Below are 245,949 nucleotides of genomic sequence, written 5' to 3' on the forward strand. Positions count from 1 at the left end.
CTACATTCTTTCTAACCCCTCCTCTCATCTACATTTCCAAGTACTGTACCTCTCACTGTCACCTTTTCATTTAGGAGTCTGTGACACTCCCTCCTGCAATGCCTGTTTGTACTTTGGGAGCTGTATGAGGGCAGAAATCATACTTTATTCATTATTTTATCCTCAGACCATGATGTCTTAGTTCAATTGGGTGCCTATAACAAGATACTGCAGGCTACTGGCTTATAAACAACAGAAATTTATTTCTCCCGGCTCTGGAGGCTGGGAAGTCCAAGACCAGAGTGCTGGCAGATTTGGCATCTAGTGAGAACCCACTTCCTGATTCACAGATGATCATCTTCTTGCTTTGGAAGGCAGGAGGGGGTAGAAAGTAGGAGGGCTGTCTCTGAGGCCTTTTATAAGGACACTAATCCTATTAGTAATTAATAATAAGGGTGACCTAATCACCTCCCAATGGCCCCACCTTCTAATACCTCCACCTTGGGGATTAGGATTTAAACATACAATATTGGGGGGGATATATTCAGACCATAGCATTCCACTTCTGCCCCCCCCCAAGTTCTTGTCTTTCTCACATGTCATGAACCCGAAGGTCTAAGTCCAATGTCTCATCTACATATCGTCTAAATCAGATATGTATGAGACTCATGTTACAATTTGTTAGGCTTTGCGATATTTAACATATTTAGACACAGATACCTAATGTTACCTATTTTGACCAGTTTCTTTTCCAGACCTACTGTTCTGCAGGTCTTGTGATTCTACTTAGTTCTTCATATTTAAAAATCACACCGCAAGCCCCATTTACTATCGAACATGAGCTGCTTTGAGGTTTGTTTTTCTTTTTTCAGTAATGGAGAAAAATTTGTGCTAAGACACTTTCAGATCCAATCTGTACTGGTTTTTCAGTTTTTAGCATTTTTCTCCAGTCTCTCATTGATGGTAAAGGCTGCAATGATGACCATGCTATGAAAAGTGGGCTAAGCAACCAAAACCGTAGTATTTTATAGAATTTGAAATATCTTAGAATCTCAGGTGATTCGCATTTTGGAAGAAGACTCAGCCCTTGAATTGTTACTTTATGTTTTCTTTAATGCTGTAGTAATGACAATCAATTAACCATTTGTATTTATGTTATTACTTTGGGGAAGGCTGGATGTTATGGGTTTATAGTAGCATATTCTTTAAAGATAGCCTGTAGTCCAAGCATCTAGTTGGGTCTTTCTGATGTCATGCACCAATGCCAAGATTTAGCTATGTTGTAGTTGCAGCAGAAAGCACCAGAGTCTAAACTCTACCACTTGCTAGTCAAGTGTCAGAAGCCAACTCATTCTGTATTTAAAGGCCTTCCTCTGATGGGAATGCAGGAATAGAAGGCGGCTGGTGTGAGAGGGAGGCAGTCCACAGAAACTGGGCTCTCCAAATATTTCTAGTCTCCTGTTTTAAGTGTGAAATACTTTCTTGGTCTTGACAAATTACTGTGCCTGCCCTTGCCACCTTGACAATTCATTCTGGGTCTGACCCAGCATCTGATTGGGCCCTTGGTGCCATAGCAATTACCATAAGGTTACACCTAGCTGTGTTCCTGGGTACTCAGATTTTGTACCTACCCATGGTCACCACTCTTGGTTTCCCATTTGTCTCTGCCCTCCTAGCAATCATTGGAACTTACTTTAGGTCTAACTTCTACTCATCCTTCAGGTGCCAGGTCATAGGTCATTGTTGTAGGGAGAACTTCTTTGACACCTGAGGTAGGTTCAGGCCCTCCTAATGTATGCCTGTAGACTTTCTTATATTTTACCTTCAAGGTACTTATCACAATTTATAATCATTTTTGTCATCTCTTCTGTTCATCTTGTATCTTCAGCACCTGGGACAGTTCCTGGCACACAGTAGGAGTTCAATAAATGTACAATGTAAGCATGAACAAAGGAAGCCTGTGACTTGGGCTCCCACCTCTTTTAGGGTACAGTTGTATATGACCTCGGGCTAGTTACAAAACTTATCCGAGCCTCAGTTTATACGTGTAAAGTAGGGCTAATATTGTTCTATCTACTGCACTGTTTGGGGTGTGTGTGGAGCAGATGCTTAGTGAATGTTTGTAGACTGAGTGATTGCACATGTCATCTCTGTGATAAGAGACATATTTTAATAAGAATTTCTTTAACCCAACGGGTGAGAGAAATTAAGTATCCAAGCAAGAGGAGTCTTGTTTATTGAGTGGAAAATAAAATTCAGGATTCCATAAACCTTTGCCCAGGGGTCTATATTTATCTTTTGCTTGTAGCTTAATACTAGGTATTTTTTAATGGGGGAGGGGGAAATTTTTAAAATGGATTTGGACCAAACTAGTAATGACTGACTTTTCCAATTCCTAAGAGGTTGTGTCTGTCATAGACTCCAAGTTTGGTCCACTAAGAATACAGATTCTAGGGGCGCCTGGGTGGCGCAGTCGGCTGAGCGTCCAACTTCAGCCAGGTCACGATCTTGCGGTCCGTGAGTTCGAGCCCCGCGTCAGGCTCTGGGCTGATGGCTCAGAGCCTGGAGCCTGTTTCCGACTCTGTGTCTCCCTCTCTCTCTGCCCCTTCCCCGTTCATGCTCTGTCTCTCTCTGTCCCAAAAATAAATAAACGTTGAAGAATACAGATTCTAGATTGCTTGTATCTTAAAAACTTGTAAGGACGAAACAGTGGTGAATATGAATCTGGATACCAAATAGAGCTCTATAGAGCTAACCTTCTCATCAGTTGGTACAGCTGACTAGTCTTCTGAAACAGTGGTAGGATTAGGAAAACATCCTGCTCTTGGAGTGATGACAAAAGTGTTTTCAGCGTAACAGTTCCTTAGATTATAAGCCTTGCAGGCCGGCTTAACTTAACCTATCTACTTCCCCATTTCCACCACCAGTGTTTAATGAAGATACCTTGCATATAAAATACAAATGCCACCCAGTTTTTCTTTTTCTTGCTTATATCTTCTTCACCATGTCCACCCACTTCTGGAATTTCTCCCACCCAACCTTTCTTTAGGCATATAGACTATAGAGAAGGGAAAGATGCAGGAAGTGTCCAAATGTAACTAGAGTTGTATATTTTATTTGAGTCTCATCTCTTTGGAGAAAGGGGAACGGAGATGAGAGAAGTAAGTTAGAGATGCTTGGACAAAACCCCCAGAGTACGGGGTGTGCAAAGAAGGAAATCCTTTACTAGAATATCTGCTGATGGTGAGATGAGGTAAGCCTAGATAGGGAATTCAGAGATAACTCTTGGTGTTTAGCATTGTGATCTGGGAGTGACATCCGTGTTGAGCAAGGAAGAGGCCAGCAGATGAAGGAGTCCCAAATCAAGTATTGCTAGTTTGTAACTAGTCTAGGTCTTCTGACCAAGTGACCCCATTTGGGTGGGGAGGGTTTGCCAAGGGAATCTGACTCCTTATTCCCAGTTCATTTCCTAACAGTCTTCAGTATTACTGTCCTTGGGTGAATATAAACTCATATGTTGACGCCTCCTCTCAACTGACGGTGTCCCACGCCGAGCCTGAACTGGAGATCTGGGAAGTGTAGACGGATACAGAGACCAGTACTGCTGCCAAGGATAAGTGTGAGCCCTTGGCCTGGGTTTGAGCTCAGCCTCGAGCTCAGCCTCGGGCTCGGGCTCAGGCTCCAACTCAGGCTCTAGCTCTATTTCAGGCTCTAGCTCAGATTCAGGCTCTAGCTCTGACTCAGGCTCCATCCCATGAGTCAGGTCCAGCTCGAGATCTAGTCCAGTCTCTTGCTCTGATTCCACTGTGGGCTCCAGCTCCAGGTCTAGCTCCAACTCCTCCTTTGTTATCGGTTCCTGCATCATGATGTAGTCTGGATTTGCGTTTTTAGAGACTTCTGGAAGATTGCCGCTCATTTCACGTCTTGGCTCTCCATTCTAAAATACACACAATTAAATGGGTTAAAATTTACAACTTAATTTAGCTTTTGAACAGTCAAGGAATTTCAGAATACAAAAGGACTTAAGACACCAAGAAATCATGAGTTCCTGGCAAAATAGGAAATCTTCCTGGCCACATCTGCTTTTCATCTTTGCAACCTCTGGTTCCTCAGTTACTCACTATTCTTCAGGCTCTGTCAATCCATAACTTCTGATTTCTTTGGCTTTTCTAGCTAGCCTGGGTTTCATGGTCAACCATTAAAACAGCAGTGGTCTTGATAGCATTCTGAAACATCTTGTCTTCTTGATCTTACTTGTCTTTCCAACCCCCTGTGTGATTCTTGGCAGGGCATGTAAGGCCCTTCGTGACCTGGCTTCTTGTCATCTTCTTTAGCTTTACCTATGTCTGTGGTCCCCAACACTACTCTGGCCATAAAGTTAACTAAAGATGCCTGACTTCTGCTTACCTTTGCTCATGCTGTTCCCTGTGCCTGCCTTGTCCTTCTCCATCTTATCCACATACACTTATTCATCATTCCAGATTCAGATCAAAGACGATCAACCAGGATCTCAGCTTCCTTTGTGTTTCATCTATACTTCACTCACACTTCTGTCATAGTGCCAGTAATGTATTGCTTTTTGTAATTTATAAATCTATTTCCCCTATTAGACTCTAAGCTCTTTGAGGTGGGGCAGTGCCTGGTTTTTGATATCCCCAGTACCAGTGACTGAGCCTATCACCTAGCAGATGCCCCATAGGCTTGGTCAATCAGTTTTACAGCAGCATTCCATAGAATTATCAACTTTCGGGGCACCTGGGTGGCTCAGTCGGTTGGGCGACCGACTTTGGCTCAGGTCATGATCTCACAGTCCGTGAGTTCGAGCCCCGCATCGGGCTCTGTGCTGACAGCTAGGAGCCTGTTTCAGATTCTGTGTCTCCCTCTCTCTCTGACCCTCTCCCGTTCGTGCTCTGTCTCTCTATGTCTCAAAAATAAATAAACGTCAAATAAAAAAAAATTAAAAAAAAAAACAATTATCAACTTTCACCTCTCCTGAAATAGTTTTCCCTCTTCTGTCACACAATACTCTTTGGCTTTTCCTCTTTCCTCCCTGGTTGCTTCTTTCTGGTCTCCTTGTTGTCTCCTCTATTTCTTTTGGATTTCTAAATGTTGGCAAGCCTCAGGGCTTCTCTTCTGCATCTACACTCCTTCCATAGGCAATTTTATTTAGTCCCATAATTTTCATTATCATCTATGTGCCAGTGACTTTTTGATCATAACCCTTCCCCTGATCTGTTTGTTCAGGTACCCACTGCCATTCTGACATTTCCACTTGGATGTTTAACAGGCATCTTGAATGCAATACATCTGTAGTAGAACTTGCTCCTCTCCTAGGCTTCCCTAGTTTAAATGCTAGAAAAAAATTTGACATATTCAATATGAAATCTTAATGTAAGTCCTGATAAGAATGTTAGTAAACTAGAAAAATACTTTTTTTTAAAAAAACACGGTAAATATAATGTCTATCTTAAGCCAACTGTTACCACCTTAATAGAAATGTATAAGAAGTTTGTCTCATAAAATTCAGGAGTAAGACAAGACCACCCACTAGTACTTACATTGTTCTGGGAGATGTAGCTAATGCTATAATATATGATACTGAGATAAGAATTTTGACAACTGGAAAATAAGGTATTTATATTATTTGTAGAAAATATTTTTTTTCAATCTGGAAAGCTCAAGAGAATTACCAATGCAACCTTTTAGGTCTGGTAAAAGGATTCACAAATGTAGCCAAATAATTTTATACAAATCAGTAGGTTTATCACAGGCTGGCAATTGCCAGGTAGAAAATATAATTAAAAAAGAATGTTAATTTCAAAAAGCAATACATATGTAAAACAAAGTATAAAGTATCTAGGATTTGTCTATACAAAGAAAGTCACAGGGACACCTGGGTGGCTCTGGATGGTTGAATGTCTGACTCAGGTCATAATCTCACAGGTTCATAGGTTTGAGCCCCGCCATCAGGCTCTTTGCACTGACAGAGCCTGCTTGGGATCCTCTCTCTCCCTCTCACTCTGCCTCTCCTGCACATGCTCTCTCTCTCTAAATAAATAAATAAATAAATAAACTTAAAAAAAAAAAGAAATTTAAAAAAAGGAAAGAAAGTCACAAAACCTTACTATGAATGCAACATTTAAAAGACTGAATGGGGTGCCTGAGTGGCTCAGTCCGTTAAGCCTCCGACTCCTGATTTCAGCTCAGGTCGCCATCTCACGGCTTGTGAATTCCAAGCCCCTCATCAGGCTCTGTGCTGACAGTGTGGAGCCTGCTTGGGATGCTCTTTCTTTCCCTCACTCTCTGCCCCTCTGGAATTCACTATCTCTCAAAATAAATAAATAAACTTAAAAAAAAAAGACTGAATAAATACAAAGACAGCTCATGTTCTTCAATAAGATGAACAAATACTGGAAAGATATCAATTCTCAATTTATTTTATATTTCTAATGCAATTGTAATGAGAATTCCAATGGGATTCTTTTGTGGGGGGATGCTAACAAAAGATTCAAAAATTTGCTTGGAAGAATAAATTGGTGAGAATGATTTAGCAAATTTTGAAGTAGACTTCAAACCAAACAGTAAATGTGTTATAAATCTATATTAAAGCTATTAACAACAATGAAACAAAAATTATGCTATAAATAGACTTCAGTTTTCATAATAATGTAATATTTTATGAAAATAGCATTTCAAATCAGCAGAGGAAAGAAAGCTTATTCAATAGATGAGTTTTCTCAGAATTGTTAGCTGTACAGATAAAAAAAATAAAAGATTATTCTTTAACCCCATACACTGAAATACATTTTACCTAGATTAAAAAGCATAATATATAAACACTTAAAACATTAAAATCTAGAAGAAAACATAAATGATTAGTTTACTTCCTAAGTGAGAATGACATTCTAAACAAAAGGCAAACAGAAAATAAGAAAGGTTAATATGGGAAAGGCAATGTAATACATAACGTAAATCTGTCAAGTGTATCATAATTTATAAATAAAACAGAGAAACTTTCACTTATAGAAAAGGCAGACTACATAATTCAGACCCACCCTCCTACTGAGGACGGCCAGGAGAGCTGGGTAAAATATTTTATTTTTATTTATTTTTTAAAGTTTATTTATTTATTTTGAGAGAGAGAGAGAGAGAGAGAGAGAGAGAGAGAGAGAGAGAGAGAGAACATGCACAGGAGGGGCAGAGAGAGAGGGAGAGTGAGAGAATCCCAAGCAGGCTCCACACTGTCACTGCAGAGCCTGATGTGAGACTCAAACTCATAAACCATGAGTTCATGACCTGAGCCAAAACCAAGAGTTGGACACTTAATTGACTAAGCCACCCAGGTGCCCCTGAATAAAATATTTTAAAACTTCTGCTTGAAGATACCATAAAGCTAACAAGATTATAATGAAGATTTGGAAAAGGTGAAAATCTATAGAGGTGAGTCTGGCATTTGGGACCACTTTTGTAGAAGGTATGTGATGATCTCGAAGTGGCACATATATGCAGAGAACAGTGCTTTTGACAGCTTTGAGGGCTTAAGGTTGCCAAAATTGCATTCTAGGGTCTGCCAAGGGAGGGTCTGTGACGTACCTTCCCAGAGACTGCAGCTGGGCTGTGGGTCATCTGGATGGCCTAGAACACCTTGAGTCCTAAAATCAGATCAGTTACCCTGGATTGCTAGTGCCTCCAGGGACTTGGCAAAACAATGAAGTTCTTTCCAGAAGAAAAACATCATCCTGGATCTCAGAGTATTTTTATAAACACTTTCTAAATACAATGTCTGGCACATACCCAAAGATTGCCGGGACACTAGACTTTGATAGCAAAAAATGCACATTGAATCTCTAAGGCAGTGGTTCTCAAAGTGTAGTTTCTGTATTGTTAGCATCAGTATTACCCAGTACTTGTTAGCAATGCAAATTCTCAGACCCTACCCCAGACCCATTGAATCAGAAATTTAGGTGAGATGGGGCTACAGAGACGGCCCAGCAGTCAGTGTTTTAACAGCAGATTTTGGTGACTCAGACGCATACTAACGTTTGAGAACCACAGGAAATCTCCAAACATAAGCAGAGGGACTGCTGGCCAGACATGTTGTTAAAAGAATGGTTACTCCAGGTGGGAATGGGCCTAAGAAGCTCTGAGATTTCTTCCAACTGAAAGGTTTTGTGACTCTATGATTTTATAGACGGGAGTGGACTATAGAGCAGAATAGAAAAAATATGTCCATTGAGGAAAAAGTTGCTCTGGATAAGCGGAGGCACAGAACCTGTGAGAATTCTCAATAAGCAAGGGAAATACATTATGTTAAAAAGAAGAAGAAAGAAAAAGGCCATGTTTTATAAGCTTGGATATCTTTTACTTTACTTAAAGTTTTCAAAAAAAAAAATCCACACTTTATTGCTCTGGTAATACATTCTCTTGTCATAAAAAATTCAAACATGATTAAAATGTAATAAGTCAAAGAATCAGGGATTTAATTAAAAAATAATTTCTAGGGGTGCCTGGGTGGCTCAGTTGGTTGAGGTTCCAACCTCAGCTGTGGTCATGATCTTACAGTTTGGTTCGTGAGTTCAACCCCGCGTTGGGATCTGTGCTGACAGCTCAGAACCCTGAGCCTTCTTCAGATTCTATGTCTTCCTCTCTCTCTGCCTCCCCGCCCCCCGCTTGCACTCTGTCTGTCTCTCTCTCTCAAAAATATAGGTTAAAAAAATAAAAAAAAATAATTTCTAGTTGTTAGATAATGTTTGGTGCCCATCTGTGTTTTAATTTCCTTTTCTTTGTGGGGGGGGGCACATTTAACCTTCACAGACTCTGATTTAAAAACACTGAAGTAGGGGGGCACCTGGGTGGCTCAGTCAGTTAAGCTGCCGACTTCAGCTCAGGTCGTGATCTCATGGTTTGTGAGTTCAAGTCCCACATCAGGCTCTGTGCTGACAGCTTGGAGCCCGCTTCATATCCTGTGTCCTCCTTGCTCTCTGCCCTTCCCCCACTCATTCCCTCGCTCTCTCTCTCTCTCTCTCTCTCAAAAATAAATAAACTTAAAAAAATAAAAATCAAATAAAAACACTGCAGTTGGCCCAGGCCTTTACTTAGTATTAATAGACAGCTAAAAGTTCTGGCTTATGTATCATTCTCCTTTGCATTTTTCAGGTTGAGTAAATCTTATATATTACTCACAATGTAAATAATAGCCAAAATGTTAGACTGGCAGATCTTTACCTCTGTGAATTCATTAGTTCTATTTTTCATCCCAAGGGTGGTGTAGGCATGGATTCTAAAGGTATAGCTGGTGGAGATACTTAAAATATTCAGGAATTTGGGATGGCACTGGCACTAATCAAGCTTGCTATAAAAGAATCCTTGAGACCTCTGCTGGGTTGGGTAACCCTCTCTTCAGTTGGGAAAGGGTCCTGAATACACCCAGATGCCATAGCAGTGGGGGAACTTGGGATTCAGGTCCACTGTTATTTACCAACTGATAAGGGAGCACTTCAACATCTCAAAGTCTGGCCCAGCCATACTCAAAAGCCTTTCCTGGACATTGCTCATCTCTACTTAATCAGGTGTCTCCTTACTGCTCGCCCCACACCGTGATGCTTCACATCATCCAACCTTGTCTCTTTCTGAGTAGGCTTCCCGTATCACTGTCTCAGATTCATCCACGCTTAACTCGGAGGACTCTGGAAACTTCCTTGACAAGGCAAATAGCACGGCATCGTGGAGGGTGAGGAAGAGCTGGGCCTTGGTGATGCCAGCATCAAAGAAATCATTCTTCTCAAATGCCTTGACCACAGAAGCTGCAAACCAAACCCAGAACGTACACAGGGTCAGACGCCTGAGGAGGACAGCACCCAGGGTACAAACAGTCCTCTCATAGGGTGAAGGATACTCACTGTGACACCCTGAAAAGAGCACCAAAATGTTGGCATTTTGGAAAGCGTTGCACATCTGTGGGGAGAGAGTAAATCAGCGTTAGTGATCTTCACACACACTACGAAAGAGCCTTCTAATTAGAGGAGTCTTAATACCCCTTTGGCCATTCACTTGTCTGGGTATATGTACCTCTGCATTCCAGTTCAGCTCTATAAACATTTGATGCATGGACTTCCATATGCCAGGAAATGTCTAAAGTGCTAGGAATACAAAAGAGAATCAGATGGTCTCATGTGAGGTGGGGAGTGAGAGGGAGTGTTGCCCATAGTCTCTGGGGGGCAGGGGTGGGGGAAACAGTTCCCATAAAGAGATAATGCTTCTGGGGAGCCTGGGTGGCTCAGTTGTTTAAGTATCTGACTCTTGATTTAGGCTCGGGTCATGATCTCATGATTCACGAGATCGAGCCCAGTGTCAGGCTCTGTGCTAATAGTGTGGAGCCTACTTGGTATTCTCTCTCCCTCCCTCTCTCTCTGCCCCGCCCCTTCCAAATAAATACATAAACTTAAAAGAGAGAGAGAGGGAGAGAGAGAGAGAGAGAGAGAGAGAGAGAGAGAGAGAGAGAAGGCTACTGAGGACAGTGCTAGAAGAGAGACAGGCATGGATATGATGGGAACACAATGGACAGCCTTCATGAACAGCCGTTCTTGGTATTATTGTTTAGTGTATGCATGTGACCCCCTTCTTCCTGGAGTTCGCTGAGCAGAGGAGGAAAACGAGGCTCAGAGCTGGTCAAGTGATATTGTAGAGAATGGAATTCAGGAGTCCTGAAGGTCATATCTGGAACTTCTCTGCAAAGTTGCATTTAACTTTAGTAAAACAGCAGATATTTAGGAGTAGCAGATCAGTAAACATCAGATACTGACCTCAAGTTTACTTCAGCCAGTATATCTGCTCTGGTGCGATAACTTTTAAAGTCCATGTTAACCTTAACACTCTCAGATTGAATAGACTCCAACCCTGAGCAAGGAGTTAAAATATCAAAAGACACAAATAAAACAGACTCTAGTTGGGGCACTTAGGTGGCTCAGTTGATTGAGCATCCGACTCTTGACTTCAGTCCAGGTCATGATCTCATGGTCTTGAGATCAAGCCCCACATTGGGCTCCATGTGGGCGTGGTGCCTGCTTGTGACTCTCTCTCTCTCTCTCTCTCTCTGCCCCTCTCCTCTGCCCATGCTCTCTCTCTTTCTCAACAAAACCAAACCAAACCAAACCAAAACAAAAACACAAAAACCTGATACTTCTTTTACTACCAAGAGGAAACAAGAAAATCATTCTTGATCATGGTCATTTGATAAAGAGCCACTATGGACATACTTTATTTGTTTGTTTGTTTATTGGCAGAGGGAGAGAGAGAGAGAGAGAGAATCTTAAGCAAGCTCCACACCCAGGATGAAGCTCCATGCGAGTCTCCATCTCACAACTATGAGATCCTGACCTGAGCTGAAATCAAGAGACGGACGCTTAACCGACTGAGCCACCCAAGTGCCTCTGGACATACTCTAAATGACAAGCAATGGGAGAATGACATTTCATGAATTAGGAAGAAGCTTAAATTGCATGATTGTCTCTAATAAGAATGACTGCTGGGATTTTTTTCAGTAAATTTAAGTTTTCAAAGTTAAAGTAAACAAAAAATAATGATTTCCTCCAATTGGCTGTATAAAAACAATTAGAGAACGGTGGGGCGCCTGGGGGCTCAGTCCGTTAAGTGTCCGACTTCGGCTCAGGTCATGATCTCACAGTTTGTGAGTTCACGCCCCACATCCAAGCCCCCGCTTTGGATCCTCTGTCCCCTTCTCTCTCTCTTCCCCTCCCCTGCTTATGCTCTTTCTCAAAAACAAATAAATATTTAAATCTTTTTAAAAATAGAAGAACAATTACAGAAGGAATGAAGAAATGTGTAACTTTAAGGTGAGAAAGTGCACCTCGAATCTCTGAAGGCTGTAAAGTAAAGGTGTCTACATTGCCTCTACATTGGGCTGGAGTAGAAAGTCATTAACACAGGCCAGGTGTGGATGGGTTATGCCAAGGACCAGAACATATGGTACCTCCACAAAAAAAGGAAAGCAAGAGGGGAGAGACAGAATAGCACCACTCTTACTACAGAACAGGAGGAAGAATGGTATAAAGTCAGATGCTTTGAGTCCCCATGCTGGGCAGGCCACTTACTAGCTGTGAGCCTAGAACTCCTAAGGGGGAATATGACTTGCCTCTCAGGGCTAGTGGGAGAATTAAATGAAATAGTGTATATGAATGTACCCAACTCAGTCTGCCGTGTAGCAGGCATTTGATAATGTAGGTTTAATGACATCTAAAGCAGTAACTACCAAGTGAGAATGGGAGAAGAGAACGCACCCCAGCAGTACACCCTAAGATGGAGAAGCCCAAAAGTTGAGACATCACCAAGTAGAACTGAATCTGAAAATGGGGTGGAGAAGAGGATGTCTTGGATGGGAAAGCCCTTAACGTTCATCTCTTCCAAGTCTCGTTTTATTTATTTATCTTTTACATATTTATTTGTTTTTGGGAGAACACAAGCAAGAGGGGCAGAGAGAGGGGGACAGAGGATCTGAAGTGGGCTCTGCATTGACAGGCTGACAGCAGCGAGCCTGATGTGGGGCTCGAATTCATGAACCGCGAGATTGTGACCTGAATCCAATCAAAGTTGGATGCTCAACCAACTGAGCCACCCAGGTGCCCCCCCTCCAGGTCTCTCATTTTATAGATGAGCAAACGAAGGCCCGGTGCAATTCAGTAAATTACCTCGGGTCTGATGGACAGTGAACAGTAGCAAACCCAGGACAGAGTACACACCCACAGAGTGCCAACCAGAGTTCTTTCTGCTATGAGAAGCTTCCTGTTGCCTCAAACCAAAGAGGAACTGGACTCACTTAAGACAGAATCATATTTCTTTAGGAATAAAGTTTGATAAAATAGGATAAAAGAATAGGATAAATTAGGAATAAAGTTTGATAAAAGAGGATAAAAGAAGGAAAGTCAACCAAAGGAGCAGGTCTCAAAAAACAAAACAAAACAAAACAAAACAAAACAAAACAAGTGGATGCAGTCAGCGTCCAGGAAGTGGGTGTTCAGGATGTTTAAACCTGAGCCACCACCAAAAGGAGCAAGAGTGAGGCAGAGGGCTGTAAACTGAGATAAGCTGGCTGAAAGGCAGATACAGTACTTAGAAGACATCAACAATAAAAACCGATACAGTTAGCTGTGCACCTAAACTGTCCAGGCTGTATAAGAAGGAGAGGAATGAAAATTGTCAAGAGAAATCAGTAGGAGAGAAGCCGGGACTCAGGGATACGGCTTCTGAAGGAAACGTCTTCCCTGCCCTTTGCACCCAATGATGCAGGCAATGAGGAGGGAACTGGGGGAGATCCTGTAGGTTCCGGATTGGGCAGCCCCAGGCTTGCCAGGGCCATTTTATCATGTCTTCACATCTGAGGGTGTTTTACAATGTCTACCTCAGAGCAGATGAAGAGTGAGAATTCTTGGTGTGCTTTTTTTCTCCTGTAGCATTCAGACCTATTGAAAAGATGTGCAGTGAACTCCCAGGAGATCCTGGGAGTTGCTGGGTATGGCACAGATAGCTGTTTTCCATTCTGGATTTTTTGAGAAGTGACATGCCTTGCTTACAGAGCCAACCCCAGTTCAAAAAACAGGGTTGGTTTCTTTCCTTTTCATTCCGGTTGACCTTAAACTATCTTTAGTGTCCAAGTTTCTAGTGGCCCTGGGGTCACATAGCAGCTGATCAGTGACTCAGAGGATTCGATCAGGGTCGGGGCTGGTGGGGGGGGGGGGGGGACAGTGGTAGGAGGGGATCGGAGCTCTTGTGAAACCCTGCTCAGTACTTACTTGTCTTAAGGACACTGAAGCCCGTGAATCCACGAAATGTACCATGGAGAAATCCAGGATAATGGTGTGGATGCTGGGTAGATGAGAGGTATCCGAGAAGGGAAGGAGTGACCTGTTCCTCTCTTGGGTTTCCACAGCGTCAGGCAGTGGCATCAAGCTGTTTCTACGGGGGTCATTAGAAACCCAAACTTTGTCCACGTCCTCATAGCTTTGCCCTTGATTTCTGTAAGTCGTGGAAGATACGATGTACGGTACTTCCTCATGGGACACGGACTGGCACATGTTCATGCTGTCGAAATGCGAGCAGCGGATCAGGTTAATGGAGGATGAGTCGCGATCCTGTCTACTTTCAAATCGTTCTGTGTAGACAACCTGGGACAACAGAGTTAGGGGAGGACCGTGAGGAGGCTCGAGCAGGGGCTACAAGTACCTGCAATGATGCCATTTCTGTCTCCTGACTCACCTCCCTCTCCCTCAGGAAACCTCCCCACAGACCAGGTGCTTGGATTTCACTTGGACACCTCACTGTCACTTCACGCTCGTGACCGAAAAAGCCGCATTCATCTTGCCATATCCTTGCCACTCACGGCATTGCCCTCCCAACTTCCCTCTGTGTACCGATGATGCTTTCATTGCCCTGTGAGCCAGACTTGAGATAATCTTTGGTTTAGTCCTTCCCCTCATCCCTGGGCTCTAGTTTGTCTGGGTGCCTACTAAGAGTTTGTTTGAAGGGTTTCTTCCATCAGTCCCTTTTCTCAACACTTCCATCTTTCATCAGGCTTCCTTAAGAAGACAGAAATTACTCGCGCGGGCCTATTTTTCCCTTTCACTCCTTTCATCCTAATAGGCCTGGAGAGCCTGCCGTGGCTTAAGGACAGCACCAAGCACCGGGAATACAATGGCAGGGAAGAGGTGAATGCCCACTTTGCAGTCACAGGTAATAACTACGCGTCCCACCTTCTATCTGGGGAGAGGGCATGTATCCGTTCAAAGCATCAACAACAACAGAGATGGGCAAAAACCATGAGGCACTTGCTAGAGTGGTACAGTCTGGGCGATATTGTGCTTATTATATTGCTTATAAAATAAAAATTTTTAAATACAAAAATGTGGGGGGGCATCTGGGTGGCTCAGTCGGCTAAGCATCTGACTCTTGCTTTTTTTTTTTTTTTTAATTTTTTTTTTCAACGCTTTTTATTTATTTTTGGGACAGAGAGAGACAGAGCATGAACGGGGGAGGGGCAGAGAGAGAGGGAGACACAGAATCAGAAACAGGCTCCAGGCTCCGAGCCATCAGCCCAGAGCCTGACGCGGGGCTCGAACTCCCGGACCGCGAGATCGTGACCTGGCTGAAGTCGGACGCCTAACCGACAGCGCCACCCAGGCGCCCCGCTTTTTTTTTTTTAAACAATTTTTTAAAGTTTTTAAATTTATTTTAAGAGAGAGAGAGAGAGAGAGCGCAAGTGGGGTAGGGGCAGAGAGAGAGGGGAGAGAGTGAATCCCAAGCACACTCTGCACGGTCAGTGCAGAGCCCGATGCAGGGCTCGAACTCAGCAATGGTGAGATCATGACCTGAGCCGAAATCAAGAGTCGGGCGCTTAACTGACTGAGCCACCCAGGCACCCCTAACTGACTCTTGCTTTCGGCTCATGAGCTCGCGATTCGTGGGTTCAAACCCTGCATCATCAGGCTCTGTGCTGACAGCACGGAGCCTGTCTGGGATTCTCTCCCTCTGCCTGTACCTCCCCCCTCTCAAAATAAATAAATGCACATTTAAACAAGTACAAAAACATTAAGGTAAAAACTGTACGAGGTAGTATATTTTGCATAACAGAAAAAAAAGTGGTATGCACAGATAATAAGTTACGGTTCAAAGGACAGGGGTGTTCCTTAAGGCTTCAGAGTCACTGAGGCCAGGCCTCTGGAGGACAGGCACAGTGACAGGGAGATGCAAGATCCTTCAGGCAGAAGGAGACCTCTGAGAGCCTCCCTTTTCTCTCCTTCATCCACTCTACACTCTTGTCCTTCAAAGACTTTCATGATCCACTCGCGCCGTGTCTGCCTGAACTTACTTTCCAGGCCAAGCCTCTTGTGTTGAGGACCTCATAGTTGTTTCTACCTCAGCGTCTTTGTTCAAGTCCGTCCACAGACGGGGAGTCCTCTTTTTTCCTATCTGACCTAAATCCAAATTTCTCTCTCCTGCCTAGCTCAAGCCCATTGCTATCAAGAAGCCCATTGTTTCCTGACTTCTCGAACTCATGCTGATCTCTCTTTAAAATTGTTAAAATCTTTACTTAGAGTTGTTAAAATCTAAAGACACAGTTTTGAACGTGACAATATACTGTGTGGAATGGTTTACTCTCCTACTTCATCAATTTTAAGACGTCCCACTACTTTCTATATTATCAAGAAAGAAAAGAAATCACTGCAAATTAAACTGTGGCATGCCATCAGCTGTGCACTGAATCCAAATTTCAGAGATGTGAAAAAACATGGAGCATAGGATTGACAAAATACAATAATAGCCGTGTAGGTCACATTAACAGAGAGTCATCTCCCTAGTTTGATTTACAATTCCATGAACTGGGGCGCCTGGCTGGCTCAGTGAGTGGAGTGTGCAACTCTCGATCTCGGGGTTGTGAGCTCGAGCCCCATGTTGGGTGCACAGATTACTCAAAAATAAAATCTTTTAAAAAAAATTTCATGAATTGCTACAAAATAACTCTCTGAGTGGGTGTAGAGATGAAACAAAGTTGTCCATGAACTGATCAATCTTAAAGTGGATGGTGGGTACACAGAGGCTCATTATACTTGTGTCTACATTTGTCAATGTTTTGAAGGACAAATGTCCTTTTTAAAAAAGGACAACCTGGGGGCGCCTGGGTGGCTCCATCGGTTGAGAGTCCAACTCTTGATTTTGGCTCAGATCATGATCTCACAGTTCGTGAGTTCCAGCCCCACGTCGGGCTCTGCACTGACCGTGCGGAGCTTGCTTTGAATTCTCTGTCTCCCTTTCTCTCTGCCCCTTCCCTGCTCACGCTCATTCTCTCTTTCTCTCTCTCAAAATAAATAAACATTAAAACAATTAAAAATGAATGAATGAATAAATAAGTAAATAAAATTAAAAAGAGCAGCCTGGATGAACCTTGAGGACATTATACTAAGTGAAGTAAGCCAGTAACAAAAAGACAAATACCGTATGATTCCACTTAATGAGGTATCTGGAATAGTCAAATTCATAGAGACAGAAGGTAGAGCGGTGATAGCCAGGGGCTGGGCAGGGGGTGGGGGGGGGAGGAGGAAAGGGGGAGCTCTTGTTTAATGGGTACAGAGCTCCAGTTTTGCAAGATGAAAAAATTCTGGAGGTAGGTGGTAGTGATGCTTACACAACAATGGGAATATATTTAACACTACTGACTGTACACTTAAAAATAGTTACCATGGTAAGTTTTATGTTATATGTCTTTTTGCCACAAGAAAAAAGAAAAAGAAAACAGAGCTACTTAAGGGCAGAGACCCTTAAAATTCATTTTCTTTTTTCATTGCATCACAGTTCTGGGCACAGGGTAGAAACTCAACTGCTTTGTGATCCTATTCTACTCTGAAGTGTATTTGCTGATGTCCTGTAAACATCCTCTACAATGCTCAGTGCAGTGTGGATACTGAACAAAAATTTGATACAGTGTTAATTCCATCCTCTTGGCAGGAAAGTTGGTGTTTTCAGGGAGTTCAGTAGAGCCTACACTCCACTAGGGTGTATGGGAAGGAGAGTGGGTGCTTGGCGTTTGCAAGGGCCAACATGAGGAGGGGGACAGGAGATGTTTGTGGTGGGGGAGTAAATGTGTGTGTGTGTGTGTGTGTGTGTGTGTGTGTGTGTGTGTGTGTGTGTATGTGTGTGTAGATAGAGCTGCCCCTCCAGGGTATAAGTATAGGCTGGGTAAAAGGCCCCCAAAGCTAGAAATGAGCAGCCCTGCTGAGGGGAAAGGAAATAAATATTAGATGAAGGGAATTAATTTAATTTAGATCAAGTCTGAATTGGAAATAATGAGCACTTTATAATTCATCAGCCAAAATAGCCTTCAGATGGTGTGATGTTTCCATCTTCGCTTACCCGCCCTCCACCCCCCACCACCATTTCCTCGGTCACAGGCAGACATCAGGAGACCCTGGCATGTCGTTGAGAACGGCAGCCACCTTAACTTTGCTGCTTTTGTTGGAACTGGAAAACAATCTTTCAGCCACTTGTTTTCAGAAATCGAAAGCCAGGCAGGTGAAAGTCAGGGAAATAGGTATAACTAGGGTATTACCGTCAATCTCAGTAGGCAAACTGTGCTCTCTGTGCTCAGGTCAGTCACTGGCCATTGAGTAGCGACCCAAACATCTCCTCCTACCTACTAAGGTCAAGATCTACATCTCAAAAGGGGACCTGTGCCTTCATTGCTGGGTAGAAATCTCTGATTTCCAGTTACCCATGGTCCATCTAAGAGTCAAAGCCCCCGAGGGGGTTTTGATTTTCTTTCCTTACTTCTTCTTCAACTACCAGTGCACTTCTTTACAAAACGTGGAGAAAAATGCGGAAAGGAAAAGAGGTTTCCAACCCTGGGTGGTGGCTCCTGTTCGTCACAGTTGCAGAAACACTGACAAATCTTTTCTTCCTGTGAGTTGTCTTCATTTTGATTAAACAGGTGGAACACTTCTTCTTCTTTAAGAGGCACCCCTACCATTTCAACCTGAGAGATGTAAGAGAGAGGCCAGATGGTGAGTGGGGGAAGGAAGAGGGGGTGTCCCTGGGGAGGGGGCGGGGGAGGGGAGCAGGTGGAGAAAGGCAGGGGAGGAAGCCACCACCTCTTTTAATAGCTTGTGCTTTAGCTGATCAACATTGACGAATGTGATGGAGTTGCGGCACTGGAAGATTTTCACCCCAGGAATGTTTTTAACCTGCAAGACAAATGTGAAGTGGAGGGAAACTTCTCAGCTTTTTTGTAGAATAAGAAAGCATCTCTAGAACTCCCTAGAGAATCTGGATTCTTCTTCCTAAGAAGCCAGGATTAGCAAATTCTTCCCTGTCATTTTCACCCCCTGCTTTTCCTGCTTTCTTCTCTGCCTTCCATTTGTTCTTTTCTTTTTCTTGGCCTTCCCCACCGCCCCTCCCCACCAAGGACATGATCCTTAACTGGCTGCAGCATTCTGAGGATTTACCTACTTAAGTTCCCCACTTCCACTGTCCTGCATCACTTTCCCCGCCTCTGCAAACATGTGTCCGTAGGTTAGCAAACAACAACAGCAAAGGGATTGTTGTAGAAAAACCAAGCAGCAGGCCTGGTCCAGACCATCCTTTGGGCAAAGGAGCGGGACTGATCTGGAATCTTACCTCCCGATAGTCATTGAAGCTTCTATAGATGTTGGTGTTAGGGATCTGACCCAGGAGGAAAATCTTAGTTCTGAAAGGAAACATATGTGCTTTCAGGTCATAGTTGCCTTACCTTGCCACAGCCAGCCTCCTATCACCTGAGACAAAGTACCTGTGTGACCGAACAGCGATGATGAAGAAGGCAAAGGCTAGTGAAACGAGTAGTCCCACATCCAGTCCCAGGAAAATTGCAGATACGAAAGTAACCATCCAGATAATCTTATGGAGAAGTGGGGGGAAGGAAGAAGGGGAAGGGAAGACCATGACCATAAGCACAAGTGGGAAGATCAGTTGTATCTCTCAACCCATCTTCTCCTTCCCGCTCCCTCCTGAAACCCAGGGTGCAGAGAACAAACTGCACAGCCCTCTGGGCCGTCGCCTTCACAAATGATTGGGTCCCAACGCTGCCTAGCCATTCTTGCAGGTGTCCTTGATCACTCCTCTCTTCAATTCTCTCTTGAAACCTCATGTGCAAAATAGGGATAACAAAATCTACTTTATAGGCTTTTTTTTTTTTGTGATTAAAAATATCATCCCCAAAGCAACACAGAGCACTCACCAAATAGTAGTTGCTATTTCAAGACCTTTTGTGGCTATTGGGAATCTTTAACACCCTTTTTGGCCCCTTACCTCACCACCTTCTCCATCGCTCTCAGCAAGCCACTTGACTTTCATCTTCATAGTGTGGATAGGCTAAAACTCCCTTGAATATTTGCTCCCCTCCCCCACCACCACCTGCTACTTGTTAGTTACTGTCCCCACGTCGTTCTCCCTCCCTGTCTCCAGTCCTGCTGGAAGGGCTACCCCTCTTCCTAGAAGTGGTACCTGCGCACTGGACCACATACCCTCTTAGCTCCTCAGGGACCTGGATCTGAAAACTACCCCCTTTCATTTCTCTTTGCCTCTGTGGGGTTCCTCTCCTTTCATCGTATTATATCCCCCATATTTTATTTTTTGCTGTTTCCCCTTTGTGTCCCCAGTTTTGTGCTCTAGATGGGAGCAGGGTTCTCCAGCAACTCTGCCTCTCAAGACACCGCCTTCTCATAGCGGGATTTGTCTCTTCTATCCTGGCATGCAATCACACTGACTGGATTAAAAGTCATTCGACTACTTAATGTGTGGCAAACCCTTTTTACTAGATTCATACCTAACTGTGGCCACTTCTGTCCTTTTCATTTAATTTTGCATAGTTGGAATGACATTTCAGCATTCCATGCACCCATTTTTTCTTTTTTTAGGCTTGAGTGTCAGATGTCGAAGAATTGCTAGGGTACTTCACCCTGATCTCTTTGTTTGTTCTCGTGCCCTTTTTCCGACCTTCCCCCCTGTCCTTCCCTACCTCAGCCAGCGCATCTGTACTCACACAGTCATACTGGTTCTGCCTCCACAGATTGGGTACGTTGTAAATGGTTTCAAGGTAGGGGAAGATGTTGCTCAGAATAATACCAGCCAGCACAGCCTGCGGGGGGCAGTGGGGGGGGGGGGAAGGTAAGCCCTGTTTCATTTTCCCTTTGGAGAAAATTTGGGGTGGGGAGGGGTGGGGGTGGGGAGGTAAAACTCCCAAATCTTCACAAAGGTACCACAAAAAGTCACCCTTGCCACTCAGAAATGTAAAAAATCACCAGGACCTCAAAGCAGAATCTGGGGGCACCTGGGTGGCAAGTCGATTAAGCATCTGACTTCGGCTCCGCAGTTTATGGGTTTGAGCCCTGTGTGGGGGGCTCTGGGCTGACAGCTCGGAGCCTGGAGCCTGCTTCAGATTCTGTGTCTCCCTCTTTCTCTCTCCCCGTCCCCCGTTTGTGTTCTCTCTTTCTCTCACTCAAAAATAAACAAACATTTAAAAATGATAAATAAAAATAAAAGATAAAGCAGACTCTCACCTACTCTAAGAAACATTTTCTTGTTTTCACGAAGTCCCTGCATGAGGGTCACATTTCTCAGCCTTTTTCTAGCCATCTCTTCTGTATATGCTCTGCCTGGGCATTAGACTGATCCTGCCACCAGGAATGGCAGGTTACTCTGGTTTTCTGAGGTGGCTTGGTGACCAGTGGGCTCAGAAGGCCAGCAGAGGAGGGAAGGGCAAGGATGAAGTCAGAAGGAATCACTTCTCTCCTAGCTTCATCCTCAGTCAAGAATCTCCACATGCTCTGCGCATTGCAGGAAGATGCGGTGGGAAGGGAAAGAAACTCAACCTCACGAGGTTCTTGCAAGAAGAGTAGGGAGTGTGAAGAAGAAACAAATCCTTTCACAAAGTCATACACAATAAAAATTTTGCCTTTCTGAATGTGAACTGTGTTGGTCCCCTTGCCGACCAGTTGAGATCCTGGCCAGGATGCCCCAGCAATTACTCCAATAAGGATTTTGTAACAAGGGGTCCATAATCTCTCAAGGATGAAGGGCTCATTCATAGTTGAATACTCACAGAGCCCCATTATTAAAGCTATTCAGATATCCCACTGATCAGATGGTGTTCACATTTTCCCACCCAGAAAATGGTATAAAAATAATGTGACATAGCATGGTTAGCCAAAAGCAAGGGCTGCTCTGTCTCTAATGTATTGATAATAAAGGAGTGCTCTTAGTGGATTCTGACAGATTTTTAGCCTTTTTTAAAAAATGTTTATTTATTTTTGAGAGAGAGAGAGAGAAAGAGAGAGAGAGAGGCAGAGAGGGAGACAGAGGATCCAAAGTGCGCTCTTCGCCAACAGCAGAGAGCCCCGTGCGGGGCTCGAACACATAAACTGTGAGATCGTGACCTGAGCCAGAGTCGGACACTTAACTGACTCAGCCACCCAGGGGGGACCCCCTGACAGATTTTTATATGTTTGCAATTTTTAAAAATTCTGATTCTTCCAGCTGTAGAGAAAAAAAAAATCACCGTTCAGAGTAAATTAGTGAGTGGCCCTCCGAAGACAGACTTTCAGAGCGATGGCACCAAAGGTGCTATGTAAACTAAATTCTGGAGATGGCTTCTGCTGGGCATCAGAAGACAGCTTGTGTGATGAATACAAGCTTGATCCCACCTTCTGTGCATAGATTCTGGGGCTGGGCTCCAAGGTCTCCGAAGCACAAGAGCAGAAGGCAGCAACAGCCTTGAGGCAGTCCTGCTCTTCAGAAACCTGACTATTCACCGGGCGGGATGGAGATATTCAAAAGGATGGGGCTAACATTTACCACCACTCCGGCTTCAGGGACGGCCACCTCACTGTGTCACCAAGCTGCTACCCCAGTAATGAAACCTCCTTCCTTCCACCTCCCTCAGCACTATCTAAAAATGGCTAACGGGAACATTAAGGAAATTTAAAAGGAAGTCATGGTGACTGAGCAGTGATCTATATGGTGACAGAGAACAAATTGAGTATAGCCAATAATTAATGCACCTCTAAATGCAAGGTCATCAGTCTCTCACAAAGGGAAGAAATGGCACGGAAGTATAGAAGTGCACAGAGGTGGCTTTGCTGAGCAGAGTTAAAACTCAACTTTCAGACCCCTGCTTTCTAGTGTTGTGAACCAACCACAAGGCAGAGAGACTGTCACAGGGCAACTGAGTTCATATGAATGCAAAACAAGGCCTTCTGGAAACGGCTTGGGAAACAGATGGCATGCATACACAATGAGTTTCCAAGCCTGAGTCGGTGAGGGGCGTTCTGGCATCTGAAGTCTATTTTGGTCATCTTTAACTGAATCTTTACTTATACAGCTTACTTTCTAGCGTAAGCCATAAAATGAAGGTCAACGAAAATGAGAATAATTATATTATCTAATATTTCTTGAGCATGTATGACTAGCTCAACACCATTCTGTTTATATTAGAAATATTATCTTATTTACTCACCACTCCTGTGAAGTGGTTGCTATTAATTTAAAGGCAAAGGATGAGAGATAGGGTGGGGCGACTGCTGGGAACAAGGTGAATGCCCCACCAAGACGCAGTGGGGAGATCTGGTCTTTTCGCTACTCCACGTTCTTTATCAGTTCTACTTACGTTTGGCAGTTCGTAGAAAAAGGGTCCCACTTTGACCATCAGGAGCAACATCACACCAGCGCCTACCAGAGATGCAAACTGAGGAGACAGAGCCAGTTGGAGAGAGACCATCGGGAACGTATTGGTCCCTGTCTGCAACTGATGCCTTATGCATGGTGAGAAGCGTGTCATTTTTTGCTTAAAAGGAGTTGAGTGTCACCATCCAGCACAAGTGCATTTTCACTGAACTGATATTTTCAGGTCTTGTCAAAGTGCTAAACACATACTAGGTACTCAATCAATATTTGTCGAATGAATGCGTGAATGCTTTCTGCAAAGTGCCAAACTGTCTCAGGTATTTGGATCTTTATTGCCATAGCATTGTGCTGTGCATCTGGAGTCTCCTAAAGTCCGGCTTGCCTTCCCTCCCAGCTTTAACTCCTTCTGGAACAGTCTAGAAAAGCCTTAGTAGACTTGTCACTGTCAGCCCTAAAATCCCAACCAGTCCACTTTTCATGTCAGTAAATATCTCCCTCCTCGCTCTCCTGTTTGGAGCTTGGATAGCTTCCCATTTAACAGTTTCAGTGGTGTTTCATTTTTTAAAAATGTTGATTTATTTATATTGAGATGGGGGGAGGGGCAGAGAGAGGGAGAGAGGGAGAGAGAGAATCCCAAGCAGGCTCCGTGCTATCGGTTCAGGGCCCAATATGGGGCCTGATCCCACGAACGGTGAGATCATGACCTGAGCCGAAATCAAGAGTCAGACACTTAAGCCACTGAGCCATCCAGGCGCCCCTCGGTAGCGTTTTATCTTAAAAATGCAACGATAATCATTTCTGATTTCCCTACTTCAGTTTTTCTCTGCTTCATTGCCATAAAAAAGGGTACAAATGTGAGCCAGGGCTGCAAATAGCAGCTCTGGGTCCTACGCTGGCTGGGTTGATGACTCTGGGCTCAGCGTTGCTTGGCAAGCAGTGGTTCTGATTGGGAGATAAAGAGAGCAAGCTAAGTTACGGTCTCAAGGCTCTCTGGACATAGTCTTGAACTCAATACATCCTCTATGGGTACGTTTCCATTGGTTAAGCCCCTAAAAATAAAAACTGGTGGAAAGCAGTATAATCTCCCACTGCACTGGGGGATGTGTGTGTGGGAGAATAAAACTAACCACAAATCAGAATAATGGCATATACAAGCAGGAGCCCTCAAAGCTAAACTATTAAGTGACTGTTCAGCAGTGATTCTCCCATTTTTCTCTTTATTTCTTAGGTGTGAAAAAAAAGGAAAAAAGAAAAACCCTTCCTACTGGATTCCCTCTCACTGCGCACTGCTATTTGCATATAAATGCACCATTGAAACTAACAGCGATGAAATCAATTTCCCACTTCCTTCTTTCCCCATCGCAGCTGCTTCATAGTTGACACCAGGTGATGGTAGTACAGAAAGGGGGATTTAGGAAAATGGACCACTACAACAGAAAGTCAGGAAGTTCTAAGGGCAAGCATTTTATACCCCGTGGAACTGAAACAAGCAACTGAGGCCATAAACTCCTTCAGCCAATGTACACATCAACCTGTTGTTGGATCTAATCTAAGAGTCTTGCTTTAGGTGGTCTTTGTTGGCTCTATAGAAAAACTACTTCGATCAGCACAGGAAAACACATCAGGACTTCCTATCACTTCTTCCTTCACCTATCTTCCTATCACTTCTTTGTTGGTGTTTTGTTTTGTGTTTTGCGTCCCTGTCCCTGGGTAGGCTCGACCTACCACTTCTTTTCTCCAAATTCTTCTGATTTAAAGAAACAAAGACATGCAGATGCTAAAATAAGCTGCATTAAACCTAGATTTAAATGAGTACAGGGGTGCCTGGCTGGCTCAGTCAGTAAGAGCATGTGATTCTTAATCTTGGGGTTGTGAGTTCAGCTCCATGTGGGGTGAAGAGTTACTTAACTAAATAAAACTTAAAAAAAATAATAAATAAATGAGTACAAACTGGACAGTGAATCCCATAAAATTTGCGGCTGAGACAGGGTTGGGAGGTCTGCCCATAAGTGTGTGTCTCCCCTGGCTGTGCACACAAAAGAAGTGGGCTTTGGGACCACAGGGCAATCCTCGGTGGCATTGTGCCTTAGGAGGATGCTTGATGGCTCTCCGAATCTCAGCCTCTGTGTCTGAACAGGGTCTACAGACAGCAAACATGGAGAAGTTTACAACTCGTGCATATTTTGCTATTCCGTTCTCATTTCCATCACTTTCCCAGGCTTTCTTGAAGAAAAACGGGGACTCTGCCCTCTCTTTGGGAATTCAAGGCAATGTGAGTTCCCGTAAGCCACAGCCACTGTGGACATGCAGACCCTCAGACACCAATTACTTCATACACAGTGGGTTCCATGTAGCAGAAGTGTTGTAGATTGCCAAGCACTGGCCGGGGCCCTAGGGAGCTAGGGTAGAAGCTGTGATTTTTGAACCTCTGAAGTGACAGGCACTATGATAGGCACTATTGTCACCTAATTTAATTCTCATAACCGAAAAGTTATCTTTATTCCCATTTTCCAGATGAGGACTAGAGCCTCAAAAAGCAAAAGTCCAAGGTCACACACACATCTAGGAACCACTGAGTCAGGATTCAATCTACCTGACCGGCTGACTCTGAAATCTAGGCTCTCTCCACTGTCCCGTTTGCTCCCTCTAAAAAGAATACAACACATATCTTTCTTTTATAATCTTTCTTTTCTTTTTTAATCAAAAAAATGTTTTATTTATTTGGCGGGGGGAGAGGGGGGAGGGCAGAGAGAGGGGGAGACACAGAATCTAAAGCAGGCTCCAGGCTCTGAGCTGTCAGCACAGAGCCTGACTTGGAGCTCGAACTCACGAACCATGAGATCCTGACCTGAGCCTAAGCCAGACACTTAACTGACTGAGCCACCCAGGCACCCCTCTTTCTTTCATAATAATTAATTTTTTAAGCAGTTCTGAGAGTCTGGGGACATGGCAAGACGGCCAGTCCTTGGGAAGCAGGGAATAAGGAAAGGAACCCAGTTGTGGAGAACAGAGAAACCCAGTGGTTAGAACTAGATGAGCCAGAAGACAGAGTGGGGGACAGTCCAACTGGCCATGGCTCTGGGGCTCTTCACATCCTCTCTGTCATGGCCTGCCAACACGGCAGGCCCAGGCTGTGGCAGCAAGAGTCAATAGGTTTTGCTGCAACCAGTGAAGGCAAGTGGGTTCTAGACAAGGAGAATTATGAAATCCAGGTATACATACACAGTTTGTATTTGTGCCAGATTAAAAAAAAATAATAAAGTGGCCCTTGGTGGCAGGTCAGGTCTGAGAGGTACACAGGCAGCCCCTTGCTTCTCTTTCCTATAGTCCTGAGGAACTTTGAAGAAGCGAGGGTGTTCTCAGGCAAAGTGACTCAAAAATCCCCCGAGAGAAGAGATAGAGAGAGCATCGGCCGCTGTGAGATGAAGAAGACAAGATGAATCTCAGGGGCCTCTGCTTGTCCAGATCGGAAGGCTGGAGGCTGGGTAGCTCCAATGCCTCCAGGGCTGGGGGCCCGCAGCGTTCTCTGCTCAAACTGGCGATTTACCCGATTTACCAGGCTCTCAGGGAAGAACTTAACCAGCATTCCTAGAAGAATGCCCCAACGTGAAGTGTCACAGCCCCGCAGGGACATATCATTGGTAGGGGAATGTGCTGCACAGGAGAACAGTGTAGCAGCAGAAAACAGAATGAGAGCCACAGGCTGCCTTTGAAGCAGGCACTTTGTCTGACAGGCTAAAGGCAACTCTGAGGCTGAACTGAAGCCCTTCTTCCTTCCGGCTATCTCTACATCTCCTAACCCTCTTTCAATAATCCATGAAAATCGACTTCCTCCCTCATTCTCCTTCTTGTAATATTTACGGCACTTTTTATTTATGAGGCTTATTCTGCACTTAATGTTACTTGCCGTGTGATTTAATTTTTTCCACCTGTGTGCCTTTTTTTCTCCCCAAATGTATGTCATGCTTATATACCAAATAAATGAAGCATGTTGTCAAAGTTAGTGGGGACTCGGGCGCCTGGGTGGCTCAGTCGGTTGAGCGTCCGACTTGGGCTCAGGCCATGATCTCGCGGTCTATGAGTTCGAGCCCCGCGTCGGGCTCCGGGCTGACAGCTCAGAGCCTGGAGCCTGCTTCAGATTCTGTGTCTCCCTCTCTCTCTCTCTGCCCCTCCCCCACTCATGCTTTGTCTCTCTCTCTCTCTCTCTCTCTCTGTCAAAAATAAATAAACCTTAAAAAGTTAGTGGGGACTAGTGTCTGGGAACGCCATTTCTACTTCTTATCATGAAATCCTCTCGTATGGATGTCAACGTTTTTGCACACTTGCACAGAACATTCTTCTTTTCTCCATAGGCCAAGTTCCTTCTTTCCATCAAACGGGAGTGGAAAAGAGGTATACCTTCAAGGCCAGCATGTCTGGCAGAAGCTTTATGACAAAACTCAGTCCACATGAAGTGATAGGACACAATCTTACTCTAGACCCAAGATCCCGCCCCTTCTGACTTTTATTGGCTTTCACCTTATATTTCACCTCTATTTACCTATGGACTGGGACCCTTTGTCTTCCCCCCCACCCCAATGCAAATTTAGTGTCCATTCGTCTGACACTTCCGTTTCTGACCATCGCTGTACCTTTCTACCACACGTCTGTGGCCTAAGCTTCTTGTTGACCTCTGTCGTTATTTCTCTGCCTTCTGAGTCCTAACCCATTCCCTGGGCTTACTCCAGTTTTGATTCTGAGCGTTCTTTGACATTTCATCATGCTACATAGCTGAGCTGGGACATATCCCATGTTGTAGAGCTGGAACTTTAATCTAGTTAGTTCAGAACCCGTGAACATTGGACTTATAAAATATCATGCCTGCAATTAGACAGAGTTCACCTTTAGAGCCTTCTCTGCTGGCATTCTCCCTCTCCCTCTTCTTCTCCCTCTCCCTCTCCCCTCTGCCCCACACATTTAGTTTACTAAGTCGGAGCACCTGAAGAAAATCTGACTTGGATAATTTTCGCATATTCAAAGGCAGAACGGTCATAAAGTCTCTAGGCTCATCTAGACAAAGGCCTTACTCTCTCTCATGAAAGGCTCTTGTCATGCCCCTTGAGGAAGCTAGGGAAGTTTCTAGTTCTGGAGCTAGGATGGGGAGAGTTGTATTATTACTTCCCCAGACTAGGACCGGGAATATACCCTTCCATAGAAAGCAACGTTAATAGGTGATGGTTAGTTTACCTGAAATACTATTCTTTGGGGGTATGCTACATGGAAAATAGGTTTCTACAGACTAATCCATAGAAACCACTAAAATAGAATAATATTTCTATAGAAAATGACTTTCAAGTTCAACGTTGACAAATAGCTTTTAAGACAAAAAAAAAAAAAAAAAGAAAATCTAAGCAAAAAATTAGGCAAGTGTGAAATCCAGGTTCCTCCAAGAGATCTTGCCTAACAAACATAACATTAAAGCAGCAACATGATTAAACTAAGAAAATCCCCTTCTGGGAATATACATGTGAATAGATATAAATATGCTTTTATATTAGGAATAAGATTCTATTTCAACATACCTGTTGTCTTCCTCCAGACTTATCTTGGATAATAGTCCTGACAACAGCACTAGTAAACACGCAAGATCTGAAAAATGAGCTGACGACATTGCAAAGGCCGATGGCTATTAAATCCTGGAAAGACATGGCAAACGTGTTAGGCCCTCTGTTTGTTGAAGAAGGCAGACTTGGGTTTGAGCTAAAGACACACCGTCCATTTCCTATGTATAAAGACAGGATTGTTCACTTCAAACAACACAGAAATATTCTGTTTTTAAAAAAATGTTTATTTTTGAGAGAGACAGTATGAGAGAGCACGAGCGGGAGAGGGGTAGAGAGAGGGAAGGACACAGAATGTGAAGCAGGCTCCAGGCTCTGAGCTGTCAGAGTGGCACCGAACATGGGGGTCCAACTTGCCAACTGCGGGATCATGACCTGAGCTGAAGTCAGATGCTTAACCGGCTGTGCCACGCAGGCGCCCCGGAAATACTCTTACAAAGAATAAAAAGATGGCAAATCTGATTTCCGGATTAACTTGAATCTTCATTTTAGCTACCCATCCTAAGAAAAGCACTTTTTCAAAGTGAGAAATGAAATTTTTGTCTTATTATTCCCTTTCACTGGGACTTCGGATGACAGGAGGAAACATAATACTAATTTTTCTCCCTTCCTTCCATACTATCTTAAAATCAAAGTGGGACAACTCTTTCTTCCACATTTCTCTTTTGAGTTCTAGGAAAAGGGCCAAACTCAGAATAGTTGGGAGATAAAAAAACAAAAAAAAAAAAACACACCAAGGACTGTTTCTGGGAGACCAACTTAATTATGCTAGTAGCCTGGCTTTGATATTCCCTAGCATTTCTTATCGCACCTCGGTATGTGGTTGACTCCTAAGAACTTGGAAAGGAGGATGAAATTAAGAGGAGAGGAATTCTGCTAGCTTAACAACATGATGCCATATGTTATCTTCTTGCCTCCCCACACCATAGCTGTTCTGGGCGAATAACACTCATGTTAATTTAAGTGGCTTCAAAGTTAAGTATGCCATGCTTCTCAAAAATCCTTTGGTAATTATAATTCAAATTTTAGTCTCACTGACTCTCTAGTTACAAAAGAATGCAGTCTTGGGGCACCTGGGTGGCTCAGTCTGTTAAATGGTTAAGCTAAGGGTCAGACTTTGGCTTAGGTCATGATCTCACGGTTCATGGATTAGAGCCCCACATGGGGGCAGGGGGCTCAGAGCCTGGAGCCTGTTTCGGATTCTGTGTCTCCCTCTCTCTCTGCCCCTCCCCCACTCATGCTCTGTCTCTCTCAAAGATAAACATTAAAAAAAATGCAATCTTCATGTTGACAGGAGGCTCAGATTGGAAAACAAAGACTTAAGGGTCAGAGGAAATAACAGAAATGCTTCTCATCTCACCTGGTTGGAATTAACACGGTAGTTATGGCGACTGGCAACCTTCTTGCCCACAAATACCAGCAGAGAGGAGCTCACTAAAGCTAAGGAGAAGGCTTCTAAAATTAATTCAGGAAGAATGTTCAAATCTGGCATCACAGGAAACAGGAAGCTGGAATAAAATGGTGGAATTATTCCTAGAAAGCAGGAACCATTTATTGGCTCCTTCCCCACTCCAGCCTTATCATGTGGGGCAGGCAGGCCTGACCCTTTTTTGAAACTAACAATAAGAGGGGCGCCGGGCTGGCTCAGTGAGTTGAGCGTCTTCGGCCTCTTAATTTCGGCTCAGATCATGATCTCAGGGTTGTGAGATGGAGCCCTGCGCTGGGCTCCGTGCTGAGCCTGCAGCCCGCTTAAGATTCTCCCTCTCTCTCTGCCCCTCCCCTGCTGGCAGGCACGCACTGTCTCTCTCAAAAAAAAAAAAAAAAAAAAAAGTAATAACAACAAAAGATAGAAGAGTACTGAGGCAGCAGCCTGCCCAAACTGCCGGGAAACCCAGCCAGGTTACAAAAGCCACTGAGAGAACACTTGCTATCTTCCAGTTCGACATTCTTGCCATGTAGCAATAGCAACAAATAGGATAGGCAAACCACAAAGACTGACAGAAAATGGCCCCACCTACACTGTTAGAGACCATACCAGTGGATAAACAATAGGCAGATACCACATCTAAGATGGTTTGGAGCCAAAATCCCAATGAATCCCCTTCTATTCACACTCAAATCTTTTAGGGTATAATTTTATGTACATTTTTTACATCTTTACCTCTTTTATATAAATTACTTCCAATTCTACCTACACCTTCCCCCCTATAGTTTTCTCCCCCTCATTTCTTTTCAGTGTGGTACATATGCATTGCAAGAAATCCACCATCTTATCCATTTTTAAGTGTGCCATCCAGTGGTGTTACATACACTCGGAACACGCAACCGTCTCCACCATCCACGCTGTCACTCTTTTCACCTTGTAAAACTGAAACCCTATTAATCCAGTTAACCAATAACTCTCCATTTCCTCCTCCTCCAGCCCTGGCAACTACCATTCTCCCTTCTGTCTTGATGATTTGGACTACCCTAAGCACCTCATGTAAGTGGAATCATACAGGGTTTGTCTTCTTGTGACTGGTTTAGTCCACTCAGCATAAAGTCCTCAAGGTCAACCATGTTGTAGCATATGTCAGAATTTCCTTCCTTTTCAAGGCTGAATGATATGTATATATATTTTGCTTATCCATTCATCGTTGATGACACTTATGAATTCTTCCACATTTTAGCTATTACGAATAATGCTGCTATGAGCACGGGTGCATGAATATCTATTCAAGACCCTGCTTTCAATTTTGTGGGGTATATATCCAGAAGTAGAATTGCTGGATCATCTGGTAATTCTGTTTAATTTTTTGAGGAACCACCATATTGCTTTCCACAGTGGCTGTACCATTTTATATTTCTACTAATAGTGCACAAAGAAATCTACATCCTCACCAACTTTTGTTATTTTTCTGTCTTAGATGCACACACACACACACTGGTATAGGTATATGTATATATGCATATATATATGTGTGTGTATATGTATGTGTGTGCGTATGCACATACACAGTAGCCATCCTAATGGGTATGAGGTCGTATCTCACTATAATTTCAGTTTGCATTTCCCAAATAATTAGTAATGTTGTGCCTTATCATGTGCTTATATTTGAGAAGATTTTTGTATCACTGATCATCAATGTTCCTAAGTTTTCTTTTCTTGTAGTGTCTTTGTCAGGCTTTGGTATCAGGGTAATGCTGGCCTCATAGAATGTGTTGGAAAGAATTTCCTCCTCTTCAATATTTTGTTAAAGTTTGAACAGTTCTTTAATGCTTGGTAGAATTCGCCAATGAAGCCATCAGGGTCAGGGTTTTTCTTTGTCAGGATATTTTTGATAACTGGTTCAATCTCCTTACTAGTTATAGGTCTATTCAGACTTTTTTTTTCTTCATGATTTAGTCTTGGTAGATTTTGTGTTTCTAGGAATTTTTCATTTCATCTAGGTTATCAAATTTGTTGGCACATAGTAACAGTACTCTGTTATAGTCATCTTTATTCTGTAGTCATCTTTATTTCTGTAGAATTGGTAGTAATATCCTCATTTTAATTTCTGATTTGATCTTTTCCCTTTTTGTCTTAGAGCATCTAGCTAAAGGTTTGTCAGTTGTGTTGACTTTTTTAATGAACCGACTTTTGGTTTCATTGATTTCCTCTATTGTCTTTCTATTCTCTATTTCATCTATTTCCGCGCTTACCTTTGTTTCCTTCCTTCTGCTAGCTTTAGGTTTAGTTCATTCTTATTTTTCTACTTCCTTGAGTTGTAAAGTTGGGTTGTTGATTTGAGATCTTGCTTGTTGGTTTATTTTTAAAATGCAAGCATTTATGGCTATAAATTTACCCCTTGGCACTGTTTTTTGTGTATTGTATGTTGTGGTATGTTGTGTTTTTGTTTCCATGTATCTCTGTATTTTCTAACTTCTCCTGTGACTTCATTGATCTATTGATTAAGAGTGTGTTAATTTCCACAAATTTGTGAATTTTCATGTTTTACTTTTGTTATTGATTTCTAACTTCATCTCATCATGGTCAGAGAAAATACTTTGTACAATATCTATCTTTTATAATCTATTGAGACTTAGGGCCCCTGGCTGGCTCAGTCAATGGAGCATGTGATTCTTGATCCCCAGGTTGTGAGTTCAAGCCCCACATTGGGTATAGATAGAGATTGCTTAATAATAAAATCTTTAAAAAAATTTTTTTAGGGGCACCTGGGTGGCTCAGTCAGTTAATTGTCCAACTTCGGTTCAGGTCATGATCTTGCGGTTCATGGGTTCAAGCCCCGCGTCAGGCTCTATGCTGACAGCCTGGAGCCTGCTTTGGATTCTATGTCTCCCTTTCTCTCTGCCCCTCCCCCATTCATGCTCGCTCGCTCTCTCTCTCTCTCCCTCTCTCTCAAAAATAAAACATTAAAAAATTTTTTTTTTTAATTTTTAAATCTATTGAGACTTAATCTGTGACCTAATGTGTGGTCTATCCTGGAAAGTAGCCCATGTGCACTTGAGAAGAATATGTATGCTGTTGTTCAGTACAATGTTCTGTGTATGTCTGTTAGAGCTGATTGGTCTATTATGTGTTGGTTAGGACCTGTCTCCTTACTTATCTTCTGCCGGGGTGTTCTATTACTGAGAGTGGGGTATTGAAGTCACCAACTGTTGTTGTAGAACTGTCTATTTCTTCCTTCAATTCTGTCCTTTTTTGCTTCATGTATTTTGACCGTTTGTCATTAGGTGTGTAAATGTTCATAACTGCTTAATAATTATTGGATTATTTATAGCATACAAATAATTGGTTTGTTTATAACATATAATGTCCTTCTTTGTCTCTTGTAAACTTTTTAAACTTAAAGCCTGCTTTGTCTTATATTTGTATACCCACTTCTGTTCTCTTTTGGTTACCATATCTTTTCTCATTCTTTCACTTTTAATCTATTTGTGTCTGTGGATCTAAAGCACTTCTCTCTCTTTTTTTTTAATGTTTATTTATTTATTTTGAGAGAGAGAGAGAAAGCAAGAGAGAGAGCAAGGGAGGAGCAGAGAGAGAGGGGAGAGAGAGAATCCCAAGCAGGCTCTGTGCTGTCAGTGGAGAGCCTGACACAGGGCTTGAACCCACCAACTGTAAGATCATGACCTGAGCTGAAATCAAGAGTCAGACGCTTAACTGACTGAGCCACCCAGGTGCCCCTAAAATGAGTCTCTTACAGATAGCATATAGTTGGATGATGTGTTTTATCCAATCTTCCAATCTCTCTTTTGACTGGAGAGTTTAATCCATTTACATTTAAAGTAATTACTGATATGAAGGGACTTCTGTTATTTTGCTATTTGTTTTCTATATGTCTTATAGTTTTATATGTCCTTCATTTCCTGCATTATTATCTTCTTTTGTGTTTAGTTGATTTTTTTGTAGTGAAATGTTTAAATTCCTTTCTAATTTCCTTTTGTATATATTCCATAACTATTTTCTTTGTGGCCACCATGGGGGTTACATTTAACATCCTAAAGTTATAACACTCTAGTTTGAATTTACACCAGCTTAGCTTCAATAACGTACAAAAACTCTGCTCCTTTACAGCTCTATTCATACCCTTTTCTGTTACTGATGTCACAAAATTATACCTTTATACACTGTATACCTCAAAACATAAACTAGTGATTTTTTTTAAATGCACTGGTCTCTTAAATTATGTAAAAAATAAAATGTTGAATTACAAACCATTGTTAATAATACTAGCTTTTATAATTTTCCAATATTTACCTATAGTGAGACCTTTATTTCTCCATACAGCTTTAAGTTACTGTAAATTATCCTTTCATTTTACCCTGCAGAACTCCCTTGAGTATATCTTCCAAGGCAGGTCCAGTGGTAATAAACTCGCTTAGCTTTTATTTATCTGAGAATGATTTAACTTCTTTACTTTTGAAGGAAAATTTTGCTGGATATAGGATTCTTGGTTGATGGTTTTTTTTTTGTTTTTTTTTTTTTTTTTCTTTTAGCACTTCGTTGGCCCACTGCATTCTGGCCTCCAGAGTTTCTGATGAGAAGTCTCTCATTACTTTATTGATAAGCCCTTATGTATGAGTCACTTCTCTTTTCCTTTTCAAGATTCTCTTTGTCTTTTGAAGTTTGATTATATATCTAGGTATGGGTCTCTTTGAGTTTCTCTTACTAGGAATTTGTTAGAGTTACACGTTTACACTCATGTTTTTAAATCAAGTTTGGGAAGTTTTCAGCCATTATTTCTTCAAATGTTGTTCTCATCCCTTTCTTTCTCTCTTCTCCTTCTGAGTCTCCCACTGAGTGTGTGTTGCTCTGCTTGATGGTGTCCCATAAGTCCCTAAAATTCTGTTCATTTTTCTCTAATCTTTTTTCCTTCTGTTCCTCAGACTCAATAATTTCCATTATCTTATCCTCAAGTTCACTGATTCTTCCTTCTGACTGTTCAAATCTGCTTTTGAATCTCTCTAGTGAATTTTTCCTTTCAGTTATTGTGCTTCTAAGCCCCATAACTTCTTTTTGGTTTCTTTTAAGTTTGCTATTTCTTTTTTGATATTTCCATTTTGTTCATACATTGTTTACTTTCTCTACATTTTCCTTTAGTTCTTTAAGTATCTTTAAGACAATTTCTTTCAAGTCTTTGTCTGGTAGATCTGCCATCAAGTCTTTTTCAGGACAATTTCTGTTGTTGTTGTTTTCATTTTAATGAGCCATACTTCCTGTTCCTTTATCTGCCTTGACATTTTTGTTGAACATTGGATATTTGAATCTAATAATGTAGTACCTCTGGAAATCAGATTCTCCCCGTTCCTAGGGTTTGTTGTTTTTTGTTATTGTTGTTGTTGGCTGTTTTTGTGTCAAGGACTTCAGTTGAAGAAAACGTTAAACTTAAGGTTTTCTCAGGTCTTTTCTGAGCCTGTTCCTTTCTCCAGGCATGTGTGGTTATTTTCTAATTTTCCCTCTAAGTGCAGGTATTTTTTAATGTCCTAATCTTTAATGTATGACTTCCAAAAGGGGAGAAAAAGAAAAAAATGAAGAAGAAAAAATGGGGTGCCAGTCCTTTAAATCCCTTGGAAGTCACTTTTGCCAGAGGGGGAGGGACTTGAAACAATGGGAGTGAGGTGCAACAACAATGACTGCTCACCTTGTTGTCTGCACCTTTGTGACCAGAAGGAGCAAATTGGAACCTTTGTGCATTATTGGCAGGGAAGTAAATGGTGCAGTGTGGAGAGTAGTTTGGCAACTCCTCAACAAGTTCAACATAGAGTTACCATATGACTCAGCAAATCTACTCCTAGGTATATCCTCAAAAGGAAAGAAAACAGGTACTCAAAGAAAAACTTGGCACCTGAATGTTCATAGGAGCACTATTCATAATAACCAAAAGCTGGAAATAACTGCAATGTCCATCAACTGATGAACTGATTAACAAAATGTGGTATATCCATATATACCATAAGTATACTGTTCAGCCATAAGTAGGAATGATCCATGGTACAATATGGATGGATCTTGAAAACATTATGCTCAGTGAAGGAGGCCAGAGTCAAAAGGCCACATATTTTATGATTCCAGAATAGGCAAATCCTTAGAGGTAGAAAATAGATTGAGTGGCACCTGGCTGGCTCAGTAGGTAGAACATGTGACTCTTGAATTTGGGGTTGTGAGTTCAAGTCCCACGTGTGGTGTGGAGTTTACTTAAAATAAAAGAAAAAAAAAGTAGATAAAGTAGTAGCCAAGGGCTAAGGAGAGGGACAAATGGGACAGGGTTTCTTTTTGGGGGTGATAAAATATTTTGAAATTAGATGGTGATGATGGTTGTACCACTTTGAGCATATACTAAAATCCACAAAAGTGTACACTTTAAAATGGTGAGTTTTATGGTATATAAATTATATATTAATAATGCTGTTTACTAAAACAAGATAGTAAGAGGACATAAATAACTTTTTACCAATATATTTGACAACTTAGATTAAATGGGCAAATTTGTTCAATCACCAGGGAGCCTGGGTGGCTCAGTCTGTTAAGCATCTGACTCTTGATTTCAGCTCAGGTCATGATCTCATGGTTTGTGAGATCAAACCCCTCACTGGGCTCTGTGCTGACAGCAGGCAGGCTGCTTAGGATTCTCTCTCTCCCTCTCTCTCTGACCCTCCCTTGCTCATACAGGCTCATGCTCTCTCTCTGTCTCAAAATACATAAATAAATAAACATTAAAAAAAATTCTGTGGGTCACAAAAACTAACAGTACTCTCAAGAAGAAATAGATAACCTGAATTATAGACAATGCTTATGTAATTTAATAATAATTGTACTTAATAGACTATTAAAAAATTAAATTTGTAGAAAAAAAATTAAATTTTTGGTTAAGAACCTACCCACAATGAAAACTCCAGGCAGGCCTAAATATTTTCACTGATGAATTCTACCAAATATTTTAGAAATAAATAATGCCAATTCTATGGAAACTCTTCCAGAAATTAAAGACAAGAGAATACATCCCAATTCCTTTTATGATGTCTACAATACTCTGATACTAAAGCCAGATGCAGATATTACAAGAAAAGAAACTCTCAGGACAATATTCTTCATATACATGAATGCAAAAATTCTTAACATCTTTGTGAATCAATATATAAAATGATAATACACGATTACCAAGTGAGGTTTACCTAAGGATGAAATGTTGGTTTAACATTCAAAAATCAATCATGACATTAACAGACTAAAAAAAGGAAAAGAAATTTTCATGATTTGGGGGCCAGTGTTATTTTCCCATAGATTCTTAGAATAATCCTTTAAACTGAGTTTGGAAGCACAAATATGCTTTGGTTTCTATACCTCTAGGTTTATTTTCTAAGTAAAAAAAAAAAAAATCTTCTAAGTGTTTTAGATGAGATTTACTATTTGAAATGTTTATTCTTTTGATTATTTTTATCATTTCACCAAGACACAGTTTTATGACTCAAAATTGACTTCTAAAGTTTTGTGTAAAATCTAAATTCAGTAAAATGAGCAATGTATTACATACCACTTGGAAAAATTATTTTAAAATAAATTTTGTGATGTATTTTTAATCCTTTATCTAATTAAAATTTATTAGTTTATGCATTTTTAATTTCATTTTCCTTAAAGTAGGAAGCATCACTTAAAGTACTCAAAGCACTATCTCCTCCTGTTTTCCTATTTCATACCATTATTATGTACAGGAATCTAAATTCCTATTTTTGAATATCTTTTCCTTCGCCATTTAACTATGTCTATGTTAGTTTCCTATTTATTGTATACTTATAACTTACAAGCACCTGGGTGTTTTCCAGGTAATGAGCTAGTTAGAAATATAACTAAATACTCAAAGGCACTTAGATATTTAACCTTTTGTTAAATTTCCCCTTTTTGTTCTTTTAAGAAGTTAGTTAAGAATGTGGCTGTTCCCCCCCACCCCCCAAAAAAAAAAAAAAAAGAATGTGGCTGTCCCAGGAGCACCTGGGTGGCTCAGTCGGTTAAGCATCTGACTCTTGATTTCAACTCAGGTCATGATCTCACGGTTTGTGAGTTCTAGCCCCTCTGCGCTGACAGTGCAGAGCCTGCTTGGAATTCTCTCTCTCCTTCTCTCTGCCCCCCCCCTTCAAAATAAATAAATAAACTTAAAAAAATATATACTGTGGCTGTCCCAAAGAAGTATACAGTAAATGAAATCTATTGACTAAATCTATGTTAGTAAACCTTAAATATTTATGTTTTTTCCTTTTTGATGTTCTCTCACATTTAATTCTTTCTTAGCTTAGGTTAAAAGGGGACACGGACACAGAAAGAACTAACTTAAATTGTTCAATTTTTCTAATCTTTAGCAACTTTGGATAAATATATAATAAAAAGGGAAGTTTATGGGAATGCAAGCTGGTGTAGCTACTCTGGAAAACAGTATGGAGGTTCCTCAGAAAACTAAAAATAGAACTACCCTACGACCCAGCAATTGCACCACTAGGCATTTATCCACGGGATACAGGTGTGCTGTTTAGAAGGGACACATGCACCCCCATGTTTATAGCAGCGCTATCAACAGTAGCCAAAGTATGGAAAGAGCCCAAATGTCCATCAATGGATGAATGGATAAAGAAGATGTGGTATATATATACAATGGAGTATTACTCAGCAATCAAAAAGAATGCAATCTTGCCATTTGCAACTATGTGGATGGAACTGGAGGGTATTATGTTAAGTGACATTAGTCAGAGAAAGACACAAACCATATTAATTCACTCATATGAAGACTTTAAGAGACAAAACAGATAACATAGGGGAAGGGAAACAAAAATAATATAACACAGGGAGGGGGACAAAACAGAAGAGACTCATAAATATGGAGAACAAACTGAGGGTTGCTGGAGGGGTTGTGGGAGGGGGATGGGCTAAATGGGTAAGGGGCACTAAGGAATCTATTCCTGAAATCATTGTTGCACTATATACTAACTAATGGTTATACATTACAATTAAAAAAAAGGGAAGTTCAAAGCAATACCTAAAATTACATTTTGAAATGCTCACTTGTCTATCTATACTCTGAATCTTAGGATAAAACATAAGCAAAAGTTGACTGTGTGGTTGTTAAGTCATCAATAACAGAAGCATACTGAGTGTGTATGATAGAGTGATTATAATCATAAATTTTGGAATTAAAGAGAAATGGGTTCAAAAGTAGCTCTGCCCTTGACCGACTGTGTGATCATGGACAAGTAATTTAAATTTGGTAAGCCTTAGTTTCCTCAGCCATAAAAAGGAGTACTACTGTGAGGTGCAAATGAAATAAAATAATTATGCAAAACATCGGTCTTATTGTTGTTATTGTTATTTTTTTCAGTCTTATTTACCATTGCACTTCCTGGTGTCTCGGTGGTCTGCTCACATTTTTTTTTTAATTGAACAGAATTTCAAGTGGCTTAGTCATCATCAGATTTCACGGAGAACTAACTGGTAGGACATGAGACTAATCCAATCTGCTTTCATCAAAGTAGCCTACGGTGTGTTATCCTGGAGTCTGCCAGAATCGCGGACTCTGCAGTATTCCTCACGGAACAGCCTTAGGAAATGAACAATGCTCTTCCAGAGCCTGCCTGTGGGTGGAGAAACTGCAGTGTATCGCCTTCCTTAGCCAAAGTGATTCATCCGATCAAGGTTACGAGGTGTTCCCTGTTGGTCGAGTGGTTAGGATCCAGCGCTCGCGTCTGATCAAGGTTACGGAAATTAAACTTTCTTAACAGAAGCAAGAGTGACCCATAGTCACCGGTAAGAATTATAATGTAAATTAATCGCAAGTCCTTAAGAACTGCATATGCCAGACTACTGGAAGATAGCTTCCTACACCGAGTAAGAAAATGTTTAAGGACCCCGATTCAGTCTAAGTGGGTGAAGACAGAAAGGAACACTCATCTCCTGAGCACTGAGCTCCAGGAGAGAGGCCAGGAAAAGAGGCATCTCTTGTTCCATCCTTGAGGGTTAGTTAGATAGGTACAAGGTTGAGAAGGCTCATGATGTACTGCGGGAAAAACCTCGTGAATCTCTCTGGTTTCCAGCACATCCAACAGTTTCCTTGTGTAAGGAGACTGGCTCAACTATGAGAGTTAAGAGGCTGAGCAAAGACAAAACACAGGGTTGTCTTAGCCCATCCTCCTTCATGAGCTTCTGTATTCTAAAATGAATTTGAGCCCATTACCCAAATTTGACTGCTAGTGGAGACCATCAATCAGGCTGTCCGGTCAGAGGCTAAGCGAAGGTTAACACAGAGGGAAAAGTAATCCTGAAAAGTGGAGTTACTGACCTATAAGGAATCATATCGATGAGCATCCTGCTGGTTTCTGTGGCTATGCTTATCTTGTTTGCAAACGCAGTGAAGCCAAGAATCTGTAGGGGTTAAAAAAAAATGCATATGATCATCTAGATACTATGTTTTGCTTCTAGGAGTAGAGCTTATAGCCTCTGGCAAGACAGGGAATGAGATATGTGGCACTCCCCACACATGAAGGTTGGAGAGAGAGGTGGGGCCAGGTCCGTGGAGCGGGCATGGCCGAAATCCTCTCTGGCTCTTGGTTCCCGAACCTCTTGTTAGCACTGTAGCCAGAATGAAAAGCAAATTCAGCCTTGGTCTCTGACATAACAATGGGAACAAATGGATGTCCTCACCAACCCTAAACATCTGGACCCAATATAAACATGTTTTCAGGTAATAGCTACACAAAGGCCTCAGGTGTAAAAGTTTTTAGATCTAGGTACTCTGTGTCAATATAAAGAATCCGTTGGGGGATTGTTGAGGTATACTGAGAATCATTACTGACTAACCCACTAACCCTTAATAATAAATAATGGAGCAGCGTTTGACAGCACAAAGAAAAAGTCTTCAGCAAAGCAATTACTTGCCTTTTTTTTTTTTTTAATCCCCCTTTCATTTCCTCCTAAAATGGCAAGTCTCCCTTCGATTTCAACAAGCAGGAAAATAGACAACCCAGCAGCTGTGACACCTTATAGAGACCTCACACCAAAGCAAATCAAGCCGGTGACGGCAGAACTCAACGCCCAGGTCTTAGAATAATAAATATGGAGCTGCTGTACCCCATTTTCCCTACCAACACACAAATCTGCTCTGCGAGTTCAACCAGACAGCAAGCAGGATCGCAACTGGTTTGCCTGTGATGCTGTGATCTGATGAAAACACCGGGGAACCCTACAGATCGGAATGGAAAGAAGAATCTGGATCATAGCCTGAGTCAGAGAAGAGTTTTGTTCTCTACCTAGTTAAGGGACAGGAAGTGTACACACTGGCCAAGGAACTCTTTTATTTCCGCTGTAAGGTGGTATTGGCTTATAAAGGAACACAGAGAAAATACGAAAAATTAAAAAGCAGAAACAAATCACCCCAAGACAGCTATTTTGATGCTTTCTTGGTGTTTGCCGTACAACTTACATAAACACATCCACAAATACACACACATGTACATATATGTAAATTATGAACCTAAAATATGCATCATCTCTTATAGCTATAGGATTCTTGAATTATTTATCAGTGTATTCTACCTGGGTCCCAGATATTGCCTTGAAACTTTCCCTTACTGTTTGACGCTACTGTGCTAAGGACAGACTGGTGGGTGTTTTTCCTCCAGCCACATCCAGACAGTAGTGTCTTGGTGGGTGCTGTAAGAAGCTTTTTATACCCTCAGGCAGAACAGCTCTCACCCTCCCTCTCCCATTTTCTTCACTGCCAGGGGAAACATGGAGGTCTTTCCCCAGTTCGAAACGATATCTCTAACCCTTGCTCCTTGGCAGAAAGTGTTCCCAATCACTTGACTTGACATAAGTATACGGAATGCATTGCAGGCTTTGGTAACCTTTGAGTATAAAGTAGGTCACAAAAAAGTTTAATGTCTCAACTGCAACAATTCTTTTTTTTTTTAATTTTTTTTTTAATTTTTTTTAAACGTTTATTTATTTTTGAGACAGAGAGAGACAGAGCATGAACGGGGGAGGGGCAGAGAAAGAGGGAGGCACAGAATCTGAAACAGGCTCCAGGCTCCGAGCTGTCAGCACAGAGTCCGACGCGGGGCTCGAACCCATGGACCGCGAGATCATGACCTGAGCCGAAGTCAGCCGCTTAACTGACTGAGCCACCCAGGCGCCCCTCAACTGCAACAATTCTAAGTCTCCACTGACTTTTACTGCTGGACCTCAGTTTCCTCCCCCACCTGACTCCATGGTGCATCCTAATTATTTACAGCGTTTCCCAAAGGAATGTCTCACAAACTAATCTGTCAGCCATAGTCAACCACAGCACCCTCTATACTCATTGCCTTTCCTCATAACTTAACATTCATTGCCTTTGAGGTTGCTTGAAGGAATGTCACTATGATTCCTGCTGTTGCTGTCTCTCAAGAGAGGGTTGATTTGGGGCACCTGGGTGGCTCAGTCAGTTGAGCATCCGATTCTTGATTTTAGCTCAGGTCATGATCCCAGGGTGGTGGGATCAAGCCCTGCGTTGGGCTCCACGCTGAGCGTGGAGCCTGTTTAAAATTCTCAATCTCTCTCTCTCTCTCTCCCACTGACCCCCTCCGCAATCACACTCTCTCTAAGATAAAAAAAAAAGAGAGAGAGGGGTTTGATTTGTGACAACATGGATGAACCTGGAGGGTATTATGCTAAATGAAATAAGCCAGACAGAGAAAGACAAATACTGTATGGTATCCCTTATATGTGCAATCTAAAAACAAAAACAGGGCGCTTGGGTGGCTCAGTTGGTTAAGCGTCTGACTTTGGCTCAGGTCATGATCTCACAGTTCGTGAGTTCGAGCCCCGTATCGAGCTTGCTGCCTGTCAGTGCAGAGCCAGCTTTGGATCCTCTGTCCCCCTCGCTCTCTGTCCCTCCCCCACTTGGGCTTTCTCAAGAATAAATACACATTTGGGGCGCCTGGGTGGCGCAGTCGGTTGGGCGGCCGACTTCAGCCAGGTCGCGATCTCGCGGTCCGTGAGTTCGAGCCCCGCGTCGGGCTCTGGGCTGATGGCTCGGGGCCTGGAGCCTGTTTCCGATTCTGTGTCTCCCTCTCTCTCTCTGCCCCTCCCCCGTTCATGCTCTGTCTCTCTCTGTCCCAAAAATAAATAAACGTTGAAAAAAAAAAAAGAATAAATACACATTTAAAAAATAAATAAGTAAAAACAAAAACAAAACAGCCACACTCATAGAAACAGAAAGTAGAAAAGTGGTTGCCAGGAGCTGTGGGTGGGGGAAATGGGGAAAGTTTGATAAAAGCGTAGAAACATTCAGGTTTAAGATGAATAAGGTCTGAGGATCTAGTGGGAAGTATGGTGACTATAGTTGCTAACATTGCACTGTATAATTGAAATTTGCTAAGAGTAGGGGGGCACCTGAGTGGCTCAGTCAGTTAAACGTTCAGGTCACGATCTCGAGAGGTTCGGGGGTGCGAGCCCCACATCAAAGTGTGGAGCCTGCTTGGGATTCTCTCTCTCTCTCTCTCTCTCTCTCTCAAAATAAATAAACTTTAAAAAAACAAATTGGCTAAGAGTCGAACGTAAATGTTCTCTCAGCACAGATGCACACACACGCAAGATAAATACGTGAGGTGATGGAAGTGTCCATTAACTAGATGGGTGAATCCTTTCACAATATATATGCACGTGCGATCACCACGATGTACACTTTAAATCTCTTACCACTTTAGATGTCAGTTATACCTCAATAAAGCTGAAATTCAAGAGAGAGAGAGAGAGAGAGAGAGAGAGCGAGAGAGAGAGAGGACTGATATCTGCGTCACAGATGCCATCTGCTGGTGACTCCAAAGCCTCAGCTGAGGTACTGGGAATATTTGCTCAAGGGTGCCAGAGCTGAGCTGGGTTCCGTGAAAAGGAGAGGTTGCCTGTGACCCTGCTCCTCATATTCCACGTGCACATTGTCCCCTGGGCTCTAGGGCACCATTATTTATGCACAGTGATTGGGAAAGTCTCCTACAAAAGTAGTCTTTCCGTTTCTGGACTTTGTGAATTAATAGCTTTTCAACTATTCCAAGGAAGGAAGAATATGCACGTCTCCAAGCAGTAGATGACAGTTATGAGATAGAGCTTGGTCTCAATTTCCAAAGCAATTCCCATCCTCTTTCAATCATGCAGAGTATAGACCTGGAATGTTTAGTATAGAATAGGTTATGCTGTGGTAACATACAAACCATGAGATCTTAGTGTTATTTTTTTGTCCTCACAGAGTGTTGTGGGTCAGTGTCTCTCCAGGGCAACCTCTTTGCAAATAGTGCCTCAGGGATCCAGGCTAATTCCACCTGGGGGACTATATTATTTTAACATACAGTCCTATGATTATCACACCAGGGAAAGAAAGAACATGGGGACTCACACCCTTTCTCCTATGCTTTGGCCCCAAAGTCACATGGTTCTGCCTAACTACGGGGCACCTGGGAAATAGACGGGCATACATGGACGTTTGGTGAACTTTTGGGATCTCTGCAACAGGACACTTCTTAAGGAGGAATTAATTCTCATGGACACCCAAGCACTCAGTGATCCTAATATGAGAAATGCTGACTTTAAAAACCTGAGCTTTATTTATGAAAATGTCTTTATCATTGTAAAAATGTTAATTATAACTGCAAAAGATTAATTTTATCAGTGGACTTTTTTTAAAAGAAAGAAGAGGGGCGCCTGGGTGGCTCAGTCGATTAAGCGTCCAGCTTCAGCTCAGGTCTTGATGTCGCAGTTCATGAGTTCAAGCTCCACGTCAGGCTCTGTGCTGACAGCTCAGAGCCTGGAGCCTGCTTCGGGTTCTGTGTCTCCCTGTCTCTCTGCCCCTCCCCTGCTCATGCTCTGTCTCTTTCTCTCTCTCAAAAATAAACATTAAAAAAACAATTTAAAAGAAAGAAGAAATATTGCTATTAGATAGTGGTGAGCCCCAGCTCTGCCACTTACTAGTGACACGGACTAGGCAATCCATTTGACATCTCATCTCCCTCAATTTCTCTACTGTAGCATAGTGAGGATTAAAGGAGGCTGAATAACAGAATGATCACAACACTATTAAACTAGAAACAGGGGTGCCTGGGTGGCTTAGTTGGTTGAGCATCTGACTTCAGTTCAGGTCATAATCTTTCCGTACGTGGGTTCAAGCCCTCTGCTGTCAGCATAGGGCTCACTTCAGATCCTCTGTCCCCCTCTCTCTGCCCCTCTCCCCTCTCTCCCTCACTCTGCCTCTCCCCAGCCCGTGCATTCTCTCTCAAAAATAAGTATTTACTTTTTTAAGTGTATTTATTTATTTTGAGAGAGAGAGAACACAAGTAGGGGAGGCACAGAGACAGAGGGAGAGAGGGAGAATCCCAAGCAGGCTCTGCACTGCCAGCACAGAGCCTGATACGGGGCTCGAACTCACGAACCGTAAGATCATGACCTGAGCTGAAATCAAGAGTCAGATGCTTAACTGACTGAGCCACCCAGGTGTCCCAATAAATAAACATACATACATACATACATACATAAGAAACAAGGGCATGGGCTTGCTCAATCAGCGGAATATGTGACTCTTGATCTCAAGGTTGTGAGTTTGAGCCCCACACTAGGGATAGAGATTACTTAAAAAATAAAAAAAAGTAAAATAGAAACAAAATTCTACATAGAAGAAGATGGAAATTCACCAACACTGAGCATAAGCCTGTCATATATTTGAAAGAAGGAAAACAGTGAATAAATGAAAACCCCAAATTATTAACTGTAGTTGATTTCGGGAGGTGCAGCCACAGGACTTTCTTTTCTTCTATTTTTTTTCTTATGTTTTTCAAAATTGCTAAAATGAGCCTGGAGTGCTTTCATAAGGAAAAAAAAACTACTTATGAAATAGTATGAAAAAGAAGCAATGGAGAAAAATACTTTAAAAATAAGCATGTTTGGGGCACCTGGGTGGCTCAGTCACTAAGCATCCAACTCTTGATTTTGGCTCAGATCATGATCTCATGGTTTGTGGGTTCAAGACCCACACAGGGCATTGCTGTCAGTGTAGAGCCCACTTGGGATTCTCTGTCTCCCTCTCTCTCTGTCCCTCCCCTGCTTTTGCACACACACACTCTCTCTCAAAATAAGTAAATCAACTTAAAAAATAAGAAATTTATTGAAAAATAAAAATACAAATAAAAGCTAGTACTTAAAATTAAATATATTCTGCTTTGTCACAATTTAACATATGTTTTTTAACATCATTTTTTTTTTATTTTTTTTTTAAAAAAAAAATTTTTTTTTCAACGTTTATTTATTTTTGGGACAGAGAGAGACAGAGCATGAACGGGCGAGGGGCAGAGAGAGAGGGAGACACAGAATAGGAAACAGGCTCCAGGCTCTGAGCCATCAGCCCAGAGCCCGACGCGGGGCTCGAACTCACAGACCGCGAGATCGTGACCTGGCTGAAGTCGGACGCTTAACCGACTGCGCCACCCAGGCGCCCCATTAACATCATTTTTATAGTATCCTCTGATCTCTCCCTTCCTAGGTTGCTTGCTTTTAATTAAAAAAATTTTTTTAGAAAGTAGGCATTTTAAATGATCTAAACCGTGAATTGGGGGCATCAAAACACCTACCAGAAAAACTTCCATGGGAAACTCGATGGGATACTGATTGAAGGACATTCTGATACATTTGTTGCTTCTCAGGGCTACAACAGCAGTTAGAAATAGTAGGATGCTGGTAGAATTAGCTTTTGGGAGAGTTACACAGTAGTTAACTATGTTCTGAAAGAAAACAAAATTACAGAGGCTTAGAAAGGGGTATGAGAATTGCCTAAATCTAGAAGGTGACACTCCCTCAAGATTAGTTCAAAAAGAAATCCTTAGGCACAAAGGTCGTTATGAGCATTACTAGCACAGTGAAGGGAAATGGGAGGATATACATTTTTTTAAGTTGAAAAAGAGATATTAAAATATAATAATGCCCAATAAGGAGAGAATACACTTTATGTGTTTCAGTACAATGGAAAAGGACCCAGGAGTTCTGTTTACAGCCTATTCTTCACTATTTTTTCTAGACCATATATGCTCTTTAGAGTGACTCCTACACCATTCTTTTAAGGGACTACTTAGCCATTTTGTGTTCTTTAGATGTTTTAGAATACATGTCTGTTATGAGGCATGTAATGGGAAGAATTATGATAGATTACAGTATTCTAAAAACCAAAGTTTAATGCAAATCGTGTTTGTTTAAAAGGGCTGGGCAAAATGGTAATGAACTGAGAACATGTTAAATTATAACTGTATATAACATGGTCCAACCGGCATCTGCAATTAATTCAGACTGTAAATCTAGAAGAGCTGAGATTATGTCTAGGACGGTGTTGACTCTGCTCCCTATGCAGCAGTCTCTCCACCCGGGTCCACTTCCTTTTGGAGGCAAGGGGAGGGCACTGGTATCTCTGGGTGAAGGTAGAAATTACTCACATAGAAGAAGGAGATGGGACCAGAGTGGAAGCTAATCACAATCCCGAAGATGCAAGTCAGCTGGGACAGAATAATGTGTAGTGCCGTGGCCGCCAGGTAAGCGCTGATTGCCGCTTCCGGAAGGTAAGTGGCAATGAAGCCGAAACCTAACAAGCCCATTGATAGCTGTAGAAGGTTCAGATGAAAGAAAACCACAGTGAGAGGCAACCCACAATGGCGTCAATTAGGCACTCTCCAGGGGGCTTCCAACAAAAAAGTTCAGTTAGGCCCCTTGGATAAACTCTTCTCTCTTTTTCTCATCAACTGATATTGAAGATACAAGGAAGTCCTTGGTGTCGATTCAGCAGCTCTGTACAGGCACTAGACCACACTTCTTTCTTCAGGAGCACTTAAGCTAAAGTTCTTGCCCCAGAATCTAGTGACCTTATCAATGTGACGTTAACAGTGACCAAGTGATCAGAACAAGCTTTTGCCTTTTTAAAGGCCCTTTTGTTGCAAGCTTTGATAGCCCCTTTAAGGAGATGTTAATATCCCAGTGAGGAATGTGGCTTTTCACAAAGGAAAAGACAATTGAAAAAACTCCAGCTCAAACTTCTTGGCCTTCGACTTTTGTCTTTACTAAGAATGATTAAACTGAATTTGTCTTCAGGATTACATATAATATAATCTATTATAATATAGGTATATATGTATAATATATATATTATGTATACATATAGTATGTATGTATATGTATATATGTATATATGTATATGTATGTATATATGTATATACATATGTAAATATGTATATATGTAATCCTGAAATATATTATATATACATGTATTATAATAGATTATATTATATGTAATCCTGAAGACAAATTTAGTTTCTATAAGTTCAGTGTATATAATAAATGATTTATATGTTATACATGCATATGTACATGTAAAATACTATATTATAGTATATATATAGTATATATTATATATAATAAGTTATAAACATATTGTATCATATATTACATATTAAATATAATGTTATAACAAAGTATTTTATATGTACTTATACATATATAATATATAAATTATATATGTGTCTTATATATTTGTATTTCTAAATATATAAAGAATCTAAAAGGTTACACCCCGAACTATTATCAGAAGTTATCTTTAGGGGCGCCTGGGTAGCTCAGTCAGTTAGGCTGGAAACCAACTCTTGGTTTCCGCTCAGAACATGATCTCACTATTTGGTGAGTTCAAGCCCCATGTTGGACTCTGCGTTGGCACACAACCTGCTTTGGATCCTCTCTCCCTCCCTCTCTCTCTGCCCCTCCCCCACTCACTGTGTGTCTGTCCTCTCAAAATAAATAAATAAACTTCAAAAAAAAAAAGAAGTTACCTTTGGGGAATGGAATTAAACGTTGGGGCAATACTTTAAAATTTATGCATTTTTTTTTTATTACTTGAGACTTTTGCAATCTACCTTTTTTTTTTTCTTCAAGTAGGCTCCATGCCCAACATGGGGATTGAACTCAAGACCCTAAGATCAAGAGTTGCATGCTCTACTGACTTAGCCAACCAGGCACCCCCCATTTTTTATAATAAAAAACAATGAGAAAACTGATGGACAGGGCTGCCTGGGTGGCTCAGTTGGTTAAGCATCCGGCTCTTGATTTTGGCTCAGGTCATGAACTCGTGGTTCATGAGATCGAGCCTCAAGTCAGGCTCTGCTCTGACCGCGTGGAGCCTGCTTGAGATTCTCTCTCCCTCTCTCTCTGCCCTGCTTGCGTTCGTGCTTTCTCTCTCTCTCAAAATAAATAAATAAACTTAAAAAAAAAAAAGGAAAATTGATGGACAGACAGAGGGTGAGCTCCAATTCCCTTAAGAAGGCAGGTTAAGAAAACTTACAGAGCCTAGTGACAAAAATGGGTAAAGATAAACAAGTGTTGAACCTACTACTGTTCGCATTTCGTCTGCCACTGCACTGGGACCTCAGAAAACAAACTTGGAAGAACCAATCTTCTAACTTTAAAAGCTTTTTGTTTCCAAGCTTTCAGTCAGTTGGACACTGGGTCTCTAGAATCTCTGGTCATTACTGCCCAGTAGGCACCACTACTCTGGTCGGGCCAGTTTGCTTCTTGTCTTTTGTGTGATTTCTGTTTCTGTGCTTGTGCACAGAAATTTTTTTTTTTCCATTTCTGCCAATCCATGTCCATTATCTCTTTCAAGAGCTCAGGAAAATTCCTCTTCTTCAGGAGATGTGGTGAAAAGAGCATGATTCCTAGGGATGAAGACCTTGGCTTTCAATCCTGGCTCTGCCACTCACTAGCTGTGTGAGCTTGGACAAGTTAACTAAACTCTCTGAGCCTGTTTCCCCATGTATAAAAAGTGAGTAATACTCAACATGCAGTGTTTTGAATGAATTACATTGCATAAGACATGTAAAACACTTAGCTCAAATCTGAGAATAGTGACAAATACAAATACATTATCGCTCATTTTTAATACCATTTCTTCCTTCCACCATGTAAGTGGCAAATATCTATAACCATAAAACTCTTTCTTGCTCAGCTGTGATGTAGCATCAGAATCTGTGTTAATATAATTTTCTAGGCAGCCAATGTCAGTCAGTCAGAGTTGGCCTAGGACATGAAACCTATCTGCTATTCTTATAGAAAGCAGGTACTAGGGGCACCTGGGTGGCTCAGTTGGTTGAGTGTCCAGCTCTTGATTTCTACTCAGGTCATGATCTCACTGTTCATGGGATCCAGCCGTGAGTCAGGCTCCCTCCTGACAGCATGGAGCCTGCTTGGGGTTCTCTCTCTCTTCTCTCTCTGCCCCTCCCCTAGCTCATATGCATGTACTTTCCCTCTTTCAAAATAAATAAATAAGCATTAAAAAAAAAAAAAAAAGAAAGCACTAAAGGTTCAGTGAATGAAGAAAAGTCTCAATGTGTGGTTGTTTCCTTCACAGACAACTCCAACCAACTAAAGGTTATTCCTGTACTTTATATTCTTTTGACACAAAACACTTCACTTTTAGTAGTATTAGCTTGAACTTTAAAATTATCTGAAGTGTGGATTCTGGAAGTAGACAACCATCAGTCTCATTCCCAGTTGGGATCTTACTGGCTGTGTGACCTTGGGCAATTCTCTTAACCTCTCTGTACCTTTGTTCCCTTAAAATAGGGTCATAGTAATACCTACCTTCATACAAGGAGTCGTAAGGATCAGATGAGATGATTAATGTAAAGTGTTTTGAACAGTGACTAGCACATAGCCTTAAATGTTAAACATTATTATCTGGTGCAGATTTCTTTTTTAAATTTAAACTTTTTATTTTAGATAAGTGTGGTTTGACATGCAGTTGTAAGAAACAGTACAGAGAGATCTGGTGTACTCTTTACTCAGTTTGCCCTAATAGTAGCATCTTGCAGAACTACAGTTGATCCTGAATACCACAGAGGTTAGGGGCACCAACCCTCCCCTCAAAACACACAGTTGAAAATCCATGTGTAACTTTGATTCCCCAAAAGCTTAACTCCTTTTTAAATTTTTTTATTAAATTAAAAAAAAATATTTATTTATTTTTGAAGGAGAGACAGAGCATGAGCAGGGGAGGAGCCAAGAGAGAGGGAGACACAAAATCAGAAGCAGGCTCCAGGCTCTGAGCTGTCAGCACAGAGCCCAATGTGGGGCTTGAACTCATAAGCCATGAGATCATGACCTGAGCTGAAGTTGGACACTCAACCGACTGAGCCACCCAGGTGTCCCTTAACTCCTTTTTAAAAAAGATTTAACTGTAAGTAATCTCTACACCCAACATGGAGCTTGAACTCACAATCCCAAGATCAAGAGTCATATGTCCCACCTACTGAGCCAGCCAGGCACCCCCCAAAAACATAACCCCTATTAGCCTACTGTTGACTGGAAACTTTACCAATAACATAAATAACTGATAAACACATACTTGGTATGTTATGTGTATTACATACTATATTATTACAATAAAGTAGGCTAGAGAAAAGGAAATGTTAAGAAAATCATAAGGAAGAGAAAATACATTTATAGTACTGCACTATATTTATCTTTTAAAGACTGCATATAAGCAGACTTGTGTGGTTCAAACTCATGTTGTTCAAAGGTCAGTGGTAATTGTTTTAAATATTCCTGTCATATACATTTTGAATCACATCAGTGTTGTAATTTCACCTCAACCATCAAACATAATTTAGAAAGCACAGGACGACAAGGAAAATCTATCATATTCATCCATATTTTTACTCTTTCCATTGTTCTTTCTTCCTTTCAGTGGTTCCAAGATTCTTTCTTTTATCATTTCCTTTCTGTTTAGAGAACTTTCTTTAGCTTTTCTCTTAGGGTAGGTCTGCTGGTAGCAAATTCTCTTAGTTTTTCTTCATCTGAGAATGTCTTGATTTCCCTTTTATTCTTGAAGGATATTTTCACTGGGTATAGGATTTTGGATTGACAGTTCTTTTCTTCAGCAAATGGAAAATATTGTGCAACTTCCTTCTGGACTCTATGGATAAGAAATCTGCTGTCATATGAGTTGTCCACCCCCCTACCCCATAGGTAAAGTGTTTCACTGATTACAAGATTGTTTTCATTGTCTTTAGTTTTCAGAATATTGACTATGATTCGTCTTAGTGTGTATTTCTATGGATTCAGTTTTTGAAAATTTCTCAGCTTTTTGAATCTGTAGGATTATGTCTTTTGCCGAATTTCAGGAGTTTTCAGCTGTTATTTCTTCAAGTAATTCAGCCCCATCTTTTTTCTCCTCTCTTTCTGGGACTCTTGTGATACCAATATTAGGTATATTAGGTATATCCTTATCACCCTACTTGCCTCTGAGGTTTTGTTCATTTCTTTTTCCTGTCTACTTTCTCTCGGTTGTTCAGGTTGGATGATTTCTATTGCTCTTTCTTTGAATTCATTCATTCTTTCCTCTGTCTCCTCTATCCTCCTATTGAGTCCATTCTTTCCATTTTGAATTTTGGTTATTGTATTTCTCAGCTCTAAAATTTCCATTTGCTTCTTCACACTTTGTTTATTTGCTGAGAGTTTCTATTTTCTCACTTGTTTCAGGAATGTTCATTATTGCTCACTGAAGCATGTTTAGGATGGCTGCTTTAAAATCTTTGCCAGAGGATTCTAACATCTCTGTCATCATAGTATTGGCATCCTTTCACTGTCTTTTTTCGTTCAAGTTGAGATTTTCCTGGTTCTTGATATGACAAGTAATTTTCAGTTCAATCGTAGACATTTTGGGCACTGTGCTAGAAGATGCTAGATCTTATTTAAATATTCTGTTTTAGCTAGATTATTTTGACAAAGTGCTGGCAGGGGAAGGGGCAGGTGCCATCTTGTTACTGCCTATAGATGTAGAAGCCCAGGTTCTCCCCTCAGTTTCCACTGACTGCTGAGGCAGTGGGGACTCCTCATTATTGTCAGGCAGGGGTGGGAGTTCTGGCTCCCCACTAGCCCTCTGCTCATATTATCCTGGCTGGAAGAGACAGGAATGTCTTTACTTCTTCCCACTTGGCCTCCATGGACACTGCAGCAGAGAGGGTTGTCCCCTCTATGAGGCCATCTCTGACACCACCCCAGCAAAGGGTGGAAAGAGTGTCTCATTACTGCCCAATGGGAGTGCAAGCGTTGACTCCCTATTTGGCCTTCTCTGACAACCCCCAGTTGGGAGTGGGTGGGCACCTTATTACAGGTGGGTAAGAGTGATATGGTCTGGGCTCTTCAGTTGGCCTTTGCTGGTATGAGGGGGCTGATACCACAGTTTTGTTTTGTTTTTTCTTGGTGTTTGTCTGGAGTATAGTAGTTATTATGTAAAATAACTTTTCAGTCTTGCTAGCCTCTTCTTGGTGCTGTGGCTATAAAGAACAGACATCTGTTAGGGCTTTTTTTTTTTTTTTCTCTTCCTATTTTTCTTTGCCTTCACCTATTAGCATTTTGGGTTTCTGGCTTCTTCAGCACCAAGTCTGAAATATACGAGGCAAAAAGAAAACCCAGGGAATTCATCACTGTGTTGTTCCTTGGGTCCGGTGGTTCTGAGTCAGTTTGCCCTCTTCTCTCCACTTTTCAGAGTGTTCTTATGTTTGCTTTATTAGTATAATGTTCCAAGGTTTTTAGTTGTACTTAGCAGGAGGAATAGGGAAAAGTACATCGATTTCATCTTCCTGGAAATGGAATGTCTCCTCCTTTATTAAAAATTTTTTTAATGTTTATTTATTTTTGAGACAGAGAGAGAGAGAGAGAGACAGACGCGAGCAGGGGAGGGGTGGAGAAAGAGGGAGATACAGAATCTGAAGCAGGCTCCAGGCTCTGAGCTGTCAGCACAGAGCCCGAGGCGGGGCTTGAACTCACGGACCGCGAGATCATGACCTGAGCCGAAGTCAGACGCTCAACCAATTGAGCCACCCAGGTGCCCCAATTAAAAAAAATTTTTTTTTAAATGTTTATTTATTTTTGAGGTACTGACTCAAAAACAAATGAGTTTTAATGTTTATTTTTGAGGGTGCTGACTGCCCATTATTTTGTCTTCTCTTACAAGACCGAATTTTTTAACCACAGGAATTATATTTACTTTTTTATTTTTGATCTCTGTCAAAGTACCAAAATCATATTTCTGTGCCCAGTAATTATAACATATTGATGCTTACTATGTGACAGGCTCTGAGCTGAGTGCTTTACATGTATTTTCTCATTTAATCCTAAGAGTCCTGCTAATGTTATTATTTCCATTTCATACACGAGGAAACCAAGGCTCATAAAGGTAAGGTGATTTAGGTAAGTTATATAGATGGTATCAGGGTCGGAGTCAGCTCACTCTGGTAGCCTGATGTAGGTTCCCAATAAATCCTTACCTAATAAAAGATGGTCTCAGGAGAGATCAGCAAAAATTAGCTAGAGAGAGGATTGATTGGTTGAGAAGAAAGAGAAATAAAGCTAGTATATGTGACTTTAGGTCAATGGATGAAGCTTTAGATGGTAAATTCTCACAGAGAATCAAAGACATGCCAAAAATAAGTTTTGATATTTTAATAAGTCATTGATATTATTGTCCTTTAACTGTGCTTCTGTCATTGAAGAAAAGAACTCCAGGTCTGACTCTAATGCTTACTTAACCCAAGATATAGTATGTGAGCCTACAAGTGCTATTCTTGTTGAAAAAATACAAAGAATTAAAAAAAAAATTTTTTTTAATGTTTATTTATTTTTGAGAGAGAGAGAGAGACAGACAGAGCATGAACAGGGGAGGAGCAGAGAGACAGGGAGACACAGAATCCGAAGCAGGCTCCAGGCTCCAAGCTGTCAGCACAGAGCCTGATGCAGGGCTCAAACCCACAAGCCGCAAGATCATGACCTGAGCTGAAGTCAGACGCTCAACCGACTGAGCCACCCAAGCACCCCAAAAGAATTTTTTTTTAAACGTGAAATCATGAATAGAACTCTAGACCATAGTCCCTGGAACCCTTCTTTAGCTTTATGGAAGGGACTGATGAGACTGTTCAGTATCTCATCCTGAATCAGTGGTGGGTGGAGGAGGAAGAAGTTTCGTCACTGAGGAGAGTGTATCTACACATCCCATAGGCTTCCCCCAGATAAATCACTAAAGTTCCACATGCATCACAATGGATAACAGGACCAACAAAAGGAAGAGGTCTGTTTGTAGCTCCTTTGTTTATTTCAGGGGTTCAGAGACTCAGATCCTACCTGAATAATCCCAGTCAGAAAAGTTGTGGATGCCACCACACTCAAGGATCTGTTATAGTCCTCAAAGAAGGAGGGCTTAGAAAAGTCATCCTTGATGAAAGCCCCCAGAATCAGGTGGCCACTGTTGAATGGGTACAATCTCAGGACATTGATCATCAGAGCACTCACAAGGAAGTAGGAACCTATGAAAGAAGGTGTTTAGGCAGAAAAGAGAAGTTTAAAACAAAAATTTTTAGTGTTTATTCTTTAAGAGAGAGAGAGAGAGAGAGAGACTGTGAGCAGGGAAGGGGCAGAGAGAGAGGGAGACACAGAATCCGAAGCAGGCGCCAGGTTCTGAGCTGTCAGCACAGAGCCCAACATGGGGCTTGAACTCATGGACTGCGAGATCATGACTTGAACCTGAGTCGGACCCTCAGCCGACTAAGCCACCCAGGCACCCCACTGAAGTTTTATTTTTTTTTTTTTTTTTTAAATTTTTTTTTTTCAACGTTTATTTATTTTTGGGACAGAGAGAGACAAAGCATGAACGGGGGAAGGGCAGAGAGAGAGGGAGACACAGAATCGGAAACAGGCTCCAGGCTCTGAGCCATCAGCCCAGAGCCTGACGCGGGGCTCGAACTCACGGACCGCGAGATCGTGACCTGGCTGAAGTCGGTCGCTTAACCGACTGCGCCACCCAGGCGCCCCACCCCACTGAAGTTTTAAATGCAGGTAAACTGACATAGTGGACAGAAGGAAGGTATGGTCTGATGTTGTTTTGCCTCTGATCTCAAGAACTTTTCTTTTCTTTTTTTTTTTTTTTTAATTTTTTTTCAACGTTTATTTATTTTTGGGACAGAGAGAGACAGAGCATGAACGGGGGAGGGACAGAGAGAGAGGGAGACACAGAATCGGAAACAGGCTCCAGGCTCTGAGCCATCAGCCCAGAGCCCGACGCGGGGCTCGAACTCACGGACCGCGAGATCGTGACCTGGCTGAAGTCGGACGCTTAACCGACTGCGCCACCCAGGCGCCCCAAGAACTTTTCTCTTTTGAAAGTGGCCACTGAGAAGTAAGAAAGAGCAGAGGAAAGAACTCTGGTTCCACATGCTGTGACCAACTCCTAGCATTTAGATCTTGGTGTCCACATATTACCCTCTCTGCAATGTGGGCATATGGAGTGGGATCAAGGGGAAATTGCATATCAGGCTCAGCCACTTTACCTGGTCTTAGAGACAGTAAAAAGTGAGATGGTGGTGAGAGGATCAGAAAACAAAGCTAATCAATAATAATAAGAAGAAAAAAATAACACCTAACACTTATGAAGGATTTACTAGGTGCAAAATGACACTGAGCTTAACCTATTTCAAACATAATTTCATTTAGTCCTCACATCGACATTTGGGAACAAAGGCAAATCTTACCTTTAAACTACCTAACAGAAATAAAACTCTAAGTGCCTTATTATCTGTATTTGGAAATGATTGCAGTGTGCCCCAGGAGCCTGGAAATATGGCAATAAAAGTGTCCTCTCAGTGTCCAAATGTAAAATCAACACATAATGGATTTTAGTAAAGACGTGGGATATTGTCCTTAAAAAAGGCAGGGTAGCACTCTGCATCTAGGACGATGGGATGGTAACCAGCCTGAATATATAAACACATCCGGAGAAAAAGTGTGTCAGTCAAAATGGTCAAGGTTGCCTGGGTGGTCAGTCGTTCAGTGGGGAAGGTCAGGAAAAGGCACTTCACTAAGCAGCTGTTGGCAATGCCCTTCCAACATTATTGGGCGTTTTGTATTTGATTTCTATGCCGGTTTACCTAGGCGAAGAAAATGTGCTGCTTCTATGACCTTCAACCAGTGTGGTGCCTGTAACAATTATTTCTAAGTATAAATTAGGAGATGGACTTTTGACTCAGGGAAGGGACGTGCTTATCCTTGGATTTGAATGCTTTGATTACTGTGGCAGCATTTTCTTACTGTAAATTATAAGCTAACACAACTATTAGAAAGTAGGCCATGGACTTTGGTTATTACAGGTCCAGATGAAAGATGGATGCACTCTAGGAATATTGGCAAAATTGCCTCTGAATCTTCCAGGTTGAGGGCAGTCAGATTTCAAACGTGTGGTAATTTCACCAAGGGAAGTACCTCCTGCCACTTAATTCCTTTGGGAAACAGCTCGCCGGCCGATTTGTCTGGAGGTGGCATTAATAATGACACACTGGAAGTGTTCAGTCTCTAAAATCTGAACACTGAAATGGATAGAATGTCCATCTTCTGCCTCCATTTTTTTGTACCTGAAACATAGTTTTAATTTGGGTTCTTGGCAATAAGGAAACGATTAAGACAGAGACTCTATCCACCTCCTGTGGTTCCAGTGCTGAACTCACCAATGGACATTTGATGACACGATCCAAAAATGACATAAATTACTGAAGAACAGAAAGCTGCGTAACAGACATTGAGAGGAGGAATCAGCTGCCTTGCCAGCAAACTAAACGTCAGGGCTGAAAAACAAGATAATTTAAGTAAGAAAAGGTAGGCTGGCTTTTAAAAGCCACCCTGAATAAAAACTGGAAAGAATATTTAAAATAAAAACAATCCAGTATGTAGCTGACAGAGTGTGGGAGCAATATTTCTGGATATGCGGCTCTTAATTAGCACCTTTATTATCTCCTTTGATTCCTAGCTTCTACTTCTACTACATGCTTTTTACACCTCAATTCTAAATCAGAGGCTTAAACATGCTTCATTTCAAGGTCTTCATGCTAATCATGGAAAACAGACATCATAACAATAAGACCTCTAATTCCAACAGCTCAGAAGCAGCCCCATTCCACCCCTAGTCTAGTTAGCAGAAGACCCTGGGAATCCTCTAGGACTGGATATAAAGCTGGAGAGCGAGGCAAGGATCCCACTTAACTGACATGATTCCAATTTGGTATGTGTTGCCTCTCTTCCATATGCCAATCACTCCAGTCTCTTCTTTCAGCTCCTTCTTCTATACTTTCTTTTCTTTTCTTTTTTTTAAGTTTATATATTTTTCAGAGTGGGGGACGGGTAGAGAGAGAGGGGGACAGAGGAATCGAAGTGGGCTTTGCACTGACAGCAGAGAGCCTGACATGGAGCTTGAACCCACGAACCACAAGATCATGACCTGAGCTGAAGTTGGACACTTAACTGACTGAGCCACCCAGGTGCCCCTACTTTTTAAGAAGCACCATGAGAATTCGGAAGTTTTGAAGCAAATGGATTAACATGCATGGTGGCATCCTTTGGTGTCTCAAGCCCACAGCTCCTGCCCTGAGGGCCTATCTTCAACTTACATCATACGGTGTGCTCATCTGAATTCAGTTATGAGTTTAGTGAGCTGATTTAGTGTCTTAGACAAAACAAGGCTCTGTGTGTGTGTGTGTGTGTGTGTGTGTGTGTGTGTGTGTGTGTAGAAGGTCAAACACATACAAAAATAGAGTATAATGAACTCCCATGTACCCATCACCGGCTTCAACAGTGGTCATCTCATGGCCAGTCTTGTCTCCTCTATTCCCTCACTCCTCTCCCACTCCATATTAGTTTGAAGCAAATCCAAGACATAAAATTATGTCATCTGCAGATATTTCAGTATATATCTTTAAAAGAAAACCCTCTTTTTTTTTAAAGTAATCTTTATGCCCAACAAGGAGCTCAAACTCATGACCCTGAGATCAAGAGTCTCATGCTCTTACTGACTGAGCCAGCCAGGTGCCCCAAAAGCAAACCCTCTTTTAATTTAACTACAATACCATCATTATACCTAAGCAATTAATAATAGTCAGTGTTCAAATTTCCCTGCTTATCTCATAAATAGTTGTTGCAGTAGACAGCCCTTAAGATGATTTGCTCTTGGTATCCATGCTTTTTGTGTGACCCCCACCCCCTCAGTGTGAGATGGACCTAGTAACTTACATCTAATAAACAGACTACAACAAAAATGGTAGGGTGTCACTTCTGAGAGTAGGTTGCAAGAAGACTGTGGCCTCTGTCTTGGTTGCTCTCTGACTCTCTGTCTCTTTCATCCAGGTCACCAGTTGCAAGACTTGGCTTCAAAGGGGTGTGACCAATGCAATTACACGGGCTCAGAAGGCTCCACACTTGGCTTAACACTCTATGACTATTTTGAAATTCTGAATAATTTTTGAACTAGGGGTTCCGCATGTCGTTGGCCCTGCCAGCTGTCATGATGTGAGGGTACTCAAGCACTGATGGAGAGGCCCCCAAGGTGAGAAGCACATGAGGGAGCCTGAAGGCTGATCCTCCAGCCTCAGTAGAGCCTTGAGATGACTGACAGCTTGACTACAACCACGTGAGAAACCATAAGCCAAAGATATGGTGGGTTTTGGGGTGATCTTTAAAAAAAAGCATTTGCTGGGGCACCTGGGTGGCTCAGCCAGTTAAGCGTCCAACTCCTGATCTCTACTCAGGTCATGATCTCATGGTTCTTGAGATCGAGCCCCATGTCAGGCTCTGTGCTGACAGCATGGAGCCTGCTTGGAATTCTCTCTCTCTCCTTCTCACTCTCTCTGCTCCTGTCCCACTCCTCTCTCTCTCTCTCTCTGACTCTTTCTCTCAAAATAAATAAACATTTAAAAAAAGCCAAACTATTTTCCAAATGGCTTTATAATTTACACTCCCACCAGCATTGTGTGACAGTTCCCATCAACTGCAACTGTGTTAGCATATGATACTGTCAGATTTTAAATTCCATTGTGTATGAGTTAGCATGTAACTCATTTAAATTTCACTTTTCACTACATGGGTTGTCAATAATATTGATCAATCTCATTGCGTTGTTTCCTTACAGATATGTGGGAGTATATATATTACAGATTTGAATCCTTTGTTGGGTGTATGTGTAACAAATATCTGATTCTGTGGTTCGCTTTTCAATCTTTATGTATCTTTGAATGAACAACACTTTTACTTATTAATTTATTACTTAAATTTATTATTTATTTATTAATTATTTATTAATTATTTATTAATTTATTAATCTTTTCCTTTTAGGTGAGTGCTTCTTATATCTTGTTTAAGAAATTATTTTCTGCTTCAAGATCGTGAAGACATCCTCCTAAATAATTCTAAAAAATCTTTATTATTTTACCTTTCACATTTAGGTCTTTAACGTACCAGGAGGAGGTTTTTGTATATGGCGTGGAGTAGAGATCTAAAAATTGTTTTTTCATATAAGTATCAGGTTGTTTCGTATCATTCATCAAAAAGTTTATTTCTAGGGGCACCTGGGTGGCTCAGTCAGTTAGGTGCCTGACTCGGTTTCAGATCAGGTCATGATTTCATGGTTCATGAGTTCTAGCCCCTCCATCGGCCTCTGCATTGATGTTATTGAGCCTGCTTGAGATTCTCTAAATAAATAAATAAATAAATAAATAAATAAATAAATAAATAATTTTTAAAGTATTTTTCTATAGCGACACATCTGATATAAGCTAATATATATGTGTGTCTCTTTTCTGTTCAATTGGTCTAACAGTCTATTTCTGTAATACCACAGCCTTACTATCTTGTAGTAATTAGTTTAGTAATAATTTTGGTGTTAGTAATGGCCTATTTTTATTGTGAAATATAATACACATATATAAAGTGCATTAAAACAGATGCTGAGCTGAATAAATACTTATAAAACAAACACCTTTGTTATCACCACCCCAGTATTTGATTATAATTCCATCTATCCCCACAAAAGTATTCATTATTTTGATTTTTGTGACAATACTTTCTTTGCTTTTCTTTATAGTTTTACCACTAGTGTACAGATGGAGTTATTACACTGAATACAATTTTTATTTCTGCTCTTTTGCTCCGTATTATGTATATGAGAGACTTCCATGTTGGGGTGAGTTGCTTGAGACTGCCCATGTTTCTTCTGTGTATTCCAGTATATGCATATATGAGTGTTTGTTTATTCTGTCCACTTTTAATGAACATTATCTTAAATATTATAACTTTATATTAAGTCTTGATAATTGGAGGAGCAAGTCCTCCCATGTTGCTTTTCTCCAAAGAATCTGACCATTCTTGGCTTTTGAATTTACATATACATCTTAGAATCTTCTTAAAATGTTCCATTAAAAAATGGATTTACATTAAAATTATAATGAATCTATAAAACTTATTTTGAGAGAGCTGAGATCTTTAAATATTGAGTTTTCTTTTTTTTATGTTTTATTTTATATTTGAGAAACAGAGACAGACAGACAGAGCGTGAGCAGGGGAGGGGCAGAGAGACTGAGACAGAATCTGAAGCAGGCTCCAGGCTCCAAGCTGTCAGCACAGAGCCCAATGCAGGGCTCAAACTCATGAACAGTGAGATCATGACCTGAGCCAAAGTCAGACACTTAACCAACTGACCCACCCAGGCACCCCTAAATATTCAATCTTCTAACCCATGAACATGCTATATTTCAATTAATTTCCATTAACTTAATTAATTAATATTACTCAGTAAAGGTGTATAATTTCTCTAAATGGGTATTACACTTCTTTTCTTAGTTTCATTATAATTTACTTCATATTTATTATGCTTTGGTAAATGGCATCTTTTTAAAAATTTCACTTCTTGTTTCCTGCGGGTATATAGGAATAGAATTGATTTTTATATGCTGATCTTGTATCCAGCAACCTTGACAAAATCACATTAATTCTATTAATTTATTTGTAGATTGTTTTCTTCATTAAAAATTACCATCTATGAATAATGAAGTTTTATTTCTTCCTTTACAATCCTTACACCTTATATTTCTTTTTCCTACTTTAATACACCATGAATTCCAGTATAATGTTGAATAGCTCCTATTTACTCTTGATAAGCAACATATAGCATAAAGAGAAAGCCTTTTGAAATGTAGGGTTTCAAATAATTTACCAATACAAGGAAGTTAGAGAATTACTTGGTAAGTGCCTGAGAACTAAGTGATCTAGTCTCAGGTAAGCTTAGGCTGTGGAGAAATACAGGGAAACCAAGTTTCCAAACTTTCCAACACTTTAACATTTTTTTAAATTTTGAGCTAGTTTTAGACTTACAGAAAAGTTACAAAAATAATAGGGAGTTTCCATATATCCCTTACCTAGCATCTCTTGATGTTAATACTTTTTATAGTCTTGGTATAATTATCAGAATCAGGGAATTAACATTACAAATTAACTAAAGACTTAATTTGAATCTCATCACCGTTTTCTCACTAATTTCCTTTTTCTGTTCCACGACTCTATCCAGAGTCCCACATTCTATTTAGTTGTTATTTCTCCTTACCCTGCAATCTGTAATAGTTCCTCAGGCTTTGTCTTTCTGGACTTTGACGCTTTGAAAGAGTATTAATAGATCAGTTATTTTGTCAAATGCCTCTCATTTCGGGGTAGTCTTAGGTTTCCTCATGAGTGTACTAAGGTTACACATTTTGGGCGAGAATGCTACAGACCTCATCTGTTGTGTCCTTCTTAGTGCATCATATCACAGGATTCATGATCTCTAAATGCCTTACTGTTGGTGATACAGCATTGGTTGTTTCAAGTTGTTTCTCCCAGATTCTCTAATGTAGAGTAGGGGAGTAGTTAACAAATATCTTTAGGAAGATACTTTGAAACTATGCAAATCTCTACATAGTTTGCAAACCTTCACCCACTAATTTTAACATCAGTTAGTGGATTTTATCATGACAATTATTACTGTGGTGTTTCCCTAATGGTGATTTTGTATTTTCTTTTACATTTATAAATTGGAATTCTACTATGAGGAAGATCTAGCAGTTTTTATCTATCTATCTATTTATTTAATTTTTAAAAAGATTTTATTTTTTTTAAGTGTATTTATTTATTTTGAGAGACAGTACAAGCAAGGGAGGAGCAGAGAGAGGGGGAGAGAGAGAATCCCAAGCAAGATCTGCACTGTCAGTGCAGAGCCCGACATGGGGCTCGAACCCACAAACTGTGAGATCATAACCTGAGCTGAACTCAAGAGTCGGACACTTAACCAAGTGGGTCACCTAGGTGCCCCCTAAAAGATTTTATTGTTAAGTAATCTCTACACCTAACACGGGGCTCAAACTCACAACCCCAAGATCAAGAGTCACATGCTCTACCAACTGAGCCAGCCAGGCACCCCTAGCACTTTTTAAATAAGTTCTTCACCGTGTAGTACTTTTGTTTCATTTGAGAAAATTATTAAATGTCAGGTACTACCTATTCAAATGTAAGTAAAACTTTTGAATTATTTACACTACAGATTATTCCATTATTCACACTACTTAAAATAATACACAGTCTCTCAGCCAGTTAGCAAGAGTTGCTCAGATTCATGCATTTATATAGTCATGTGATCATTACTATTCCACAAAGATCTTGAGTACCCACTATGTGCTAAATACTGTGCTGGGTACTAGGTATACTTATATGTCCTAATGCCATTCTTCTTTTGGTATGAAATTACACTGATGATTTGGTAATTTAGCAATGAGATGTCCACAACTTTGACCGTAAATAAAGGACCTTTCATAAGTGGCAGTGGGTAGAAGGCTCACAGTTAAAGAATCGGTGCCAAGAGTTCAGGTCTCTCATTGCAGCCCCACAGGAATGCTCTAGAGACTTTCTGATATTTTCCTGGAAGTGAAGGTACTCACATGAATGGATCATTTTGGTTTATAGCCGCCACATAGAAATTTGAAAAGGTACTCCTTTATTCCAGGAATGCAAGGCTAATTCAATATTTAAATATCAATGTAATCTACCATATTAATGGTCTAAAGAGAAAAATCACATGGTCATATCAATAATGCAGAAAAAGCATTTGACAAAATACAACATCCACTCATGATAAAAATTCTCAGTGAACTAGAATAGAATGGAAAGTTCCTCCACCTAATAAAGGGCATCTACAAAAACCCTACAGCTAACATCATACTTAATGGTGAGAGATTGAATGTTTTCCGTACGAAGATCAGCAACATGTCAAAAATATCTATTCTCACCACTCTTATTCAACACAGAGTATATATAAGTCTTAGTACAATAAGCAAGAGAAAGTCATAAAAGCCATTCAGATTAGAAAGAAACACAACTGTCCCTATTTACAGAGGACATGATTATCAATGTAGTAAATCCCAAGGAATCTACAAAAGATTCTTGGAACTAATAAATGAGTTACAGGATACAAGGTGAATAGACAAATCAATTGTATTTCTATATGCAAACAATGAATAATTGGAAACCAAACATGTTTTTAATTGCCACGCACAGTATCTCCAAAATGAAACACTCAGGTCTAATTCTAACAGAACACGGACAGGATCTGTATGCTGAAAACTCCAAATGCTAATGAAAGAAATCAAGGAAAACAAAAGTAAATGGAGAGACATACTGTGACCATGAACTGGAAACTCAATATAATAAAGACATCAATTATCCCCAAAGTGATCTATGGACTTAATGCAGCAGCTATCAAAATCTCCGTAGGGTTTTTTGGTAGGTTAAACAAGCTGATTCTAAAAGTTATATAGAATAGCTAAAACAGCTTTGAAAAAGAACAAAATTGGAAGGATCACACTATCCAATTTTAAGACTCATTATAAAGATAGAATAATCAAGACATGATATTGGTAAAGGGATAGACAAGTAATCAATGGGACAGAATAGAAAGTCCAGAAATAGACATACAAAAATATGGCTCTTTGATCTTTGACAAAAGTGCAAAAACAATTCAATTAAGGATAGTCTTTAAAAATCATGTTGAAAACACAACAAAAAATAAAGCTTGACCTAAACTTCACACTTTATGTAAAGATTAACTCAAAATGGATCATGGATCTAAATGTAAAACATAAAGCTATACGTCTTTTAGAAAAAAACATAAAAGAAAATCTTTGTGACCCGGGGATTAGGTGTAAAGTTCTTACATACAGTAGGAAAATCACAATCCATAAAAGGAAAAAAATGGATAAACTGGACTTATTAAAATTAAAACCTTTTGTCCTGTCAAAGACACTCTCAAGAGAAAAAAAAGAGAAGCTACACACTGAGAAAAAATATTTGCAAGTTGTATGTATGACAAAAGATTGGTATCTAGAATACATAAAGAAGTCTCAAGAACTAACAATAAGAAAACAGAATTTTTTTTTTGAATTAAAAAATGGGCAAAGGACTTGAACAGGCACTTCACCGAAGAGATTATGAGGATGGTGAATACGAACATGAAAAGATGTTCAACCCCATCGGCCATTAGGGAAATACAAATTAAAACCACAATGAGATCTCACTACATACCTCTTTTAATGGCTACAAGAAAAATTACTAAAAACTAGTCCTCATCAAAATCGAGAATTTTGCTCTGTAAATACTCTGAAAAGACAGGCTACAGATTGGGAGAAATTATCTCCAAAACACAAAAGACAAAGGACTAGTATCTAGACTATAAATAACTCTTGAACCTCAACAGTGAAAATGCAAACAATCCAATTAGAACATGAGCAAAAGACAAGAGCCATTTCATTAAATATTTAGGTGAGTAAATTAGCATATGAAAAGATGTTAAACATCATTGGCCATTAGGGAAATGCAAACTGAAACCACAAGAGACCTCACCACATCCCTACTAAAATGGCTAAAATAAAAAGTAGTGACAGATACTAGTGGGAATGCAGAGGAACTGTATCAGAGATTGCTGATAGGAACATAAAATGATACAACCATTCTAGAAAACAGCTTGGCAATTACTTAAAACTCTAAACCTGTAACTACCGTACAATCCCATAATTGTGCTCCTGGACGATTATCCCAGAGAAAAGAAGACTGTGTTCATTAACCTACACACAAATGTTTCATAGCAGCTATATTTGTAATAGCCAAAAACTTGAAAATGATCCAGAGGTACTTTAAGGGTAAATGTTTAAATAAGATGTGGTGCGGGGTGCCTGGGTGGCTCATCAGTTAAGTGTCCAACTTTGGCTCAGGCCATGATCCACAGTTTGTGGGTTCCAGCCCTGCATCAAGCTCTGTGTCTGACAGCTCAGAGCCTGGAGCCTGCTATGGATTCTGTGTCTCCCTCTCTCTCTGTCCCTCCCACCCTCACACTCTGTCTCTGTCTCTGTCTCTCTATCAAAAATAAACATTAAAAATTTATTTTTTGTATTAAAAAAAAATTTTTTTTAACGTTTATTTATTTTTGAGACAGAGAGAGACAGAGCATGAACGGGGGAGGGTCAGAGAGAGGGAGACACAGAATCCGAAACAGGCTCCAGGCTGTCAGCACATAGCCTGACGCGGGGCTCGAACTCACGGACCGCGAGATCGTGACCTGAGCCGAAGTCGGCCGCTCAACCGACTGAGCCACCCAGGCGCCCCAAACATTAAAAATTTTTAAATAAACTGTGGTGCATCCATACCATGGAATACTACTCAGCAATAAAAAAAAGGAATAAACTATTGATACATACAACAACCTAGATGAATCTCCAGAGAATTAAGATGGGGGGAGGGGGAAGGCAGTCTCAAAGAGTTACATACTATATGACCCTATTTATGTAACTTTCTCAAAATGACAACATTCTAGAAAAGAACAGTTTAGTGGTTTCCAGGGTTAAGGAGGGGATGGGGGCAAGGGGTAAGTGGGGGTAACTATAGAAGGGCAACATGAAGGGTGCCTGGATGGCTCAGTTGGTTGAGCATCTGACAATTGATTTTGGCTCAGGGTCATGGTCCCAAGGTTGTAGGATCGGGCCTTGCATTGGGCTCTGCACTGAGCTCAGAGCCTGCTTAAGAGTCTTTCTCTCTCTCTCTCTCTCTCTCCCTCTCCCCTGCTCGCAGTCTCTCTCTCAAAAAATAAAACAAAACAAAAACAAAAAACAACAACCTTAAAAATAAAGGGCAACATGAGGGATCCTTGTGGTGGTGGAAATAAATAAAACATACAGACAATATAAAATGAAGGGTGTGGAGGAACTAGAATTCTCATACCTTGCTGGTCGGAATGTAAAAGGGCAGGTACAGCCACTCAGGTACATAGACTGGCAGTTTCTTATAAAGTTAAACACACACCTACCACATGACCAACCATATCACCTTAGAGAGATGAGAGCTATGTTTACATAAAAACCTGTACCTGGGGTGCCTGGATGGCTCAGTCAGTTAAGCATCAGTTTCTTGATGTCGGCTCAGGTCATGATCTCGGTTCGTGAGACTGAGCTCCTAGTCAGCCTCTATGCTGACAGCATGAAGCATGCTTGGGATTCTCTGATTCTCTCTCTCCCTCTCTCTCTGCTCCTTCCCCCACCCCCCACAAAATAAATAAGTAAACAAAAACCACCTGTACCTGAATGTCCATGGCAACTTTATTTTTGACAACCAAAAACTGGAAACAAAATATCTATCAATAAGTGAATAAATAAACAAACCATCCTATGGACTGTTACTCAGTCCAGCCATTCCTATGGACTATTACTCAGCAATGAAAAGGAACAAGCTATTGATGCATATTACGGTTTGCATCAATTTCAAAGACATCATGCTGAATTCAAGAAGCCAGCCTTTAAGAGTTATATACTGCATGAATCCATTTACATGATATTCTCAAAAAGGCAAAACTATGGTGATAGAGAACAGATTAGTGGCTGCCAGGGGAGGATGTGACTAAAAGAGGCGGCATAAGAGCATTTGGGGGCTGATGGAACTGTTCTGGATCTTCACTGTGGTGGTAGTTACAGAAATCCATACATGTGTTTAAATTTATAGAACTGAACACCTAAAGGAAAAAAGTCAATTTTACTGCAGGGTAATTAATTATTTAAAAAGGGATCCTTTTGGGGGGCACCTGGGTGGCTCACTCAGTTAAGTGTCAGACTTCAGCTCAGGTCATGATCTCACGGTTCGTGGGTTCAAACCCTGTGTCAAGCTCTGTGCTGATAGCTCAGAGCCTGGAGCCTGCTTCGGATTCTGTGTCTCCCTCTCTCTCTGCCCCTCCCCTGCTCATGCTCTATCTCTCAAAAATAAATAAATGTTAAAAAAATATTTTTTTAATTAAAAGGGATCCCTTTTCTTCAATGATCAGCCTTGTGCCACATTTGGATGTCCAGTACCTACCACTTGCTCCTTTGCTTGGCCTCTTTGTGCTTTGCACAACCTGTATGATCACAGGATTCAATCCCACCTAGCTGGCTCCAGAAAAATAGAGAAATAGTATTTAAACAATACTACGTAGGGAATTGTGTGGTACTCTGAGTAAAGAATGAATACAATCTTTTCACTTTCTCTGTGGAGAAATTTGATGTTGGGTTCACTTTCCAGTTGTTTCTTTGGAAACCTGGTAATGGTGGAATGTCAGCTGTGTTCCCAGCTAACGCTGGTTAGGGTAAAAATGAGCCCAATTAGTCTACTATACCTGGACCAAGAAGACTGGTCCAGAACAATAAATACCCAGTGGGAATCCCTAGCTTTGGGCTTCTTGGAGCACAATAACTCTTGTAACAGGGCATGCCATTTGTGGGACTCTGGAAGCAACAGATAAGAGAATGACAAGAGATGTTGGTTCTATTTGGGAGATGAAGCTTCTAAAACCCAGATAGCTCCCATACTTATCCTCCACCTTCTTAAGAAAAACTAATGCCCACTGAGGTCTATTGTAGCTGTGTGAACATGAAATAACTAGTCAAGCAAAAACAAAAACAAAAACAAAAACAAAAAACAAAACAAAACAAAACCAAAAAATGACCATTGAATGGGCATTGCAAATACTCTGGAAGGTATTTATAGCTCTAAACTGAGTCTTTTGGAACCATGCTGGAAGAGTTAGAAATCTGGCTGGTAAGGGAAGAAATGATAATAATGTGAGTGGAACTCACCTATTTTTTTTTTTTTTCTATTCACCTAGCAAAGTAAATTGTTTAATCTGGGTAAGCAGACAAGGCCTGATAGGTTGTGGGTGAAAAGGCTTTGTATCTTCCTTACCTTGGGGAACTTGCACAAGGCCAACACTTATACCGGCAAGTAGGTCTCCGAGAAGCCAATCCTTGAATCGGTACAAACACATCCACTCCAGGAAGGGAAAGATCGTTAGCATGCATCTTAGAAACTTGTGCCATGAGCAGCTGCGAGAAAGAACAGAGACTTGATTCGGTTTTCCAAAGAAAAAGCCCGCATAGCCAAGAAAAGGCACAGTGCGTCGTTCTTCCCATACAGCAGAGTTTCTTGTCAGCACTGATGATGTTCTGACAAGCCAGACTAGATGACTCTTTGTTGTGGGACCGTCCTGTGCACTGCAGGATGTTTAGCAGCATCCTTGGGCCTCTACCCACCAGATGCCAATAGCATGCCCTCCCCAACTCATGACAAGCAAAAAAATGTCTCTAAACATTGCCAAATGTTCCCTCGGGGACGAAATTGCCTCTGGTTGGGAACCAAATGCCACACATATGACAAGAACTCAGCCTTATAGTCTAGCATACAAAACAGGATGTTTGGAAAGAATTAAACCTAGAAACTTTCTAGTAGAAAAATGGACTGTTATTGCTTTCTCTTGATAAGCACAGTGTTTTGAGATGTGATATTGGTGGAAACCAGGGGCAATTAACACATCCGTGTCATTCCATATGCTTTTTTTTTTTTTTTTTTTTTTTTTTTTTTTACTGAAAATTAACTCTATTTGGCTTTGATCTGCAGTATGTCGAAATTTATAGAAAATATAGGCAATGGAGGGGCGCCTGGGTGGCTCAGTTGGTTAAGTGTCAGATTTTGATGGAGGTCATGATATCGTGGTTTGTGAGTTCAAGCCCCGCATCCTGTGTGCTGTCAGTACAGAGCCTGCTTCAGATCCTCTGTCTGCCTTTCTCTCTGCCTATTCCCCCACCTCTCTCTCTCTATCTCTCTCAAAAATAAGTAAATATTAAAGAAGAAGAAGAAGAAGAAGAAAATGTAGTGGATGGAATCCTGTGCTTTAGGAGTTAGCTATGTAAAGAAAAGGCATTAAAATAAAGCTTTATTATCCTTTAACCTAGTGGACATCAATCAGAAACAATTTTGTTATTCAGGGGTCATTTGGCAATGTCTGGAGACATTTTTTATTGTCAACAACTCAGGGAGGGGGTGCTATTGGTAGGCAGTGAGTAGAGGCCAGGGATGTTGCTAAACATCCTTCAGTGCATAGGACAACCCCCCACAGGAAACAATGTTCTGGTCCCAAATGTTAATGATGCTGAGATTGAGAAAACACACTTTAACTTTTATTTTACTTATTTATTTTTAAATGTTTATTTATTTATTTTGAGAGACAGGGAGAGAGTGTGGGGGAGGGGCAGAGAGAAGAAAAAGAGAATCCCAAGTAGGCTCCGCACCATCAGTGTCAGGCCTGATGCAGGGCTCGATCTCAGGAACAATGAAATCATGACCTGAGCTAAAATCAAGAGTCAGATGCTTAACAGACTGAGCCACCAGGAGCCCTTTATTTATTTTTAAAATAAATTTATTAATCTATCTCCCTGGAAATACTTTTTTTAAAGTAGGCTTCATGCTCAGCCCAGAACCCAACACAGGGCTTGAACTCATGACCCTAAGACCCGAGCTGAGCTCAAGAGTCAGATGGTTACCCAACTGAGCCACTCAGGCACCCCTAATACTTAGATCATCTAAAACAGCAGAATCATTGTAAATCAATCAGTCACTAAGCTAATCAATCAGCCAGTTTATTTATATTTGAGAGAGAGAGAGACAGACAGAGGGTGAGCAGAGAAGGGACACAGAAAGAGGGGGACACAGAATCTGAAGCAGGCTCCAGGCTCTGAGCTGTTAGCACAGAGCCTGACACAGGGCTCTAACTCATGAACCAGGAGATCATGACCTGAGCCGAAGTCAGATGCTTAACCACCTGAGCCACCCAGGCGCCCCAAAACTAATTTAGTTTTAAATTGCTTTTTGCTGCTTATATTTTAGTGTGGGCTGAAAGCAAAATGTATGAAGGTTTTCCATGTGTGCGCTATAGTTGGATAGCTGAGATTTGACTATAGTAACAAATATAACTTTAGTGTATGCAAGGCTAAAATGTGTGCTTAGAAAGAATTTCACATGTTTGATTCCCACAACTATGAGCCTTACTTTCCCTAAGGTAATTAAGACCAAGTAAGTGTAAGTGACTTTTCCAAGGTCGCAGTAGTGTGGGCAGAGCTGGGGCTATAAACCACCAGGTCTTCTGATTTCTACTTCTGTGTTCTGTACACTCTATTACCACCACAATTCCTACTGACAGCTATTGAATTCTGTTTGGGAGCCAGGAACAAGACCATTGGTTTGGAAGGAACATCACATTGCTATTTTTATGAGAGTCCCTGGATGTTAGGCAGGTGCACACAGTGTGCTCTCTCCAATTATAGCCCCCAAAGGGGAGAGCAGAGCATGTCACTGGGACTATTTGTTTCTTCATCCGGTCCAGTCTCTCCTCTCCATATGCCACTTGGCAGAAGACAAGCCACTGTAGGCAGAGTCATCAAAGCTCATTAGCATGGAAAAAAAAATACAGTGGATCTCGAATGACAAGGCTCTAAAACTGAAAGAAAATCAAGGAAGGAGCTAGAGGAATAGGAATTAAAGCCAGTGGGGGAAACAGTATAAGCATTTCAACATGAACCTGGATTTGACTTAAAGCATCATTAAAGTGAGGAATGTAAGAGTCATTGTGAAAGCACAGGGGACATTTTGACAACAAAGGGAGTATTTGTGGTTGCTAATAAAAAGGGAGAAAATGAGGAAAGAGATGAGGTTTTCTGTAAAAGAGGTAGAGTTCAAAGATTTTTTTAAAACTAAAAACCCCCACCCATATAGTGTTTTCTATTTGGTAGGTGCCTTACAAACACTCTTTAAATCCTCACAATCCCCTTATCAAGTAGCCGCTAGTATCATCCTCATTTTTATAGATGAGGAAACTGAGGCAAAGTAGGGTTGGATAGCTTACCTAATGTCACACAGTTGGGAAGCAGCAGAATTGGAATTCAAAACCAGGCAATCTGGCCTCTGAGTCTTGCTCTTAACCACGGAGCTGTGCTACCTTTCACGTTAAAATCCAGAAGTGGATATAACTGTACATTTTAGAAGTAGGGAGTAAGAACTGTGACAAAAGCCCACGGGAGGCAGAATTGATCAGATTTAAGTGTCTAAGGATAGGGCAGGTGGAGGGGAGTTAGGCTGAAATTTCTTTGATTGAAACTTTAAAAAAAAATTTTTATTTAAAAATTTTTAAAAAATATTTATTTATTGTGTGTGTGTGGGAGAGAGAGAGAGAGAGAGAGCAAGAGAGAGAGAGAGCAAGAGAGCAAGCCAGCTGCACTGTCAGCACAGAGCTCAATGGGGAGCTTGAACTCAAACTCTGAGATCATGACCTGAGCTGAAAGCAAGAGCTCAACTGACTGAGCCACCCATGCCTCTTTGGTCATACATTTTTGTGATGAAGTATAAGTCAGGAAAAGACTCTTATTTTGTAGAGACAAAGCCAATGTGCCCCCAAACTCCTTCTTTGACATATGACCTCTGACCCATCAGGAGCAAAGAACATGAGAGTAGTGATGTAGGACTAGGGAGGGTCTCCGAGACTACAACTTGCAAAAGGCAGGATATGGACAAAGGAGAAGGCCTCAATAAGGAAGGTCTACAATTGGGCTGCATGGAGGCCTTTCTTTTTTGTCACCCAACACATGCCAATAGTAGTGATAAATCAAGGGATGAGAGGGACTGAAAATCCCAAGTATGAGTGAGAACAACTTGAATAATTAGGGCTAATATTATGATATAGGTCACAAAGGGTCCTTAACCTGAGGTCTATGGACCCCCAAGGGGTCTATAGATAGAATTTGTAGAGGTTTACGAACTTAGGAAAAATTATATCTTTGTTTTCATTACCTTCTAACTGAAATTTAGCATTTCCTTCAATTATGAACATTGACAGCAAACCAGTATAGTATCAGCAGAACCTGACTTTGTCACTAATAGAAATCACAATATTTTCATATTACACTAAAATTGCTGCAGAGATCATAAAACATCATTTATTTCATCACTACTTTGAAATTATGGCAGTTATTAGATCCACATTATTAAATAACATAATAGTGGTATTTTTTCTATTCTGAGAACTGTATTTCAACTGGTTTCCTTTATAATCCTATGTATTTTAGGCATTAAAAAATATTCTGGGGGTGCCTGGGTGGCTCAGTCTGTTGAGTGTTCAACTTTGGCTCAGGTCATGATCTCGTTGTTTGTGGGTTCGAGCCCCGAATCGGGCTCTGTGCTGACAGCTCAGAGCCTGGAGCTTGCTTCAGATTCTGTGTCTCTCCATCTCTCGGCCCCTCCCCTGCTCATGTTCTGTGTCTCTCTGTCTCTCAATAATGAATAAACGTTAAAAAAAAAATTCTGGCCAAGATCATTCAGTGGGGGAAAGAACTGTCGTCTCTTCAACAAAGGTGTTAGGAAAACAGAATATCCACATGGAAAGAATGAAGTCGGGCCCTTACTTTATACCATATACAAAATTAACTCAAAATGGAAAACAATCTAAATTTAAGAGCTAAAACTATAAAACTCTTAGAAGAAAAGATAGAGGAAGATCTTCATAATCTTGGATTTCACAATAGTTTCTTAACTATGACACAAAAATCACGGGCAACAAAACCAAAAAAATAGATAAATCAGATATCATTAAAATTAAAAACTGTAGGGGCGCCTGGGTGGCGCAGTCGGTTAAGCGTCCGACTTCAGCCAGGTCACGATCTCGCGGTCCGTGAGTTCGAGCCCCGCGTGGGGCTCTGGGCTGATGGCTCAGAGCCTGGAGCCTGTTTCCGATTCTGTGTCTCCCTCTCTCTCTGCCCCTCCCCCGTTCATGCTCTGTCTCTCTCTGTCCCAAAAATAAATAAACGTTGAAAAAAAAATTTTTTTTTAATTAAAAACTGTTGTGCACAAAAGACATTATCAATCCACAGAAAGACAATCCACAAAATGGGAGAAAACATTTGCAAAATATATATCTGATAAGGGTTTAATGTCCAAGATATATAGAGAACTACTACAACTCAACAACAAAAAGGCAATCTAATTTTAAAAAGAGCAAAAGAAGTAAATAGACATTTCCTCGAAGAAGATATACAAATGACCAATAAGCACATGAAGAGATGCTCAACACTTAGTTATCAGGAAAATTCAAAAAACAAAACAAAACCCCACAATGAGATACCGCTTCATGTCTAGTAGGATGACTGTATTTTTTAAAAATGGAAAATAACCCAAGTTGAAGAGGACACAGAGCGTTTGGAACACTTGTACATTGCCAGTGTGAATGTACAATGGTGTACTATGTGAAAAAGTTTGGTAGTTTCTCAAAAAATTAAACACAGAGTCACCATATGACCCAACAATTCTACTCTCAGGTATACACCTTAAAGAATTGGCAACAAGTTCTCAAACAGATACTCCTATGCCAATATTCACAGCAGCATTATTCACAATAGCCCCAAAGTGGAAACAACCCAAGTGTCCATCAACAGATGAATAGATAAACAAAATGTGATATATACACACAATGGGATATCATCAGCCGTAAAATGAAATGAAGTACTGATCAGGTTACAGCATAGATAAACTTTGAAAACATTATGCTAAGTGAAACAAACCAGACATGAAAGACAAAAATTGTGTGATTACACTTAAATGAAATATCAAGGGGGCCTGTGTGGCTCAGTCTGTTAAGCATCTGACTCTTGATTTCAGCTCAGGTCATGATCTCACAGTTCGTGAGTTCGAGCCCACGTCAGGCTCTGTGCTGACAGCGAAGAGCCTGCTTGGGAGTCTCTCTCTCTCTCTCTCTGCCCCTCCCCTGCCGGCGTTCTCTCTCTCACTGTCTCAAAATAAATAAGAAAAGGAAATATCTAGAAGAGGCACAGCGATGGAACATAGAGAAGAGGTTACCAAGGGGTAGGGTGAGGGAGAAGTGGGGAATTATTGCTTAATGGGTGCAAAGTTTCTGTTTGGGATGATGAAAAAGTTTTGAAAACAGTGGTGATGGTTGCACAACATCATGAAATGTCATTAATGCTGCTGATTTGTACATTCCAAATGGGTTAAAACGGCCAGTTTTACGTGATATATGTTTTACCACAATTTTTAAAAGTAAAAAAAAAATTAATCTGAAAAGATGCTCATAAGCTTTACTAGATTGCTAAAAGGCTCGCAGCACAAAAACAGGTTAAGAGCCCCTCAACTTCGGACCTACACAGTCACGCTGGGTATCAGGGGGGTAAGTCCTATGTTGTACGACTACAGGGACTTGGTGGGCACCACTGGCTATGAGGTTAGAAAGATCCCATTCTGCTACCATTAATTAGTCCATCCCAGTTGCTTCTTGTTAGGAAACTGGTAATAGTGGTTAACCGAACAATGTATTTATTAAATATCATCCCTAGATGCTGTGGGGGGGCATCCAAGGTCTTTATGCCCAAGAAATTTATAATCAAGAGGGTGCTACAAGACAAACCACAAACAAGTGACTGAAGAAAAATTACACAGTAAACTAAGGGTCCTGATGACAGGAGTTCAGAGGAAGAAGACAGAAGTCATCACCAGAGGAATAGAGTTTTGGTGCTGACAGCTTGGAGGCAGTTGAATGACCCCACACACCCACCGGCACTGGATGTGGTGTCTGAAGGTAGTGATGTCAATATCCAAGTTCCCAGAGGAAACGCTCTTCCTTCTGTGGTCTTGTTGAAAGGTCTCCTCATTGTACACATCTCGCTGGACGTCATAGGCAAAAGAATTTTGCTTACGTTTAGAGCCAAAACCCTGGAACCCTTTCTCTGGTTGCATCATTTCTGGTTGACTGGAAAGAGATAAAAAAAAAAAAAATTAAAAAATCTAGATTCTCAGTACACTTTTATGGAAATAAAATTTCCATATAATGATATTTTACATTTGCATAACAGTGCTGTTTTGCGAAACTTTCTCTTGTACAATTTTATACTCAAAACCACCCTATAAAAAAAATTCAAGGCATATATTAATCTCATTTTCCAAATGGAGAAACACAGAAGGTTAAACAGCCTTGGTTGTTTAATAATTAGAATTGGGGCTAAAGCCCAAGTGTCTTGCTGGGAAGCCTAGTTTTCTTTACATTCAGTTATGTTGCTATGTTGTGGGGAAGTGATTAAGAGGTAAAAGTCAGTATCACCTCCAATTTTCACCAAAAATACTAAAGATTAACTGGTCAATACAACGTCTTCCCTTTATCCTTTCCTTTTCTTCATAGCACTTGTCAGGACCTGATTCAATGTTTGTCCATTCGTCTAAACCCAAGAGGCAGGGCTTTTTTCATGGTTGTGTCCACAGGTGCCAGAATAGTGCCTGATACTTACGATTGCTATTTCTTAAATGACTGTCAAGTACCCAGTTAGTGGCACCACAGTGTAGCAGAAAAAAACATTGCACGGGGTATCAGGAGACTGGGGTTCCAGCCGTGGCTGTTTTTCTAACTAATGGTATGCTTGGGCTTAAGTTTCTCAGAAACTGAGTTTCAGTTTCCTTCAGTTTCATGCATAAAATAACATGGTTGGAACACACAGTCTCAAAGGGTCACGTTAAACTTTAAAAATCTATATCATCCTGGGGCACCTGGGTGGCTCAGTGGGTTAAGTATGTGCCTTTGGTTCTTGGGACATGATCTTACAATTCATGAGTTTGAGCCTGGCATCGGGCTCTTTGCTGTCTGTGCAGGGCCAACTTCAGATCCTCTGTCCCCCTCTCTCTCTGCCTCTCCCCCACCCCTTTCTCTCAAAAATAAATAATAAAAACTTAAAAAACAAATCTAGGGGCGCCTGGGTGGCGCAGTCGGTTAAGCGTCCGACTTCAGCCAGGTCACGATCTCGCGGTCCGTGAGTTCGAGCCCTGCGTCGGGCTCTGGGCTGATGGCTCAGAGCCTGGAGCCTGTTTCCAATTCTGTGTCTCCCTCTCTCTCTGCCCCTCCCCCATTCATGCTTTGTCTCTCTGTGTCCCAAAAATAAATAAAAATGTTGAAAAAAAAATTAAAAAAAAAAACAAAAAAAAAAAACAAATCTATATAATCCTGCTCTTTTTTTTTCCATCCTGTTCTTTTAAGAAAATGAGGAGGGACCCCTGATTGGCTCAGTCAGTTAAGCGTCTGACTCTTGACTTTTGGCGCAGACTATGATCTCATGGTTCATGGGTTCAAGCCCCGTGTCCATCTCTGTGCTGACAGTCTGGAACCTGCTTGGGGTTCTCTATCTCCCTCTCTCTCTGCCCCTCCTGTGCTTGCACTCTCTCCCTCTCTCTCCCTCTCCTTCCCTCTCCTTCCGTCTCTCTCTCAAAAACAAATATTAAAAAAAAAAAAAGAAAATGAGAAGGAGGAGTTACTGAGGATAGCTATAGATTCATTTGTGGAAGAAAGTACAGTCTTGTTTAAGTTTTTATTTATTTATTTTGAGAGAGAGAGAGACAAATCAAGAGAAGAGAGAGAGAGAGAGAGAGAGAGAGAGAGAGAGAATTCCAAGCAGGCTCCCCACTGTCAGTGCAGAACTTGACATGGGGCTTGAACCCATGATCCATGAGATCATGACCTGAGCTGAAATCAACAGTCAGATGCTCAACTGACTGAGTCATGCAGGTGCCCCAATCATTCTTGATCACCTATGTTTTTGAATAATAAAAAAAGCATAAACTCTAAATTGCTTTCCACATAAATATGGAAAAGTGTGTATACACACACACACACACACACACATATCACATAGCTATAAGATACTCCAAATATGTAGATTACCCAAGTAGTTCTTTTATAGGTGAAGCTGAAAACAAGTTTAATGTGTCGGCAACATTTTCCTTCAGAATGCTCATTTATCATCATCATCATCATCATCACCAATATTTATAGAGCACTTACTATATACCAAGCATTGCACTCAATTTTTTTCACGAGTTATTTCATGTAATTTCCACAACAATCCTAAAATTGCTGTTATCCCCATTTTATAGGTGATAAAACCGAGATTTTTGAAAAGTGAACTGACTGGGCCATAGTCCAATATTGTATTTTTACTCTCAAAGCACTGGGTAGCAGTTGTGTGTTGTATAGCCAGTCCTGTGAATTAAAGATCACAATTCAATAAAGTGAGAATGTGGTTGGGGAATATAAAAGAGGATGGAAGAGGTATTTTACAATGTATCACTTAAGAGAATTAGTGATTTGTAGGAATGCAAGCTGGTGCAGCCACTCTGGAAAACAGTGTGGAGGTTCCTCAAAAAACTAAAAATAGAACTACCCTACCACCCAGCAATTGCACTACTAGGCATTTATCCAAGGGATACAGGTGTGCTGTTTAGAAGGGACACATGCACCCTTATGTTTATAGCAGCACTATCAACAATAGGCAAAGTATGGAAAGAGCCCAAATGTCCATCAATGGATGAATGGATAAAGAAGATGTGGTATATATATACAATGGAGTATTACTCGGCAATCAAAAAGAATGAAATCTTGCCATTTGCAACTATGTGGATGAGGGTATTATGCTAAGTGAAATTAGTCAGTCAGAGAAAGACACAAACCATATTAATTCACTCATATGAAGACTTTAAGAGACAAAACAGATAACATAGGGGAAGGGAAACAAAAATAATATAAAAACAGGGAGGGGGACAAAACATAATAGATTATTAAATATGGAGAACAAACAGAGGGTTACTGGAGGAGTTGTGGCAGGGGGGATGGGCTAAAGGGGTAAGGGCCACTAAGGAATCTACTCCTGAAATCATTGTTGCACTAATGCTAACTAATTTGGGTGTAAATTTTAAAAAAATTAAAAATTAAAAAACAAAAGAGAATTAGTAATCTGTGTCTTTTACAGAAAGAAACAGAACTGTACATTAAAACAAGCAATATTTTCCCCTTTCTTTCCCCCACCTGTAGGAATATTCATCCAGTCTTCCTTACTTTTCCCATGTAATATTTTTTTTAACGTTTAGTTTTGAGAAAGAGAGAACAAAAAAAGTGTGAATGGGGGAGGGGACGAAGGGGTGGGGACAAAGGATCTGAAGCAGGCTCTTTGCTGACAGCAGAGAGACAAGTGCAGGGCTCGAAGCTACAAACTGTGAGGTCATGACCTGAGATGAAGTCAGACACTTAACCAGCTGAGCCACCCAGGCGCCCCTTCCTATGTAATCTTACAACAAGCTTCCTTTACTGGAATGTATCTGTTCCTGGCAACTGAGAGAGCCCAGTAACCTGCTGAGTATAATGAGATGATAAAAACTGCCATCCTGGGTTGGGTCCAGGGTCTTGAATCCAGCATTTTGTTCCTGAAAATGGCACTAAGGTGGGGTTGGCATGAAGCAGGCAATATATGCCCATCGAGGTACTGGGTGGAGGGACACTGGAGCTGACAGAGGCACCAAAGGCTACTCATTTCCAGCTGGCATGGGTCACATGGGGCCCAGCATGACCAGATCAGATCTTTTTCTTCCTTTCTTTATTTAAAAAATTAAAAAAAAAAATTTTTTTTAACATTTATTTATTTTTGAGACAGAGAGAGACAGAGCATGAATGGGGGAGGGTCAGAGAGAGGGAGACACAGAATCTGAAACAGGCTCCAGGCTCTGAGCTGTCAGCACAGAGCCCCACGCGGGGCTCGAACTCACGGACCGCGAGATCATGACCTGAGCCAGAGTCGGACGCTTAACCGACTGAGCCACCCAGGCGCCCCTAAAAAAATTTTTTTTATGTTTATTTATTTTTGAAGGAGAGAGAGACTGAGCAGAGGGAGGGGCAGAGAGAGGGAGACACCGAATCTGAAGCAGGCTCCAGGCTGTCAGCACAGAGCCCAACTCGGGGCTGGAACTCAGGAACTGTGAGATCATGACCTGAACCGAAGTCAGATGCTTAACCGACTGAGTCATCCAGGTACCCACAGATTGGATCTTTTTCAAGAGAAGCCATAATTTTTTATCTCAGATTTTTATCTGAGGTCTTCTGACTTGGAAATGTTGTCCATCACTTTATATATCCCATTGAACAAAACACCTCTGCAGGCCAGAAATCAGCCAATGGACCATCAGGGTGTGACCTTTGCACCAAGAGCTTTATCCCCCAAGAATTTCTCTCTCTTTCCACGCTAAAGTATATATATATATTCTGTTGTCACACCCTTTGGAGGTATTGTATCCCACTAGTTCACTTACAGAAAGTAAGATTTCATTTTATTGTCTTCAATCTACATCATTGATATTTTGAGAGGTAGCCCCCCCCATCTACCAGACTAAGTTTGGATAAAAGCAGGTCTGTCTGCTTTTATTTTCACAATTTTATAAATATCTACCATATATACTCTTGGCCTTCCTTTATTTAAAACATTTTTTTAATGTTCATTTATTCTTGAGAGAGAGAGAGAGAGAGAGAGAGAGAGCACAAGCAGGGAAGGGGCAGAGAGTGAGAGGGAGACACAGAATCTGAAGCAGGCTCTAGGCCCCAGCTGTCAGCATGGAGCCTGATGCGGGGCTTGAACTCACGGACCATGAGATCATGACCTGAGCTGAAGTCGGACACTTAACTGACTGAGCCACCCAGGTGTCCCTCTTGGCCTTCACTTGTGACTTCAGAATTCACCTACTATTTCATCTGTGGTCAATTAATTTAGTATCCCACAAACATTTGCTGAATGCTAGGTGCTCTGGGGATACAAAAGAACAAAGACTCTGTAGTTTAGTAGAATAAAAATCCCAAAATATAGTGTTGTAAGAGGTTAGAAGTGGGAAAGACAGGTATTAACATTTATTGCTGCCCTGCTATTTGGCAGGTTCTTCACACACATCCTCTCAAGAGAGGTACTATTTTCCTCATACTGATTGTACCCATTTTACTGATGAGTTTAGTTTTAGTTTCTCAGAGTCAAATAGCAGAGCCAGAACCTGAACTCCATCTTTTTGGCTCCAAAAAATGCTACATCCAAACACCAGAGTGGGGTTAATAATTCCAACCTAGGGGGATGAGAAAGGCCTCCTGGGGGAGGGGGGATATGATTTGAGCTCTGCACTGTCTAAACTGGGGGCAGGGAGAAGAATCAGGTATTTCAGGAAGAAAATAAGATAAAATTGCAGAGATAACATAAAGCAAGTAATTTAGTAGATGGAGTAAAGTCAGTGTCAAGCCCAAAAAGGTAGGTTGAGGCCTATTCCTGGAGGGCCTAAAATGCTGGGTTGAACCCGGATTTTTTAGCTACTTAGTATTTGAAACAGCATTTTTCCCAGAATTAGAACAATCTTAATATTTGTATGGAACCACAAAAGACACCAAATAGACAAAGCAATCTTGAATAAGAAAAACAAAACCAGAGGTATAACAATTCCAGACTTCAAGTTATATTACAAAGTGATAGTAATTAAAACTGTACTGGCACAAAAACAGACACAAAGGTCAATCCACTAGAATAGAAAACCCAGAAATAAACCCACAATTATATGGTCAATTAATCTTTGACAAAGGAGGAATAAATACACAGTGAGAAAAAGTCTTTTCCACAAATGGTGCCAGGAAAACTGGACAGCAACATGCAAAAGAATGAAACTGGACGCTTTCTTACACCATACACAAAAATAAACTCAAGGGGTGCCTGGGTGGCTCTCGGTTAAGCATCTGACTCTTGATTTCAATTCAGGTCATGATCTCACAGTTCGTGTGATGGAGCCCCACATAGGGCTCTGTGCTGACAGTGCAGAGGCTGCTTGGGATTCTCTCTCTCTCTCTCTCTGCCCCTCCCCACTCACACACATGCTCTCTCACTCTCTCTTTCCCTCAAAATAAATAAATAAACATTTTTTTTAAAAACCCTCAAAATGAATTAAAGACCTAAATGCAAGACTTGAAGCTATAAAAATCCTTGAAGAGAACACAGGCAGTAATTTCTCTGACATTGGCTGTAGCAACATTTTTCTAGCTATGCCTCCCAAGGCAAAGGAAATAAAAGCAAAAACAATTATTGGGACTACATCAAAATAAAGTTTCTGGACAATGAAGGAAACAATCAACAAAACTAAAAGGCAACCTACGGAATGGGAGAAGATAGTTGCAAATCACATATCTGAAAAAAGATTAGTATCTGAAATATATAAAGAAGGGATACAACTCAATACCCCAAAGATAAGTAATACAATTAAAAATGGTCAGAAGACATGAACAGACATTTCTCCAAAGAAAATATCCAGATGACCAACAGACACATGAAAAGATCTTTGTCATCACTTAATATCAGGGAAATGCAAATCAAAACACAATGAAATATCACTCATACCTGTCAGAATGGCCAAAATCAAAAACATAAGAAATAGCAAATGCTGGCAAGGATGTGGAGAAAAAGGGACGTTGGTGGGAATGCAAACTGGTGCAGCCACTATGGAAACAGTATGGAGTTTCCTTAAAACATTAAAAATAGAACCACTATTGCATTACTGGGCATTTCCCCAAAATACAAAAACACTAATTCAAAGGGATATATGCACCCCTCTGTTTATTGCAGCATTATTTGCAATAGTTAAACTACTGAAGCAGCCCAAGTATCCATCAATATGTGAATGAATGAATGAAGATGTGGTGTGTGTGTGTGTGTGTGTGTGTGTGTATATATATATATATATATATATATATATATATGGCTCCATGGATGGAGCTAGAGAGTATAATGCTAAGCCAAATAAGTCAGTCAGAGAAAGACATATGATCTCACTCATATGTGGAAGTTAGGAAACAAATGAGCAAAGGAAAAAGAGAGAGAGAGAAACCAAGAAACAGATTTTTAACTGTAGAGAAAAAACTGACGGTTACTAGAGGGGAGGGGGTTGTGGGGATGTGTGAAACTGGTGATAGGGATCAAAGAGTACACTTATCATGACAAAAAAGAAAGTGAGCAGGACTAGTAATATGCACAGAGAAGTGCTTTTTGGCAAGACAAAGTGTCAGTGGTATGGTCTAGAGCTATACTATCCAGCATGGTAGCCACTGGCTACCTGTAGCTATTTAAATTTAACTTAATTAAAATAAAATGAAATGAAAGCTTCAGTTTTTCAGTTGCACTAGCTACAGTTCAAGTGCTCAGCAGCCACATGGGGCAGAGGCTACCATACTGAATATGAATAGTGTGGGTATAAAACATTTCCATCATCACAGAAAGTTCTATTGGACAGTGCTGGAAATGAAAGAGACTGAGGCAGAAAGTCCATTTGGAGACCATTATTATTACTGTAGCTTAGGGGGAAAGTAATAAAGTCATCACTCATGGGAGGGACCACAGCGAGGCTGGTTAGGAGGGACAGGAGGAAAGCTGTCTTTAAAGAACTCATCACATGATAAAGATAAAACACATGATTCCTTATTGGTTTTTTTTTTTCAGTCATCTCTAGACTTTGTGCAGCTCCATTATGTCTTTCTTGATTTCATAGGAACCCTACTGGTTGATTTTCATGCATTAGCAGGACACTTCTGATGATAAGAAGCTCCTATTTACAAGTGGCAGATGCAGTTTGGTGTGGAGAAGGTGGTGCATTTCAGAAAAAAGTTATCAAAGTACACTGATGGGAATGACCTTTCAGCTGAGACACAACGCAAGAGGGGGTCTCTGTTGCTGACTCCTGAGGGCATCAGTGTGACGGGTCTTTGCACATGGTGTGATCAATAACATGCTAAGTTCTACCCATAATCTTGAAGCTAAGTGTCTGCTTAGAAAACAATTCCCTGAGGGGCGCCTGGGTGGCGCAGTCGGTTAAGTGTCCGACTTCAGCCAGGTCACGATCTCGCGGTCCGTGAGTTCGAGCCCCGCGTCAGGCTCTGGGCTGATGGCTCAGAGCCTGGAGCCTGTTTCTGATTCTGTGTCTCCCTCTCTCTGCCCCTCCCCCATTCATGCTCTGTCTCTCTCTGTCCCAAAAATAAATAAACGTTGAAAAAAAAAAATTTAAAAAAAGAAAACAATTCCCTGATGCTTCTTGACATCAGACAAAATATTTAGGTGGGTGGACTATGGGTCTGAAGTTCCTAGGGTTTCATTTTCTTTTTCTACAAACGTGATTCTGGGCATCTGGCTTCACTACCAACAAATTATTTTCATCTGTGTAGCCCACACTTGGTGCCCACACAAATAGCATCAGCATAATCTGGGAACATGTTAGAAATGCAAATTCTCAGGTCCCACCTAGCAAGACCTAATTAATCAGAAACTCTTCGGATGGGCCAGCAATTGGTTTAAGAAACCTCCAGGTGATTCTGCTACACAATAAAGTGTGAGGACTGCTGTAAATGTAGCCAATTACTTATTTATCATTTATTTGGTTAGTCTTCCCATGCTCAATTTGGGGGCATTGTTAAAAACAGGCACTTTTACTGTCTCTCTCTCCTTCAAAAATAAATAAGCTCAAAAAAAAAAAATGTTAAAAAGGGGGCACCTGGGTGGCTCAGTCGATTAAGCGTCCCACTTTGGCTCAGGTCATGATTTCACAGTTCATGAGTTCAAGCCCCACGTCGGGCTCTGGGCTGACCGCTCAGAGCCTGGAGCCTGCTTCAAGTTCTGTGTCTCCCTCTCTCACTGCCCCTCCCCCGCTCATGCTGTCTCTCTCTCTCTCTCTCTCTCTCTCTCTCTCTCTCTCTCCCTCCCCCCTTCAAAAACAAATAAACATTTTTAAAAATGTTTTTTAAAAAACAGGCACTTTTGGGATACCTGAGTGATTCAGTCGGTTGAATGTCCGACTTTCGCTCAGGTTATGATCTCACAGTTCACAAGTTTGGGTCCCACATGGGGCTAGCTGCTGTCAGTACAGCGTCTGCTTTGGATGCTCTGCCCCTCTCTCTGTTCCTGCCCGCTTGCACTCTCTGTCTCAAAAAATAAATAAACATTAAAAAATAAAAAAGGCACATGTGACCTAGCCTCTGCATCCCCCAAACTACCCCTGTCTATCAACCATCTGTTGATTCATTTACATAATATGTTGAAAGTATTTTAAAGGCCAATAATAAAAAACTTAAATGCAACCCAAATTTCTGACTATTAACCTGACTGATAGATGTGAAATCCTGAACCTTAGTTTAGTTGCAAGAATATCTTTCGCCTCATACTGTCATCTTTCCTATATTCTCTATAATCATGGTAAGGTAATATCCACTTCCAAAATTTCAAATAAGCATTTGTAATTTCATCAGAAACAACAGCCCTTTGCCCGTTACTACCTCCATTTTTATAGGGAATGTATTTGGGATATAGCAAAGGCACAAGCGGGGTGCACTGCTTTTAGTATCCATCAGTTATGCTGTCTGGTGGCTGGGGATGAAGAGCCTTGGGGACTGGGTCGACAGCCATCAAAAGCATACACAACTACCTTCGATGCGACCAGTGGGGTGTGTTGGAGAGAAACTCATGGTCAGGGTGAGGATGTTGGAGAAGGCTTCACAGGGGGGCACTGATACATCAGTAGGAGTTGAGAGAAAGAGAAGGGAGCCATGGCAGGTGGGAGTGGGGGCGCAGTCCCAAAGAACAAAATGAACAGAGCGGTGAGGTCTGAAAGAAGAAGGCGCGCCTGGGCAGTGGGGCCGCAGGAGGAGACAGACGGTGGCAGCGAGAGGATCAGGCTGCAGCTCAGTTCTGGGGCTTCTGGCAACTCGGACCAAAGAGTTTGGAAGGCTCCGATTGCAAATCGCATGCATCGCCCCCTGTCCTTGCGGTTCGGCGGCCTTTCACAAGCAGAGAAGATACCTCTGAGAGATAAGCTCTCAGGGATACCTTCATTCATTCATGCCACAAACACTGAGCGCCCGCGACGCGCCGGGCCCTGCCGGCCACTGACGCAGCCCCCGCCCCGGGACTTCGGAGGGCAACCGGGGCTGGTGCCCCGCACCCGGACGCCCGCGCCCGGCTCCACCCTGCAGCCCCCGGCCCCGGGCGGCTCTCTGCCACGGCTCCACCTGGGTCTCCCGGCGGGGACGCGGGAGCGGACGCTGAGGTCCGACGCAGCTGCGGCCTGGCTGGCGGCGCTGTAGACGCGGACGCCGGCCGTTCCCGAGCCGTTGCGGCCGAACCCGAGGGCGTTCTGGAGGGCGGGGCACCAGAGAGGGGGGCGAGGAAGGAGAGCAAGGGCAGCTACGGTGCGGAGCCCCGAGCGGGGGCTCCTGGGGCCAGGGAAGCCCTTTAATCTGTGCCACCCAGGCCTCCACTTGCTTTGGGGTTTGACTGCTCTTGATTGGGGGCCCTCTGGATGCCAGCCCTCGTGCCCGGCACGCCGCACACAGTAATTCACTTAAATCACGCGACGACCTTGTCAGGTCGGAAGACACACAAGGAAAACTGAGGCTATAATAGGGTCACCCAGGTCTCCAACCCTAGCTCTCTGCCATCATTAGCCTGGCTCCTCCCACGGAAGGACTCTCCAGCCCAGGTCTCTTGCTCTGCTCCCTGCCCTTTAACCCTCTGAAGTTTACTCAGTCCCTGTCACCGTCTCTAACTATGCCTTGTATTCCTGCTTGGCCCCTTTGCAGTTTTGCACTTGGCTCGATTACTGTGTTAGTGTGTAACGCATCATTCACTGGACCTATTCCTTTTTGTAAATTGTCACCCCCATAAGGGCGGGGAATTTCATCTCGTTCATTAACTGCTGTATTATCCGTGCCTAAACAATGTGGTAGATGCAGTAAGTGCTCAATAAATTTGTGTTGAACGATTGGATGATTGCCCTGCTGTTACTGTAAACTCCATGTAGGCAGCATGTTTGCCGATCCCCGTTAATCGGAAGTGCCCCGCACCTAGGAGGCATTCAGTACAGATTTGTTGAAGGAGTGAGTGAATGGATTGCCTCCTGAATCTTTACCCTTTCAGTCACTCTCACCTCACCATCCCAATTTGTTGGGTAATTATATGAATTCTGTAGGATTCCATCGTCCATTCATCTCCTTGATTTTCCACTCCCACTTGCCATTTTATTTCAGTGACATTTTTGCTCTCATTTCCTCCTTCAGCCTTCATTCTTTCTTGGAAAGCTCCCTAACCTGCAGGTTGTCCTGGGACATTTTCAAGCAGCATGTCCTCCTAGGCAAGAGAATCCAGGCTAAGCCACACTGAATCCCCCCAAGAAAGGCTTTCCACAAATCATCCATGACTCTGGTTTTTGTGGCTTTCTGGCCAGAACCTACCTTTTTAAATGTATTTCTTGGAAATTAAGGGTTCCACTGAGCAGATGCTCGGCTGTTGGTGACTACCCGCAGTTCAAAGATCTTTCGGTATTTTTCCCGACACCCTATTAGTCACTGTCGCTCTCCAGCACCGAGCCAGGCATTCGCCCCGGTGACCACGGTGGGGCGCACGCGGCATGTGTTGCCCACTTATCCCTCCTTCCCGGGTCCGCCTTCGCGCCCTTAAGAACAGTCCCTGAGAGTTCCTGCCTCTGGTCGCCAGCTGTTGCTCTTTTCTCGCGAGAAGTACTCCTCCCATCCTCTCCCGTCGTCAACCCCCTCCCGTGGGCGGGTTCCATATTGGGTAAAATCTCGACTCGCTGAGAGTCCCGGGAGCTGTTCTCGCGAGATTACGGCCAGAGGCTCCTGTTCGCTGGCTCTGGAACCGCGACCACTGGAACCTCAGCGGGCGCTGCAGCTGGAGCGGTACTCCCGCGGCGCAGTCTAGAGTCGGCCCGGTGGGGGAGAGGGTGCAGGGGGAGCGTGGTGGTCGCAGCCTTGAGCCCCGGAGCGTGCCCTTGCCCTCAGCCGGGCTCGCTCCCCGTCTCTGAGGCGCTTCCAGCAGCTGCGGCTGACAGGGGCCGCGCGGGCGCGGGACTCGGCGGGGTCGCGTCTGCCGCACCTGCGCCGCCTGCCAGCGCCGGGTCCCCGCCCGGCCAGGCGGGCGACGAGGGCCGGGGAGCCGGTGCGGGCGCAGGCGGGGCCCCTTAGGGCCACCTCCTAGCCCCGCGGCCGCCGCTGGAAGATGTCTCAGGAGAGGCCCACGTTCTACCGGCAGGAGCTGAACAAGACAATCTGGGAGGTGCCGGAGCGTTACCAGAACCTGTCCCCGGTGGGCTCCGGTGCCTATGGTTCCGTGTGGTGAGTGTCACCCGGCCTGGGGCTGCGGTGGGGCTGGGTGGCCCTCAATGCCCCAGAGCCAGGCCTGCCCCCACAGCTCAGCGATGCACCAAGCGGCAGGAATTTTCCTTGGGGGAGGGCATCGCTGCCCTTCGACCCTTGTCCTGCACTCCCTGTACTCCTTGCACCCCTCACTCTGCACCCCCAGGTAGGTGGTCAGTTGTGTGCAAGATGCAGGTCTTCGGCGGGCGGTGGTGCGGGAGCTCGGCCCTGGCTCGCACCCTGCGCCTGTCGGCTGGGGGTGGGGGGTGGGGTTCTGTTCCGGGGGCTGGCCTGGAGGCGGGGGTGTCTCTTCGGGGGTCTCCCTGCCCACATGGAGCAGAAAGACCCTCTCCGGAGGTGCTCCCGCTTTGGGCGCCGAGCGTGCCCTCTAAGCAGACGACAAGCCCTGGGAGCTGCGGGGAGAAGCAGAAGGGCAAAGCTCGACCGGGAGAGCGCGGTCGTCTGAACAAAACTGACGACGAAGGGCGTTCTGTCCCGGCTTCTTTTGCAAACCTCTTTCGAAATCTCCTTTTGAGAAGCATTCTTTTTGAATTCGCACTTGAATCAGCAGCGACCCATAGAGCCCGAAATACCGACTTTATCTCGGCGAGCCCAGTGCCAGCTTGAGTGGTGTGTTTCCGATTCGGCTGAAAGCGTATTTCCTTTTCGCAGAGTGGGGGTGGGTGGTAGTGCCTGCAAGAATACTGCAGCTTGAGAAACTGGCGGCCTCACTGATTAGTCACATACCGCTGCTCATTTAGGTATTGTTTGACAAAACAGTTTTCTCCTTTGGAGCAAGTGAGATTCAGATCCGTTGGACGCGCTCGAGATCAAAAAGTTGTTGACAATGCTGGGAGGTATTGTAAATGTTGTTTTTTTAATTGCAAGACATCTTGCGAATAACTGTTTTCAAAGTCCCTTAGAGAGTTTGCAGGGAACTTGTCTCCATTTGTAGCGTGAGGTACACCATGGTTTTCATAAGGATATGGAATGTAACCCAGAGGAAGGAAGAGACACATCTCAGCTTTCATTCACATTGTGTGTTTTAAATGAAATTGATATAAAACTTCTGGATCCGAAATGTTTCACTAACTTAGGTTTTATACACTGTAGTTTAGATTTGCTGTGTCTTGAGAGCTGCTGATCTGAGAGTAATTCATGTATTCATGCGCATGCATCATTTGAAAAGGGCCTTTATAAAATTATTTTTTTTGTTTTGGAACAAACTCCAGGCTTTTGGACGTGTTAATCTTTGTAATTCCTGTGTTTCTTAAAGTCACATTATGAATTTCCTGTTTGGTAGAATCTTCTGGGTAATTGAGATTGTGCAACTGTGTCAAGCAACAGATCATATTGCATTTTCTAGTTCAAGCTGCTTGAGTTAAGTTGCTGATGGTACCATGCTTGACATCTTTCCCCATTTTTATAGTGCGACAGTTTACATTTTAAGGGAATTTGCAACATTTTTATTACATATACACATATATGTGTGTGTGTTATTTGCTCATTTTCAAAGATGTATTTGGATTGTGGCTCCTTTAATAGCTGATTATTTTACCTCTATTTTTCATTCTTGAATTGACACGTTAATTTTTATAGTACCAAGTTTTTGTTTCCAATGATGCTTAAACTTTAATGGAATGGTAAAGCAGAATATCTTAACTATGGGGAGTTTAGTGAACTTCAAAAGAACTGCTTGCAGTTTTCCTGTTGTTGGTATGAACAGCTTTGCACTGGAACTAGAGATCCAGATTTACAGTAAAGTGTCATTAAAATGACCTTTACATTTCTTTAGTACTATACTTTCTGGCTTACAGAAGCCTGCAGTTTCTGACACATTGAAGTACTTTGTTAAACAGATTTTTAAAAATAGGTAATACATTCACATTGTATAAAAGGATATTTAGTGAAAAGTCTCATTTCCTTTCTTGTTCTCCAACCATGCTATTCCTTTCCTCAGAGACCTCCACCGATAAGTTTCTTAGGTGTTTTTACAGGGGGGCAGAGCTTGTTCATTGTTTTTTAGTAGTATTTCCCCAAGGGATTGGAAGTGTAAGGTATGGTATATTGGTGGAGGAATATACATCTGATACTATGTGACAATTGACTGTAAATAAATGTAACTGATTTTGGATTGAAAATATCAAAATTTGGATTTACAAGTAAGTGTTCTCTCATTCAGAGTTACTTGACGAGTTTCTTTCAATTAGCAGTTTTTCAGGTGTTGCAGAAAACATTTTTTTTTTTTTTTAATTTCTTTTAGTATCCTTTCTGGAGCCTGTGTTATTTTTCACTACCTTCATCCTTTGGGGGCAGATTTGACTTTAGGGAATAACAAAATCAAACTGAATCCAAATAAGAGAGTTTGTACTCACGTCTGGTGAAAAAGATTAGGCATTCAAGTTGATGATACTGTTTTAGGTCAAATAGGAGTTGTAACTGTAAAGTAACGACAGAATTTCTTGTGTGACTCGTAGAACTGGATCTGAAGTCTGTTCCAAAAAAGAATCTCTGAAAGTGTTTTAAGGAATGCAGCCTCACTGAAATATGTGTCAGTTTCCTAATTTGATTGCTCTGAAGTGTGATACGCTTTGATGTATAAGTTAAAAAGTTTTCTTATATTAAGCCTATTTTCATTATTTTAATTTGTACTAAGTATATAGTAAAAAAGCAAGTAGCAGCCTGTATGATAACCAACTGTGAATCAAAGATCAAGGAATCAGACTAGAAATTGAGAGTTGATAAGGTTTTATAAATATGCTTTTCCTTTTTAGGGGGTAAAGGGAACTAGACCAAGTCTTGAAGTTTTAAGGAACTTTGTGCATTGTCAGTGAGGGGAAATGAAGCAAAATCGTTTAAGAATACATTGTTGCGAAGCATTGATTTTCTGGTTTGGAGACAGAAAGGGGGACTCTTTGTGGTGAGTTTAAGGAAATATAAACAGGAACTTAAATGCCTTTCCTCTGGGTATGGTTTTTCCAGACCTTTGCTGTTGATTAGAGGAGGTGGAGCAGTGGCAGCCATAAAATAGGCGAGAGTTGAGAATTACTCTTAAGTCATATTCAATTGTTTATTCAACAATATTGAATACCAACTACGGATTAGGTAACGGGCTAGGTTTCTTGAGATAGAGCCCTGAACAAGACAGAACGAGGTAATCCATTCCCTCGGAGAGCTTATAGCCTAATGCGAATAATAACTACATTGTATGGATTGCTTACTATGTTCTAGGCATTTTGCTTTGTGGTTTATATTTATCATCAGTATATAAAGCACATACAAGATTTTTAGTAAGAGGATGGCAAAATTTACTACGATATCAAATCCAACTTCCTATATGCTTTGTGGAACAAGATTGTATATACATAAATATAATAAAAATAAACAAAGCTAAATTTTAGTGTTGCTAGCCATTCACCATTTTTAATCTTCTTTTTTTTTCTTTTAGGATGAGCCAGGGCACAAGTAAATGAATATACATCATTGTTGACTATGCAAAGATGACTTTCTTGACTCCTGATCAGTAAGGGGGGCATGCCCTTTATTTTTCTAGTGGTGATAATAGGCCCATGCTGATCTTTCTTCCCGTTTGCTTTTGTTTGTAACCAAAAGCAAGGTGATTGGCTGCATGTTGCCAGTACCAACCAATAAATATTTAAAGATAGTGGCAAATATTTATATTATTTATATATAAAGACTTTTAAGAAAGAATTCAGTCAAGTTTGTTATAAAGTCATATTTTATTTATTGAATCCTTTTTTTTTTTTTTTTAACTGATGCTTTTCTGCTTGCTCCCATTTTTAAATAAGAGTATTCTGAATCTCTGGCTTTTCAGTTCCGCCAGTTTAATTTCTTGATGCTGAAGAGTACTCTGTTTTTGATTTCCCTCTAGCTCAGCTTCAGAGGTGATCTGTGTGTTGACTTTGGCCTTTCATGGGCAACAGTGCACATGGCATTGAGCCCCTGAGGCTTAGGATCCAAAGGTGGAAAAATTCACTGGGCTAGATCACTCTCACTTTAGTATAAATTGACATTTGTATGGGATTTTACACTATAAAGTATTTTCATTCAGAGCATTATCGTTCAGTCTTCACCTGCTCTCTGAAGGCTGGTGTTATTAACCTAGTTATATAGGTGAAGAACGAGATTCATCCGTTGAAGGAAATGGCTTGCTTGCCAGTGGTACCTTGGATTTGGTTCTAGGGTTTCGACACTTTAGAAGTCGTCTTCTACATGTAAGCTGCTGAGGTTGTGTGATGACATCTTCTCTTGTGCTGTTTGTCCTTCCCTCTTCTTTTGTGAAGAAGGGTTGCTGAGTCACTTGCAATACAGCTGTGACTGTACAGCTCCAATCCCACCACCATCATTGCGTAGGTAATCTGAGGGGTAGTGACCTAACTTATTAAAGTTACCCCTCTTCCTCAGAATTGATAGACCAAAAATGAACTCATTGCCCAGATTACATTTTTTTCCCCAAGTAATTATTAGTGCAAATAGTTATTTCCTGAATTTATGAATCCTGTTGGTTTGGAATTCTTCAATGTGCATTTTGTAAAGTTGGGACTATCTGTACATATTTGTGTTATATAACTATAGGATATTATAGAAATAGTTGCTTATCCAGGCTTTTGAAAATACATTAGATTTTTGCTTTTTACTGTGAAATTTTGTATTGATTTGTTCCTATCTAAGAGGTATCATTACTGTAATGCTCAATAAAAACCTCATTGTAAAGTGAGTTTCCCTGACCTGGAACCTAGGGATTTCCTCTCATGGTTGCCATGTAGTTAGAAGTCACGCGCATGTTTTTTTCAGGACAAGAGAAACAAACAAACAAAAAACAAGAACAAAAAAAGAACTATTTAAACTTGAAAAATTTTTTTGTAAATAAAGCTTTCAGGGATTTTCATAAATTAAGTGCATGTGTCTTAAAGATTTATAAAATTAGCTGGTTTTCCAGCATTTCAACCTGTTAAGAATTTATTTTTAAGAATGAGGAAAATGGTGGTCTGTAAATTCTGCACTTTTGACAAATGGGTCCTGGATTCTGAGTTGTTGGCTCCTAGGTGGAAGGTGGGGGAGAAAGAGTATAGAAGAGAGGAGTCTAGGATGACCCCTAAGTTTTGACTATGGACAAATGGGTAGATTTTAGTGCCATTATCTGAACTTTGGAGTATTGTAAGGATTGTGAAAGCAAAGGGAAAGAAAGATGGGTTCCTTGAGGATAGGACTGTGTGTTATACTGATACCCTGAGCATCTACTATGTTATGGGTCGTTCTTCAGGTGTTGGAAATGGAGTATGAACAATCAGACAAAAATTTTTGCCCATAAGAAATTATATTCTAAGAGGGATGAAAGTAGAAGTCGGTAATAAATTAAAAAAAATTTTTTTAGTATGTCAGATGGTTGGTGCTGTGGGGGAAATGAAGCAAGGTACGGAGAGGAATTATTGGGATGGCTGTGTTGCACTTTTAAGCAGGATAGTCAGGATGGGCCTGGATGATGAAGTGACAGTTGAGCAAAGACCTGCAGGAAGTGATCTAGAACACTGGTTGGACTTGGGTGTGGAGGGAAGAACATTCCAGGCTGAAGGATCAGGAGTTGCAAAGGCTCTGAGGCGACAGCCTCTCTCCAGAATGGCTAGGAGACCAGTCTGGCTAGCACTGAATGAACCAGGGGCCAAATAGTAGTAGAAGAGGGTGGAGGGGCTGCAGATGCACAGGGATCATGAAGGACCTTACTTGGCCTTATAAGAACTTTTGTAAGAACTGTTAGCACCCATTAGAGGTGCTAATAATACTTCAGGGTAGAACGGGGGAGTCCGATGAGTTGGTGCATTGCCCAAACCCATGCGCACAACTGTCATTCCAGAAGGCTCTGAGTACCGGAGCCAGTACTTCTGTTGGGCCCTAGAAATTCAGGGTATTCCAGTCCAGCTCTTTAAATAACATGGGCTTATTTCACTTTTTCAGGTTTCTGTTGCCAAAAGGAAGGGAGCAAAGAGATTAGCTCTAGACTTCTGCTGACAAAAGAAGATTAGCCTGCTGGCAGGTTGAATGTTTTCTAACTTCTTTGGGCTTCTAGGTTTTTTCGTACTATTGGGTCATATTTTAAAAGACATTTTTACCTGCCTTCAACATTGCAGATCTCATTTATTTTTTGTGTTATTTGGCTCTGCATCTGCTTTACATTCCTCCACCTTCCCCCGATGACTGTTACCTGTTACTAATGTTTTAGTTGTGAGGCTCCAAAGCCGTCTCTGTTAACTTGAATAAATTGAAATAGATCGATTAATTTGAATAGATTGAAAGATCCTGCATGTATGTGACCTTACAAAACCCCATAGGATTTATTGTCTTCCTTGCCTTTATAGATACAGGCTTCTCTCCTCTTTCACGGGAGCTATCCCCCTTTTACTGCTCTATCATCTAGTTGCGGAAAATAAGTGTTCCTAAACACAGATTCCCATGGCAACATAACAAAAAGGTAATAGAACAAATGTTTATTTTGTCTAGCTGCTGTCTGGGTAACTTTAGACCCTGAACACGTTGGCTCCTGTTACTTTGAATGATGTTGTTACAGATTTCCTTGTTTTCCTCAAAACCTCTAGGCCTTGGTGGTATTGTCACTGTGCCTGTGACATGAAGGAAGGTATGTGAGTATGTGTGTTTTACTGTCAGTTTGCCCACAAGTATGCATTGGTTGCTTTTGCAGGCTTATGGTCCAGAGTGTAGGCATCACACAACACACAAGCATGCCACAAAAAAAAAAAAAAAAAAAAAAAAAAAGGCAAAAAAGCACACCAACTGTCCCCTTTGTTTTCTTGAATTCATTAATTCAATATTGGCAGTGCTAAGCACTGTGTTAGGTGTTGTGTTTATAAAGATAAAAAAAAAAAAAACTGAAAAAGCAGGAAGGGTGCCTGCTTTTGAACATATCAGTCTGAAAGGGACACGTTTACATTGGTTCCTCAGAGATTGCTTTGGATGTCCTCTGTAGCTGTTCTATTCTGCATTCTTTCACTTAAGTTGCCATCTCGTATCTACCTTTAGGTTTCTACTGCTTCCCTTGAAATTTTCTTTTAGATTCTTTTGTGTCTCTCTTGACTCCAGTGATATACTGGTCACTTTTTATATCTAGGGCAACTTTGTGTAAGGATATGTATTGGAAATCTGTGTCAGAGAAGCCTTTTCATCTGATGATTCAGATCTAGAAAGTGATGACATCAGCACGTGCCCACAATAGGTCAGAACTTCTTCTTTTGATCTGCCCAGGGCTCAGGGAGGCTGTGTTTTAGGGGAAGCAAGGGACTGTGAGGGTAGAGGTCCTTTAGATTCTTAACCCAGTCCTGTACTTCCACTTGGGATGGTGCCCTTAATCATGCCCTTAGTCTGTCCTATGACATTCAGCCTGAAGTGTCTGGGTTATGCAAGTGTAATATCGAAATCTTCTTTTTTCTATTTCCTCATTCCTGTGGTAAAAAGAACTTTATCCCCAGAAATAAATGCTTTATTCTTAATATCCCCAAGAGCTATTTCTTTCTTTTTTTTTACCCCCCTCTTCTGTGATACCCATGTAGGGCTTTAGCTAACTTGAGCCTCTTGAACTTAGACTTTTGCATAATAGTTTCTATTTACGTTTTCTGCTCCAGGCTACCAAATGCTCGGAAAATCTTAGTTATCTTCCTCATTTGGTGTAATAAAATTAGGCTTCCTAATGATTTTAGTATTAAATCGAAGTGAAATATCGATGTTGACATCTTGTATTGATAAACTTCTAATAGTTTTCTTCACATTATACTTCTGTCTTGCTTCATTTTCTATTCCTAGTTTAGCGTCCTAAGTGCCTTCTTTATGCTTTGAATGATCTCCTTTGAGGTTAGCAATCTCAATAAGTTAAATGATATCGATGCTAAAGGGAACCAAAGGGAGGAAAATAGCAAATTAAGAAAACAGACAGTTTCATGAACATCTATCAAGCTGTGTTTACATTTCCAAATATAATATAACCTAGGGTTACTCAACCTATTGACATTTTGGGTTTTTTTTTTTTTTTTTTTTGGTAATTTTGGTAATTTTTTTTGTTGGTGGGGGGCTCTTAGGCATTGTAGGATGTTTAGCAGCATCCCTGTACCCTACTTGTTAGATGCCAGTAGCAATCTCCAGTTGTGACAACCAAAAATGTCTCTAGACGTTGCCATATGTCCCCTGGGGACAAATCACCCTTTGTTGAGACCTACTTATATAACCCTACATATTTGGATTGATTAGCCCTGAGGAAAAACTAGATAGGATAACTTGAACCTTCCACCTCCAAAAAGATAGAAAAACTATACTTTCTGTGCATATTCTTTTTGAATTTATCATCTGATACAATCTTAACAGTAGCCTTGCTCCTCATACACTTGTATGTCCATATTTGTATTTCCAAACCTTATCTCAGAAATATCTAACCCTTTGGATTTCAAGTCCATTGAAATGTAATGTTTCATGCTTTCCCTTGATAATTTTTCTACACATTGCTTGAGGATGATCTCAAATGTGGCACTAACTACCCTACGAATAGATTGATGTTATAAGCTTATATGGTTCATCCTAAGAGATATGGAGGTGATGTTTGAAGGAAGCTTTCATTGGTACTGATAAATGACAGTGCTCATGAAAACTGCAATCGTATAATGAGTCAAGTGCCTGAAGGTTTCTGTAACTAATATTAAGGCAGCATGATTTTGAGAGTTAGAAATGTGTGTGTATATGTATTCGTTTATGCTTTAGATTTACTGTAGTGAAGAAAATCTGTTGGTCATCCATTAGTGTTAAATGTCCATCAATGTTAAAAGAAGTAGACATAAAATATAAGTGAACTGTGTATATAAAAAAGGTATTGATGTGTCTAGAGGTATGGGTGCATTGTGGGCTTTTGTAGTTTGAGTGGTTTCATGGAAGAAAAAGCATTTGAAGATTATTTTGAAAGATGGGTAATATTTGGAGAGGAGGAAAGGGAATGTTTTAAGGTAACAGGAGAAAACATAACTAAGAATTAACTATGAGATGGACTAGCTTGACAGCAAGAATATCTCAGGTAGGGTGAACCCAGTTGTGGTTCTCATTCTGGTTGTACTTCAGAATCATTTGTGGAGCTTTTGTAGATTCTGGTTGTACTTCCGAATCATTTGTAGGCACTTGGGTCCTACACCCAGAAATGAAGAACTAGGTCTGGAGTAGGGCTAAGGCAGTTGCATTTTTCTAGGCCATGGAGGGCTGTTAAAGTTTCTTGAGTTGTAAACTATCGAGAGAAAAGTGTTTTAAAATTGATACTGACTGGAGTGTGTAGAATGGATTGGAAGAAGCAAATGTATTGCTTTTAAAAGTCTTCAGTGATTTGTTTGAGTATTTATTCTGACTCCCCAGCTAGATTTCTCAGTTTCTTGAGGTCAAGAACTACCTGTTTTGGTATGTATTTATTAATCTTGCATTATGTTCCAGGTACTGGAGGATACACAGATCACCTATAGCTTCTGCTCTCCTTCATGGTTTAGGTTTGGAAACAAATAATAAAGGGATTTTTTGTTTTTTGTTTTAGTTCAGTGTCTAAAATATTGGCTACATTATGTTGCTGATTGTAGTCTTAGATCCTATCTAATTGCTGAATAATGTGTATTTTAACTTGAGGAAACTATATTTTAGTTATCCATATCATGACAACAAATGATCAAGGATTTGGTCCCTCAATTATATTTTAATTTCTGTATTTTACTGTTATCTCAGAGGTTTACTCAACCTCAGATTTGAGAATAAGAGATCTAAAAATACATATTGAGAATCTACTATGTGTTAAACCCCATGCTGGAAGCTGATTGTGAAACTATTTTATAATAGCATGTTATTTCAACTTAAAACATTTAAATTTTTTTTAATGTTTATTTATTTTTGAGAGAGAGAGACAGAATGCAGGTGGGTTAGGGACAGAGAGAGAGGGAGACACAGAATCTGAAGCAGGCTCCAGGCTCTGAGCTGTCAGCGCAGAGCCCGACGTGGGGCTTGAACTCACGAGCTGTGAGATCATGACCTGAGCCGAAGTCGGATGCTCAACTGACTGAGCCACCCAGGCACCCCTCAACTTAAAACATTTAAAACTATCTTTTATAGTTCGTAAAGTAGTCACATAATCTTATTTGAACCTCAAAACAGCATTGTGAGATAAAGAGAGCTGGTGATACCCCCATTTTATTGATTTGGGAACAGGCTTGTAGAAACTTTGTCTGAGATCACCTGCTAGGAAGTGCCAGAACCAAAACTAGGACTCAGATCTTTTGACTACTAGTTTACTTTTCTCTGTATCACACCGCATACGTTTATGCTTAATAGAAAATTTTGAGATTAGAGCATCAAAATCCCATAGAGACCATTCACTAGGATGAAAAGTAGCTTTGTTAAATGGAATTCCAGTGATTTTCCTTGGGCAGTAAAAAGATTCTTAGGTAATACAATATTCCCAAAAGTAACTGAGATATCTCGAAAATTCCAATATTTTGTTTAAAAAAATCAAGTCACTATGTTTAGTGATTTAAAAATATGACCAGGGGCACCTGGGTGGCGCAGTCGGTTAAGCGTCCGACTTCAACCAGGTCACGATCTCGCGGTCCAGGAGTTCGAGCCCCGCATCAGGCTCTGGGCTGATGGCTCAGAGCCTGGAGCCTGTTTCCGATTCTGTGTCTCCCTCTCTCTCTGCCCCTCCCTCGTTCATGCTCTGTCTCTCTCTGTCCCAAAAATAAATAAACGTTGAAAAAAAAAAAATTAAAAAAAAAAAATATGACCATAAATTATTTGATGCTTCTCCTTTACGGAGGTGGAGCTCATAATCTTCACCCTCAGTGAAGGTTGGACTTACTGACTCACTGTTCTAATATATGGAATGTGTAGTAATGATGGAGTGTGATTTCTACGGGTAGGTCATAAAAGATACGTGGCCCCCATCTTGCTCTTTTCTCTGAACGTTTCTCTGAAATGAGTTTCTCTAGAGCAGTTTTTCAACTTCAGCACTATTGACGTTTTGGGCCAGATAACTCTTTGCTGTGAAGGATGTTTAGCAGTATCCCTGGCCTCTACCCATATAGAGATGCCAATAGCACCCCCCTCCCCAGCGCCCTCAACACTGCCCCCCCTCAGGTGTAACAGGCAAAAATGACTCAGCCATTATACAATATCCCCTGGGGGAAAACTGCCTTCTGTTGAGAACCACCACTTCAGGGACAGCCAGCAGCTATGCTGAGAAGACACCCAAGCAGTCCTGAAGAGAAGCCCGCATTGCGAAGAACTGAGGCCTGCCAAAGCCATGTAAGGCAGCCATCCTGGAAGTGGCGCTTCCAGCCTCGGTCAAGCCTTCAGATGACTGTAGCCAACTAAGGCCAGCATCCTGACTGCACCCTCATGAGAGACTATGAGCCAGAACCACTCAGCATCCTGCTCCCCAATTCCTGACTCACAAAAACTGTGAGATACTAAATCTTGTTTAAGCCACCAAATTTGGGGGTAATACATTAAATGTTACTGTAAAATATATGTCATATAAGATGGAGAGTCACAGACTAAGCAAACCAAAAATTGTGAAGGCACATTAATGGCTGTTACATGCATCTATAGATACTCATATTCATAGCATATACTTGTAAGGGTGCTTTTCTGGATATGAAGCCTATCAGCACTATTACTGTAAAAGCCTTTTAATTGTAGTAGCAAAGCAAAGTTCATTGATTGTAATACTAAATAGTTACAATGTAACATGGTTAGTTTATTTCATATTTGCTTGCATGCAGTTAAAAATTATTTAATGATAACGTCAAAATGTTTGTTACTGAAGTTTTCAAACACAAAAGTAGAGAAGATAAACCCATGGTGACAACATTCTAATGAGGCTTGGGAAAATAATGCCACATGTAATAAAATAATCTACATGTAATATTTTTGTAATCAACATGAGGTGACTATTGTTCTTGATGCATATGTATCATTTTGCATTTGCAATAAAAAAAATACGTTAACAGGGGCACCTGAGTGGCTCAGTTGGTGGAGTGTTGGGCTCTTGGTTTCAGCTCAGGTCATGATCCCAGGTTGGTGGGATTGAGCCCCACGTCGGGCTCTGCGCTGAGCATGGAGCCTGCTTGTGATTCTTTCCCTCCCTCTCTCTCTGCCCCTTCCCTGCTTGTACTGTCTCTCTCTCTAAAATAAAAAATAAAGTAAAAAAAAAATATGGTAACAGACACCACTGTGGCATTTATTTACTTATTTATAAAGTTTATTTGTTTATTTTGAGAAAGAGAGAGAATCCCAACTAGGCTCTGTGCTGTCAGCACAGAGTCTAATGTGGGGCTCAATCTCAGGAACCATGAGATCATGACCTGAGCCAAAATCAAGAGCGGGAGGCTTAACTGACTGAGCCACCCAGACATCCCTCCACTGTGACTTTTAAAGCTTCAAGGAAGAAATATCTTACAAAAATCATTTTATTTTCTTTCTTGTTTTGTTTTTGTTTTGTTGTTTTTTAGAAGGGGAGGGGGAATGAGCAGGGGAGGGACAACAGGAGAGAGAGAGAGAGAGAGAGAACACACCTTAGGCTCTGCACCCAGAGCAGTGGGTGGGGCTCGATCTCACCACCTTGAGATCATGACCTGAGCCGAAATCCTGAGTCCAATGTTTAACAAACTGAGCCACTCAGGCGCCCCAGTTTGGATTTTTAGACTGCACGTCTAAGTGAATTTCTGCATTGTTTGAATTTTAGTTTTCATCAGGCTAATAAAAATTGAAACAATTGTGAAAAACATTTTTGCTCCAGTTGCTTAGAAGTTTTGCAGCAAGAATTGGGCCAATCAGGAGTGGCAAGTATCTCGCATATGTGTTGTCATGCCCTGAATTCCAGCCACATAACTAGTGTCCCTGATAAATCCTGTCACAAATACATTTTCCTATCTGAATGAGATTTTCATGAAAATACTGAATTTGCATAAAAGTTCTTAATAGTTATGTAAGGCGAGTTATGTGGTCAATTAAATTCCTTTTTCCATTCAGGGTACTAATCCGTTGATAGGGTTTTTTATATGTTATTTGTGTTTTGAGCTTCTTTGAGAGGAATGTTTAAAACTGAAAAGCTAGAGAACTGGTCATGTTGTACATACTTGTAACAATTGTGTTAATAACATCTGTTGTTCTGCCCATAAGTATGAAAGTGTTATTGTAAGAAACTAAATTCCACTTAAAAGTACTATATATATAGTTGCAAATAGTCAAATAATTTTGTGATTTTTTTAAAAAAATCAAAGTGTTATTTAGAAAAAGTATTTGAGAGTTAGTGAAGATATTTAAAAAAAAACTAACAATGTTTCAAATGTTACAAGTTTTAAAAGTCCGTTTTAAGTTTCTTGCTTCTCTGAATATTTTTTGAGGTTCCTAAATCAAAACTTGAGTTCTAGTTTTTGCATAAATTTGCCTTATTTTCATGACATTATTTCCAAAATGGAGGGGTAGAGCATAAAAATAAAAAACTACAGGGATACTTGCACATTTGCCTGAATTTAGAAGAAAGGAAAAGTGGATTTCTGTAATAGAGGGAGATGTGTGCCAAAAAATATTTCCAGTATGCTGTATATTGAAATTTGTATCAGGTGTTCTAGGTAAAGAGAAAGTTCCCAAGTTAGTAGTATAAATTACTTAGTTATTTAAAAGGCACGTTTTAAAGGCTGTTATCAATTAACCTGAATTCAATTGGAAAAAACCCTCAAACTGTATGATCGGGAGAAGAGATGTCATGTTTTTGCAAACTATTTCTTTCCCCTTAGATACACATTCAAGTCTATTTATTTTGAGAGAGAGCGCACACGCGCACGAGCAGGGGAGGGGCAGAGAGAGAGAGAAAAAATCCCAAGCAGGCTTCATGTCAGCACAGAGCCAGGCGTGGGGCTGGATCCCATGAACCATGAGATCATGACCTGAGCCAAAATGTAGTTGATGCTTAACCCCTTGAGCCACCCAGGTACCTCTCCCCTTAGGTATTTTAGTTAATTTAATGCACTAATGAGAATTTGTTAATTCATTGTAACTACAAATTTTAATATATTTAAATTTTTCATTAATTTCCAAAAATAAAATTGTGTTTGTCTTTTTAACCATGATTGAGGGTTCATTTTTTTCTCATTAACATCATTCAGGGATTAGTGAAGTCATCTATGACCATTGAAAGAAACTGTAAAACCACTTCTGATCCCCACAGATTACTCAGAGACTTGTCAGGTGATTGCTCATTCTTCATTCTGTTTGCGGAAAACCCCAGTTGTTTTTTGAGGAAAGACCTGGTGCTGTCATTTGTACACTCCCACACTCTGTGAGTGTGGGCACTTGTCCTCGGTACGCAGCCCCTCGCCTTTCTTAAGGGGCTGTCTCTCTTCCTCTACCTAGCAGCTCACCTGGCTGGGACAGTGTGTTGATCTGCCTCTACTTTGCTACACAAAATCTGCAAGCTGGGTGCCAGCCACGGAGCAGAAACAAAACCTGTGTCTCTAAACCTATCAAAAGCTCAGTTGGTGAAAATCCTCTTTGGAGGATTCTGAGGAACATGGAACTTACTCTCTTTTTTTCTAAACACACTTAAGAGTTCCTCTTTGATTAAGTCCGTCAGAGAGCAGAGTGCCATGCTATTATGTACTCTCCACCCACCTTTGCTAATAATGAACTGTATGTTGGCTTTATGAAAGTCTCCACTGATGGATACTCTAAGAAAAGAACCATCAGAAACCCACTATTATATTTGTGTAAGAATGTTGATTAGGACATTTTTACCACATTATACAGTGTCTCCTTCATAAACATACACAGGAGGAACTTTTCTCTGGTTTTACTACAGGAATAATTATGCCTTTCTTCAGTTCTCCTGAGTACCCAGTTTGTTTTTATTATATGGTTCCTGTGACTCATGTCTTAACTGGTTGTGTTCTCTTGTTGTGTGATGGCTTTAGTGGACTCAGAGCCAAAATTGAGACCCACCTCTAATGGGTATTTAGACAGGACCTCACAATATACATTTTTTTTTCAATTTTTTAAATGGTTATTTTTGAGAGAGAGCATGATTGGAGGAGGGGCAGAGAGAGAGGGAGACACAGAATCCCAAACAGCCTCCAGGCTCTGAGCTGTCAGCACAGAGCCTGATGCGGGGCTTGAACTCACAAACTGCGGGATCAAGACCTAGGCTGAAGTGGGACGTAACAGCCACCCAGGCGCCCCTCATGATATACATTTGTATATTAACCTCATCCGTCCAGAGTTTACTCTCCTGTAATCACTGTCATTTCAAATTATGTATGTACAGTTCCAGGCTGCTTTAAATCCATTGTGGAATAAAGTAGGATAAATAAATTTAGAAGTTAAACAATTCTATTAGGATATATTAAGAATCTAGTAAGCCAGTTTTTTTCAGGGAGGGAGGAGGCAAGTATGAATGTGTACTTAACCATTCAGTTTTATTTAATGAATATTATATCCTATGCACTGGATTCATAGCAGATGAGTGACTGTGACATAACTGCTTTCAGTGAGTTTTACATTTTTTTCTTTAGTTTTTTCTTTACCATATCAATAACTTTGTAAAATGTGAGTTAATTTTAGAACTTTGGGAGACTTTATGTGAATTTACAGTTGGAGGGAAAACTTATTAAGCAATGTATCCTGAGTTTTAGTTTGGAGAACCTCACCATTGTAAAGATAATTCCATTTTATGATGTTGTTCATGAAAACAAGGTTTTTATTTGTAGCTCTAATTTAAAAAATGTGATTAAGAGGCCCGACTGGTAATACTAGTAAGTGAATCATTATCATAAAGGCAAAGCCAGTAGCTGCTCCTTGGGTTGCCCTTAATCCTGGGCAGTTTGGCATTCTGGAAAAAGAGTGAACACTGAAATTAGACCAATCTAGGTTTGAATCCCACTGTGTATGAGTTACATGACCTTGGGTGAGTTGTTAATATTTCTGACCATCAGTTTCTTATTTTGGAAAGTAAATATAACTATCTCAAAAAGTTATTATAAGGATTAAACATTTCCCAGATAGTATGTGACATGGTCAGGTATTCAGTAAATTTGAATTTCTTTCCTTTGAGTATTTAATTGGTTTTATTAGGTGATTAAGAAATTGTTAATAATTTCTGCTTTGGGTGATTACAGTGTTCAGTTTAGGATGAAATGAGTGATTTCTCCTCTCTCCAAACATTGTTTTGATTAGTGATAGTAATGGGAGGCTAGGTCAGAGCAGTTAAATGCTTAAAGCAGTGGTGTTGGGGATGGGTTGTATATTCCTTGTTTCAGTAGCTTTGCTATAGGGATTCTGCTTAACTGATAAACAGAAAGCAGTTTCTCTGAACAATTCCTGCTTGTTCTCTTTTGTAAGCGTATTATGTTTTAAAAAGTGCAAGTGTATGTCCTTTGAAGTAAAAATTATTTGTTCTAGGGAAATCATGCAATTATTGATGAAGCAGTATGAATTAAGATGTCCATTGTAGTAGTTTTTATAGTATTTGTGTGTGTGAATGAATAGAATGGCTATAATGCCCATCAATAAAGAGAATAGTTAAGTAGATTGTGCTGCAGATATTCAAGGAAATTACTGTAAATTATTGTTTAGTAAAATGGAAAATGCTTATGGCTTACGAACAGAGGATACAAATTTATGTTCTGTGAGTATAGCTATGTAAGTATCATTTGAACGGGATACAATGTTAATAGTGGCTTTATTAAAGTTAGTACCTATTTTTTATTTTAGGTTAATAGAACAATATAGATGACTTATGCTTGTAATTCACTAATGACCTTATTAAAAGATATAAGCTCATTTTCAAAAAAAATCAGAGGATAGAAAAATATAAATAAGTAAAAATGTTAAAATTCTGAATATTTTAGATATTTCTTGTCTGCACATGTATATATACATGTACAAGTACACTTTTTTTTCCACAGATAGGCTCATTCTTTACTTCTGAAAGTTGTTTCTTCCCATCAATAATATAACATGTACATGTTAGTACTCTGTGGAGATTCTTGTTAATGGCTACAATATATGGGAGAATGTACCATAATCTAAATTCTCTGTCGTTGGACATTAAGGTCATTTCTGGTTTTGTTCTTGTGAACAGGCTGCAGTAAACATTTGCATATTTTGAACCCAATTTATATATTATATGTAATTTTTATTATTTTTATTTAATCTAATTTTTTTAAATTTTTTTTTCAACGTTTATTTATTTTTGGGACAGAGAGAGACAGAGCATGAACGGGGGAGGGGCAGAGAGAGAGGGAGACACAGAATCAGAAACAGGCTCCAGGCTCTGAGCCATCAGCCCAGAGCCTGACGCGGGGCTCGAACTCACGGACCGCGAGATCGTGACCTGGCTGAAGTCGGACGCTTAACCGACTGCGCCACGCAGGCGCCCCTATTTAATCTAATTTTTTTATTTTATTTATTTATTTATTTATTTATTTTTTAAATTTTTTTTCAACGTTTATTTATTTTTGGGACAGAGAGAGACAGAGCATGAACGGGGGAGGGGCAGAGAGAGAGGGAGACACAGAATCGGAAACAGGCTCCAGGTTCTGAGCCATCAGCCCAGAGCCCGACGCGGGGCTCGAACTCACGGACCGCGAGATCGTGACCTGGCTGAAGTCGGACGCCCAACCGACTGCGCCACCCAGGCGCCCCTTTAATCTAATTTTTTTATTTTTTTTTTATTTTTTTTTTATTATTTTTTTTTTCAACGTTTATTTATTTTTGGGACAGAGAGAGACAGAGCATGAACGGGGGAGGGGCAGAGAGAGAGGGAGACACAGAATGGGAAACAGGCTCCAGGCTCTGAGCCATCAGCCCAGAGCCTGATGCGGGGCTCGAACTCACGGACCGCGAGATCGTGACCTGGCTGAAGTCGGACGCTTAACCGACTGCGCCACCCAGGCGCCCCTAATCTAATTTTTTTAGAGAGAACCCACAAGTGAGAGAGTGTGAATGTTATTTTTATTTAACCTAATTTTTTTAGAGAGAGAGAACACACAAGTTAGAGAGTGAGAGCAGGAGAGGGGCAGAAAGAGTGGAGGGAGGAGGGGGAGAGAGAGAATATTAACCCACACTGGGCTCGATCTCACGACCCTGAGATTGTGACCTGAGCCAAAATCAAGACGCTTAACCAACTGAGACACCCAGGCACCCCATAAGTACATTTTTTTTTTTAAGTTTTATTTAAGTAATCTCTATACCTCACGTGAGGCTGGAACTCACAACTTTGAGATGAAGAGTCACATGCTCTTGCGACTGAGCCAGCTGGACGCCACTATATATAAATTTGTATACTCAATGTATATATTTTTGAACCCACTTTGTAGAAACGTGGTCAACTGTGTATAGTTACATTGTGTTGTTGGGCGTTCTTTGCTTTCATGTATGTTTCCTAATCTCAGATGGCAAGTTCTGTGATATCAGGTACTATGTTTAGTGTTTCTTTTATATCCATAAAGCTCTCGTGAAGGAGATATTTCAGCAAATACTCAGGAAGTGATACTTTGGTATTTGTAAGAAACCACATCATTGACTCCATCGGTGTCCTAAATTCACAGGGAGTAGTTAGAACTTTAGGGATTGAGAAACTTCCCCTACATAAAGTAATGCATCCAGAGTGAAAGTTTTTTCTTCTGAAATGCTTATTAATGCTATCCTGAGTTCAATGTAAAATTACAAGAAATACTTTGTCCATATGAAATGCAATTAATTATAGTAGGAAGCATTTTAGAAAAGCAGAGTTCATATAATTAGGATATATTTAAAATGGACTGAACTGTTGGCAAAGTTGAACTTGATTATTCTTTAAGAGTTCCATACAGAGATCCATTAAGGAGTCATTCAATGGTATCCATTAAGAGTTCGTGCTTGAAAACATACCAGTTGAATCTGAATCTCAGCTCTGCCATTTTCTGTCCATACTGTGGGCACATTGTTTAATCGCTTTGTGCCTCAGTTTTCTCATCTGTACAATGGAAATAATAATAATGTCTTTTTCTTTTAAGAGAGTGAGAGCACGCACCAGCTGAGGAAAGGGGCAGAGAGAGAGAGAATCCCAAGCAGGCTCCATGCTCAGCAGGGAGCCCAACGCTGGGCTTGATCCCATGACCCTGGGATCATGACCTGAGCCAAAACCAAGAGTTGGACGCTCAACCAAATGAGCCACCCAGGCGCCCCAATAATGATGTCTTTTTGATAAAGATGTTCATTTATGTAAAGATCTAAAAACAGTGTCTTGCAATAACAAAGCACTCAATGATTGTATGTTTTTAACATTACTATCAGTTTCTTGTTGGATGCTGTTGAATTTATTTTTCTTTTAAGATTTTATTTTTAAGTAATTCTACACCCTATGTGGGGCTCGAAATTACAACCCGAGATCGTAAGTCGCATGCTCCACTGACTGAGCCAGCTGGGTGCCCCTGGATGCTACTGAATTTGTAAAAATTGAGAGCCAAATAATAAAGTTGAAGATTTTTCTTTCATGTTTCAGATAACTGCATTACAAAATACTCTTTCATGCTTTTGTTAAGCATATTTTGAGAGTGTGCCCCTGCCGGGCATTATGCTAAGTACTGGGCAATATAGAAGTGATAAACCAGAAGACAGTAACTGCCCTCCAGGTGCTTATGATGAATGGGAAAGGCAGACATTATTAGTGTCTAATAATTAAGCTTTACTATAGGTCAGGCCCTTTTGCTAAAGCTACTACAAAAGTTATCACATTTAATCTTAACAAGCATTCTCTTTATTAGATACGTACCTTATCCTCATTTTATATATAAGCCCGAGATAATTTAATTAACTTTCTCAAGATTATATAGCTACTAAGTGACAGAATTTGAATTAAAATCCAGATTGTCTAATACCAAAGCCCTAGCCCTTATTTAACCACCCTGCTGGGTGGTAAACAAACATACAGTAATAAATTGTGATTATTGGGATAGGGTACTGATTAATCCTAGCCTACCTTTTGCTGAATAGATACAGGAGTCAAATAGAGATGAAAATATGTACTTTATTACATATTGGCATGGAGAACAGCTTGGACAGGCAGCTCAAGTAGCCTTCTTATTTTTTCCCTACTGAGTTGAACTTGCACATTCAGTCATAGGCAGGTCAGCTAGAAACCTGATGACATTCCTTGCTCCAGGAGGTCCCCAAGGGCTTATCAGTGGAGGAGAGAACATGTTCAGCCTACAGGTGGGCAGGCAAACTGAGGTGGAGAGTTGAGGAGGATGGGTCACATAGCAGGGGCCATTTTCTGTCTCACAAGAGCCATTGAGGGGTTTAGAGAAGAGTATAAGTTGACTTGGTACTTCCAAGAGGGAAGAAGTTATTATTTTATGGGTTTGTAGGAACAGGAGTGGGAGAGAAGAGAACACCCCCTCCCTTTTTGTAGGATAAGGAAGGACACAAGAAGGAGGGTGTTGTGACAGAGAATAACAGACCTGTTGATACATCTCTGAGGGGGATGGCTATTTAAACCAATGCTTGAAGAAGAAGGATTCGGCTGTAGGGTAGAGTGGAGGTGGGAGAGAAGAGCAGCTCAGGAACCAGAAACAGCCTGTCTGAAGAGTTTAAGGAACTAAAAGGAGCCAGCATGTTCAAAACAGTGGCTGGGGGAAAGGAAAGAGTCATGCAGGAGCAGGTTAGAGTGGTCATTGGTGGTCAGGTCATCTGAGCCTTGTAGGCTATGATAGGAAACTTGCATTTTATTTTATGTACCAAGGAAATTTCTTGAAGGGTTTGAAAGCAGTGGGTAGTGTCATCTAATTTATATTTTTAAAAGATTGAATTGGATGCTTGTGGTGAGTATATTAGAATGTAACAAAACGGGCGCCTGGGTGGCTCAGTCGGTTAAGCGTCCAACTTCGGCTCAGGTCATGATCTCACGGTCCGTGAGTTCGAGCCCCGTGTCAGGCTCTGTACTGACAGCTCAGAGCCTGAAGCCTGTTTCAGATTCTGTGTCTCCCTCTCTCTGACCCTCCCCCATTCATGCTCTGTCTCTCTCTGTTTCAAAAATAAATAAATGTTAAAAAAAATTAAAAAAAAAAAAGAATGTAACAAAACAGGAGGTAGGGAGACCAGCAGAAGAAGGCAGGCTGGTGACGAGGATGATTTGGAATAGTATGTTAGCAGTGCAATGAAGAGAAGTTGAATTAGAGATGTATTTTGGAGATGGGAAACTACAAGACTTGCTGATAGGTTTGGATGGGGACCAGGAGACTGGAGCTGGAGGAAAGGGAGAAAACAAGTGATACTCAGATGTCTGACTTGAGCAATTGGATGGAAAGTCCATTTATTGAAATATAAGAGACAAGGAGAGGAATAGTCATAGGTGTTTTGAACTTGCTAAGCTTTAAGGTGCTTATGTGTTTTTCATATGGAGATGTTAGGAAGGCAGTCAGGCTCAGAGAAGGGATTTCAGTGAGAAATTTGGGAGTTTTCAATATAAGATGGCATTTAAGTCTTGGACGTAGATGAGATTATCCAGAAGAATGTAGGAGAGAGAAGAGGGCCTAGTGCCATGCCCTCAGGAACTAACAGAGTTCAAGTAGAGGAACCACATGCAATGAGGACAGAGAGGGAGCTGCCATAGAGGTCACAGAAAACCAGTAGAATGTGCTGATACGGACTCCAGAATGGAGAGTGTTTAGAGAAAGGGGAAGTGTTAACCATGTCAATTTCTAATCCAGAAAAGTGGCAGTTGGATTTGGTAACAGGTCATTAATGACCCGAGAAGAACGGTTTCAGTGTAATGGGTTGAGGAAAGAATGGGAGCCAAGGAAATGACTCACACCTTAAGATACACATGAATTACCTGGAGATCTTGTCAAAATGTAGATTCTACTTTAAGGCCTGAGATTCTGCATTTCTAAAGAGCTCCCACATAATGCCAGTGTTGCTGGTCTGTGGAATGGCAGAGGTATAGACTTCACTGTGGGTTAGAGTTATGTGGCGGGCTTCATAAAATACAGATTGCTGGACCCACTTCAGGGTTTCCCATTCAGTAGGTCTAGGGTGACACCTGAGAATGTGCATTTCTTATAAGTTCCCAGGTGACACAAATGCTACTGGTCTAGGAACCATACTTTGAGAACCCTTGGAGAACATTAACTGTAGTGAGGAGCTTTCAAGGTTAAGTTTTTGTTTGTTTGTTGAGGGTGGGAAATAACTAGAGCATATTTATGTTGATGAGAATGATCCAGAAGATAGGCAGAAACTCAGAATGGAGAGAGAAAAGAAATGAAGGAGTAAAGAACTTGAAAGGAGGAGGGAGATGGCTCCAAAGCGAGAGGTCTTGGATTTTTGTAAGAAAGGACATGTGTTCGGGGCGCCTGGGTGGCGCAGTCGGTTAAGCGTCCGACTTCAGCCAGGTCACGATCTCGCTGTCCGTGAGTTCGAGCCCCGCGTCAGGCTCTGGGCTGATGGCTCGGAGCCTGGAGCCTGTTTCCGATTCTGTGTCTCCCTCTCTCTCTGCCCCTCCCCCGTTCATGCTCTGTCTCTCTCTGTCCCAAAAATAAATAAACGTTGAAAAAAAAAATTTAAAAAAGAAAGGACATGTGTTCTTAGTTAGAGCAAGAGACAAAGCAGAGAAGATAGGTCCAACTGCAGGTGGGTTTGTAGACTTACCCAGGAGGCAGATGGAGCTTCCCTTTGATGGTTTCTATTTTCCCAATGAAGCCAAGGACAACTTTGAGGGAAGAGAGTGAATTAGAGGTTTGAAGAGAGTGACAGTGTCAAATGACGACTTTGAGTAAGAAAATGGACTTCCTAGGGAAAAAAAATGGCAGTTTTAGGGCACTTGGGTGGCTCGGTTGAGTGTCCAGCTCTTGGTTTCAGCTCAGGTCATGATCTCACGGTTCATGAGTTCAAGCACTGTGTTGCGTTCTGCACTGACGTGCAGAGCCTACTAAGGGTTCTCTCTCTTCTTTTCTCTCTCTCCCTCTTTCTCCACCCCTTCCCTGCTCATGTTCTTTCTCTCAAAATAAATGAGTAAACTTAAAAAAAAATTCTTAAAAAAAAAGTGGCAGTTTTGAGAGCCTTATTTGAGGGTAAGGCCAGAAATTAAGAATGAAACCAGTCTGTATGATTGTCCATTTTTTTTTCTTCAACCACAATTTGTTCTTGGATTCAGACAAGGGAAATAAAAATAGTTGAGATCACCCAAAGTCAGACTTTATCCAGGTGAGTATAGGAGAGAGAGGCAAACACACAAGGGAACATGTAATGTAAGCCAGGCGAGAAGGAAAATGAAGATGGGAGAGGGCTTGAAGGGTCGAATCAGGCAATGACGATGAGGTCCACAAATTGTTGTAGTCAGGATACAATTAAACTAGAAGTAAACTGAAAGGCAAAGAAGGTTTGTGATGGAAAATGGGTGCTGGCATTCAAAATTGTGTAGGCAGGGCAGCTTTTGGTGGAGACAGAGGTCCAGGGTGTGACCATGGAGGTGGCTGGACGAGGTGGAGTTTCCTGGAGAGGTCAGGAAACCGAGAGGCCAGGATGTTGGATGTGCCTTCCACCTGGATGTTGAAGTTGCCAAGAATGATGACAGATGTTGAGGGTGGAGAGGGACTTTGAGATAGGAACTAACTTTTTGGTAAATAATGGAAAATTCCAGGTCAGTGGATTATAGCAGCAGGGAGAATGGAACTAATGGAGAATTAGAGGCTGGAAGTAGGCATGGTTGGCAAGGAGGACATCTGCCCCACCTGCTAGCTTTGAGGTACCTGGGATGTGCCCGCTAAGGGCAGGGCTGTAAGACAAGTAGTGTCTTCAAGGTAGAGCCTAGTTTCAATTAAATCAAAGAGTTGGAGGGAAGTCTCAGAAAAGGGGTTGAAGATTTACAGGAGTTGATAACAAATTGTGAGTTGAAGAGTAAGGACATCGTGTAAGGATTTGGGAGTGAAGGGAGGGGAACTTCTGGAACAAGTACAGAGTCACATGGGAAAGAGTTTGGTCATGGTAGATGATCCCAAAGTCTTGGATGCCCATTAGAGGCTGAGATAAACAGGAGGATGTGGCATGATTGGATTAGCCCAGTCTCTAAAAATAATTAAAATACACATCAGGATTCTTGCTGTAGTTGTCCTACATGATCTAGCCTCTGCCCATGCCTCTGACCTCATGCTTTTCTACTCTCCCCTTGCTCCCTGTGTCCCACCTACACAGGCCATCTTTATGCCCTCCAGCACGCCATAGTTTTTCTACCACTGTTTCTTTTTTCCTTTGTTTGCACTAGCTCTTCTGAGAGGCAGCATGGCAAAGTGGTTAATAGCATGAGCTGTGGATCCAGATTCCCTGCTCCTGCCGCTTTCTAGCTTTGTGATCATGGTCAAGTTGCTTAATCTCTCTGTGCTTCAGTTTCCGAATTTCTGACTGGGGGAATGATAATAGCATTCACTTTGTAGGGGTGTTAGGGATTAAAAATTATTTTAATTTTAATTTTAAAAATTAATGTAAAGGGCCTAGAATAGTTTCTGGTATGTGATAAAGACCCCATAAATATTAATAATACTGTTGTTGTTTTTTTCTGTTTGAAGTTCTTTTTCCCTATACCTTTATACGGCTATTGCTTTCTCATCATTCAGTCGTCTCAGCTCAAATGTACTTCCTCAGACATTCTAGCTAAAGTAGCAAAACTCCACTGGCTGTCTTCATTTGTCCCATTCTGTTTTATTTAGTCCTAACATTCATCACTATTTGAAATTATTTTTATTATCCTGCTCTTCCCTCCCCCCATCCCCTGAGGGCTGAGATTTGTTGACCTGTTCCTTACTACATCTAAGCTTCTAAAAAGTGGCAGATACTTTGTAGATGCTCAGGAAATTGTTGTGCCAACTCATTGCCCTGAAAGCATCCCAAGCCCTCCTCTCTGGTCAGGCAGTATTTGGTGGCAAGGTGACAGTGAAGGCTACATCAGAGAAGACAGAGTCCAGCTCTTTATATATCAGTCTACTGGCTCATGTAGATGAAGTGGCTGCTTATTTTCGTGTTAACTGGGACACAACTACATCCATTTTTAAATTTATTGTCTAGCTGCTTTCTATGACCACAGAGTTGTTAAGGAGTTGTGACAAAGACCCTAAGCCTCCCAGAGTCTAAAATATTTACTATCTGGTCCTTCATAGAAAAAATTTTCTGATCCCTGATTTAGATGCATCAAAAAAAAGATGAGAAGGAAACACCAAAAATAACAGATTACTTTGGATAGTAGGATTATAGGTTGTTTTAGTTTTTATGTTTATACTTTTTACTTTTTATGTATCTTTGTGTAGACCCATTTAATCTGAAAATGGAAAAGCCTTATAAATACTGATTTTGAAATATTTAAAGCACATTTAATGATGAATTCTTCCTGTGTTTTTTTTTTTTCCTTAGTGCTGCCTTTGACACAAAAACTGGGTTACGTGTGGCAGTGAAGAAGCTCTCCAGACCGTTTCAGTCCATCATTCATGCCAAAAGGACCTACAGAGAACTGCGGTTACTTAAACATATGAAACATGAAAATGTAAGTTATTCATTCAAGGAAGAATAAATGCTGCTGTTGAATAAACTGGAAAAAGTTGTGTTTTAATTGCTGCAAATGGGCGTACATTAGAACGCATCACGCTGTGGACCGTGCCTCTCGTACTGGGGTGTAGTGGCCACTGCATTGAACAGACTTTTTTTAATGAGAGGATTTTTCAGAGAAAAAATTAAACAAATTTGCATTCTTTACTACATTTACTTCAGGCTGTAGTGTCCAAATATGGGAGTCCAAGGCTATTTTATGTTATTATGGATTATTTCAGTGGGGAAGTTTGAGGCAGCATGTGTTAGGCTCACTGAATGTCCTTTCAAAGGTGGCTGTTATTTTATGGATAATTTAATATTATAATTTTCCTTTTTAATCTTTTTCAAGACAGCTTTTCCAAATTCAGGCATTTTAATAAATGTGACAAAGACATCGTTTAAGTTAAATATAACTTTTTCTTTTCTGTCAGTTTGGGAATTTGAAAGCAATGCCATACTGCAAAAAATCCTAAAATCCTAGAAAATCCTAATACCGTGGGGGCGTTTGGGTGGCTCTGTCGGTTGAGCATCCGACTCTTGGTTTCAGCTCAGGTCATGATCTCATGTTCCGTGAGATTGAGCCCTGAGTAGGGCTCTGTGCTTGCCTGCTTGTGACAGCACAGAGCCTGCTTGGGGTTCTCTTCCTCTCTCTCTGCCCCACCCCCACTCTGCTCACTGGCACGAGTGCACACACATACACACACTCTCTCTTTCAAAATAAATAAATAAACGTAAAAACCCCAATGCAGTAAATAAAGGGATGCAATTGCAATGTTAGGTGAAAGAGAAAAAAAAACAATTGATTGAAGATACTTACTTTCCTAAATTTCAAAATCAAGTTTAAAAGAATTTATGTGATTGTGTATGAAAGGATCTGTAAAATTTGTAGCATTGTAGAAACAGTGGCGATAGAGATTTTAGAATCATTTGACCCTGCGGATTGTTACTGTGTAGAAAAAAATTCAAAATCTGTAAATTTATTACTTGGCTATTCAGACCTTTTCTGTCTTAATGATTGAATTTTTTTCCCATGGTAAGAAAAAAATTACAGAGATGTGATCCTTTATTAATATACATTTGCTTCCCAAGGTACAAATTTCTTCTACATTGGGAGCATTGAGACTTAAATTTGGAATTGGATTATGGATGCTCTTGTAATTACAGCTGTAGCTTCTTATTTATTTTCATAGTTTGTTTTAATTGCATCCTATTGAGCAAGTTGTTCTCCACAGGTAACCTCTATTCCTGAAGGGTATAGTGTGCGTGAGCATCCATGTGCAAACCTGAGTTTTTAAAGAGTTCTGTGCAGAGCTGCAGCCTTCCCAATCAGTGACATGTTTACAAGAAGTTGATATACATGGAAAAAGCCAGCAGGAGAAGCTCTCTTCCAGGGTCTGCATAAAATCAAGGTGGCCTGGCAGCTTAACTGATGCGTTTACATTTGGTTTTTTAACACAGTTGAGTGTGTATGCTGTTTTTCATTACACATTAATAAATGTGACAAAGACATTATCATAGCTTTTAAATAAAGAATACTTTGAAAATGGAATATAAGCCAAACATTTATGGAACCCCACAGCACTTTCAGGAGGCCTTGGGATCCCACCGATGTTGCCAGCGCTCATTTACGAACATCTGGTTTAGATTACCAGCACCATACTTTATTGTTCTGCCTCGCTTCATAGACCATTTAAGCCAATGTTTAGGGCAGGGATTCTTTTGGGTTATCTGAATCCATGCCTTGGCTTTTCTACTGGTCATAAGAAACAGCCTTATTTAGTTTTTTGTGCTTTAGTTTTCTGTAATGAGACACTTCAAAATGTGTCTTATATGATATTAGGCTGGTTACATTTGGGTCACTCTGTAGAAACGAAAAGGCCACAGTGATGGGATATAATTGTTCTAATTTAGGAGAGGCTAAAAGAATCTTTTAAAAAAGAGGACTGATAGTATTGGGATTTTAATCTACACAAGGTGTTGTATAAGCAGCTTGCTTAATAGCAGTTGGTCTTTTTATGGTAACATGTTTAGGTTTTAGCAGTATGAATGTAGAGCACCTGTACTTAAGTATTGGTGATTTGGTTTTGAATAAAAGAAGGCACATGGCTCAACGTTTCAGAGTTCTCTCTTCTGTTGGCAAGTATTTGAAGGAGGAATGGGAAGGGGCTAACAGACTTTGACTCCATGTAGAAAAATTCCTGAACTTCAGCCTATTCTACAAACCCTTAGGAACTGACAGTGTAAAAGTAGTTTTACCCAGGGAAGAGCCAAGGCTTCCAAGTAAGTTTGATCGAGGATTTTTAGAGGAGTTCCTCTCCTTCATCTTCCTCTTTCTCTTCCTCTTTCTTTTTCTTAAATGACTTTTTTGGGGGTTGCCTGCCTGGCCCAGTCAGTAGAGCATGTGACTCTTGATCTCCGGGTTGTGAATTTGAGCCCCACATTGGGTGTAGATATTACTTAAAAATAAAATCTGTAAAATAAATAAGTAAATGACTCTTTTGGGCCACGGTACAATTTTTAACTAGCCACCAGGCCTCCAAAAACAGTAGCAGCTTAAAACTCTTGACAATATTAAGTATTGGTAACAAATGTAATTTCTAGGTGCCAAATGCACATGTGATCTTTTCCCCAAAAATGCTGGACTCAGAATCAATATGTCATCTTGAGTTTATTTCTTTTATTAGTGATAACGAATGGCAGACACACATTTACCAGATGGGTAAAGGGGAATGAGCTAGGGAGAATATCCTCTGTGCCTATAAGAGTTATTCTTTGAACAACGTTACCTGGTGCATTCCTGATTGAACTTGCGACCTTGATCTCATTAACACCAGCTCTAAGGAAACATGAAAGGGGAGCATCTTGCCAGCTGCAGCTTTTTGCCTTCTGGGTAGGTACTGTAAAGATTGCCTGGAGTTAAGGGCCTGGAGATCTGTGCATTTTGAAATTTAAAACTATTCAAGGAATCCTTTAAAAATTTTTATTTGGGATCTACCTTACCGTGGTAGATCCGATCATTGTTTTGGTGCACTTGTGTTAAAGATATTAAATATTGTTGGTTTCTGAGTTAAAGTGGGTTTTCTCTTGAGTGTGTGCCAATTTGGTAAAAATGTGTCACTTCTGTCCATCAGTTTTTGACCGTTGTAGGACAGTCATCAGGGACATTTGCTGATTATTTGTATTGTAAATGTCTTTTTAAATAATTGATTCCTGGGTTACTTTTGGGTGTCTGAAAGCAGGAGTAAAGAAACAGGCTAAAATATAACTTGAATTAAAAGGAAATTTCCATTCAAGAAATGGGAAATAGGGGCACCTGGGTGGCTCAGTTGGCTCAGCATCCAACTCTTGATTTTGGCTCAGATCATGATCTCACGGTGTGGGATAGAGCTCCTTGTTGGGCTCCGTGCTGAGCGTGCTGAGCATGGAGCCTGCTTGGGATCCTCTCTCCCTCTCTCTCTGCCTCTACCCCACTCGTGCTCTCTCTCTCTCAAAATCAATAAACACACAAACAAACATTTAGCAAAATAAGAATTGAGAAGTGAATAGATTATGGAATGTTCCCCCAAGTTCCCCAGTTTAATGCTGGGAAACTCGTTTTATAGTATTTTCCTTTTCGTGAGGACTCCATAAATACAATTAATATAATGTAATTAATGTAAAAGCCCACAAAAAATTAAAGATACTTTGATGTAACATGGGTAGTTTTAATCTCATAAGATGTGTCCTTTTAAAGAAATTAAAATTTGATAGACTGTTTGCTAACATGCTTGTGCTGTTATTTTTTCCAAATCAGTTTATTGTGCTTATTGCAGGCATGCTTCTTAGTCATTTGAATAATTTAGATTAGCTTTGTATCTCAGATTTCGTTACTGGAAGTAGCTGCTTCAGATTGTCTCTGTGATTTGTATTTTGTAATTCTTTATAAACTCTAAGGACTGTGATCACCACTTAATTTGGTAATCCACAGAGGGTCAGTCCTTTGTGCTAGGCACCTTCAGTTACACTGTCTCCTTAATCTTCACAATGTGATAAAAATACGCATCCCCCTCTCTTTCATATGAGGAAAATGAGGCTCAGAGAGGATTCCTTTCTTTCATTTATTTAACAAATATTACTTGAGGTGCTATGTGCCAGACAGTATTCCAAGTACTGGGGTTATTGGAATGAAAAAGACATAAGTTCATGGATCCAGGAAATCACAAACTGACTGTGGAGTTTGGACTTACAGCTGTTTGATTCCAAAATGCTTGTTGTGTTTTCAAATTGAAGTTGGAGCTTTATTTGAAAATATTTTGGACTTACATTGTTTTACTAGGTAACTCTTACATGAAAAATCCTATGTAAATTGACATCTAGTGTTTTAATTTTACTTTAATTTGAGGATTTTCACAATCAATTGAAATAATGTAAAACAATGTAAATTGTTTTAAACTTTTCCTGTCATTGGGGAGATGGAACATCTCACGTAATAAGAATCAATGATTAAAAAATATTGGAACAGTTGAACGAAATCGACTTCTAGATCTCAGTTACCTAAAGTACAAGTGGGGATGGGCAGAGTAATCAAAAGACCAAAGATCTTAGGGAAGGAGTATATCAGGCTCAAGAAAAACAGTTATGGTTTAGATGGAGAAGGTAAAAGAAAATGATGTGACTTAAATTTAAAGCACGATTCACAGCTGTTACAAGGTCACAGATACACTATTGGTGGGAATGTAAATTGACCTCAGCTTTATGTAGGACAATTTGACAATACTAAGATCCTTAAATATATCAGTATCCTTTGATGCTGTAATTCTATTTGTTGAAATTTATTTTCGGGAAGGAAATACAAGATGTGCAAAATATATATTACATACACATGTACGTGCACAGTTGCAGTGTTCCTTAAATATACAAAGATAGGAAATTGGTTAATTAATGGTATATACAAATGGTAGAGCATGAAATATATTTGAGGATATGACAATAGTCATATAGTGACAAGGCAGGATATAAAACTGTATGCAGAATATAACCCGAACTTATTTTACATATATCAGAAAAATCAAAGGAAATATCTCAGAATGTTAATGATAGTTATAATGGGTAGTACAGTTATAAGTAATTTTGGGTTTCCTTTTTTTTTTTTTTAAGTTTATTTATTTATTTTGAGAAAGAGAGAAAGCATGAGCAGGAAGGGGCAGAGAGAGGGGGAGATAGAGAGAATCCCAAGCAGGCTCTGTGCTGTCAACAAGGAGCCAATGTGGGGCTCGATCTCACAAACTGCAAGGTCATGACCTGAGCCGAAATCAAGAGTTGGACATGTAATCATCTGAGCCACCCAGACATCCCAGTTTTGGTTTTCTTGTATACAGTTGTCTGGGTAATGATCTTACAGGTACCTTTCCTTTGGAATAAGATGTAAAGTTTTGGAAAGCTATTCTCCTTGACTTCCAAGGCCTTTCCCTTTTGGGTTCAGGCTATATAATTGAAATTGCTTTTAAAAGCCTGATAGTTGAATGAGTGGAGTAACATTCTAATTAAAAGTGTGCTTTTTCATGATAAGGTTTTGAGCATTGGTGTATTTTACTTTCAGAGCTGTTTGTTTAGCTTGGTTGGTTAGAGCAACATGCTAATGAGGCCACTGTCATGGGTCAATTTTCATGAAGGCCATTTGGCTTTCATTTGTTTCATTTCCAGATATTCTTTTTTTTTTTTTTTCAATATATGAAATTTATTGTCAAATTGGTTTCCATATAACACCCAGTGGTCATCCCAAAAGATGCCCTCATCACCCACCCTCCTCTCCCTCCCACCCCACTTCAGCCCTCAGTTGGTTCTCATTTTTTAAGAGTCTCTTATGCTTTGGCTCTCTCCCCCTCTAACCTCTCTCTCTCTTTTTTTTTTTTTTCCCTTCCCCTCCCCCATGGGTTCCTGTTAAGTTTCTCAGGATCATTTCCAGATATTCTTAACTCTTGTTTTAGAAGTAACTGATGGTGGTTGGGGAATGGTGGTGGTATAAATGGATTGATCAGTATAACTCCATGACCAGAAAAACTGCTCAAAGACCATGGATTACTGAGTATTAAGTAGTTTTCGCTTTATCCTTCCATAAAGATAGCCTTTTGAAAAAATTTTTAAATTTTCTGATCCAAATACCTGATGATGATTAAGAAAAGTATCTGAATTTTAAGACTATTGTAAGAATAATACCAAGATTATATACTAAGAGAATATTTTGGAGCTCAAAAACATCAGTCTTGAAGACTACATCTGGAAAATTTTCATGGAATGATAATACGTTTAAAAAAGATACATGATGCTGGGGCACCTGTGTGGCTTAGTTGGTTAAGTGTCCTACTCTTGATCTCTGCTCGGGTTATGATCTCATGGTTTGTGAGATTGAGCACCCTGTTGGGCTCTGTGCTGATAGTGCAGAACCTTTGTGATTCTCTTCCTCTTTCTCTGCCCCTCCCCCACTTGCATGCATACTCGCTCTCTCTCGCTCTCTCTCTCTCAAAATAAGTAAATATTAAAAAAAAAAGAAACATGATACTGTAATAATAGTTCTAGAAGTCTGACCTTTTTCTGCTTGTTAATCATTAGTCTATTAGTGCATATGTGAGCCAAGAGCCCTAAATCTTTTTGCTTCTTATTTACAAGTGGCTAAATGTGAGCAAATTCTAAAGAGATGAAGTTTTTAGTGGTAAAATATGTTACGGGAAATGATGTTAACAAGTAAAAATCAAAACCATAATATGGGTAAAAAATAAGTTGTAGTTAAATGTATGATGTTGTGGTGTTATTGAACTGAGATGGTAGGATTTGAAATTCGTTCCTATTAAAATGACTAAGCTTGATGGGTACTATGGTTCTGTATTTATTTACTGTCTGATTTTTCTGTTTTCTCATAGGTGATTGGTCTGTTGGATGTTTTTACACCTGCAAGGTCTCTGGAGGAATTCAATGATGTGTGAGTGAACCTTTTGCATTTGCCTTCCTTAGCTAGATGATGAGTGGCAGTCTATTTCTATTCCTGTTTAGCAGTAAACAGACTTCAAAAGATTCTTTATTCCTGTCATCCAGCTCTTGTAGGGGATGGGGATGAATACTGACATGGTATATTATGTGTGGTGTAAATCTGCATGGGAGGGGTCGGTGCCCAAACTCCTGCTTTGTTCCAGGGTCACCTACATAGTAGTATCTTCATCATTTTAAGGCACATTGTGAAGATTCAGTAGTGAGTCCTTGCAGAGTTCCATGGAAAGGAGTATAGGGAGTTTTGACTATGACTTTTGTTCTCACATTGCCTGTCCCAGTTCTTAAAGAGTTGCCTTTCCATGTTACATCATTAAATTTGCATCATTGAATTTACATCAAAAAACCAGGACCTGGTTTTATACAAGTTCTTCTCTCTTTTTTGTCCCACTTACGTGTGGAAATGATACTAGACTTGCACACTCTTCTTTGAAGAACTGGATTTCTGTCCTGGGACAAGGGGTGGACCTCACGTGTTGAGAAAGCTGATGAATTGTGCTGATTCTCCCAGTTGTGACCATCTCATTGTGTCAAGCCTGCGACCCACCCTGGAAAACAGACCCTGAGATTCTCAGAAACCAGTAATAGGGGCTTGGGAAAATGAAGCAGGAGAGAAAGCTGCTACAAGGTTATTTATTTAGGAGGTCACTACTGTGGGCAGTCGGGCTGAAAACTGCCAGAATCTTCTAGGAAGCAGTTTGAATGTACCTCAGATGGGGAGCATTTATCCCCTGGCCCCTGACCCCATTGGCAAGGGTTGCTCTATGGGGAATTAATGACCTCACATGCCCAGGTTGCACACGTATGAGTTCAAGATAGATTCCAGCTGGTGTTCTTGTGCATGGAACAATCTACTGTAGCTTTCCCAGTGTCTGAATTAGCACACCTCCCTCCCATCCCTAATTCGCAGATACACTATGCCGTAAGAGAGAAGTAACACCTTAAATTCCAGCTTTATTGAAATATAATTGACATAGAACGTTGTGTAAGTTGGGTTCTGATTTTTTTTTTTTTTAAGTTTATTTATTTCAAGAGAGAGAGAGCAAGCACAAGTAGGGGAGGGGCAGAGAGAGGGAGAATCCCAAGCAGGCTCTGTGCTGCTAGCACAGAGCCCAACTCAGGGCTCAAAGTCATGAACCCCAAGATCATGACCTGAGCCAAAACCAAGAATTGGATACTTAACTGACTGAGCCACCCAGGTGCCCCAGGTTCTGATTACAGTAAAACCTTGGATTGCAAGTAACTTGTTCTGCGAGTGTTTTGCAAGACAAGTAGACATTTCTAATACATTTTAACTTGATAAACGAGCAATGTCTTGCAATACAAATAGTACATGATGCCAAGCATCACATGATCACAACTGAGCCAATGGTTCTTGAAATTCCCTTTGATATAGAAGTGCTTTGGATTATAAGCTTGTTTCCAGAAAGAATTATGCTCACAAACCAAGGTTTTACTGGATTTATAAACAAGAATTGAGTTTATCTCTTAGGAGGAAATCTCAGTACCACTTATTGAATATTTGCTGAGCGGAGTGTTAGAAAAAGCCTCAAAATAATGGAAAACACTACTCTTTGCCCTTGACAAATCAAAATCTTACTGGGGGAAGGAAGTAAATTTAAAGCCGATTTGTAATCAAGATACGAATTGGCTATAGGACCTTGGACTAGTCACGTTGCCTCCCTGGGCCCCCAGTGGTTCTCTAATTAAACCTAATAGGCAAATGATGAAAATTGGGGTGGTTGACTTCTGAAGCTTTTTTGATACTGGAGAATCTCGGAAAACAGAATGGTGAACCTAAGGTTGCCTGAAGAAAATATTTCATTGTTTATTTTTCTATAATGTTTGTATCACTGAAAAAAATTAGTGCTTGTCCAGGACTGTGGTTATTTCAGAGTTTTCCAAAGTCATTTCAGAATTTGCGTAAGAGACCAAACATCTTCGCCTACAATTAATTGCAAGGTTTGCAAATTTAAATACTTCTAGGGCCAACTAACACAAATGAGGCTCAGCATTATACAACTGGGAGTGGGGGTGTGTGTGGTAAAACAAAATACTGGTACTGTACTTCCTTAAAGTAGTCAAATTCACATTAAAACAAAGCAGGCAGATAAAAGCCCACTATTCTGGCCAAATCAGACGCGCTAAAGGCTAGAGTGGTTCTGTAGCCTGCCAGGTTTAGAGTAGGCTATAATTTTGAACATGAATTTTTTGTGCTAATTAATAAAATCTCTAGTTACTTTTCATATTTACAGTTGAATTTTAATCATGTGTTATGTGTATTTGTGCCTTTATGTTGCAGTTAGCATTTTTCATTTATCATACAATTCAAATACAATTTTCCTGAATTTGTAACTTCTTGGTTACTAGGCATTGTGCATACTTCATTTTTAAGACTATATACTTTTTTATTTAAAAAAATTTTTTTATTACGTTTATTTTTAATAGAGACAGTAAAAGTGGGGGAGGGGCAGAGAGAGACGGAGACAGAATCAGAAGCAGGCTCCAGGCTCAGAGCTGTCAGCACAGAGCTGGACATGGGGCTTGAACCTACAAGCCGCGAGATCATGACCTGAGCCGAAGTTGGACGCTTAACCAACCAAGCCATCCAGGCGCCCCAAGACTATGTACTTTTTTAAATTTAAACTTTATTTTGAAGTAATTTCTGCCCCCAACATGGGGCTTGAACTCAGAATCCTGAGATCAAGAGTCACATGATCTACTGACTGAGCCAGCGCCAGGCGCCCCTGTGAGAACATAACTTTTGAGAAAGGAACAATAGGTAGTGAGTTTTGGTCATTAGGAACAATGTGAATCTAACAGAGAGAGATTGTTTGGAAAATGTGGAGTTAAAAGATGAATATATGAAGCTGTTCTTGACTGCCATATGATGTGGTTATACAGATGGCAAAATTTTGTAGTTTGGTGACTGAAAATCATTTGGACATTTCTCTTGGCTTCTTGATGGTAATGTTTGCTGGGAGGTGGCATGTATATGCATATGCATGCTTCAAATATTTAGTTCCCAATAGAAATCCAAAGAAATTATTTTTTAAAGTGTGTATTTACTTATTTTGAGAGAGACAGAGCACATGAGTGAAGGAGACAGGCACAAGGAGAGAGGGAGAGAATCCCAAGCAGGCTCCACCCTCAGCGTGGAGCCCTGTGCGGGGCTCAGTCTCACAACCATGAGATCATGACCTGAGCTGAAGTCAAGAGTCAGTCTCTTAGCCAACTAAGCCACACAGGCACCCCAGAAATCCAGAAATTTTAAATGGCACTGGCCATTTAATGCTTGATTAGAACCTAACCCCTAGAGAAAGCTGCAACTTTGTGCAACAATATTGCCTTTTCTTGGGGGTGTCAGTTCTCTAATCAAGCTTATAGGCAATGAAGAGTCTTTGGACTCTTAGTGGGAACTATTTCCTCAAATTTCAGGAAAGCTGAATTGTCATGGTAAGTGGAATTTTCTACTGCTTTTTGCATTTTTTGTTTTTTACACCTTCACATTGCAGTTTTCTTATACCTGAGTTCCTTATCTCTGCTTAGTTCTTGAAGAGGAAATAGAAGTGGGGTTTTAGAATCTGCTGTGATCTAGCAGAAGACCTTACAACAGGGGTCAGCCAGCAACCATTGTTTCAGTGAAAACCAGTGTGCAAATTATCACCTTGTGTAGAGTTAAACTTGATAAAAATGACTATTCATCTAACAAGTGTAGCTTTTTTCTTTTTAAAAATTTTTTTAACGTTTGTTTTTGAGACAGAGACAGAGCATGAACACGGGAGGGGCAGAGAGAGAGGGAGATACAGAATCTGAAGCAGGCTCCAGGCTCTGAGCTGTCAGCACAGAACCCAACTCGGGGTTAAACTCATGGACCGTGAAATCATGACCTGAGCTGAAGTCTGATGCTTAACCGACTGAGCCACCCAGGGACCCCTAACAAGTGTAGCTTTTTTACGTCATTGTAAATAAAAGCTGCTGAGCATACTGCATTGGTAAAGAGAGTTTCTGGATTTACATTTAATCTGATTTCATTCAGTATTTGAACACCTATCCTATGCTAGGCACGGTACTAGTTTCTGAGGAATGTAACAGTAAATAAAGATAAGCATGATCTCTGATGATCGAGTTGAGACTCCTCATAGGAGAGAAGAAAATTTTTAATAAACCATAGGCAGTGTGGTAGGTTCTGGAAGATCCTACATGATTTGTTCCTGTGCGCTCCCTGACCACATCTATATTCTTCCCACCCACTCTCTGCATCCATCCACTCTGGCCTCTGTGTTCTTGCTTGAATATGGACATCCACATTCCCAGTGGGACCTTTATCCTGGTTTCTAATGTTGGCCTGAACACCCTCCCCACATATCCACATGACTGGCTCCTTCGTTTCTTTCAGGACCCACTCAAAGGTCTCTTCACCAGAAGCTCTTTTTCCCCTCACTAGCATAGCTGCAGCCTACCACCGTCCGTGTCTACACCTTGCTCCACGTTGTTCTTAGCAGATGTTGCCATCCTACATTTGTGATTGTGTCTTTTCTCCCTCTGGCTTGCACGGTCTAGTAGAGTAGGGAGTTTGTTTTCTTCCTTGTTGAATCTTTAAAGTTTTTTGTTTTTTTTTTATGTTTTGTTTATTTTTGAGACAGAGAGACAGGGCACGAGTGGGGGAGGGGCAGAGAGATAGTCGAATCTTTAGTACTCAGAGGTTTCAGATGAGGAAACTGTGGTCGAGAGAAGAACTGAATTCTGTAATACTACATATGAAATTGCATACAACTCAGGTCTTTTGGCTCTAAATGTATTTCTTTTTTTTTTTTTTCTAAATGTATTTCTAATGACATTTTTCTTGATCCAGGGCTGTGATTATTATTTGAAAGTCTGCCAGCCTTTCTTACTGGGTAGATACTATGATTGGTTCCGTGTAAGATGTCACAACTGAAGGCCTTCCAGTTGTATGTGGTGCCTGTTTTTAATGAGACAAAACATAAATGTTTACCTAAAATAACTAAAGGACCAAGTCAAATTTCTAATGTCGAAGCAACATACAGGGTCTTAAGACACAGGAGAAACTCAGTAGAGGAAAGCCTCTAAACAAAGTAATAATTGGGTCTGAAGAAACAGGTAAATATAGATGGGGCTTAGAGGTTGAAATTTCTTCCAGACAGTCAAAGAAATGAAGAAAACGTGTCAAGTGTACAGAAAAAGAGATTTGATTGAATGGAGAATGTTAAAGGAGTTGATAGATAAGCATTGATTTTTGTTTTGTATTTGGATAAAAACTGTGTAAGTAAATTATGATTGGCTTTTGTGGCAGAGAAGAGTTGTTTTCCTAATTTAGCAAATAAGCATTATCTGCTCGGAAGTAATGCTTTCCTCCATCACTGTGAAAGAAATACCCAGCCTCATTGTTTGGGCTTACAGAAATACTTTCATTCTTTGAAAATAGGCTGAGCACCCAAGATAGGTAACGCAGGAAGAGAAGCAGTCTGGGAGAAAGATGAAGGAGTTAACTGTATCAACGGTATATTTGCAACTTACTTCCTTCGCAGGTCTGCTGCCGACCTGCCGAGGGTAGAGAGTTGGTGAAACTCCTTGTAGCTGTCTTCAGTGACTTACATTTAATACCATTGAGTTTTTGTCTGATATGGTCAATAAGATGTCCCCCTTTTCTCAGATGAGCTAATTTAAAAAGGTAAAGAAGCTTCAGGGTCTGGCTTAGAGTTTGGGTCCTTCAATAAATCTTTCCCGGGGCGCCTGGGTGGCTCAATGGGTTAAGCGTCCGACCTCAGCTCAGGTCATGATCTCACAGTCCGTGAGTTCGAGTCCCGCGTCGGGCTCTGTGCTGACAGCTCAGAGCCTGGAGCCTGCTTCAGATTCTGTGTCTCCCTCTCTTTCTGCCCCTCCCCTGCTCATGTTCTGTCTCAAAAATATATTTAAAAAAAATTTTTTTTAAATAAAAAATAAATCTTTCCCTTCAATTAACTCCTTCCTAAGTCTGGGTTGGGGCCCTCTTTTGTGTGTTCTCTAGCACCTTGATATTTTATAGCTCTAATCATGCTTTCTTAGGAGTTTATATTCATAAATGCCTTCCTCTCGTCTAAATTCTGTAACTCTCTTTTTCATCATTGCATCCCCAGTGCTCAACAATTAATACTTGTTGGTGGAGTGATTGAAGAAATAACCTTGTGCTGTCTTGTTTACAACTGGTTGATGATCTAATTTTCTGGTAGTATGCTCAGTATATTCTCTTTTGACTAGCTTTTTGTTTTTATCCTGTAATGTAGACCATATAGTAAAATATTGAGTCCAGGTTGATTGATGCAGATAATTTAGAGGTCACCTCTCAGTAATCTTTGCTTTAAATGAGGAGAATAGTTTGTTGTGAAATAAGCTGGCTAAGCTGTCTACATGGCTGCTAAATGGTACCTTTACTCCTTACATTAAAACCATCTGGTCTGCTTACCAGATAAGATCTTTGGCATGAGTATTTTAATGAGATGTATCTTGCTTGGTCCTACTAGTAATTCTATATGCATTGTCCTGAGTCATTAGATTCTGTTCAGTAGTAATTTAGTGCCTACTATCTATCAGATACTGTTCTAGTTTCTATAGATACTACAGGGAACAAAAATAATTTTGTCCTCCTTGAGCATTGTACAGATAGATAACAATAAACCATGAGCATAAAAAAAATTTAGTGTATTAGCAGGCAATAATGCTGTGGACAAAAAGAAAAGGTAACATAGGGGAATTTAGGAGTGTGAGGGCAGGGTGTGAGATGCAGTGGCCAATGACCTTCTCATTGCGAAGGTGAATTTTGGAGCAAACATTTGAAGGAGTAGAGGAATTAGACTCACGGATATTCTGGGGGAAGAGCATTCCAGGCAGGAGAGCATTCTAAGCAGAAAGAATAGCCAGTGCAAAGGTCCTGAGATAGAGGACTCCATGCTGAATTGGAATTTCAGCAAGGGGTCTCTGTGCCTGGAGTAAGGAGGCCGGTGTGGAGCTGAATGGAACAGGGGAGAGAAGTAGATGATGAGGTCAGAGAGATATTTGGGAACAGGGTGCTGGATTATGTAACGTTTTATTCGGCCATTGAGGGGGTTTTTATCTTTATTCTAAATGAAAAGGAGAGAAGTGATATGATCTGATTTTTATTTTTAAAAAATTACTCCGCTGCTGTGTTGCAAATAGATTGTAATGAGTCCCAAGGATCACTGGATGTATTTCAGAGGCTTGTGGTTACAAATTGTCAATCCCTGTGATTATTTTAAATACTTTGTTTAAATATGGAAATATTTTTTTGCCTTGTGATGATTGCTTTATCAAATAGGACTAACAGTAGTAGACATGCCAGTCTATAGATATGAGAGATTTTTTTTTTCTATGAAGATTTTTTCTGATTGTATCATGCTTTAAAAAGAAAGGTGGTAGGGAAGGAGTCTTGACAATTGGGTGTTATCCAAGAAGTGCTTAATAAGTGAAGTTCTAAAATGGGGCACTGTTGAGAGTACTGAAAACCTCTTAATGTAGAGTTCTGCCTTTTTGCTGGTACAGTAGATTTTACTTATGATCACTTTGAGAGATCGTGCTTTGTGCTCTTTATGTTTGATTTAATTTAAGGGAGACCGTCTTCCAAGGAAAGTGAAGAACAAGATTTGAATCAGGCCATGAAATTGTCTTTTCAGCCTTTAGACTAATAAAGTCCGATTTACTTAATTCATTTTTTTAAGTGCATTTTTAAAATTTTTTATTATATGAAATTTATTGCCAAATTGGTTTCCATACAACACCCAGTGCTCATCCCAAAAGATGCCCTCTTCAATACCCATCACCTACCCTCCCATCAACCCTCAGTTTGTTCTCAGTTTTTAAGAGTCTCTTATGCTTTGGCTCTCTCTCCCACTCTAACCTCTTTTTTTTCCTTCCCCTCCCCCGTGGGTTTCTGTTAATTACTTAATTCATTTTTAAAGATGGGAGCACTAGGAAGGGAAGAGAGGGACCCATGGCTCTCCACTGGCTGCAGCCTCTATGCTCACAGCTCAATTTGCCCAGAATCCAAAGGCCTCCTCGGCCAAGGGCTCCATCATGCTGGGTATTTTCATCCTGATGTTCTTTGCCATCCTAGGCCTGGTCATTCTGGCCTACATTATCTGTCTGCTCTAGTGGCCTGCGGCTGCGATAGGGAGCCCTCAGAACCGTTCAGCAGGGAGGGAGGAAGCTGACTGGTCGAGCATCCTGCTTGGCTGACACACCAGTGGATCTTTGTTTCTGGTCATTATTTCGGCTCCTGGTCTCCAGGCCAACGCGGGGCCTCTTAACAGCAGCAACCCTGCTGCCCAGCAGACCTCTTCCAGAGCCTTCTGGATACGGTTAACCACTGTTAAGCAGGGGGCTTTTTGAGCTGGAGATAGAGGGTGTTGAGGACACAGCTGAAATGTAGACCATTATGGAGAACTGCTCAAACATTCATCTTGATGGCCTTTCTTTAGGTGTAAAGGCAACTGCCTATGATGCTAAAATATGTTCTTTCCTCTCCCTGTCACATGCGGGGTGGGGGGGGTCCCTTGTAAGTTCAAAAGCACATTGTCTATCTTCGTCTATGAAGTAGTCACTTTATCAGTGTCTTTACAGATTGCACAGTCTAAGGCTGTGTGGTATCCCTGTCTCACTCTGTAGCCAAAAGGAACTTGTCATTTGAATTTAAGATTTATCATAATTTTTACCACTCCATACCACTCGTGCCCTAGGTTCTCATTTAAAGAGAGAGATGGTTATATGGTCCTCATTCTTTGTGACTGGGTGAGTTATAAATTATTGAAATAGGGTATCTATAACTCATCTTGTTATTTGAGAAAAATATCTCTCTTACCCTAAAGAAATGTCTTTAATTTTGTCAAATATTCCTTTTATGGAAAAAAAAAAACTTTCAACTTATTTTTTTGTCCAATTAGGGTTGAGGAAACCATGTATTTTGGAATCCAGATGAGGCTTGGGCCCCAAATCTGTGGTAGTTAATTTCTTTGAAAAGTCCATCATAATTGTTCTACATTTGATTTTCCTTTCTAGCTTAAAAATAAACAGAGAGGAAAAAAAAGATGATAACTAGATAGCATTCCGGCTTTCTCAAGTCAAACCTCTGTTAATTTATTTGAGGTATTATGAACACTGACAATACTAGTCATGTCTTTACCAAAATGTAACTAAATTTGCTTTCCAGAGACACATTTCCATTGCTGTAGAAATGTGGTTATCCATGAATGCTCCTTTTGGAATAGACTTATTCAAAATGTGTTCATCTACATTTTCTTCTTCCTTGTTCACCGTTTTAAAAGTTCATACCTCTTCCATAAACATTCAGTAACTTTGCATGATGCTTGCTTTTGTCCACTGTTGGAAGGTTTATTTTTGAAACCTTTCAGTATATGATGAGCTGGAATTTGACAATTGGTTGTTGTGAATTAGTCTTTGGGATTCGTGGAAACAACATACAGTGATTAGGTTACTCCCTGCAAGACATTTCTGCCATGAGTGCTTTTTAGTTTATTTAATTGTAGCCTGGCAGCAATGCATGATAGTTATTACTATATAGACTCATTAATTTAATGTTTTGACAGTCTCACCCTCTGCCTGGAAATTTTACTGATAAAATAGATGTGGTCTCTGATGGGGACAGTGGTGGAATATTCTAATTAAAAGCATGCTCTTTGTCTCTCAGGCTGTGCATTCAGTGGTCTTCTGGCTATATAGGATTTCTTAAAAAATTTTTTTTCTTAATGTTTATTTATTTTTGAGAGAGAGAGAGACAGACAGAGTGCGAGCAGGGGAGGGTCAGAGAGAGAGGGAGACAAAGAATTTCGAGCAGGCTCCAGGCTCTGAGCTGTCAGCTCAGACGCGGGGCTTGAACTCATGAACCATGAGATCATGGCCTGAGCTGAAGTCAGACACTTAACCAGCTGAGCCATCCAGGCACCCCTGGCTGTATGGGATTTCTTAAGTCACTGGTAACCATTTAAACACAATAGTTATATTTGAAATTACTATGGTTGTTTTGATAATACTGCTTAACATCTTTGTGAACTAGAACAGGCATATTAGAGAGTTAAGATTTTTAGGTTTTATTTCAAGACAAATTAAGGGAGATTCTAAGTGGAATCATGTAGAACAATGTTCTCTTTGTTTACCTTTTCTCCTTAAAATTATTTTTTAAAATCGAGAGAATAATCCTTGTTCTATCCAAAGTCATAAAATGTAATTCTTTGCAAAACACTTATAAAATAGAAACTGGATTCTCTCTTCCTCAACCTGAGCCTTACATTTTGTCATAATTGATATTATGCATATGTCAACCATTATACTTGATCTTCTGGGAGAAGTCCTGATTTCAAAATATTAACCAGTTATTGATAACATTCTCATATTTGTCAGATTATGTGTTAGTTGGGGCTAAAAAAATACAGTGACTGTGATTAAGATGGAATATTGCTAGGCTTTTGCCAACTTTCTTCTTTCAGTTAAGATTAACTTTGATAGTAAGTATCAAAGTTACTTACTTTGATACTTACTGTCAAATTACTTAATTGAGAATTATTATGGAAATTATCTAGAGATACTGCTTCCCTGATTATTGTGACACTTAGAAAACTTTTTTTTTTTTTTTTTTTTTTAAAGAAGATCATTCTTTTGAGTTACATTTGAGGTCAAATGGAAGAATTTGGAAGCAGTATGTGCTGTGATTAAGACCATGGTCCTGGGCTCCTGGGTGGCTCAGTTGGTTAAGCATCTGACTTCAGCTCACGTCATGATCTTACGGTTCGTGGGTTTAAGCCCCTCATCGGGCTCTGTGCTGACAGCCCAGAGCCTGGAGCCTGCTTCGGATTCTGTGTCTCCCTCTCTCTCTGCCCCTCCCCTGCTTATGCTAGCTCTCTCTCTCTCTCTCTCAAAAATAAACATTAAAAAAAAAGTTAAAAAAAAAAAAAGACCATGGTCCTGAGAGCAAACAGTTTTTGATTCAACCCTTGATATTATCACTGTTTTAACCTTGAGCAAGTTACATACCCTTGTTCTGTTTCCTTATCAGTGAAATGGCAAGGCTAATGAGACTTACCTTATAGAGTTGTCGGGAAAAATACGTGAGACACAGGCATGATACACAGCGCTTGACACAGAGCAAGCACTGACTACATTTGGTTGTTATGTTGAGCTTGGAACATCTCTTAAAAGAGAACTACCTTTAATGAAGCCTTTCAAAAAGTCCAATTCACTCTTTAAATTACATTTAGAGTCTGCCCTTTCCTCAAGGACATGTAATTGTGCAACCTTTAAAAATATGAAATGCTAAAGTCTTACTTTTATATCTAGGCTAAGTTCTTTTGATCTTTGTGAAATTGGGAACTGACCATATCCGCCCAAAAGGGAAATTACGAAACAGAAAAATTCAGTTCCTCTTTAAGGAGAGAAAGTAACAATATAATGTGTGGTGTGGTGTGATGTGGGGTGGGGTGTGTGTGTGTATGAAGAGAGATCATGCACATATTTATATAACGCATTAATAGATTTAAATTTACTGGCCTAGTGTCTTTTCCTCTAAATTTATAAAATATAAAAATAGAAATGAAATGAAAGCATTTGTAATAGCTCAACTGGTATACATTATTATTCAGCCTCAGGAACGAGTAGTGATTCTTACATAGTAGATAAAACCTAACTTGATTTTTAAAAATTCAGCCTTTTTACTACTGATCTGGTTTTTATGTTCCCATAGCTGTGTAATACAGTAATGAGTGGGTAAGGCATTGCATCTAGAATATTTGTGGTGAACCTGTTGGACTTGAATGTAATCGTTTCCCTAATCTTACCACGTAAGGTTAATAACCAGGACCACACCTGTGAGGAGAGGTTCTGGAATGCCCCATTTTGCTTTATAGATAATATTCCTCCTTCCTTTAAAGTAAATGCAGGAATATTGTCAGTGAACAATATCCTTTTACCAGTGAATCCTGAAAAAGGAGAATTATAATTTGAAAATTTAAAAATGTCCCTATTTTAGTGCCTACAACTTGGTTTATAATGAGGTGAAAATAACAATGATAGATTTAAAAATCAAGATACTTTATCATGGCCATGTATTTAGTTGCACTGTGTATTTCTCATGCAACATTTTTTTTTTTAAACTGATATTGACACATACATCATTCTGATCTTCATCTTTGCTTTTTTCTTGTCTCTTTCTTCAGAGAACCTAGGAAAAGATACATCTAGTAAGAAGGATTATAGAAATTTTTAGAAAACTAGATGGAAGGTGGTAAAGTTAGAATAGGGGTAATGAGCCCCCCATGTAGTTACTAAGTTTTTAGCTGTCACTGTCATACTTACTGCCTTGCCTTCCCTTCCTTCTCTTCTCTTCTCTTCTCTTCTCTTCTCTTCTCTTCTCTTCTCTTCTCTTCTCTTCTCTTCTCTTCTCTTCTCCTCTCCTCTCCTCTCCTCTCCTCTCCTCTCCTCTCCTCTCCTCTTCTCTTCTCTTTTGTGCATCATGATAACTGTACTCTTTTATCCCTATCACCTATTTCATCAATCCCCCTACCCACCTCCCCTCTGGTAACCATCAGTTTGTTCTCTGTAGTTAAGAGTCTGTTTCTTGGTTTGTCTCTCTCTCTCTCTCTCTTTTCCTTTATTCATTTGTTTTCTTAAGTTCCACATATGAGTGAAACTATATGGTATTTGTCTTTCTTAGACCGACTTATTTTGCTTAGCATTATACTTTCTAGCTCTATCCATGTCGTTACACTATGTATATACCACATATAGTATATGAAATATTACACTGTGTATATATATACCACATCTGTGTTCATCAGTTGATGGACACTTGGGCTGCTTCCATACCTTGGCTATTGTAAATAATGCTGCTATAAACAGAGGGGTGCACGTATCCCTTTGAATTAGTGTTTTTGTATTTTGAGGGTAAATACCCAATAGTGTGATTACTGGACATATGATAGTTCTATTTTTAATTTTTTGAGGAACCTCCATACTGTTTTCCACAGCAGCTGCACCAGTTTGCATTCCTACCAGTAGTGCATGAGGGTTCCTTTTTCTCTACATCCTCACCAACACTTGTTTCTTGAATTTTTTATTCCAGCCATTCTGATAGTCATAGGTGGTATCTTATTGTGATTTTGATTTTCATTTCCCTGATAACTAGTGATGTTGAGCATCTTTTCCTGTGTCTATTGGCCATCTGTATGTCTTCTTTGGGGAAATGTCTGTTCATATCTTCTGCCCATTTTTTAATTGAATTATTTGCTTTTGGTGTGTTCAGTTGTATCAGTGCTTTATATATTTTAGATACTAACCCTTTATCAGATATATCATTTGCAGATATCTTCTATTCAGTAGATTGCCTTTTAGGCAATTGCCTTTTCTTAAATACCTCTAGAAGTCTTATGAAATTAAGAGCTGTCACAGGGGTTCTGGATTATTGTGTAACTCTCCATTAATTTCTAGGTATCTGGTGACCCATCTCATGGGAGCAGATCTGAACAACATTGTGAAATGTCAGAAGCTTACAGATGACCATGTTCAGTTCCTTATCTACCAGATTCTCCGAGGTCTCAAGGTATAGTCTCCCTTTCTCCATCTCAAGGCTTAAGAGAAAGAAGAAGAAGAAAGAAAAAAAAAAAAAAAACAACCCTTTCTTATGGAAAATTTCAAACATAAAATCACAAGTACAATTATACTGTAATGAACCCCTGCGTTTACTCAATGACCACAGCTACCAACATATGGCCAATCTTGTTTCTGTTGTATTCCCCAAGCCCTGGATTCTTTTAAGACAAGTCCAGACATCATATCATTCCACCCATAATAGATATTTCAGTATGTATGTCTGAGAGCTCAGGACTCTTCATTCTTCCTTCTAAAGAGTAGTCATAATCTCTTGATCTAATCTAATGTCTGGTCAGAGTCATGTTGAAACTTTAAAAACCTCCTCTAGGATGCTAATTTGTTTGTGGGAAGGGCAGATAAGTAATGTTTTAAAATTAAAGCACCTTTGACATTGACATTTAGCAGCTTTGAGTCCGTAGTGAGCTCCAGAGCACTAGCCAGAAAATAGGTTGAAAGCTGTTTCACTTATACTTCAACTCTATGAATAGAGTTGATGGTATAGAAATCATAGTTATGATAAATGTTCAGATTACTGATAATTACTTGTTCTCATTTCTAATGCTACTTTTTAATACTAGTAGTTCTTACTGATTCATGAAAATATACTTTAACTATGTCATATGGCCATAAGAGGTTGGAGATAACTTTTTGATTTAACTGACTTTTTTCTCTTTCACAGTATATACATTCAGCTGACATAATTCACAGGGTAATGTATTATGATTTTGATGGCATTATTTGGGGAGGGAGCGCTGAAGTGGAGAGGACCGGCATGTGGCCAAGATCCTAGTCTAAGCTTATTTTAGCCATTGAACTATTGATTATAACTTTACTCTAAGTTTAAACTGATTAAAGAAATGTGTGTGGTTTTTACTATTTAAGGCTAATTAGGACTAGGTAGTGACTGACTATAGATGGAGATCATTTATAGCTGAATAAAGTCTTACTTTTATGTTTGGATCTTCATCATTACCTGTGGGGAGAAAACCTAGCATGAATCATAGAGTTGATCATGTCCTCTCTGGACTTGCTTCCTAGGACCTGAAACCTAGTAATCTAGCTGTGAATGAAGACTGTGAGCTGAAGGTAAGATGAAGAGACAGTGGGAATTGTTTGTTTCCACTTGTAATTACATGTTTGACTAACCAGGCAGACTTATGTAGTAAATGGGTTTATAAAATCATGACTTTTTGTCTGAAAATTCATATTTTCCTTAGAAATATCAGAGTTTGAATCACAGACTTAATAAGTCTTAGTTTAAAGGATATTGAAGGTGGCATCAGGTGTCATATTTTCATTTTAAAATAAAGTTACATTAGAAATTTAATTTGTTAGTTATAATAAAGGAAAATCATAGTCTGAATATTAAGTAAGCAATCCTGAAGAGATAATTACTAGATTAGTTTCCTAAGATAAGAATGGCAAAAGCCACTCATTCAAAGTAATTCAAATAGGGGATAAATATAAATATATAGAGAGCAAGCAGCTTTAGAATATTTTTTCTCATTTTTAATCAATCTTTTAAACATAATTAAATGTAATAAAAAGAATCATTTTAAGTGCACACTTGATAAATTTATGTATCCATTTAACCACCAACACAATTAAAATAAAGAACACTTTTTCACTTCCAGAAGTTGACTTATGCTCCTTCCGAGCCACTCCCTACTCCTCTACCCCTAATCCTGGACCACTGATCTAATTGCTGACACGATAGAACAGATTTATTTTTTTCTGGAATTTCACATGAATGGAATCATACAGTATTTGTGTGTGTGTGTATCTGATTTTTGCTTAGTATAATATTTTTGAGATCTGTGTTATATCAGTAGTTCATTCCTTTTTGTTGCTGAATTTTTGTGAATTCAATATTCACAAAATATTGAACACAATATTCATTTTGTGAATATGCCACGATTTGTCTATCCATCTACCTGTTGATAGACCTTTGCTTCAATTCCAGTTTGGGGCTGTGTAAAGCTGCTATGAATATTCCTATGCAAGCCCTTGTGTGGCTGTATGTTTTCATTGCTCTTGGGTAAATGCCTTGGAGTAACATTTTTGTTTTGCTTTTTGTAATTTCATTTTTTAAATTGCTGTGTTTATCATGCATTCCAAACATAGACTTGGAAGTATGTTTATGAAAGTGCTGTATTGTTCTTCCCCTTTCTGAGGCAGTAGAGTTTTTTCCCTCCTGCCTTATGAGACTTAGGATCCTGACTGTTCCAGTGCCTGATTTCTCTTCTCTCCCTTAGATCTTGGATTTTGGACTGGCTCGACATACAGATGATGAAATGACAGGCTATGTGGCCACTAGGTGGTACAGGGCTCCTGAGATCATGCTGAACTGGATGCATTACAACCAGACAGGTATTGCTTTTATTGGTTATTTAGCACCTTCTTGGTCAGCATGTTGAGCGTATTTGGGATTCTCAGAAGCGGAGGTAGTGGGAATGGGAGGAAGCATCTTTTTTTTCCATCAGTAATCCTTTTAAAGTCGACAGAAAATATTTCAGTTGCTCAGATAGAGAAGGGGGGTGGTGTTGTACACAGCTTTCAAACTTTATGATTTAGCAGTTGAGTTTTTATTTATTTAGATTTCCAGCGTATTCTGTGAGTACTTCTATCTGAAGACAATGGGTTCATAATTGTAACCTCTCAACATGACTTGGGAGAATCCACCATTTCCACCAATAAGAGTCTCTACCCCTTTGTGAACAGCTTATTTCTCTTTGCCTTAATTATGTTTTGACATCCTACCTATTAAGCCCGTTAGTGGGGTGAAGGTCTTAATAAGCTAACTTCCATAAAGATGAGCATGAATCGTGGACCTCAAATGTCTTAAATATTAATTTGAGTATTTCACTTCTAGTTATAGTTCCATTTGCGGTCAGGTATGATAACAGTGACATTGTATGCCCTTTTCTCTTTAATTTTGCCAGTTGATATTTGGTCAGTGGGATGCATAATGGCCGAGCTGTTGACTGGAAGAACGTTGTTTCCTGGTACAGACCGTATCCTTTAAAAAGTTTTGGATTTTTGTTTCTTATCTGTATTCCAGTGTCCATGGAAGTATATCATTTTTACCTATCTCTAGGGAAGCTCTCAGTTACTTGCTTATATAGTTGAGACATGCGTTATGAGATCCGCCCTCTGGCTAAGTGTCTTGCTTTGCCAACAAAGTGCCTTCAATTTTACTTGTGAGTTGGAAAAATTCCTCACAAGCTGGGGAACTCTTTATATCTTTCACCTGTCATCTTTTGCAGTGAGTTCTTTATTACATTAATCTTCCCACAGCAGTTCTGCAACCTGAGCGTATTCCTGAGAGGCTCCAGATCTCAATGACTGGTTTAGTCTACTTGTACAAACACTTAATGAGAGCAAGATACCCATTTATAAATCAGGGGTGTCTTTAGCTTTTATGTTTGATTTACATGTTAAAAAGATTATATTTCATCCCTATAATGATGCACCTGCTGACTCTTTTTATACTTGTTGTTTAACAACAAATAATAAAAGGAAGACATGATAAGGTCATCCTGCCATGTGATGGCACAATTTTTTTTTTCCAGCACAATTTTGTTTTTATCTAGGTTGTAGCCAAACCTTAATTTACTGCTAGATTTACCATCTAGCCCATGGTTTACCATGGCCCTTTTATTTTAGGCCCTTTCCCATCTGCTGTATGCCCATTTCATGCTTTAGAAGTAGTATCATCCAAATGTGGTTTGTTAGAAGTCCCATTACTTTCACTTGGGGAAGATGTTCAAGTGAGAAAGAATGTTGAAATATGTGTCTAGAATTAGGTTTGAAGATTTTTGTAAAATTCATCTGACTAGCCTATAGTGGGTTTGGCTGGGCTTTAAACATGCTGCAGTCATGCTATGAATGTGTTCTATCATGCTTAGAGACCTAAAAGCTGTTTTAACAGACCCTCACCTAAGCAAACTCATTGAATTTATACCAGAATGTCCGTTTACTTGCTTACAGTTTGGGATATACTTTTGTGGTGACTGTGAATGTTCATGCTATCTCTCCACATGTTCTATCTATCTTCTGCTGAAGAAAAATGTGCTTTCCTAATGAACTGAAAAGCTTCTGCCCCTCAGGCAAAGTTGTGTATTTCCCTGACTATTTCTGCATTGATAGAGTTCTGTCTCCCTGTATTGAACTCACCTTACTGCTCCTCGGTCCCGGATTCTTGGTTTAAATACCTAGTGTTTGTTTCATTCACCTTATATCTGCATCTTAGAAATGTGGTATAGGGGCGCCTGGGTGGCGCAGTCGGTTAAGCGTCCGACTTCAGCCAGGTCACGATCTCGCGGTCCGTGAGTTCGAGCCCCGCGTTGGGCTCTGGGCTCATGGCTCAGAGCCTGGAGCCTGTTTCCGATTCTGTGTCTCCCTCTCTCTCTGCCCCTCCCCTGTTCATGCTCTGTCTCTCTCTGTCCCAAAAATAAATAAACGTTGAAAAAAAAAAAATTAAAAAAAAAAAAAAAAAAAAAAAAAAAAAAAAGGGGTATAAACATTAAAGTCCAAGCTAAGAGAATTAGGGAAATTTTTAATTCCCCTTTTCCTCAGGTACACAGCTCAGAGTCCCCATCCAGCAGACTAATGTCTCTCTTCCCAAGCACACTACTCTGATGCATTTCTCTATTCCTCCCTCTTCTTCCTCTTCTTTATTATCTGTAGCTCCTTTTACCTGCAGTCAGCTTTGGACACGCGTGCCTGCATTGACATGCAGAGTAGTGGAGAGAGACAGTAGGGTGTACTGGTTGAGAACACATACTCTGGAATCAGACTTCCTGGGTTTCGATCCTACCTCTTATACTCCCCGCTGTGTGTTTTCTAACCTCTGTCTCTCGATTTCCTTAACCATAAAATGCTAATAGTATGTACTTTACAAGGCAGTTGTGAGAATTCAGTGAGACAGTATCTGGAAAGTAGTTAGAGCCTGGCAGGAAATGTTAGCCATCATCTTCATTACTGACTTTTGGGAAATACTTTTTCCCTTTACCTTCCCACTTTACTGTCTGCCTGTGAATCATTAAAAGTTTTGGTTTGTTTGTTTTATTTAAATTGTGTGACAAGTAGTAAAGGATGGATCCCCTTGGCGGGCTACTGGTAGAAAGGTTTTAAAGCAATTGTGCCCTATGGTTTTATCTCACAGACTTACTTACTCCCTGATGGCTTGACTCTTTTAGAATGCTAACTTTCAACCTGTAAGACATCTTCCCTTTATTTTTTCTTATTTTAGAGACAGAGACAGAGTGTGTGCACATGTGTGCAAGTAGGGTAGGAGCAGAGGGAGAGACAATCCCAAGCAGGCTCCGTGCTGTCAGTGCGGAGCTTGACGTGAGGCTCGATCTCATGACTGTGAGATCCTGATCTGAGCTGAAATCAAGTGTTGGACGCTTAACTGACCAAGCCACCCAGGCGCCCCAGAAGTCTTCCCTTTTTGTGCATACTTCTTTTCCTTCTGTGAGCTTTAGATAGAAAACCTAGCATTTAGGCTTTTTACCATGGGCTTTTTTTTAATACATGAAAATTCATTTCAAAATTCCTATTTTAGTAATACACCATTTCTTTTGTACTTGGCTCTTTTTCAGACAGATATTCTACTGGATCATAAAAGTCAAATTCAGAGGATTTGTATTTGCAATACATACCACCCCCATCCTGTCCATTGCCAGCTGTGTGGATGTAGATTTGGTGGCCGGACAAGGAGAGAGGAAAACGTTTTCTATTACTTTTTCTTGCCTGAAGTGTACAGTTATGTGCATTCTAGCATAGTGGTTCTTAACTCTCATTTTCATCAGAATACTTCGGGGAGCTGGGGCGCCTGGGTGGCGCAGTCGGTTAAGCGTCTGACTTCAGCCAGGTCATGATCTTGCGGTCCGTGAGTTCGAGCCCCACATCAGGCTCTGGGCTGATGGCTCGGAGCCTGGAGCCTGTTTCCGATTCTGTGTCTCCCTCTCTCTCTGCCCCTCCCCCATTCATGCTCTGTCTCTCTCTGTCCCAAAAATAAATTTAAAAAAACGTTGAAAAAAAAAATTAAAAAAAAAAAAAAAAGAATACTTCGGGGAGCTTTTAAAAACTCCCAAGTGCCAGGGCACCACCTCACAGACTCAACTAAAGTTGGTGTGGGGTCCAAGCACAGGCTTTGACGTATGTTTTAAGTCCCCGGTTGTTGCCAATGTGCAGCAGGTGTTGAGCACAACTAGAGTTTAGCCCAGTTGAATTTTACTCTTAACCTTTCAGGCTGATCCTAAAAAAATTAGTTAGGCAGTCTTTCCTCATTTTTTTTTTTTAAAGTTTATTTACTTATTTTGAGAGAGAGAGAGAGAGAGAGAGAGAGAGAGAGGGAGGGGCTGAGGGAGAGAGAATCCCAAGCAGGCTCCATGCTGTCAGTGCAGAGCCCAACACAGGGCTCGATCCCACGAGCTGTGAGATCACGACCTGAGTCGAAATCAAGAGTCAGATGCTTAACCGACTGAACCACCCTGGCGCCCCCTCATTTTTTTTTGAAGGTATCGATGAGATGAGAAAGTTAATAATTTAGACTTATCCACTTGGGGGCCTGGAAGGATATTAGAAAACATCTAATTGAACCCCCTGTTTTTTATACATGTGAGGAAACCAAGACCCAGAGAAGATAGATCCAAAACTATTACTTATGACTCAGGTCACGGTTTCTTTACGTTGTTTTATTTGTTACCTATTCCCCAAATTTTTCTTTTTCTTTTCTTTTTCCTTTTCTTTTTCTTAAAATTTTTCTTTTTCTTTTTCTTAAATTTTTCTTTTTCTTTTTCCTTTGGAGGATGTGCTGGCCCCACACATTCTTTCTTTGCCTGGCAAGATGTGCAGCCACTGCTTATTTATGATTTTTAAATGCAACTGAATACTGAGGCAGCCTCTAGAACTGCTCTTCTATTGAGTGCAGTTTTCTCCCTGTTTTCCTCATGTATTAATCATATTATTCTCATCTAGAACTGGTGGTTTTAGGGGTGCATAGGTGGCTCAGTCCGTTAAGCGGCCGACTTGGCTCAGGTCATGATCTTGCGGTTCGCGAGTTTGAGCCCCGTGTCGGGCTCTGTGCTGACAGCTCAGAGCCTGGAGCCTGCTTCGGATTCTGTGTCTCCCTCTCTCTCTGCCCCTCCCCCGCTCACAGTCTCTTTCTCTCTCTCTCTCTCTCTCTCTCTCTCTCAAAAAAAATAAACATCAAAAAAACTGGTGGTTTTAGCTTCTAGATAAGAACTATCTAATAGAATTGTCTGTGGTGTTGTGAATGTTTTCTGTTTGGGCTGTGCACTGGTTGGTAGCCACCAGTGACATGTGGCTATTGAGCACTTACAATGTGGCTAGTGAAACGTAGAAACTGAATTAAAAATATTTTTGTGGTAAAAGGTATTAACATAAAATTTGCCATTTTACCTTTTTCTTATTGTGGTAAAAAACGCATAACATAAAATTTACCATCTTAACCATTTTTAAATACACAGTCCACTGGCACTAACTATACTTACAAAGTTGTGCAGCCATCACCACTATCTTATTTCCAAAACATCTTCATCACCCCAACGGAAACTGTACCCATTGAACAATAACCCCCATTCTTCCTTCCCACTGGTTTCCTCTCTTCAACTTCCTCAATTGGCTTATTCTAGATATTTCATATAAGTGGAATCACACAATATTTGTTCTTTTTCTTGATTATTTCCCTTAGCCATAATGTTTTCAAGGTTCATCTGTGTTGCAGCATGTTATCAGGACTCCGTTCCGTTTTATGTGTATTCCCCTGTATGTGTATGCACTCATCTTTTCGTTGACACTTGGGTTATTTCCACCTCTGGCAATTGTGAATAGTGCTGCAATGAACATTGGCATATAGCTCTCTGTTTGAGGCCCTGCTTTCAGTTCTTTTGGGTATATATATCTAGGAGCAGAATTGTTGGGTCCTGTGGTAATTCTACGTTTACTTTTTTGACGAGCTATCAAACTGTTTTCCACAGCAGCTGTACCATTTTACATGCCCACCAATGATGTAGGAGCATTTCTCCGTGTCTTCACCAACACTTATTCTTTTCTTCTTTTTAAAAAAAAAAATTTTTTTTTTAATGTTTTTATTTATTTTTGAGACAGGGAGAGACAGAGCATGAGCAGGGGAGGGGCAGAGAGAGAGGGAGACACAGAATCCAAAGCAGGCTCCAAGCTCTGAGCTGTCAGCACAGAGCCTGACGCGGGGCCCGAACTCACGGACTGTGAGATCATGACCTGAGCTGAAATCGGACGCTTAACCGACTGAGCCACCCAGGCGCCCTCTTCTTTTTTTTTAAATTATAGCCATCCTCATAGGTATGAAGTGGTATCTCTTTGTGGTTTTAATTTGTATTTCCCTAATGACTGATAATGTTGAGCATCTTTTCCTGTGTTTATTGGCCATTTGTATATCTCCTATGGAGGAATGTCTGTTCAAGTTCTTCACCCATCTTTTAATTGGGTTGTCTTTTTGTTGTTGAGTTTTTAGTTCTTTGTATATTCTGGATATTAAACCTTTATTAGATATGTGATTTGCAAGTATTTTCTCCCATTCTGTGGGTAGTGTGTTCACTTTCTTGATAAGGTCCTTTTTTAAAAAAAAATTTTTTTTAATGTTTATTTTTGAGAAACAGAGAGAGACAGAGCATGAGCGGGGGAGGCGGTGGGGGGGAGAGAGGGAGACACAGAATCCGAAGCAGGCTCCAGGCTCTGAGCTGTCAGCACAGAGCCCAATGCAGGGCTCGAACCCACAAGCTGTGAGATCATGACCTGAGCCAAAGTCAGACGCTCAACAAACTGGAGCCACCAAGGCGCCCCTCTTGATAATGTCCTTTGATGCACTGAAGTTTTGATTCTGATGAAGTTCCAATTCATCTATTTTTTCCTTTTGTTGCTCATGTTATATCTAAGAATGTATTACCAAAGGTTGTGAAGATTTACTGTGTTTTCTACTAAGAGTTGTATGTGTTTCTCTCTCATACCTAGGTCTTTGATCCATTTTGAGTAAATTTTTGTATATGATATCAGGTTTGAGGTCCAACTTACTCTTTTGCATATGGAAACCCAGTTGTCCCCGAACCATTTGTTGAAGAGACTATCCTTTCCCCACTGAATAGGCTTGGCATTTCTGTCCAAGGCTAATTCTAATCCCTTTGTCTGTATATCTATGCTTATATAACAGTACCACACTGTTTTGATTCCTATAGCTTAATAGTAAGTTTTGAATTCAGGAAGTGTGAGTCCTTCAATTTTGTTCTCACTGTTAAATGGCTGGGGGTTTTGGTTTGTTTTTTGTTTTTTTGGCTTTTCAGGCTCTTTTGTAATCCTTTATGAATTTGAAGATGGGCTTTTCCATTTCTGCAGGAAAGGCTGTTGGAATTTTTTTTAATATGTATTTTTAATGTTTATGTATTTATTTTGAGAGAGTGTGTGCACATGCACAAGCAGGGGAGGGACCGAGAGAGGGAGAGAGAGAATCCCAAGCAGGCTCCAGGCTGTCAGCACAGAGCCAGGCACCAGGCTCCATCAGTCCTACAAACTGTGATATGACCTGAGCCAAAATCAAGGTCGGATGAGGCGCCTGGGTAGCATCGGTTAAGCATCTGACCTCGGCTTAAGTCATGATCTCTTTGTGATTTTAATTTGTATTTCCCTAATGACCAGTAATGTTGAACATCTTTTCCTGTGTTTATTGGCCATTTGTATATCCTGTGGAGGAATATCTGTGTGCTTGGAGCTCAGATCCTAGAGCCTGCTTCGGATTCTGTGTCTCCTTCTTTCTGCCCCTCCCCTGCTCGCTCCCTGTCTGTCTGTCTGTCTGTCTCTCTCTCTCTCTCTCTCTCTCTCTCTCTCTTTCTCTCTCAAAAATAAGTAAAACATAAAAAAACAGAGTTGGATGCTTAACTGAGCCACCTAGGTACCCTGAAAGGCTGTTGGAATTTTGATAGCAATTGCATTGAATTTTTAGATCACTTTGGATAATATTGACATCTTAACAATATTAAGTCTTCCTATCCATGAACACGAGTTGTCTTTCCATTTTTCAGTTCTTAATGTCTTTCAGCAACGATTTATCATTTTCATTGGACAAATCTTTCACCTTCATGGCTAAATTTCTTCCTAGGTATTTTATTCTTTTAGATGCTATTGTAAATGGAATTGCTTTCTTAATTTCTTTTTCAGGTTGTTTATTATTGGTGTGAAGAAACAAAACTGATTCTTGTTGACTTTGTGCACTGCGTCTTTACTCAATTTATTTATTATCTCTAGTAGGTTTCTTGCAGATTCTTTGGTTTTTCTATCTATAGGATCCTATCATCTGCAAATAGAGATGGTTTTAATTCTTCCTTTCCAGTTGCTCTGGCTAGAACTTCCAGTATAATGTTGAATAGCAGTGGTGAAGTGAAAATCCTTGTTTTGTTGTTATCTTAGAGGGAAGTTTTTCAGCCTTTCTCCGGTGACTATGATTTTAACTGTGTATTTTTCATAAATGCTCTTTATCATGTCAAGGAAGTATCACTTCAAAGAAGTTCCTTTGGATTCATAGTTTTATGAGTCTTAAATCTGAATTTCAAATCTTATTAGATTTTATTTAGATTACACTGAAATTTAGTTAATCTCATGTGATTACTGGTATTGCATTGGACAATGCAGTTTTAGATCTCTATAAGTCTTCTTCGTATTCTACCTTTTTCTCATTTTTTTGTGATTAGTCTCCTCCTTGAGAGATGCTTTTAGTACTGGTTGTTAATAATCCTTGGAGTTCCCCTAAAGGTGTAAGAAATACTAATTTTTGTCTTAAAACTAAGTATATATTGTTAGGTTTGAAGCTATTCTCATTTATGACTTTGTAGAACACTTTTTCCATCTAGCTCAAAAACAGGATTATTTTTTTAAAGAATGAAGCCTTGCCTTAGAAGTCCAGTCAACTAGGTATATCAGGTGGACACAGCTGGTGAACTTCACATTAGAAGATAGTGAGGATACAGAATGTCCCTTCAGGCATAGGGCTAACCTATTTCAAATGCCATTGGTTTTGAGAAGAGTGGCCAGTTAGAAAATGGTATTACCAATACTTAATAGTCTGTAGCGTAAGGAAGAGAGAAAATGAGTTTCAGAGCCCTGTTACACATCAAATACTGTTTCCTCTTCTGGAGACCACAGTGTTTGTTTGCTGTCATTTTCCTTTCCTAAGTAATCAAGTGAATTTCCTTCATGTGTAAAACTCTTTTTCCTTCTTTCATTAAAAAAATTTTTTTAATGTGTTTTTATTTTTGAGAGAGAGAAACAGAGTGTAAGCAGGGGAGGGGCAGAGAGAGAGGGAGACACAGAATCTGAAGCAGGCTCCAGGCTCCACACTGTCAGCACAGAGCCTGGTGCAGGGCTCGAACCCACAAACCGTGAGATCATGACCTGAGTTGAAGTCGAATGCTTAACTGACTGAGCCACCCAGGTGCCCCTCCTTCTTTCATCTTAATAGAAGGGGTACCTTTAAGATATTAACCTGAGGATAATGGGGCTGTTGAGTTATAATCTACTTGCCATTAGCTGCTGCCTTACTCCATATGAATTTCCTTAGTGTATTAAATTTGCTCCTTAATTCTACTTTATTTATTTCTTTTGATTTTTTTTTCAAACATTTTATGAAATACAAAAAAAACAAAGAATAACATAATGAACACCTATGTCACAGCTCCCAGATTATGGGCTAAAACACGCCAGTAAAAAATTTCTGATGTACCCCTTGCTGTCACGTCTACCCCTCACTTGCAGTCACTAGTTTCAAATATTCTCTCATTTTACTATTTTTTTAATTAAAAGATAATAAATAATCTCTACCCCCAGCATGGGGCTGAAACTCACAAGCCCGAGATCAAGGGCGGCATGCTCCACTGACTGAGCCAGCCAGGTGCCCCTATTCTCTCTCATTTTAAAGCAGTTTCATGGGGTGCCTGGGTAGCTTAGTTGGTTGACTCTTGATTTTGGCTCAGATCATGATCCCAGCATTGTGGGATCGAGCCCCTGTGTCGGCTCTGTGCTGAGCATGGAACCTGCTTAAGATTCTATCTCTCTCGTCCTCTCCCTTCTCCCCAACTCACGTGCTCGCTCGCTCTCTCTCTCTCTCTCTCTCTCTCTCAAAAAAAAAAAAAAAAAAAAAGTTTCACTTTAGACACTGAAAGCAAGGTCCTAATAAATGCTGAAGAAGAAAAAAAATTTTACTGCATTAGTTGCCTTTTCTTCTCCAACTTGACAATATATTTTCCCAGAAAAGGTTGGAATTTTCACGTGTGTCCACAAACCTAAAGTACCTTAAGAATTTTAGTGTGTGTGACAGTGAAAATGACTGTTTTGACAACCAAGAAGAGAAGAAAGTCGGCCTAAGTCTTCTAGTCCATCCTGTCTGTCATAGGAAGGTTTTCCACCCTCCAGACATTAATGTTCTGGCTTTGTCTAGAACACTTAGAGGTGAATAGAATATTGGTTTTTTTATTTTCCTTCTGATTACCCCATTGACCTTAGGTTGATTTCCTCATCTATTCATTCTACCTATTACTTTTGTTACAGAGAACCTAAAGAGTAATCTTAGGCCTCAGTGGTTGTTTTAGAAAGGACCAAGACAGGGGCGCCTGGGTGGCGCAGTCGGTTAAGCGTCCGACTTCAGCCAGGTCACGATCTCGCGGTCCGTGAGTTCGAGCCCCGCGTCGGGCTCCGGGCTGATGGCTCGGAGCCTGGAGCCTGTTTCCGATTCTGTGTCTCCCTCTCTCTCTCTTCCCCTCCCCCGTTCATGCTCTGTCTCTCTCTGTCCCAAAAATAAATAAACGTTGAAAAAAAAAAAAATTTAGAAAGGACCAAGACATCTATGATTTGAATTTTGACAATTTGATCATTATAACTGAAACACATGTTTGCCTAACAGGAAAAATTTCTTCTATCAAGGGGGGAAAAAGAGGGTTAAACCAGTTATGAAGGATGGCTTGTTGTGGAGATAACTAATTGTCATTATGTGATAAATTTTGCTTTGCTCTGCTTATGTAGCTGCTTGAAGCACCTTCTGGCCTTAACTGCCTGGACAAATTGTAGTGGCCTTACAGTAGCTGGTACTATTGGAAGACTGACCTGTATTTCAATGGATTTGCCAGCTCTTGGAGAACCTATGGTGATTTCTTCTGAGGTCTGCATGCTTTGACTTCCTTCTTACAAGTGCTTTTAGCTACTAAGTAGATTCTTGTTTTGCATTGTGTGCTTACTAATCTCCCAAGTATTGGCTATCATGCTGTAGCAACTCTCTTTGCCCATAGCCCTTACACACTACACTCATGGCATTATACTTGCGTACTCTTCATGGTGTAGACACTTCAGTTGGAAGGTTTGAGGGCTTTGTTAGGCCTGATATTAAGTGAAGCAACTTTTCTGGACTACTGTTTGTATTTAGACTTTCCATCGAGTATGGTCATTATAGGTTTTTTAGGGCAAGGCAGAGGGCTGGAGCTGAGTTAGAAAGCATATTACAACTAGTCTTTTCAAGCCAACCAATATTTATCAAACTACACTGTGGAAGGTGCTGGGGATAAGATAGTACCTGTCCCCCAAACCAGAGTGATCATACTCAGTGGAAAGTGAGTTATAGGAGTTACCAGAACAAATGTCTACTCTCTCATTATAAAATAAGACAGAGTGATAAAAATGCTATAATAAAGGTACAGATAAGTTATTGAGAAGAAGTAAAGTTAATTTGAACTTAAGATATCAGAAAGACTTCACAGCACAGTTCTTGTTTGAGTAGGACTTTGTAGAATAAATAAGAAAAGACTTGATAGGAGGGGAGAACGGAGGATATTCCTGCGTATGACTTGCATAAATAAGAAGGTGGAAGCTTAGAATTGCCTAGAATATTTGGTGTGCGTTGAAGCAAACCGTCTGAGGCAGTCAGAAAAGAAGCTTGATGCCAAGTCAGGGAGGGCCATGAGGGGCTAGGAATTCGGGCTTTATTCTTCAGACGTGTGATTGTTTTATACTGGCAGAGACACGGGGCCCCCAGCTCATTGCTGTCGTGAGCCTCTGTGACTAGTGGGAGTGCCACACTCTTCAGGTATGATGAGGTGAAGGTAGGGCGGTTAAGAAACTCAGCCCAGGGTCTTCCGGCTTCCCTGAAGGGAGTATAAAACTTGACTCTCATTTCAGTAGTCAGAAGTCTCTTAAACAGGAGTACCAATCTCAACAGTTTTATTTCCCGAGATCAATTTTGACGCATATATTGTAAAACTACCTGTTTAAGAGTTGAAGTAGTCTAGTTGGTTTTCATATATGATATACTTTGTGTTGTGGGAGAGCTACCCGGTTAAATTTGTTCCTGAAGAGTGTGAAGGGACTTAATACTTGTAAACTGAATCAATTAAAATGGGCAGAGGGGATCCTGTACTAAATTCTGTTGTCATATAGCTAATTTTATTATTTTATTTATTTTTTAATGTTTTTCTATTCATTCTTGAGAGAGAGAGAGACAGGGCATGAGTGGGGGAGGAGCAGCGCAAGAGAGGGACACGGAATCCAAAGCAGGCTCCAGGCTCTGAGCTGTCAGCACAGAGCCCAACACAGGGCTCGAACTCACAAGCCGTGAGGCCATGACCTGAGTGGAAATCGGACGCTCAACCGACTTGAACCACCCAGGCGCCCCTTAATTTGATTGTTTTAAAGCAAGACCACATTCGTCCATCCTCCCCTCTCTGTCCCCATTATTGCATGCTTTAGTTTTTTTTTTTCTTGTCAGCACTTTGAACTAAGAGTCAGTATTGAAATTTTAACCTCCAGAACACATTGATTTTTGCCATTTGCAGATGACAAAGTTCTCTACTATATTTAATTTAGAAATGATTTCTGTGAGTGGACTTGTTTCTAATTTAACCTTGTTTTCTACAGAACACAAATTGTTTGGGTCTAGGCTGGGGTTTGGCAAACCTTTTCTTAAAGAGCCAGATAGTAAATATTTTAGGGTTTGGGGACCATATGGTTTCTGTTGTAACTACTCAATTCTGCTGTGTAGGGTGAAAGCAGTTACAGACAGTATATAAACGAATGGGCATGGCTGTGTTCCAATAAAACTTTATTTTCAAAACAGGCAGCAGGCTGGGGTTTGCTGACTCCTGTCTAGAATGTTCTTCCATTTAAGCCAATTTCTTAGCTGGGGGTGGGGGTGGGGACGGGGAAGAACAGGGCAAGATGCCAGTGATATTGCGTAAGTAATTCCTGTAACTTAGGCAACTGTGGTTTGCAGAAGCCATTATTTTAAGTTACACCGTATTACCTTTATATGTGTAATCATAAACAGAAATATTTTCTTCCATCCTCCTTTCCTTCCTGCTTCCTGAGGAGAAGATCTCCTCAGATATTTCGAGTGCCCACCATGTAGCAGATAGCAGGCTAAGCACGGGGGATAGGTGGCAGTCAGGGTGGCCCGTGCCCTCATGGAGCTACATACAGATCAGCAGAGGTGACAGAAAGCAAACGAAGTAATTATAGATTGACGTTTGCAAGCATTGTGCTGGGGTAGAGAATACAAGGAAGAAGGGGCTTTCTTATTTAGAATGTGGGGGGAGTCCTCTCTGAGGAAGTGAGACCTGAGGTTGAGAAGGATCTAATATGCCAACAACCTGACAGGATGTGTGATAGGCACCAGAAGACAGTCATCCTCCCCTCCTTTTCCCCGAATGTCAGTAGAGACGTGGATAAACTCTCACACTTTCATAGAGAATATTAAAAGCTTACTTTATGTAATTTTTTTCTCTCCCCTTTTAACTTCCTTTTTGGGCCAGACTAAAGGCAATAAGAACAAACCAACAGTTTCTGTCTTCTGGTTAATATATGCACATACGCGGAAGAGTTGGCTACCCGAATAAGGGTTTGGACGTTGTAGCCTATTGTGTAGAGCCTCTGGGATGTGTGAGGTTTGTCACTGCGCTTGTGAGATGGAAAACTCTCCTGTTCTACTTCATGATGGCGCTCCTGAAGAACACGCGGATGCAGTGGGGGAGTGGGGCCCTCTGCTGGCCGACTATCACTCACAGCTCCTCTCTGCCTGCCCTAGCCATTGCAGAGGGAGAGGTTTCCCAGAGGGCACGCTCAAGTGGTGTTAGGCCCTGGGGTAGTCGCAGGCTCCTGTCCTATTACAAGCTCCTTGGGTCAAGCCTTTCGGGGGAGTATTCCCAGGGGAGCTTGGCCAGCCCTAGCTCCTATGCTCTGCTGCTCTTTCTGTTCGTGTAGCACTCTGCTTACCAGTGCTTTCTGCTCAGCTGGCTTCTGACGCTTTGGTGGAAGGCAAAGAGGTTAGGTGTGGACTGAGTGAAGCTTTTGTGCTGTCACCTGCTGTCTTTGACCCAGCTAAAGTCGCTTCACTTTACTGATGGGTAATGTTGACAGATGCCCGGAATGAATATAAATTGGGGGTGTGAGTGGTAGTATTTTGAGTCTTTGCACAGGAGGAACATGTTCTACTTGAAGTGACCATCCATGGAAGCCCTGATCTAGGTTAATTCACCATTTTGGCTTGGCTGGGGGTTTTCACTTTTTGTTATTGGGGTATTTTGTTTGTTTGTTTTGTTGTCGTTTGTGTTTTTTATTTTTATTTTGTCCCAACATTTTCCTTTATAGTCCACCATTAGATATTGATCAGTTGAAGCTCATTTTAAGACTCGTTGGAACCCCAGGGGCTGATCTTTTGAAGAAAATCTCCTCAGAGTCTGTGAGTTGATGCTTTGATTGTAATTATCTGCCCTGTTGGGAGCCTCTGCCGCTTCCCTCAATCTGTACTTTGACCTGGGTATGTTTGTAAGCACGTGTGCCCTTTTGTGCTGACTTCCAGGATGAAGTATAAGTGTGTGTGTATGTGTGTGTGTGTACACATTTGCTCACGTGCATGTGTTTCGTTCTCTATTGGAGTACATACGTAGATCATGAGAGCTGGTATTGAGCAGTCGTGTCCCAGTAAATGATTTGAGATTCTAACTCATTCCAAGAGATCAATGGAAAATTGGTCTCTGTTACCAAGCCCTGACATCATTTTCCTCAGCAGTGTCACATATACCTGAGCTCTTTTTATATTGTGGTTAGTGCTTGCTCTCAGAGCATTAGCTTCACCATGTACTAGTCTAGCTTCATCACCACAAGGATGAAGTGTGCGTTGGGTGCACGCTACTGCCCTTTTCCAGAAGTTCCTGCTTTTTATTGTTTTAGAATCGACAACTGTACATCTTGTATAAGTTGTCTATTCTCAGCAGGGCCATCTCTCCACCCTGTCTCCAGACCAGTCCTAGTACCTCACATCCACTGGAGTTGGCTTGTAAATCCTTCCTCCCACAGCCTGCCTTTGTAATTACAAGTCAAATAACCTGAGAAAAAGCTTTAGAGCTAATGCTTTCCTGCCTCTAAGCAGGGGTTTAGAGAGAAGCCGTGGGAATGTGACTCTGGCTTGCTTTGGCTCCGATTTCCTGCTGTTGGTCATTTTCTGGGGCCAGAGATAAGAGAGAGATCATGAAAGCTCAGCCTTTCTCCCTTTTCTCCTCTGTCTGCCGCCAGGCAGTTGACTAAAAGGGAAAAAGAGCTGTGGAGCCAAGCTCCAGTCGTGCCTTCCTGAATTCTCGTCCCAGCATTCTGACTAACGGGGTCCCTTTGCCCAATTGGAAGGACTGCTGGGTAGCTGGAGGCAGGCTTGAGCAGGTGAGTTTGAATGGTTCATCGTCTCCCTTACAAAATAAAGAATATTGTCATCTGGTATGTTTCTGGTACATTCCTTTAAAAGACTACAAAGTCCAGTGTATTTATCAATTTCTACTCTGAGGGATGTAAGAGACTGTGCTGGCTCTATTATTTTGTTTCATTTATTTATTTAAGAAGAAGAAGGAAAAGCACAGAAAAGCTGTGACTTGCCTGAGTCATGCACTGAGTCACTTGGCAGAGCTGAGCATAGATATCAGATGTTCTGATAACATGATCTCTAAACTTGAATCTCATGCGATTGCACACTATTTTGAAAGTCATTGTCAGAGTTACTGACCACAGTGTTAACCCAAAGGAGTGTTTTCTTTTGCTTTATGAAGTGCAGAAGCTGGATAGAATGAATCAAAGAAGATACGAGATGCTGCGTAGTGAGGATGGTGCTTTATTGTTTTAAATGCATTTGCTGAGAAAAACCGGTAATAGAGAAAACACGGGGGCAAGGGAGCGGGGTTGGGAGGAAGTTCAGTTTGTTTACTGATAGTACTAATGAGACTAAGATAGTAAATTCATTCCCTGTCTGGGAAAGGCTGTTAGCAGCTCCTGCTTAGTCGTGTCTCCCACCCCAACCATCCACCTTATAGGTGTGTGCTGTTAGTCATAAGAATTTCTAAAAGAAAAAGCATGGGTAATATAGTATTTACCTATTATTAATCCATCATTTATTGTTAAGAAAGAAACAACATCAAGTGCCCAAACTAATAATGAGATCACCTTTATCTTTGGTGAAATAGGATATATTATACATTTAAATAGCTCTAGAGTTGGGCATAATAAAATGGAGTACCAGAATATAGAACGCACTCAAATAATATTGTATTGAGTACAGGAATAAGAAAGTTGTTTTTTTTTTTTTCCTACATGGTTATGGCGAGTAGATAAAAGGGGTTTTAAACTTTCAAAACGGTAGACAAGATTAATTTGATGTCAGTGATACTCCCCAAGTACCAGTTTATTTTAAAAGCACATGATGTGTAGGATACATGCTGTGTAAATAACAAAGCCAGGTGAGGAAACCTGTGTAAAGGTATTAGAAATAAAAAGAAAAATTCATTAGTGAAGGAATGTAATAAAAAAAGAAAGCCAATAGCTATTTTCATCACTCGTGAAGAATAGTGAGGTAGTGATGTCATCACTGATGTAGAAATTCAATCAATAAATAATAAGACATTGTAAGAAAATGCAATAATGGGTGGGCTGATTGAGAACAAGTTGGGATGTGCTGGGAGAAAAGGGGATAAAATGGGTCATGGTGGATGGCTGAGGAGAGAGTTTTTTGGTTAGTGACCCAACACCTATAGTAATCAGTGAAAGAACAAAAAAAAAAATCATACTAAAAAAGCAAAAGCCCTTTCACTGACTCACATTCTTCTCTAGAAATCTATTCTTCCTAACCTCCTGACAGGAAGGGGGTATAAGAACCTATTTGACTAAAGGAAACAAAGACAGAAAACGCACAGGCCAAGTATTGTTCACAAGAAAGACCAGAGAGGTGGCAGGATTTTAAGATTTTAAAACCCAACTGGTGTTCCACTATTGCGGGGGTTTACTTAGCGGGCCCCCTGTGGTTACATTTCTTGGCATGCAAAGTAACGTTCGTTATGTAACTTGCTTAAAGGTAAATCTAAACTTTGTTGAGAGAAAGTTAAAACGACTTCATGCCACCTTTTGAATCTGCTGGCCTGTCTTTGGGCTGGTGTGAAATAGAATGTGACAGGCGGGGTGGAGCGTGTGGCCCCAGCCCTCTCCTGATGGCCAGCCTTACACACGTCATCCGACCCCTAGGGCATTGGAGCTCTGAGGAGGAGTTAAGGTGAAAACTTACTGAAGGGAGCCACAAAGAAGTGTAATTACTTGACCAGGGTGCTCACTGAAGATGCCACGCCAGCCGCAGCGGGGAACGAAAGGTTTAAGAAGAAAGGGAATACAAGACCATTTTTATTGAATTGTGTTGATTTTCAAAATCCCATCACTTCTCCTTTAATAGGAACACATGATAAACTGGCAGTTCTTACAGCACTTTGGAGGCGGGGGAATTGTGTTAAAGCTGATGGGACAGCACGAAGAGGAAAGTTTGGAGTGCCGCTTACATACGCGCGCGTACCTACAGAAGACCTCATGGTTCGGTCCCGGCAGACTGTTTTGTAGGCTCCCTCCCGGCTGTTTATGAAGTGGAGTCAGCCTGTCCACCTGTTAGAGACTTGTGGAGGAAATCACTGAGGCTTGCTAGAACACCGTCAGTGGCCTGTGACTTCTGTTCCGTCCTTGCCATTGGCTTCTAACTTTCCCCCGTGTCTACTGTTTCTTCCTGTGTGTTTGTGTGTTTGTGATAACACACAAACTGTGTGTTTGTGGCATGTTATAAATGTACCACGACTAATGTCTTTGAAACTTGGCATTGCTTATCAGCTCACACACCCGGCCATGTCTTACGATTGGAGGGGTGGTGCCTTGGAGAGTCACCAGAACCTGTGCCACAAAAATTTAACCTCTTCCTTGAATGGATATATTGAAAGTTTTATTTTGTCCAGAGCCAAATCAAAATTTTCTGAATCCTCTCCATTTACCTCCCCCCCCCCCCCCCCCCCCCCCCCCCCCATCCCCAAGCAAACAGGTTTGGGCCATCCTGTTGAAAACAGTTCTCTGGCTGGCATCCTGGATCACAGGGCAGTCTCTTTCCAGGGAGCCTAAAATATTTCATGTTAAAGATGATGCTAAAATGAAAGAAAAGCAGTTTTTCTTAGCTGCATGGCCAGTCACTGGCTGCATGCCTAATAACTCTCATGCCATTCATAGAAGTGTGCCTTAACATACAGCCTTGGGCTCTGGCCTGGGGTGGGGGGGGGGGGGAATGAGTGGGTGGGTTTTTCCTTTGTTTTGGGGTGGCTTTTTTGGCCTTCTTAAAAACTTGAGTTGAAAGTTATTTTTTTGCACTGTATGTTTAACAATGCCCTTGACTAGGCATCTAAGATATTAACCAGCTTCAGCAGATTATGCGTCTGACGGGGACCCCCCCTGCTTATCTCATTAACAGGATGCCAAGCCATGAGGTGAGAACAAACAGACTGTATAGGGATATCCAATTCAGAAGGCCACATTTCATTTTATTGCCACTGTATAATCAACACAGTTTTTAATGTCACTGAGTGCTTTTGCATGTGCCTTGAAGGCTACTGATGACTGCCTGTGTGCTGTTGCAAGATGTTGACATTTGGGATAAAATGTCATCCAATCCTATGGATTGAGAATATAACTTACAGGCTTGTAAATAGAAAATGATATTACTTCTATATTTGGGTTTTATGAATTTAGTGCTTAAGAGACTGTTGTGTGTTCCTAGTTAGGGTATGTTACCATCTGATGGCTTTAGGCTGGAAGTGTATTTAACTGAGGACCATTAGGATGGTCTATTCGTCAATTTTTTATAATGAGCAAAAGAGTATTATTCCTTTAAAATACAAAAAATCAGTAAAATATCCAACACTAATAAGTACTGTATTTAAAAGAAAATATGTAAATAATATGGAATAAATATGAACACTGATACAGGATAAGGTGTCTTCTTGACCAGTTCTTACTCCTTAATCTAATGCTAGCTTTCTTATCAGAGGTGATTGGGGCACTTCTTTCTAAGGCGCCTTGAATGCTTTTGGGAGCCAGGTTGTCATCCAGAGGCCCTTCCCAGCAGCTTTGTTTCTGTTTCAGCTATATTTCAGTCTTGAAATTTACCTTTTTTAAAAAAATCTTATTAGAGGGATGACTGTTCCCTGCATGAGACAGACAGGTCTCTCTTACCTCTGTTTTCCCTTCATCCTTTTATCTTACGCTCAAATAGGAAGGGATTACAGCCATGTGGACAGTCGAGTTCTTTTCAAATCGGACTCAACGGCTTTTCAAAGCAGACTTCTACTTGCACCACATACAATGACTAAGAAGGTGAAGTTACCCTAGCAACCAGAACTTTTTCTAAGGTTGTGTGTGCGTGTACATTTTTACACACATACAGCGTACACACATACGTTTAGTGTTGAGCCTTGTTAAAACAGGAATTTTAAGGAAGTGGTTAAGATAAAAGAAATTTTATCTCAGATGGACTGATAGTGAGTGGGGTTTACTTTTTGAAACAGGGATGTCCATAGACATAGTTTAATACCTAATCTCTGAAGTACACATTTATGAGTTACATTTGTATTTATATGATTATTCTCAAGACCAGTTTTTGGTTTGCCTTGGTAGAGCTATCAGTCCTGAATAATATTTGGTGCCTTAAGTTCCTTAGGGTGAAATTCAGAACTCGTGAAGTTGAAACACCCTTAGTGAATGAGAGCAAACTTTCTAAAGGCAACAGTGTTGGCAGTTAATGTCTATTGAGCCATCACTCTGAACCAAGCACTGTGCTGAGGAAGTGCTGGCTTATTATCTCTAATCCTCACTGCAGCCTGGTGAGGTCAGCATTGTTAATCTCATTTTACAGAAGAGGAACTCAAGACTTAAAGAGAGTAAGTGACTTACCCAAAGTGATAAACTCAAGATACAAACTCAAGCCTGTTCCACCGTAGGGACCAAACTAATAACAACTATATTGGTAATATAAATGTTTGTGTCAGAATTTTAGTTTGAAGCTCTTTCATAAACTTTTATCGTACTTGAGTATCACAGTGACTGTATGTTACAGGCAAGCCAAATACTAATATCTAATACTAATATTTTGCAGATGAGGTCACTGATGTGTTAGCTGAGGACTAGCCCCAAAAGATGTACCTTCTAACTGGTAGGGGAAAGATTTCCGCACAAGCCGTGTAACTTATAACCCACTATTGTTTGTTACCCTTAATAATTAGTGTTTTTTTAAATGTGTTCAAGACTCTTAGAATAATATACTAGGCTTATGTTTACTTTCTTGTTACCAAGATTACTTTGTTAGCAAGGTTTAACATGAATATCCTTTTTATGTACCAAGAGTACCTACTGAGATCAGCACCATCAGAAGACTGCTAGTCCTAGACTTTCCTTAGGAGTACCAATCCCTGTGCTAATTTTAGCTTTCTAGGAAGGCTGTTTCAGAAGGGAACTTCTTAGATCTCCTGGCCTCTTTTTTTTTTTTTTTTTTAAACTTCTGATCCTTTGATCAGAAAGCTATTAAAGGGGAACTTAATTGGTTAGCATTCTCATTCACTTGAAATGTAACTGTGAGAGATAACCAGAATAAACAAAGGTGATGATCATACATAAGGCAGTAAAAGAGAAGTCTTTAACTGAATATCAAAGACAGTCATAAACACCGAAGCTAGCAGATTTTGTCAGTTAACACTTGTTCCTTGGCAGGACTGAGACTCCGGGAGCAGTGACATTATTGAACAAAGCCATTTTGAAAACCTTTTATTTTTACAGGCAAGAAACTACATTCAGTCTTTGACCCAGATGCCGAAAATGAACTTTGCAAATGTATTTATTGGTGCCAATCCCTTGGGTAAGTTGATCGTATCCTCATCTCAAGGATATTGACTTGTTCATGACATAAATTGGGGATCTGAAGAAGAGTTTTTCCTTTTGATTAAATAGGGTACCACTGGGGCACCTGGGTGGCTCCATCAGCTAAGCGTCCGACTTCAGCTCAAGTCATGATCTCACGGTTTGTGAATTCAAGCCCCACATCGGGCTCTGGGCTGACAGTGTAGAGCTTGCTTTGGATCGTCTGTCTCCCTCTCTCTCTGCCCCTCCCCTACTTGTGTGTGTGTGCACGCTCTCTCAAAAATAAATAAAACATTAAAAAAAAAAAAAAAAAAGGGAGTTGCTTTATTCCTTAAAGCTAGGGCTAATAGATGTTTTGGTTGGCCCCTAAAAGTGTCATTGCCTGAGCCTCTGATTCCCTGATTCAAGGACTGTGCAGTGGACAGTGCTTTTTAACGGCAGACACAGAAAAATCAGATCAGGGCCTTCCTATGACAGGGAGGGGGCAATGCTATGATAATAGTATAACCAACCTTCTCTCTTTTCTGAAGATTGTGTTGTGTGTGTTATATGTCACATGTTATATGTGCAAGGCTGTGGGATGTTTTGGAATCTCTCAGTGGGTCCTCCCTCTCCTTACGGGTCCCAGCAGCTGCGCTTCCCATTTAGTTTTATCCTCCGAGGCTGATAATCACGACTCCCTCTTCAGGTTGTAGTGAAGGCTGAGTGGCTTTACCGTTTTAAGTACTTCTTCCATAGTGATTGTTGCGAGTGATTTCAGTGTTACTGTGATAATTCTTACAATAGCAGAGATGCTCACCTTTTTTGAAAAGTTGGGCAGTTCTGGGTGAGCCTGTGTCAGCCTTGGAGATCGTAAGTGTGCCAGACCTCAGCTGGGCCACTCTCACATCCAAAAATGAGTCCACAGACTCATCAGGGGTATACAGAATTCTGTGCGGTCGGTTGAGGTTTGCATCTGCCCTGGTACGCTCCCGTTGGCTTTGTGTGATTTATTTGAGCTGTAGTATCCAGTTCAAGGATCTGTGAGAAGCTCTCTTTGAGTCGCAACTACGCTAGGATGTTGGGAAATCATGTTGTATGCTGGTAGCTTTCTTGTCTGTCATTCTGTTCTGAATGTATTTTCATCCTATCAGTTCATGTTTCAGACCTGGCAGTGCTCACTGTTTGACTTCCTCTTAGCCAACTCAAAGAGACTTGTTAACTCACTTTTCTAGAGAAGGGGGGAGGTATGTGTGTGTCCCAGCAGTTTATTTAGGTCACATCCATCCTTCTCTGGAATCATGAATTTAAATATTCTCAAAAGAACTGGATACCACCTAGCAATACAGACTGCAAATGAGTTGAATGGAGGCTTTGGGCCATCTGGTGTTCAGCACTGCACTTGTCAGGATTTAAACATGCCTCATAGCTCACTGCCAAACAGTGATGTCATACAAAGAGTTTCTTCTTGCAGACAGAACATGTTGTTACTGACCATGAACTTGTGCCCAGCATGTTAACTGAGCAGGAGTACACCAACGATGTAAATAGTGACAGCTGTATTTTGTCAGTCACTGGCATCATGTTTAACTGGCATTCTCAAAACATGAATTAAAACTTAAATTGCCCTTTGATGTGGTGTGTATATTTGTATCTGTCAAGATCTTAGAGGAATCTTTTTCTTACCCCAACCTTATTCCTCATCAAGGTATTGGTTATTAGGACCTGGTACTTTTCACCCTAGGAAACCCAGTCAAATGCAGTGCGTGACCCTTAACTGGATCTTGGTTTGAACAAACTAGGTATAAAAGACAACTTTAGGATAATTGGAGAAATGTTAACATAAGCTGGATTTTAGATGATATTTGAGAATTATCTGTTGGTCAGATATGATCGTTTTGTGACTATATAGAAAGATGTCTTTATGCTGAAATATTTAGGGGTAAAGTACCATGCCTATCATTTTATTTTAAAATGGTCCAGCAGAAAACACAGTTAAGTAGATAGATAATGTTTTCTTGTTTTTTTTTTTTTTTTTTCAATGTTTATTTATTTTTGGGACAGAGAGAGACAGAGCATGAACGGGGGAGGGGCAGAGAGAGAGGGAGACACAGAATCAGAAACAGGCTCCAGGCTCCGAGCCATCAGCCCAGAGCCTGACGCGGGGCTCGAACTCACGGACCGCGAGATCGTGACCTGGCTGAAGTCGGACGCTTAACCGACTGCGCCACCCAGGCGCCCCTGTTTTCTTGTTTTTTTAAAAAACTTTTTAAAATGTTTATTTATTTTTGAGAGAGAGAAAGAGAGCTTGAACAGGGGAGGGGCAGAGTGAGAGGGAGACACAGAATCCAAAGCAGGCTCCAGGCTCTGAGCTGTCAGCACCGAGCCTGACGCGGGGCTCGAACTCACAGACTGCAAGATTATGATCTGAGCTGAAGTCGGATGCTTAACCGACTGAGTCACCCAGGCGCCCCTAGATTATCTTAATTGTTGGATATGGGTGGTGGTGGGCATATGAGTATTCACTGTACTATTGTTTTGTACACTGAAATTTTTCATAGTGAAAATTTTATTTCCTTTATCCAAATACCATGTCTCGCCCACACACCCATGTAAAACCCTCAATTTGTTCATTGTTTGAAGATCTGTTTAATGGATACTCATTGCCTTATGTCAGTAAATAAACAGTGCAAGCAGACAAAAGAATAAAAAAACAAAAATCAGGCTGCTCACCTTTTCCTGATTACTTTGGTTATAGGCTTTCATTTTGACACAGTTTGACTACAGTGGTAGCAGTTTGACATTGGCGTTCCACAAAAGCTTGTTCAAACAGAATCTCAGTTATTTTTAAAAATCGCTCTTTAGTAATGTATTCTTAAAAAGCACGAGACAACACACACACACACACACACACACACACACACACACACACACACAAGAAGAAGAGGAATAATGTATCCTAGAGCAGACATTTGGGAGGAGAATTCTTTTGTTTATTATGAAGAGTCAAAATTGTGTGTTTGCTTAATAAAGCATAATTTTTTGCTACCATGTTAAAAACTTTTTTTTCCTTCCAATCCATGTACTGATAGCGGTGGACTTGCTGGAGAAGATGCTTGTACTGGACTCAGACAAGAGAATCACAGCGGCCCAAGCACTTGCACACGCCTACTTTGCCCAGTACCATGATCCTGATGATGAACCAGTGGCTGATCCTTATGATCAGTCCTTTGAAAGCAGGGACCTCCTTATAGATGAATGGAAGAGTAAGTCATAAGAGCAGGATTAACATCTAGTGTGAGGACTTAGATTTAAAAATCTTTCTTAGGTGAGCCACTAACCAAAAGCTGTGGGAAAATAGAATTTCTGGTTATAACCGACTTGTTAAAACTTGTCACTAGTGTCTTTGATGCAGAACGAATATGTTTCCCTGATGGCAACTGTCTGTTGTAGATGATACTCTCTGGACCTTTGAGGTGCTTCTGTCTGGTCTGATTTTGCACACAACCCCTCACATCTGTATAGAGCTTTGAGGTTCTCAGAATCTGCATTTACAACATCTCTCTAAGTAGGGAATAAGGTATTTTTGTAGTTTTACAGTTGATAGAACTATAGAATTATAGTTTTACAATTGATGGAGAGTTTTTATCTTGTCTGTTACCTTAGACCTAGTTAGGGACACAGCCAGAAATGGAGCCTATGTCTCTTCTATGTCCAATCTCAAAGTCTTTCCATAAAACACACATTCAGAACTCCAGTTAAATCCCCAAGCCAAAGTTACCTGCTGCTGTAGCTTGCAGGAGTGCTCTGTTATTCCTGCTCCAGAGAACTTTAAAGAGGAGACACTGAGGAATAAAACAAATAAGTAAAAATAGTTCTTTCACGTGTATCACTAAACTGCCGTGTAATCACACGTTCCATTAGGATAGCGCACATAAGCAATGAGGCGGTTCTTTGAAGTCGCCCATCAAACCATTAGCCTGCACGGGGAGGAAGGATCTCGAGCTTAGAAGCTTCGAGTGCTTGCCAGCAAAGAGAATCATCTGAACCCTCACATCCTACTTTTCCTTCCCAATTTCCAGGCCTGACCTACGATGAAGTCATCAGCTTTGTGCCCCCACCCCTTGACCAAGAAGAGATGGAATCCTGAGCACCTGGTTTCTGTTTTGTTGATCCCACTTCACTGTGAGGGGAAGGCCTTTTCATGGGAACTCTCCAAATATCATTCAAGTGCCTCTTGTTGCAAAGATTTCCTCCATGGTGGAAGGGGTGTGTGTGTGCGTGTGTGTGTGTGTGTGCGCGCGTGTGTGTGCGTGTGTGTGTATGTGTGCGCTCCTGTGCGTGTGCATGTGTGTGTCTGTCTCTGTGGGGGGTGGGGGGTGGGGGGTAAGAGAATATGAGCAAACTATGATCACAGTGACTTCACGTGGGGTTCCAGAAGCTCTGTGGCAGCCACTGCTTGCTCTTTGTGAGAGTCAGCTCAGGCAGGCGAGAGCTGCCCTCTGGTTAGGGTTTGTCAAATGCAAAGTAAAAAATATTAAACGTCCCAGATCCCAGCCATGCTTTTGCCATTTTGGCCTCTCCTGTGGCCCCGCCTTGCGGTGGGGGGTAGACGCGCCTGCATCCCACAGTGGCACAGAGAAGGGGCTCACACTTTCTGGCTGCTTCAGAAGCCGTCCCTCAGCGACACACGCAGCCGAAAAGGACCAACTGGCTTCTGTGCACTAGTCTGTGATTGACTTTGCTTAATATGAGTCTCAGAACTCAGCAGGTATGTCTGAAACTGTAAATATGCTTGTGCCTTAAAAGGAGAGAAGAAAGTGTAGGCAGTTCGAGAGCGCGGCAGATGAACGTTCTGAGCCAGGCAAGTAGTCAGGTTGTTGGACGGCCACTCGTGAACCCAAAGTAACCAGGGAGCCCCTGGAGGCATCGTGTGTGCATGTGCGAGCATGCGTGTGTGTGTGCTTCTCTCCCCCTCGCCCCCCCAGGTGTTGCCCTCTCTCTGCTCGCCCCCGACCTTCAGTGCCAAGGTCTCACGCATATCGGCCCCAGCAGGCAGAAGCCGGTTCTTGCTGTCAGTGTACTTCCTGTGTGCTCTTTATTCCCAGCAGAGTGATGATGTGTTTTGCACGTCTTGCTATTTGAGCATGCACAGCTGCTTGTCTGTTCTCTTCGGGAGGCCCTGGTGCCTGGCAGGTTTGCCGGTGAAGACTTCTTGGGTAGTTCAGAGCCCACGTCACCTCGGCCGATGCCACGGGCAGGTGACATCCTCTCTCCAGTCCCAGTGCTATTTTGTGTTGAACACAATTGATACTCTAGGTGCTTTTGATGTGAAAACTATGAAGAAATGGAACAGATGGGTGGATAGCATTTTCACTCTTGCCGTCTGGTTTTTGACAAACTATTTATAGGGAACCGTCACGGGAAAGATCAGGGCTCTTCCCGGGAATATCTCAGACTTTGAAAAACAAATTGTTCTCTTCACTCCCAATAGCCAATGCTAAGAAATGCTGAAAATCAAAGTGAAAAATAAAAACTCATGAGGCCAGAAACTCCTTTTGCTATCTTTGTCTAAACGTGGTTATTAGAGAAGTAACGAGGTGTCTTTTCCACCCGTCTTTGGGAGAGGGTCTTCTTGGCAGCTTAACATTGAAATCTTGGTCTTGGTTGGGAGAAAAAAATGTTGTTTCAGAATTTTGTATATTGCAGGAATCCTTTGAGAATGTGATTCCATTTGATGGGGAGAAAGGGCAAATTATTCTAATATTTTGTATTTTCAACTTCATAAAGATGAAATATCCTCAGGGGTAGAGAAGAGTTGCTTCCTTAATTTTCTGAATTTCAGGCATCTTGTGCCCCCTAAGGGCCCACGTATTTAAACCTTTTGTGAAATAAGAAAGCGTAAAGCCACTTCCACTGTTGGTGGCGCGACAAAATCTTGTATTTGGGACAAGGTGTATCCATTTCTGTATCACAGTGCCGTGGCGCATGCCCTCCGGAGGGACGGGGAGCTCCCCTGAGTCAGCTGTGGAGCGAGAAGGAAGGAGGCAGGCTGATGGGTGACCGCACCTCACCTGAGATTCTCCCCTCTTTAAAGAAAAATGGACGCAAAGGCCTCATCTCCTTTATGTGCGGTTCAAATCCTCACAATCCACAACAAGATGAATTTTATTGGCCGTGTCTGATTGTAAATGCTAGTGTGATTTCCTGAAGAAATACTGCTCTGAGTATTTTTCATAAAGGTCTTTGCACATGTGATTGTGTATGTGTTAGGAGTCTGAATATGCTCCAGGAGCCTGGACTCGGCCGGAGCCTGTGGAACAGCTCGTTGGTTTCTGAGCATCAGGCTCCCATCTCCTGATTTCTCTGAACAGAAAGCAAAAGAGAGAATGAGGGAAACTGCTATTGTATTTGTATTCATGAACTTGGCTGTAATCAGTTATGCCGTGTAGGATGTCATACAATACCACTGGTTAAAATAAAGCCTATTTTTCAAATTTAGTGAGTTTCTCAAGTTTCTTATATTTTTATGTCGATTGCATTTTATTTAGTGCACAATATGGCATCATATCGATGTTCTTTCCATTGTGGCCTGGCGTACGTCTCTGATAGATCTTAATATTACTCCTGAAATTTAGAAAACACTTACAGAGGTCCTTAGCTGTCCACTTTATGGGGAAGCAGATCTGAGTCACTGATGGGACGGATAGAGCAAATCGCAAATAAGGTATAACACAGCAGGCTCTGTATTACTACGCTTGGGTGTCAGAGTAGCCCAGGACAGGGGTCCGCAAAGTATGACCCCAGAGCCAGAGCCAGTCTACCGCCTGTCTCTGTATAGCCCACTAAAAATGGTTTTTACATTTTTAAGTGCTTGGGATCAAAAGAACAGTATTTTTGTAGCGTGTGAAAAATAATATAAGATTCAAATTTCAATGTCTGCAAGTAACATTTTATCAGAACACAGTCACACATTTACGTATTTTCTATGGCTGCTTTTGTGCTGCAGTGACAAAGTTGAGTCGTTGCAGCAGAGGCCATACAGCTTACAGAGTCTAAACAATTCACTCTCTGGCCCTTTACAGAAAAAGTTTGCCGACCCCTGGCCTAGGACTTCAGTCTCCTCATGTGTAAAATGAAGTTTGTTTAAGTAGTTGTTTGGGTTCTTTTCAGCTTTGACATTCTATCTGTAGAAAGTATATTTTCATTTGGAAATTGCCAGAGAGAAGGTTGCATGTGTACCTATATACGTATACTGTTTATAGATTTTTAAGCCATCTGTTTTATGACTCATTTATCTTATGACCCCTGACAGTCAGTATTCCTCAAAACAAGTGACTTGCGCCACAGGATTAAAGGTCCGCGAGGTCTCGCGGCTGTTTTCAGGGCCTGTGTCCCGTGTGCTTCCTTTCTCAGTGGCCGAGGAATGCTGACAGGTGTCCCAGGCTGGATTGTCCAGGCCCAGCCTGCGAGGATATCGAGAGCGTGCAGCCGGGTGTTCTGTCCTGCGGTGTGTGGTCCCAGGCTGGCAGCTGGGAATAATGGCAGAAGGCAAACTGAGCACAGACTCGTTGTTTCATCCTGTCCTCATCCGCTTCTTAAGAGGGTAAAAGGAAAGGGACCCAGTTGTCACACGTGATATATAAGCCCCTGCAAGGGTCAGACAGTTGCAGGAAATATTTTGCCTTTGCATACCAGGCACGAGTGCTGTGACTCGGCCTTCCTCCTAGGCTTCTGAGTGGGTGCTGCCTGGTGGCTCAAGAGAGTGGACACCAGAGAGAGCTCCCTAAAGTGAACCCACTGAAAATGGGGACCAGAATCTCCTAGTACGTGGTGGGGATTGGAGGACAGAGGAAGTCTGTTTGGGACGATCATGAAAACGGAGCAGAATTGTAAAAGCATGTTCATAATTTCAGATAGGCTTTTGTCATGAACAAAGGACAAAATGTTTCTCACGTGACACCGTCTTTAACAGCCTGCGGTATCCTTCCCATTTTGATTTTTGCAGCGCAATCAGAGGGGGAATTTGGGCAAGAATATTTGAGGCTTCCTCAGTTTTCCTAAAGACCTCAATCTTTTGATGCATCGTTCTTTTCTCTAAGTCTCTCTTGGTGATCGCTTTATTACTTTTCCCTTTTTATTGGCTGGTCGGAGTCCGCCAGATCCACATTTTTGAGATCTAAGCAGTTTTCGAGCGTTATTTATCAAGTTTATCAAATCTACCATTTTTGCAAGATTTACTTGCTGCAGTTAATCTGCCTTATATTTGTGTCATTGGTCATATGCGTACAACGTAATTAGAGACTAACAGAAGACTAGAATGGGTAGGATAGACACTCTGGGTTCAGATGCTTATGAAGCAAAAAGGGACAAACTTTCTAAGTAGTCCGTTAACTAGTTGAATGTGCTTGTGTGATGACCTTCACTTCTCTGTACGATCTGATAGCTACGAGGACTTAGCTACCAAATATGCAAACGAAGACCTTTTTAATAATACAGATATGTCTTAACATATGCTTTGGACTTAACACTTACACTTCTCACAAGTGCACGGATGAAAAAAGGTCACTCGGGGTCTTGTTCTTTGCGATAGCAAAATACTGACATTTCTGCCAATGAGAACTTGAATAACATGGCCATCTTACAGTGGAAAACCATATATGGAGACGGGTACATGTGCAGGATATATTAGGAGCGAGAGAAGGTAAGTGGCAAACAGAAGAAAGATGTGTGTGTGTGTGTGTGAGACCCGGAGAACCATCCCCCAATTTCAGTTTTGCCAGGGTCAGAGCCCAACTTTCCAAGACAGGGGAACACAGGGTGGAAAGGGGCTGCACCCAGCTGTGGGGCCTCTTGACAAGCGTAACACCACCACTCCTGTGTAGCCGGATTCTGCCCCCAGCTGAGAGCCCTGGGCAGTTTCTTCCCTAGTAGAAGAGTGTATTGGGGGGGATCTGAAGCAGGATTTTTCAGTTTTTGACACTATTGGCCTCCGGGGTCACATCGTTACTTGTCGAGGCAGACCTGCGCGCTGTAGGTTGTCAAGCAGCATCCCTGACTTCTGCTCACATCATGACAGTCGCATGCATACGCCCTTCTCTCCCAGTTATGACAGCCAGAAATGTCTCCAGACATTGCCAAATGCCCCCTGGTGCAAAATCATCCCTGGTTAAGAACCACTGGTCTAACGCTGAGACACCTCAGGGAACCTGACTGGCTAAGTCAGTAGATCATGTGGCTCTTTGATCTGGGGCTGTGAGTCAAAGCCCCACATTGGGCTTGGAGCTTGCTTTATTTTTTTTTAAATGTTTTATTTATTTTTGAGAGAGAGAGAGAGAGAGTATAAGCGGGAGAGGGGCAGAGACAGAGGGAGACACAATGTGAAGCAGGCTCCAGGCTCCGAGCTGTCAGCACAGGGCTCAACGCGGGGCTCGAACTCACAAACTGTGAGATCATGACCTGAGCTGAAGTCGGACACTTAACCGACTGAGCCACCCAGGCGCCCCATACTTGGAGCTTACTTTAAAACAAAACAAAAATAAATAATAATAAAGCTGGGACACCTCTAGTCTTACAGAATAACAAAGAGCCTTTCCTTTTTTCTTTCTTTATTTTTGAGAGAGAGAGAGAATGAGCAGAGGAGGGGCAGAGAGAGGGAGAGAGAGGATCCAAAGTGCGGGGCTCGAACCCATGAACCATGAGATCATGACCTGAGCCAAAGTCGGACACTTAACCGACTCAGCCACCCAGGCGCCCCACAAAGACCCTTTTCTTGAAGAAATAATTGAAGGTTAACACCTACTAACCTATTCTCAATGTAGGAAAGGGCTTTTTAAAAACTGGAGTAGATCTGTTTTGGAGAAAAGGATAGTTCAGAAGAAGGTATGCTTGATACTGGATTAAGGCTATTCCATTTCTCAAAAAAAGAAAAAGGAAGTGGGTGTCGAGTGGATACAATTATTCTTTGTTCAGAAGCTTTTGGGCCATTGCCACAGCCAGAAAATGTATTAATTAAACTGGGGTATGACTGCAAGATTTTCTTAGGCAGGTGTGGGTTACAGTGGAAAGCAATACTGGGTTTTGAAGCCATAAATCTCAGGTTCAAATCCTGACTCAAGCTTTTGTCAGGTATGTGATGCTGGGATAATAGCCTTTAGTTTTCAGGTGACTGAAGATTTGTAAATGAACAAAATAACAAACCTCTGTGCCCAGTATGCTGTGGACACTCAAGATACTGGTTAGTTTGCATCTCTCTTGAACTGACCTTGGGCATTGAGGCTGTTCTATTAGAGTGAGTGGGAGTGTCCTCCCCACAGTGTGAGCTTTTCTCTCTCTCTTTTTTTTTTTTATGTTTCTTTTATTTTTGAGGGGGAGAGGTGAGGGGCAGAGAGAGAGGAGACACAGAATCCAAAGCAGGCTCCAGGTTCTGAGCTGTGAGCACAGAGCCCGACGTGGGGCTTGAACCCACGAACCGCGAGATCATGACCTGAGCAGAAGTCAGTGCTTAACTGACCGAGCCATCCGGGCGCCCCTGCAGTGTGAGCTTCTGAAGCCACCTGGGAGGAGAGCTCCCTGGACGAGATAGTCCAGGGCCTAGCTCCGGGGAAGTTTCTGGAAAACTCCTATTATTGAGGCCAGAGGCTGTGGCCTGAGTACCCATCACCAGCAGGACACTGTTGTACTGCAAAACTTCTTGATCAGTTCAGTTGGGAGAATGTGCTTCATGTAGAAGTCATTAAGCAATGAAGTAAGGAAGTAACCGTAAGTCCAATTTTGCAATGAAGAAAATATATATACACCACCACCTTTTGAGTGTCGTTTGACGGTGGGCACAAAGAAGATGTAAAACCACAGGGCCAACCTGGCCCCTTCGCAAAGAACAGTGGTTCTCAAGTCTTTATCAGATCCAACATGCTTTTGCATAACTAATATCTTGAGACATTCTTTTTATGATCCTGAAGTGAAATTCATAGACAACGCACACACACACACACACACACACACACACACACACACACGATTTCAAAGCAGATAGAACGATCTGATATAAATGATGGATACAGAAAAAAGATACACTTCAACATGCTAATGCTCAAGCATAACCACATAAGAGACATACTGAAACAGGGGCACCTGGGTGGCTCAGTCAGTGAAGATTCTGACTTATGCTCATGTCATGATCTCACGGCTCATGAGTTCAAGCCCCGTGTCGGGCTCTGGGCTCTGGGCCTGGAGCCTGCTTCAGATTCTGTGTCTCCCTCTCTCTCGAACCCTCCCCTGCTCACGCTCTGTCTCTCTCTCTCCAAAAATAAAATAAATTTTTTAAAAGAAAATAAATATATAAATAAATAAGTAAATAAAAGACATACGGAAGCAGTTAGGTACTTGCTCCTAAACCTAGAATCGTGTTGAATGTGACCACTGTGTTGTGTTGTCTTGGCAACTCAAATGCCATGATGGACTGCTGTCGGTCATGTGACTTTCTGAAATTGGGGGACAACTGTTGGTAAAATTTCAAATGAAACAAGTATAATCTTTTTTCATATACTCAGTTGTGATCCTGGAAATTTTAAGTACATACACAAAAAACCACCAAACAGAAAAACCAACGAGCCTGTGTTTTACACATAAAGTCAAGTTACAGCCTAGGCTCAGATAACCCTAAATAGGTTTTTCCACCCCTGTGAATGTCCGGCAGGATGTATTTTGTCATATGAAGCAATTCTCGTTGAGAATCTCACCCTGCATGATGCCTCCTGTGTGCTACGTATCAGAAAGCTCTGGTCGTTGCAACAACCAAAAATGACTGCAACGGCTTCCAAAGGTCACCCTTTGAGAACGGCTGACATAGAAATGACTCAAGGGCTGTAGAGCCTTAAGCAGCGAAACCTCCTTGTCGATGATCTGACTTCCTCTTCTCCCCTGTTGGTTCCCCGCCTTCCCTGCTAAAAAGCAATTACTGACCCCTCCTGTATGCTAAGCAATTGATATCCTTACTTGTATAGTCTCTACAAGTAATGTCTCAGAGCCTCATCCCGAGTCACGTGGCTGCTGACGCTGGATTCAAAAATCAAAAATCGCCATTGAAGGACTCCCAGCTCCACAGTTTTGCAGCATCGACATTAGACACGCCCCTCCTGGTTTCCGAAAGAAAATCAAAACTGTATTCCTTCTGCATAGTTTCCCTAAGGACTTGCTGGCTGAAAAGAGGAGAGGAGTGAAAAGGACACCAGTGTCCACGGCAGCCACAGCCGGGCACCTGGTGCCTCACCTCACTCAGGGCACCCTGGGCGTCTCCCAGGCCCCAGTCCCCTCTCCCTTGCCTTCTTGCTCACCTGGGATGGAAAGGTACCTCCAGCGCTCGGGAGAGAAGTGGGTCCGAGGACGAGCTGCATGCAGCTACCTGTGCCCCCCTTCAGTGCTTCTGTCCCCAGCTGTCACTTCTCCCTCCCTCGCTAAGGCGGTACTCTTCGTAGAATGCCACCATGTGTTTTAGCCTTGTCTCCTCTGGTCTTTGTGCATGGCGTTCCCTCTGTGTAGAAACCCCTGCCTCGTTCTTCGCTCCTCCAGGCTGGCTACCCATAACCACTCCCTCTGCAAACCTTCCCTGGCCATCCCCCAGCTTGGATTAGCGGTCCCTTCCGGGTGCCACTTGTGTGTGTCTGCATTGATCTGTGGTGGCCCTGGCCATGTTTTGTCACATTGTTTTGTCATGGCCTGATGTTTGTATCACCCGCTCAAGAGCAAAAACCTGCAAAGGTCAAGGACACAGGCTCTGGAAACAGTCTGCGTGGGTCCGAGGCCCAGCCCCTCTATCTCCAAGTGGTACGATCTTGAGTAAATTACTTCATCTTTCGGAACCTACCTCAGAGGGTTGTGGTGAGGATAAAATGAGTTAAGGCACGTTAAATGCTCAATGGCATACATTAAACGCTCAATAAATGTTAGTTCGGGGCTGTACGTCCTCAAGGGCACAAGCCGTCTTATTTGCGACTGTGTCCCATCACCTAGCATGGTGCCTGACACACAACAGGCGGCCGATCTTTACTGACTGAGTCACTGAATGACTATCATCTTTTAATCGCTTGCAAATCATCTTGTCCTCTGCTTCCTGTTTGTATAATCAACAGTCTTTCCGAGCAAAGACCATCAAAAGAAAGATACTAAATATGCACAGATTACCTGCCCTAAGAAACGGTGCGGTGTGGAACTTTCCAGCTCAGGAACGGACAAGTTTCAGGATAAATGGACTCTGATTCTCTTGGCTGCATCTTGCTGTATGACTCGAGTCGGAGGCACCGCGGTTTAATGAATTGGAACGAGAATCAAAAGATGATTGAAGGTGGCTGATGGCCATGATCCAGATACTTCCTACTGTTTCCCCATCCATCTGCCACCTTCAAATGAAAATATCAGGGAGAAAGAAGGGGAAGTTGGAAGTCATTGTGGTATCTCGCACCCTCATTCAATTTCACAGACATCTGTTGGGTCAGGCACTGGGAACACGAGAAAGACTAAAAGTCACAGTCGTGCCCTCTTGGAGGTAACATACTAATGGGGAAGAAGACAGTCGCGGGCGACGACAGTACCACTCCCCTGGCACCCCAAGAACAGCACGTCTGAGGGCTCATTGCTGGTGGCCGTTTCTGGGCCGGGTGCACCTCTTGCTCCCCCTCCCGGGAGCGCGGCCGACACTGTGCGACTTTCTCATGGGAGTCCTAGGCCTGTGTGTCCCCGACCTGGTTAGCGGGCTCCACCTGGCGGGCGGGGCTGCCGATGCAGTCATCTGTTTCCGGCTGTGAGGTGTAAAGCCAGCATCCGCTGCCGCGACACGAAGACCCCTTTCCCCTCGGCCGTGGCTCGGGTATGACACAAGCCATGGGCCCCGTACCGAAAACCCACACCCGCAGCTCTGTCCAGTGCCAGAGGCAGTGACTACCTGGTAATGACGGCTGACAGATGCTTGCGGTGAGGCGTGTTCCCATCTGGAGGCTGCTCTGCCGCTGACGAGTCCCACCCACTCCCCAGTTAGGAAACACTCCAGCGCGCGTGCGCGCGCGCACGCGCGCGCGGGGCCTCTTCCCAGCCTCCAGTCACGTGACCCCTCCAGCCGTTTCTTACTCGCACCAAGCACACCAGTCGCACACGACTTTTTCTAACTACCACTATTCTTTTGTGACCACGAAACCTGTTTCCCTGTTGACCATTTTTTGTTTTTTTCCGTTTATTTTTTTTTTTATTTATGAGGGTGGGGGAGTGTGTGAGCACGAGAGGGACAGAGAGAGAGGGAGAGAGAATCCCAGGCAGGCTCCGCGCTGGCACCGAGGAGCCCGACTCGGGGCTGGGTCCCACGAACCGTGTCAGATCATGACCTGCGCCGAAATCACCAGTCGGACGCTTAACCGCCTGAGCCACCCAGGTGCCCCTGTTGACAAAATTTTAAATGCAGCTACCTAGCGTCCATTATCCCACTTCCCAGAAATAAGAGCTGTTGACAGGGTGGTTTCACTTCTAGAAGATTTTCTAAATCTGTAAAAACACACTCTACGGAGGTGACGCATGTCAGTCAGTCATCTGTGTCAGTAAATGGTGTCAAGACAACTGGACAGTTACTTTCCTCCATTAGCTGTAATCACTTCCAGACAAACCGAAGATCTGAATGGAGAAGGGCTTTCGAAGCATGTCACAAACCCCAGAAATCATAAAGGAAAAGGCTAATGCATTCGACTACACCAAGGCTGTAAGTAAAACTTGCACACGTTGGAAGAAGTTTGGCAGGACTTAGCAAGGGTAGAAGCTGCATATATACCTTATAACTCCGCATCTGCTTCTAGGTCATTGTTCTGGAGAAACTTCCCCACTGGGCTCAAGGAAATGAATACGGGGGCCTCCTCGCTCAGCATTATGTGTAATAGAAAAAAACAGACAAACGGGGGCGGGGGGGGGGTGGCGCCTGGCTGGCTCCGTCGGTGGAACCTGCGACTCTTGATCTCGGGGTTGTGAGTTCGAGCCCCACGTTGGGTGTAGAGATTGCTTAAAATAAGCGGCGGTATGTTCCTACGGCAAAATCCTACACAGCGGTGAGAGCAAATGTACTAGAAGGACTCTCTGCCTCCTCCCAGGTTTTGCCTGTCTGACGTGGGGCAGGGTCCGGAGGCATTTTTGGTTGTCGCCACTTGGGGGTGAGGGGTGAGCTGCTGGCGTCTAGTGGGTAGATGCCAGGGTTGCTGCTATGATGCGCTGGACAGCGCCCCCTCCCCCCGCCCCCCCCCCCAAAAAGAATTAGCAGGCCCCAAGTGCCGCTGGTGCCGAGGTTGAGAAATCTCAAGCTAGTCTGAATCAACATGGGCAGACCTCGCCACCAATCTTGAGTGAAAAGGGAAGTTGCAGCATGATCCAGTTTGATATTTTTACAGATACATATATAGCACAAGTAAAAAATCACATATGGGAATAATGCACACCCACTCTGCAAATCTGGAACAATCCGTCCAGGCCCTTTTTTCCTTTTTTTCTCACGATGCTGGAAAGTTGTCTTTATTGCTACAGATGATAAACAACACTGGTAAGTATGTGCCCCCTTGTCCGTTCTATGTCGACTAAATTGACAGCTACGGAATCCCCAGGATAAAGGAGGCGCACGTTTTCACCCCTTACATCTAAGGGGTTGTTCAACGTTCTCCTAAAAGCTTGTACCAATTTACATTCCCACCTGCAGGTGACAGTGTGTTCTCATTTCCTGTTTTGCTCTGCCTCCTTCACGAGGGTATGGGTTTCTTGAGGACAGAGGCTGTGACATTTGCCCGTGTATCTTCACCGTCCTGATAGGCGCTCGGTAAAATTCAGTGGAATGGATTAAGGCTTTACGACACATTGCTCAGTAGGTTCGGAGGACAGAGAGAAATAAAACACTCATAGCCTCAAGACAGGCAGTTTACTCTGGTTTGAATGTCAACTGACAGTTCAAGTTCTCACGGCCTGCTGTGTCCTACAGGAGTCAGAGGAGGAGAACGCACTTGGGTAGGAGCGGCCAAGCAAAGCCAGCCCCAGGAAGTGCTACTGAGCCAGGCCTTGAGGCACGAGGGTCCCTCCCCACCCTTGGAAAAGCAGAAGATGGGCATTCCAGAAAGATTGGCATTCCAGGAAGGCAACAGCTCAGGCAAAGGTATGGTGCCAGGGATGAGTAAGGCACGTCGTCTGCGCCCCGACGCCATGGAGGATCCGATTAGCCAGAAAGGCAGGGCCCGGATGACGGCAAGCTTTGTCCAACAGGCTAAGGAGTTTTAACTTTTTCCCCCGGAGGCAAGAGGGAGCTACCAGGGGTGGGGAGTGTCTCGGAGGAAAGGCTGCTGTCACCAGGAGGACCAACCACAGCTGGGCTGCCGGTCACACCTGAGCTGGGCCGCTGGCCCGCTGCCCAGCTGGTGCACAGTCTGCTCGGCGGGCAACCGAAACCACATCCCGCCCTGGGTGAGGGAGGGCGGCCTCACCGAAGTGCGAGGGTCCCGGGAGGGCCTGGGAGGCACAGGCCAGGGAGCAGCGCAGTCCCTGGGCCCAGCGGCCCAGCTGGGGGTTCGTGCCGCGCACCCCACCTGCCCCTGTTGCCGCATCTTTGCCGACAGCGCTGGGGCCCGCTGGTTGTGGCTCTCGACAGCTGACGTCGTGCACCTCTTCTCGACTCCATGTTCGGCGACATCACGTTGGTGGCTTGAATTTGGCCGTGATGGAAGGATTACGCCACAAATCAGTAAGCGCTAGGCACTGGGGCTCCCCCCTCCTCCCCTCCTCCCACCTCCACCCCGTGCCACTTTTCTAGCACACCACTGTCCGTTTCCTTCCAGAAACAAGGGAGATTCAGGGATTAGATAGGGAGGATAGGAAAGGAGATTCTTGTTTAGGGAAGCCAAACGGAACCTTTAGGAAGATAAGCGCGTGGCCAAACAACGGAGGCACCATCTGGGATTGTAAATTCAGATTCCTAAAAGGCAAAGGCTGGGCCTTCAGGGGCGCTGTCCAGTGCAGTTCAGCACAGTGGTTACTAGCGCGGACGGTTGAGACGGCCCCAGACTTGACCCTTGGCTCTGTTCCTTACCAGCTGTGTGACCTTGGGTGAGTCACTTTGCCTCTCTGTGCCTCGTGTTTTTCATATACAAAATGGAGGGTATTATTAACCCATCTCTTAAGGTTCTTAAGGGGACCGAATGAGTTACCTATGGATAAAGCTCTTGGAACAGTTTTTGGCAAGTAATTCATGCTCTATCAATATTTGTTAAGTACAAAAAATAGAACCAAAGAACCCAAACAAGCAGAACTGGAACCAGAGCCCAAACTTCTGTCATGGCAGGTAGTCCTACTAGGCTTATCTGGCTTTCTTTGACCCTGACAAGGGTTGTGGGTTTCCTGGAGATGATTCATGTGTCCTAGTGTTGGATGTTTACACAGAAGGGCTGGAGCAGGCAGGCCCAGTGGCCTCTGCCCTGGAAGGGCAGGTTGTCGAGATGGCCTCCAGGGCACACAGCCTCCTCTGCCCAAAGCAGGGCACACAGGGACCCAGGCAGGACGGTGACCCCATTACCCCAGTTTGGCAGATCGTCGAGCTGGGACTGCCCCAGGCCCGAAGGTAAGTTCGGCCAACCTGTCAGTTGCAAACAAAGAAGACAGAGTTGCACAGTAATAATAGCAGCTTCTGCTGAAAACCCCCACTATGTACCCGCCATTCAGCCAGCGACTGTATGCAGGGCACTATTCTAGGAACTTGGGATTCAGCAATGGGCAAAATCATCAAAACCCCTATTCCCGTAGCCCTGATGTTCCAGTGGAGGCAGACGGATGATAAACGAGTGAATTGAGAACTATAGAAGGTCTTCAAGGAAAACGAGGCCGGGAAAGCAGGTGGGGCATGGCTTGCAATGGGGTCAAGGAGGACACTCAGAGGAGGGGACATGTGAGCAGTCCTGAAGGATGAGAGGGAGCAAACAGGAAACCAGAGTCTCATCAAATCCTCCCGCGTGTCCTAAGTGGGCGTTGCTCTCCAATCTTACCGATGAGGAAGCTCAGAGACATGCATTCACCCGCTCAAGGTCAAACAGCCTGTAAGTGTTGACCCAGGATTCAAACCCACCTCTGCCTCCTGGTCCTTGTCGACCTCTCCACTGGCTCCCAGGAGTATACCCAAAGACACTGTGGTCATCACAAAGCCTGGGTGTATGTGGTGCGGGGAAGCCAGGGTCACGGGGGTAGGAAGGGTATACAGTGGGGTACGGAGGCAAGCAGGTCTAGAGTTCACTCTTGAACACCCCCTGGAAGAGGTGAGCTTAGAGCTGAACTTTCAAGATCAGGAAGGAAGGGCAATTCCAAAGGGTAGAGGGTCTGGTTTCTCGACAGGGTCAGTGGGAGCAGCGAAGACCGTAGGGGGTGGGGGGACTGCTTTACAATGGAAGTTTGGTGCAGGTTGTTGGTGACAGAAGAGGTCCCCAAGGTCAGGTTGTGTACCCTGGTTCTTAATCAAAAGCCTTTTACCACCACATGTAGGAGCTGGAGGGTCACACAAGCATAGAGCCCCTAGGCCTTGCCTCAGAGAGCAGTGAAATTCACAGTGCAGAGCCAAAACCCCTTCAGGATAGATCATGTCCAACCAAACAGAGACCACACGTTCCAGACACTTCACGGGGGATCTGATTTCAAGCAGGGTCCCCCTACTGTTGCTTCCTCACTTCCACCTTTTGGGTCTTCAAACCACATTCCGGTCATTGCCTCTTGAACCCGCAAGAGACGAAAATCTTTGGTTTGTTTATTCACTAGGTGTTTATTGCGCACTTACTGTGGAGTAGGCACAGGGCTGGGGGCTCAGCAGTGACCAAGATACTGCCGACCCAAGGACTCATTTGTCCGGTGGTGGAGGCAGACATTTCAATGGAGGACAGTGTGGATTAATTGAGATTATGATGAGCACCACAAAGGACAATGCAGATCAAATGGAGAAGTGTCCTCGGGATCCCTGGAGTGTCTCACCAGGCTGGCCCCAGGCCACATCTTCACAGGATTGGGTCAAGGGTGCAGGCTGGATAAAGAGAGACAGGTGTTGGGGTCGAGTGGAGGGCTGTATGGTGTAAGGAGGGGAAGTTCACCTTCCGGATCCCAAGAAGGCCAGCTGGGAGGTGCCACTCCAGCAGAGCTGTCCCCAACCCCGCACTCCACTAGGGGGTGCTAAAACTGAGGGCAGGGAGGGGACCACGTCAGAGCGAAGGTGGCTGGGAAAAAGGCTCATTCAGTTGAGGGGCACCAGTGAGAAGGGGGAACCGATGTCCTGTTCTTGAGATGGATGTTCTGCTCAGGCCCTGAGTGGGCCCAGCCCCCCAGAAGAGGAAGAGGTGCTGGGGAAGATGGCCCAGTACCCAGATGGGGCCAGTGAGCTGCTGCAGGTGTTGTGAGCTGGTCTCACCCACCTTCAGGGATGCTGAGAGAAGGGCGTGGCCGGGGCAGGGCCAGATGGGGGAGCGCAGGGGAAAAGTTTCAAAGGCAGGTGGGAGATGTGCACAGCTCACTCCTCCGTACATTCAGGTGTTGCTCACCTATCGCCTCCTCAGACGGACCTTCCCTGACTCCCTGCCCGAAAGAGCACCACCGTCCCTCTTTGTATCCTTACTCGGCAGTATTTTCTTCACAGTGCTTACCGCTACCTGACATTACATTTGCTTGGATCCCATGAAATGGTCAAATATCAGCAGTTTTATGTGGTTCAACCTAACGCTAGAATTTGTTCATTGGTTTTCCCTCTGCTTCCCCCCTAGAATGTCAGCTCCACGCCACGGGGGGGGATCTTTATCTGTTACTTTTTGGCCACGTGCCCAGAACCTGGATCAGTATCTGGCAGGCAATAAACATTGAGTGGATGGGCCAATGTGTCCTGGAGCTGGGTTAAAAAGAAGACGGAGGGGGCGGGGACCAAGAAACAGACTCTCAACTACAGAGAACAAATTGATGGTTTCCAGAGGGCAGGTGGGTGGGGGGATGGGTGAAACAGGTGATGGGGGTTAAGGAGGCCACTTGTGCTGAGCCCTGGGTGTTGCATGGAACTGCTGAATCACTATATTTTACACCTGAAACTAGTAGTACACCGTATGTTAACTAACTGGAATTTAAATACAAACATTAAAAAATAATCAAAGGCAGAGCCTGGGTGGCTCAGTTAAGGGTCCGACTTCTGCTCAGGTCATTATCTCACGGTTAATGAGTTCGAGCCCCAAGCTGAGCTCTCTGCTGTCAGCACACATACTCTGTCTCCCTCGCTCTCTGCCTCTCCCTCCCTCTCTCTCTCAAAAATAAACAAACACTTAAAAGTAATAATAAAAGCATGATAAGGGAGTAGGATGGGAGCAGAAGCCACCTAGGGAGTGGCTTCTGGGGCAGGGGGTGGGGGCTGGGGTGGAGCAGTGTGGGTCTGGCACCAGGAGGCAAAGCTGGACGACACTGGGGAAGGAGCGTCTGGGGGGCCACCAACCATGTGCCAGCCACTGAATTAGACACTTCTCCCAGCATGTCTTTTAGTCCTCGTGACGTCCCGTGAGGTGGGTCTTGTTACCAGCCCTGTTTTACAGATGAGGAAACTGAGGCTCAGAGAGGCTAACTTGTCCAAGGCTAGCTAAGCTAACAAGCCTCAGGGCAGCCCTCAAGCATGGCCTTCCCTCTGCAATTCCCTACTTTGTCTCCATTTTGATTGTTTCGTGGAGTTTTGGAAGTCCCTAAGGAGCAGGGGAATCTCCCAAAGCTGGAACCAGAGCTCTGGGGCCCCCTTGCTGTTTCATCCCAGCAGGAGCCACAGGCCCATCATGGTTTCTCATTTCGTAGAGGTCTTCTGGCCAGCTGTGGTGAGGGTTTGAGTCATCGGCCCTGTGTTTGGGACAGAGGGGGCTCTAGTATTTGAGTTGCCGTGTGCCTGAGGCAAGATGGAGTCTGGGTGGCCAGGATAGGGGACACGGGCAGCCAGCCGCAATGTCCCATGAGGCTTTGTCTCCATTCTAAGAAACCAGTCACACCAATCCCCCCAAAACCCATGCCCCTGCCCTCCGGAGGCTCACAGCATCACTGGGAGACCACACTACAGCGACAGCCACTGCACAGGTGCTTGCCTGGTGTTGGGCCGCCTAGTTGGTGGTGAAACGTGCAGACTCTGGAGCAGAACAACAGGTTTGAAGACCCCATCCACCACCTTCTTGGTCTTGTGGGACTCTGGCCAAGAGGTGCCCCGGTCTCTCCATCTGTCCTAGGGGGAACGATAGCATCCCGACAAAGCAAAGCAGCCGTGACATCCGGGAGCTGCCTGGCCCCGTCAGCCAGGCCCTGGTGTGGCTCCCGCTGAACACAGACAGGGCCATCCGCCACCGTGATGGACCGAGACAAACACAAGAGCACTCCGGAATCACGTCTGAAAACAGACAAAATGTGAATAGCGTCCAGGCCACAAAAACGACCAAACATCCCCCGGGCAGCTAATCCGAGTAAAGACTACTTCTCTACCGGTGACCAAGTTCTCTCCTCTTTCTAGCTGGCCCTCCTCCGAGGTAAGATGTAAGATCCCCAATCACAGAGTCACCTCCACTTCCCGACAGCCTCTAATCCAGATCAAAGTCCTGCTTCCCGAAACCCTCCACCAATCGCCCAGCACAAACCCAAACATTATAGCGAGTCCTTTCCAGCACCCTGCTACCAAGACACCCCGTGGTTCCCCTGGTGTACGTTCCTCGCTGTGACGAGTAACAGACCTGGCTTGTTCACTCCCAGGTATGTTTCGAGTGATCTCTGGCTGGAGGCGCCGACGGTCCCCACCTGGTCGGGCACGTGGGGTGATACACTCCCAGGACTCTTCAGATATGTTTGCCCTGCTTTCCTTTCACTTCTGCTTTACAAGGAGGGCACTGAGACCCAGACAGGGGCGGTGGCTCTGCCCAGGGCCACACAGCTGGTAGTGCAGAGTCAGGGTGGAAAGCCAGGTCACGTTCCAAAGTTGTTTTCCTAACGCCCTTGCCTCGGCCTCGAGAAGGCAGAAACTAACATGACAACACAGGGCCAAGCATCTGGGAGGAGAAGAGCAGGGGGGTCTTGGGGCTGAAAGAGAAGAGAGCCCTGGGGCGGCAGGAGGGAGCACCCAGGACGTCCTCAGTCACCCCCTGTGACTGCTCTCCCACGTGTGACTTCCCAGCCTGGATCCTCCAAGGCATTTCTGTCCGAGGCCGCCCGGCTGCTGAGTAAACACAGGCCCAGCTGGGGCCCGAGGGGGTGGGGGTCAGTGTCATCAGTCTGAGGCCTGAGTCACTTCCTGACCATTGCTTCAGAGGCACCCAGAGCCACAGCCTGAGTGGCCAGCTCGCGCCCTCGTGGGGTTGTGCCCACCCGGGCAGGAGCCCCGGTGTTCCTCACCTTTCTGGGCTCACCTCTGTCACGCTCAGGTGATTGACACATACGGGAGAGTCAGAAGCCTTGTCCCCACCCTGGGGAACTGGATCCTCAACGCAGAAGGAAATCTCGGTCCCCCGGACAATTCTGTCTTGCCCGCGCCCAGTCCTGAACTCTGGCTTCCAGGACGTCACCCCAGCCTCAGCGTCAGGGTGCCTTCCCCTGGCAGCCCTCCCAGGCACACAGCCCCTTCCCTTTTCCTCCCACAGGGTCTCAGGGCCAGAGCAGAGGATGGGGCAGGGAGGGTGGGGAATATGCCGGACACCCTAGTACGGGATGTGCGGAGGAAGACATGGTTTGATCAGTAGACATGTCCTCACGATGTGAGTGAGGGAGATGATTTGGAATGCAGACCATCTCCTTTAAGAAGCAAGGCCTCTCAACCCCGAGACGCTGCATAGACTTGGAGCTGAGAACATAGCCTCTAGAACCATATCTCACTTTTTTTTTTTTTTTAACTTTTTATTGATTCATTTTGAGAGACACAGCTCAAGCCAGGGAGGGGCAGAGAGAGGAAGAATCCCAAGCAGGATCTCTTCTGTCAGCACAGAGCCTGATGTGGGGCCCGAACCTACGAACTCGTGAGATCATGACCTGACCGGAAATCAAAAATGGGACACTTAACCAAGTGCCCCTGTGCTCACTTCTTCAACCCAGCTCTGCCCCTTGCCGGCTGTGCAACCTTCAGCGAGTTACTTAACCTCTCTGTACCTCAGGTTCCTCATCTCTATCATGAGGATAATAATCGTACTGACTCACAGACCTCTTACCAGGGTTAAGGGAGTTGTCTATGTAAAACACTTAGAATAATGACTGGCACATGGCAAACACAAGTGTTCAGTAAATATCTTTTCACTTTGAACGGGCTGATTTTTCCATTCCGTTTCATTCTCACTACAGTTTTCGATCTCCTACCGTGTGCCGGACATGAATAAGGCAGATTCCTTACCTGCAATGCCTGTTGGGCACTTCTGTGGGATCTCTGCACGGTCCTCACCCTGTGGTGGTTTTCCAGACCGTGCCCGATGCTGCATAACTTGCACAACTCTGTGGGAGGGACTGTGGCACAGGATTTGGGGCCTGCAGACTCCCTAATGAGGACCCCCAGCTTGCTGTAGGCCACAAGCAAGTTGCTTTCCTTCTCCAAGACACCCTCTCTCCTTTTGACAACGTGGAGGGAGAGGTCCCCACCCCTTCCCCAGGCCAGTGCAGTTTAAGATAAGTCAGGCATGTGGACCTCTTGTGGTTATTCTCTGCCCACCCCGCCACCCCCGCTTCCTGGGAGGCCTCCGTGCTTTAATTCCAGCACAGAATCTTCAGGCTTCATGAGCCACCAGACACAGGTGGCAGAAGGCCCTGGCTTATCATTGCCCTCATGGGGCAGTAGGAAGTCACAAAAAACTGTCCAACTGGAAATTTGAGCCTGGACTGGATAGTTGATGCTACAGAATTCCCGTTGTTAATTTTAAGTGTAAAAATGATATTGTGGTTATGTTTTAAGAGTAGTCCATAACTTTTAGGGGCACGTGGTGGCTCAGATGGTTAAGCCTCTGACTTCAGCTCAGGTCATGATCTCAGGGTTCTTGGGTTCGAGCCCCACATCTGGCTCTGAGCTGACAGCTGGGAGCCTGCTGAGAGCCTGATTAGGATTCTGTGTCTCCCTCTCTCTCTGGAGCCCCCCCCCCCCCCCCACACACACACACTCTGTCTCTCTCAAAAATAACAACATTTTTTTAAAGAGTAGTTCTTATCTTTTAGGAATACAAAAAATATTTATGAAATTATATAAGGCCTAGTTTTGCTTCAAAATGATGGAAAACAAAATTGACTAAGAGTTGATATCATTGTTGCAGCTGAAGGATTGGGGTCATTCAGGTTCACTAGAACCTCACCGACGAAGTGCCGTCCAGAGAGCCCCGGAGCGGGTTAGAAATGCAGAATCTTGGCTCCACCCCAGATCAACTGAATCAGAAACTGTATTTTAATAAAATAAAATTCCCAGGGGATTCGTGAGCACGTTCAAATGTGAGAAGCACTGGGCTATTCTACTTTCGTGCATTTTTGAAACTTTCCACAATCAAAAAGTTGTGGGGTGTGGTTTTGCTTTTCCAAAATTGTCTTCACCAGCCCCAGGCAGATCTTCCTGCCGAGTCCCGGGCTGGAAGGACCTAGGGGACCCTGTGGTGTCCCGCTCCGCCCTACGCGGGACGCCCTGGGGTCCACCAGGCCTCCAGCGCCGCCCCTGCACCGCCCCCCTCCGCCCCTGCAGGGCAGCGCACCTGCCGCCCCGGCTGGGTCTCCCGCCGCGTCCCCACACCGCCTGGGCCGTCGGGCAGGCCCGGGCGTGGCCTTGCACCGCGCACCTGGGCGAGCCCGGACCCCGCCCCCGCGCGGGGGAGGAGCTGGCGGCGGGGCGGGCCGGGCCGTGACCGCGAGCGGGGGCCGGGTGCCGGGAGCCCGGCGGGCCGCAAACGCAGGCGCCGCGCCGGGGCCACCGAGATTGGGTGCCCGGGATGAGCTTCACCCGGAAAAAGGGCTTCTACAAGCAGGACGTCAACAAGACCGCCTGGGAGCTGCCCAAGACCTACGTGTCGCCGACGCACGTAGGCAGCGGGGCCTATGGCGCCGTGTGGTGAGACCCCCCGGGCCTGCGCGCCGCAGCGGGGCGCGGGGGGCGCGGGCGTCGGGCCGGACACGTGGCGGGCGCATAGGCACGGGGACGCAGGTGGAGCCTCCCGGACAAGCCGGGCCAGTGCATCCCTTCCCAGACCCGCCTTGGGGGTCCCCTCCGCCGCTGGGCCCTCGGGGCCGCTCGCCCAACCACCTTGAGCGAGGACCCCAAGGCCCAGAGTCCCTGCGGGCTTGGAAGGCCCTCGCAGGGGCTCTTCCTGAGCCCAGCGCTTGGAGCTGGGAGGAGGTGACTGGGCAGCGGAGTATGAGCAAGAAGCCTCAGGCTGGCAGAGGCTGGCAGAGGCTGGCCTGAGGCCACTACAGGCGCCATCTCACTTTTCTCACTTTGCGGGGTCTCTGTGGATTGAATTAGGACTGGGTCTGGTTCTCCAGGACTTGAACCTTATAGGGGACCCCGGAGTTCATCCAGGTGAATCCCTGATGTTACAAGTGGGCACACTGAGGCCCAAAGAGGGAGAAGCGACTTGCCAAGTTGCAAAGAGTGAGCTTCCCTCCAGGTTTTGGATCCTGTTGGCATTAACTTGTGTATCGCCAGGCTCCGTGCACCCCTGTCAGTTACTGCCGGTCCCTTCTGACACCTCTGACCTGTCACTGTACCTGAGGCTGCTCCCCCATGTCCCCGGGGGGGGGGGGGGGCGGGCTCCATGCCTCCCAGCCTAGCCCCCTGGCCAGGAGGGATTTTTTTTGGGGGGGGGTGGATGGCCTGGACTCCCCCCAGTGACTTGGGAGGTTCCACCCGGGATGTGGAGTGGGGGCTGCTGGGCAGGAAAGCCACAGCCCGCTCACCTGTCTGTGCCCTACAGCTCTGCCATCGACAAGCGGTCAGGGGAGAAGGTGGCCATCAAGAAGCTGAGCCGGCCCTTCCAGTCGGAGATCTTTGCCAAGCGGGCCTACCGAGAGCTGCGCCTGCTGAAGCACATGCAGCATGAGAATGTAGGGCTGGGCCTGGGGGCTGCTCCGGAGAAGGGGAGGGGGAGCCAGGGAGGCGTCCTGACCAGGTCCCTCCCTGTGTGTGTGTGTGGGGGGGGAGGGCGCCGGCCTGAGGGGTGCAGGGAGCTCAGGACAGGGCCAGGAGAAGGGGACTCTCCTCCCTGCCCCTCCCACTCTTGTTCCTCACCTCATTAAAGCGAGGCGCCAGGACCTGCCCTGCCTACTTCCCAGGAAGGGTGAAAAGGGTAGTTTTGGCAGTGGAGCAAAAGGAGCTTTGCGAGGTGCAAACATACTGTTGCATGGGCACAGAGGCGCTTTGTCATTTGTTCTGAGGTCTCAGAGCTGTGGTGCCCTCCATCCTGATTAATGTATTTGCACAGGTGGCCCTGATAATAACAACAATAACCACAGACAGTTGAGCACCTACTGTGTGCCAAGTGCTCTTCTCGGAGCTTTGCAGAAGCTGACTTGTTAATCTTCACCATATTACAAGAGTTAAGTGCTATTACTCCCAGGTACAGAAGAGGAAACTGAGGCACAGAAAGACTAAGAGGTCATATGGTTAGTCAGTGGCAGAGCTGGGATTTGAACCTAGGCTCTGGGGCCTCAGTGCAGAATTATGAGAGCATCTTGTCTGACAGAAGCAGCTGGGAAAGCTAGTCACCCAGCTCTGGGCCTAGCAACTGGGCTTTGGAACAGGATACCTAGGTTGGAGGGTGAACATTTAAAATAATGATTTCAAAACATTGGGCATGTTTTAAGCCCCATTGCTCTTCAGCCAGCCCCTCCCCATGGCCCCCAGCCACGGGTGATCTTGCCCCTGGATTCCTCTTCTGCCCTTTTTACTGCTTCTGAGAAGGCCAGGAGCCTGCCTCCTGGTGGAGACGGTGTATTAGGAAAGGGCTGGTGGTCATAGGCATGGCTAGGGCCCCAGGGCTGGGGGGAGAGAGGGCTGTGGCGGCTGCCCAGCCTCACTGACAACCTTCTCCCCAGGTCATCGGGCTCCTGGATGTCTTCACCCCAGCCTCCTCCCTGCGCGGCTTCCATGACTTGTGAGTTGGGCTGCACTGGGTTCCGGGGCATCTGCAGGCCTTACTTGCCCCTCGGGAGCAAGCTGGAGGAGAGTCCAGATTTCTCTCTTCTGGGTAGGGGGCTTCCTGTCCTGCTAGTCCCTTTGGGCCCTCACTAATGCGTGATTCTGTCTGGATTCTGTCTGGATCCAGCCAAGGGTGGAGAGAAAGGCAGGCAGGAAGAGGTGGGAGGGGCTTAGCGGGGTCCTTGACTGACACAGAGCTGTCTGCTTGTCAGCTTCGCTTACTACCCGCTTTAATACCACCAAGACCTCATTGCCAGTCCTCACAGGATCTGCACTGGCTTACCTCGCCATTCTGTGGGGTTCCAGGTGTGGGTCTGGGCATGGAGCGAGGAGGGGGAAGGCTTGGCTGCCTCTGGCTGACGGGGTGTTTGACAGTCACATAGAACCAGAAAATTTAGACCAGTGCCTGGTCTAAAACGTAGGAATCTTTAGGAAGATGGAGTCTTTCTTTTTTTCCCAATCTTTCTTTCTTTTTTTTAAGTTTACTTATTTATTTTTGAGAGAGAGGAGAGAGAGAATCCCAAGCAGGCTTCATGCTGTCCTTGTAGAGCCCCACGCGGGGCTCAAACTCACGAGCTGTGGGATCATGACCTAAGCCGAAATCTAGAGTCATATAGATGCTCAACTGACTGGGCCACCCAGGCTCCCTGAACTGACCCTATTTCAAATGCAGCTGAAGGTCTTTTTGTTAGGATGCTTTTGTTTTAAATTTAATGCAGTGATTCCGAATGGAGTTTTTTTCCTATAAAGCCAGCTGCTGGGCTTAACGTGGGGAATTTAAAGTGGACCAGCCCCCCAGGAAGGGTGGGGGTGTAGTCTCTAAATGAATACTCACAGTAGTGTGGTCGGTGCTCTATGTATGGTCAAGTGCTGGGGACTGTATGCTGCCTCAGGGGGCTTCACAGAGGAAGCTTGAACTCAACCCCAAAGGGTGAGTAGATGTTTGCCTGCAGTAAAGGTGCTAAAAGCATCCCGGGCAGAAGGAACTGCATGGACAAAGGCCATGGTGCATGAAAGAGACTGGACCGTTGGGGCGATATTGATAAGTTCACTGTGGCTAGTGAAGGCCAGTGGCTGGTTTGGTCAAGGGCAGAGTCCACACTTGATCCCACAGGCAGCCTCAAGTCCAGGGAGGATTTGAACATTGGGGTGATGTGGTCAGATAACATTTTGGGGTGCACTGTGGCGGGAGAGAGAGCCTGGAGAGTAGTGTCCCAGACCCAGACCTTGATCTAAATAAGGCAGAGGTGATGGGATGCCAAAGAGCAGACCTGAGACCTGTCAAAAGGCCCTATCTGTTGGGACGCAGTGGCTGGGAGAGGGGGGTGTAGGTCAAGATGCCAGGCTCCTGCTTGAAATACAAAGTGGAGGAAGAACAGACGTTGGGAGAAAGAACGAACTCCATTTTGGACGCTACTTTTGAGGAGCCTCTGAACGTTCCAGTGTTTAATCAGCAGTTGCAAACACATCTGGAGCCCAGGAAGGTCTGGGCTAGGGTAGAACATGGTATAATACTGTTGATTAAGAGATCAACAGAGAATCTTGAGGAGGTGTCAGACTGCAAGAGGTCCAATAGGAAGAAAGGGAGCCACAGGTGTGTGTGTGGGGAGGGGGGCGGTCATTGGTGATCTTGATCTGAGCCATTTCGGAGGGGTAGAAGCAGACACCAGATTGTTAAGGGATTGGAAGTTAAGGCAGTGGGTCAAGAGGTGTGGACCACTCTTTCTAGAAGTTTGGCTGGGGAGGGAAGGAGGGAGAAAGGGTAGTTATTTGAAGAACCAAGTCAAGGGAAGGTGGTTCTAGCATGGTGAGACTTCAAGTTTGTCACCAGAGAAGAAAGAACCAGGGTTCATGTAGAGGTGAAAGACAACACTGGGGAGGGGACTGTGCATGAAGCAGGGTCCCCCATGGGGGAGGGCAGATGATCAGGTAAAAGAAAGTTTCAGAAAATCACAGGCTCATAGAGATGGCCTTCATCACATCCTTTTTTTTTTTTTTAATATTCCTTTTTAAAAATTGTTTTTAAGTTTATTTATTTATTTTGAGAGAGAGAGAGAGAGCAAGCTGGGGAGGAGCAGAGGAAGAGAATCCCAAGCAGGCTCCGTGCTGTCAGCGCAGAACCCGATGCAGGGCTCGATCTCACAAATCGGGAGATCGTGACCTGAGTAGAAATCAAGAGTCGGATGCTTAACTGACTGAGCCACCCAGGCACCCCTTTGATATTCCTTTTTAAATCATATTTTGTTCTGGACGTTGCTGTTACTACCTTGAGCAACAGCTATATTTTGCTGACCTTGACCTGTTTTGCAATCCCACAGGAAGGTACAATGGCTCAGCTACTCCTTCTTCCTTCTTCTGCCCTTCTATAATAATAAAAATAAAATGTTTTATTATTTCCTTCTTGGAAGGGCACACATCCTTGGTTGTTTATGGAGTTCTCCCAGCTGGGCATGACCCTCTGGGGGAGAAAGTATTTGAACAGAAGCAGAGGGGAACTCTGGCAGATGTTTCTAAGTCACAGCTGTGGCTTTCTGTGGGGCGTGGAGGGGGGCAAGGCGAGGGCACCTTTGAAGAGAGGGAACACAGCTCCATTTGGTTTTCCTGAGCACGCTCCAGCTAGAATGCTTGCCCTGAGCTCTGCCAGCTGGGTGGCCACCGTGGCCAGGCTGGGGGCCAGAAGCCAGGAGGCCCGTGTGGAGGTCCGGCTGGCTATGGCGGGGGCTGGTTCTTGCACACGGAGGCCACCTCTAAGGCCTGGGCTCTGCCCCAGCTCCTTTGCACCTCCTGTGATCTCAGGCCTGGGGCTGGGCGGGACCGGGGACTGTCAAGAAGCTCTCGTGCCTTGCAGCTACCTGGTGATGCCCTTCATGCAGACAGACCTGCAGAAGATCATGGGGATGGAGTTCAGTGAGGACAAGATCCAGTACCTGGTGTATCAGATGCTCAAGGGTCTTAAGGTGCGTGGGGGCCCGGACCCCGCGAGGGGGGCGCCTTGGTGTTGACACCTGAGGTTTGGAGAACACCAGGACTTGGGGGCTGGGAGAGCACCCTGTGACAGGGAAGAGGAGGTTTGGAGCCAGCCTGAACCACCTGGTGTGGAAGCCGGGTGCCGGACTCACCCTTCGCACTCTCTCCCTCTCTCTCACACAGTACATCCACTCAGCTGGGGTCGTCCACAGGGTGAGTGCTCTCTCTGCTCCGGTGCTCAGAGGCCCCTCCACCCTCCGCACCATGGAAGGATTCTCCACAGCCGGGGAGGAGGAAAGGAGTGGGGAGGCGAGAGTCCTCTGGAACCTGGCGTGTGGATTTTTCCCCCCCAGCCTTGGCCCAGGAAGGCCTGCTCAGAAGAACGTTGTGTTCTGGGGAACTTTCTGGGTGCTGCAAACGAAGCAAGCCTTGAGCTGTTTCAGGCTCCAGGAATCAGGAGTATCTTAGAGCTGGATGGGCCCAGGAGGACACCTGGTGCAGCCGTCATTTTATACACGAGAAGACTGACACCCAGAGAGGGGCGGGGGCAGGCTCCCATCTCTGCCTCTTGGCCCAGTGCTTCCTCTCTCCTCTCATCTAGGACCTGAAGCCGGGCAACCTGGCCGTAAACGAGGACTGTGAGCTGAAGGTGAGTGGGCGTGGGCTGGGACGGGTTGGGGTGGGCCCCTCTCCCCTGGGAGCCCCCAAAAGCTGCTCCAGGACTGTCTGCAGCAACTCTTTGTCCCTCTGTCCCGCGAGTCATAGATCTTGGATTTTGGGCTGGCCCGGCACGCAGATGCTGAGATGACCGGCTATGTGGTGACCCGCTGGTACCGGGCCCCTGAGGTGATCCTCAGCTGGATGCACTACAACCAGACTGGTCAGTGGCCAGCTGCTCGGGGGTGGCAGGGGCTGGGGATCTTCTCTGGAAGCTTCTCCAGGGCCGTTGTAGTTCCTTTGGGTCGACTGACTGCCGGGTCCTGGTCAGCTGGTCCAGGTGATGCTTCCTCCCTCCCTCTGCAGTGGACATCTGGTCTGTGGGCTGTATCATGGCAGAGATGCTGACCGGGAAAACTCTGTTCAAGGGGAAAGATTGTATCCTTTGCTGGAAAAGCCCACCTCCATCCAGGGATTCATTCCTTCAACAGACACTTTATTACTTTAATTCCTCTTTTTTTGTTGTTATTGCAGAAGTGGTATCTGCTCACTCTAGAACAACTGTATTATTTTATTTTTAATGCTTATTTATTTATTTTTGAGAGAGAGAGAGCAGGGGAGGGGCAGAGAGGGAGACAGAGAGAGAGAGAGAGAGAGAGAGAGAGAGAGAGAGAATCCCAAGCAGGCTTTGCACTGAGAGTGCAGAGCCTGATGCAGGGCTTGAGCTCATGAACCACAAGATCATGACCTGAGCTGAAATCAAAAGTCAAATGCTAGGGGCGCCTGGGTGGCGCAGTCGGTTCAGCGTCCGACTTCAGCCAGGTCACGATCTCGCGGTCCGTGAGTTCGAGCCCCGCGTCAGGCTCTGGGCTGATGGCTCGGAGCCTGGAGCCTGTTTCTGATTCTGTGTCTCCCTCTCTCTCTGCCCCTCGCCCGTTCATGCTCTGTCTCTCTCTGTCCCAAAAATAAATAAACTTTGAAAAAAAAAAATTAAAAAAAAAAAAAGTCAAATGCTTAACTGACTGAGCCACCCAGGTGCCTTCCGACTCTAGAACAATTTTAAAATGCAGGTAAGGGAATTGATGAAAAGCACCACCTGTCATTCCGGCACCATGTAGAAAATACATCATGCTTTGGCATCACACACACTAATTGAGTCCCTGTGTGCTGTGCAGGAGGAGAATATGTGGAGTCTGCACTGCCGAACTCAGTGTGCGGCAGGGGGGACGGTGATGAAGAAAGGGATGAAGGTGGCTGGGCGGGACGGGAGCTGGAAAGGGGTCGTATCCAGGAACATTTGTGGCGAAGGACTCTTAACCCAGCCTGGTGGGTGGGAAGCCTTCCAGAGACCTGTGTCCTCTCCGGAAGGAAGGCACGTCTGGAGCCTGGCTCGTTGCCACGGGGCCTGGGTGGGAGTGACGGAAGGGCGGCGGGAAGGGCAGCCTCAGATCTACCAGCAGAGAGTGAGGCGGAGCCTTAACCCACTGCCAAGACCTGGACCAGCTGTCCCAGATCCTGAAAGTGACCGGGGTGCCGGGTGCAGAGTTTGTGCAGAAGTTGAATGACAAAGCAGTGAGTGGCAAATGGGTCTAGACTGGCCTCGGCTGTGCACTTGGCTAACCAGGGGTCACGTGGGCTGTGGGCCTTTGGGAAGGAGGGCTCCCCCGTTGCCTCCTTCTTGCCCTGGCAGATGCTCTTGCCTTCATCCCACTTTGGGCTTTGGCCTGAGCCTTCAGCCCGGTTCCGGGGCGTTTCTGGGGTCCCCCCTGCTCTGTACCCCAAGTCCTGAGCCCGAGGGGCTGACAGATGGAGATTACTCAGTGCTTCTCTGTCTTCCAGGCCAAATCCTACATCCAGTCCCTGCCACAGAGCCCCAAGAAGGATTTCTCTCAGCTCTTCCCACGGGCCAGCCCCCAGGGTGAGTCTTGGGCCCTGCCTTCCACGGGTCTCTGACGGGCCTCTGACGTCTGTCCCAGCGGGCGGGCTCTCCCAGGCCTGGGATGTGAGATGAGTGTTCTGTCGCTGCAGCCACAGACCTGCTAGAGAAGATGTTGGAGCTGGACGTGGACAAGCGTCTGACGGCCTCGCAGGCCCTCGCCCACCCCTTCTTTGAACCCTTCCGAGACCCAGAGGAGGAGACAGAGGCCCCGCAGCCATTTGATGACTCCTTAGAACATGAGAAACTCACAGTGGATGAATGGAAGCGTAAGAGCTGGGGGCCTCGGGTTCGTCCTCTCTCTGCCTGCAGCCTCTCTCTCCTTTGCCTCCACGGTTTCCATGCGTGGCCTCTGGCGGCCCCACCGCTCTCCTGGATCACTATCAACACCTCCTTGTCCCTGAGCAGATATTGTCTCCTGTGTGCATTTCTTACTCCCTGAGCTGACTTCTGCTCCACGTTACATCCGGGGAGGGGGCCTCTCTTTTGCTCTGGGTACCCGCCCCCCTCCCCCCAACACCTCACACCTCGGGCCACCCTGTGTTTCTCAGAGCACATCTACAAGGAGATTGTGAACTTCAGCCCCATTGCCCGGAAGGACTCACGGCGCCGGTGTGGCATGAAGCTGCAGTGACCTGCCCAGCCTCACCCTTAGCTGAGCCCAGGGACCACCACCCGGCACCACCTGCCAGACACTGCCCCTGGGACCGATGTCTGTTTGTCACTACTACAGTTTCAGCTCTTCTTGGATTATAGCCTTCCAGGCGGAGGACACAGGGCCCTTGTCCTTGTGGTAGGAAACAGGCCTAGTACGTGCAGAATTCAGGGATGTTGGCTGGGAGAAAACAGCTCTGATCACAACCAGCCACATTAAAATGCCGGTCTGGAGAGTCGCCTATGTGTGGGGGTCCTTCCTTCGGGCTGAGGGGTGGACTGAGCCAGGGCAGGGGGGTCTGGGCAGTGACGGCTTATTCGTTTGCTAAGGCTGCTGTGACAAATCCCCACAAACCGGATGGCCTAAAACAGCAGGACTTTATGCCCTCACAGCTCTGCTCGCAGGAAGTCTGAAATCAAGGTGTCGGAGGGGCCATGTTCCCTCTGAAGATTCAGGGCAGAATCCTCCCTTGCTTCTCTTCAGCTGCTGGTGGCTTCTGGAACCGTTGGTGTTCCTTGGCTTGCAGTTACATCACTCCAGTCTCTGCCCCTGTCTTCACGTGGCCTGTTGCCCTCCGCTATCTGTCTGGCCTCGCCTATTCTTATAAGAACACCAGTGATTGAATTTAGGGCTCACCCTAATCCTGTCTGATCTCATCTCGGTCCTTGCTAATTACATCTACCCAGACCCTGTTTTCGAATAAGGTCACATTCTGAGGTTCTGGATGGACATGGATTCGGGGAGGACACTACTGGACCCACTACCGATGGCCACGAGGGAGGGGCTCCTTCCCGGGCCCCGCGCTCTGTTGCCGAGCCAGACGTGTTTGGCTGCTAAATTAAGGGAGTTGCAGAGAGCTGCAGCTGGTGAGACATTACATGCAGGTTATTTTGGGTGAGTGATAAGCAATCAAGATACGAAACAATAGCAGGCTTGCTGACTGGGAGCTGCAGAAGGCAGAAACGGGCTTTTTCCGGGCTTTCTGCAAAACTGTTCCACTCCGGCCTCCTCTTGGGAATGATACATCTCTCCTGAGCTTTAACCTGACAGTGGATAGGATTTTTCTGTTTACATTTGAAGAGCTTTGGCAAGAACAAATTCCCACGCACAGGGAAGGAGCCAGGGGCCTGGCCTTGTTCCAGCCCTGGGGCCTGGGGTTAAATGCAGATTCCTGGGCCCTACCCCAGACACTCTGATTTAGCAGGTCTGAAGCTGAGACCTGAGAACATTTAATGAAGACCTCCCTGACCCATGCCCAGGGATTCTGATGGGCGCCAGACCTTATTTAGAAAGACATTTCGTTGGGTTCAGTACCATTTGTCAAGAGGCCTGCAACCGGGGACTTACATGGGCTTCACACACTCATTTACAGAAGTGAAGACTGAGGCCCAGGGCACTTTTAGGGGGGTGAAACTGTTCTGAGACTATAATGGTGGTCACATCACATCATGCATTAGTGAAAACCAGCAGAACTGAACACCACAGGGTGAACCCTCAAGTACACCATAGACTTTAGTTAATAATACTGTATCAGTATTGGTTCCTCACTTGTAACAAATGGACCACACTGATGCAACCTGTTAATAATAGGGTAACTGTGAGGCAGGGGCGGGAGGAGTGTTGGGGAGGGAGTATATAGAACTTTCTGTACTTTGGCATGAGTTTTCTGCAAACCTAAAATTGCTCTAAAGAAACCATGTCTACTTTTAAAAAAAGAGAAGCAAAAAGCTTGAGGTCCCAGGGAGATAGGGTCTGATACCCACAGCCAGGGAGTAGGGGGGTCCGGATTTGAACCGAGCAGCCTTGACCACTGGGCCCAAGACACTTAACCCACACTTGGATTCAATGGTGGCTCAGCCTTCTGTACCTTCTAGCCTGTCTCTCTGAACTTCTCTGCCTATGTCCATGGATTCTGCTTCCTCTCCCACGGGGTGAACCTGCCGTCAAGGAGAGAGGGGCTGGCCATGTCCTGCCACAGCCCTCGCCTTGCTGGTTACTAAACTGCCCCAAGTCCCCTGAGTCAAAATCCCTCAGTTAAATCTTTCAGCCTTCTGAGACTCCTCACTGGTCCCAAGGACACAGTCCAGTCTCCTTGGCCTGGCATTCAAAGCCCCTTGCATCCTCCCGAACATCATGTACTCCTACTGCCTCCTATTTTCCTTCCCCCAGTGTGACTTGCCAGACCACCAGTCCTGGGATACACCACGGGGCTCACTCTGCACATGAACAGGTTAAAGGTTCTGACAAGTCCTTCAGTAAAGAGGTCTGCTCAACATTAACCCTGAACTTGCCAAATGTCCTTAACCACAAGACCCCATCTCCTGAGAGCCATCACACACACAGCCCCCATTTGCGCAGTGACGCCCAGGGCACAAGTCAGTCCCAGGACTGCTCCCCAGGTGGGCCTGGAGCTTCTTTCAGAGCCTCTGCCTAGGAGGTCCTTCACCCCCCTCCTCACTTAGGAAAATCCTCCTTAGCCTTCGAGACTCTGCCTCAGGCCGCCATCGAGAAGGAAGTTCTCCATCGACGGCCACACCACCCTGAACCCTGAACGCGCCGGATCTCATCTGATCTCGGAAGCTAAGCAGGGTCGGGCCTGGTTAGTACTTGGATGGGAGAAGAAGTTCTCCATAATCCTCCCTAAGAGAATGGGTGTTTTCCTCCCTCTGCCCCAGGCCCTCTGTGGGCGGTAGCTACAGTCTGTTACAGTCCGTGTGGTTCTGCCTCCCCTCCCCATAGCACACTGTGAGCCCTGCTTGGGACAGCTATCTGTGAATGGGCAGATGTCGTCCCAGGGTCCTGCCGATCGTGTCTCTGCCCCCACCAGACTGCATAGTGTCAAGGGCAGAGAACAAAGCAGGAAGCAGAAGCAGGTGGCCCTGGACTGCATCTTAGAGTTGCTCCCCCGAAAATTTCTAGGCTTTCAAACTCCCAGGCCTTTGCCCATCATCCCAGTGTCTCTCCAGTCCCTCCCCATCCCAGAATTAAACTTCTGTGTGTCACTTCAGCCCCTTCCCTACAATCCTCTCAAACCCGGGAAGTTTCTCCAAAGGGAGGTGACAGTGCCGGGCAGTGGGAAGGGGTTCATGGATTCTGGCCTCGCCCATCGGGCACATGGCTGGAGGGACAGGAAACGAGTCGAATTATAGGATGGCTGGGGGATTGGGCTCAGCTACTCTCAGAATCGGCCTGCAGGACCTCTGACGAGTCTCTGTGTCCCTCCTGTTGGTGGACAAGGTTGGGATTTGCCTGCGATAGGCAGGGAAGCTTGAAATTTCCTGACAGAGATAGGGAAGCCAAACTCAGGGACTGGAGACAGTTCAGTAACAGCAGGCTGGATCTCCTCCTCTGTGAAAGGAAGGGTGTCCTTGTACAATGTGCAGCTCTTCTCCCAAGGCCATTGGGGCCTACAGCCGGGGCCCGGCCACCGGTGTCACCCAGGCCAGGGCTTGCCTGGTGTGTTAGGGGTGGCGCTGTTCCCAGTGAGGGGCAGCTGATGGGAGGCTGGAACTGTCCCTGCCGGGAAGAGCCCGGTGGGTGAATGACCCAGTGCCTGAGGGGCTGCAGGCTTGTTTGAAAGGGGAAGGGATCAGCTTTCCCCTGGCACAGAGAGATAGCTTTGGTTCCCTACCAGGATGTGGAAAACTCACTTCTGAGGAGGGAGGAATGTCTTCCCACCTCTTTTCCCCACTCTAGGCTTTTGTGTCGTTAAATTCAGTTGAAACAATTCCCTAAGCACTAGTGCTGGGGTGCCCCCCTCCCTCTAATCCACAGTGAGCTCGGGGCTCTGTGATCCTCCCTAAATCCTCCTGTGATTTAAGGTAAGAAGCTAGTGACTTTCTCCCTTTTCACAACGGGCAGCAGAGACCCGACACCATTCAACCAAATCGAAGATCTCAGTGAGATGTCACCATGGAGGCCTCACCCCTGGTCCCCTACCCGGAGATTTCCTGGGAATTCTCATCTAATCCCTCCTGCAGATGTGGAACCTCTGCCCTCACTCTGGGCCAGTGACAACAAGGCACCTCTGGGTGGGGGGCTCCTAAGGCATTTTCTGTGCCTTGGATCCCTTCTCAAAACAATATTTTCATAAACATAAATTGAAATACACAGGATTACAGCAGAAGCCAGTTATGTTGAAATACAGTTGTGAAAACATTTAAATGTGTGATGTTGTAATTCATGGGTTTCTTTATTAACGCATTAAATAACAAGATCTAGCCGTGAGCCTGATAAACCACAAATCTGAAGTAGAAATGAGCATGAACGATGTTTCAAGATAACTGCAGCAACTGTAGAGGGGAGTGAAAAGCTCTGTGCTTCCTATCGATGCTGCTCATATGACCTTAGTCTGCAGCCTCTGTTTAGAACCGAGGACATGGCAGCAAGTGGCAGGAAAATCGTAATATTTTTCAACCCAAGTTCACGGAGTCTGAATTACAGGGTGCAGTCTGTGATTGGTGGGCCCAGTGAAGAACCCTTGTTATAGAAACTAAAATGTGACTTTTTAAAAAAACATTTTTAATGTTTATTTTTGAGACGGAGAGAGAGCATGAATGGGGGAGGGGCAGAAAGAGAGGGAGACAACAGAATCGGAAAGCAGGCTCCAGGCTGAGCTGTCAGCACAGAGTCCGATGCGCGGCTCAAACTCACGAACTGTGAGATCATGACCTGAGCCGAAGTCAGACGCGTAGCTGACTGAGCCACCCAGGCACCCCCAATGTGTATTTAGTTTTGAGGGAGAGAGAGAGAGAGAGAGAGAGGGCAGGGGAGGGGCAGAGAGAGAGGGCAGGGGAGGGGCAGAGAGAGAGGGAGACACAGAATGTGAAGCAGGCTCCAGACTCTGAGCTGTCAGCACAGAGCCCCATGTGGGGTTCGAACTCACGGACCGTGAGGTCCTGCCTTGAGCTGCAGTCAGATGCATAACCGACTGAGCCACCCAGCTACCCCTAAAATGTGACTTTACATATCCTCTGCTATTTCTTTTTTTTTTTTTTTTTTTTTTTTTTTTTAGTGTTTATTTTTGAGAGAGAGAGAGAGAATGAGCAGGGGAGGGACAGAGAGAAGGGACAGGGATCTGAAACAGGCTCTGTGCTGGCAGCAAAGAGTCTGATGTGGGGCTCAAACTCACAAACCAAACTGTAAGATCATGACCTAAGCCGAAGTCAGACACTTAACCCACTGAGCCACCCAGGGGCCCCAACCTCTGCTATTTCTTAACTGATCCCCCAGCCCCACCACCACCCGCACCCCCTCCCTCTCACCCCGTCCTCCGTCTTGTGTAATCACAGAGCTGGATTGGAAACTTTCACATCTGCACCTGGAAGCCTACAACACATATTACACCCCCCTCCCCATTTCCCTGTGTCTCCTAACCTCACAGTCCAGTAGGAAAGGTCTGGCTGGGGCATTTTGCTCGGGAATTTGCCGAGGCCTCCGTAACTAGTTTGCAAACTGCATGGAATTCTCCCATCCCAACTTTACCGCATTTCCTCTAAACAATTTTAGTGATGAAGACATTGGGTTCCAGAGTAGAGATGGGGCCCAGGCCTCCTACCTACCATATACTGTTCTTTCCACTGTGACAGTGGTGTGGTGATTTATTGAGAACTGCATTACTGTCCCTGTCCCCCCAACCACCACAGGCATGAAGACAGCCAAGCCTAGAGATGGGTTTGTGTTAACTGGCCGACAGAGGAAGCTGTGAGAAAGGCATTTATTTCTCTGTTATCCCCAAGGTCTCATCTTTGAGAATATTTTGCTAGGATTCTGGGAAGGGAACAGGTTGGGAGGTGAGTAGGTATGAGAAGTAGTGGGCCTGTTGGTCCCCATATTCTTTTGAGACTGTGACCAGCTCCTTGTCAACACCCTTGCAAAACTCAAGAGGAGGCTGCTGAGTATGCTTGGGGGCCCAGGGCTCCTAGTCTTGGCTGAAATTCCTGTGTGACAAGTGTGTCCTGTGGCATCAGAACCATGGACCCGAAAGAGCCCTGTGGACTGGGACAGGGGATTTCTGTGACAGACACAGTTGGTTTCCTATCCATCAGCCACCCTCCCTTCTTTCAAGAACCCACATTTTATTCAGGCTGCAACCTGCACAGAAACGTGGGCCTCTCCCCCAGCCCCAGATGGTGACCCATGATTGTTCTACACCAAAGGAGCTAATTCTCTCTGCTCCTTGTGGGCTTAGGACTCAGTTCTGCCCAAGAGGACTTAGGGGAAGTCTGGGAAGGAGATCTAGGTGGTGTGTACCTGCCATCTGCCCTGAAGATGGTTTTGTGAGCTCTGCAGCTCTGGCAGCCATTCTGTAACCACGAGGAAACAAGCCCAAGGCTAAAAAGTCCATACACTGAGGATGATAAAATGTAAGGATGCCAAGGTCCTGATTTCTTGGAGACATCAGGAAGCTGATGACACCACTCCAGGGACTGCCTGCCTCCAGGCTTCTTCTTATATGAAATACCTACATAAATCACTCAGAGAGATTCTCCTACGTGTAGGTCACACATTCTTAACCAGTGCACCATCACAGTGGTTTTAGGCACAGATGGATTATCAGAGACGTTTTCTTTGTGTCGTGGGGTCCAGAAGATCCCAGAACTTTTGTGTAATTCTGAGGAGGAGCCCAGCCCAATAGAACAGGGCCTTGGCTTTAGAAGCTCTAACTTCGTCCGGCCTCTTCTTTTTTAGCCCACATCAGAAGAGCGGTGCCTCTTTCTATCCCCGTTCTTTCCCTGTGCACAACACTGGTTAAGTGTTGGGCTCTGGACGTGCGCTGCCTGCCATTAACCAGCCGTGTGATCTTGGGCGTCTGTTTCCATACCCCAAAAATGAAATTAATATAAGGAAAGCATTCAAGACAGTGTCTGACACATAAGAAGCGCTCACTGAGCATTAAGTGTGATTTTTTTCTACCACATCCTCTTTTCTCCTTGCTCACCCCATCTTCCTGACATCTTCCCTTCCTCCTTCTCAGAAGCAGCACTTCCGGGGTGCCTGGGTGACTCAGTCAGTTAAGCATCCAACTCTTGACTTGATCAAGCGATCAAGTGATCTCAGTTCAATGAGATTGAGCCCTGTGTCGAGCTCTGCTTGGGATTCTCTCTCTCCCTCTCTCTCTCTCCCCCTCCCCTGAGCATATGTGTGTGAGCACATGCAGGCACTCTCTCAAAGTAAATAAACTTAAAAAATAATAATAATAAAATCACAACACTATAATTAAAGAAAAAAAAGAAAGAAACAGCATTTTTCTTCACTCACCTGGTCTCCACATCAAATCCTCCTTCAGTAGGTCCTCAAGAGACTACGTCCCGGTCACTCTTGGCTTATATTATGACTCTGGGGTCTGGGAGGCTGCATTGTGTGGAGGGCAGAACAGGGGCTTTGCAGACAAAAAGCCTCGGGGTTAAGAGAAAAAGAGTGGAATTTAAAGAACTGGCTCACTTGCCCGGGGAGGGGGTGGTGTTGGCAAGTTTGAAATCTGTAGGGCAGGCTGGCAAGCTAGAAATTCAGGCAGGAGTTTTATATTACACTCATGAGGCCGAATTCCCTTTTCTTCGGGAAACCTCGGCTTTTGCTCTGATGACCTTCAACTGCTTGGATGAGGTCCACCCACGTTATGGGAGGTAATCTGCTTTTATTCAAAGTCACTGGTTGTTGGGGAGCCTGGGTGGTGGCTCAGTCGGTTAAGCATCTGACTTTGGTTCAGGACATGAGCCTATGGTTCAGGGGTTCAAGCCCCATATCGGGCTCTGTGCTGACAGCTCAGAGTCTAGAGCCTGCTTCACATTCTGTGTCTCTCTCTCTGCCCCTCCCCCGCTTACACTCTGTCTCTCTCTCTCTCTCAAAAATAAACATTAAAAAATTTTTTAAGTCCACTGACTGTAAATGTTATTCATATTCAAAAATTCGTCGAAGCAGGAGTGCCTAGCTGGCTCGGTTGATGGAGTATGTGACTCTTGATCTCGGGGTTGTGTGTTCAAGCCCCACATTGGGTGTAGAGATTACTTAAAAAACACATAAATAAGTAAAAATTTAATAAAAAAAATAAAAATTCTTCACAGCGTCATCTAGACTCGTGTTTAACCAAATAACTGAGCACATCGCCTGGCCAAGTTGACCCATAAAATTAACCATCATACCAGGTGTGTGGGGCAGGATACTTCTTTGAGCCTTGTGTTTCTTTGTCTGAAATGGAATAAGAGAAGAGCGCACCGTGCAGGACTGGTGAGAGGTGAGTGCATACAGAGTGCACAGTAAATGTTAGTCTTTTCCGCCGTTGTTATGGTTGTACCAGGAGGCGCTCGAAACACATGCTGATGGCAGTCAGTGCTCTTGGGCTTCCAGGGAACAGAAGCCATGGCTGCTGCTCTCCGGCTTCCGGTTGAGTAGGTATCACACAAAACCGTGCAGGTGCACTGTTCCCATCTGACTCGTCACCCAACAGAGGGGTCCAGAACCTCTGGTGCGTGGGAAGACGCCCAGGGAAACGGATCGTCAGGAATTCTTCACCCTCTCCTTTATGTGGAAACGAGGTAAGTTTTTCCACTGGTTTTCTTTCTCTTTGAGACAGTGGAGGGCTTGGAGCGATATGTCAGAAAGAATTAAGTTTCTCTTCTTCAGCAACCATTTCACATTTTGTAAGAACTGCATATTCATGAGGGTACGCAGCCTAGTAGGGACCAGATGACAGCTCAGTTTTCCTGGAAATCAGGAAATCAATCAAGCTGCCAAACTGAGATGTCTGCATTGTGAAATACTGCTAACATTCCAGAAAGTTGTTTTAAATGAGAGTTATTTTTAAAAAGGAAATTCTTTCTCTCTCTCTCTCTCCCTCTTCTTTTTCTCTATTTTTCTTCTCCTCCCTCCCTCCCTCCCTCCCTTCCTTCCTTCCTTTCATTTTTTAAGCTAGTGTTACCCAGCGTTGGACTACTTCTTCTACTAGGTTCAGAGTAGGCATGAGTTTTTAAAAGTAGGTGGGATTTGGGGTGCCTGGGTGGCTCAGTCGGTTGAGTGTCCTTCTTAGGCTCAGGTCATGATCTCGCGGTTTGTGAGTTTGAGTCCCGCGTCGGGCTCTGTGCTGACAGCTCAGAGCCTGGAGCCTGCTTCGGATTCTGGGTCCCCCTTTCTCTCCGCCCCACCCCTGCTTGTGCTCTGTCTCTCTCTGTCTTTCAAAAATGAATAAACATAAATTTAAAAAAAAGTAGGTGGGATGAGATATGGGTCTCTCTGCCTCTCTCTGACATTTTCCATTGTTCCAACTAATTGGCACCCCCTTCTGCTTGTCCAGGAATCCACATGCCTTTGTCCACACTTGTCCCCCACTGTTTCCTGTGTTTTTACAGTGAAACCAGGACTTCAGCCACCTCCTCCAGAGTCAGGAATAAAATGACTCCAAAAAACATTCTTTGTGTCCAGTGTCAAGCTGTACTTGAAAAAAAAAAAGAAAGAGAGAAAGGGAAAAAAAAAATTGTGTGTGTGTGTGTGTGTGTGTGTGTGTGTGTGTGTATTGTATCTATATATGTGTTTTACTTGTAAAAGTATGTATACATAGGGCGCCTGGGTGGCTCAGTTGGTTGAGTGTCCAACTTCGGCTCAGATCATGATCTCGCTGTTCATGAGTTCAAGACCTGCATCAGGCTCTGTGCTGACAGCTCAGAGCCTGGAACCTGCTTCAGATTCTGTGTCTGCCTCTCTCTCTGTCCTCCTCCACTTGCACTCTGTCTCTGTCTCTCGCAAAAATAAACATTACAAAAATTTTTTAATGTATATATATATATAAATATAAAATAAACTTTTAATTACAGAACAGTTTTAAATTTACAAAAAAGCTGCAAAGAGGGTACAGAGAATTCCCACATACCTGGATCCCACTTTCCCTGTTATTATTATCTTACGTTAGTATGGTACATTTGTCATAACCAATCAACCAATATTGATATATTATTCTTGTTTTTATTTTATTTTGGATTTTTTAAATTTTTAATGTTTATTTTTGAGAGACAGAGTGCAAGCAGGGGAGGAGCAGAGAGAGGGAGACATAGAATCTGAAGCAGGCTCCAGGCTCCGAGCTGTCACCACAGAGCCTGATGCGGGGCTTGAACCCATGAACCACGAGGTTATGACCTGAGCTGAAGTCGGACACTTAACCGACTGAGCCACCCAGGTGCCCCTTAGATTTTTATTTTTTAAGTAATCTCGACACCCAACATGGGGCTCGCACTTGCAACCCAGAGATCAAGGGTCACATGCTCCACTGACTGAGCCAGCTAGGTGCCCCCAATATTGATATATTATTAACTAAAGTCCATATTTCATTCAGGTTTCCTTAGTTTTTACCTAATGCTCTTTGCTGTTCGAGAGTCCCATCCAGGATGCCACATGTCTCCCGAGGCTCCTCTTGGCTGGGACAGTTTCTCAAACTTCTCTTGTTTTCAGTGATTTGAACAGTTTTTTTGATTTGAAAGTGTACTGGTCAGGTAGTTTGTAAAATGTCTCTCAGTTGGGGTTTGTCAATGTTCTCCTACCGGGGTTCATGTGTTTTGGGGATGAAGGCCAAGGGGGTAAAATGCCGTTCTTATTACATTGTATCAACACACATACTATCAATATGATTTATCACTGTTGATGTCAAGCTTGATTGCCTAGCTGAGGTTGTGTTTGCCAGATTTCTCCACTGTGAGGTTACATCCCCACCCTTTTCATGCTATTCCTTTTGGAAGCAACTCACTAAGTACAGCCCACGCTTCAGGAGGGGCAGTTATGCTCCACTTTCTTGAGGAGAGAGTATCTAAAAAACCTATTTGGAGTTCTTCTGTATGGGAGACTTATTCAGCAATTTATCGACATCAGCATGGACTCATTGATGTAGCTTTATACTTCACATAATAAATAAAATAATAAAATAAAATAATTAATAGTAATAATAAATGGCAAAAGCTTTACCTTTGACTTGATTTGTAGATTTTCTTCCTTTCATGTGGCTTGAGCCCATATCCTTGAAAGGATCCGGAGATATTGTCCACAGCCAGGAGGTGAGCCCACTCACTGATCATGCAAACGAATGGGGTCCTAGAGGTCTTGGGAAACATTTTTCACTTCTTCCATTTGGATGCTGGTCATGCCACAAAGTCCATGTTGGATGCACACCCTGAAGGCCCTTCCTCTCCTGTCCGCCTTCACCCTTGTTGCTCTTCAGTCTTTTCCACTCCTATGTGCACCCACACCTAGTAAGGATTTGGGGGGCCTTCATTCTATTTGGATGACAGAATAGGGCTAAATACAATAAATAACATTCCTAGGCCTTGTAGCTATTCCATTATTGCATGTTTTCTAGGTGCAGTGTTTTGGGTACTTTTGAGAGAGAGAGAAAGCACAAGTGCGGGAGGGGGAGAGAGAGAGAGAGAGAGAGAGAGAGAAAGAGAGAGAGAGAGAGAGAGAGAGAGAGAATCCCAAGTAGGCTCCACGCTGCCAGCATAGAGCCTGACGTGGGGCTCGATCTCACAACCCATGAGATCATGACCTGAGTCGAAATCAAGAGTCTGATGTTTAACTGACTGAGTCACCCAGGTATCCCCATATTATTTCTAATTTTCACACTAATTGCAAGGTAATTATTATTCCCATTTCACACATGTGGAAACTGGGTGTCTGAGGGTTTAAAAAACTTCCCCAAGGCTTTCCTTTACCTGTAAACTGTGCTCCGCCTCAGCAGTTTCCTTCACTCTGCTGTTCTCATCCATTCTTAATGTTCCCTTCTGCTCATCTCTTCCTAAAGTTCCTCTTTGTGTGCACTTTCCTTGTCAGCCTCAGTTTTTTTGTCTTGTGATACTGTTGGATGAATTCAGTGAGATGCATGGAACACCTCAGTGCCAGGTTCAATAAATGGCATCTGTAATTACTGCTAATTTCAAGAGGATTACATTAACTATTTAATAAAAAACAAAAAACAAAAACAAAACAAAAAAAAACCCAAACCCCCCAAACCTCTCTCTTTCTATTCTTGGTCCCTTTCCTGTTTATGCTCACCTTTTAGTGGTCCCTTCTCTTCTCATGGCTTTAAACACCATCAATATGTCAGTGAATACTAGATGCATATTGCTACTTTTTATCATCCCTGTGAATTTCAGACAAGTCAACATCTTCACTTGAGTGGTTTTTTCAAAATGTTTTATTTATTTTTGAAAGAGTGAGTGGGGGAGGGGTGGAGGGCAGGACAGAGGATCCGCACTGACAGCAGTGAGCCCAACACAGGGCTCAAACTCAGGAACCATGAAACCATGACCTGAGCCAAAGTCGGATGCTCAACCGACTGAGCCACCCAGGCACCCCTTTCCTTGAGTGTTTTAAAACCAAAGTTGAAGGTTTTTTGTTTTTTTCTCAATAGTGGTCAAGTAGCCTGTATTGTATTTTAATAATGATAGACTCTGGACAAAATTAAAAAAAAAATTTTTTTTAACGTTTTATTTATTTTTGAGACAGAGAGAGACAGAGCATGAATGGGGGAGGGGCAGAGAGAGAGGGAGACACAGAATCGGAAGCAGGCTCCAGGCTCTGAGCTGTCAGCACAGAGCCCGACGCAGGGTTCGAACTCACGGACCATGAAATCGTGACCTGAGCTGAAGTCGGACGCCCAACCGACTGAGCCACCCAGGTGCCCCTAAAATTTTTTAAAACACACAATTTGAAGGGACTAGAGAGAACATAAACAGGCAGAGACTGGTGGAGAGCCAACCGTTGGTAGAAGGGAGGGGCAGTGAGTAAGATTTGCGATTATAAAAATTTTTGCCTGAAGGCACTGTGTAGAATATGTAGCATGTGATGGCCAGAATTCAAGCATAAATTTGCTAGTCTTACTTGTTCGACAAGTCAGAGAATAGGAAGGAAGAGAAATCCAAGAAAGGAAGAATTCACAGAGGCTTCCTATTTATCTATCTATTCTCTCTCTCTCTCTCTCTCTCTCTCCCTCTTTATCTAAAGTAAGCTGTAGGTCCAATGTGGGGCTTGAACTCACGACCCTCAGATCAAGAGTCACATGCTCTACCTACTGAGCCAGCCAGGTGTCCCTCATAGAGGCCTTTTAAAAGTTCATATAAAACTTGGCCAAACACTTGCCTGACTCCTGATCTGTGCATGTGCAGGGGATACTCTACGGACCCTAGCAGAAAACAACTAGAAAAAAAAAAGTAAATAAATAACTGGAAGTTGAACAAACAAGGTAGAAATTTCGGTGCTGCCCATCTCAGAGAACACAGAATTTGGAATTATATGCCTATCAAGTTAACTGCCTACTAAAAATAAACACTCTCTAGAGGAAGATATTAGAATCTTGATTTTCTACAATGTCTCATTTACAATGTCCAGTATTAAAAGATTTTTTTAAAAACTCCACTAAACTTGCAAATAGGCAGGGAAATGTGAATGCCACAGAAACTGGTCAATAGAAACCAAACCTCAAAGGGGCACCGGGGTGATTCAGTAGGTTAAGCATCTAACTCATGTTCACACCATTTGTGGGTTCGAGCCCCACATCAGGCTTGCTGTTGTCAGTGACACAGCCCACTTCAGATCCTCTGCCCCCCTCTCACAGCCCTCCCCCAACCGCTCTCTCTTTCTCTCTCTCAAAAATAAACATTAAAAAATTTTTAAAAGTAAAGAAACCATCCTCAGATAACTCAGATTATTTAATTAGTAGGTGAAGATTTCAAAGTGGCTTAAAAAAATATAATCATAATGAATGAACAGATGGGCAGATTCAACAGAGAATGAAAAACGAAGAAAGAACCAAATGGCAATTCCAGAATTAAAAAGCTTAGTACCCGAAGTGAACAGTTTACTAAATAGACTGTTTAGTAAACAGTTTACTAAATACTTAATAGAATATTGAACATGAAAGAAGAGTGAACCTGAATTTTTAAAAAATTATACCAAGTGAGCAATTATCTCCAGTTGTCTTATGATTGGCAATTGTCCTAAGACAACTGGGAAGCAAACGCACAACTCAGACTGCTTTTATCCCACTTACCCTACCAGGACCACTGGTTTGCTTTGCCTCCTTCCCTACACATCAATTCAAACAGCCTCATATGATGCTAAGTGGAAGCGGAGATAGCGGGCAACCTTGCCTTGTTTTAAAGGAAGCACTTCAGGGGCGGCTGGGTGGCTCAGTCAGTTAAGCGTCTGACTCTTGGTTTCCGCCCAGGTCGTGATCTCATGGGTTTGAGCCCTGAGTTGGGGTCTGCACTGTCAGCGCAGAGCCTGCTGGGATTCTCTCTCTCCCTCTCTCTCTGCCCCTCCCCACTGGCACACTCATGTGCACACGCTCTCTCTCTCAAAATAAATAAACTAAGAAAACCACAAAGGAGGCACTTCAAAAATACTTAATGTTGTGGTTAAGTACGAACGTTTACTCAGCAGTTAGGAGTCACGAGTTCAGAGGGGGCAATGTGATAGGGGAAGATAGGTTTCCCTAGGCAGAGAGGGAAATATCAAGGCCTGAGGTCCCCAGGTGGGAAAAGCACCTATTCTGGAACCATGCTGGGAGTGTCTGACCAGAGCAAGCCCCCTTAGGCATAAGGTTCCTCTTAAGAACTTAACAAAGCCCAACTACTCCCCCTCAGGTTCCCCCTCAGGAATTTGACAAAAGACCTAGGTATGGCCATAGACCACGCCTCATACAATGGAAATGAGCCAATCAGGAATGGACAACCAGCACCTAGAACCATCAAGCCAATAAGCCCCTGAGAAGGGACAAGGGGGAAGGGCTGACAGAACCGTATAAAACAAAGACCCTGGCCTATAGTCCTCAGGCATTTGTTTTTGGATGTCCCCTCTCTGAAAAAAGAGCTTTCCTACTATTCTTCCTTTCTAATCTTATATTCTGATAAACTTTTGCCTGCTGCCAAAAAAAAAAAAAAAGTATGAATATTTACTGATTTTTGGTACATACACTTTATCAGGTTAAGGAAGCTGACCTATGTTAAATGGTATTGAATCCTTCTTCTATAAAAATTATGTTTTTCCCCCTTTAAATCTGTTAATATGCTAAATATATTAACAGATTTTCCAAGATTAACCTATCGTCAGATTCCCATGATAAATTCTTCTTGGTCATAACACATACACACACATGTACTATGTTTATTAGTGAAATTGGTGTGCCATTTTCCTCTCCCCCACTAGCTTCATTTGATTAATGATAAAGTTATTTTAATCTATAAAATGACTTTGAGAGTTCTCTCTCTCTCTCTGGAAGGGTTATATATCTGTATTAGAATAAAATGAGGGGCACCTGGCTGGCTCAGAAGTAGAGCATGTGACTCGCTGTCTTGGGGTCATAAGTTTGAGCCCCACATTGGGGGTAGAGGTTATGAAAGAGAGAAAGAAAGGAAGAAAGGAAGAAAGGAAGAAAGAAAGAAAGAAAGGAAGGAAGGAAGAAAGAAAGAAGAAGAAAGAGGAAGAAGGAAGGAAGGAAGGAAGGAAGGAAGGAAGGAAGGAAGGAAAGATGGATATGTTCTTTAAATGTCTGGAAGAAATGATTATTAAACCATTTGGGCCTACTGGGTGTGTGTAAATATTTAACAACTGATTTGATTTTCTTGGTTATAGGTTCATTCAGATTTTCTGGTTTGTGTTGTGTCATAGCGTTACAGATGCTTTTGGCAGTAAGCAACCCACAACCTAACAGTGGCCTACGTAACAAGTCCCTCTCATCCTTCTGCCTCGCGCAACCAGACTGCAGAGGAGGTATTTGCAGGCTGGTGTAGATACTCAAGGACACAGTCTCCTTCCACGTCCTCACTTCCTTATCTTCAGCTGCTGGCTTGTCACTTTGCGTTCTCAAATTGAGTACAGCACCTCTAGGCACCGTGTGGATCCAAACAGGGACAGGCTGAGAAACGGTGTCTTTTCATTTGGGACAGCAGTGGGCGTTGGGACTGATCTTTTCTGAGATCAAGGAATCTTTACCTGCTATGTAAATAAATTGGAGTTCTGTGCATGCATGCGTGCATGTGTGTGTGCACACAAATATTTTGTCGAAGAGGCAACAAATGGATAGTGTTTGTCAATTAGTTTTGGTAAATTGCAATTCTGTAGGAAATTATACTATGTATTTTATAAGAAGCTATATGTATTATATATAATCTAAGATTTTAATATATCAGCATAAATATTTTCATAGTATTCTCTTAGGATTTAAAAAATCTCTGCTCTATCTGTAGTTACGTATCTCTTTTCTTTCTTAATATTGCTCTTGGCATTTTCTGTTGCTCACTCTCTCAATTTTGCCTGAGCTTTTTTACTTTACTAGTCTTTCTTTTTGTGAAATCAACTTTTGGCTTTGTTGACCTGCTATATATTTATTTTGTGTTTTCTTTTTAAAAAGTTCATTTCTATTCTTAGCTTTCGTTCTTTTTTTAGGTTTATTTTATTGTTCTCTTCCAGCTTCTTAAATTGGATGCTTAGCTCATTAATTTTCAATTTTTCTCCTTTGCTAATATACATATTTAAGGCCATGAATTCACTTCTCAGCTGTATCCCATAAGATTTGACACATGATATCTTGATTATTATTATTAAATTTTTTTTTCAAATCTTCCTTATGATTTCTTTTGGGACTAGTTATAATAAGTTTTTACATTCCAAACATCTGACATTTAAAATGTATCCTTCTGTCAGGCATTTCTAATTTTTGTTGTTGTTAGAGAGAGAGAGTACAAGGGGTGGAGAAGGGCAGAGGGAAAGAGACAGAGAGAATCCTAAGCAGGCTCTATGCCCAGCACAAAGCCTGACATGGGGCTTGATCCCACAACCCTGGGATCATGAACCAAAATCAAGAGGTGGACGCTCAACCGACTGAGCCACCCAGGCACCCCTATGCATTTCTAACTCAGCTGCATTGTGTCAAAGAACATGTGCTAATGATTCTTGAAAATAGACTTAATATTTTAGAGCAGTTTTAGGTTTATAGCAGAGTTGAGCTGAAAGTACAGAGGGTTCCACATATTCCCTCTCTCCCTCCCCACAAAGTTTCCCCTATTATTGACATCTTTTAGTATATTTGTTACAATCAATGAGCCAATATTGATATACTCTTATTAACCAAAGCCCATAGTTTACGTTAGGATTCACTCTTCATGTTCTTCAGTTAGATGCATTTTTTTTTTTTTTTTTTTTTTAATTTGGGAGAGTGTGTGCATGTGAGCAGGGGAGAGGAGCAAAGGGAGACAGAGATTCCTAAGCAGGCTCCACGTGGAGCAGAAGTTTTTAATTTTAATGTAGCCCAACTTACCCATCTCTTTTCCCATGGATCACACTCTATGTGCTGTATCTAAAAACTCATTGCCAAACCCAAGGTCATCTAGATGTTCTCCTATATTACACACGTATCTGATTTAACATGTTTGGCTTTTCATTCTTCACAGTATAATTTACTTTTGTTTTTGACTCAGAAATTTCTGAGCTCTTCCTTCTAGTTGTTCCTGTTTTAGCAGTCATATTTCTGAATCTCTCGTTGCTCAGGTACCAGTTTTCTTCCCTCGTGGGTAATCATCTCCCAAGTCAACTATTTTTTTTTTAATTTATATTTATTTATTTTGACAGAGAGAGCAAAGAGAGAGGGGGCGCGCGCGCGAGAGAGAGAGAGAGAGAGAGAGAATCCCAAGCAACTCCGTACTATCAGCACACAGCTTGATGTGGGGCTTGATCTCAAGACCATGAGATCATGACCTGAGTCAAGATCAAGAGTTGGATGCTTTAACTGACTGAGCCATCCAGGTGCCCCAAGGCTCAGTATTTTTTCAGTTTTCTAGTGTCTCTGGTCTCACAGCTGTGTTCTTTGAGTTTTGGAAACCATCATTCCACTCTTTAAATCCTCAAAACATTGCCACAGAGGTCAAAAAAGGGAGGAAAGCAAATGATAAGGAGGTAGCATTTGCTAGTTTCCAGAACCTGCCTCAGGAGATAAAAGAACAAACATTTCCCAAACTTTGTAATTCCAGCCTGTTTGATCTAAATTTAAATGCAGTGCCCCCTTGTTAATTAACAGCCTTCTTTATTGATCTTCCTTGCAGCTTTAGCAAGAAAATGCCTGTAAGAAAAGGTTTCAGTTACAGAATTTAAACTGACAATATCTCTTATATCAGAAAAGAAAACCTAACTCATTTCTTCTTATTTGCCTTTTTGGTAACTGAGTAATTTGAATTCCTAAAGGTTCTAACAATCATACCTTTATTTTTCATTCAGAAACAATAAGAGGAAATGTGTTTCAGAGACTTGGTCGGTAAGTGGTTTTATAAATGGCTGCCAGTTCTGATTAAGCATGCTTCTTTTTCTTTTTTTTAATTTTTCATTAATTATTATTTTTTTAATGTTCATTTATTTGAGAGGGAGAGAGAGAGCACACACGAACGTGCGTGGCAGGGGCAGAGAGAGAGAGAGAGGGAAACAGAGAATCCCAAGCAGGCCCGATGCTTTCAGTGCAGAGCCCAGTTCAGGGCTCCAACTCACAAACCGCGAGATTATAACCTTAGCTAAAATCAAGAATCAGCTTCTAAGCTGACTGAGCCATCCCAGTGCCCCTGATTAAGCATGCTTCTTTTTTTTAAATTTTTTTTTTCAACGTTTATTTATTTTTGGGACAGAGAGAGACAGAGCATGAACGGGGGAGGGGCAGAGAGAGAGGGAGACACAGAATCGGAAACAGGCTCCAGGCTCTGAGCCATCAGCCCAGAGCCCGACGCGGGGCTCGAACTCACGGACCGCGAGATCGTGACTTGGCTGAAGTCGGACGCTTAACCGACTGCGCCACCCAGGCGCCCCTAAGCATGCTTCTTATACAGATAACCAACTAAACCATTCACAGGATGTCTGTCTTACATGTTCAATTTAAACAAACCGAGACAAAGGGTATGTGTTAGTTTCCAAAGGGCTGTTGTGACAAATTTGCACAAACTGGGTGCGTTTAAACAACAGAAATTTGTTTTCTCACAGTTCTGGAGGCCAAAAAATCTGAAATTGAGAGGTTAGCAGGGTGGTCTGTGCTCCCTCTGAAGACTCTGGGCAAAGAAGAATCCTTCCTGGCCTCTTTCTAAGCTTCTAGCGGATGCTGGCTGTCCTATCATTCCTTGGCTTACAGCTACATCAGTCTGGCTTCTGCCCCCGTCTTCACATGACCATCTTTCCTCTGTGTGTCTCCAAAAGTCCTCCTTCTAAGCATACCAGTCATTGGGTTTAGGGCCTACCCTGTTCCAGCACAACCTCATCTTATTAATTATGTATTCAAAGACCTTTCTCCATATAAGGTCACAGTCACAGGTATCGGGGATTAGGATGTCAACATCTCATTTTGGGGAACACAATTTAATCCACAACAGAGTTCATGCTGTAGGCCTAGGCTATAAACATCAAACTCAGCGGAGATACGCTAAAGAGAAAACCACACAGGACAAAACGTGCCTCAGGAGAACTGGGTAGGTGGTGGTATGGTTATAGCTTAGAAGGACTGCTTCAGACAAAGAAGGTGCCTACTCTAAACCTTCTAAGAGAAATGGGGTCTAAATTTATGTTTGACTTTAGCCCTGAAAAGGATAACGAGGAAAACAAAGAACCCAAATCTTCAATATTAACTAAAGGGAATTATCAAAGTTAGTAACAGTTGACAGCAAAATAATTGCAGCTCCGCACGGACAGGACCTGAGAGACTAGGTCTCACAATGGGGTCACCAGCCAAGTTATAAAGGGCAACATAATCACTATACGTTAATTTTTGTTTCCTTTTGTTCCTTGTTTGTGTTTGGCTTCATTGTCAGTTGACCAAGGGTCTGGTAACCATTTCTCATCCATATTATGGGTTGGCATTTCCCTCAACCATTTGCTCAAGTCTCAAAAAGCACTGGCCGTGCTATCATGCCACTCAAGACACGTGGGAGTCTAAGGGGAAAGACTTCAGAGTCCACTGAGAAGTATCTGGAAGGAAAGGGTGAGTCACTTTTTTCCTCCAGCTGAGGGACAAGTCTGACCTTGAGTGGAACTTCTTCCATCAGCGAGTGAAGTGATTATCCAGTAGAGAGAAAGGACCGTCTTGCTGGAGTTGCTCTGTGCTGACTACTCATCCAAAGACACCTGGGATTCACGTGGCCTCTGGTTGTTTCCTGTCTCACTGGTGATTGAAGATTGCAGTGCGGTGCACTAAAGAATGGGAACTACACACACTCCCTCCAGGAGCTATGTGACTGGAAGGACATATAGGCTGAGGGACCCTCGGCACCATGGCTTCCCTGATCTAATGTGCCCCATATGCATACAGCTCTTGTCACTCCACATGCCGTGAAGCAACTGGAGCCACTGAATCTCCCACTGGTGTCACAAGTGTCTGTGAAGGGTTGGCTGTTCATAGTGCTGCCTTCTCTGCTGTGTCTTGTCCTAAAGCTAGTAATCTTCGGCCTGTAATCACGAACATATTGTGCTTTCTGAGTGTGACTGACAAGCTGAGGCCAATACCCACTGGTCTTGTGGTGTCTCAACTCTTAAGGCGTTGGGAGATTACAGTGAACCGTTTTAAATGTCAAATTTTATTGACTAATTACAGTATCAATAAAAGGTCATCTCTCGAATTAGCAGAGATTTTTCAAATTTATTTGTTAGTTCTAGAAGGGTGTTGTTTTTTTTTTTTTGATCCACTCCATACCTACCGTTTTATTGTGAAGATTTCCCAAGTTTTCCTAATGCAACCCTCCCCAATGCTATTATATGTTCTTATTCTCCCCTTTGCTACACAAAATGTATAGTTTACCCACTGACACATACTGCTAATCCAAACTTGGGAAAGTGTGTATCACATCACTTAGTATGCTTTGTATCACTTAGTATGCTGTGCCAAGTGCCTTTAACTTTAAATAATCACCAAAATATTGCATATTATTATTTTGGAAAAAATGAAATCCAGGAGATATGATAGGTATGCCTATTTGTCCAAGCCTTCTTTTGTGTCACTCAGTGAATGGCCCATTTTTTGTTAAATTTATTTCGCGAAATGTTGTCTTTTTGGTTGCAATTGTAAGTAAAACTCTTCTTCCATTAACCCACTGATTCCTGAATATTAATTTTGCATCCAGTCACCTGAGTAAAGTTTCTTACTATGTATAGTACTTTTTAAATGGTTTCCCCTAGGTTTTCCAGTTGGAACAATTATACCATTTAAAATAATCATAAATTTTTCTTCTTTCCGGTTATTGATATTCCTTAGTTCATTCTATTATTATTATTATTATTATTATTATTATTTTAATGTTTATTTATTTAGAGAGAGAGAGCATGAGCAGGGGAGGGGCAAAGACAGAGGGAGAAAGAGAATCCCAAGCAGGCTCCACACCACCAGTGCACAGCCAGATGTGGTCTCACGAAAGAACATTTTTTTAAAAATTGTTTTTAGGGGTGCGTGGGTGGCGCAGTCAGTTAAGCGTCCGACTTCAGCCAGGTCACGATCTCGCGGTCCGTGAGTTCGAGCCCCGCGTCGGGCTCTGGGCTGATGGCTCGGAGCCTGGAGCCTGTTTCCTATTCTGTGTCTCCCTCTCTCTCTGCCCCTCCCCCGTTCATGCTCTGTCTCTCTCTGTCCCAAAAATAAATAAAAAACGTTGAAAAAAAAATTAAAAAATTTATTTTTGAGAGACTGAAAGGCAGAACATGAGTGGGGGAGGGGCAGAGAGCAAGGATCTGAAACAGGCTCCAGGCTCTGAGCTTTCAGTACAGAGTCCAACGTGGGACTCGAACTCATGAACCGTGAGATCATGACCTGAGCTAAAGTCGTATGCTTAACCGACTGAACCACCCAGGAGCCCCTCATGAAAGAATATTCTTTGTTGAAGTTTTAGAGAACATCTCTGAGATACATTTAAGATTTGCAAAGAGGATTTTTTTGGGGGGGTGGGTAAAATTCACATAACATAAAGCTAAACGTTTTAAAGTGAAAAATTCAGTGGCTTTTAGTACAGTGTTGTACAACCACTCCCTTTATCAAGGTCCAAAACATTTCATTACTCCAAAATAAACCCCATATCCGCTAAGCAATTGCTCCCCATTCCTTCCTACCTCTTGCCCCTGGCAACCCCAAGCTTTCTATAGATTTACCTATTATAGATACTCACATAAGTAGAATCATACAATATGTGACCTTTTGTGTCTGGCTTCATTGACTTAGCTTAATGCTTTTAAGGTACATCCGTGTTATAGCATGTATCGCTAAGTCATTTCTTTTCATGACTGAATAATATTCCATTGTATGTATACACCACAGTTTGTGTATCCATTTACCCACCAAAGGGCATTTAGGTTATTTCTGCCTTTTGACTACTGTGAATAGGGCTGCTATGAACACTGGCGTATAAACATTTTTTGAGTATCTGTTTTCAACTCTTTTGGGTACATAACTAGGAGTAGAATTGCTGGATAATATGATAGTTCTATGTTTAACTTTATGAGGAAATGCCAAGCTGTACGAGTTAAATTTTAAAGGTATTTTGACTCAAATAATGAGAGAGCAAATGTAGACTAAAAGGGTGGAGATAGTGGGCAAGGGTGAATGGAGAGTTATTTAGATGGAGAAGTTGAGTGTGATTTCCTAGGAACAAATGCAGATATAATCATATTTGTTATTTTTCACAAATAACAAATCTTGGACAAGAAGTGCAAAGTTAAGTGAGTTTAAAAAAAAAATTTTTTTTTCAACATTTATTTATTTTGGGGACAGAGAGAGACAGAGCATGAACGGGGGAGGGGCAGAGAGAGAGGGAGACACAGAATCGGAAACAGGCTCCAGGCTCTGGGCCATCAGCCCAGAGCCCGACGCGGGGCTCGAACTCACGGACCGTGAGATCGTGACCTGAGCTGAAGTCGGACGCTTAACCGACTGCGCCACCCAGGCGCCCCAAAAGTTAAGTGAGTTTAGAGATGACATTAGATGATGTACCAAGCAAGAGGGGACAAACTGCAGGAAGGCATTGAGAAGCTGTATAACTGGTCAGAACATTAGCAAATGAATTATAATATGAGCAAATACTAAGTGAGGAAAATAGTATCAATAAAGGTGTGAGAATTATGGACCCTAAGCTATTACTTACTAATGATGAGAAAACAGCTCTGTCATAACTGATTATTCTCTTAAGAAATCGCCTTACTGAGGGGTGCCTGGGTGGCTCAGTTGGTTAGGCATCCAACTCTTGAATTCAGCTCAGGTCATGATCCCATGGTTCGTGAGTTTGAGCCCCCAGTTGGGCTCTGTGCTGACAGTGCAGAGCTTGTTTGGGCTTCTCTCTCTTCCTCTCCCTCCCTTTCTCTCCCTCTCCCTCCATCTCTCTCCTTCCTTCTCTCTCCCTTTCTCAAATAATAAATAAAATTAAAAACAAAAAAAAAAAGTAATTGCTTTAGTGAGATATGAATTATTGTGCAAGAAGAATCTTGGACCAAAGGAAACATCACCCTATTGTACCAAATTTGAAAATTATAGTCATGACTCAGGTGGACAAAGATAGATAACTTTATTTTTATCTTTTAACTGATTTCAGCCTTGCTGAGCATCAATCATTTTTTTCCCAGCAGCAATAAACAGAAATGCTTGCCAAAAAATGTAAGTACGTAGTCCGGATTACAAATAAGTCTCTCCAGCTTCCCCAGGCTCTTTTGTGTGTACCCTAGTGTGGCATTGCTTATGGGAACAACCCCAGACAATGGATTTGTCTGTTCTATCACCTTGTTTGTACCTAAATGACTATGAATATCAATATCTAGCTCCTTCTTCATTAAAAGGCACATGAAAAAGGCACTCACAATGCAAAGGCATGAGATATGGGAGTCTTTCAGCCATTTTTGAGATGAACTGCCACTGACTAGTAGGAAGAGGCTCATCCATGTTATCTCTGGCTCACTTGATCAGTTCCTTTTTAATCAGAGGATAGAGGTTCCAACACAGGGAGTGGAAACCTTTGATGAAATATCAGTGCCAAGTATTTTTTTAAATACCTTTTTTTTTTCTTTTTTGGCTTATGCATACTTTTTCCTTCACTATTTTTGGGAAGTTTGTATTTATTATCACACTTTTGTCTTTTTACTGAGGACTTTTTTTCTGAGAAAATGTTGTCACGGTATTACTATTTGCTAGATTAGAGCAAAAAATGTTCTTAATATAATGATACTGGCCATATAAATATTGTAGGCTGTTGCTTCTCTTTGTCTCTTTAACAAACGGGATAGCTGGGCTATTTTGTCTCTCTACTAGTCACTTACACAAAATCCATCCTGTTTTGTTTATTTAACAGTGACAGACTGCCATATATTGTGCCAGATAAAGAGGATCTAGGGGCGCCTGGGTGGCTCAGTCGGTTGAACGTCTGGCTTCGGCTCAGGTCATGATCTCGTGGTCTGTGAGTTCGAGCCTCACGTTGGGCTCTGTGCTGACAGCTCAGAGCTCGGAGCCTGCTTGGGATTCTGTGTCTTCCTCTCTCTCTCTGCCCCTCCCCTGCTCGTGCTCTGTCTCTCTGTCTCAGAAGTAAATAAACATTTAAAAAAATTTTTAAAAAAAGAGGCTCTAAGGACAAATAATGACATGTTGTGCCCTGAAACACTTACAGTTCAGAGGGCAGGGAATGGACATAGTCAGTGCAGACATGACTACAGTTTTGTGTGTGTGCGTGTGTTAAAATATGGTGCACATAGACCTGGCAACATTTTTACCAGTTGTTATAAAAGCACAAAGGAGGGCATATAATTGAGAACTGGGGATGAGGTAGGAAAAGAGGATTCAGGTAATACATTATGGAGATAGGGATATTGGAATTGAGTTGAAGGACACATTGTAGTGTGAGAGGTGAGAAAACAGGGAAAGATATTGTAGGCAGAGGACTGGTCTGAGCGGTGGCATGATAATAAAGCATACTTCAGGAATTTCAGAAAACACAGCAAGCTGCAACACAGAATGTAAGGGTTGGAAGAGGTAAGAGATGATGATGGAGAAGTTGGCTTTTTCAAAATGTAGTTTAAAAAATTTTTTAAACATTTATTTATTATTGAGAGACAGAGCATGAGCATGGGAGGGGCTGAGAGACGGGGAGACACAGAATCTGAAGCAGGCTCCAGGCTCCAAGATGTCAACACAGAGCCTGATGGGAGGCTCAAAGTCACAAACCTCAAGATCATGACCCCAGCTGAAGTCAGATGCCCACCCGATGGAGCCACCCAGGCGCCCCTCAAAATGTAGTTTTAAATCTTAAAAAAAATTAGTTTCTGGGAAGTTTTGTTGAGTTATAGTTTTAGTATTTGTCATCCTCTAATTAAAAAAAACAATAACCCAGCACTTCTATTACATGTATGTTGGTTCTTCTTTGCCTTTCCTCAATATTTGCTATTTCTCTCAAAAATTTTTTTAACTTTATCTTCATTTACTTTAGTCTTAAAATTTTCTTTCATTTCACCTTTTATCATTATTAAAGCTTCATCTGTTTTTTTTTTTTTCACTACTGTGTTTCTTTTAATTAGACTTTTGTTTATGGAATGAATTATTTTGGATTACTTCCTGAACTCTGTCACTTTACCCTGAGTTTTTGTAATCCTGATTTAGGGTTTTTTTAATGGAATATTTTATTTTATTTTAATATCTTTTAGCTTGTTTTAAAATAATATGTTATCAAATTAGACCCCGAATAGCCAAAGTAATGTTGAAGAAGAAGACCAAAGCGGGAGGCACCACAATCCCAGACTTTAGCCTCTACTACAAATCTGTAATCATCAAGACAGTATGGTATTGGCACAAAAACAGACACATAGGCCAATGGAATAGAATAGAGACTCCAGAATTGGACCCACAAATGTATGGCCAACTAATCTTTGACAAAGCAGGAAAGACTATCCAATGGAAAAAAGACAGTCTTTTTAACAAATGGTGCTGGGAGAACTGGACAGCAACATGCAGAAAAATGTTCTTACATCATTCACAAAAATAAACTCAAAATGGATACAGAACCTGAATGTGAGACAGGAAACCATCAAAACCCTAGAGGAGAAAGCAGGAAAAGACCTCTCTGACCTCAGCCGCAGCAATTTCTTACTTCACACATCTCCAAAGGCAAGGGAATTAAAAGCAAAAATGAACTATTGGGACCTCATGAAGATAAAAAGCTTCTGCACTGCAAAGGAAACAATCAACGAAACTAAAAGGCAACCCACAGAATGGGAAAAGATGTTTGCAAATGACATATTAGACAAAGGGCTAGTATCTAAAATCTATAAAGAACTCACCAAACTCCACACCTGAAAAATAAATAATCCAGTGAAGAAATGGGCAGAAAACATGAGCAGACACTTCTCTAAAGAAGACATCAAGATGGCCAACACGCACATGAAAAGATGCTCAACATCACTCCTCATCAGGGAAATACAAATCAAAACCACACTGAGATACCACCTCACGCCAGTCTGAGTGGCTAAAATGAACAAATCAGGAGACCATAGATGCTGGAGAGGATGTGGAGAAACGGGAACCCTCTTGCACTGTTGGTGGTGCAGCCACTCTGGAAAACAGTGTGGAGGTTCCTCAAAAAATTAAAACTAGATCTACCCTATGAACCAGCTATAGCACTGCTAGGAATTTACCCAAGGGATACAGGAGTGCTGATGCATGGGGGTAATTGTACCCCAATGTTTATAGCATCATTTTCAACAATAGCCAAATTATGGAAAGAGCCTAAATGTCTATCATCTGATGAATGGATAAAGAAATTGTGGCTTATATACACAATGGAATACTACTTGGCAATGAGAAAGAATGCAATATGGCCTTTTGTAGCAACGTGGATGGAACTGCAGAGTGTTATGCTAAGTGAAGTAAGTCATACAGAGAAAGACAGATACCATATGTTTTCACTCTTATGTGGATCCTGAAAAACTTAACAGAAGACCATGGGGGAGGGGAAAGAAAAAAAAAAGAGGGGGAGGGAGCCAAACCATAAGAGACTCTTAAAAACTGAGAATAAACTCAGGGTTGATGGGGGGAGGGAGGGAGGGGAGGGTGGGTGATGGGCATTGAGGAGGGCACCTGTTGGGATGAGCACTGGGTGTTGTATGGAAACCAATTTGACAATAAATTTCGTATTAATAAATAAATTAATTAATTAGTTAATATGTTATAGTTTTGATCTACTGTTTGGCTTCTCCTGGCATGTGTTAGCTCTTCCAGCTACTGTGAAAAATGCTGCTATTAACATGGGTGCACAAATATTTCATTGAGACTCTGCTTGGAATTATTTTGGTTATGTCAGAAGTGGAATTGCTGCATCATATGGTAATTCAATGTTTAATTACTTGAGGAACTGCCATGCTATTTTTCACAGCAGCTATACCATTACATTCCAACCAACAGTGCACAAAGTTTCCAATTTCTCCACATCCTCACCTTTCTGTTTTTTAGATAGTAGTTATCATAATGAGTGTACGTGGTCTCTCACTGTGGTTTTGATTTGCATTTTCCTAATGGTTAGTGACGATAAGCATCTTTTCATGTGCATATTGGCCATTTGTATATCTTCTTTGGAGATATGTCTATTCAAGTCCTTGGTCCATTTTTGAGTTGGGTTGTTTTTGTTGTTGAGTTTTAGGAGTTTTCTATATATTCTAGCTATTAATCTCTCCCATTCTGTGGACTGCCTTTTAACTTTGTTCCATTTATTTATGTCTTCTTTACTCTCTTTCAGCAATGTTTTATAGTTTTCAATGTATTTTGCTTCCTTGGTTAATTCCTAAGCATTTGTTGTTTTTGATACTACTGTAAATGAACATTTTTTTCTGTAATTTTCTTTTCAGATTGTTGTTAATGTATAGAGAAGCAACTGATTTTTGTGTGTTGACTTTGTATACTCTTACTTTGCTATATTTATTAGTTGCAACAGTGTGTGTGTGTGTGTGTGTGTGTGTGTGTGTAATCTTTAGGGTTTTCTACATATAAGATCAATTATCTGCAAACAGATAATTTTTACTTCTTTTTTTCTCTCTTTTTAAAAATATTTATTTATTTATTTTGAGAGAAAGAGAGAGGGAAGGGGCTGTAAGAAAGGGAGAGAGAGAGAATCTCAAGCAGGCTCCATGCTGCCATTGCAGAGCCCGATGCAGGGCTTGAACCCATGAACCATGAGATCATGACCTGAGCTGAAACCAAGAGTCAGACACTTAACCAACTGAGCCACCCAGGTGCCCCAGTTTTACTTCTTCTTTTGCAATTTGGATGCTTTTATTTCTTTTTCTTGACTAGTTGCTCTGGCCAGAACTTCCAACACTATGTTGAACAGAAGTATTAAAAACAGTCATCCTTACCTTATTCCTTCTGTTGCTCATTTTTATATGAGCTGGTTTCCCTGGACTTTTAAAAGGAGGTGTGGCCAGAACAGCTTTTCTAAACTAGCAGAGTTCTCTTTTCTGTTTTTGTGTAGTGTTAAAAAAAATGGCAGCTTACTTTCTGGGATTTCCTGGTTCTCTCTCTCCTCCCCTTACCCCCTCAAATTTTATTTTGCCTTTATGTTTCCTTTGCTACTTATATTGTCCCTGTTCTGCTCAACTGTGATTCCACTCTGTAGTTTCTCCTCAGTATGGTGGTCCTGCGTGGTCAATCTCACGAATGTATAGTTATAGAATTCTCCAGCACCCTTAGATTTTCCTGGGGGATAGCCTTGCACTCACAAGCTACTGGAGTGAGCAAAACTCAGGTTTCTGCTGCTGTTCTCAGAATTCCTGTTTCATTTTCCAGTAATACTTCCTTGGGCTATTTTGGAATTCTCCTTTTCTAAGGCCCTCCAGACACACCATTATTCCCTCTGCTTCCTCTCACACATATGATGATACTGGGCAGGTTTGGTGCTGTTGTTTTGACCCCTAGCTCTGTTATTTTGGGGTTTGCCATTTAATTTTACAATAAGTATTACCCACAAGGTTTTGGTTTCACTATCTAGTTGTACTTGTTTTTTTAACACTAGGGGAAATTCATTATGATATATATCACTTAAGATGTCACATATTGTGTGATTCCATTTACATAACATTCTTGGAATGACAAAATTAAAGAGATGGAAAATAGATTAGTGGTTGCCACTGGTTAGGGGTGATAGGAGGGACAAGAAAGATCTTTGTGATGAAGTAGCTCTGTACTTTGAGTGTATGGCAGTTATATGAATCTACACATATGACAAGATAATGCATAGGGGCACCTGGTGGCTCATTCAGTTAAGTATGTGACTCGGTTTCCGCTCCCATCATGATCTCGTGGTTTCATGAGTTTGAGCCCCATGTGGAGCCCTGCATTGGGCTCTGCACTGGCAGTGCAGAGCCTCCTTGGATGCTCTCTCTCCCTCTCTCCCACTCACGCTGTCTCTGTCTCTCTCAAATAAATAAATAAACTTAAAAAAAAAAAAGGTAATGCACACAATGGGTACCAATGTCAAATTCCTGGTTTTGATATTGTACTATCGTTAGTTAAGATGTGACCATTGGGAGTAACTGGGTAAAGAGTACAAGACACCTGTCTCTCTGTACCATCTTTGCAAATACCTGTGAATCTATAACTATTTCAGAGTTCAAAAATGTTAAAAAGAGGAATGAAATATTATACACGCTATAATGTGGATAAACCTTGAAAACATTATGCTAAGTAAAGGAAGCCAGTCACAAAACACCACATATTATATAATTCAATTCATATGAAGTGTCCAGAATAGATGGACCTAGAGACAGAAAGTAGATTAGTAGTTGCCTAAAACGGGGGTGTGTGTGGAGAGTAGGGAGTGACTGCTAATGGATATGAGGCTTTTGGGCGGTGATGAAAATATTTGAAAATTAGTGGTGATGGTTTCACAACTCTGAATATTCTAAAAATCATTAACTTGTATACTTTAGGTGGGTGAATTTTATGGTGTGTAAGTTATAACCCAATAAAAATGCTTTAGGGGTGCCTGGGTGGCTCAGTCGGTTAAGCGTCTGACTCTTGACTTTGGCTCAGGTCATGACCTCATGGTTCGTGGGATTGAGCCCTGCATTGGGCCCTATGCTGGCAGCACAGAGCCTGCTTGGGATTTTCTCTCTCCCTCTTCCTCTGCCCTCCCCAGCTTGCTCATGTGCATGTGAGCACACGTGTGTTCTCTCTCTCTCTCAAAATAAACAAACATTAAAAAAATAATAATAGGGGCGCCTGGGTGGCGCAGTCGGTTAAGCGTCCGACTTCAGCCAGGTCACGATCTCGTGGTCCGTGAGTTCGAGCCCCGCATCAGGCTCTGGGCTGATGGCTCGGAGCCTGGAGCCTGTTTCCGATTCTGTGTCTCCCTCTCTCTCTGCCCCTCCCCCGTTCATGCTCTGTCTCTCTCTGTCCCAAAAATAAATAAAAAACGTTGAAAAAAAAATAATAATAAAGCTGCTTTAAAAAGACTTGCTATACCAAGAATTGGTGAAGACGTAGAATCACTGGAACTCTAACACACTGCTGGTGGGAATGTAAAAACCACTTTTGAAAACTATTTGACAGTTTCTTAAAAAGTTAAACATAAATCTGGGATGCCTGAGTGGCTCAGCCAGTTAAGCATCTGACTTTTGTTCACATCATGCTCTCACAGTTCACAATTCGAGTCCCACATTGGGTGCTGTGCTGACAGTTCAGAGCCTGGAGCCTGCTTCAGATTCTATGTCTCCCTCTCTCTCTCTCTTCCCCTCCCCCACTTTCACTCTGTCTCTCTCCTTCAAGAAATAAATATTAAAAAGAAAAAGTTAAACATAAATCTGCTATATGATCTGGCCATTCCACTCCTAGGAATTTACTCAAGAGAAAGGAAATATATGCCCATAAAAACTTGTTCTCAAGTGTTCCTAACAACTTTATTTGTAATGTTTAAAAAATTAAAATAATCCAGGTCACCTGGGTGGCTCAGTCAGCAAAGCATTTGACTTTGGCTCAGGCCACGATCTCATGGTTTGTTAGTTTGAGCCCCACATTAGGCTCTGCACTGACAGGGAGAAGAACCTGCTTTGGGTCCTCTGTCTCCCTCTCTCTGCCCCTCTCTCCCTCTCTCTCACTCTGTCTCCCAAAATAACAAATAAATAAACATTTTTAAAAAGTTGAAATAATCCAATGTCCATCCACAAGTGAAAGGTAAACAAACTGTGGTATATCCACATAATGGTATACTATTCAGCAATCAAATGACTATTTGATACATGCCACAAGATAAATCTTAAAATAGTTATGCTAAATGAAAGAAACCAGATATAAAGGAGTACATACTGTATCATTCCATTTTATGTACCATAGGTTTTCTGGAAGGGGAGACAGGGGAATAACAGAAAGGAATTCCAGATTGGTCTCACCTAACTATTGGAGGTGATGGATATGTTCATTATTTCGATTGTGGTGATGGTTTCATGGGTATACACATGAGTCAAAATTTATAATTTATACTTCACACATGTACAGTTTAATTCAATTACACCACAAAAAAAGCTTTAATTTAAAAAAAAGTACTGGGGCGCCTGGGTGGCGCAGTCGGTTAAGCGTCCGACTTCAGCCAGGTCACGGTCTCGCGGTCCGTGAGTTCGAGCCCCGCGTCAGGCTCTGGGCTGATGGCTCGGAGCCTGGAGCCTGTTTCCGATTCTGTGTCTCCCTCTCTCTCTGCCCCTCCCCCGTTCATGCTCTGTCTCTCTCTGTCCCAAAAATAAATAAACGTTGAAAAAAAAAATTTTTTTTTAAAAAGTACTGAGGTACCTGGGTAGCTCACTCAGTTGAGCACCCAGCTTCGGCTCAGGTCATGATCTCATTATTTGTGAGTTTGAGCCCCGCATCGGGCTCACTGCTCTCAGCGCAGAGCCCACTTCGGATCCTCTGTCCCCTTCTCTTTCTGCCCCTCCCCTGCTCAAGCTTTCTCTCTCAAAAATAAACATTGAAAAAAAATGAAAAAAAAATACTATGACGCTATCATCATATTCCTAAATTCAGCAATCATATTTCTGATTTTCAAGATTCTTGTTCTTTTTCTTCATAGTATTATGACTTGTTTTTGTAAAAAAAAAAAAAACACACACACACACAAAAACACCCTGTATCTTTGGGACTATTACCTGTTGTTGCTATTATTGTTTCTATCCTATTTCTTAAATTGTCTCTGTTGTCAGATGTGGGTATTTTTTTGTTTTGTTTTGTTTTTTAAAGTAGGTTCCACACCCAGCATGGAGCCCAGTGCAGGGCTTGAACTCACAATCCCAAGATCAAGATCTGAATTGAGATCAAGGGTTGGACACTTAACCAATTGAGCCACCCAGATACCCCTGTCAACAGATGTTTTTTCTATATATATATATTTTTATATTGGTTTTCCACTTTCATGCTATAGGCCTTCCTCAATGTTGGGTGATTTTTGGTTTTCTGTTCATGTTATAAAAATACAAAAGAGAACAGCTCAATGAGGGCCATACACATGGAAGGTCTGCACTTCTTTGGGTAAAATGTTGGGATCTTGTTTTGAATGAAGTTCTCAAATTTCAGAATGAGGAGGGCTTTACTTGAGGTGCCAAAATCGCACTAGCTACCCTAGATCCCTCTTGCCTTTGTCTTCAGTTCTTTTTAGAGAATTATTCTGTGCTCTTTGTGCTAGGAATTGGTGGAAGGGACTGTCAATTGCCTTCCTATATTTAGCTTCTTATGTTCACGTCTACTCTTATACTCATTAAAACAATCTCTTTCCCCTTATCTGATGAAGCTGTCCTCCCTTGCTTGAAAACACGTCTGCTCCCTTCCCTTGCAAGAGAAGGACAGTCCTCTATAACTAGAGTCAGATGTGGGCATGCTCTGGGAGAGAAAAATTCAAGTCAAATCTTGGAGAAGGTAGCCTATACACAAAAAATAATTATAGAGATTTTGCTGATTTATAGCAGGACTGGATTCTGTGTCTACCCACCAAGTTAGGAGGAATGTAATTTTAGATTGGGACTGAATTTATTGATGTTGGTGTCCTTACTGAAGATTTTAAATTCATTGTGCTGACAGCTGAGAATAGTTATAATAATTTGCTCAGCTGGTTAACCAAAACCCAGATTGACAATGGCCTCCATTTAACAATGGACCACACCAAATTCAGGTGCCAGAAGTTTCTTGAAATAATGCATTAAAAGAAACTTCAAGACTTAGGGAGACAGAAAGCTTGGAACAATTTATGTAAATACCACCATCACCACCATGTACATACAATTATGGGCCCTGAAACAGCCCAGAAGTATTCTCTTCACCAAAGAGTTAAGACGTTGATGAAGGAGTGTCACCATTTTTGAAAAGCACTTTAACATCTCTTCTCTGGAAGCCACCTATGCTGCTGGAACATAGAAATGAGATGGAATATCTAATTTTAATGGGGTTGGGAGCTTCCAGGGTGGCAGAGGTCACACAGTGGCACTTTACCATCAGAGGCAAAGTGGGTATTGTTACCCAAATAGTGAGTATTGTTACCCAAATAAGCTACAAGAGAGCTTAGAGGTGTTTGAGTCTGTATTTGTCATGGTGTTTGATTTTCTAACATCTATTCCACCCCAAATCTCTAAGTCAATCATGGTACTCTTATTCCCTTTGCCACTGATTGGTTTAGGACATGTCAATTCTGGAGAAGGAGCTATGAAGGGAATTCTACTGGAAGGTTTTGGAAAATGTCTCTTTAGTCCTAAAGTAAGACACCTACCCCAACACAGGAAGAGGAGAGGAGGGAAGATTTCTTCTTCCTGTGGACTTTATGTCTGGATGTGACACACAAATTCCTGTAACCACTTTGTGAACTTGAGGGAAGCCAGCCTGAGCAAGGCCACCATACAGAGGGATGGAAAGTAGAGCAACAGAAAGAACCTCTGTGATGACAGTACTGAGTGCTGATCATAAGGAACCCCACTGACTCACACCCTATGACTCACAACTCACCTGACCTCTATAGACTTTCAATTTATGTCAGATTGTAGCATTTCTTATCATTTAAGACAGTTTGAATTAGAGTTTTTCTTGTAGTTAAAAACATTCTGATGTGTCCCTGGGATGGAAGAAGGTGGACAATATACTCAAGTCTTACTTGACATATATATTGAAAAACCCCAGTGAAGAGGCAGAGAATTCTTTCACTTAGACTTTATGACCCAATGTATCCAATAATGTTCCATGAATGGGTGGCAGATGAGAAAGCCATGTGGAGTTTATGGCAGGCCTCAGTAGGAATCTGAGCAGAAGCCCCTAGAGTCATGGAGCAAAACTATGACCTGTCAGACAAGTAATTCTTTTCATTTTGAGAATCTGCTCTTGTTGTGCTCCTGGGTACTTGGGGAGCCCAAATGTTGGTGTACATATTGAAGCTGCCCACTGGGAGTTATCTGAGCCATCTAGCTACAAAGTTGGACATTCTAAGCAACACTTTATCATTAGCTAGAAGAAGTAGAATATATAGGATTAGGCTCCAGCCATTTCTGAAGACACGTTAAGGGGTATGAGTATGTCACTAATACTCCTCCATGCTTAGACCAGCAACTTGCCTTACAGGACAGTGGATAGGCCTACTGAAGATCCAGTTAAGCTTCCAAATGGGACAACACCTCATGAAGTTGGGATCTGGCCTGCAGGAAGTATTATATGTTCAGAATCATGAACCAATATATCTATAGCACCGCTTCTCTTATAATTAGGATATGCAAGTATGAAAACTATGAAGTGAAAGTGAGATAGTGGCTTTTGTGATTAAGTCAAATAATTGCTTCTCTTCTCCATGACTTGGGGATCTGCTGCTTTGGGCTTTGGGCATACAAGAGATTGCTGCTTCCGTAAGGGAAAAAACAATGTTTCTGCTGCTGGTCATTTTGGGCTTTTATACCACAAATGACTAGGCAAAAAAGGAGGCCATAATGTTACCTGGGGTGACTGATCCTGAATAATCTTGTCTATCAAGGGGGAAAAATACTTCAGCTTCAAAGTGAGCATGGAAAAATCTTAACAGAACTCAGATATGTGGTTCTGGAGCAGGTCTTACACTACCACATCCAATGGAAAAATTAATGGAAGAATACCATGTCCCCATAAGAACAGAATTATCAAGGGCTCAGATCCCTTGTGATTTTGGTAAGAAACCCCAACTCACTGAGTACCTGTGTGAAGGCAAAGGGAGCATAGCTCAAATTATAGCGGGTGAAAGTCACAAATACCAACTACATCCTCAAAAGTCATTACAGAATAAAGACTGTCACCTCTACACATATTTCTTTCCTTGTTGCATAAATGTTTATAGATTTCAATAAATTTTCGTCTTCCTCTCCTCCACTTCCACTATTTATATTTGGCATGTAAGTAGTAGTTAATTATACGATATTGAAATGTAATATCTGATATTTAAAAATCAGGTTTATTGAGGTATAATTTAGTATAGTAAAATTCATCCTTTTTTAGGTATATAGCTCAATGAATTTTGACAAGTGTACAGTCATATAACCACAACCACAATCAAGATATCAAATATTTTTTTTAGCTCTAAAGTTCCCTCATGCCTCTTTGAAGTCAATTTTCTTCCCCAACACCCAGCCCTTGGCAACCACTAATCTGACCTTTGAACCTAAACTTTTGTCTTTTATAGAATGTCATCTAGGGACTTGTGCACCATGCTCCCCTTTGCATCTGGCATCTTTCACTTGGCATAGAATATTTTTAAATGTATGAAATACTTAAAGCAATAAAAATGCAATCACACTATGAGTGAACAGCAAAAGACCCAAAATGGAGCACAGAGAGCTAAGATGTTGGAAAAACTCAGAAAGACAGTTTAAGGGATATGGGGGAAAGAATGAGAAAGTCTAATATCATCTAATAAGCCACAGAAGAAGAGATTAAAGGGACTGGAGAGAAGCAATGTTTGGAAAAGTAATCACTGAGAATTTTACAGACCAGATGAAAGACATGAGTCTTTAGATCTAGGATGCAGAATGTACTATGCATTACAGTTTTTTGTTTTTTTTTTTTAAAGAACACCTAAACACAGTATAGTAAAATTCAGAACATCAAAGACAAAGAGAAGGTTTTCAAGGCAGATAAAGAGAACAGGCCGATTACCTACAAAGTAAAACAAACTAAGAGCAGACTTCTCAATAGCAACAGCAAATTCTAAAATACTGGAATAGTGTCCAAAGAGCTGAGAGCAAATATCAACCTAAAATTATACATTAGATATGGGTATACTTCAGGAAGAGGGGAAATAATCCCAGTAAGAAGTTCTCAGATGCAAGAAATAACTGAAGGCTAAAAAGAATTGTAAATGTGTAGGCCAATCTGAACACTTTGTAAAATGATAATAATGAAAATGTCTAATACAGGAGCACCTAGGTAGCTCAGTTAAGCGACTGACTTGGTTTTGGCTCAGGTCATGATCTCTTGACTTCATGGGTCTGAGGCCCACATTGGACTCTGTGCTGGCAGTACAGAGCCTGCTTGGGATTCTCTCTCTCTTATTCTCTCTGCCCTTCCCCCACCCGTGCTCTCTCTCAAAATAAATAAAGTTAAAAAAAAGAAAATGTCTAATGCATAGAGTTAATAAAAGGTCAAGACTTGTGGTAAGAAGGGATCGGTGAGAGCAATTTCTCTTCTTACAGATGTCTTGCATAGGGGCGCCTAGGTGGCTCAGTCAGTTAAATGTCTGACTTTGGCTCAGGTCATGACCTTGCAGTTCATGGGTTCGAGCTCTGCATCAGGCTCTGTGCAGAGCCTGGAGCTCAGAGCCTGGATCCTGCTTCAGATTCTGCGTGTGCATCTCTCTCTCTCTGCCACTCACCTGCTCACACTCTGGGCCTTTCTCTCTCTCTCAAAAATAAATAAACATTAAAAAAAAAAAGATGTCTTGTATTAACTACAAGATATATGGGGCATTAAAAACCAGTAACTCCATTTTCAGCAAGACTGAGCGACAGATATCATATGTATACTCAAAAAGGCATAAATGCTGCCAAAAGCATTACAGAAGCTACGTGGAGATCAAGTACAATAGATACTACAGGAGAGTAAATGAACAGAAAGAGGCCAGAGGTGACAGATCTCAGAAAATATTAGTAATACTACATTTCCTGTGGGTAAAGAACACTCACCTTGAAATGAGCAACCAACATCTTTTACACACCACAAGAGCTGGAAACCAGTAGGCAGAAAGCAACTGGTCAGAAACTGTATGGTTGGAAGTACAATAAAGATGAAGGGAGAAGAGAGAAATGACACAGAGGTGGCAGATCTCAGAAAATGCCCACATAATACACCCACCGAAGGAGCCTCCTGCCAATGGCTGGGCCAAAAAAAATCCAACTCATTGCATAAAGCATAACAAAAAGGGAACTGGCACATCCTCATTACAAAAATACTGTAAGAAAAAAGGTGGGAAGGGATAGCAAAAGAGATGAAAACCAACAAGGAACAGATTAAAATTCAGATCAAAAGTTAATTATAACCAAACCAAAACAAAATAAGTAACTGCCTCAATGAAGAAAGGTTTCATAGCAGAAATGCAAGATATCAAGGAAGAGACAGCAAGAAAACAGGAGATGGAATATAAATTGGCCAAACTTAAGAAAGAAGTAGAAGAGGAAAAAATAAACCATCTTTGAATTCAGTATGTAGTTAGTAAGGGCCCAAGGGAGAATAGACATGATACAAAATACAGTAAGGGACATAGAGGACAAAAGTGAAAAGAAAAAAACAAAATGCAATGGAAATAAAGGTGTTCATTGTGGTAGCCTCTAGCCATGTGTGGCTATGGAGCATGTGAAATGTGAGCAGTGAGGCCAAGGAACTGAATTCTTAACTTCATTTAATTCTAATTAATTAAATGACCACATGGGGCTAGTGGCTACTGTATTGGGCAGTGTAGGATGAGAGAGAAAATGATAGGAGCAGAAGACAGGCAAAGGAGACAGGACCCCACACATAACTGGAATCCCTGAAGAAGAAAACCAAACCAATGGACATTTAAGTAGTTGTGATACAGTTCAAGAACTATTTCAAGATATAAATGTAAAGATCTTTCCTGAAATCATACAGAAGATTTGGATGTTCTTTTTTTTTTTTAACGTTTTTAAAATTTTTTTTGAGAGAGAGAGAGGGAGAGAGAGAGAATGCAAACGCAAGTCAGGGAGGGACAGACAGAGAGGGAGAGAGAATCCCAAGCAGGCTCTGTGCTGTCAGCACAGAAACCAATGTGGGGCTCCACGCATGGCTGGAACCCAAGAACCAAGAAATCATGACCTGAGCTGAAACCAAGAGTCCTACGCTTAACCAATTGAGCCACCCGGGCACCCCTGGATGTTCTTTTCAAATCAAAATACACACCATGTAACAGGGAAAACAGATTCAAATATGTCTTAGTAAAATCACTGGATCATAAAAACAAAGAAATGTTTGGGCAGCCAGGTTATCTTCCCTGCCCCTCCCCCCCAGTGGCCAAAATAAAGTCACTTATAGAAGAAAAAGTTCAGACTGACTTCAGATTTCTTCAAAGCAATACTTGGTGCCAGGAGAATGTAGGGCAATACCTGAAAGATACTTAAAATGTGAGCCAGGGATTTACCATCCAGCTGGGCTGGGCTGTCTTTCAAGTATAAAGACTACAGACACACAAAAACTCAGGGGATATTGTTCCCCCGAGCTCTCCTTAAGAAAACATCTAGGGGCGCCTGGGTGGCTCAGTCGGTTAAGCGGCCGACTTCGGCTCAGGTCACGATCTTGCGGTCCGTGAGTTCAAGCCCCGCGTCGGGCTCTGTGCTGACAGCTCAGAGCCTGGCGCCTGTTTCAGATTCTGTGTCTCCCTCTCTCTGACCCTCCCCTGTTCATGCTCTGTCTCTCCCTGTCTCAAAAAAAAATTAAAAAAAAAAACGTTAAAAAGAAAACATCTAAAGGTTAAACTTCAGCCAACTAAAAGATGATTGCAAAGACTATGACTACAGTGTGGTGATGAACACTTAACCTAATATATAGTCATTGGAATAAGATTAAAATAAATGTTGAGATCAGGATGGCAAATCAGTATGTAATGTAATATGGTCTGATGACACAGAAATGGTAGGACGAACAAAAAATGGGAAGGGAAGGGAGGGGAAAAAGAAGACGGAAAATATATTACATTGAATAACTGCCTCATCTGGAACATCTTGGGGTCCAATAATCCCATTCAGAGTTGGCAAATCAAGTGACAGAAGTAGAACCATATTTCACATTTCAAAGGTAAACACAAAGAAAGGTATTTTTTTTATAACTAACATTGGACAGTAGAAGAAAAGGAGGGCAATGGGAAAGAAGACAAAAACACTGATTTTAATATGTCATAGTAGGTAATTTATACTATCTAAAGAAATAGAGAATTAAGGCTATTATATCAAACTATAATCATAAAAAGGAACAATGAAACAAAAATGAAAACCTCTCTAAATATCAGAAGAGCCATACGACAAAAAGCAAAGCATAGTGAACATACTGAAAGATTTAAATAGAAAAATATAAAACACATGATAATTCAAACCAAATATACCCATCATATCAACAAATATAAATGAGCTTAAATCATCCATGAAAAGAAAATTATTTACCCAAACAATAATTCAGAAAGGGAAAATATACAAAAGGCATATTTTAAAAATATAAGAGGTAGATGCAAATTTTTGAAAAGTGGGGTCTTGCTCTTAATGTCAGAAAGGTGGAATTTAGGCATTAAAAAAGAATCAAATGAGGCAAAGAAGATTGCTCCATAATTCTAAAAGGCACAGTTCACAGTATAGATACAATTCTGAATATCTATGTAATAATACAATAATCAAATTAATAAGGCAGACCTGTCAGGAGATATAGGAAGAAATACATTAGCAGGATGATACTTTAATTCATTCTTTTCAGTATTTGTAAGATCCCCATGAATAAAAACAAAGCTAACACACACACACACACACACACACACACACACACATTCACACCTAGTGTGTGCACATAATTTATACTCTCATATTGAGAATATACTTTCTTTTCAAGGGACCATGGATACTTATCAAAAGACACACACACACTAAAGCTCACTGAATTCTCAAAAGTAAAGATAACACAAACTGCATTCTCTGAATTCAAATGTAGGAATTAACAATAAAATCTGAAAACAAAAGCTTCTTCCTGGCAACTTAAAAACACTCTCTTAGGCAATCTTTTAGTCAAAGAGAAACTCAAAACTGATATTACAGAATTTCTAGAAAACCATATATTAGAGCCTGAGGGATATAGCTAAAGCTGAAAGGAAAATTCATAGCTGTCAGTGAACGAGAATGAAAATAAATAATGCATCCCTACTCAAAGAGTTAGAAAAATTTTTGTTCAGGAAGAACATAATTTTGACTTAAAAGTATATAACGATACATTTTTCTTATATCCTCACCAATTTTGAATAAATCTCATATTGTGATGGCAACTCTCTCCTGATCTAGTATCTGCTTTGCAGGGTGAAAAATAAGTCACTGGGGAAACCTTTGTTTTAATTTGAGATACAATTAACATAGAATATTATATCAGTCTCAGGTGTACAACATAATGATTTGACATATGTATATATTTTGTAAAATGATCACCACAATAAGTTAACATCTCTCACCATACACAGTTACAAAATTTTTTTTCTTGTGATAAGAACTTTTAAGATCTACTCTCTTAGCTTAGCATCTTTCAAATATAAAATACAGTATTATTAACTGGAGTCACCATGCTATGTATTACATCCTCAGGACTTATTTATTTTATATCTGGAAGTTTGTACCTTTTGAGCTCCTTCACCCCACCCCAACCTCCACCTCTGGCAACCACTTACCTATTCTCTGTATCTATGAGTTGGCAGGTTTCACACGTAAATAATATCATACAGTATTTGTCTTTCTTTGTCTGACTTATTTCACTTAGCATAATGCTGTCATGGTTCATCCATGTTGTTGCAAACAGTAAGATTTCATTCTTTTTTTATTGCTGAATAATATTCCATTGTGTTTTCTTTATCCATTCATCCACTGATGGACACTTAGGTTGTTTTCATGCCTTGACTATTGTAAATAATACTGCAATGAACATGGAGGTGAAGATATCTTTTCAAGTTGTTTTCATTCCCTTTGACTACATTCAGAAGTGGATCACATGGTAGTTCTATTTTTAAATTTATTTTATTTTTTTAATTTTTAAAATTTATTTTTTAATGTTTATTTTATTTCTGTGAGAGAAAGCACACAAGCTGTGGAGGGGCAGAGAGAGAGGGAGACAGAGGCCCTGAAGCAGGCTCCACGCTGACAGCAGAAAGCCGGTAGTGGGGCTTGAACTCATGAACCATGAGATCATGACCTGACCCGAAGTTGGACACTTAACCAACTGAGCCACTGAAGCGCCCCATTTTTTTTTTTTCAACGTTTTTTTTTTTTTTTTATTTTTTTTTTTTTTTTATTTTTGGGACAGAGAGAGACAGAGCATGAACGGGGGAGGGGCAGAGAGAGAGGGAGACACAGAATCGGAAACAGGCTCCAGGCTCCGAGCCATCAGCCCAGAGCCCGACGCGGGGCTCGAACTCACGGACCGCGAGATCGTGACCTGGCTGAAGTCGGACGCTTAACCGACTGCGCCACCCAGGCGCCCCTGAAGCGCCCCATTTTTTAAAAAAATGTTTGGTAGTTCTATTTTTAATGTTTTGAGGAATTTCCATTTTGTTTCCCATTGTGGCTGCACCAACAGGGCATAAAGATTCTCTTTTCTCCACATCCTTGTCAGCACTTGTTATTTCTTGGCTTTTTGATACTAGCCATTCTAACCGATATGAAGTAATGTCTCCATATCTCTTTGTGGTTTTGATTTGCATTTCCTTGATTATTAGTGGTGTTAAACACCTTTTCATGTGTCTTTTGGCCATCTATATTTCTTTTGATCTTCTGCCTATTTTAAAATTTTGTTATTGAGTTGTAGGAGTTCTTAATGCATATTGCATATTAGTCCCTTATCAGATATATGATTTGCAAATATTTTCGTCCATTCAGCTGATTGTTTTTCATTTTATTGGTTTCCCTTGCTGTGCTACAGCTTTTTAGTTTGATGTAGTCCCGCTTATTTAGTTTTGCTTTCAGAGTCAGATCCAAAAACTCATTGCCAAGACCAATGTCAAGGACATTACTGCCTATGTTTTCTTCTGAGAGTTTTATGGTTTCAGGGTCTTATGTTCAGGTCTTTAATATATTTTGAGTTAATTTTTGTGCACAGTGTAAGATAGTGGTCCAGTTTTATTCTTTTGGATGTGGCTGTCCTGTTTTCCCAGCACTATTTATTGAAGAGATTGCCTTTTCTCGATTGTATATGCTTGCACATGTGTCACGAATTAGTTGACCATCTATGTGTGTGTTTATTCTGGGCTCTTTCTTTTGTTCCATTGACCTATGTGTCTGTTTTATGCCAATACCATACTGTACCATACCATACCATACTGTTTGATTATAGTTTGTATATGGTTTGAAATAAAAGAGTGTGATGCCTCTCAAGATTGCTTTGGCTATTCAGGGTCTTTGGTGGTTCCATACAGATTTTAGGATTGTTCTATTTTCTGTGAAAAATGCTATTGGAACTTTGATAATGATTACATTAAATCTGTTAATTGCTTGGCATAGTATGGACATTTCAACAATATTAGTTCTTTTAATCCATGAGCATGGAATATCTATTTTTTTATGTCTTCTAGATTGGCAGCTTATTAAAAACACGAAACATGCAATTACCATATGACTCAGCAATTGCACTCTTGGGCATCTATCCCAGAGAAATAAAGACATATCACATAATAGCCTGCACACAAATGTTCATAGCACTTTATCCACAAAGGCCCCAAACTGGAAACAATTCAAATGTCCTTCGATGGGTGAATGGTTAAGCAAACTGTGATATATCCATATCATGGATTATTACTTAGCAATGATATGGAACAAATTATTGATAAAGGCAACAATCTGGATGAATCTCCAGAAAATTATGTTTAGTGAAAAAAGCCAATCCCCAAATATTATATAATGTAGAATTCCATTTACAAAACATTCTACAGATAAAAAATTACAGAAATAAAGAACAGATTAGTGGTTGCCAGGATTTAAGAGGGTTACTTGGGAAGGAAATAGGTGTGGCTATTAAAGGACAACATAAGGGATCCTTGTGGTGATGAACAGTTCTTTATCTTGACTGTATCAAAGTCAGTATGATAAGAGCCACTTTCAAAATGGTGGAGTAAGGACTATCAAAAATTTGCTTCTTCATAAAAGCAATGAAAGCACAGGTAAAAATGATCAAAGTCAACATTTTCAGAACTCTAGAAATTAACCAAAAGCTCAGAACAATCTGAGTATTTATTCATGAAAAATGGCTGAATCTCAGTAAACAAGAGAACTTTGTGGCATTTTAACTTGCTCTGTTCCTATCCCTCTCTCAGTTTCACAGTGGCATTGGAAACCAACAGCCCAGCAATCATGTTATCCATGAAAACCAGGAGGCTGGTAATCATTAGAGGGGACAAAAGAGGTTTTGGAGCTTCTCAAAGGTCCCGTCCTCAAAGATAGTCATTATTTGACCCGTCTCGCAGTTCCAGGTAAAGCACCACTCTCAGGACTTGTGTTTATTTGAACTGACTCATACTTCACTCAGGGTGAGGCCCTTTTCCCTGGAACATTTATGGAAAACAATCAGTGGCAATTGTTTAACATCTCTGGTGCTCTAGGTGATAACAATTGGGTGGGGCAAAGAAGTAGACAAAAACCTAAAAGGAAAAATTTGGGAGTAGGATATCTATGGCTATCTTTGAAAAGTTCCGACATATTCCTGGAAATGTAGAAGAGCATATGCAAGTGCAGGACTGTGTGCGTGCCTAGGAAAGGCCTGAGAAGACTTAATTTCTCTCACCATTGGCAGACCTTGAGGCTTTGCACAAACAGGAAGTAAAGACTAAAGAGTTGTCCACAGTGTGCTAGAGTGTTGAAGATACACCCTAACACACACACACACACACACACACACACACACACACACACACACACACCTTTGGCAAAGGCTGGGAAACTTATTAATGAATGGCACGTAAGGAAGTGTCTGTCCATTCATTACCTGTTCACTAAGCTAACCAAGCAGAGATTATAGTAGCCACATATGACAAAGAATAGACTTTACAGAATTGGTTCAGGAAAATCACTAAAGAAAGAGCAGCAGCCGCAACAAACAATAAACAGCAACACCAACACACCCTGGGAAGTGAAGAGAATCTGATTTCCAGGGTTGCCACATTATATTATTTAAAGTGTCTAGTTTTCAACAAAAACTTATGAGACATGGTAAGTAGCAGGAAAATATGACATATATGAAGGGAGAGGGGGAGGAAGCAGTTAATAGAAACTGTTTCTCAGGAAGCCCAGATGGATAGACTTTGCTAGACAAAGACTTTACATCAGTTATTATAAACATGTTCAAAGAACCAAAGGAAATCAAGTCTAAAGAACTAAAGGAAAGTATGAGAATGTCTCACCAAATAGAGAACATCAGTAAAGAGACAGAATTACAAAAGAACCAAAGAGAAATTCTGGAATTGGAAAGTACTATAACTGAAATAAAAAAATTTGCTAGAGGGGCACAACTACAGATTCAAGCTGGCAGAAAGAGGAATCAGCAAACTTGAAGACAGGTCAGTCGATTCTCCAGTCTGAAGAATAGAAAGAACAATGAATAAAGAAAAGGAACAGAGTGTCAGAGACCTATGAAACACCATGAAATGTGCACACACACACACAGACACACACAGACACACACACACACACACACACACACACACACACACACACACACACACACACATAATGGAGGTCCCAGAAGGAGAGGAGAGAGAGAAATATTTGAAGAAGTAATGGCCAAAAGCTTTCCGGACTGGGTGTAAACCATTAATCCACATATCCAAGGAGCTCAACACACTCTAAGATAAACTCAAAGAGATACACACCTAGACACATCAAAATTTAAACTGTTGAAAACCAAGGACAGAGAGAACCTTGAAAGTAGCAAGAGAGAAGTGATTTATCACATATAAGGAAGCCTCAGTAAGATTAATAGCTGAATTCTCATCAAGATCAATATCCCGGTTGTGATATTCTCAACTGGGAGGAAACTGGGTAACATGTACATGGAATCTCTTTGTATTATTTCTTATAATTGCATATGAATCTACAATTATCTCAAAATAAAAAATTTAATTAAACACACACACACACACACACACACACACACACACACACACACACACTTGAAAAACAGCCCTTGGGTCCAAGATGAAATCATAATAGAAGTGTAAAAAATATTTAGAACTGAGCAATAACAAAAATGCTATGAATCAAGACTTGAGAAACAAACAATAGTGATAATTCAAGGTAAATTTATAGCCTTGAATGTTTATATTAGAAATGAAGAACATTGGAAAAGTAAAGAGCTAGACACCTAACTTAATTAGAAAAATAATAATAAACCCAAAGAAAATGGAAAGAAGCAAATAAAAATGAAGAGCATCAAGAAAGAAAAATACGGAGAATTAACAAAGCCAAACGCTGATAATCTAGGTGGAAAAAACTAATAAAATTCACAAAAGGGGGGAGTGAGAGAGAAGAAAATATTATTAGTAATGCAAAGGGGGACATAATTACAGATGCAGCAGAGATTTGAAGATAATACTTTGCAAAACTTAGATGAAGAAAATCCTAGAAAAATACAACTCAAGAAATGAAAATCTCATATAATCCTATGCCCATTAAAGAAACTGAGGATAGTTAAAATTTCTTACAAAGAAACCATCAGGATTAAATAGTTTACTAGGCAAATTCTACCAACTTTTCAAGAAACAATTCATTTCAATCTTATATAAACTCTTCCAGAAAACAGAAAAAGAGGAAATATTCCCAATTCATCGTATGAGGTTAATAAAGCTTAATTCCCAAAGCAATCATATTACAGCCAATCTCACTAGTGAACCTAGATGCAAAATATATTAAAGTATTAGCAAATCAAATCAGTGATGTATAAAACAGGTAATAAATAATGGCAAAGTCAGGCAATTCCAGGGATACAAGAATGGTTTGTTATTAGAGAACCAATTCTTCACATTAACAGTACTGGAGAAAACCAATTATCATCTTAATAGATACGGAAAAAGCATTTGATAAAATTCAACACTCATCATGATAAAACAACACTTAGCAAAGTATCAATAGAAATGATCTTTCTTAATCTGTTAAAGGGTATTTAACATAGACCTAAAGCAAATACCATTCTTCATGGGGAAACTTCAGAAGCATTCTCTACACTGAGTAAAAAGACAAGGATTCTATGATCATTGCTTCTGGCTGACATTGTGCTGAAGGTCAGTAAGACAGACAGACAGAGCCTAGTTTTTGAAAAGAGAAGATTAAAACTATTATTTAGATAATAGAATTATCTAAAGAGAAAATCCTTAAGAACATACCAAATATTAGAAATTATAAGCAAGGTTAGCAAGGTGGCTAAATATAAGATGAATATGCAAGAATACATTGTCTTTCCAATACCAGCAACTAACAGAAAAATATTTAAGATATTGTTTACAATACAGGCAGCGGTGGCAATGACCTGGCTAGATTGTATTCGATGTCTAACTTGTCCTCCAGTCATCCTGTCAATTGTGAGCCCTCCTTAAACCCTTCCAATACATTTTCTTCTTGCCTGAAAATGGCTAGATTTGGGGGTTTGTTGCTTGCACACGTCCTGTAATTATGCTATAGTATTAGTTGGTATTTGGAATAAAATATGTGTTAGGGGTCCTCAAGACCACCCCCAAACTAAATGATTGGCTAGGAGGAATCATAGGATTCACCATGCAGCTGTATTTATGGCTATGATTTATTTATTGAGCCACATTATATGAGCCACATTGGCTCAACTGAAATATTTCTTTTTTCATGTGAGTTGTCTTTCCTGGATTTAGTAAGTGCCTGTTTATTTATTAATAAATATTATTTATTTAATTAATTAGAAAAGGGATACAGAGCAAAATCAGCAAAGAGGAAAGACACATGGGGTTAAGTCTGGAGGAAACCAGGCCAGAGCTTCCATGAGTCCTTGCCCGGCGGAGTAACACAGGACACTATTTCCCTCAGCACAGAGATGTATCAACATGTCAAGCAAGTGTTGTTTACAAGCAAAGCTCATTAGAAACACTGCCCAGGGTTTTTATCAGGTGCCTGGTCACACAGGCACCTTCTGCCTTCTGGAATGTACTCAAATTCCAGACTTCCAGAAGGAAGCAGATGTTTAGCATCAACTATATTGTTTGCACAAATAGTTTAAGCACAGTGAGTCACTGTTATCAGTTAGGGTGGTAAGAACCGTCACGAAATCCCAGATGTCAGCCATGGGCCAACCTAGTAAGCAGGCCTTTCAAAGGATGGCTGTCAAGCCTGCTATGCTAGCCCTTTCCTGCACAATGTGCATTCTTTCTGCCATATTGAATTAGAAAGCTAATTTATTATAGCCTCTTGTCAATTCATTTACTTAGTTCTGGAATAATATCATTTATCTTTAAATATATTTCATATTAACATCTATGAAATTACGTAGTGTTTTTTTTAATTTTTATTTTTTGAGAGCGAGCGAGCACATGCACACAAGAGGGAGAGGGGCAGAGGGAGAGGAGAGACACAGAATTTTAAGCAGTCTCCATGCTCAGCATGGAGCCCAATGTGGGGCTTGATCCCACAGCCCTGGGATCACAACCTGAGCCAAAATCAAGAGTCAGACACTTAATTGACTGAGCCACCCAGGTACCCCTGAAATCACATCGTTATAAAAAGTCAAGTAATACTACAAGGCTTCAAAATAAAACCAGAGATCCCTGCTTCCAGAGATCCCCAACTCCTGCTCTCCCAATTCAAAAGCAGCGATTTCAAACTCTTACTCATTTCTAAATAGCATGCATTTACTGTTAGTTCTTGCTCTTTCAATTTTATACATTATTATCTTTCAACTATAGACAATGAGGATTTAAATAGCCCTCTTATATCTCCTACCACTTACCTCATATTCCCAAAACAATTACTACAATTGTTAGCTAAATCTCTATTCTGTTTTCATTATTTTTTTTCAAACTTTTAACGTTTATTTATTATTATTGAGAGACAGAGAGACACAGAGCATGAGCAGGGGAGGGGTAGAGAGAGGGGGAGAACAGAATCTGAAGTAGGATCCAGGCTCTGAGCTGTCAGCACAGAGCCCAACACAGGGCTCCAACTCACAAACTGCGAGATCATGACCTGAGCCGAAGTCAGTCGCCTAACCAACTGAGCCACCCAGGCGCCCCTCATTATTGTAATTATATAAATGTTTGCAAGTGAGCCACATTGGCTCAACTGAAATTATACTTCTTTTTCATGTGAGTTGTCTTTCCAGGATTTAGTGCCTGTTTATTTATTAATAAATATTATTTATTTAATTAATTAGAGAGTGCACGTGCACGTGGGGCAGAGCGACAGAGAGAGATATTCTTAAGCAGGCTCCATGCTCAGCGCGGAGCCTGATGCAGTGCTCAATCCTGGGACCCTGGCATCATGACCTGAGCCAAAAGTAAGAGTCAGATGTTGAACCGACTGAGCCACTAGGTGCCCCAGTAAGTGTCTATTTTAAAGTTTTCATTTTGTATTTACATTTTATTAAATTCATCTCTAAACTCTCCATCAGTACTGAAAAACCTCCCGCCATATGGCCAAATGCTTCTGGTAATCTATCCATTCCAATTGTTTTTGAGTCCTCCCTTTGCCCTACAACTCCAACGGTTGTACTCTAGGCGTGATGCACAATTCTTCCCAGGACTTCCCTTCACCATAATCCTGGGGTTGCCTTTTGTTTCTTTCTTGAATTGGATTCTATTTTATAGATCCCATGACTTGGATTTTTCTTATTTTCTCCATCATTTTTGTGGAAAAGTGTCTTCCAGGGGTGCCTGGTTGAGCGTCTGATTTCCACTCAGGTCATGATCTCATAGTTGGGCTGGTGGGGTTGAGCCCCGTGTTGGGTTCTGCACTGAGAGCTCAGAGCCTGGAGCCTGCTTCAGATTCTGTCTCTCTCTCTCTCTCTCTCTCTCTCTCTCTCTCTCTCTCTGCCCCCGCCAAAATAAACATTAAAAAAAAAAAAAAATTAAGAAAGTGTCTTCCAGTTGCTTCCTGAGAAAGAATAGTTAAGTGAGAACTTGCATGTCTGAGAATGTCTTTACACTATTTGTACACTTGATTGATATTTTGGCTAGGCATAGACTTCTACATGGAAAACAATGTTCTCTCGGCATTTGAAAGGGTTATTCTGTTGGCTTCCAGCTTGATATCATTCTGATTCCCAGTCCTTTCTATGTGACCTGTCTTTTCTCTCCAGAAGCTTTTAGGATACTCCCTTTTTATAGCACTGTTGTTCTTCGTTTAGGTATTTTTGCATTCATTGTACCAGAGAACTGGGGAGTCTTCATTCTGAAAACTCACTACCTTCCTTTCTGGGAAAATTCCTCATTTCTCTTTCTAGAATTACTATAAATAGGATGTTGGGCTTCCTGAATTCATCTTCAAATTCTCTTTTCTGTTTACATTTCTATTTCTTTCTTCTCTCTGGGAGACTTCCTGAACTTCACCTTTCAAATCTCCCTTTATATCTTCAAAAATCTTTCATTTTTTTTCAGACTTTCCTTTTATTTTCTGTCTCTCTCTCCCTAACAATACCATGTTCCCATTCCATGGATGTTACTCTCTGAGACTAAGAGATTTTTTTGTTTGTCAAGATTTCTTGGTTCTCTACATTGACTGTTTCCCTCTGTTCCTTTGTTTTGGGCTCTTTCAAGAGATTTTTCTCATCTATTGGTTCTGAACTGTCTATTCAATTTTAAGAGGTTTAAACAAAAAGGGCTGTTTAAAATTGTGTGTGTTGTGGTAGGGTGAGGCAGCACTTGATATCTGATGGGCTTCAGTACAAGGCCAAAGTGGTAAGCTGGATTTTTTTTTATTAGAGATGTTCCTCCGTCCCTATTCATAAATGAATCTTTACTTTCATAGAGGAATCCTGAAATTCTCTAATATCCTCTAATCCATGGCTTTTCAAACTTTAATATGCACATGAATCACCTAGGAGGAATCTTGTTAAATGAAGATTTTGGTTTGTTAAGTCTGGAGTGGGGCCCAGAGAGTCTGTATTTCTAACCACCTTCCAGGGGATGTCAATACTACTGGTTCTTGGATAACAATCTGAGTAGCGTGGCTCTAATATAAACTTGGTTTCCAGTGTTCTGAAATACGAGGGGAGAAAAGGGCAGGGCCACTGAGGATTTTGATCTCATGAAAACATTTTTTTTTCCAATTCCCCACTGAAAAAATGGGCTGGTTAAAATTTTTTCATGGGATTTTTTTTTTTTTCAGCCCCCTTCTGGATCATCAGTCCCAGCAATTTGTACCAGCTACCCCCTTCCTCTTTATCAGCTCCAAGAAGAGAAATGAGAGTGGGGAACGGGCTATCTCACCATTCAGCATGTAGAGTTTCATTTGAATTCCCATTTTCAAAATGGCATTTCGTCCCTGCCATCATTGGTAACTGGTGTCCCCAAGTCCAGATCTCTTTAGTTCAATTTCTTGAGATGATACTGGGATAGTACATCTCCAAGGAGTAGTGTGGAGATCTGGCAACATCTAACTGCCCATTTTAACAGATTTTTCAGCCAATTCTACCTTCAGGTTCTATTCTCCCAGTTACTACCCCCACCCACCCTTCCTTCAGAAGTATCTACAGTCTCCTACTTTTAAGCCTTTCTAGTGGTCTAATGTGAATCAGGTTTTTACTGGCTCTCTTTGCAGACTTGTTTTAGCTTTCTCTGATATCCATCTACTTTCATTCTCCAAAATTTTATTGGTAATTCTCATCTGCTATTTCCCCATTCTCTTTGTTCTTGTGGATTTTTTTTTTTTTAATCCTTTACTAACATAGTAGTGAAGTTTGGGGGATAAATATATGTGTTTAATCCACACATTCTAACCACCCATCATTAAACTTTCCCATAAATGGATCCCTTTATTTCATTGCTTGTTTCACCTTTACTATGTTCCTTTTCCTTGTTTTCTTTTTGGTTGGTTGAGTCTTTTTATTATTCCTTTTTTCCTCTCCACTAGTTTGTGAGTTATGTCCTCTTTTTTTCATTCTCTTAATGATTAGTCTAAAAAATGACAACAGGTATTTTTTTATCAACTTAATTGTGGTACAGTTTCTATAAGCTACAGCTAGTCAGCAGTTCAAAGACTTTTGACAAATGTTTCTCATCACCACAATCAACTTACATATTGTTTCCATTATTTCCAGAAGTTCCCTCATACCCCTTTATAGTCAGTCATCTCTTTCACCTGTGGGCAGCTACCAATCTTTCTGTGACTATAGATTTTGCACTTTCAAATCATATGTTATGTTACTAGTATTCTTAACTAATCAAAGGCTGATATTAATTCCTTGAACTCTTCTCTTTTCCCAGACAATTCAAGAACCTTAAAACACTTTATTCCTGAATTCTCTAATATGCTCTAATTTATTGCATAACTTTGATTTGCATATTGTATTAGTCAGGGTTCTCCAGAGAAATAATATGTGTGTATACGTGTGTGTGTGTGTGTATACATATATATGTATATGCAGAGAGGAGATATCATAGGAATTGGTTCAAGCAATTATGGAGGCCAATAAGTCCCATAACTTGTCATCTGCAAGCTGGAGAACCAGGGATACCAGTGGTATAATTCAGTCCAAGTCTAAAGGCCCAGTAACCAGGAGCACCAATATCCGAGAACAGGAGAAACGATGTCCCAGTTCAAGCAGAGAGTAAATTTGACCTTCCTCTACCTTTCTGTCTGATTCAGATCCTCAACAGATTGGATGATGCCCATTCACATTGGTGAAGATGATCTTTACTCAGCCTACTGATTCAAATGCTAATCTTCTGGAAATACCCTCACAAACACACCCAGGAATGATGTTTTACCAGCTCTTTGGCATCCCTTAGCCCAGTCAAATTGACACTTAAACCATTACATGTATGTATCACCTAGGGGAGGATCTTGTAAAAAACAGGTCCTGGCTCAGGAGGTGCCATGTTTTTGTGTATTTTCCCTCTCTTTGTAAAATTATACCAAATTGGGGCGCCTGGGTGGCGCAGTCGGTTAAGCGTCCGACTTCAGCCAGGTCACGACCTCGCGGTCCGTGAGTTCGAGCCCCGCGTCGGGCTCTGGGCTGATGGCTCAGAGCCTGGAGCCTGTTTCCAATTCTGTGTCTCCCTCTCTCTCTGCCCCTCCCCCGTTCATGCTCTGTCTCTCTCTGTCCCAAAAATAAATAAAAAAAAAAAAAACGTTGAAAAAAAAATTATACCAAATAAATGGCTACTTGCAAGGTTGGCTCTTTTGCTAAAAGATGGAAATTGGGGTGCCTGGTTGGCTCAGTAGGTCGAGAGTCTTAACTTCAGCTCAGGTCATGATCTCATGGTTCGTGAGTTCAAGCCCAGCATCGGGCTCTCTGCTGACAGTGTGAAACCCACTTCGGATCCTCTGTCCCCCTCGCTCTCTGCCCCTCTCCTGCTCGTGTGTGCGTGCTCTCCTTCTCTCTCTCTCAAAATGAACATTAAAAAAATAAATAAAATATAGAAATAACTTACATTTTATGGTGTCTTGACTTTACTCTGATTAAGGTTTAGGATTTAATGGGAATGCTAAATTAAAGGTTGACATGAGAAAACATTAAATCAATTTGAACAATTTACACTTAAACCACAAACTATTTACTTTCAGGCTTGTGGTTGAGCATTACACTGAGTATATGGGAAAATGTTCTAGCTAGAATTCAAGCCCAAAGAGAATAATGCAAGCCACGCTAAGTGGATAATGCAAGCCATAGTATACCATACTCTTCTTGCCTGACTAGATCTTAAAGCATAGAACTATTCAAGTCATTCCCCTGTTCCAAAACTTATCAGGGACTGCTGCCCCTTAACATCCATTTCTCTACCTAACAGTCTCCATGCTCTGACTCTATTTTTACCTTTCCAGTCTTTTCTCTGCCATCTCCCATTTCTGGGTCAACCGGGGGTAACCCACTGTTCCCTGAATCAGTCTTTCGGTGTTCCTTTTACCTTTGGTCATGCTGGTACTCAGCCCGCCAGCTTTGTACCATCCTCCCAGTTGACATTCAACCCAAATTTTAAGGTGGAGCTCAAACAGCACCTTCTTCACAGGACCTTCCCTCGTCTCTCTTCTCTAAAACCCTCATGCCACTTTGCTTGTATCTCTCTTGAGTGGCTTACATGCTTATTATATGTTATATTATATTATATGTTTGTTAATATACTTGCTTTATTCCTGTGATTAGACTTGAAGTGCCTTCAGGCCAGAGAGCATAGCCTTTTTATCTGTGTGGTCTTTACAAGCATAAAATAGAAACTTACCTGAGCTCACAAATAATCATTGAATGAATATGTATTTTAGTGTGACAAAAGAAACTCCAGAGAACTTGAGCTGACTCATCATTTCCTCAATCCTTGGGTCCTCAGACCCAACAGGAGCTCCTATGTAACCCTTTGCCACCTCTTAATTTGCAATAATTGTACCAATTATACCAATTGTACCAATAATTGTACCTTCTAAGTTTGAATTTAAGATAATTTTTTCCTTTGTTCCTATGTTCAATCAGCCATCAAATTACTGATCTATCTTCTGATTTTTATTTGAACCTTCCTTTCCCTCCTCTTTCTCTACCATCCCCTCTATCATTCTGGTTAATGCCCTTTTATTGTCACAACACTTAATTACCTGTAGTACATTCTTCCGGGTTTACCTAATACTGTTCCAGCTCTAGTTTATCCCATGGGGACCATAAGAATAACAATAATGAGTTAATAAGTTGGTAAATGAGAAATGGCATGTATATTGGACCCATTTTGTATGTGTGCCCACTGTGCTTTTGGTGAATCACCTCCTGCCCATGTCCTCTGGTTCTAGTAGTGGACAATGGGCAGACTTCATCAGAGTATTATGTCTTTCCGGTCACGGCTATCGTTTAGGTTGGCTGAGAGACTGCTAGAGACAGTATCCCGATGACATAATTTCAATCTCTTGACTTAGCTTTGCCTAAAGCCAGATGCACTCCTGGACTTTCTGGTCACGAGTCAATAGATTTCCTTCAATAAACTAATTTGAGTTTGTTTCCTAAGTGCAACAAA

General features: G+C 42.2%; 3 protein-coding genes and 2 long non-coding RNA genes across 13 annotated transcripts; 2 read left to right on the plus strand and 3 right to left on the minus strand.

The window, feature by feature from the left end:
* Positions 1-2,641: 2,641 nt before the first annotated feature.
* SLC26A8 (solute carrier family 26 member 8) lies at positions 2,642-88,034 on the minus strand. The gene is made up of 20 exons (XM_030315358.1): positions 87,692-88,034; positions 76,154-76,340; positions 69,451-69,590; positions 57,858-57,974; positions 55,486-55,667; positions 47,760-47,924; positions 46,908-47,057; positions 40,598-40,680; positions 30,157-30,304; positions 28,758-28,871; positions 23,180-23,257; positions 20,558-20,653; positions 19,307-19,413; positions 19,156-19,225; positions 18,630-18,722; positions 18,383-18,514; positions 13,785-14,156; positions 9,879-9,933; positions 9,598-9,782; positions 2,642-3,916 (listed from the first exon to the last, which is right to left on the minus strand). The coding sequence occupies exons 2-20, from the start codon at positions 76,336-76,338 to the stop codon at positions 3,449-3,451; spliced, it is 2,940 nt and encodes a 979-aa protein (XP_030171218.1). The 5' UTR covers positions 76,339-76,340; positions 87,692-88,034; the 3' UTR covers positions 2,642-3,448.
* A 346-nt stretch (positions 88,035-88,380) lies between these two features.
* MAPK14 (mitogen-activated protein kinase 14) lies at positions 88,381-164,695 on the plus strand. Of its 6 annotated transcripts, none has more exons than XM_030315363.1 (12): positions 88,381-88,591; positions 114,080-114,209; positions 121,150-121,208; positions 134,780-134,891; positions 135,621-135,650; positions 135,980-136,027; positions 137,197-137,311; positions 137,884-137,955; positions 151,633-151,712; positions 158,135-158,213; positions 161,287-161,460; positions 162,277-164,695. In XM_030315363.1, the coding sequence occupies exons 1-12, from the start codon at positions 88,476-88,478 to the stop codon at positions 162,342-162,344; spliced, it is 1,083 nt and encodes a 360-aa protein (XP_030171223.1). In that variant the 5' UTR covers positions 88,381-88,475; the 3' UTR covers positions 162,345-164,695. The 6 variants fall into 6 exon arrangements, 4 of the variants coding, with proteins under 4 accessions (XP_030171223.1, XP_030171224.1, XP_030171226.1 ...); XM_030315364.1 differs by lacking the exon at positions 151,633-151,712 and adding an exon at positions 155,714-155,793; XR_003968808.1 differs by lacking the exons at positions 161,287-161,460; positions 162,277-164,695 and adding an exon at positions 152,546-152,686.
* Positions 163,591-171,740, minus strand: LOC116738072. Its single transcript, XR_004343624.1, has 2 exons — positions 171,377-171,740; positions 163,591-165,726 (listed from the first exon to the last, which is right to left on the minus strand). It is a non-coding gene; the product is annotated as an uncharacterized LOC116738072 (long non-coding RNA).
* Positions 171,741-176,979: 5,239 nt separating this feature from the next.
* Positions 176,980-180,419, minus strand: LOC115513861. The gene is made up of 3 exons (XR_003968810.1): positions 179,956-180,419; positions 179,272-179,618; positions 176,980-177,254 (listed from the first exon to the last, which is right to left on the minus strand). It is a non-coding gene; the product is annotated as an uncharacterized LOC115513861 (long non-coding RNA).
* A 2,660-nt stretch (positions 180,420-183,079) lies between these two features.
* MAPK13 (mitogen-activated protein kinase 13) lies at positions 183,080-191,816 on the plus strand. Of its 4 annotated transcripts, XM_030315361.1 has the most exons (12): positions 183,080-183,278; positions 184,141-184,270; positions 185,261-185,319; positions 188,212-188,320; positions 188,514-188,543; positions 188,932-188,979; positions 189,096-189,210; positions 189,354-189,425; positions 190,480-190,559; positions 190,827-190,905; positions 191,016-191,192; positions 191,475-191,816. In XM_030315361.1, the coding sequence occupies exons 1-12, from the start codon at positions 183,160-183,162 to the stop codon at positions 191,555-191,557; spliced, it is 1,101 nt and encodes a 366-aa protein (XP_030171221.1). In that variant the 5' UTR covers positions 183,080-183,159; the 3' UTR covers positions 191,558-191,816. The 4 variants fall into 4 exon arrangements, with proteins under 4 accessions (XP_030171221.1, XP_030171222.1, XP_030171220.1 ...); XM_030315362.1 differs by lacking the exon at positions 188,514-188,543; XM_030315359.1 differs by lacking the exons at positions 183,080-183,278; positions 184,141-184,270; positions 185,261-185,319 and having other exon boundaries at positions 187,533-188,320.
* The last annotated feature ends 54,133 nt before the right edge of the window (positions 191,817-245,949 follow it).

This window comes from Lynx canadensis, chromosome B2 (genome assembly GCF_007474595.2).
Source record: "Lynx canadensis isolate LIC74 chromosome B2, mLynCan4.pri.v2, whole genome shotgun sequence".
In the NCBI taxonomy this organism is placed as follows: domain Eukaryota; kingdom Metazoa; phylum Chordata; class Mammalia; order Carnivora; family Felidae; genus Lynx; species Lynx canadensis.

Coding starts and splice junctions, on each gene's coding strand:
- SLC26A8 (XM_030315358.1), bottom strand. CDS start 76,338: ATGATGCAACCAGAGAAAGGGTTCCAGGGTTTTGGCTCTAAACGTAAG. Junction 47,058..47,759: donor GTCCCATCTCCTTCTTCTAT/GTGAGTAATTTC, acceptor GTTTTCTTTCAG/AACATAGTTAACTACTGTGT. Junction 19,226..19,306: donor ATCGCTGTTCGGTCACACAG/GTACTTTGTCTC, acceptor GTTTCCTTTCAG/AACTAAGATTTTCCTCCTGG.
- MAPK14 (XM_030315363.1), top strand. CDS start 88,476: ATGTCTCAGGAGAGGCCCACGTTCTACCGGCAGGAGCTGAACAAGACA. Junction 134,892..135,620: donor AGATTCTCCGAGGTCTCAAG/GTATAGTCTCCC, acceptor TCTCTTTCACAG/TATATACATTCAGCTGACAT. Junction 137,956..151,632: donor GTTGTTTCCTGGTACAGACC/GTATCCTTTAAA, acceptor GTCCACCATTAG/ATATTGATCAGTTGAAGCTC.
- MAPK13 (XM_030315359.1), top strand. CDS start 187,793: ATGGAGTTCTCCCAGCTGGGCATGACCCTCTGGGGGAGAAAGTATTTG. Junction 188,544..188,931: donor CAGCTGGGGTCGTCCACAGG/GTGAGTGCTCTC, acceptor CCTCTCATCTAG/GACCTGAAGCCGGGCAACCT. Junction 189,426..190,479: donor TCTGTTCAAGGGGAAAGATT/GTATCCTTTGCT, acceptor CCCACTGCCAAG/ACCTGGACCAGCTGTCCCAG.